We start from the raw sequence: 288,358 nt of genomic DNA, 5'->3' as shown, positions 1-288,358 counted from the left end.
GAAATGCTTTAAGCACGCTTAACTCCATAGGAAGAATGCATTTATGCTTGTCGTTAATTCATGTAGTAAAGATAAAAGTACATTTGAGAAATTGTCTCCTGGAACGATGGACAAGGGTTGGTGCATGTCATGCAATTGGGTTGCTTGCATTTCCAAAGTTGTGAACGTAAATTGCTTATCCGTCTTACGAGCTTAGTTGCATGTTGCCTTTTTCGTGCATTTCTAAGATGACAAGCCTAAACACATATTTCTTAGGTTTAAATGGATGAAAAATCTGTTTCAATTCACCTTTGTCTCCCTTGCTAGAAGAACAAGCATATATTGCATTTAGTCAATAACTTCCTCGTTATGACTCGCATGAGAAAATTATTAACATTTGTTGCACGGCATGAAAATGAAACCATGGACATCGCATGTTGCATGTGAAGATGCTTGTAGAATGGATTAAGATTGCATGGTACATATTCGTCATGCATGAACTTCATTCATCAAAGTTGTATCTAGAATAGGTCGCATATCATATTAAAGTCTGAAATCCAATTGCATTAAACAAAAGGTTGTAGGCATAGCTCCTTGATGTAAATCTTTGTAGGTTTTATGCAAGTTAGTCTCCAAATTGTCATTCGTCATGACTTTAGCAAGAAAAGAAAGGATTATTGCAAACCTTATAGTGCATAAAAGTAATGAATCACATATTTACATGTAATGTGATGTCTTGCAACTATTTACACCTCTAGATCAAGTTTAGCATCCCTAAGAAAGGATCATTTCTTGTCGCAAGACAAGCACGCCGATTTGATTAGATCACTTGTAATGTTATAACCCTCTAGGGATTTGTAAAAGCATGACTAGATGGTACGATGAACCCCTCAAAGTGCTAGGTAGGGTTTAGCACGTTAGAAATTCTGCCTAATATCGCACTTGGGACGCCAAGTCGAGACCTTCAAACCCAATGGTCCTACCCACATTAACGGAATGTTGGGTTAATTGGACGCCCATACACTAACGATCTACGGTTTTTAGCCTAAGGATCGAACGACCTAATACTAAAATTCCGATTGAGCCTAGAAACCCTAGGCCCAAACATTATTGGCCTAGTAAGGTTAGCATTGGGTTGGAAAAGAGGACACCCCAAACACTACGTCTTGACTAAACATATTTCTTAACCAAGAAACGTTGATTGATGGGAAAGATGTTCCCGCAAGTCACATGCGACTCCTATGCAACAAGTTGCAACATCGCATGGTTGTGTTAAAACACAAAGTAGAGTTGCCACTCCTTGGAATAAGGTTGGTAGGTTCTAGTGCAAGTCTAAATTGCAAGAGGATGAGTAGACATCCTGCTATGTCACCCTTCTTGGGTTGATTTGCCAAGTTAAGGGAAGGTATGTATTGCCTGGTAATCAAGTTAGAGCGCCATGGTCGCGAGGATTTACTATCTTAATTTAAGAAACCTAAGGTGTTGGCTAATTTGGGTTAACAGGGTATTACCCTAACCCAAGGTTACAAGGGTACACAAGCAACGGAACGCGTGGGGATCTTTCCAAGTTGCAATTGATCTTGGATTGGATCCTGGACGCATTCGGAGAAGAGGATTCACTCCTTAGCAGTTGGCCAAGTAAAATGACCACTAGATTGATTGTGTTTGTACAGTTTAGGAGCACTGTTTGTATTGCTTTGCTCAAATAATCTAAGGCTAGAAATTAAATAATGCTTCAGGTTGAAGGCCTGAAGGGAGAGGCAGCATCACTTACCTTGACTATCTGCCTAACCCTAACTAAGGGGGTTGTTAGCCGCACCGCGAACATAGACCAAACCCGCCACGAGAGGTCTCTTTGTTGCGCGCTACTTGGAGCAGGAGGATGCTTGGATGCGATGGGGGTTCAGGCTGTAAATCCCTTGCCTTCCAGACCCTGCACAAGAGGCCTACGTCACTCAGAATTGGATCTCAAGGCCCGCATACTAGTCTACTGGTGGAATCTTGGATTAGTAATGCCTGTGGATTGCTGGATTGCCTTCAGGCGGATTATGGATTGCCTTCGGGTGGATTATGGATTAGCCTACGCGCTGGATTATTATGATGTATCCCAAAGATAAATAAGAGGAATTGTTGAAAAGGGTGCGGTGGATGTAACCATGGGTCCGTCCTATGGATGGGTGGTCCTGGTTGGCCGAGAACTTTTCTCAAACGAAATCGATAGTAGGGAACTTTTCTTGATGGAAATGAACAACAAGGATTGATGACCTAGAGTCTAGGTTACTAGAATCCCGATTTATGCTATTTTAGGGGAACGGAATGGGACTATGCCTTATGGGCAGAGAGGTCGAGCTTTGCATCCCTCTCGTTTCCCATTCTCCTTGAACCAAGTGCACCATGGATCCGCTTTGACCCTGACGTTTCTGTGTAAAGTAGTTCGCCTGGGGTTCGACGCTAGCTGTCGTTCTAGGAATTTGATCACTAAGAGAACCCTACTTCAGGTCGGTCCTAAGTGGGAACGGTCGGAATGCTTTCGCTTTGTGGTAGACTTGGGAGGACCTAGATCGTAAACCCCGTAACGTTTCATGGGAGTTTCGGTAGGCAATTTCTAGACTCTCTTCTTAATGGGCTATTAAGACATGTCCTGCAAGTGAACAGGTGGACACGTTACAGTTGGTATCAGAGCGAACCAACAAGGATCTGTCTTTTACAATAAAACTTAATAAGGTAGAGTAAAGCAAATGTTGCTGTAAAGAACATTTCCTTACTTATCGATGCTATTTTGCAGAGTCATGGAGCATGGAACAGATTCTTGGTGTTCTAGATTATGTTTATGGCCGCGATGCATGCCTCGGATTATCGACGGAGGATCGATATGATGAATATCCTAGACCGCATTTATAACCCTTCACCCCTTGTACGTGGAACTGAGATGGATGGGTGATTCAGGAATCTATTACATAGCTACCCACTGATTTGTGTACCTTTGAACCAACCTAAAGAGAATCAAGTGGTTGGAGGACCTGAAGATTGTGAAGCTGTTTATCTTTGTTGAGGCTCACACAAACACAACCCTACATGTCGGAGAGCGGAAAGTCAAACTGAACATGTATGTGTACGAGAAAGTGACCCGGATAATCCCTGCCGATAAGATCAAGGTGTTGGGACGTTATGAGAAGAACGGGTACCAAAGGAAAGGATGCCCTAATCTTCCAATGACCTATCGATTCCTAAAGATCCATGACCCAAATCCATATTATTACCCAATTCCTGTAGCTGAATCCAACACAACCTCATTCTCCCCGAATTAATGTATTAGTTTGTTCCATCTCCCCAAGAATAATTGTACTCCAAAAGGGCTATGCCCATATGAATGAAATAAGACTTTTTTTTAATCAATGATTGTCTTGACTATGAGTATTGATAAAGAATTCAAGTGATTAGGTCTATTGGTTGAAAGCTGAATTGGGCATGAAATGTAATGTAAGAAACGTTTAGCGAGTTGTTAACGTTAAGAATCTCATACCCAGGCACAACCTCAAGTACAGATTCCTAGTCTGACTCCTACACCAAGTACAACCGTGATTTAGGAGAAGAAGTTTCTTCTCAAGCAGATCAAGACACCAGAATTTGACGACAACTGTCCAAACTCATGCAGAGATCTGGATCGAGTCCATGGAAGATTACTTTGAAACGGCCGGTACTGCACCCACTAACCAAGCGATGCTCGCTAATTTGAAGCTCACCGGCGAAGCCAGACTTTGGTGGAAGCAATGGTGTAGAGACCAAGGGATCTCGAAAGGGTCTGTTACTTGGGAGAAGCTGAAGAGAGCTATGCGAGGAAGATACTTACCACCTACATACCGCACGCAGAAGATGAACGAGTTCTATGAGTTGGAACAACTTGGTTTATCTCTTGCTTCATACTTCTCAAATTTTGTCTCCCTTTTGAAGTATGCGCCACAAACGGATATGACACAACAGGTGTCGAAGTTTTATGCCGGATTAAACCCACCTGTAAACACCTGCCTCGAGTCGATGCGCCCAATAGATCTTTATGATGCACTCATTCGAGCTGCATCCATAATTCAGGAGATGCAGACTAGGCCAAGAAATAACAAGACTTGGTCTTATAAGGATCATAACAAAGGATTGTATAGGTCCCGGGCGAAGAGAGTTCAAGGTCAAAACCACGGACAAAGGAAGAAAGCTAGAACCAACAATGTCAATAATTTTGTTCCTACCCAAGGTAATGGCTACAACCTCTGTTACTTCCATTCCAACAAGCCTGGTTATTTCAAAAGGCAATGTCCCAAACTTGGCAGAGGATAACATCAAGGACCATTCCAAGGAACCGCCTGTGGCCAAGGAGCCGCCACCCGGGGCAGAGGAAGAACTGCCTGTGTTGCCAATAGGGAGATGTGCAAAGAAGAAGACCTGACCATGGAAGCATACTTTGAGAGAGCAATAGTCCATGCCGCCCTTCACAAGAAAGGCCTAAATCACCAGTTTTTGGTGATTCAGACATCATCGGATTATCAAGGTAAAGGCCTCAAAACCTTGATTGACTGTGACAATACACATTCCTTTATTTCACCAGCTTGTGCAAGAAGATTAGGAATAGCCACAAAAGATGCACCTACCTTCCTTGTGGAATTAGCAAATGGTCATGAGGTCACTTGTACCAGGCAAACTACTAAGGTAGAATTCTTACTGGGAGGAAAATCGACTTCAGTCAGATTCACGGTTATGAACCTAGGTATCCATGAGTGTTTACTCGGAATGGATTGGCTTAACTGTCCTGTGAGCTAAAGGAGTAACTCAAGCAATTGTTAGATCAGGGCTATATCCATCCTAGTAGTTCATCATGGGGAGCTCCAGTGCTGTTCCAAAAGAAGAAGGATGAAACACTTCGACTATGTATTGATTAAAGAGGGTTGAATCAATCAACCATTAAGAACAAGTACCCTATTTCAAGAATAGATGAACTTCTTGACCGTCTTCAAGGTGCGAAGATCTTCTCCGAGATTGATCTCAGGTCTGGATACTATCAGATAAGGATCAAGGAAGAAGATATCCCAAAGACGGCATTTAGCACAAGATATGGGCATTTTGAGTTCCTAATCATGTCATTTGGGCTGACGCATGCACCTGCCACCTTCAACAGGTTAATGCAAGATATCTTTAGGCCATATCTTGATAACTTCGTACCATGAACCCCAGCTTTGCATTGTCCTTGAGACAATCAGGGCACACAAGCTTTATGCCAAAAAGAAGAAGTGTGCATTCTTCAAGCGACAGATTGAGTATCTGGGATTCATTGTTTCAGCTGAAGGAATTTCAGTAGACCCAAGATGTTCTGGAATGGCCAACACCAACAACTATCAAAGAAATACGAAGTTTTCTTGGATTGATAGGATGATACAGGGTCTTTATCAAAAATTATGCTTCGATTGCAGCGCCTTTGACCGATCTACCAAAGAAGCAAACATCGATTGTATGGTCAACTGCTGAACAATCAAGCTTTAACAAACTAAAGCAAAGTTTGGTATTAGCACCTATCCTGAAACTTCCGGACCTTAGTAAGGAGTTCGAAATAGGAACTGATACTAGCACACTTGCCTTAAGATGTGTGCTTATGCAAGAAGGTCATCCTATAGCATACTCTTCAAGGAAACCGAAGAGCCATGAGAAGAATTATGCTACCCACGATCTGGAGTTGCTAGCTATCATCCATGCTCTCGAGATTTGGAGACACTACGTGCTGGGTAACAAGTTTACCCTGGTGACAGATCATAAAAGTCTCAAGTGGATCTTTACTCAAAATGAGCTCAACATGAGGCAACGTCGATGGATTGAAGTGTTTGAGGAATATGATTTTGAAATTAAATAGCGGCCTGGAAAGGAGAATGTAGTTGCTGATCCACTTAGTCGCAAGGCATTTCTAAATTCTCTAATCTTGCAAGATCCATCAACAGCTAGATCTCTAGCCACAAAGGTATCCATGCCAAACAACCCAATACTTGAGCTAGCTAGAGAAGAGGCATGCCATGATCCAGCCTATCAGAAATTGCTAAGGGAGATCCCTATCAAGGATCAAGACTCGAAGCTACAGGCAAAGTATCTAGAATTCTCTATCAATGGTGGACTTGTCTACTATAGAATGAGATTATGTATACTGGCAAGCCAGTCACTCAAACAGAAGATATTTTGGGAAGCTCATGACTCCCCTTTTTCAGGACATCCTGGCTATGCGAAGACCCTCAATGCAGTCAGAAAGAGCTACTATTGGGAGAGGCTTAAAGGTGACGTTCTCAAATATGTCACTGAATGTTTGTCTTGCCAACCTATTAATGCCGAACATGTCAAAATGCCAAGAAAGTTGCAACCACTTGACATTCCCCAAATGAAATCGGAATTCATCAGTATGGACTTTGTTGTTGGCCTGCCCCAAGTTCAGGGGGGATACAACTCCATTATGGTTGTGGTGGATATGCTCACCAAGGTTGCGCATCTTATTCCCATTAAGACAAACTATAAAGACTCAGAAATTGAAAGGTTGTTCATCAAGGAGATATTCAAACTGCATGGGTTACCCAGAAGAATCATTAGTGATCATGACTGTCTCTTCACATCACACTTCTAGAAGGCTATCTTCGAAGCCATTGGGACTTAACTCTGTTTTAGTATAGCTTACCATCCCCAAAATCATGGCCAAACGGAGCAACTCAACCAAGTCATTGAGGATATGCTAAGGGCACACTGCTGTCGCAAACCCACGAAGTGGATTAAATACTTGCATCTGGTGGAGTTTGCCTACAATGCTTCTTACCAACAAAGCATTCAGATGACCCCTTTTTAAGCATTGTATGGGCACGATTGTCAAAGTCCTTTAAACTTCTCGGATCCAACCTTGAGGGTTGAAGCTTCAAACCGAATGCTGGAAGAAATGGATGACCAAATGAAGTCTATAAGACAGGACATCCAAGCCGCCAAGGATAGACAGAAGGCATACGCAAATTTGAAACGTCAAGATAGATCCTTCGCTAAAGGAGACATGGTCTTCATTCGCGTACACCCAACGAAGAGTTCCCTATCCTTAGGTGAATGCAAGAAGCTAAGTCCAAGGTATTGTGGACCCTACAAGATCCTCAAGTGCCTAGGACCCAATGCTTATAGACTGCAACTCCCTGAGAACCTAAAGGTTCATAATGTATTCCATATCAGCCTAATGAAGAAGAGTGTATCCAATCCTAGCCATGTACTTGATGATCAACAAGTTGTAATGCCTAGCCAAGGAGTCCTTGAGCTACGGCCTGACGGGTCCTTGAATATGCTAGAATTCGCCATGCCAATGAAGTCAAGACTGCAAAGAAAGGAGGGGAACGCCAATTCAATGGACTCTTGGATGTCTACAAGAAGACTCTTAGAAAGTTTCTATAAATTTGGATTTGTGATGGTATTGACACCCACAGAGAATCTTTAGATTATCGACTTAAAGGTGCCCGTCCAGATGGATCTAAAAGAAAAGCCTATAGAGCCTACTGTTTTGAGAGAAGGCTTTCCGTTTTGAAAATTGGAGAGAAAGATCAAAAGGTTTGCATCCTCAAAATAGCTTTATTAATGCTAAGTTGAGATTGGGGGGGGGGGGGGGGGGGGCATTAAAAATTCAAAAGGGATGCATTGCTATGAATTTAGGGGGGAAAGCTAAGAAAAGAGGGAAATCAGAGGGATCGAAAAAACTCAGACGCAAAGGAGATGGAGGTTCCCAGGAAGGAGGACAATTCGGAATTATTCTGCTGTTGCTCAGAAGGATTGATTCACTTCTGGAGAGAAGTTGAAGTTCTGTTTAGACGAAGAAAGCAATCGAAAACAATGGTAGAATCGCTTGTGTAATGGAGGGGTTTTGGACTTTAATTATGTCGGACTCTCTGCAGATGGGGAACACCTCCGTTGAAGAGTTGATCGAATTCCATGGGAAGGAGGTGTCGATTGATTGGATCAACTCATGAGATTTTGGGAGTCAGGATTGGCGTGTCTTCGAGCCACAAATGCTTTGTCCTGGACGTTATCAACCATGGCGATGAAGAGTGAAACGGAGCTTTCAAGCAGAGCATAATTCTTCCGCAATAAGAAGAATTGAGGCAACACACGCTACGGTGGCGAGACCTTGGATCCTGCTCAACAATCGCATCCGAAGCTAACTAAACGTTTGTGAAGATGTATCCTCCCGCTTCCCATACCGCACTCTCCAGCGATTCCATGCTGCCCTGTCGGGATCCTCTGACTCCTAGAATACAGGCATGCCCCTCGATCCATGCAAGGTCCGTGCCAAGAAAACTCCAGTGGTGAAGAAGAAGAAGAAGATTGCTGGCTTCGATCAAGACGAGCTTGTTGATCCGTGGCTTCTTGCTGATCCGGATAGCCGTTTTGTGGAGTTCCACGGAGTCCAAATACATTACAAACGTGCCCAACCTGTGGCTGAAGCATAGGGACATGAAGAAAAGCAGCCCAGGCCCCATGCTTCAGTCAAAATTCCTGCAATTCTTCTGCATGGGTTTGGAGCCTCATTATTTTCGTGGGAGAGAGTCATGAAGCACTTGGCCCAGGTTCTCAAAGCAAAAGTTGTTGCTTTTGACCGTCCTGCATTTGGTCTAACTTCTCGAGTGAGGATACCCTCAGCAAATCCAAGCAATGGAGTGCTTCCGATTCATTCAAATCCTTATACCATTGGTTTTTCTGCTGTTGCCACTATAGCATTTATAGATTTTTTGCAATCCAACAAGGCTATACTAATTGGCCATTTTGCAGGCTGCCTTGTGGCACTTGATGCATATTTAAAGGCATCATAAAGAATAGTTGCTATTGTGATGGTGGCTCCTGCAGTGATGGCTCCTCTTTTGTTGCCAAGCAAGGCTCAAGTATCAAATGATCAGGATCAGAAAAAGCATCAGCATCTTAAGCAGGCTAGTACTACTAGCACTGTGAACAGTGCTGCCCACAGAACTCCATTGTTTTGACATTGTATGGATTTCTGAAAATTGTTTACAGGGATTACTACCCAGCAGATTTTAACAAGTCTATGTGCCAATGGCAAAACTGATCTCGAACACCTGAATGCAAAGCTGGTTATGAGATACTACAGATTTTTCTGAACATGGACTTCATGTATTTTGCTTGACAAGCAATATAGAGTACTTTGGCATAAAAAATTTGAGTTCTTCTTGTTAGCCTCTTTCCTTGCTGTATCTTGAACCCCATGTTCTGCAGCTCTTACACGAACTCTACGACATTTCTGGTGAACCCGATGTGAAACGCTGCCTGAATTTTCAGTAAGATGGGAGACTCGCAAGAAGAGATGACAGATGACAATGTCATGAAGCATCTGTTTCAGTCATTTACAACCTATATGCAGCAGCAAGCTCACGCGAAGCGTGATAGTTATGCAATGGATGCCTTGAAAGCTGTCCAATAGGAGATGAAGCAGTTCAACGGCTAACAAGTTTCAACTTACCTGCATTTGTATGAAGAAAAGATGAAGTTTTTTGGGGTTTCTCAAGATGTTTGGAGCCGCTACTTCTTGCGGATCGTGGTGCGCGCTCTTGAAGTCCGAATTTCAGAAATTCAAGGAACACATGCTGGTTGGGCAGAGTTTAAGAAGGCATTAAAAGATGAATACTTCCTGGAGGATACAGGTCTTATGAACCGCAGGAATTTCTTAGCATGGGTTTCTATGCCTAATAAAGGACTTTCAGTTACCGCCCTTCTGCGAGAGTTTGAGAGCCGCTATGATCAGTTGGATGGAACTGAGCAGCAAGCTTTGGAGATGCAAAAAGTGGAATTATTTTTACAAGCTACTGATGCTGATTTACAAGAGAAGTTGGATGATCTTTTGGAAGATCAAGCTACCGATTCAGGTTTAAAGACCGAGTGGAGACATGTCATTGATGCTGTAAATGCGCTTGTTAAGAAGCAGCGCAGGAGAGTACGATTGCATCATAATACAGGATCTGCTTCTGAAAAATCCTTGGAGACCTCTACTTCTACCCCTGTTGCAAGTTCTCTGCCTAAGCCTACTCCTCCTATTGTAAATCCACCAGTTCCTGCTGCTCCAGTGCCCTTATCCGTAGATGATGTTATTAAAGACTTGGCAGATTTGACGATAGAAGCAGTCAAAGCTGAAGTTGGAAAGTTAAAAGAGCAACTTATGTCAGTACTTGCTGTAGCACTTGCTCCAGCGATTGTTTTCTAGCTAGCCAAAGAAAAGGGAGACGATGTATTTGGTGTGATAGTACAGAGCACCAACACTACAGAGATTGCGATGCTTTTCAGGAAGCGCGTAAGAAGAATGTAGTGTTCTGGGGACAAGATGGGAAGATATGGCTGACAAAGACTGGTGCTCCTCTTGACACGAACTTTGGTAAGGGAGGCATGAAGAAGCTCGTTGATGATATGGCTGCGCGATCAACTTATGTGAGTGTTAGAGGAGATGCTTCAGCTTATGGAGTCCAGCTTGAGCAGAAATCAGATGGAGACTCTGCTTTATGGTCCTCTGCCTTGGAGATAGTGAGAAGAGGAAAAGTTCAGGCATCCACTATGACTTGTGTGGGCTCTAGCATTCGAGGAGAAACGGGATGGGATTCTCCTATTGACAGATATTCTATTTTTGCTTATATGGCGAAAACACAGGGCTTAGATGCCATGGTTGAGGAAAAGAGAAGAAGAGATTAGGAGGGTCTCAGCACCTCCAAAAAGACTAGAGGGGGTGACTTTGTTTCGCCACCTGTTACAGCTCCATCTATGACGAGTTCACCGGCTCAATCAGGTCCTGAACAACCTATGGGAGACAAGCAGATGAAAGAAAAGAGACAACCAAGAAAGGAGCCAGGATTCAAGCTCTTGTCGGACCTTGATATGCAGATGGATATGAGTAAGATTTTTCATGAAAGAATTTTGAATAGTGAAGTCACTTTTACTATTGGTGAAGCTCTTGGGATTGCTAGAAGAGAAATACAGGATCAGATGCAGGATCTTTTGCGGAGAAACGACATGCGATGGAAGGACCTGCTTTACAGGGGTTATGGCATGGAGCTTTTGAGGAAGAGCATGATGATGCAGTGATGGTTGGGAATGCTTCTGTCAATCCGCAGTTGGAGAAAATAGTTCAGCCTATGCAGTATGAAGATGATGATACCCCTATCCTCATTCCTCGCAGTCATTTTTCACGCAGTCATTGAGCTAGAGCAACCACTGAGACGGTGGTAAGGATTGGAGAGAAATAGATTCCTTTGGTTGCTTTAGTTGATCATGGTTCCGAGATTAATCTTATTGCTCGAGGTGTTTATGAGAGTGGCAAGTGGCCTATGGATGCAGAGCATGGCTGGCGCATGAGAGCAGCCAATAATACTTCTGGTGATATGTATGCTGCTTGTCCGAGCATTAGAATTTCTATTGGTAATGTTGAAGAGGATTATCATTGCTTTGTTCAGGATTCTTGCTCTTATCCGATTATTCTTGGACAACCTTTCATTACAGAAGCAAGAATGGAGACGAAAGTGATGGATGACGGCTCAGCCTATGCACGGATACGCAGTAAGGATGGTATGTGAGCTGTTCAGTTTATGACTGTTGGAGTAAATCATCCGGGAAACAGGGACTCCTTGCGTGAGGCACCACTACCTGCGAAGGAGTTGGATTTTCATTAGGTACCGCTGTCTTGCGAGACGCCAGTGGTACAGTGTGGAGAAAAGAGGAGATCTCGCCTCTTGGCAGCCAGTCTTTCTCCACTAATTTTGTTGGTTTTTCTTCAGATAGTTCAGTGATTTATCAGAAAATTTCAGATTTGTCTAGAGCTGCCAGGCAGTACATTGGTCGTAAGGAGAAAGAGTTGAAGACTGCATGTATTTTGCAAGCAGGAGAGCATGTGGATGGGCTGTATGAAGGAATGTCTTATGCAGATACATTGTCTGAGATGGAAAATATGCTGAAAAAACTGATGTATGTATGGGTTCAAGGATCATACCTGTGCAAACCTTGGATATGTATCAGGAAATTTATGATTTTATGCTGAAAACAGAGTCAGAGGCTGAGAAAACTCAGCAAACCAAAGTTATCGCTGAACTTGATCAGCTTTCAGAGTTGCAGAGGGCTGAAACCTTTCAGCCAGCAGAGTTAAATGCTGGAAAAATTCAGCATATGGAGTATGAGGCTGCATCATGGCAGTCCACAGAGCAGAGGGTTGAAACCTTTCAGCCAACAGAGTTTAATGCTGAAAATTTTCAGCATATAGAGTTTCAGGCTGCACCCATGCAGTCCATAGAGGAAAGGGCTGAAATCTTTCAGTCAACAGAGTTGAGAGTTGCTAAAAAATTGCAGAAATCGCAGCAAAGAAAAGAGTGCCTGACTGATACCAAGGTTGACACAAAGTATAAAACAGTTGATAAGAAGGTTAAGCCAGTTGTATGGCCGCTTCCTTCTGATAGTGATGAGCAGATAGAAAAAGCTATGAAGCAGTCTATGTTGAGAGATCCTGCAAATATTGGACATAAATTTACAGCTGAAACTCTTGCAAAATTGAAGATTGGAAACGATGATTTCTTGCTTCCAGTGGAAAAAGAATGTTTTAGAGAGATACTTGGTCGCCATGGTAAGGCATTTGCTTTCTTTCCTCATGAAATTGGCTGCATTAGTCCCGAATTGGTTGCGCCTATGGTCATCTTCACTGTCCCTCATGTGCCATGGAATATACGTCCTATGCCTGTGCCTAAAGCACACTTGCCAAAGCTAATAGACTTGCTGAATGAGAAGATTAAGATGGGGATTTTGGAACCTTCTTCTGCGCCCTATTCTAACAGGTGGTTTACTGTACCAAAGTACCTTGAGATTTATTCAGGATATGCAGCCCGTGAACAAAGTGACAATCAGGAATGTGGGAACATGTCCGTAAACTCAAGAAGCTGTTGCAGTCAGCTCCTACTCTTCGTAAGGCGGATTATCAGTGTGGACGGTCAATCATGTTGACAGTTGATACTAGCCCTATTGGCATAGGTTGGGCAGTGGGACAGGATGATGCTGATGGAAACAGATATGAAATCCGCTTTGGAGCTAAAGTTCTTAATGAGCAGCAGAGGAGATATCCGCAGATTAAAAGAGAGTTATGGGGAGTAGTCATTGCACTGAAGTGTGATAAAGGGTATTTTATTGGTGCTTCAGTTATTGTGGAAACAAATTGTTTTCCTTTGCTTGGCATGATTACTAGCTGTTCGACTCCAGATATAGCGATGCTTCGGTGGATTGCCTACATCAAATCATTGAATCCAGAATTTCGACACATAGCAGGGAAAGATAATCCAGTTTTGCTGACATGCTATCTAGAGCGAGATATGAGGATGAGGAGTCAATGCTTGCAGAAGATGATGAGACAGAGTTTGCAGCTTCTTTCCTTGTTCATGATTGTCATGTATCTACTGTTGAAGCCTTTATTGAAGAACTCTATATTGACGAGTGGCTGCAAATTGGACAGTATCTAAGTTCATTGACTCGAAGAGCTGATTGGATAGATGATGAATTCAAGAAAATCAGAAGAAAGGCTTATGGGTATTTCTTGAAAGATGATTTTCTTTGGAAGCATCCAAAGAAGAGAGGCGGTCTACCCTTGAGAGTAGTTTGTGAGGTAGCAATGCAGATACAGATTATGCGAGAGTTTCATGAGAGTTCTTGGGCTGGTCATAGAGGTGTGTGGGCTACCTATGAGAAAATCAAAGAAAGATACTGGTGGAAAGGGATGTATAAAGATGTTTCCACTTTGTGGAGACTTGCAAGGACTGTCAACTCTACTCTTTAGTGCAGCATCGCGATGAGTTACATCCAACCTATCTGCTATGTATGCATTATAAATGGGTGGTTGACTTGGTTACTTTGCCAGTGGGACTTTGGCAGATGAGATATCTTGTCTTGGCTAGGGAGGATCTTACAAACTATGTTGAAGGCAGATCTTTGCGAACGAAGACCACCACTACAGTATGTAAATTCTTGTTGGAAGAAATATTTTGCAAGTATGGATGTATAGGCAAGATTACTGCTGATCGTGGAGAGATAGATGCAGACGAAGCTAGAGAATTTTTCTCACGGCTTGGGATTAAGTTGGCTCTTACTACTGCCTATAATCCAGAGGGGAATGGCAAGAGCGAAAGAGGACATCCGTCGATAGTTAAGGCATTAGCAAAAGCTTGTAGAGGTCGGGGATTGAAGATTGGCCAAGATTACTACCTTTTGCATTGTAGGCAGACCGCTCTACACATAGTGTGACTACTGGATATATGCCTGCAGAGTTGATGTATGGGCAAAAACCTGTCATGCCTATAGAAATCTGTGCTCTCACGTGGAGTGCTCTTCCATGGCATGAGAATTTATCAAGGGAGGAGCTTCTAGCTCTTCGGATTCGTCAACTAGAGCGAAGGGCAGAAGACGTGCAGCTAGTAGTTGATCGTTTGAAGGCAGCCCGACTCAGAAACAAGGACAGGTTTGATTTGAGGCATCGCTTGCGGCCTAGAGCCATAAAAGAGGGAGATTGGGTTCTAGTCTGCGACAGTAGCCTAGAGAATCAGCATAGTAGCATGAGAAAAATGGTTCAAAGATGGTTTGGACCATATGAGGTGAAATAGGTTTTTGACAATGCTACCTATGAGTTGGATGAATTGGATGGAATGGTATTGAGGGTGCCCATTGCTGGAAAACGAGTCAATATTTTCAAGAGAAGAGAAGATGAAGAGCATGCACTTGAAGCATTGGCAGAAGAAGAGCAAATAGAAGAAAGTCTAGCAGAAGAAGCAGAGAATATGGATGATGAAGTTGATGGAGAAACAGGTCTACCAGAAACTGATGAAGGACTGGACCTGTTTGTGGACTTGGATGATCCTGGATAGTTGGCTCATTCGGAGGATGCGCAAGTTTAGAGGGGGTGGATGTCGTGCTGCTGCACATCTGAGCCGTAAACACCTCCATTTTTGTTGTGCATCTGTGATATCTTTTCGCGTGTATTTCATTGCATGTGATTGATGCATTAAGATAATCCGTCCTTTTCAGTACCTGCATCCAATGTATATACTCCACTAGAGTGTGTGTGTGTGTTTGTGTGTGTTTCTGTTTGTATGCATGTTGTGTGTGTGTCAGAAAAATATGAAAAACTGATGCCAAAGGACATTATCAAGTTGTTAATTTCAATGATGATCTCCAAGAAAAGTGCAGGAAATCGTGGAATCAAAGGAAGCTTTGTAGAAGCTGACATTTAAGCTATGAAGATAAAGGTTGCACGTGAACAAGGTCAATGTAATATGCGGGATAAAGTAGTTTACTATCTACCATGGAGGAGAAGGGTTCATATGCATTTGCTGAAGACTTTTTGAATGGAGGAATAAAGATTGATTCTTCCCTCCTTCTTGTGTATTCCCTTGAATATGCTAGAATTCGCCATGCCAATGAAGTCAAGACTGCAAAGAAAGGAGGGGAACGCCAATTCAATGGACTCTTGGATGTCTACAAGAAGACTCTTAGAAAGTTTCTATAAATTTGGATTTGTGATGGTATTGACACCCACAGAGAATCTTTAGATTATCGACTTAAAGGTGCCCGTCCGGATGGATCTAAAAGAAAAGCCTATAGAGCCTATTGTTTTGAGAGAAGGCTTTCCGTTTCGAAAATTGGAGAGAAAGATCAAAAGGTTTGCATCCTCAAAATAGCTTTATTAATGCTAAGTTGAGATCGGGGGGGGGGGGGGGGGGGGGGGGGGGAGGGGGGGCGTTAAAAATTCAAAAGGGATGCATTGCTATGAATTTAGGGGGGAAAGCTAAGAAAAGAGGGAAATCAAAGGGATCGAAAAAACTCGGACGCAAAGGAGATGGAGATTCCCAGGAGATCCGTGGCTTCTTGCTGATCCGGATAGCCGTTTTGGGGAGTTCCATGGAGTCCAAATACATTACAAACGTGCCCAACCTGTTGGTGAAGCAGAGGGACATGAAGAAAAGCAGCCGAAGCCCCATGCTTCAGTCAAAATTCCTGCAATTCTTCTGCATGGGTTTGGAGCCTCATTATTTTCATGGGAGAGAGTCATGAAGCACTTGGCCCAGGTTCTCAAAGCAAAAGTTGTTGCTTTTGACCGTTGGTCTAACTTCTCGAGTGAGGATACCCTCAGCAAATCCAAGCAATGGAGTGCTTCCGATTCATTCAAATCCTTATACCATTATTTTTTCTGCTGCTGCCACTATAGCATTTATAGATTTTTTGCAATCCAACAAGGCTATACTAATTGGCCATTCTGCAAGCTGCCTTGTGGCACTTGATGCATATTTAAAGGCACCAGAAAGAATAGCTGATATTGTGATGGTGGCTCCTGCAGTGATGGCTCCTCTTTTGTTGCCAAGCAAGGCTCAAGTATCAAATGATCAGGATCAGAAAATGCATCAGCATCTTAAGCAGGCTAGTACTACTAGCACTGTGAACAGTGCTGCCCACAGAACTCCGTTGTTTTGACATTGTATGGATTTCTGAAAATTGTTTACAGGGATTACTACCCAGAAGATTTTAACAAGTCTATGTGCCAATGGCAAAATTGATCTCGAACACCTGAATGCAAAGCTGGTTATGAGATACTACAGATTTTTCTGAACATGGACTTCATGTATTTTGCTTGACAAGCAATATAGAGTACTTTGGCATAAAAAATTTGAGTTCTTCTTGTTAGCCTCTTTCCTTGCTGTATCTTGAACCCCGTGTTCTGTAGCTCTTGCATGAACTCTATGACACCGTGTGGGATGTCAGGAGCTGCCAGTCAGTGCGGGATGTTGAGACAAACGCACAGGATTTTTTAGAGGCTGAAACGGAGTCCGGACGCGGAAGAGGCCAAAACTTGGCCAAGATTTGAAAAGGTGGACCAAATTGAAGACCAAAGGGGGGGTGCCCTTTGGGGACTTTAACCCCCCCCCCCCCCCTCAAATTTTATGAAGATTTCGTAGATGAAGAAGCGTGAAGCATGATAGCAACAACAGGCACCGAAAAATGCGCCATCATCTCCCCCCATCATGATTGGAGGCTGAAAAGAAGTCATACAACAGAGATTATCGGGCAACTTCTCCCTCTTGGCTAATGATATCGCCGGTCTTCGCGTGAGATATGGCTGTCTGGATAAAGAGATCAGAATCTAGTATTTCTCTCTCCTCCCTCTCTCTCTTCCCTATGGGCTATTCATGTGTACCATCTTGAAGGAGGAATCCGGGAGGGGAATGAAGAAAATGGTGATGGAGATTGATGGAGATGCTGAAGATTTAAGTACAGCATTGGATTGGGAGCAATGGAGGCTCCATCTGCTGGTTATACAGTCATTCAAGGCATCTCAGGTTACGTAAAAACATGGTATGACCATTTTTATGAAGAAAATGAAGGATTTTTTATAGTTTATGATGATAATTATGTTCTTATTGGATGAAAATTTATTTGTGTACTATTTTCATCATGAGTAATTGCTGTTTATCAGAGAATCTTGATGTTGCAATGATTTACATGCTCTATTTAATTCCCGTAAACCCGAAATGTGGTTTTTAAGTGGTAAAATGGTAGTTTTTCTATTTCGGGTGGGTAAAATCTGGTTCCATGGGGGGAAAATGGAAGATAAATTGAATGTTAGTATGCTAAAGTGATTGGAACAAGAAAAATCAGAAAATAGTATATTTTATTACCAAATAAATCAAGAAAATGAAAAAAACAAGGGAAAAAATAGAAATACGTCTTGGAAAAATAAGGAAAAATATAATGATTGTTTGTGGATGTATGGTAGTGGAAAAGCATGAGGTTTAGCTTTAGTTTGCCCTATCTCTCTGTCAAAGTTTGTGATTTATTGCTTTTTATATATCAAAACATGACAAAATGAACCTCTATACCTATGCAACGAAAGCAATATCTAAACGTAGGGGGTTGGGATGTTTGAATGGTGTGATTTGCGTGCTGATTGTTGGTGATTTTCTGATGCATATCATGGAATAGAGTCCGTGGTATTTTTATTAAGAGGATAGTAGCATGAGTGTTATCTCGGTGCTATCCTTTTATCGCCGCAACGCGTTAGGGAATAAGCATTTGAAAGCCTGGTTGTGCACAACACGTGTCTGATTTAAAAATTATGTTTGAGCAGTTTAGAATCATTCACTTTCGGGCACCGGTTGAGGATGTACGCTGAAGTGTTAACAGCCTCGACCCAAAGGCGCTTAGGAAGCTCTGCTACGAACAGCATAGAGTGTGTCATTTCCATGACTATGCGGTTCCTACGCTCTACGACTCCATTCTGAGAGGGGGAGTTGGTAGAGGTAAGCTAGCGAGAAATGCCATGCTTCTGTAGAAACTCGAAAAACTCGTGGGAGATAAACTCACCACTGCTATCACTCCTCATGCACCCGATACGACAACCAATCTGGTTATGAACCAGTAGCACCCAAGCAGAAAAATATGTGAAAGCATTTGACTTATGCTTGAGTAAGTACACCCACATGTATCGAGAATGATCATCCACTATCAAAAAGAAGTATAGCGCGTCGTTCTAAGAAACAGTGGATATCAGCCCACAAAGATCAACGTGAATCAATCTAAGAGGCTCCTCAGCTCTATGTGTAGACTGCTGAGGAAATGGGGTACAGTGCTGCTTTTCGAGCTGACAAGCTTTACAGACATCTCGAGCTAGCTTCAGGCGTGGAAGGCCCTCAACCAACTCACAATGTGACAACTCATAAAGTGAGTCATAACAAAGATGCCCTAAGCGAAAATGCCAAAGACGCTCATTGTGCGTAGGCTCTCGAGATGTGACTAAGGCCTGGAAGCTATGAAACACGAAGCCTTCGGCAGTCGGCTCGGTCAAAAAGTGTGTCATGTGATATAGGCCATTAGGCTGTGCCTCACCGAGAGCAATCACTATACCAGTCAGAGAGTCAAGAACCTCGATTGTGGTCGTTGTAAAAAAAATTGCTCGCCCCAACCGGCAAAGCTGCTGAACAAATAACAAGAACATGATATACATTATCCGGCGAAGCCAAATCCAGATCCTTGTCAGTGGCAACACTGACGCAACCTTGAGCCTGAATCTTGACCGAGGAGTTGTTTCCTACACGGGCCCGCTCGGCTGCAGGGGCTCGGGTACGGAAAATGTCCTCTATAGGAGTCATGTGATGTGTAGCTCCACTGTCCACAATCCAAACTGGAGCTGAAGTGCTTGGCTGTGACGAGTGGACCTCTGCAGTACCCTCTCGGGAGGCAACTCACAGATGTGGACGAGACTCGCATCCGATGTCTCTATGGAGACGATATGGGCCTCTGCAGACTAGCCAAACAAGCCCTCTGGAGTTGAGAACATTGTGGACTGAGATGACTGTGCAGTGGCAGTGTGAGTCTGACCTTTAAATTGCCCCTTGCCATCATCCTGCCTCCCCTGCTCTACGGGTTGCCCGACTCGTTGTCAAAATGACCAGCCTTTGATCGACACTCGTCGTCAAAATGACCAGCCTTTTGACAATGTTGACAATACCTATTCTTTTTAGGTACATTCTGCCACCCAAGTTTAAGTTGTGACTGGGAGTTTCCTTGAGAATCCCTAGATTGATTTAGCTTTTGAGTTTGATTTTGATTTTGAGTGGAGGTTTGGATTGGTTTGTCCTTCCCTTGTTGCCCTTTCTGAGAATGAGTAAGAAGAGTCCCCTTTGAAGAGGAATTCATATGAAATTGATCGAACAACCGTGCGTAATGCAACAGCTGATTCTCAAATTCGTAGAATGTAGGCATGGTAGGCTTTGAAACTATTCCTTCCACAAAATTGAAGTATTTCTTGGGGAGTTTATTTAGGAACAAGGTGACCTAATCGTCAGAGGACTTGGGAGTCCCCGTAGTGGAGAATTCAGCGAGGAGACTCCGATACTCAGCCAACTTGAATTTCAAGTCATCCCGATCAGTGATTTTGAAAAGCTGAAGCTCATGGTCAAGATTAATACGACGGGTTCTATCTCCAGCCGCATAGCGGTCAATCAAGTGTGTCCATCGCTCTGACACAAAGTCAAAATGCTGAAGCTGAGAATGAAACTCTAGCAATAAGCCCTGCATCAGCTCGACAATAGCGGAGACATTCCTAGCCTTCCATGAGCGGATGACCTTGTATGGAACAAATGCGGGATCGGGTTGGGGTTCAAACCCCTGCATTAGATCCCATAGGTTCTGTGAATCAAGGACATGTCTCATCAAATTCGACCAAGTAGTAAAGTTTGACCCGTTAAAACGAGTCTTGTCATTAAATGCATTCTTGGCAAAAGATGAGCTAAAACCATGAGGTGTCGGATGGGTGGAGTAAGATGATGGTGGGAAAGATGGTGGAGGTGAGAGTGTTCGATAAGAGTAAGAAGGAGAGGGAAGAGGTGGGTAGGCAGAAGTAGGCTGTGAGTGTCCAATGAGTGCCTATTGATGCGGAGGCACTGGAACATGAATGTTTCCATAAGGTGCCACTATAGGTGGAGGCACTAGGACACAGTAGCCTTGTCCAAAGTGAGGCTGGGACACAGCATTATGACCAGAAGGTCCACTAGGCAATGCCATGGAGGCAAACTATGGAGACAACTGATCCACACTTGGGAGAGACTAAGTGGGATACCCAGGCTGCAAATGATCCCGAAAGTGTGTATGAGGTAGGTGGAACACCACCCGGCTAAGGGAAGGATGAGGTCCCAAAGGATGTGCCTATGTTTCCATAACCCCTCGATGTGATATGTGGTGCGACATGAGGTGTCTAAAACGGAAATGTAAATTGTGTAAATGGAAGTGGTAAAGCAACAGAAGAATGTGGTGGAATGGATGGGTTTTGAAAGTGAGATGTACGAGTTTTTTTATTCATTTTTATCATTTAAAGACTGAAAATGAAACTGTGAAGATTATGATACACCATGTAATGAAGTGAAAGGAACACCAAATTCATTCTGATTATGTGAAGTAGACGGAAAAGAAAGAAGGACAGAAGAAGAGTTACCTGGCTTTTTCTTATAATCCCCGAGACGTGTGTTAACATGCAAGAATTGGTCTTCTAGAGGACCTTTTCCGTAGTCAACAAACTAGACTCTTTCTTCCACATGATCTCTACCATTATATTGCAAAACTGAAGAGGTAAAAGAAGAAGGCACAAAAGACGAATCAAAAGTACCTTGCACCGGAGAGAACGGAAGAGTGTGAAAAAATGGAACATACTCCAGATCTTGCTCTCCAAGGGGGGGAGCCATCCCTGATGGAGGTCTCGACGGCCCTGCAACATCATCAAACTTACGCGCAACATCTGAAGATTAAAATCCATGCATACCTTCATTTAGAAGCTTTTCTTGAAGGGCAATCCTCTGGTCAAGCTCCTCAATCTTCTTTTGTCGATAGGCTATGATTAGTTTATATTCCTTAGAGGTTAGCTTGCCTATCTTTTCTTCTATATACTCAGATGTTTCTTCCACCATGTCGGAACTTTGTGGAGCAAGCTGATCGGCCCACTCTCGCTCGGTTCTCGGCATAGGCTGATCTGGAGACTGAATCGATGTTGATGTGTTCGAAGTCATTTGAACCTACTGTTGTTCTTGTATCTTGTGAAGAGCTTTCAAATCAAAGACCTAGGTTTCTCAAAGAGTACCAAGCTCTGATACCATGTAAAGAAAAATACCCTAACACTGAAGCATAAACAAAAACCGTACGACAAAGCACGGACTAATAAAAAGAACACAGTTAAGGTTAGGGTTAGAGTAACTCAGAGACAATAAACACAGTGAATAAATGAAATGATATGGCTACTTATAATACGATGCTCATGCAACAAACACACTATGCAGTGAATGAATACTGAACCTCGAACTCATGTATCTCTAGGATCAGGGCAGGGGTAATGAGCTGGAGAGTGTGTCGTACTCCGAACGGATCCCGAATCGCAGCAAGGCAGCCTCCGGATGTCGAACACCAGCAAACATAGCAGTGAGAAGTTGGATCTAATGCAGACAGCAATGAGGAGAGAGAAAGACTAAAAACAGAGCATGCAAGAGAGAGAAAGACTAAAAGCGCAGGCAGGACAACCTACACGACAGAGAAAGACTAAAAACGGAGCCTGTAGGAGAGAGAAAGACTAAAAACGTAGGTAGGACAGCCTGCAGGAGAGAGAAAGACTAAAAACGCAGACAGGACAGCCTGCAAGAGAGAGAAAAACTGCAATAACTGTAGATAGGAGAGAGAAAACTGTCAGGGCGGCAATTGGAGCCTGCAAATGCAGCAGTTTGCTGGCGTGGCAGGCTGATCGACAATAGTGCAGATGAACAGCAGTCAGTCGCCAAGCAGAAACAACAGCAATCAACGTGTGGAGGATTGAAAATAGGCGCCAGACTGTAGGGAACAGTGATAGACAGCAAGGGCTGAGATGTCCTCCGTGTGTGGGCAGCAAGCTGGTAACACCTGAAACCTGCAAAAACAAGATTGTAAAAGAGTAGAGGGCTGGCTGCCAATTTATAGAAAATTAGGGTTCCAGATCCTCTCCCACTTAACTTTCTCGATCCGCTCCCCGTTTTAGGGTTTTGGCTAAAATAAGCCTAAAATAAGCATGGTTTGGGGCTGTTTAAGTGGCTAAGTGCATTTCTTAGCACAAAACCACTCTCCTCACTGTGCATATGGGATTTTGGACATCTCTTCCTAGAGCATACATCATTGTCTCTCTCTCATACAAAGCTACTTATGGGCAAGCATCTTTTGGGCACACATCCAGCCTCTAGGAGCATTCATGTTAAGCATCATTTGCTATTCTCAACAGCATCTATAATACAAGAATTCCACCCAAGATGAAACTTGTGAGAAAGAACAATATACAAGGTGAAAGTTAATGACGCAAACTCAACCTCAAGAGAGAAGCCACTAGCTCCATATCCATACTTCTGAGAAATGCCTCTAGAGAGAGGACAATAACCCCACCTCCATGTTGGACAAGGTGCGAAGGTGTAGCCACCGAGTCATGACTAAGCCATTCTCCTCAAGAGTATTGGTCTTGGCAAATTTCTTATGAATCCCTCAATCCATGCAGAACAGAGCTAATTCATTAGAGACGAACTCTCCACCCACCTTTGGCACATCTCACTACCTTAAGCTTCTACCCTGAACAATTCTTCTCAAAGATGAGCCAATCCTTAAAGTGAGAGAAAGCTTCTAATTTAAATTCTAGAAAATAAGTCCATGTCATTCTGCTATAATCGTCCACAATCGTAGTTGCCAATGGTTTCTGAAACGGGTTTCATAGATTCATACGACTTTCCTAAAATATTAGAAATGAGTTTCATTCACGATGGAAGAAAACTATCATGAGACTTTATACGTATAGAATATGACTCGTATGATGTAATTTATCATAGTTCAAAATCCTATGCAATGCAAATGGAGATTCAGCATAGCTTCCACATATACATGCATCATCGTCCATTGTCCATGACAATATTAGCTTTAATTATAGAAGAATCCATCAATATATACATGCATCATAGACAACTCAAGAAAATTACTTGCAATTAATGTCAATGTCCATGTTAGTGTGTCAAATGAATCCATGACAAATGTTGATTATAAAAGTGTAAACACATTTTTAGAATATGTCTTTTTTGGAAATTTAAAAAGGTGTTTCCTAGGTTTCTCAAATGCCCAAACCACACACTAGCTAGTCATGAGCTACCTCTAAAGGCACTCATAGTTGAGATGGCCGAATCAAGCATACCACACCTTAGTCTGAGACTGTGAAGAGAGAATAAGAAAAGTAAAGGTTAAGGAACTCCACATCTTGTAGACACCATTTTCCTTGTGTCCTTAGCAAAGCACCTATCTAGTCTCTTCTTTGTGTAGATGGCAACCTAGCAAGCCCATGTCCCTTCAATGTTACCCATTCCTCACCCAACACCGATCAAAGACCTCATCAATGAGGACAGACTAGGATTCACCACGCTACAGATGTTGGATTTTAGTTTGCAAGCATGTGGGGAGTAGGACTGCTACGATTCTGGATCTTGACCAATTTGAAAGGCTTGGTCGACACATAACAAACCACTAGAGAGTTGATAGCTAAATGTGGCTTAGCTGACTATATCCGAGCCACAGTAATCAACATTCACTTCATGGCATGTTCAGCTCTCATTAGAAACTACCACTCAAACATCAAATCTAGCAAATTCTCCTATGCCCTAAAACTTGATGACCAGTATGTGGAGAGAATAGTGAATTTTGAACTCGGTCCACAACTTATAGAAAAAACACTTGGGATAAAAGCTGGAAAGGAGATACAATAGAACACAAAAAACACCTTAGGTCACACAAAGATGGAACAATATAGTGATAAACAGTGAAGAAGTGTTGTTGAAGACTAACACTAATGAAGAACTCTGAGTCACAACACAGGTGTTCCACTACCTCTTCACTTACAATAAGGCTACCAGCATCCCGACCAAAGTCCCAAAATAGCTATTAGAAGAAAACATAACATGAAACATTCTCAATCAAGACTTAAAATGCCCTCCAACCAAAGTGTGTTTTACAAAATATTTAACAAAGGCACATAAAGCTCTCCCAAAGGACCCAAATCTGAAGTTAAATCACACCGAGACATGCAATAGCATTGTAAATTATGGCAGCACATTCACTCGTGTCATAGTAGTCAGTATGGGATTCCTTTACAAGACATCATGCCATCGATATGCATGTCCCAACAACCACCACCAAAGGATCGTGCAGGAGAACATAGCACCCAAAAGAAAGAGAAGAGGCAAAGGGAAGAAGTTGAAAATCCAAACCCCACTAATAAGCCAAAAAAACGAAAAAAGAAACAAAGGGAAGAGGTGAGCTAAGCTCATCATCATTAGGAGAGTCTGATGAGGGGAAGACAAAGGAGTAGCATATGATTATTAGAGCTGCCAAAAAGAGATTGAAATAAGAATAGCTGAAAACATCGTGATGAAGTGGCTAGATCCCCTGGGCATCACAATCTATCGGAAATCCTCTACAGCATAAGAAAGCAAAGGTAGATACCTGAAATTGAAGCCTAGAGAAGCATGGCCAAGTCTACCAGAGTGGCGCTATCCTCTCCTAGAGAATAACAAGAGGGCTTGGGAAACCGTTTGTTACTCGGAAGAAGAAAAAATGACAAATCCACTCTATTGCCTTCACACCACGCCATGGCGAGGAGTACCAAGAGAATGAATGTTGTAAATATAGCTTCCTAAAGATTCCTAACATAAGAGCCACCCACACTCACAAAACCTACCTTTTCTAGCTCACATACCTAGTGCCCTCCTTTGGCCATTTTGTAAAAGAGTTTACCAAATGCCTTGATCCCTTCATCATTGCCTGTAATTATCTCAAGCTCCATCATCAAGCTACTACAACAACTAGTGACACCCCATGAAAACATGCTCCCCCAACTATTCTTTGATATAAATGCAAGCATCAATTGAGTGGTGATGGTTCAGCTTCACCTTTGAGCTATACTATTAGTAGAAAACATTATCAGTTTCAGCTCACTTTTTAATCAGTTTGAGAACAGCTCATGATCACTTTCGGATCAATTTTTGCAATCAATTTGTGATCAATTTAGGGTCACATTTGCAGCAGTTTGTGATCAATTCTCAGATCAGCAAATAACCAATTTATGCTCAGTTTTCAATGGTTTATAGCAGGTTCCATGGACAGCAACATGTTAATGAATGCCATTGATAGTTTTAGCCATGGTTTTATCCTGAGTTTATACTTTACTATGATTGTGAAGTCACAACAGTTGAGAAACATGAGTTATGGATGCATCCAATGGATTTCTAGCAACAAATTGGACGGTTTTTCAGATTTATGTCATGTTTACGCTGGCTGGGAATTTTCATCAAGTTTTGGGCATATGGCATGGTTAGGCAAGAGTAACCAATGTTGTGATTGTGATGCCTTATGGAAATTCTAGTGTGATACACTTTTGCTTTGGCACAATGCAGTACAATTGACGATGATTGTGGGGATTTCAAAGGGGAGGTGTATTATGAGGACAAGAAATTTTTTAGATGCTTTAATCTTGCTAGTAATATTTGATTAAGTTAATAATCAAATGTGTAAGGTTGTTAAGCACACGTGTTAGACATGACACTTATTTCATGGTAACAGGCCAAGGACCCCAAGGATGCAGTGGGTATCAAAGGCAAAAGTTATAATAAGTTATGCCAACTCGGCTTTGGTTGTCAGTTGGTTTCAATTTCGACCCTAGGACAATTGTTTTTTACCATTAAGTATCAGTGGTGACACTAGGGACTAGGCATTAATTAATTAATTAATTAATGCTAGTCTTAAGGGTCAACAAAGGTTGGGGGCCACTCCAAGTTGCAAATGGCCTGGCCAATTTATTTATAGATGGGCACATTTAATTTTGGGCAGGCTCAAAAGGGCTAAAATCAATTTTTAAAATTAATTAAATCTAAAAATTAAGTTAATGGTTGGATAATGCTGAACAATGTGTTTAGAAGGCTGCCACTTGACACAAATACCCATGCGACTGAGAAAAACGTTTTTGGGCTAGTGGAGACTACTTTTCATTCATTCAACTTGGGAAAGAGAAAGAGGGAGATGGAGAGCTACTGATCACTCTTCAAGCCTAATTTCAACAAGGGTAGGCAAGAGACGACAACCAGGAGGCTAGAGAGAGTAGGTGACGGCATTAATGAGTCTTCTAGTTACTCGCGACAACAATTAGAGGTAAGCGAAAATAGTTTGGGCCTCTCCAAGCAGCAAGCAATAGCCTTAGGACTGATCCAAGCAAAGGGCAGCAACCAATTCCGGGGCTTCTCCATGAAGGATTTCCAAATTTTCTCTCTCAGCTCTCCCATACCTTCTCTCAGTAAATCTCAGCATTTCTCAGCCATTCTCAAAAGATCTCAACCAAATTTTTTGGATAGCAAAGGAATTTCTGTTGTAAATCCTAATTTACAACAGAAATTAGGGTTTAGCAATCACCTTGAGCCAGACCCCAAAGGCCCTTCTAAAAGCTGCCTTGCTGCATTTCGAGATCCGTCAGAGTATAACACACTCTCCAGCCCATTACCTCTATCTCAATTCTTGAGACACGAGAGTTCAGATACAATATTTATTTATTGCATAGTGTGTTTGTTGCATGAGCATTGTATTTTTCAGATTCATTCATTCCAAATTATACATTGTGTTCATTGTTTCTAAGTTACCCTAATCCTCGCTATTTTATGTTAAAACTAATTAGTGCAAGAAAACTGCACTCCCTACCATCACATACGCCTGCTCTCCCGCCCCCGACTGTCCCCCTCATGCCCACGCTACCAGCCTCACCCATCATCGTGGACCATCCGTTCCCCCGCCCGTGGCCATCGCCCTCGCTTGCACCCCACCTGTAGCCGTCCACTGTGGCCGTCCCATCCCATCCGCTTGTGCCGTCGCCCCCTACCTATGATCCATGTCTGGGCCATAGTCTGTGCTCGTCCCCACCACCTGTGGCTGCCACCCCCACCTGTGCCCCTACACGTGTCGCGCCCCTCCCCTCGGCCTGCTGCCGTCACCCCCGCTCACGGCCACCTATCTCCCCACTGTCGACCTTGCCCCTTTCATCCCCGCCAATGGCACTCCCCCCCCCCTCCGGTGCTACCACTGCCTACTTGCAGCCCCCCGGCCTCGTCGAGCAGTCCCACCACCTGCGCTCCCCCCCTCCCCCTATCACCATCGAATCCCCCCCAGTTGCTTCCTCCCTCTACAGTAACTTCCCCTCCCACTCGGAGCAAGCAACATGATTGGCAGGTTCTCAGCAGGGATGCACAATGGAAACCTCTGGTCAAACGCCAATGCATTCTGCGAGTGCCCCCTAGTCAAACACCTTGCGCATCGTCCTCTCTGAGGAACAGCTCTTAGCCATCCGTGCCACGGAGCTAGAGCTAAAGGAAATAGCGATCTTTGGTCAGGTAGTAGGACACTCACCATCCAGGGCCCACCTTTAAGACTAGCTCCACCCCATGCTGAGCATCGGCACAACGCAGATCACGGAGGCAGTTCTAATGGGTCAAGGGATCTTCATGGTACGACTTGCCTCGGTAGACGCAGCCCGAGAGCTACTCGCCAGCTCACCATATGCCTTCAAGAAGGAGGTAATCTACATGGTTCCGTGGTACAGTGGTTTCACAATGGAGGCATTTGCGCTTCACAATAGGTTCCTTAGACACCCGGTAATGCCAGGAGGCATATTTCACGGTGGATTCCGTGCCACGGTGGATTTCGTGAGGTTTTACGGTGGATTCCGTAAACTTTGTTGACCGGGGCTCATACACAAACTGGATTCTTTGTGCGAGAAGTTGATGGGGACGCCTATCCTTTTCGGGCGTTTCATTAATTTAGTGTGTACATGGGTGATTCCATAGCGGGTGATTCCGCAAAATACATATTAAATTAATAAACGTTTATGAGTTTAGAGTACGCACTCGTGATAAATTAAGGTTAGGATTGATTTCTAACCAGTTGATTTATTTATGTAGCTGAAGACTGCTAGGTATTCACTTTTGTTGGTTTAATTGTATTATTTTACTAACGATTGTGAATGCTTCAGTTGATGTGTAGAGATAGCAGCAGTAGCGGAGGAAAGCATTGGAGGATAGCGTGTATTCGAGTTATCACTTATATTTTGATGGGCGCATACCTTAGGCATGGCGCCTATATTTTGTCACGCCTATTTATTAAGGCGTTGGATATTTATTTATTATTTTGTATACCCATGGGTGCACGATTATGATATTTGTATTTGAACATTGTATTGCGTATGCCTGACTATTTGGGCGCCCGCCCATTAGCTTTATTTCTATTTTGTGCTAAAGCAAACTCAAAAGCCAAAAGCGTGCTATTTTGTAATTTGGGCTATTATTTGAGCTTGAAGATGATTAATACATAAAATACATGCTTTGTGGAGCGCTCACACAAGGCATGGGGGGAGATTGCACCCAATTGGTCTCTTGTTCATGTCGTGCATGCTTTCTACCTTGAGTTCTGTGCAAAAAGTAGAGTTCTTTTGTTCTTGGGGACCTTCCGGCGTTCACTACACGAGCATACAGCATCCGATCTGTGCACCACCCGGTCACCCTACTCTTCCGCGGATTGGTGATAGAGTATCGCCAATTAGTGGAAGACTTTGGACGGCTCTTCAGCACTGTCCTCCCCAACTCTTTCGCGGACGCAATGACAACCGCAGGAGTCCCAAAGATACGGGTGGATTTCTAACAGCAATGGCCAGGCTATATGATGGACATCAACTAGTGGGCTAGGGCCGAGGTCCCACATCTAAGCATTATCTTTCAAGCCACCCCCCCACAGTGGAGAGCTCTGATGGATGTGATCAAGTGGCCCCTGGCACACGCGGCCTGTTTCTATCAGTACACAAAGTCCCGCCTATTAGCCTAGCTGATAGATGCCCTGGTGGTACCACCTGGTGATACCACCAGGCGCATCCATCACCCCCATGGTCCGTCCAAGGGCTACCATGGGGGAATGGAGCTCATTGTCCACGCCGGTAGTGAAGTGTATCTGCATGCCTCATAGTCACTCTTCTTCGTCAGCAACTTTCACACCGAACAAATGCATGTTCAATCAGTTCACAGGTTTTTCCCTGAGCCTACATCTCGCATCCTAGAATGTGAACAGCCTCCACTATAGTGGAGCATGTGGTTCCAAGAACCTTCCCTTGCCGGACGGATCGACATCTTACTATTACAGGAGCATAAGCTTACCCCCACCTAGGCCCAGCAGCTAGGGAAGGTACTCCCGGGCAATTCACACACTTACTGGGAGCACTCCATCAATGCCTGCGGCAAGAGTGGAGGTGTGTGCACCTCGATTGGCCCGAGCCTCACTGCCTGTGTACGGGACCATGGGACGATTGTGGTAGGGAGGGTTCTATGGATCAGATTGGATATTGGGGACTCGTGCCTTGGAGTCCTCGATGTCTATGCTCCTACGAAGGTCAGGGCACGCAGCAGGTTCTGGGTAGAGATTACAACAGGACTTCCAGAGGTGGACTCCTGGATTGTTGAAGGAGACTTCAGCAACCTGGAGGTCTTAGTGGACCAGCGGAGCAGAGGCAGAAATTACGAGGGCATGGCAGGGAAGGAGCGGGAGGCATGTGAGGTCTTCCTACTGGCAGTAGGAGCACGCGATGCTTGGAGAGACCCAGCTTTCCACAGGAGGGAGAGGTTGCTGGACTTCTCGTAAGGATAAAAGGGGCTAGGTGGAGTCTTGCTGGAGTGGTTGGATAGGTTCTATGTAGGAGAGTGGGGTTGTTCTCGCAGAGGCCAGATAGGGCAGTTGACTGGCACCACTTTGGCCGATCACTTCCCGGTTCTCCAAACACTTGATCCCCACCATCTTCCCTAGACACACGATCCTGTCGGATCCCTGACTCGATCTATAAGAGGGAGAAGGTGAAGAGACAGATTGAGTAGATTTGGACCAGGGAGTGGGGTAGGAGGGACTGGATCGCAGAGGAGGTTGCAGAGGTCCTAGCTGAGTCGAGCAATATCTACAAGGAGGCAGCCCTACAGGCCAAGTAGTAGAGCTGGGAGGAGGAGAGAGCACTCTGGCAGGACCTAGCAGCCCCGTAGAGATTACTACAGGAAACACCAAGGGATCCCATCCTCCACGCACAGGATGTGCACACACGAGCAGCCATCGTTGGCCTAGAGGACAAGCGCTCGGAGTTCTCATTCCGCACCTCAGTAGTTTTTTGGGAGCGAAAGGGGGACACAACGTGCAGGGAGTTTTTTCAAGTACATTAGCCCCGCACCTCAGGAGAGTAGATATGCATCCTTCGAGATCAGTATGGGAGGATTCGCTCAAGCCCAGACGAGGTAATGGAGATTGCCACCGACTACTACAAACACCTTTCCAACAGGAGACAGCCTCAGCCAGAGGACAGCAATGCAGACAACAAGTCTGGGATCACATCCCGTCCCTTGTTTCAGAGGAGATGGAACGCTCCCTCTTAGACCCCTTCAGAGAGAAGGAATTAGAGGAGGCTTTCCATATATAGGACAGGCAAAAATGCCCGGGAGAAGATGGCCTTTCTAAGGCCTTCTTTACCACCTACTGGGAGGTAGTGAAGGACCCCTTACTGCTGACTTTCCAGGAGATTTTCAGCTCAGGATGGATGCCAGGGAGTCTATCGGCAAGTCTTATAAGTCTCCTCCCCAAAGGGGAAGACCGTTTGGAGCTATCCTAGTGGAGACCGATCACCCTGCTGTCAATAGCCTATAAGACACTGGCAAAGATGATCAGTAGGCAACTCTGCCCCATGCTTCCAGACATCATTCATGACACACAGACACGCTTTGTCTAGAATAGGAGTATCCTAGACAATGTCTTTACCTTCTTTGAGGCGACAGAGTGGGCCTAGCACAGTGGTCAGGGACTGGTTGTACTACTGGATTTCAAGAAAGCCTATGACAAGGTGGACTGGAAGTTCTTGGAGGGCACCATGGTGAGGTTGGGCTTCCCCTAGGCATGGATCCGTGGGGTCTCTGCACTTTACAAATCGGCTACCAGTGAGGTTCTTAGAGGTGGCAGGCGAGGGGAGGAGTTTCGGCTGGAGATATTGGTACAATAGGGCTACCCACTGGCCCCATATCTATGCCTACTCTTTGCAGAGGCGATGTCTCACTTCCTTAAATCACATGTGAGTGGGTTACGTGGCCTCCGACTTCCGGTGAGAGAGGAGACGGAGCTGTTAGACTTAGAGTATGCAAATGATACAGCACTTTACATAGAGGACGATGAGCTGATGCTAGAGAGAGTGAGACTAGCTCTCGATGTGTTTACTGCAACGGGAGCAAAAATCAACTGGCGAAAGTCGGTTTTCTTATAAACCCGGACTCTGGTACAGAGTGGGGAGTCCACTTGGGATTCAGATGGGTGTGCACAGAGTAGACCGTCTATTATCTAGGGTTCTAGGTGGGACTAGACATCACTCCCGCCCAGCAATTTCTTCCAGTTCTCTACTCTATTCGGAGGAAGCTGACCTACTGGAGTACTGCTCGCCTTTCCCTAGCGAGCCGAGCCCTGGTGGTCAACCAAGTCCTCCTAGCGACGGCTTGGTACATCACCTTGTATTGGTGCTTCTCCTTGTCCTGTGCGTCTCGCCGCCTAGTGTGGAACTTCCTCTAGGCTGGGTCAAACGGTTCCAGGGACTCTCGGGTGGCCAAGGTGGCATGGGCGACCATCATCCGGCACTAGTCAGAGGGAGGACTTGGGATCATTGACCCAGAGTATCAGATTCTGGCCAATCTGGGCAAGCTAGTAGTCCGCGGTCTCACACCAAGAGGACAGACCTGGAAGGTCCTACTACAAGAGGGTCTCCAGAAGTGTCGACGGAGGCTTGGCGGGGATTGGAGACCATCCTTAAGATGGATCTTTACAATGGCCCAGATCACACCCCCTAGATCCTCCTTCCTACGCAGCTTACTTCAGGTGTGGTAGGGTCTCCGTAAGGCCCTAGTTTATAGCCCCCCAGGCTGCCAAGAGGAGATAGACCGCTAGCCGGTGATCTGGAACCCCCATGTCAAAGATCAAGAGGAGCTACAGATTGGCGAGTGCACCCACATCCAGTGGGATAGTTGGGAGGCCGGCCCGGCTCACACCATCAGGACCTGGAGGGAGGTGTACAGGATGGCGAACGAGGAGGTGTTGCAACGGGCATCAGGTTGCCAGAGAGGAGTTGAGTTGAGGAGAAAGAAGATTGACGCAACAATACCTCAGGAGTGGCTTGGACCCCCATTACGAGAGCCGGTAGAGCTTGGGGAGGTATGGACTGCTAAGTTCTCACCGACAGGTATCCCCTTATAGGTGGCAGGTAAAGTGGGCGGCGCCCCACATGGGACCTTCACTGTGCAGGTAGAGAGAGACTTTCTGTACAGATGACTTTAGCATAACTCTCGACCTCCATCATACACTCCCTTCGCGGCCGATGGGACCAAGTGTAGGGCGAGTCTCGAGCTTGTCAGGAGCTACTCCCCTCCATGGCTTCTTACCCCCATCCCCCCTAGACGACCCTGAGAGGCCTGTATATTTGATATATCTGAGACTCTGCATTGGCTCCAACTAGTCTGTTGAGCATGAGCACTTCTTTGTATTTAGGGTTTTTTCTAAAGTAATATAATTAGCCACACTTTATTTGCAAAAAAGAAACTATTTTATGTTATCAATTTGTGCTTTGTCGTACGATTATATTTGTGTTTTGTGTTTAGGGCATTTCTTCACATGGTATCAAAGCTAGGATCTCTTCAAAGAAACGTAGGCCAAGCCCTCTACAAGAAGCAAAAACAACAAGAGGGCAAGATGACTTCGAACACAACAGCACCACTTCATTCTCCTGAGCCAAATCCATCAAGAAATGTGTAGGAGTGGGTCTCACAACTTACTTCGCCAACTTTTGACATGGCCAGAGAGACATCGGACTACCATGGAATCCAAAGACCCTACGAAATCTCAAGAGCCCAGTACGACCTCATCCTCATGTATTGTTACTTGAAGGAAAATCTGAGTTTTTCCCTTTAGATTCAGTGGTACCAGTCTAATGATTTTGCAAGAAGGATAGAAGCTCCACAAGGGACTAGCCATCCTACGATGGAGACTAGCATGGAGTATAAACCTTTCATCTATTTACCTCTCTCATCTCCATCCATACCATTCACTTATTTACCTCTTTCATCTATGCCATTTACATCTTCACCTTTATTAACTCCTATGCCAGGTATGCAGTTTTATACTTCTCAATCTTTTACGTTTACTTCTTGTTTTCAGCAAGATTTAGATGATTCTCATGAAGAAGAGACCATGCAATCACAATATTGGTTCATGAGTCCTAAAGCAAATATATTTAATGCATTTAATGGACAGAAGGAACCAAAAACATTTCCAATGACTGCATCTACCAATCCCTTTAATCTCCCACCCATCCCTTCCTCTACTTCCGCTACATCTTCCTTTTCATATCCATTAATTGCATCTCACATGTCACACACACCACACCGGGGGGTCCTTTACCATTAGGCACAACCTTTAAGACCTCGTCTTTTCCTCAACGGGGTGGTATGTCCATGATGGAGGCTCGTTCTCCCATCCACACACTTTCAGAATTATCATGGCTTAGGAACGCCACCCACTCATTACTGAGTGTGGATTAGTTGGTTTCACAGTTTACCTCCATGGCATTACCTAGAGGGCCTTCTAGTCAATTTGTTGTGCCCCAACCGACATTTGGAGAAGGCTCATGTGTCCCAGTATCTCCACCTCCACCGGCACCATATGGAAGCATTCGTGTTCAATGTCTCCACATCAATTGGCACCCATTGGACATTTCTAGTCTATTTCTACCTATCCACCTCCTCCTACTTATCCCCCTCCCCTAACTACTCCTTATCACCATTATCCTTCTTATCCCACCTATCAGACACCTCATGGTTCTTTCTCAATCAAACATGCCTTTACTGACAAGACTCGTTTTAACGAGTCTAACTTCACTACTTGGTCTAATTTGATGAGACAAGTTCTTGACTCCCAAAAGCTATGGGACATTGTGTAGCGGTTAGAACCCCAACCCAATCCCACACTTGTTCCATCGGAGGTCATTTGCTAATGGAAGGCTAGGAATGCCTCTGTTATTGTTGAGCTCATGCAAGGCTTATTACTTGAGTTTCATTCTCAGCTTCAGCATTTTGACTTAGCGTTAGAACATTGGGCACACTTGATTGACCACTATACAGCTCGCGATAGAACCCATCGTACAAATTTTAACCATGAGATTCAACACTTTAAAATCGCTGATCAAGATAACTTGAAGGTCAAGTTGGCTAAGTATTGACGACTTCTCATAGATTTCTCTACCACAAGGGCTTCTAAATCCTTTGACAATCAAGTCACATTGTTCCTTAACAAACTACCATGGAAATACGTCCATTTTGTGCAGTGCGTAATCTCATAGCCCACTATGCCCACATTTTATAAATTTGTGTGTCAACTATTGTGTTACACTTGGCTATTCGATCAATTGCATAGCATGACCTCCTTGAAGGGGGGCTCTTGTTGCTACTTCTCAAACAAGGCAACAAGAAAGTGCAAGTAAACTCAAAATTCAAATCAAAATTAGAAGCAAAATGAAACTCAAAATCAAGCTAGTGAGACCCAACAAAACACCCAATCTTCTCTTAAACTCAAGTGGCAAAATGTACCTTTAAAAATAGGTATTATCAGCATTGTCAAAAGGCAAGACACTGTGATGATGAATGTCGTTCAAAGGCAAGAGACACAACACCAAATCCAAGACTCAGACCTCCCCCCCAGCAACAGAGGCAAGGTGGTGGCAACCCTCAATGGGAACAGTAGCATGACCAGATCCACCCTACCACTAGTTAACCATCACAGTCTACATTGTTCTCAATGCCAAAGGGCATGTTTAACTGGTCTGCACAAGCCCACACGTCTCTTGAGAGACATTTGAGGATGCAAGTCTCATCCACATCTGTGAGTTGCCTTCCAATAAGGTGACTATAAAGGCCCACTCCTCCAACCGAATACTTCAACTACTCCTTGGATTGTGGACAATGGAGCTACTTTAAAATCACTGATTGAGATAACTTGAGGGTCAAGTTGGCTAAGTATTGATCGAGATCACTAAAATGAGTGTCAATAGACACTATGTTTCTTCCCTGAGTCTTTCGAACCTGCAAAAATCCTTCAAGTTCTTTCAGATCCAGATCTTTCCCTTCTTGATTTGATGTTGGGACCTTCAGGTCTGAGTGGCAGTGGGTTGTTCCAGTGGCAGAAGAGAGAAAATGATGAGATTTTTGAGCTTGGTGAAGTTTGGCTATGGAGTCACAATTAGGGTTTCTGAGGGCAGCCTGGTTTTTTTTTACATTGCAAGAGCTACACTTGATTATTTTGAAAACCTTTTTTTAATGAAAATGTAGCTCTCTTCGTGCTCTACTAAAGCCCCATGATGATGCTCAAGATTGATGCCTGATTCAAGGGCGCAAGGGGGACGACAGCAGCAGGTGCAATTTTCGTCAGTTTTCCACGATTTTGTCAATGTTGGTTGTACCGTGCATCAATCCCAACGTTTCTTGTAATAGGATGGAGTGCCTAATGTTGAGGAAGATTTCCCTAGAAGAGATCATGATCAATGGTGGCCTGTAGTGAGAGATCCACAAGCTCCAAGATGCCTAGGTACTGCCTAGCTATGGAGGCCACAGAACAGAACTTGAGAAAATTGACAATGCTGAGTAGTGGATGGGGCAATGTCAAGTTCTGAAATGATAAGAGAAGCATCAGTAGCGGGCGAACACTTCTCCAGAAGGAAACTTGGTAAGATTTGGCCTGTGGAGTGAGATACAGTAACTTCAATCTGACAGGATGCTACTGGCTATAGCAGGCATAAAGGCAAGCTTGAAGGTGGAGATGGAAAGTGAGTTCATATACTGAGGCTGAGCTAAGTAGAGATGGACCAGAGGTCAAGATCTAATAAAACAAGCTAAGCCATGCTCAACTGCACTCTGATACCATGTAAAAATATGCGGGATCTAGAGCATGGCAGATGCGGAAGCTATGGAGGTTGAAAGAGGAAAAAGAAACTCATGAAGATATTGAACCTGACAAGGACAAATTGTTACACAAGTGAATTAGGTTCCAAGATTGAGACTTGGACTCATAAACACAATCTTGTGTATTGACAATGACATGACACTTTATTGGAAAGAAAAGAGTACTATCATTGCATTAGAAAAAGAGTGCAAGTACAATGCTTTATAGGAATTGAGTGGTGGTACTTTCTCTTACTGTGCATATGGGATTCTAGTCCTGAGCCCTCACTGCTCCTCACAAAGGGACTGAAGTAGGTGTGATTGCAAATATCTACAGTTGGGATAGTCTACATTGGAAACAACTCCTCAGTCAAGATTCAAGCTCACGATCACATCAATTTTGCCACTGACTAGAACCTAGATTTTGCTACATTGGATGATGTATACTATGTCCCTCAGCTTGGGGTATCCGTTCAACAACTTTGTTGGTTGGGACAAGCAATTTTCTTTATAGTGACCACAATTGAGGTCCTTGATTCTCTAACTGGTTTAGTGATTGCTTGCCGTGATGCACAACCTAGTACCATGTACCACATGACCCAATTTATTTCCAAGTCTACAGCCGAAGGCTCCAAGTTCCACCACTTCCACACTTTAACCACCACACCGGAGCCTATGAGCACTGAGCATCTATGGTATTTTTGCTTAGAACATCTTGAATACGACTCTTTATGAGTTGTCGCATCAATAGATGGTTGAGGATCTTCCACACCTGAAGGTATCCTGATATATCTATAAATCCTATCAACTTAAGAAGTAGCACCATCCCCATTCCCTAGCAATCTACACATAGAGTTGAAACACCTCTTATGAGAGAGAAAGAACACAACTCTAAAGTGAATGAATGTTGTAAATGAATGTAAGAGTATATAGTGTGCCTAAGGGCAGAGCAGTGTGTCGAAGAGTGACATCCACCATAGATGGATCCTAAGTCTATGTGACCACTAGTTGGACGATGATGCCAGAAGAGCATGGAGCACCAAACACAAGCAGGAAAAGCTATGGAGATTGAAGGCAGCTCCCAAATGAGTGTAAACGCAAGTTGTCGATGTCGCCTAGATGTGGAGAAGCACGAGCACCTATCATCTAGAGAAAGAGACATTAAACGCAAGCAACTGGAGTGTGTAGGAACTATCGCCTAGCTTGTCTAGAACCAAACACAAGCCGCAGAAGGTGATGAAGATGTTGGCAATGGGGCTAGAGGATGCCAAATGCAGCCTAGAAAAGGGATTGAGATTGAATGGGAGTAGGTTGTCTATTTAAAGATGAGGATGGACCCTCCCAAATCAGGGTTTCACTAAACTCATCTTGAACCACACCCCATTTTAGGATTTTCATTAAATTAAGCTTGTTTTGGGGCTGTTTAAGTGGCTAATCAGCTTGGAGGGCATCTATTCCACTAGAGCTTGTCCATACGGACATGTATAGTTCCATGTGCATGGTTTCTTTGGGTAAGGCAAAGTAGCTTATGCTTCTAGGTGACAACTTTTTAAGATATCTTGGACCTATTTTTTGGAGATCTAATTGGAGGCTTATTCTCAATTTTGTGAGTCAAAGACCTTTATGGAACACCAATCCACATTTAGGATTTGAGGAGTTCAAGTCAACCTCAAAGAAAGGTTTGCCTCTGAAGTGTTTGACAGATTTTCATGGTTGACCAGTTTTGGAATTTATGCTTATATATGGCTGGTGTAATTTTTGGGCTAGACATTTCAGCAAATTCAGTCGCCTCCATTCATTATGCATTCTAACACCCTCATTGACGCAGTCCAGCAATGTGCAGGGCATATTTGCAACCTTGTATTCATCTTGAGATCAGTGCAAATTTGTTTCTTCTTTCTTTGCATTCACTTTCTCTCTCTCTTCCCTACTGTATCCCTGTTCATGATCTACCTCCACTGTGCACTCTCACACTTTCAACACCCACACCTTGGTTCAAACCTCACACTCTCTACATTCTAAATGGCTATGCAAAATGCAAAAATGAACATGAGACATTCAAGTGAACATGTCTTTGATCCCCCCCACCTTCTCTCTCTCTCTCTCTCTCTCTCTCTCTCTCTCTCTCTCTCTCTCTCTCTCTCTCTCTTTTTCCGTAAACCAAAAGCAACCCCCATTAGTCTTATGAATATCCAAAGCTCCAATTTCCTTTCCCTTTCTAGCTCTAGATTTTTTAGCTCCAATAGAATCACTTATGGTATCGTAAGTAACATCACTTATAGGTATTGATTATGATAATGCAATACACATAGCACACATATGTTCTCTCTTTTTCTTTCATGGAGGATTTCAAGTCTTAAAATTCAAAACAAAGGGCACGCATCTAACCAACCAAGCTGGCTCGAAGCTAGGTAGAAAACAAAATAAAACACATAGGAAGCTACAGTGCTACAAACAACACAAGAAGCCACAAGGCTACAATTATAGCAGAAGGGAATCACAAAGCAAGGACAACCGGGAAGGATGGATGGATGATCTCTCTCTCTCTCTCTCTCTCTCTCTCTCATACTCATATAATAAGTAATGGTATTAATCACAAAACAGGTACAAGATTGCAAGATCGAGCATAGAGCAAATACAACAAACTCAATAGAGACTCTTTGTGACATCACAATCAAAAGCTGGTTACATACCAAATGATGGGCTCCCACTTTGTAAGCTTTAACCAATAAAAACACTTATTTAAGCGTTGGGCGTCCACAATCCTTTACACACCAGAGAGGAGGTGACCTGTTGTCTAGCGGGGCACAAAAGACACTGTAGTGTGCCAAGAAACCAAATCTTGATACGGAGTGATCTCTCTATTTTTTGGGTCATGCGAATGATCTCTCTCTCTCTCCCGCATCATGCATGTGCAAAACCCAAGTTGTGCATAGATCGAAGGAAAAAGTAAATAGCAAAAGGGGGAGCTTACCTTCCTGGCGAGAGTGAAGTCTTGGACGTCGACAAGCCCCCGGCGAACGGAATTGTGGGCGGCGCACAGTCGGCGGCGGACGGCGAGCAGGAGGAGGGCGTGGTCGGCCACGTCATCGCTGGATACGTCGGGCACGTTGGTGACGTGGACACCGCGGCGACGGCAGGCGGGCAGATCCGCCTTGTCCAGGCCAGTCCCCCGGGCACGCCACCAGGCCCAGTGCCCAGTTTCGGCAGGGCGTCGATCAGACCACTGGCTCCACGTGCCCGACCAGCGCCCGTGCGCCCGGCGCGTGCGCGGCCACGTAAGCCCCGCGGTCGCGCAGTGCCACGTGCGCGACCTGGACCACTCGGAATCGCCCCTCCAGTGCCCTCACTATTGGTATGGAGGAAAGTGTCACAATTACAAGGCGCTTCTAATGATCCTCTCCCTCCTCACCATTGCCATTCATCACTTGCTCCTCCTCCCCCTCCCTCTCCATCTCTTCCCAAAAGACGTGTGCACTCTTCCTTTTAGCTTGCAAGTCTCTAATCCCTTTCTTTTAAGTCCCTTTCATAGCCCTACATGATTATAAGAAATGACTCCCATTATAATCATTCTCGTCCTTCCTCTCCATCTCTTCCCAAAAAGCATACACACTCTTCTGTTGAGCCTAAAGGCCTCTAATCACTTTCATTAGCGTCCCTTTCATAGCCCTACTTAGCTATAAGAAAAGATTTCCATTGTTGTCACTTCCATCTCGAGTCCATCTCTACAAGCCTGATGTCATTTTCCTTCTGAGGTCCTTTGTTTGACCTAGCCCACAAGGGAACGCTATAAAACTCACAAGGCTTTGATCACTTTCAATATGTATCTCTTGATAGTAAAAGGCCCGTGTGTAGAATAACATATATGGTTGAATGTTTTCACATGCATTTTAACCACTTTCAATATGTATCTCTTGACAATAAAAGGCCCATGAGTAGGAACATAAATATGGGTGAATGTTTTCACATGCATGGATGTATATATGTTGGTTGTGCATGTGTGCTAAGCTTCATGGTTTACGATAGCACAAACCACTTTGATGTAGCTCACAATATATTCCCATGCTTCCATGGGTTTGAAAGACTACTATAGGCTATACCAAAGCCCAAATGAAGTAAGAATTATAGAACAATTTGCTATTATCTGAAAATCTTGTCTTTTAATGAAACAACCTCAATGCTAGTTTCATATCCTAGCATCTATTGTGCTTCAACAAAGTATTGTAATGTGTGAAACAACTCTCTAGAAGAAAGAATAGCATGATAAGCTCTTCTTTAGTTGTTCTAGGTCCTTAGTGTGGATATAAGCTCATGATGCACAATATGAACTCAATAGTGGAACATTGATAGAATACTCTTCTTCTTTCAAGAGCATCACTTTCCTTTGCACATTTGACTCTCATGTCAATAGCTCCATCTCTATCTCTTACTCTATATCTCTAGCCTAGTTAACCCATTCTCCCATGAATCCACTCAAACAACAAAGAAGCCAACAGAATGTGAGAAATGCTTATTAATGCCTCTCCTTCTTCATTGTAGTTCAGATTTCAAAGGCAAAGCCCTTGTCCTCACTTGATTAAAAGGTGAGAGTGGGATTTTACGACCCAAATGAAGCTAGAAATGTGCCAAATTTTGTCAATTTAAGGCGAAAATTAAAGCTCGATGAAGCGATGGATGCAAATTCGACAATTTTAAGTAGTCCTAGAAGGCGAGATTTAAAATCACTTTGGTAGATGGATCTTGCAATGGTCTCGAATTTTTATATTTTTGTAGGTGCCAAAATAAAGTGGAACGAGTTTCAGGCAGTGCGGGAATACGAGATGGACATGCAAAAAAATTTTGTTTTTAATTTGGTCATCGAAAATTGCAATAGCCAAAGGCGGAGCAAAGGGGATCAAAATGCAATGTGAAGGGGACTTTAATAGTGAAGGGTTGTGGCCTCTCGGGCCTTAGCCCCATAAAAAATTTTCGCAAGGGAAGGGGGGGGGGGGTGGTGGGGAGGGAAGGGGATTCGAGTGGCAAAAAAAAAAAACGGCGCATCCTCCTGCAAGATATGATGAAATGGATAGAGGGGGGGTTGTGGGGATGAAGAACAACCACATAATCTAATCATGGCAACCTAATCCTTGATTTTCTCACTCCAATTCACCAGCCTCGACTTCGGAGATGGCGGCCTAATCACGAAGATACAATTTTAACTTTTTTCTCTCCTCTTGAGGGATGTTCATTCGAGTATTCTTTGGGGAAGATCAGGATGGAGACCAATTGTCCAACTTGAACCAGATTGATATGAGATCATGCCAATGCTAAGAAGTAATGATCAACACTATTTAAAGACCAATGTTGGGTATGGTCACTACTCAAAACATCAGTTCTTACGACTCAAAACCTGAAAAATGGAAGTAAGCCTCTATTTAATAGAAATTCAGATTTTTTTAAATAAGTCATGGTGTAAATCTTGTTCATATGGGATGAAAATTTGTTTGAGGCTTGGTTGTGATGTATTTGAGGGATGTGAAGCATAAAATGAAGATTCCATGTCTGTATGTGTGAGTTATTAATATGTTAAAACTTGAAATGCGTGTTTTAAGAGAAAATTTGATGTTTTTCTTGATTTTGGGCAATGAAAGCATGTTCATATGGAATAAAATCAAATGTGATGATGGGTCAAAGTGTGACTTAATTCTTTTATATATATATATATACATATATATATATATATATATATATACATATATATATATATATATATACATATATATATATATATATATACATATATATATATATATATATATATATAGTATTTTATATTAAAAATACAAAATAATACTAAAAATATAATTTTGAGCCAATGAAAATGTAAAAAATAGTTTTGTATCTAAAATCATAAAAATTTAAAATTATATTAATGCATATTTAGTGGAGGTAAAGCATGAGGATCGACCTCAGTTTACCCCCATTTCTATGTTTTAGTGCATGTTTGTTGCTTTCTATATAAAGAAACATATATGAAATACCCTTTTAACCTACCCATCAAATGTAAATCTTAAACAGTAAGAGAAAAGAGGTTGTGAGAGTTAAATATTATTTGAATTTTTATTTTATGTATATTTTAGCATATAAGATCATTCAATTTAAGTCTTAAAAAGGGCAGTAGCATGGGTTATTCCGGTGTGCCTTAGCAATGAAGCAATATGCTAGAGTGAAATCATGAAAGGGTTTTTTGTATACATCCACACTAATTGATTTATAAGTTTACTTATTTGAGCACATATATCATTCATCTTGCATTCTATTTTCATATGCGATATGAAGAGAATTATCTCCTAGTTTCATAGCACTTGATTTCGAACGATCTACATTGAGTGTGAGGACTCCTTAAGCTGTAGGTTTAGTGTTATCGATGCCTTTGGGGACTGATTTGGTGAGGATTATATTATCACCTGGGGTATTTTATCAAAAGAGTGGACTTTATGCATATGTGTTATATGTTGAGATGGTGTATCCTAAGACTAAATCCCGCGGTGTAGGAGAGCCATAGTGGGGCCACAATGATAAGCTAGGGGTGCTCACTTCTTTTATTTTACAAGATGCTAGTCACCAATATGTTTCGGGGATGTTTGGGTACTCCTTTTGCTTGGAGTCGGGAAGGGCATCATGTTGGACTACAATCTAGAGTTTATTTCTACACAAATGCATTCCTTGGATAAATCAATTCATAGTGTCTATACGCTCCTAGCCACGAGTCCATGGGATTATTTAGTTGAGTTTAGCAAGGCTAGCTAGAGCCTTAGAGCCACTTTTAGGTCCATTTTTTGTCTCAACAAGTGATGCCTTTGCTCGGAGCCACTGATAAGTGGCAGTTTTCGAATCTTGGTTAATTAGGGATTAGTCAGTCAATTTATGCCAAAGAGCATCAATATAGATCCATTATTTCTTGATAAACACTGTCAAGCCAAGATTCAAAAACAAAAAAGAGCCAAAAGGGCTTGACCAAGGGCTAAAATCTTTAGGAGGTATTCCTCTCAACGTAGTAGCTTGATACCCCTACAAGGGAGAGGTCTTAGTAACCCTAGTGCCACAAATAGTTCATTAGGAGAAGGAAAAAGCTCTAATGCACCCCTTTTCGAATAAGTCAGTCCACTTCAAGTGGAGTTGTAGTCACGCCATTACAAACTCCTATAACAAATTTGGTTGTCCTTATGGCACAACCTATTGTAATTCCTACAAAAACACCAAATTTAATAGCTTTAGGTTTCCCTCTACCCATCTTTAATTGGTTAGCCGAGGAGGATATGGAGCTTCACATCAATGAGTTCCAAAAACTCATGCTTAATTATCAAATTCAAGACAAATGACATTTAATGATGTTCTTTAACATGACCCTAAAAGGAAGGGCTATGATATGGTATCACACCTTAGAAGTGGGTACTATAACCACAATCAATTGCAACTTTTCGAAGGGAATTTGCCCCTGACATAGGTGGATAACAATGGCTACATGTTCTAAACATGACACATCAAGAGTCCCATGAAAGTGCATGAGCATATGCTAAAGAAGATGAAAGGAATATTTCACAAGTTGCAAGCCTTTATTCCTATCCCACCTGCTACCCAACTATAATATTGCTTGCATGGATTGGACTTCAATATCAAAGTGCAGTCAAGTAGTGTCCCTTTGGCGAATATAGATATTGCTATAACCCGAGTAGAGGAAGTAGAGTCCTACTTACAAGCGGCCTATGCATCAAGGGAAATCTAAATGTGTGCCGTAATCCTAGAAAAAAATTGAGATTGGTTAGTAGAGATCAAGGCGTGATCAGCACCCCTATGACCAACCCAAATGGTAGAGGAAGCATGATGCAGAGTATGCCTTTGTTGCCAACTCCTCCAAATGTCGTTAAGCCATTAGGTAGCCAAAGAGCTCCTTTTATAAACCAAGGGTCCGTGCAAGTAGTAGCCCCTTTGCAAGTTGTGCAACTTAGTGAGAGGCTAGCTTCTGAAGCCATTGGTTATGAGTCCTTTGCATCAAACATTATAAAGGAAGTAAAAGGTATGATGAAACATTATACAAATATGATCATTGAGAAATACCACCAGATCACTGTAGATGTTAATTTCTTAAAGCATCCGCAAAAAATCTGATGGGTGCTAAAAATCTCGCCGATGATTGGGGCCCATCACGATTCAACTGTAAGTGGTGTGGTCCGGCATCATTTACCTCATAATTGTGTTAATATCAAGTGTGACATATGCAAGAAGTCTAGTCACTTAGCCACTACATGTTGGAATAGGGTTAGTTCTCTCTAGCAAGGTAGTCAATAACCTAGGCCAGTAAATCATCATGTGAATACTGAGAATACTAAAGGATAGGGTCTTAAGCAAATCTTGGAAAGGGATAAAGCTACACTCGAGAAAATGCCCAGTGGGGTAAGTTTAGTTGAAACTTTGCCAATTAGTGAGAGTTTATCTCCTAATAATATTAGGGTAGTAGCTAGGGGTCAAAAACTAAAAGATGCTTAGAAAGATGACCCTACTACAAGCAAAGTTAACCCTAAACCTATCAAGGATGATAGGAAGATATTGATTGCCTGGATCCTCTTAAAAATGGGGGTGCTTTAGAGGGGCTTGTGGTCAAACAAAAATGGAAATCGAAAGGCAAGGATGGTACTAAGATTATCAGGAAACCAAAAGAGTGACTGGTGTGGAAAGAGAAGAGAGGAGTGGCAAACTTCTGTGAGTGTGACCTAATAAACACGCTATGTGGAGTCAAACCAGATGTGAATCTACTACAACCAATCCAACTGACACCAAATGTTTGTAAGGAGTTTAAGAAAAATCCTTTTAATGGGTTATATCGTAGAACCTTCTGGTGTCCATTGAGTGGGTAGTGAATGGTGGGATCATGTAGAGAAGCACTGCCCTAAGGTGTAGGCATACGCCAATGGAATCCTAATAGATAATGCGGTGGTAGATCCCATCTCATCCATAAACATTATTAGTATGGATTTATTGGAGAGGCTAGGTTTACCAATCCAAAAGGATGTCACGATAGTTTTAAAAATGGCTGATGATAGCCGAAGGCAACTAGAAGAAATAGTAACACAAGTACATGTGACAATTGTACATCCTTGGCTTTCGTGTTATCTGATTTGCTAGGAGGTCAAGCTATCAATTGTTGCTTGGACGTCCACCGATATTACATTCCGATTGTTTGGTGGATATCCCAACTGATTGACTGATTTTTGGGCATGGGTTAAAGAGAATAATTTTGTATGCATACCCTGAGCGCTCATTGGATGAAAGGGCATTACCTCCCGTTATAGAATAGGAGGCACTCAAGGGAACTTCAGCTATTGGAATCTTATGTTCCAATGATTTAAAATAGGATTCTACCACTGAGGAAGTCTACCAAGTATGTTTAAATGAGCCAATTGTTAACGGTATTTTGAGAAGGCTGCAGAAAGCGCAAGTGATGGATACTATTTTTTGGTGGATTACTATTTTGTGGAGCTTCATTGTATTACTTTGGGCACTTGTGTATTACTTTTTACTCATGGACATCATCAGACTATCATGGTTGTATTATTTTGTGAGAGCCGGGCTCACTCCTGTGCACATTGTATTTATCACCCGTAGTTGTATTTGTCGCACCCGCATGTGTTGTGTGGGTTGCGCACATGTAATTGTGATTAGAATAGTGTAGGCTTGGTCTATTTAGGCTAAGGTTCAAGCATGTTTCAAGGATTGACTGGCCTAAAGCCCACTATGTGGGTAGGATGCCCAAAGAGGGTGCAAACCCTAATTCACAGTTGTGGAAACCCTAAACGCAAAAGGGGCGCAAACCCTAACCCTAACCCTAAACGCAAAAGGGGAGCAAACCCTAACCCTAACCCTAATTCTATGTCTATATAAGGGTGGGAGGTCTCAGTTGTATTCACCCCCTTTTTGGCACATTCATGCTGCGGAAGCTCTGTTAGTGCAACCATTCAATCTTTCTATTCTATCATCTTGCTTCCATTGTGTTGAGAGTGACTGAGAGGGAGAGAATGAGAGGTGTGTTGAGCGAGGGACTGAGGGAAGGTGAAGCTCTTCGTCGTCTTCTTGCTTTTCTTGTAGTCTCTACTAGCTCTTCAACTCGTTGGTGTGCTTGGTGGTGGATGCGAAGGAGCGACGGCATCAGATCGTGTTGATCGTGGTCGTGGAACTATCTTCGAGCCTTTGAAAGGTAAGTTAGGTGAGTTCACTACAACTCGAGCTAGTCTTGTGTTCTTGCTTCCTTGGGTTGGAGAGGAGAATGCTTGGTTAGTTAGAGCGGAGCGTGAGAGACAAGGTGAGAGATTGTCGCCAACGTGAGTTGCAGCTTCTGAAAGAATAGAAGTCCGTCCAAAGTCCCGACTGTTGGTGCGTTTGCCTCAACACCAATAGAGGCAAAGGACAAGATTCATGATGCTAATGTGATAAAGCTAGATCTTGGTACTCACAATAATCCCCACCCCATTAAACTCAACACTATGTTATTTGCTAATGAGCATGTAGATTATGTAGTACTCCTACAAGAATTTAGGGATATATTTTCATAGAGTTATGATGAACTGAAGGGAATTCCTCCCTTTATTACTATGCATACAATCCCTTGTTCAAATGGTGAAGGAGTATTATTTTTTTCCTTTTATTGATAAGATTTTAGATCAGCTGTGGTGGCAAGGCAAGAGATATACCCTTTCGTGGACTGTTTCGTAGGTTATAATCAGATGGCCATAGCTAAAGAGGATAAGTTAAAGATGATGCTCATTATGATTTTTAACACTTTTGCATGCCATGTGATGGCTTTTCGCCTATGTAATTCTCCTAGGTCTTGGCAAAAAACGACTAACAAGACGCTTATAGATATATCCTCTAAAGAGCTAAATGTTTTTATAGATGATTGGGGGCAACCACCATGACCCAGCATAGACAATTGATCATTCTATGTGCATGCTTGAGCTATATCGTGGGTATTGTATAGCGTTGAATCCTCAAAAGTGTGTGTTTGGGGTGCCTTATAGTTTATTATTGGGTCATGTTGTGAGTATGGCTGGTATTGCCACCGACCCTGAAAAGGTGGATGTTATTATGGTCCTAAGCCCACCCACTTGCCCTAGGGATGTTCACCTTTTGTTTCATCCATGGGATACTATCGTCGATTCATTAATGCATTGGCTAAACATTTGTTTTCCTTGACAAATCTTCTTTCTCACAACCATGTTTTTGAATGAACAGAAGCATGCAAAGTGACGTTTGAAGATGTTAAAATAGAACTATCTAAAGTGCCAATCTTAAAAGCTCCAAAAATGGGTGAGGTTTTGTATATATTCATGGCTATGACAAGGCGTAGTATTGGTTACTGCCTATCCCAAATTTGGGAGGCACAGCTTTATCATCCTATTGCATTTGCAAGCCAGAAGTTGGGAATTTCAGAGCTTCATTAAAACTATTTGGAGAAGGTTTTCTTGGCTATGGTGTTTGCCACCAAGAAGTTCAGACACTATATTCTTTGTGAGAAGGTGGTGTTCTTTACCAGGGCAAAGGGATTCTGCTTATTATTACTGAACAAGCTTTAACCCCTTGATTGCCTAACCAAGTGATTGATCTCTTTGTAGGAGTTTGACTATGGGATTAAGAGCAAAGCCACCAATGTTGTAAGGTATTCTAGAGTGTTTAATAGATTTTTATGAGCCTAAGGAAGAGTGGGATCATATTAGTGATTGCAACTATTTATGCAAAATTGATGCAGCCTCTCTTCCATCATGGTATGAATCTATCACACATTTTCTATCAATAGGCAACCCAACAAAAACACTTTCTAAATCCGAGAAGAGGAAGATTAAGCAACAAGCATGTCACTTTCCAATAATAGCAGGTGTCTTATATCAAAAAGGTGTAGATGAGATTTATCATCGTTGTGTAGTGCCTGATGAGGCTCCCTTCATTCTAGAGGAATTTCATGAGTCAGCATGTGGAAGCCAATTTGTTGGATGACACATTGTACAAAAAGCTTTACATCCTGGCTATCAGTGGTGGCTGACGATTTTCCAAGATGCTTTTGCATATGTTGAGCATTGTGATATCTATTAGAGACGCGATGTTAGGAAAATTTGTAAGCAACCGCTTAATCCTATTCTTATTACTTAGCCCTTTGAGAAGTAGGGCATTGATTTTGTTAGACCTATACATCCTTCATCTACTATGTGAAAGTGTAATATCATTTTGACAAGAGACAAACTATTTTACAAAATGGTCTGAGGCTCAAGATACGATGAAGGACAATGCTAAGGAGACAGCTAGTTTCACTATGGAACAAATTATCTGCCATTTCGGTCCACCTAAAGAACTAGTGTCCAACCATACACACTTTCTAAATAAGGTCATAGAAGCCTTGATTGAAGCTTTGAAAATTAAACATAATAAAATCACCTCATATAATGCCCAAGTGAATGGACAAGTAGAGAGTACCAACAAGTAGCTTATGGGGATTTGATCCAAGACTGTCTCGCAGGGTAAATGCGACTAAGATAAGAAACTTCATATGGTTGTTTGGGCTTATAATATGACATTCAAGAGAGCAATAGACCACACCCAATTTAAGTTGGTATATGGGGAAGAGTGTATCTTGCCCTTGGAAATTGAGTTACCCACTGTGAGGTTTGCATTGAATCATTCTTTTGGTGAAGAGAAAGCATTGCAAGAAAGGTTGACCTCCCTAGCACATCTTGATTAGATTTGAGTATAGGCTTTGTTACATCAAGAGGTAGAGAAGAAGAGGACAAAATAACTTTGTGACCTTTGTGCTAAAAGATATAAATTTATGAAAAGTCAGTTGATCCTATATTATGATGCATGTCGTGAGTTATTTTCTGGCAAGTTAGAACCCAAATGGGATGGCCCTTATAAGATCATTCATATAGGAAAGAATGGCTCTATGGTCCTTTTAGCAAATTTGCAGGGGGTAGAGTTTAAAAATAAAGTGAACTTTAATCAAATGAAGCCCTATTATGTGTAGGGGCTGAGGTCGGGACTTACTACCTTTGTAGGTCTTCTAAGATCCAGCTTAAACTTGCAATAGGTGCCAAGGTAATTGGATGAGTAGAATCATTCCTTATCTTGAACATTTGTATTTAGAGCAGCATTACCACCAAGGTCGAGTGATCGGATGGAGTAAGGGTTATCATATTACTGAGTGGCAAGATGGATCTTTCATGTGGGATATTAAGGTCTATTGCCACCATTGTCATAGGGTTCTCATTCGCGTCCCTATTGAGTTTAGTGAGGAAGGAGGGATTGTACATGTCATACATCCTCTCTCTTGACTCGACTTTGACTACCATAAGCATGAGTAGGCTAATCTATGTGACATGGCTTGTCAATGAAGAATGGTTCTATCTTTGTATTTTGACGGAGCTTCATGAGGGCCCACTAAGCATGCAAATTCGGTATGGTTATTAAAGACCCCCGACGTAGAATCATTATAAAAATGGGACTTTATTTAGACATTGTTTTTACTAATAACATGGAAAAATACAAGGCCTTAAATATGGGGCTGAATATATCCCGACATAGTAGTATCCACTGTTTATTAGTGAAATATGACTTTTGTAGTTAGTGATCAACCAATTGAATGAGACTTATAGTGTGAGGGATCCTATTCTATGGATGTATCATCGTGTAGCTTTAGATATACTTTAGAGTTTTGAAATAGTGACTTGTCAGCTAGTTCCTCATCATTAGTGGAACCGCTTTGGGACTTGTTGGCAAATTATGCCTTTTTTCAGGATGTATTTCTCAATTGTGGTCCTGAGGAACTATTAGAATTGCTTGATCTTATTACCCCAGGATTGTTGTGGGGATTGCTTGGCTAATATGTCTTGTTATGGTTGCCGATGGTTAGTATGGGTGATGAGTTAGGTAGCAATTCACCATCTTCCTATTGTTTCATGGACACATAGGATCATTCAATGACATATTCATTGAACATCCCTTTCCATTTATGCAAGAGGCCTAGCTAATAATTTGATGCAATTAGTATAGGGCCTGAGTGGCCCATCCCTTGGTCTAGTGCTATATTTCAATATGATTTATGTGGGGGACCAAGGGTTTGTTTTCAGTAGTAGGATGTTGAATGATGTGCTTTATAGCTATATTTTCCTCAGGCCAAGAGGGCCAGTTCTAGTTGTATTTAATGTTTGATTTCATTAGGCCAAGAGGGCGGTTTATTTTACAGAGCATTGGTTGAACTCATAAGGCCAAGAGGGCCATGTATTTGTTTGATGTAGGTGCAATTATTGGTTTCTTGTCTTAGTGTTGTACTAAACACATCTTGCTGCACAGAAGCTTTTTGTAGCCAAGCCCAGGCGATGTCCTCCCTTTATGAGTTCTTTCCCTTTGTGCTATATATTTATATGTGTATGTGGAAAATTTCTTCTTTTGGGGACAGAAGATCAAGGCATGAAGTCCTAAGGTTTGATTCGGTACATTTGGGGGAGGTATGAGCAATTGTCTACCTTCTATAAGGACATTATTGGGCACTTGGGAGACTAATGGCGGGTTTGATCATTGCCCGAAAATTTAATTCTTGAGACCTCGAAACCCAAAAAATGGTAGTAAGCCTATTTTTAATAGAAATTCGGATTCTTTTTTATAATTCATGGTGTGAATCTTGTTCATATACGATGAAAATTTGTTTGAGGCTTGGTTGTGATGTGTTTAAGGGATGTGAAGCATAAAGTACACCGCAAAAGTCTAATATTTTAAAATTTAAAATGCATATTTTAAGGAAAATTTTATGTTTTTCTTGATTTCGAGCAATCAAAGCATGTTCATATGGGATAAAATCAAATGTCATGATGGATCAAAGTGTGAATTAATTCTTTGACTCAAAATATTAAAAAATACTATATTTTCTATAAATAAAATAAAGAAAAAAATTCCAAAAACATGTTTTGGAGACAAATAAAATATGAAAAAATAGTTTTTATGTAAAAAATTATAGAAAATCAGAATTATGTTCATGCATGTTTAATGGAGGTAAAGCATGGGGATCAACCTTATTTTATTCTCGTTTGTATGTTTTAGTGTGTGTTTATCGCTTGCTATATAAAGAAACATACATGAAATACCCAAGTTTTAACCTACCCATTGAATGCAAAATCTTAAATGGTAGGGGGAAGGGATTATGGGAACTAATTATCATTTGAATTTTGATTTTATGCATATCCTAGCATATAAGATTTGTTCGATTTAAGTCTTAAAAAGGGCAGTAATATGGATTATTCCAGTGTTGCCTTAGCAATGAAGCAATATGCTAGAGTGAAATCATGAAAGGACTATTTGTGCACATCCACATTTATTGATTTATAAGTTTACTTATTTGAGAACATATGCCATTCACGTTGCATCTACATTTGCATACATGGTATCAAGAGAATTATCTCCTAGATGCATAGCACTTGATTTTGAACAATTGACCCACATTGAGTGTGAGGACTCCTTAAGTTATAGATTTAGTGTTATCATTTCCTTTGGGGACTAATTTGCTGAGGATTATATTATCTCCTGGAGAATCTTATCAAAAGAGTGGACTTTGTGTGTATGTATTATATGTTGAGACAACGCCTCCTGGGGCTAATCCCTAGGGTGTAGGAGAGTTACACTGGGGCCACAACGATAAACTAGGGGGTGTTCCCTTCATTTGTGTTACAAGGTACTAGTCACAGATATGTTTGGGTACTCCTTTTGCTTGGAGTCGGGAAGGGCATCATGTTGGACTACAATCTAGAGGTTATTTCTACAAATGCGTTTTTCGGATAAATCGGTTCATAATGTCTATATGCTTTTGGGCATGAGACTGTGGGGTTGTTTAGGTGAGTTTAGGAGGCCCTACTGGAGCCTTAGAGCCAGTGTCAAACCTATTTTTAGTCCCGACAAAAGGGCATAAATAATGGAAGCTCCTCTTTGCTTCTACATGTTCTTTTGTTCTTATGCAGATGAAAAAGAAGAACAAGAATAAGAGAAGTAAAGCAAGAATGATAATGGCGAGTCTATCTCTCTCTCTCTCGTTGTGCAAAAATGGGTTCAATAAGAATCTATTTTTCTGGAGTTCCAAAGGCTAGCATGGCATCGTTGTTAACAAATATGTCATGCTAGCCTTTGGAACTCTAGATATATATATAGACAAACAACAATGTCATGCTAGCCTTTGGAACTCCAGATATATATAGACAAACAATGATGTCATGCTAGGTTTAAATAGATGGGATTACATGGGTAGGTACTCATAATCATTTCCTCTCTTACTTTGCTCATCATAATGCTCATAGGCGCTTAGAGTGGTGCGGATTGATGGAGGAGCAATTGTGTTTGAGAATGCACTAGGTGCATGTTAATGTATGGTCAATGGTGTGGATATTATTGAAGCTAAGAATTGTTGCAGTACTATTCTTGTGGGTTGGTTGGTAGTAGATGGAGTATATTACATGTCAAGGTTCTTTTTTTTAAAATGTGAGTTGAAGTGCTAAAAAGGAGTAGTTGAAAAGTGCCGAAGGATGATAAACTCTTTGGAAGTAGAGATGAAGAGCAAGGGTTCTTCCTTAGCTTTGATATCTAAAAGTTAAAGCCTCATTTTTAGTTTCCTAAGGTGAGGGTTAGTATTCTCATGCGCATATGGCATATATGCTTGGGTTAGGAGCACTAGGTGAGTCTAAACTCCCCATATATTGTTGCAAAAGGTATAGGAAATATCATTGATGATGAGGAAAAGGGGACTTGAAGAAGGTTGTAAGGAGATGAGAGTTTCAATGGACAAATATTTAAGTCCTATCCACATGATAACAAATCCTTCAGCCAACTCCCTTGCGTTTAACTCCTCCAGCCTAAGCTTTAGGCACTTTGAAAGTGCAGGAGTTGTTGAGGGATTTGGTTGCGACACCTCCTCCACAGGTAAACTACTAAGGACACGTTCCACATAGGGTATTGTCACGGCCAAGGGCTGTGACTGCCGTGATTCCTGATTGGAAGTAGTAGCAACTAGTTCAATGGGCTGGCCACCCTTGGTGGATTGCGGTGTCAAGTCCCTAGGGCGATCAGAAGTGGCTGTGTCTTTCGTTGGCCTTTGAGCACTCATTTGTGTAGATCGAACAGGAGCTGATCTAGTCGCATTAAGTGGCTCAGGCATATCCTTGGGTCGAGAGGTACAGGTGGCATCATGTCCCGCCTCTTTGACGGTTGGAAGCTTAGATGGAGGTAGAGATTGGAATTGAGCAGTCGCCCTTGACAACTGCTGTGGTGCTTCCTGTGTCCGTCTGGAAAAAGAGGATGTAGGAGATCTAGGACTCTTAGGTGGACTTGGCACTCACTGAATGATTTGCTCGAGGCTATCAGATGATTGTGCCATTTTCTTTGTTGAGCGATCAACCTTGCCTTGAGCAATGTTGTGCCCATGATGCTTGTTCTCCCCTTGGGGAATCAAAGGCTCTTTGGGCACTGATGCATGCTCAATGGCTACATATGATTTCTGTCTATTTAGCATGCTAGGCTGAGGCTCCTTCTTTCGGACACTCATGTCCTGTTTCTTACCTTGAGACCTAGAGTTTCTCTTAGATTTCCTCCTGTGCTTCGTTGCTTTTGATGCACTCTGGCCTTCAGTCGACCAGGGAGGTTTGGCAAGGGGTTTTGGCACCCAAATCCATCGGTTGCCTGCATAATACCCTTGAGCCCGAAGCAACGCCTTGGATATCCATCGTGGCGTTGTGCTGGCCCGCCATCGACGCCTCCGTCTATAAGGCTTGGGCTTCTTTTGGGTTCTTCTTCGATATTTGTAAGTCCAAAGCCCGTCCTTGGCATTGTCTCTTGACCTTTTTGTCTCAAGCATGGCCTCACTCACTGGTCCTCGTTGTTCGACCTGTGCTTGTATCAACTCTTCCAACAAATCCTTGCCCTCGGTAGTAGGCTTGACTGTTACGTCAGCACCTTCCTTGGATCTGTGCGTCAGAATCTGTGATGTGACTTTATAGCCAAATGTATCTCTGCAGGGCCGTTACGGTAGACGCCATATGCAATTTGGAGGACCGTTTATAGCCAAATTTTGAACTACGTGCTCTAAATTTAGCCCGGTTATGAATCTGTGATGTGACTTTAGCTCTACGTAGCCTTTTGGGTCAATTTCAGGGTTTAGATGCGTCAGAATCTGTGTTCAAGATACATGTCCGATTTTGACAGTTTTTTGGTCCGATTCTAAGATGTCCGATTTTCAGGAGTCCGATTATTAGAATCGGACGTCCGATTTTGGGTGGGTCCAATCGGACCAGTGGTCCGATTTTTGATCGCGTCTGATTCTAGAAGTCGAATCAAAAAGTGGTCCGATTTTCTAGTGGTCCGATTCTAGGAATCGGATCGAACAGAGTGGTCCGATTTTGGTTGGTCCGATTATGGACTCGTCCGAGCGTCTGAGTCGGATGGATTGGTCCGAGCGTCCGATTCTCAAAATCGAACGGGTTGGTCCGAGTGCCACGTGGCACGTCCGATTCCGAGCTAGTCCGATTCTGGGAATCGGACCAGACTGGTCGCGGTCCAATTCTGGAAATCGGACGGTCCGACTCCAGAACTCGGGTGGTCCGATTCTAGGAATCGGACCACGGCGAGTTGGTCCCAGTGCGTCGACGGGCGGACGCGATTCCCGCGCATTTGTCCCCTCCTCACTGTCTGGTGCACACAATCACCACAAACTTTTTAAATCTTATGAGGGCACTTGTTGGAAAACATCACACTCACCTGGAGCAGCACGAATCACCGATGCCTAGGAATCGGGGCAGCGCTTCCTCGTCCTGTGAACCAGAAGTTCTCTCTCTCTCTCTCTCTCTCTCTCTCTCTCTCACACAAGGCAAACCAAGGAAATGAGGTCTGTCCTGGCCTCCCAGGCCTCTTAAGGTCCTTTCCGAGCACTGCAGAACCTCACAGATAGTTCCTTGTCCCTATCTTACCCAGAAACTTGAATCTGGTCCCCTGTTTCCTTGTTTTAGCCTGTTATACAGCAACAGAAACCCCACTGTTTGCCTGTTGTTTTCTTCTTTTTCTTTGTTTTTTCCTACCCTAAATGCATCGAAATCACAAAATGAATACCTACACTACTCCATTCCACAACATAAATCTCAGAAAGCAAAAAAACCTACTTGCCAAGGAGATCGAATACCATCTTCAACCCCCTCGCTTCCTACCTATCTACCTCAAGCACCGGTTCGGGGGAAACCCCTTACTTTGATGCTCGATTCGAAGCGCGCAAGTGCTCAAGGCTTGAATCCGTTGTCCCGGCAACGGAACCAAAATGTGGGAGCTTTCACTCAATCGCCAAGACCCACGGACCGCTTATTGATTCAAGCGTTCCAAGCCGAGCACTAATGGCTACCTCTCACATAGCCGACGCGCCATCCATATCTATGGGTGTAGTGAGCTTACCTTGATGCCGTTCGAGTTACCTCCTCTCCCGCGCACTCCGGTAGCTCCACGATCCAAGTGCAAGCTTCAAGCAAGCTCCATCCTCAAGCTCCACGCTCCAAGCTCCATTGCCGCGAGCAAGAGAAGAGAAGAGAAGAGAAGAGAAGAAGAGAGGAGAAGATGGAGAGCTTCTCCTCCTCGGTCCCTCACCCTCACACACTCACTCCCTCACACTCTCACACTCCCTCTCTCAAGCACAAGCTCAAGCAAGCAAGAACAAGAAGAAGAAGAAGAAGAGGAGAGCTACTTTTGGCCACACACAAGAATGAGCTTCTCATTCCCTTTTCAACTTTATATACAAAACCCTAAATCCCTTTTGGGCGGTCATCCCCTTTTCCCCTTTTTACATGGCCGGCCGTAGCCTTGGCCCTTTTTCCCATTGTCCTTCTATCTTCCTATCTTCCTTTCCACCGCCCATCTACATTTACAAATTGCACGGGTGAGAGCCCGGCGCTCTTTTACAAGATTTCAGGGTGCGCCTTTTATTTTAAAATGCGCCTTTCCCCTTTTGCCTTTGCCTTGGACTTTTAAGGTTGCCCTTACGCTTTTGGCCTTTTCTCCTTTTCTTTCTTTAGTCGGGCTACCTTTTTTCCGCCTTTGCCCTGCGTCTTTTCCACTTCTTTTTGCTTTCTTCGTGTTGTGGTTAACACAAAATCCTTAGATGATGTTTTTAACATGCATACATGGGATTTGAGTTACAAAGGTTAATGGGAGTTAGACATTTAGCCCTCAATTGGATTATCACATGAGTGGATATAGGATGATGAGGGCCAAGATGATCAAGATTCCGATTGGAAAGCTTTGATGATGATATTGTTGTTGAAGGAAAACCAAGCAAATTATGGATCAATTTAATTGAGGTTTTTGAGCTAATTGAAGAAGCATTAAGCAACCTTCTTGAAGAAGTGCAATGCTAGGTGACATGAATTGCTAAGGAATTCTTTACTTGAAGGGTTTGAAGGGTTGGATTTGCTTCTTCCTTCAATGTTATGGTGACAAAATGTCATAGTGGTTTGGTTGATGTAGATGGAGAAAATTAGGTAAGATTTGTCCTCTCCTAGTTGTGGCTATGACAAGAAGTAATCAAGATTCCCTTATATTTGCTTTTCTTGAGGTGACTTCAAGCTTTGTCCATTGCAAACTGGACTTGTTCTTATCATCTAAAGCCATTAGATCAAACTAATAGTGTAGCATGCAATTGAACTAGTCTAGATTAAGAGAATTGATAAGCATAAAGGCTTTGTCTATTGCAAACTCGTCACTTGTTTTTATCATCTAGCCATTAGATCAAACTACCAGTGTAGCATGCAATTGAACTAGTCTAAATTAAGAGAATTGATAAGCATAAATGCTACTAAACATTTTTCCATTTTCATTTTTAATGCAATCTTGGTACACATAGTTTTCTTGTTTTTAGGGTTTAGGGTATCATTATTTTTATTTGCAACAAGAACACTTTTTTGGTTTATTTATGTGTTGTTACTTGATACTATTTCAAAATATGCCACTAACAGAACTTGGGATTATACGAAAGCTCCACAATTTTTTCCGAATAGCTTGACCTTATTCTCAATAGGGTTATGTAAAAGAACCACATCTATCAATACTAATGAATCGGTGATACAATTTGCAATGTGTAGATTTTTCTCTGCATCACGATCTTATCTATCAATTGGTAGGATAGTAGCTCATTTGTGAGAGTCTCATTGTTTACATGTCCTATTAGCTTAAGTAAGGTTGGGCCTATGTTGTCTAAGGTCTTTAAACCTATTAGGTCAACTAAGGTTGGGCCTATGTTTTCTAAGGTCTTTAAACCTCTTCTATACTCTATGTTGGTCATAATCCTGCCACCTATTTGTGTTAACTCTAGTCTATGGACATATCACTTTATTAAGAAAGGATTCTTGGAAATATCTCACCTTTGTTTCCATTAATCTCGTCTTTAGTGTTATGTACCTTTGTTTCTCGTGTAGATATCTTGTACTTCTCCCATATAACATGCATTGCTTTTGTTGTCTTTGCCATGGCCTCATTAGCTACTCCGATATACTTGAGTGTCAAAGTTCAATACTCATGGGTGATTTGACCATGCATGTGGGAGAGGAATAACCCTAAAAAATCATCTACGTTTCATCTACCTTTAAACACTAAAAGGAACCGGAGATTGAAGAAACACACATCACCATGATTTGTACTTTGGCATATAGAGGAGCAACATTTACCTAGGTGTGGGTCGCAATCATAAACTACAATGGCAATGGTGGCAATGCAAGCTCATATCCCTTGTGTACTCTTGGGCCCTGTGTTTCTACTACCCCATGTGCTCTCTCCTTCCTCCCTCTTGATGTAGTCATAGCAAACCTCTCTTTTTGTTCTCACCTCTCGACCTATGTTGATCACAAGCGATTAGGGCTAAAACTCTAATCGGTCTTCTAAAGTTTAATACACTTGAGTGTAGTCAAGGGTAATCTAGTGCTCAAGTAAAGTATTGTTATTATGAATCAAAGTTTGAGCTGATATAGCCATGGTAATAGGAAATGTGGGTGTATGAGCATTTTCTTTTATTCTCCCTTTAAAAGCGAGTGTATAGATAGCAGCAGTTGATTACTCCTGATATGCAATTGTTCCCCAAGGACAACATTGTTAATTTATTATCCTTGCATGCATGTATTGGCTCATTCAATTTCCCATCTTTTCCTAGCTCTACATAAGATTTCATTCTTAACACTCGTGTGAGTACTATTCAATCTTGAGTCTCCTTATCCTACTTTCTTTCCACTCAATGCTTAAGTTTGCTCAAGTGCAATCACAAGGTGCTAAACAGAGTGTGTGATTTTCCTCCATCTCTTCCATAGAGTCTATTTAAGTTCCCCCAAATCAAGCCATGTCATGGATCAAGAGCCCCAACATAATGCTTTGCCACTTAGCCAATTATTTCAATATTTTTCTACTCACTTATTCCTCAATGTGACTAAATACAATCAAATAATCACTTAAAAATTCATCCCTTATGCGATACAAGGAGCTTTCTCACATCAATTTTGCTTGGCCGTTGGCTTGAGGATGGTAGGGAAAAGATTTCCAATGTAGGCCCAAGAATGTGGATATAATATGATTTACAAAATGAGTCCCTTGGTTGCTAACAATCTCAATGGGGTAGCTGAATTAGGGAATGACTTACTCCTATAAAAACTTTTTTGTTGTTCGAGCATCATTCTTGCAAGTGGCCCTAGCCCTAGCCTCTACCCACTTTATTATGTAATCCATGGCCACAATAAAGTAGTGTACTTGTGAGCATTAAGTAGTGGGGTTGATGGGTCCCACAAAAATCTATTCCCAACTTTTTGAAGGGTTGATAGGCAATCACTAGAGAGAGCTCCATTTGTTCCTTCTAGATTGGAAGTTTTGTTCATTGGTACTCACGTGTTGTGTTTGACAATGTGTGACATGTCTTTGTATACTATTGGCCACCAAAGCTAAGAATGTAATATTTTTCTTACCAAGAATTTGCATTGAAGTGATCATCCGTAATTCCTCTATGTGCTAGTTGTAGCACCTTCTCACTTTCATATCTATACATACATCTTCAAAAAAGATTATCATTTGATAGGATCATTTCAAAAAGATTATCATTTGATAGGATCATTTGTAGCACCTAATCCATTTAACTACTCGGCTATCATTTGATAGGATCAAGTCTTAATTAGAAGCAAGGTGAGTCATGACTTTGTGATTGGTCATTTAGATAACCCATTCTATAAGATCTTGACAATATCATCCACCCAATAAGGCCTCAAGTCAACTTTGAAGAGTTGGGCCTCCTATTGAATCCGTAATAAGTGGACATCAAGGAGATTGTTGTCAACTCTAGCTACTTTTTCTCTACTTTTTACCCATAATAGGTTATTGTCCATAAAGTATTGTTTTCCCTTCTATACACCCTCTAATAAGTCAACTTTCAACAATAGTAGAAGCCATTGAGCTATTCTTCCTATGGTACAAGTCTTGTTACAAAATACAATAGTCCTTATTCTATCATTGAATAATCCATTTGAGCATCACTGAGTTGTCCATTGGCAAAGCTCAAAGAGAGATCCATATTATGTGCATTGGTTGGCATAACAATGCTCTAATTGCAAATTTGGATGCGTTAATGTACACATAGAATATCACCATCCAATCTAATGTTCATAAGATGCAAGCAAATACAAGAGCCTTTTGGATAGCTTTGTAAGAAGCTTGGTATACCTCAGCCTATTTCCAAACAACTAGGAGCTTGTAGAGTGGTCTCTCTTTCTATCATAGTGTAATTCAACACAAAGCACCTATATGATCAAGTATGTACTAAGAAGTATTGAATTCATTTGTGGTTTTTGTGTTGTAGGAGATCCATCGTTACTCTAATCTTTGTGGTGTCCGCCATGATGATGCCATTCTTGGATACCATATGTCCCAAAATGATGCCATGCCTAACTTTAAATTTGCACTTTAGGGGGACTCAAGGAAAGTTGGTACTACCAATATCGTTCAAAAACCAATCAAAGTTTCTTCAGATGTTCCTTCCACAACTAGAGGGAGCACACAAGTTGTCTTAAGCCATGGCCTTGACATATCTTTGAATATTTTATACATTGATAATTAGAAAGTAGCTGAAGCATTGGTCAAGATAAATGACATGACAATGTCGGTAAACACTCCCCAATCCATGGCAAATGTAGTTTTGTGCCTATCATTCAAGTGGACTTGCACTTGGTTATAATCAAAAGACCCATCAAGGAAGATATAAGCTTCTTTGTCTACCATTCTTATGATCATTTGGTCAGTGGTACACATTGGATAATGGTCTCGTCTAGTCACAACATTTATATTTTTATAGTTGATGCATACTTTTATTTTTCCATTCTTTTCTTAGTACCACAATGATGGGTGATACCCAATCCATTGTCAAAATAATCTGTGCATACGCTCCGGTCTCTAGCTGTGGAAGTGAGAAGAGTAGTAATGGATTGATAGATGTATATGATGTTAGAGAGATTCTTAAGCGAGGATTAATGGTAGTAAGAGATTAGATAGATTCTTGTATGAGAGCAAAGATGATGATAGAGATTACATAGAGTAGAGACCAGTGAGAGATGAAACGACACACATGCAAGAGATCATAGGCTCAAAGTATCCCAAAACTAATCACTTACATTTTGTCACTTAAAAATCTTGATCCTCGTTCCTATAATAGGAATCTTCAAATCTATACCATTCAACTCGCACAAAGAATACATCGCATTATCATGTACATGCTTCACAATATAAGGACCAGACCATCTCCTAGAAACCTTTTTGAGTGTACTATGTTGAGTGTCAAGACTACTGTCATAGACTAACACCCAATCTCCTTTCTTGATGGGTTTTGGATGAAGCATGTGTTTCTTGTCAAACCTATCTTTATTCTTCAACCTGGCATCTTTTAGATGCATGGTTGAAATCTCGATGTCTTTGGGCCTCCTTTCTAGTCGTCAAATTCGCAAAGCAAGAAGATCCTCCTTGTTCATATCATTCTCCCAAGGTAGCACACGCCAAGTAGTAATAACATCCTCAATTGGCATAACATGCTTTTGGACATACATCAACTCAGCATGCATATATCTAGTCACTGCACTATATGTGGTGCGATCAGTCCATAAAGCATAGGGAAGTAGCCTGGGCCACTCTTCAATCTTACCTTTGTATGCCTTGGCTAGAGTTTTGATGATAAGCAAGTGTTTGCCCTTACTTTTGCCATTTCCTTCAGGGTTGTATGTTGAAGTGAGAGCAACATTTATACCCAACCTCATGAAGAATTCCCTAGCTTCTTCTACATCCAACTCTCCTCGATCTACAATTATCTTTCCAACATAACCATAGCGGCAAATAACATCTTCCAAAAGAAATTTACATACCGCACTTATAGCCTTTGTTCTCAATGCTCAACCTTCCACTTAATTTGTCAGATCTTCCCTGACAAGTACAATGTATCATATTTGCCAAAGTCTCATATTCAAAGTCACCAAGTCAACCACCCATTTGTAATGCATGGATAATGGATAGATAGGATGTAGACCATCATGATATCACACATTGGAATACTTTTAGCAAGTAGCACAGGTCTCCACAAACTGCAACCATCTTTATACATACATTTCCACCAATATCTTTCTTTAATCTTTATAAAAGTGGTCCACACTGTTGAGAAATAGACAAATGATGTATGCTCCAGGAAGAGTTGTTATGAATCCCATATGCACAGTGAGGATCGTGGAGAAGCTGGAAAGCTATAAAAGCATATACTTGGTTCACTTTTTTGAATGAATGCTATTGTACTTTGTACTTAGAGTTTGTAACTCTATCCACTCAAGATTGTGTTTATGAGTCCAAGCTCATCTATCTTAGAACCTAATTCACTTGAGTAAAAGTTTGTGTCTAGTCATTAGTCTTCTTCTTGTCTCTTGCTTACGAGTTCAAACCTCCATAGTAAACTGTGTTCAAGACCCATGTTTTGTAACATGGTATCAGAGCCATGGTAAGCTCAATTTAGCTCTTTCTTCTACTTCTCCAGCTTATCATAGCTCAACTCTAGCTTAGGACAAGTGGTTGAGTTCATATCCTAATTTATTTTCACACACCTCTTCTTGGCCACCATAGCCAGACTGCACCTACCAAAGGTGTCTTTTGAGAAGCTCTTCCTCTTCTCCTAGCACAGCTCCCTATCACATCAGAGTGTGACATTATCCATCGTGGAGCCCAACATTACGAAAATCGAACATCGCTGTCTGTGTTGCACCCTATGATAGTCGTACAGCCTGCGTGACGTGTGGAGGCTGCGATTCATCCTGCCCATATGGAGCATTCAAAGCCTATACTATAGGCTATCCCCCATCCAATCCTTGGCCCGAATGGCTGCGCCTAGCTCTTGATGCAACAAAAAAATAGGGTTGTCTGAAACCCTAAACAATGGAAGCCATAGCCATGAACTTAAAAAGCTTGGTAACCTTGTCTTTTCTCATTGGCATCATCAATAGTGACCTTGATCACTTTGAAATTATCTCTAAAGCATATTGGAGATCTAGAAGGATTCAAGGAAGTTCAAAGATTACCTAGCAACATTGAGCCAAATATCAAGATCTTCAAGACATAGTATCTATTGATACTCAAATAGTGCTTCTTAGCACTTGAGTTTTTCAGCTTACCCAAAAGTAACTCACCTTTTGATTCTAGGTTTGAAGAACATTCTCAAGTTGTGTAATGATTTAAAGTCACAATTATCAAATCCCTTGTAAATCTGAATCTTCTTGTAAAAGGATAGACACTGCCTGAGAGTTCTCGTGGTAAGACCTCCTACTAAGATGACTGAAGTGGAACATATAGCAAAGTTTAATAGTGAAGGCTTTCATGCCTGGAAGGAGAAGACCATGTACCATCTTATGCAGAAAGATTTATGGGACTTGTTTGAAGATAATGCAGATAACAAGAAGGAAGATGATGAAGATGGGTTCATTGAAGAAGACCAATTCAAAACCAAAGAATGGAAGAAGATGAATAACAAGGCACTAGGCATCATTGCATGGGGACTAAGTGATGATGTGCTACATCATATATATGGCATTAGAAATGCTAGAACTGCTTGGGAGGAACTTGACAGAACATTTGGTACCCAAGCAAAGAACTCGAATGTAAAATTACTCATGCAATTTTATAAACTAGATATGAAAGACAATGCTTCTATGACCACACACATTAACAAGTTCAAGAGCCTAAAAACCCAGCTTGTAACTCTTAATAAGAATATTGATGAAGATGAAGCAATAACCATGCTACTTGCAAGTGTAAACAAGGATCCATATGAGAACCTTGTGCCCACTCTACGTAATGTTCTGAGTCTCTCACTCAAAGATATTGAGCACTCATTGCTTGATGGAGAAAGTAATTTTAAAAGCAAAGATGTAAAAGAGACCAGCTCAAGGGAAAGCCTCTTATACACTAGAGGAGCTGCTGGACCCAAGGGAAGAGGTCAAGGATTCAACACCGGCAACAAGAGTCGGATGACATGTCATTATTGTGGTAAAACTGGCCATATTGTCAGTGAATGCTTCCACAAGAAAAGAGCACAGCAGATGTGGAATGACCACCACCAAAGTCAATTCATGAATGAAGAAGAAGAAAGATATACTTTTGCTACCATCAACAACTCTGACAGATTGTTCTAATGAATTTGTTCCCATAGTGGATCTATATGTTTCCCTTAGTGGATTTGATTTGTAAAACCCTTGCCAAAGATGTAAAGTCTCAAGCTTTAACTTGACTAGGCTGCCTATGAGCTAGTCTTTCGGGCCATGTTAGCATGTAGGGGTCAAAAGCCAGCAAGTGTAGGGACTCATCATTTGAGGGGGGGTATTGAGAAATACAAAAATGATGTATGCTCCAGGAAGAGCTGTTCTTAATCCCATATGCACAGTGAGGATAGTGGAGAAGCTAGAAAGCTATAAAAGCATGTCCTTGGTTCACTTTTTTGAATGAATGCTATTGTACTTTGTACATAGAGTCTGTAACTCTATCCACTCAAGGTCGTGTTTATGAGTCCAAGCTAATCTATCTTGGAACCTAATTCACTTGAGTAAAAGTTTGTGTCTAGTCATCGGTCTTCTTCATGTCTCTTGCTTATGAGTTCAAACCTCCATAGCTAAACTGTGTTCAAGATCCATGTTTTGTAACACACACACCTCAATGACTAGCCCATAGACTCTCATGAAACTCTTTGATAATATGTTGTTAAGTCTCCTTACCACATATTACCCTCTGTGGAGTCTTATTTCTTTGCTTTAGATGCTTCCATAGATGACCATTCTTCAGGAAATACCCATGTGCTTTTCTTCAGATTCTCTTAAACTCCTAATCAGTCCATCCCTCCTGCTTACTAAAAGTGCTTAAGTAGCAACCAATAAGCAGCCACTCATCATCATACATGTCTTTTGAAAGTGATTCAAGAGAAGATGTACAACAACAATGATCTCTTTGAACATGAGAAGTAGAATAGAAATTTTTACCAACATCATCTCCTTCAACAACCATGTCTTCTTCCTCCTCATACCTGGCTCTTGATAACATATCTGCAACTAGATTATCTTTACCTGCAAGATGGTGAAACTCTAGGTTCAAGGACTTGATGTAAGCAATCCATCAAAACATAACAATATCCGGAATTGAGCAACTAGTGATCATCCTAAGCAAAGGTAGACAATTTGTCTCGACAACCATTGATGCACCAATAAAGTATTCTTTATCATACTTCAATGCAGTGACCACTTCACATAATTCCCTCTTAACCTATAGGTAATTTATTTGTTGTTGAGGACTTAAGACTTTGGCTCCAAATCGCATAGCATATATGTTTCTCTCATCTTTTCCAATAGCCCACCCAATTCCTTTTGGACTAGTATCCATTGTAACGATGATAGGCCTTCCACATTCATAATTTACTTAGTGTGGGTGTAGATAACAACAAATATTTCAACTTCCTCATTGCCTTTGTATGTGATTCATGCCAATGCAACTTTTGACCTTTCCACAACAATTGATAGAGTGTATTTGCTACATGTGCAAAGTGTGGAATTACAAGAATCATCTCACCTCAATTATGGAAGTACAAAGCCTCCTTCATCATGTAGCAAACACACTCTATCATCTCACCTCAACATGTAGCAAGCCTCAGTTATGGAAGTACAAGCCTCCTTCATCTTTTGAATGGCTTCAACCTTTACTCGAAAAGGCCTTTAATCATAAGACCCACACATATGTCCAACAATCAAAAATTTATTGACTCCAAAAATTGACTTTTGCCTAGAAAGAGTAAGATTTACCTCTTTTAACCTCGATAAGATCTTCTCACAAACAATCAAAAATATGACTTGCGACAAACTTGCAATAACCCCTCGAATCCATTGTCTCATCCTTGACCCCTTCTTTGCACCCTTTTATAGGCCCATCATCAAGAAAAGGCATAGTAATCTATGGTATGAAGTCACGAAGGACTTTGTTCATCCCATTTATCATATGTGCAATCGAGTTGTTGCTCCTTGAGGTAAGGTACACATCCTTACTAAGCCCAAATGTGTCAAAATAGTTATTAAATCCCTCCTATCTTCATCCAATTGAAATCAATCATATCCAAAGTAGAGATCTCCCATAGAATACATCACACTTCCTGCAAAAGTTTCTAGAAACTTGTCGACAATTGGACGTGTACCAACATTCTTGATAGTCACTTTGTTCACCGATTGTATATCTTGTATAAACCTCAAAGCTCCATTCTTCCTTGGCACTCTGAACCACCTATTTGAATATGAAGCACAAGAGGGCTCCAAAATACCCACCCTAATCTTTTCATTCAACAACTCAATCAACTTTGGTGACTGAGCCTTAGGAACACGAATAGGTCTTAAGTCCCAAGGCACATAAGGCACAATGAAAAAAACCATTTGAAGCAACAACACTAGGTTTCACACATCCAATTTGATACGGTTGAAGAGCAAAGGTCTTACCATGTTTTGAGAGCACCTCTTGGAAGCACTTTTTCTCCTCTAGCGTAAGAAATCCCTCACATCCAATCTTCAATTCCTTTAAAGTCCCTAGTGTAAATGTATGCCCAATTATCACAAGAAGAAGAGATCATGATCAAGCAAGCACCAAAGGGAAGATTTTAATCAAGCCACTAGAGAATCCTTGAAGCAATGTAGCAAGAGTAAGCGAAGTACCTAAAAGGGCTAAGAAAATCTACTCGTTGACATGTGAGAATCCCTCCAAGAGGATATGCCAAAAGGAAAGAGGAAGTAATGGAAAGAATAGGATTGGAGCTAGACTAAAGGGCAAAAGCTCTAGCAAAGGGAAGGAGAAGGTTGTAGAAAGGCCAACAATACTAGAACTGGTAGCTACCATTCAAGCTTTACAAGATGACATACAACATACAATAACTCAAAGAGGAAAGATCCATAGAATAGATCATAAACAACCACCAGCGAGTCCATATAAGTGTAGGGGTTTGATGAACTCACAAAAGAAGGCCAAACCCCACTAGAGAAACCATGTGAAAAATTGCAAAGGGATAGAGTCCATGTGATCAAGGATAGATTTGAGCTTCAAACCAAGTTGGATGAGACACAAGAGGCAAAAGAACAATTTCTACAACAATGTAATCAATAGTGCTATGATCAACAAACCCAAATGGAGAAGGAGGAGGTAGAGGTAGAGAGCAAAAATAGGGAGATAGAAAAAAAAGATGAGAAGAGAGGAGAGATGGATAGGGAATTAGAGGGGAAAAGCAAAGAGTTGGAGGAGCTAAGGGTTTAACTTGACAACTTGGAGAGGTGAAAAAGTAAAAACAAGAGTCCAATATGCAATTGGCCAAACTCAGGGCCCAAATGCAAAAGAAAAGAGCAAGGGTGGCATCCCTTACACTCACAAATAGCTAGCATACCCATGCACAAATCAACTTGGCATTCATTGAGCTATAAGTTGCCTTTGAAGCCTGTCTCACACAAGCTATAGCTAGGCTTGAGGGAGAGGGAAAATGGACCAATGTTGACATGCTACATTGAATGGCCTTAGATCTCACAAACACCCTCTTCTAGAAAGGCCACTATAGGGAGTAGGTCTTGAAAACAAACAAGAGAGGAGAGGCATGAAGAAACCAAGAGTGCACACACAACAATGGAGGCTCAAGCACACAAAAAGATAGGTCTAAAATTTTCATCCTCTTCTTTATTTTTTTTCCTCCACCCAAAGAACTCAATCTACAATATGATAAAAGACTAATATAAAAGTGCCACAATGTATATACATGTAGTCACTAAGTGTGAACCCACTAAGGAAAGAAGAGGTGGCACAATGAATGTGCCATAATCAAGGATGGACTAGTGGGTGTAGTCTAGTTATAGAATCACTAGCATATCCTCATGTTGATCACCCAACATGCCAGTGAATAATATCTTACCACATCTCCAAGGCACCTAGTGGATGCCAACTCATGTAGAGCTTGACATCTCAATACTCCCCCTCAAGCTTAGCATAAGTTTGTGAACTCTAAGCATAGTCTTGAAGTATTGAAGCTTCTTAGCTCCCAAGGCCTTGGTGAAAATGTTAGCAACTTGGTCCTTTATGTTGACATAAACCAATTCAATATCACCTGTTAGAACCCACTCCCAAATAAATGATGATGGACTTCTGTGTGTTTGGTCCTTGCATGATACACTGAGTCCCTAGCCAATTGAATGCTACTAAGGTTATCATAGTAGATGATAACTTTCTTATCCACCAGCATCCCCAAATCACAAACTAGCTTGCGTAACCAAGCTACCTCACATACTACAATTGTAGTATTTTTATACTCTACCTCTATACTAGATAAGGCAGCTGTCAATTTTTTCTTGCTCCTCTAAGTACTAGTAGCACTGCCAAAGAGAAACATAAAACCGCTAGTAGACCTATTGTGTGAAATATTACTAGCCCAATCAACATCTATGTAACCATGTAAGTCTAATGATACACCTGCACCATAGAATAAGGCATAATCTAATGTGGGCTTGACGTAGAGTAATGTGTATTGCACTACATCCAAATGCGGCTTCCATGGAAGCTGCATAAATAGACTCTCCAAACTAAATGTGTAGTTTAGGTCTGGCCTAATGATTATCATATTGATAAGAATATCCACAATCTTCCATTACATAGTGATATCCTCAATTAAGTCACCCTCATGTGCACTAAGCTTAGCATTAACATCCAAAGGTATAGAAATAGGCCTACATTCAACCATGCCATACTTCTTCAACATATCCAATGCATATTGTCTCTATGACAACCATATACCCTTTTGACTCTTGATTAACTGTATAATGAGAAATAGCATAGCTTTTCCAAATCCTTTATCTCAAATTTAGTCTTGAGGAGACCCTTCACATTGTCAATCTCTATCTCACTATCATCCACAATGATCAAATCATCCATACATATGGTAATGAAACATAATACTTGCATCACTCTCACATACATAGAGTTACTGATCAACCTGTGCTCTGCAAAATCCAATGCTGACAATATATTCTAAAATCCAATCATGCTATGCTCTAGGTGCTACTTTAGCCCATACAAGGCCTTGCAAAGCCTACATACATAACCTAGATGATTCTCATCCATATAACCTGGTGACGACTCCACATAAGCTTCATCTTGCAACTTCCCCTACAAGAAGGCATTTTTAAAATCCATTTGATACGTGATCCAACCCTTTGATACATTTGTTGATATGATAGCCCTTATAGTGGCCATTTTAGCCACAAAAGCAAAAGCCTCCTCATAATCAATACCATGAGTTTTTACACACCCTTTGGCAACCAATCATGCCTTATAGTGCTCAATAGATCCATTTGACTTGACCTTGTAAACTCATTTGCAACCAATAGCTTTATTGCCTTCAAGTAAAGGCAACCAATCAAGCCTTATAGTGCTCAATAGATCCATTTGACTTGACCTTGTAAATCCATTTGCAACCAATAGCTTTATTGCCTTCAAGTAAAGGCAACCAATCATGCCTTATAGTGCTCAATAGATCCATTTGACTTGACCTTGTAAACTCATTTGTAGACAATAGCTTTCTTGCCTTTAGGTAAAGGCACCAACTCTCATGCATCATTATCCTTAAGTGTAGCCATTTCTTCATCCATAGCATGATCCCAATATTCATCACCCATTACATTCTCAAAACAAGTGGATTCCACATATTGCATAACCTTAGGCATGTATGCATAGTGATGAGTTATAAAGCTATCATATGTTAATTATGTTGCATTGGTTTTCTAAATTGATTTGGACTTCCATGGATCTAGATCACTATTAGGTGCTTTAGCATCCTCTTGTACCTTACACCATGTGTTTTAATAGACAAAATTCCAAACTCCTCATCCAAGATCTACTTAGAGCCATTTGAATCAACATCAATATGAGAGAAACCTGATCATATATTTGTCATAATTGGTGAGTACCTAACTTTCTCTTTACCTTTTCTTGACATCTGTAATGTGCTTGGTGGAGTAACCTATGACCTTAATCTACCACTCCAAGGTCTATCCAAAGAACCATGACTAGGAGAATCTTGTGGTCCACTCAATGTATGTGGTGACTATTGACCTATTTTTTGCATAGCCACACTCTCATGCTCATCAACTGCCGCTATTTCATTCTACACATTACTATACTAGCTACTCATTTCATAAAAAAACAACATCCTTGCTAACTTTCAACTCATGTGTAACATGTTTATATCTATATCGCTTCTACTCAAGAGAATGTCCCATAAATGCACATTTTTTTTGCTTTGGGATCCAATTTATTGCACAACTCATTAGGAATATGCACATGAGCAATACATCCAAATACTTTTAGATGGGATAATTTTTTCTACTTGTAAACTTCTCATATCATCTACAACACAACAAGTATCTTGGTCATAATATATATAGCAGTAGCAATTGCTTCAACCCAATAATGAGGCAAGTTTCTTTTTGACATCAATGCATGGACCACCTCTACAATATGCTTTTCTTTCTACTCAACAACTCAATTTTGTTGCAAAGTATATCTACATGTGTACTGTCTATGTATACCATTTCTTTGCAAAAAATCACAAAACTCATTGGAGAGATATTCTCCCCCTCCATTCGGTCTTATGTATTTAATATGTAACCATTTTTTACCACAATGTCAGTACTCCTTGCTATCACAAGAACTCTATTGCTTATTAGAATTTGCAACTTGGCCTCTTTGACTCCCCCTTCCTCAAGACTATCCTCCTCTATTTTGGCGTGCGTCAAAACTTTGATCATGACCACCACCTAGGCCTCTTCCATGACCTCTGCCTCTACTAGTAGAGTAAAAAACCTTTTCAAACTTATTCTTGCTTTGAGAAGAATAGGAATCCAAGTCAAAGTTATTCTCCTCAAGTATCAGCATACAAATTAAATCCACAAAATCTAAGATATCATCCCTCGTATTCATAAATGACCTGAAGCTCTTATATTCATCTCCAAGTCCATCTAAGCATGAACACACAATACCATCATTACGAACTATCATATGAATAGATCCAAGGTCACAATACTCTTGATCTTCAAGGCATAATCATTAATGGATAGATTCTCTCTTTTCACTTGGTTTAGCTCTAAGTTAACTTGTAACTTTTTAGCCTTTGGGTTTACTTCAAACAACCTTGCTAGATTCTTCCATATAATAGTAGGGGTATCTAATTCCTGAAAGCAGCCCATTATGCTATCTCTGATATTGATAGATATCCAATATATGACTTTACTCTCTGTCTTCTCCCAATCTTTCTTAGCCTTTACCTATTCTGCAATAGCATTTTGTACAGAAACTTCGAGTGATACTACCATGTCTCCTTCAATATACTTCCAAATACCTTTGCCCTTCAAGAAATTTAACATCTTGAGTTCCATGAAAGATAATTATTGTTATCGAGCTTCTTGATGACAATCTGGTTGAAGTTGTCAAACATTTTGACAAAACAAATAACTTGCAAAAAAACTGCAATTAGCAAGCAAGCTAATACTAAGTGTACCACAGCTAAACACATAGCCTTTTTCATTGACTTCACAACAATAATTGCAATACACATTTTGTATGCAAATTCCTTATGTGTCTATAGCCTAGCAAGCACCTGAACTCTTACAAATTCGAAATCTATAACCTATGCACATGTAAATGGTCGATACAACAAAAATTGTTATATACCCAATAATGATTGTTGAGACATCTCTTGCAGGTCTAGAATGGAGACCAAAATAACCTTAGATGCCAAAAATTTCAATGATAAATCCTTGATGAAGGGCCAATCTACAATTTATGTAATGTGCTTCATGCTCATCAAGTTTCATTGCAATCAAAGACTATAGCCTTGCTAGCTTCAAGAACCTCCTTTGAGCTATAACCCAAGGCAAATCAAGAAAGATGGAAGAGCTTCTTAATCGTTGCTTACTTGCTTTCTTTTGTGCTCAAGTTCCTTCACCTTAGCCTTCACTCAAGCTCTGCACAGTCAAGGGATGGCTTCAATACCATGAAAATAGACAAGAGAGGAGAGAGATGAAGAAACCAAGAGTGCACACACACAATAGTGGAGACTTGAGCTATAGAGAGATAGGGTTGAAATCTTCTTTTTCTTCCACACAAAGAACTAAGTCTACAACATGATAAAAGACTAGTATGAAAGTACCACAATGTATATACATGGGGTCACTAAGTGTGAACCTACTAAGGAAAGAAGAATTGGCCCAATGAATATGCCATAACCAAGGATTGACTATGTGGGTGTAATCCAACTGTAGAATCACTAGTGTATCCTCATGTCCATCACCTAACATACCTGTGAAGAATATCCTACCACATCACCAAGGTGCGTAGTGGATGCCATCTCATTTAGAGCTCAAAATCTCAATAGGTCTCCATGTGTAAGCACATCATCTCAAGCAAGAACCATGGATGTGAGTATACCAATGGATTACATGGAGGAGTTGAAGGCCCAAGTAAGTCTTACCACTGCCAACTTGGAGCAAGTAGACATGAGATGGAATTCATATAGTGATGGCCTATAAATCTACTATAGGGAGGCTTGTGGAGCACCTTTGCTATGCAAGATACCAAAAAAATCAAAATCCAACACGAGAAGTAACCATCTCAATATGTGACCTGTAGCGCACGGCTTGTTCACAAGATACAACAAGGCTTGATGGCAACGAAAAAGACGAAGGGTGTGGCCAACAGGTAATGCCTAAATTTCTTTACGGAAAACACCATGGCTAGCCCTTCCCTTTCTGTAGTGGAATAGTTTATCTCCGTTTTGGTGAGCTGCCTATTGGCAAAGCTCACAGGGTAATCAAGACTATGTTCACCAGGCTGGCAGAATAGCTCCGATAGCAAACTTGGAGGCATCTATGTGTACATGGAATGTTACACTCCAGTCTGGGGCTTGCAAGATTGGTGCAGTGGTGAGAGCCTTCTTTAACTGTTCACACGCGCGTTGGCATTCCTCAGTCCACTCGAATACAATCAGCAGCTTGTACAATGGTCTAGCAATCAACGCGTAGTTCAATACAAAGAGTCGGTAGTATCCCGTGTGGCCTAAGAAACACGATGGTGGGAGGTTGCCAATGGCTGTGACTTTTGAGAAGTCAATGGCAATGCCATTCCTTGACACTATGTAGCCTAGGATGTATCCGTGCTTCACCCAGAACTGGCACTTCAAGGGGTTCAGCGAGAGTTTGTATAACCAACATCGTTCAAAAACAGCTCTTAACCTCTCTAAGTGTTCGATCCAATTAGAGTGTATGCACAAGTCGTCTACGAACACCTCTAGCTCACGTTGTAGCATATCCTTGAAGATCGTGCACATTAATCATTGGAAGGTTGCAGGCGCATTCATTAGCCCAAAGGGCATAACGATGTGGGCGAATACACCCCACTCTGTGGCGAAGGCAGTCTTGTGCCTGTCGTCAGGGTACACTTGCACTTGATTATAGCTAGAGAAACCATCCAGGAAGCTGTAAGCTTCTGTAATTAAAGACTCGATGTAAATAATTTTGTGAGAGTCAATCTCACTCTCATGCAAATTGTAAAACACTCCTAGTAGAACTCTAGGTGATTCAATCCTTGGTCAACTAGAAAGAGTTCTTATTGTCGAGTGTTTCATGGAAAAGAGACCATCCCAAGAACCTCAACAAAGAATGTGCCCAAGGGGAAACCATAAAAAAGTACCATGCATAAAAGCTAGAAAGAATAGAGAGGGTGTGAGGTTGAGAGAGAAAGTGAGGAAGAGAGTGAATGTGAGCTTCAGGGACTATGAGGCACACATGGTGAAACACTCCAATGGGTTCACCATCTCCACCTTCTTCGTCCTCCATTCTCTTCTTCTCCTATTTCTTCTAAGTTTCTTCCTCATTCTCTTGTGTAGCAGCTCAAGCTTGGAGAAGGATCAAGAGCTTGAATTAAAGGCTTGGAGCAAGGTGGCAGCACTAGGATCGTGAGGCCAACTCCTGCTTTGGATCAAGATTAGAACAAATGGGAGGACCAAGATATGACTACTATAATCTTGGAATCATTGGTTTGCTTTTGCATGCTTGTGAGCATAAGCTTGATGGGTTGGAGAGAAGAGGCAAGCAATTAGGCGAGAGCTAGTTTGCCAAGGTGGTCAAGCTCTTGAAATAATAAGAGTTTTGCTCATGTCCTAATGTTGAGTAAATCCTTAACATGTTTCCTTTCCAAATAGCATTTTTCATCTCCCTATAGATTTGTCATTCATTGCTTGTGCCGATCTAAAGGTGACCTTGCAAAACACCCAAAACTATCCATCATCACCATCTCCTCTCAAGCTACCAATGGGTGGCTATGCTTAAACCCGCATTGCATTGTTTTGCTATTAATATCTCAAAGTTGTGGGGGAGGGGGAGCCATGTTACTTAAGCTTTCTAAGGCTTAAAGCCTCAAGCCTTTCCAAGGATTTCATTTTTATTTCCTCTTTAAGCCTCCAAGGCTTTCATTAGAGTGTCAACTAAGCACTTGAGTTCTTTTCTCCCATTGGTAGGAGTTAGCTTGAATTTTTGGTCCTAAGGCTTAAAACAAATGGAACTCCTATTCTCTTAGTTAAGAAAAAGCGTCAAACCTATCAAATATGTATTAACTATGGAGCTCTCAATGTGCCATTGTTAAGAATTGTTGTCTTCTCCTTTGAGTTGGCAATCTCCTAGAGAAACTTCAGGGGGCCAGCATCTTTAGCAAAATAGACCTCAAAATTGGATACCACCAAGTCCAAATTGCTATTCTTTACATCTATAAGATAGCTTTCAAAAGCCTTTCTACCCAATATGAGCTTTTTGTTATACCCATTGGTTTGACTAATGCCGCAACTATTTTTAGCTCCACAATGACTCATATTTCCTTGGAATTTTAGCATTGTGTATCGTTTTCTTTGATCACATTCTCATTTTTAGTAAATATAGGATAATTCTTAAAATAATTAATTTTTAATATTTAACTTATTAAAACAAAACCAACTATATGTGATCTAAACAATAATGACTCGTTTCATGTAGAAATTGAATATTTGGGTCATAATGTTTCAAGAGGTATTAAAGTTGATCCCAAAAAGGTTGAAGCAATTGCAACTTGGCCAAAACCTAAAAATATACATGAATTTGGATCTTTCTTATGGTTGGCTAGCCTTAACACAAGTTTCTTCCTAAATACTTTTCTTGCTTTCCCTCTGAAAATATAGCATAAGAAAGGAATAGCATTTCATTTGGGTGAAAGTAAACAAAAATCTTTTGATTTATTGAAGCACGCACAAACCCATGTTCATGTTCTACAATAACTTGATTTTACTCAACCATTGTTTTTAATTGTTAACTAATGTAAGTGGTTTGGGTCATGATGCTCTTTTTATGTAATATTCACATCTAATTGTTCTTTCAAGTTGTGGACTTAAGCCTTTAAAACTTAAGTATAGTAATATGAAACATAATTGTTGGTTATAGTTCATGGATTATGCACATGGAAACATTATTAATGGGATTTGCATTCATGATTAAAACTAATCAACTGAGTATCTTCTTCACTCCTCAAAATTTTGACCTTCATATCATATGGTTTGCTTTTATTCAATCATTTAATCCATAGTCTAGTTAGGAGAACGTTGTTATTGAGTGCTTTAAGTCATCATCATTTTGTTCATAATATTTCTATTATTTCTTCTACTTCATTGGATTCTATAGTGATATTCATTGGTCTCATATGGACAATACATTGCTATTCTGTTTCTAAAGGCCAAATTTTTCAAAGGATAAAAGGATACCATGGAAAACAATATGGTCTTCTTATACCTCTTCTAAATCCTAATTTTTATTAGGAATAAATTTCAATGTAATTCATTAATAGTTTTCCAACTACCCCTTTTTAAAAAAAATTGGACTATTTTGTAAACAACTTTTTTTCCTTTGTTGTAAGAAGACATTGACAGCATTCCAACATCCCAACCTAATTATCTCTTTCTTAAAACCATTCTCATGTATCATGATTTATCTAAAGTTATTATTTCTAATCGTGATTATTATTTTTGTAGTAAAATTAGGTTATCTTATGTTAACCCCAACACAAAGAAAGTAAAAGGAAATAAAAAAGACGCAAGGCAAAGGCGGAAAAAAGGTAGCCTGACTGAAGAAAGAAGAGGAGAAAAGGCCAAAAGCACAAGGGCAACCTTAAAAAGTCCAAGGCAAATAAAAAAGGGAAAGGTGCATTTTAAAATACAAAGGTGCACCCTAAAATCTTGTAAAAGAGTGCCAAGCGGTGGAAAATCCGGAAAGCTAAAATAGAAGACAAAGACAAAGGCCAAGGCAAGAGAAATGGAAGACAAAGGCGCACAAGGAAAAGCGCAAGTCAAAACTTTTGTAAAAGAGCGCAAGCGCATCATGGTTTAATTCAAGGAGCACCGGGCTCTCACCCGTGCAATTCGTAAATGTAGACGGGCAGTGGAAAGGAAGCTAGGAAGATAGAAGAACAATGGGAAAAAGGGCCTAGGCTACGGTCGGCCATGTAAAAAAGAGGAAAAGGGGATGACCGCCCAAAAGGGATTTAGGGTTTTGTATATAAAGTTGAAAAGTGAATGAGAAGCTCATTCTTGTGTGTGGCAAAAAGTGGCTCTCCTCTTCTTCTTCTTCTTCGTCTTCTTCTTCTTCTTCTTCTTCTTCTTCTTCTTCTTCTTCTTCTTCTTCTTCTTGCTTGCTTGAGCTTGTGCTTGAGAGAGGGAGTGTGAGAGTCTGAGGGAGTGAGTGTGTGAGGGTGAGTGATCGAGGAGGAGAAGCTCTCCATCTTCTCCTCTCTTCTTCTCTTCTCTTCTCTTGCTCGCGGTGCTGGAGCTTGGAGCGTGGAGCTTGAGGATGGAGCTTGCTTGAAGCCTGCACTTGGATCGTGGAGCTACCGAAGTGCGCGGGAGAGGAGGTAACCCGAACGGCATAAAGGTGAGCTCACTACACCCGTAGATATGGATGGCGCGTCGGCTATGTGAGAGGTAGCCATAAGTGCTCGGCTTGGAACGCTTGAAACAATAAGCGGTCCGTGGGTCTTGGCGGTTGAGGGAAAGCTCCCACATCTTATTTGCTAATTTTGATATCAATACTAACTTAAATTTTGCAATCTTGAAATTAATGTTAAAATCAAAGCTGTTAATAGCACAATTCTTGATTTGTTTTGTACATATGCTATTTCATGTTATGGTACTTGGAACAAATACATCCATTTACTTCGATTTTCATATAGGAGAAACATGATCCCAAATTAATGCATGCAACACCAAATGAGTGTGAGCAATTTGCATGGTGGTACCATGAAAAAAAAGATCCATGAACTATTGTTTGCATATAAGATGCACAATAGTTTAAGGATTTGTAACCATCTAACTATCAACATTATATAAGCACACCATATTCTCTAGTACAAAGGATGCATGCAACCCACGATAATAATTATGTGATTGGCAAGAGTCTTGCAAACTTTTAGTCAGAGCCTTAAGCTTAGCCTATGGATAAGAGCATAGGTGAATGTGCTTTAATAAGATTAACCAAAGGTAATGAAATCTTCTTGATATCTGGCACAAACAAAGCATTTGTAAGTGTGAAAGTACTACCATTAAGAATTGTCAATACAATTTTCCCAACTCCTTTAAAAGGATGAGAGGAGTTATTGGTACATGTCACAATATTGGCCTTATGGGTAGGCTCAAGAGAAGTAAATAAACTACATAGAGAAGTGATATGATTCATGTCACCACTATTAAAGTCTTGTACATCTAAATCCACAATAAATATGCAAGAATCATGTCAAGAAGGGTCATAACTACATTGGACGCTAAATGCCCACTTTGTATCTTGCATAGCATTTGTAAACTCTAACTTAGAAGGAGAGACATTTGCAAATAGCCATACCAATCTCTCTTGTCTTGGCCTCTTTTACAAATAGTTTAGGACAATCCTTAATGACATGATCGTTTGCCTTAGAATACTTGCAAAACATCTCACTCTCCTTTTTCTTCTCATCCTTGTCGTCCTTCTTTGTTTAAAGAATGTTTGCAAATTTTTGCTTACTAGTAGAAAAGGGAGCTTTTCCTTTGCCTCTCTACCTCACCACAAAAGCTTGGTCTGCAACATACATAATGGACATGTTTTTCCTAGATTATTATTCTTCTAGCAAAAAATGAATAAAATATTTAGATTGCCTTTCATAATCAAACAAAGAGGAGATACAAAACTAGTGAATTGTTTGGCAGAATCTCATATGTAGCAATTAGCCACTCCTTAAGATCTTTAATTTGTGTTAAAAAACTATCCATGGAGACACCTATATCCATATGCTTACTCTCTTACATAGGTAAGCAATATGAGCCTCATTCTTCCTTGTTGATACAAATGTGCAAGAGTATTGCAAGCATCCTTCCAGAGGTAGCATGAATTGTTACTGAAGGAATGACTGGGAAAATTTTCTCTGCCACACGCTTCAAGCACTTCCGCTGAATGACCAATGGAGGAGGGGAATCAAGATCCTCTATGTCAATGGGTTCTGAATCCTCTAAAGGTGGAGGGGGAGGTACTGGATTAGATGGAGGAGGAGGTAGCACACCCTTATTAAGGCCCGAGTATGTCAAGAAAGCATATAAATATGAACCATATGTTACATTGGTAACATTCCCTCTAGTCACTTTGACAAAATGTTGGTCCATCTTCATAAGAAGGTAAGTACTCCAATCAATGGCAACCCCTTTTAACACCATCCTGGAACCTGTGAAGAGCTCCTTGGACAAACAGTGAGATGGTGTTTTGGCAGGCATGAACTTGTCTTGGAGAAATTGGCAGACTAGCTTCCAAGGATCAGTGATCATTGAGAAAGACACTCCGAAAGTGTTAATCACCTTCTTGACATCGAGGACCCCTTTGGTCTGCTTCTATAACAGCTTGAGAATCTCATCATTTGAGAATAACTGTCTGACTTCAGCTTAGGGAGCAAAGCATGAGGAACTCCAGTCGGGACGGTACAAGCCAGAGAGCTTCAGAGTGGGCAACGACATCGGGAGAGAGAGAGAACTCTAGCATATGGGATAAGGGAAAGGGCGTTGACCAAGGCCAGGACTTGGTTGAGGTGAGAATGGAGCTTGCACGATTGCAAGAACAAATAAGGAAGCCTATGCGGACTCACGTGCAGTGTATACACTGTGGTGGAAACCACCTCCCAGCCGAGTGTCAAGATCCTAGATCTAGGCCTTGTTCGAACTGTGGTAGGTTCATTCATGACGCGTTGCACTACAAATTGCCCAGGAGGTTCCCATATACACAGCAATACAACCCTCCATTAGGCAATAGGCCATCTAACTTCCTTGGGGCAGGGGAGCCTAGCTGGCACTTCCAACACCAAGTGACTTGAGACCAGCCATCCCTAGGCTAGAGATGAACCCAACAGGCATACCCAGACCACCAGGACCAACCACCGAGTGACGCTCCTGTTCACTATGTGGAAGAACCTAGTGAAGAAGAAAGCTACGTGAACCCATACATATCCTATGACGAGGAAGGCAATCCAGTCCTGATGGACTATCGACCAGTACCGGTGATGGTGCTGGGCAGAGGAAGAGATAGAGGCTTTGGAGGACCAAGCCAGGATCCAATCTCATGTTGGACTTGCGGTCATCCAGGCCATATCTCATCACATTGCCCAAAAAGGGAATAGGCAAGCTAGGACAAGGCTGACCTTCAATACATCGAGTGTGGGATCACACACCTGTTTCCTGACTACCCTAGATGGAAACCATCAGCCAGTTTTGCCACCGTGCCCTCCATCCCCTTGGGACTATTTGGCATGGAGACCTTTGGCGGGGAGCACACACCCATCCCACTACATGTCATGATGCGAGCACAAACAAAACGAATAGGCATCTCGCTGCCTGGGCCAAGTAACCTAGATGCAGCCTCGTTGGGAAAGAAAAGCTAGAGGAGAAGGAGAAAGAGAACAGACGCAAGGATCACCCTTAAGACTGAGGAAGCTACAACCTTAGTGGCAGGAAAGGGGGTCACTGATGCGGAGGCAGAGACCTCAGCTACAACCTTAGTGGCAGGAAAGGGGGTCACTGATGCTGAGGCAAAGACCTCAGCTCCTAAGACGGTAGAACTAGGGAGTGACAAGGTAGGGGAATACCCTCATCCCAGACGGCAACTGGAGGCTATAGCCAAAGTTAAGGAGTGGGTCAAGGATGCCCAAGAACACCTTAAAGATGTAGAATCCATACTGGAGGATCCGATGGAAGACCTTTCTAGTGTGGGCACACCCGCTTCGCCATCGCAACCTCAATCGGAAAACGCGCCCACACCACGAGAGATGCCACAGAGGCAAGACCAGGGAGAAGCTTGTCAACAAGCTAACCAGGACATATGGCCAAAGAATGGTGACCAAGGAGGAAGCCAACTACCCAGCAACCTCCTCACCACCTTAGTAACCACCCTAGTGACTGTGAGCCTGGGAGATTTGGTTAGGCAGCACCCTCCATTATGGCAAGAATTAAGGCACTGGGTGGAGGGAAAGGGGGAGCATGCTGCCGTTGACTTGCAAGAGCAGGATGCAATCACACAAATTCCAAGCCTAACGTTGCACTCAACTCCAAGGTCACTGCACATCAAGGCTTTCTGGGAAGGCACGAAGATGTATACAGTCCTACCTATCTTAGCCTTGGGGGACGCAACACGAAAAGGAATTGTAGACACCGGCGCCGGGGTCAGTGTCTTGAGCCACGCAGTTCTACAGGCCTGGGGAAACCCACCTGTGGAAGCAGCTAGGTTTAATGTTACATTGGCCAACAGAATGAAGGTCAGACCATTCAGGGTCTTAAAAAACTGGCCAGTGAAGGTCGCAGGAGTGCAGTTTTTCGTGAACTTCATTGTCATAAAGGGTGTGGACTACGACATACTACTAGGCCGGCCCTGGATGAGGAACGCGTGAGTGGTTGAAGATTGGGGAAACAACCTCATATTCTTGGGGAATAGGACGGAAGCGGTAAGGGTTGAGATGGACACCTAGAAGACTACCCTAGCCGACCTCGATGCTATCTCGACCATGCTAAAAGGTGATGCCCAGGCAAGCAAGCCCTATAAGAGACACTGACCAAGTACATCCCCTGCCCTGAGGATGAGAGGGATCGGATGCATGTCTTGGCAACCGTTGACCTACCATTCCCAGATGAGGAAGAGCTGTATAAGCAAGCTACTAAATCACCAAGCATGCCAGCAAAGGAGCCCACGGTGCCACTATGCATGATGGAAGGAAGCTCACGGGACCCAAGGAGACCGGTCTCGTTCCACATCCCCACCAACATGCTTGAGCTTCAGGAAATCGTAGAGTGCCTGACCAATAAACTAAAAGGCAACAAGGCGGCTAATCTAAAACCCCTAAGTGATCTCTTGGCTCAGCCTGAATGGAAATGGACCAAAATTCACGATCTTAACCTATTATATAATTGGGCTTTAATCATCGACGACCGAAGAGGAGATTGGAGAGGAAAACCTGGGGGATGACGAGTAGTCGGAGGGACAAGATTCCGATGATGAGGGGTACGAGCACTATTGCTCTGAGACGGACGAGAGCGAAGAGGAGTTAAACACGATAGAATATGACACTGAAGGGAGAGCAATCGAACAGATCGAGGCAGACTCTAGGCCTAAAAGGAAAAGGGCGGCAAGCAGGAATGAAAAAGGAGTCATGTGGATGGAGTGCGATAGGACCTGGCTGGAGCACATGGGAGCCATGGATTATGAGCAGGTAGGGGTGGCGCAATCGCTGGTAGCCCCAATACTGAAGATGGATCACCTACTGAACTACGACCCCCTGGCGAAACTCCTTCCTCAAGCGAGGAATGTGAGTTTAACTCGGAGTCTGAAGTCAGTACAGAGAGTGATCCCAAAATACCCCAACCCTCTAAGGTCAGATGCACCAAAGGGGACTTTCCAGTCCACTTAAGGTGCATACGGATAAAGGAGGAGGCTAGGAAGCAAACTAAAGACTCAGAAGCAGAGAGGCAAAAGAAGCCACATGACCTCCCCAAATGCTTCACGAAGTTTAAAAAGGGTGATAGAGTGGTGGTTTTGCTAGGAGCAAAGAGGCAAGGGCAAGCCAGTGAACCAATTGAGGGACCCGCCAGGGTCAAGGAAGTCGACCTGGCAGGGGAAGGCAAGAAGCCTCGGCCTGTGTTCATTACTGACAACCTGACCAAGGAGGAGGAGGCTAGACTGGTTGCTCTCCTGCGAGAGTATGTTGATGTGTTTGCCTGGTCCTTGGAGGAACTGAGAGGAGTCGATCCTAGGGTTGTGACCCATAATATTCCAATGGTTCCAGAAGCTGTGCCAACGAAGCAGTGACCTTACCCTATGAATCCCAAACATGCCCATGCAGTGAAGGAAGAAATTGATAAGCTCATGAAGGTGAGATTTATATATGAGATCGAGCACACGAATTGGGTATCGCCCATAGTGATCGTTATGAAAAAGAACGGTAAAATTCGGGTGTGCATGAATTACAAGAAGGTGAATGCCGCTACGAAGAGGGATAACTACACCTTGCCATATGCCGAGCACATGATGGAGAGGGTGGCAGGCAAAGAACAGTCGGTATCAGCGTCGATATTGGCATCGGTATCAGCATCGCAATACCGATGCTGATAGTGACGGTTTGTGATGAAAATAACGACACGAGCAGTAAAATTTGCGACGCTAATAGTGACGGTAACAGGGAAAAAGAAAATTTGTGGCAGGGCAGCTTGTGGCAGGGCAGCAAGCTGCCCTGCCACATATAGCACCGTGTGCTTTATTAGAGCCATACAAAATAGTTTCTGCACTGTGTATAATGCCCTTGCAAACAAAAACAAAGTATACTGAAATCATAACACTGATACATGAAATAAATACATGATCGCATAATAAGCGATTGGTACAATCATGACAAGATATCACTAATACATAGAAAATGTCTACATAGATCAGGCGACCCAAAAATAAAGGTGTGTGAGCTCCAAGGATCCAAGGGCAAGCTACTTATCCTCGCCCTCCAAAAGCTCGTCCCACCACAAATGAGCATCGAATGGACTCTGCAAAAAAAGAAACAACACATCAGTCCACCATACAATAATGCATTCTAATTAAACATGGTAACTACGGATAAGAAAGATGAGTGACTTACAGGGCTGCCGCGTCTATACAATCGATCGATCAATGAAGTGAGACCGTGCCTCTCTGCATATCGAGTCTCAAGGCCGATCAGATCGCGATTTGTAATAGAGTGCTACAAAGAAAACAAAATGCTAACTGTTAGAAACATGATTGTTAGTACAAAGGATATTACAAAAAAATAAACAAGCAAAACAAAAGAAAAACTTACAAAGTCCTCCAAATATGTCCTGTGGCCGCCACTCCCAAGATGATGGACCACTCCGGCCTCGAGTCGTGCCCTCGCCGCCTCGGCCTGTTGACTCTAACCTCCTGAAGAATCTGTAGCCTCCTCCCTTAGTCGGCGCCAGTCGTCTGCATCTAACCACTCGGCTTTGCAGCCCCACTCTTGATTGCCTTGCGTGTGTCGGATCGTCTGTGTGACATATATGCACGCATTATGGCCTAAATAATCATTAATATTGGAACAAAATGAGATTAAAAGAATGTCCACTAATTTTTGGGGCATTCAAGGCTTCTTTCCCTTGCTTCTATTGAGTGTTAATGTTACCACCTCCTAGATAGTGCTAGTCCCCTCGACACATAATTGAAGGTCAGTTGGTGGTAGTCAAACGGTCACAAGTGCTAGTATTGGAATAGAAATAGTCATTGTAGTTTGATTGGAGGTGGAGGGATTCACTACAAGCTTAGATGTTGAATTCAATCATACTACTTATGGTAGAGGGAAAGTGCATGGCCATTGCTGTTGAAGGGTTAATCTTCAAGTACTTGAAAGGTGAGAAGGATCGAAGCTTGCACGTGAGAGCTATGGCGGGAGAGCAAGAGCAAGAAAGATAGAGACAAGAAATGGGAACTCCAACATTCACAATGTGTGACCGGCCCTTCCTTTATTCAAACTGTCACCAAAAGAATAAAGAATAAAGTGACGGTAACGTGCGCCCGCCACCTGCAATGTGCAGTGGTGGTGTCTGTCAGTGTAGTAATACACGGGCGGCTAGGCGGCTAGACGGAGGCGCCTTTACTCCCAATAACCTCCCACTTAAAGGCGAATCTACCCTAGTGAGGAGTGAAAAGAAAAAAAAGAAAAAAAGACAGTACAACATGTACACATGTACAACAAGATGAGGAAAAGACGTCATCTCATCCCATGCCCATCAGCCTCCTGAGGAAGGCAAATCACTCTGTAGAGAGGCTTTTCATGAGCAGATCTGCAGGTTTCTGGTCAGTCGTTCGTTGAGATCTTGACAAGGTCAACAGACTGGTCCTCAATGACCCCACGTATGAAGTGATACCTCTCGTCTTCGCATGGAAGACCAAATTCTTGGCTAACTAAATAGCACTCATAGAATCCGAATGCAGTGTAGGGATAGCATCAATACCAAGGTCAACAACCAAATGGCCTCCTTGCAAGCCTCAGTGGTGGCTGCAACATACTTGGCCTCTGTAGTAGAAAGGGACATGCATTTCTGCACCCTGGGCATCCAAGAAACAACACCTCTATCATAGGTGAATACATAGCCGGAAGTGGACTTCCTACTATCTGCATGTCCTGCATAATCAGAGTCAGTGTACCCCACGACTCTTGTATCCTGGCTACCATAGCATATGCACATATCTGCAATGCCCTTCAGGTACCTCATGATACCCTTCATGGCATCCCAATGCTTCTTGCCAGGTGTAGCCATATAGCGTGCCACAACACCAATTGCAAAGGCAATATCTGGACGAGTGGCTATCATGGCATACATAAGACTGCCCACTGCGAATGCATAGGGAATCTTGGCCATCTCGGCCCTCTGCTCATCTGTTTGCACCTTCACATAAGAAGGCAATGGACAGCCAATAGGCTTTATGTCTTGTATGCGAAAGTGCTCAAGGACTTTATGAATGTACTCCCTCTGTGACAAGTAGAGGAGTCCCTGATGTCTGTCGCATCTAATGTGCATACCAAGTATGTGAGAGGCCTATCCCAGATCTTTCATCTCAAAGCTCTTCTTGAGCTGAGCCTTAAGAGCATCTAGCTCATCATGAGCTTTCCCTGCTATCAGTATATCATCCACATAGAGTACTAAAATCAATAAAGAACCATTACAGGCTTTCTTCATATAAAGACACGGATCCATAGCACTCCTGCTATAGTCCTATGACTGCATAAAGGCATCAAACTTATGATACCACTCCCTAGGTGCCTGCTTCAAGCCATAAAGACTTTTCTTCAATTTGCACACTAGGTGCTCCCTGCCAGGTTCTGCAAAGCCCTTAGGCTGCTCTATATAAATCTCATCATGCAAGTCCCCATGTAAGAAACCCGTCTTGACATCCATCTGGTATAAATCCAAGTGAAGCTAAGCAACCAAAGCCAAGACTAAGCGCAAGGTGGTCATCTTAACCACAGGAGAAAAGACCTCATCAAAGTCCACACCATGCTCCTGCTTAAAGCCCTTTGCTACCAATCTAGCCTTGTGTGCTGGCTTGGGGTGTCCAAGGGAACTTTTCAGCTTGTACACCTATTTGCATGGCAAAGCCTTCCTACCCTTAGGCATGGAAACCAAATCCCAAGTCTCATTCTTATGCAAGGAGTCTATCTCAGACTGCATAGCCCTCTCCCAAGAGTGACTGTCACCCATATGCATAGCCTCATCATAAGTGAAAGGCTCTCCTGCATCTGTAACCAAGACATAATGCATCGAGGGTTGAAATCTATCAGGTGGACGTCTGTCTCTAGCAGACCATCTCATGGCAGGCTCTGTTGCCTGTCCAACTGCCTGTCCAATACCCTAACCATGAGCATCTGCTGCAGTTGTAGGCAGTCCAACTGGCTGTGCGGGAGCCTTGGGCTCCTCCTGAAATATGACCCTACGGATCTCAACAACTCTCTCAGGCTGCCTATGCATCTTGTCTTCATGGAAGATTACATCATGACTATGGATGACTTTTCACGCCTGCGGATCCCAGAGACGGTAACCCATCTCGCCTACATCCCCATAACCAAGGAAAATGCATTTGACACTCTTAGGATCCAGGTTACTTCTCTTGTCCCCAGGCACATGGCGAAATGCCTCACATGCAAAGACACGGAGATGTGCATAAGAGGGAGGTTTTCCAATCCATACCTCCTCTGCAACTTGGAAATCCAAACCACTAGAAGGTGATCTATTTATGATATGCACAGCTATACTAACTGAAAAAGCTTTGTGGTAGGCCTGTATGGCTGAGCATACTGCGTACATGCTCATGGATGGTTCTATTCATCCGCTTAACCAAACCATTTTGGGGAGAGGTGTAGGGGGCGATCAACTGACGCTTAATAGCCCTCTCATCACATAACTGCTCAAAAGCACGTGAGACATACTCACCCCCATTATCTGTCCTTAGGCATTTTAGCCTATACCTAGACTGGTTCTCAACCAATGCAAGCCATCTCTGAAACATAGCCAGGACATCGGATTTCAGCTTAATGGGATAAGCCCAAACTTTTCGTGAAAAATCATATATGAAAGTAACAAAATACTTTACACCACCCATAGACTGACAAGGCATGGACCCACAGACATTCAAATGTACCAATGCCAAGGGCTCACTCATGCATGGCCTACCAGACTTCTTATGCGTAGACCTAGTTTGTCTGCCATAAAGACAATGCTCACATGAATCAAAACATGCATAATCAAGGGGCGGTAAGTACTGCAAACCAAAAAGCATTTTCATTCCCTTCAAAGACATATGGCCCAATGGGCATGCCAAAGAGATACATGTGGGATAGAACCCACAGACAAACATGATCAAGGGAAGAAGCAGATACAATCAAGGGATAGAGGCTGCCAACCTTGGCGCCTCTCCCAATCAGAAGTCTGCCACAAGTGATCTTCCATGCAGAGTCTCCAAAAGATACATGATAACCTGCGTCATCAAGCTGTCCAGTTGACATGAGACTGCATGTCAAAGCAGGTACATGACATACATCCTGCATAACAAAACTACTGCTAGAAGGAAACTGCAGCCTAACATCACCAATGCCCACAATATCGAGAGAGCTATCATCACCCAAGCGCACAGAACCCGAAACAGTACGGTATGAATGAAACCACTCTCGGCAAGGTGTCACATGAAAGGATGCACCTGAGTCCAAGAGCCAACACTCTGCATACATAGAGTGTATCTCTATCATCTGCAAAGCACTAGAAGAAGCTGCAAGGATATAATCATCATCAACATCCTTAGGCTGCATAACATTGATCTCTTCAATTTTAACACTGGACTTTGCAAGCACTATGCTACGATCAGAAGACTTATCCTGCACTTTGTCTTTCCCCTTATCTTTGTGCCTTTCATTGCGCAGTTCATGGCATTGTGGCCTAATATGGCCCTTTTTCCCACAATGGTAACAAGTAACATCTACATTCCTACCATGGGATTTGCTACATGACTTCCCACGAGACTTGGACCGAGATTTCTAAGAATCCCATCCACGGCCACTGCCACTGCCATGCTTTCCATATCCATCATTCCTGCCTCTAACTGTCATAGCATGTGACACACGAGAGGCATCCAAATTCTTACGGTTAACCTCTTCCTGCAGAAGAGCACTCTCAACATCAGATAATTTCAAGGTAGTAGTAGAGGCACATAATGTAGTGCGGAATACATCCCATGGCTCATTAAGAGTACCAAGCAAGAAAAGAGGAGTGGCATCCTCTACAAAAGTGATGTCCTGTGAAGTCAAGTTCTTGAGTATAGCATGGAACTGGCTCAAGTGAGAAGACATAGTCACATTCTCCTTCATGCACAGATCCATAAGCTGCTTCAGCCAATACATCTGACTCGCTTGACTTTTCTTGTCATAGAGATTCTTGATTTTATCCCACAACTTCCATGCACTCTGTTCTTCCTCAAATACATTGTAATGAACCTGTTCTGTGAGAGATAGGACAATAGTGGACTTGCATAACTCATCAAGCTCAAGCCATTCCTCATCGGGCATAGTTGCAGGTGGATGCCCGCTCAACCTCAATGGTTTGATATGTGATTTCTGCACCAACACCTGCCAAATCTGGCTCTTCCAATAAGAGTAATTCGTACCATCAAGCTTAGTGATGTTCAAAATAGCATGATCAGTGGACAAACTCTTCATAATGCAGGTTGGAAGACTGCAAACAGTTCAAAACTGCTTGCTGTTTACTGCAGAAAATGATAAAAAAATCACCAAAATCGAGAGAAAATGGTGAGAAAAGTGTAACCAAAGCTGCTGCCCACCAAGTACTAGTGAAATTACATCATTTCAGAATATTTTAGCATGGAAAATCCATGTCAGTCCGGAGTTATATACTTGCTGTAATAAATGACAACAAGGTACTATGAGAGTCAATGGCTAACCAAATCACTGCACCAAGTCAATAAATGACAGCCAAGACATGACCAGCCATAAACGGGCATAAATTAGCACCAAACAGTCTTCAAGACCTGGAGCAAATACCCAAACATGTCACCAAAGCATCCGTCTCAGTGAGTAGGCATATCCTCTGGACAGTAGGGCAAAGTATACATAACACCGGCAAGACCTGATACCAGTAGGTGTATGCTCACAAGAGTGTAAAGCCCAAGCTCACATCAAAAGCAACTCCAAGATATCAGTGCATGAACCATGCAACATTTAAGTGTAAGAGATCCCAAAGTCTCAAGTATCTGCGAAATGCTCAAATAGCATAAACCCCCTGCTCAATATCGGTTAAGCATACAAGATGCTCCCACTGGCACAAAAGGCAGATAAACGAGCTTAACAACTCAATCAAACTGAGTCAAAGCACCAAAGACAGGTAACCAAGACAATGTCTCAATAGCATCCCAAGAGCATGACAGCTACAAAGCAATTGTAGGTAGCATCCATGAGCAAGACATACATCCCAATATAGATCTCTGATAACCAAAATGACATCCAATACAAAATTTTAGAATAGCAAATGAGAATCCAAGCCAAGTCTTCAGAGAGCACTAAAGCTCAACAAGGACATGGTACACTGTGCCAAGACAAATGCATCAAGCTGTAGGTGTCGCGTAAGCATGTACCCAAAGAGCATATAACTGTCAAAGCACTAACCCACTGAAGCTATCTTTCATGCTTTGACATATACCTATTGGTTCCAGGTGTATGTCTTGGGTTATGCTATGATGTATTGATCATCAAGGGCCAACTTCGAGCTTGTCATTGGATCCGGATGATTTTGGAAGCTTGAGCTTATTTCAACCCGCACTTATTGACATCGGTCTATGCTTCAACCCAAGAGTATTCAGCATGCATTTACTGTTATAAACTATGTATTTCCAGCCCCACAATCAGGCCAAAATCATAGCATGACATGTAGCTTCAATCCCCCAATCAATCGGGATGCAATAGGCATCAAACTAGTTATGTAGTCATGCCCAAACAAGCATAGGCATAAATTGTGAATGTAGCACTAGCATCAAATGTCAGTAGACTATTTATAACAATCCTGAAACATTGTTTTCGGTCACCAACCAATGCCTAATCTGAAAGGATCAATGCCAAGTATCAATACATGTGCAAAAAGCATGAAATGGAGCCCAAACAAGTGCTTAATGCCAAGCTGGAGTTGGAGCTAAAGTGGCTAAATGAAATCTGTCCAAAATCAGACAGCAAATTCGTGTGATGATGTTGCTACTCTTGCTGGTCCACGTGGCAGGTCTGGAGAGATTGGAGGGCTCAAACATGAGACAAAGAGGCCTTAGAACAAGCCTCTAACAGCCCACAACCAATGGCAAAGAGATATAAAGATTGGAAGCTTCAATGGTGGCTGCCCTATTTACCTAGACATGTGGACTGAAATAAATCTCTGAAATAATGAAGCAATATCTCAATGTCAATGCCATGATGGTGCCTCAATAGGCTGGGAAGAAGCTCGGGAAGTCGGGGAGTGACGGGAGCTCAAGAGAATGAGCTATCGCTGCCGAGAAGGAGACCCAATGCGAGTGGGGAGTCGATGGGAAGCTGAGAATGCCATGAGCCAAGCTCAAGAGTTGGGAAGACGAGCTCTGATACCAGTTGAAAGGTGAGAAGGATCAAAGCTTGCACGCGAGAGCTATGGCGGGAGAGCAAGAGCAAGAAAGAGAGAGACAAGAAATGGGAACTCCAACAATCACAATGTGTGACCGGGCCTTCCTTTATTCAGTCTGTCACTAAAAGAATAAAGAATAAAGTGATGGTGACGAGCGCTCACCACCTGCAGTGTGCAGTGGTGGTGACTGTCAGTGTAGTAATACACGGGGGGCTAGGCAGAGGGGTCTTTAACCCCAACAGTACTTGCAATTTTGGTGTGCTCCCTAGGGGTGTGGTTGTCTCTTCATGCATTGAATGGTGCTCATGCTAGTGCAATCAAGAGATGGGTTGAACTTTGGGTTAGTCTAGATTGTGATACTACACTTGAGGACTTGATCGGTGCATGGTTACTTGTGTGATGCAATGCTTAGATTGACACATTATTCAAACATTTCCTAGGAGGTTCTACTATTGAGGTGCCTTGAGATGGTGTAGTGGGGGGGGGGGGGGGGGGGGGGCTAGGGTCTAAGGGGTCCTTAGGTGCTCTATGTGTGTGTTTTGCTACTATTCAAGAAGAGGACCTAGCATTCTTTAGAGATGTCCTCTACTTGGTAGGTATTTCTTCATAGATTTATAGAGTTGAATGGTAGATTGTAGGAAGAAGGGGTGGTACACATGTGAACCTACTATCTACCATGTCTTCAAGTATAGCTATGTAGTATGGGGGTAGTAAGAAGGCAATGGTAATGCTTGGAGGTAATGTCTTCAATTACACCCTATGAAGATGGGCTCCTGCCCTTATGTAGGGCGTAATTAACTATCCAAGAAGATTCACCAATAGGTATAAATAATTATTGGCAGTGATGAACAAGGGTTGTTAAAATTGTTAAATCTCTATGAAAAACTTTTGATAGAGAATACACAGTTCACAGGTTGGAATAGGTACATCTTTCAAGGGCTTGCACATTTGGAATCTTGGAGAAGTTGTACCTTCCATGCTCCCTTTCACTATAGTTGGAATAGGTACATCTTAACAATTTCAAGGGCTTGCACATTTGGAATAATATTGGGGAAGTTGTACCTTCCATGCTCCCTTTCACTCTATAATGCCTTCAAGGGTAGGGACAATACATTAGGTCAACTCATTTATAAGGGTTTGAGTAGCATTAAGCAAACTAAGCATGTTTATTAGATTCCAAAATGGGGTAACACCACTTTAGTTGCCTTTGTCATGCATTCGTGGGCTACTTTTTTTAGGAAATGGCTTCTGTTACCTTGGAGGCACCAAACTTTGCAAAAGGCTTCTAGATTTTATTGGCTGAGTCACTTTTGGTTGAGCCACTAACCTAAGTTCATAAACCTAAGAACTAAGGTCGCACACCATAGAGCTAAGATTCGTTTTTAAACTTAGGTGAGTAAACCTGAAACTTTCGTTTTTGCAAGGCTCGGAGAGTAGTTGCTTAATGGATCGAATCAAACAATTACCTGCGTGCTCGTACGTAGACACATTGTGAAAAACTCTAGAGTGCATTGCCATTCGGCATTCTTATTGATCTAGAGAGTCAATGCCATATTAGTCATTAGTGTTAGTGTTTGTAGTGTGGATGCTTCAAAAATACTAGATTTTTGGACAAGTTTAGTCTATTTTTTATATTTTAAATATTATTTCTTGTAAATATCCAAAAGCTATAGACAACTTCTAGAACAGGATGATACGTAAAAAAAGTAAGTTTCTCTCCAGCCATTTTTTGGGGATTTTATGCAAAAAGAAGGATTGGCAAAATTGCATGACGCACGATCGCAGTTTACAAGCAGCAAATAACACTCCGAAATGGGAGAATTCTAACTAGGTGTCTTGGTATTTTACCCCCCTTTCGGAGCCAACGGAAGCACTAGATTGGCGGTCTGAGCAGCAGAGAGTAAGCTATTGTTTTATGCATGTTTTTGATCTACAAGAGATTTATCTTCTCAGGATGCAGAAATAAATTATAAGGCTTTACCTCTATGAGTAGTCTTCTACATCTTCTATTTCTTCGAACCCCTTTTCTTCCGTCTACTCCTCTCCCTGAATCTCCCTTTACCCTATTGTCTCTTGCCCCTGTGGTAGACTTTTGACCCCAAACGCTTTGACAATGGTGGTGAACTTAATGTGAAAGTCAACACAGGTGTGTAAAGATGGGGATTCTGCAGGTTCAAGTAGTGGTGATGCTTTACAACAGATGATTGCTTTCTTGCAGCAATAACAACATCAACAGTTGTTGTTACAACAGCAGATGCAAACTCAGCAGGAAGCAGAAAGAAATGATTCCTTATAGCTGTGAATGCATTGTAGGCAGTGGGACACGAATTGAAGTAATTTAAGGGTCAAAATGTTTCGCCTTCATCCGATTATATGAAGAAAAGATGTTGTTTCATTGGGTACTATAGTATGCATGGAGTCAATATTTCTCCCATTTGGCCATGCATGCATTGCATGATTGGATTGATGAGTTACATAGAAGAGATGCTGATTGGGCATCTTTTAAGAAAACTTTGAAAGAAGAGTTTTTCTTGGAAGATGCAGGATTGGTAACTAAAAAGACATTTACATATTGGATTAAAAAGCCCAATAAAGGGTTGGCTCCTACAGCTTTGCTCTATGAATTTGAAAGTTGGTATGCACAATTGGATGCTGATGAGGAGCAATCATTGGAGAGTCAAAAAATTAATTTGTTTCTAAAGGTTGCAGATCGTGTCTTGCAAGATGTCTTGTAGGAGAAGCCGACTGATCATTTAGAAGATGCCTCTTCTGAAATGGGGTTGAAACTAGATTGGGCTAATGTAGCTGAGGTAGTGCATATGTTGGTAAAGAGAGAGCGGATGAAATTAAGATGGGGTATAGGAACCACACCTACCAGTGCTTAGAAGGGGCCTGAAATTGCAGCTAAGGCGCCTATGGCAATGGCAAAACAACTAGCTATACATGTTGGTCCGGCTCTTAAAGGTAATGCTATGGAGGAATTAATCAAACGCATGTGTGATTTGTGGCTGAATTTGACAAAAATCTATGCAAAGGTCAAAAAGTTGGATGTTAAGGTAGAAGAGAAGGGTTGGGCATCAGCCCAAAGACCGTACAAAGAAGGATACAAGAGAAGATGCATTTAGTGTGATAGTTTACACCATGAAAAGTGAGACTATACAGCCTACCATGAAGCGGAAGCGAAAAGGTTAGTCTTTTGGAAAGATGGCAAAATACATGCAACAGAAACTGGTCTTCCAATAGAGCCAAAATTTGGAAATGGTGGCATGTAGAAGAGGTTTGAAGAGATGGCAGCAATGATAGCATTTGTTGCCATAGATGCAACCACATATGGGTTGAGAAATGAAAGGATCGAAGAAGCTCAAAAAGGAGGCATGGTTGAAGCAAAATCTTGCGTTTGGATGCACGCATTAGATTGCATGGAAAAAGCAAAACAAAAATGTCTAAATTGGCTTATGCAAGTCAGAGTATACAAGGAAGAACAAGATGGAGTGCACCAGTGGATTCATTTTCAGCCTATGCTTATTTGGTTGAGGTTCATAATCAAGAAACTCTTGTGGAAGAAAAGAGAAGAAGAGATGAGGACACTACTGGTCCTTCCTCTTCAAGCCCATGTAAACGCATAACACGAAGTAAAATGGAGCAGCAGAAAGAGGTTGAAAAAGCCATACCTGAGCATGTTATGGAGGATGCATCCAAGAGAAAAAACAAGAAGGGAAGAAAAGGGGCAAGCAACCCAGTTGCAAGTTACAATCGGATCTTGAAACTGCCACAAACCTTAAAAAGGTATTAGAAGATCACATACTTAGAAGTAGAGTGGAATTTACACTTGGTAAAGTTATTGGAATCGTGAAGTGTGAATTTTATGATGCAATTATTGATATGCTAAAATGAAAAAGATAGCTTGATGGTGAAGTTTTGCAAGTATTGATGTAAGTTAACAAAGACATAGAGAAGCAACTTTAGAGAGAATATGATGATGCATATAATGCTGAATTGGAGCAAGCTGATGTTGAAAATGGGTTAAATGGGAGTGTAGACAGCAAGCTTGTGGCTAAAATTGGTCTTATGAATAGCAATAAGCATAGAGAGAAGGCTATGTATAATGGGGATGTCCATCAATAAGTACATGAAGAAGAAGATGCTCATTTTATTCCAAGCAATCATTATTCACGAAGGCATTGGGCTTGTGGTACAATAGAGACAATTGTTAAAGTGGGAGAAAGAGAGATGTCTTGTATATCTCTCTTGGATCATGGTTCCGAAATCAATGTTGTGGCACACTTGTATGTGAGAATGGAGGTTAGCCAATTGATGTAGATTCGGGATGGCGCATGCAGGCATCAAACAATTCATCAGGGGATCTTTATGCAGTTTGTCCGAATGTACCCATGACTATTGGAGATTTTAGGGATGAATATCATTTTTTTGTGCAGGATTAATGTAGTTATTCGGTGATTTTGGGGCAGCCCTATATTTTGGAATCAAGGTTGGAAACAAAAGTCTTGGATGATGGTTATTCATGTGCTTAGGTTTGGAGTAAAGACAATATAAAGGTGATATAGTTTCTCACTGTTTGTGTGAATCATCCCCGCAATCAGGGTAGCATGAATAATCCTATGTCACCTAATGCACGAGAGTTTAAGGGTTTTTAGACAGCACTGCTATAAGTGGAGGCTATGGCAGTGCCTCTAGGAAGATAATTATGCCTCGAAGAAAGGAGGAAACTATGTTTGTGTCTGGATTCCAAGAATGGATATCGTGTAGTCTTGGCAGTTTAAGAATATTTTAGCCATGTGCAGGGCTGAAAAGAAATATGTAGAATGGGCTGAAAAAGAGCCCAAAGCCATATGGTTTGATGGCTACGAATGAAGGTATTTTAGGGCTGGTTGATATTGATACACTAAAATTTATGTAGCAATTAATGATAAAAATAGGGCGAAAAAAGAGGTTATTTATGTTGACACTTTAGAGATATATGAAGTCATTTAAGAGTTTGTTGAGCATGAATGTTATGGGTTGCAATATGGGCTACAAAACAGGGTTGGGGTGGATACAAAGTACAAAATAGTTGCAAAGAAGGTTAAGATTGTGCCTTTGCCTTTACCTCGCAAAAATGATGGGTTGGCTGAAAAAGTGTCTTCATAGCCTAGTTTGCGAGATCCACATGGAGTAGGATATAAATTTATAGCTGAAACTTTACAAAAACTGAAAATTGGTGATACAAGCTTTTTTTTGCCTACGAAAGAGCTTGTTTTTTGCATATGTTGGCAAGGCATGGGAAAGCCTTTGCCTTTCAGCAAGATAAAATTGGATCTGTTGATTCAGCCATAGTTGCACCTATGGTGAACTTTACACAGTATCTCATGTGCCATGGAATTTAAAACTTATTTCAATACCTCGAGCATATTTGCCTAAGTGTAATGGGAGCTCATGCTCAACCGCCAAGACCCATGGACCACTTATTCTTTCAAGTGTTTCAAGCAAGCACCTATGGCTATCTCTTACCTAGCCGATGTGCTTTCGATCATACCGGGGTGTAGTGAGCTTAACTTGATGCCCAAATGAGTTGCTTCCTCTCTCAGGCACTTCGGTAGCTCCACGATTTGTGATGCAAGCTCAAGCATCCTCAAGTCTCTTCCTCTAAGCTCCATCCTCTATAGTCATGCACAAGATGAGAGAAGAGAACAAAAGAGAAGAAGAAGAGAGGAGATGATGGAGGGCTTCACCTCCAAGATCCCTCACCCTCACACACTCACACTCCCCCCCTCAGGCACACAGTAGCAAGCAAAGAGAAGAGAAGGAGAGAAGAAGAAGAGTCCACTTTTACCACACACCAAAGAATGAGCTCTTCATTCACTTTTCAACTTTATATACAAAACCCTAAATCCCTTTTGGGCAGTCATCCCCTTTTTTACATGGCCGACCGTGGCCTAGGCCCTCTTTCCCATTGTCCTCCTATCTTTCTAGCTTCATTTCTACTGCCCATCTACCTTTACAATTTTCCCAGGAGGGAGATGATCAATTTCGGCTTACATTAGAAAGCCAGGATATCATTACCATGAAGACACCTCTTGGATTGGTTAGGATGTATACGCTTCCATAGGAAGCAACCAATTCAATGGCACATATGATGAATGCTATACATAAAGTTTTGAGGGTGTATATTCCTCACTTGATCTTACCCTTTCTTGATGATGTGCCAAAAAAAGGGTATGATATCAATGAGAAGAATGAAGAGCTAAATGAGTAAGGATGTAGAAGGTTTGTGGCTGATCATATTGTTGATTGTGACAAAATTTTGAGCCATCTTGAAGAAGTGCATTTGACTGTATCAGGAGAAAAGTTAGTTTTTGGAGTGGAGGAAGTATTAGTTGTTGGGCACATGTGTGGACCGTATGGAAAAAAGCCCCCACCACCCTCACCAGTAAAGATTAATCCCATAAGTAGGATGCAGGAGACATGTTTGAATGTATCCGAGGTGAGAAGATTTTTGGTGCATGTATCTTTTACTTGATATGGATTCCGAATTTTGCTCATGTGGTTGAGAGTTTATATCAGCTCTTGTGAAAAGGGAAAAAGTTTTGGTGGGGTAAACAACATACAAACGCAGTTCAAAAGTTAAAGAGCTTATTGATTTCAGCCCCAACACTAAAGAGCAAATTATGAGAATGGTCAATCTATTATTCTCACCATGGATACAAGTCCAATTAGCATTGGTTCGGTAATGGGTCAAGATGATGCTGATGGGAATATGTATGCCATTTGGTTGGGAGAAAAGGTTATCAATGAACTGGCAATGGTGGTATTCTCAAGTCAAAAGAGAGCTTTGGAGTATAGTGGTAGCCCTTAAGTGTGATAGGAGTATTTTATGGGAGCTCATGTAGTGGTAGAGACTGATTGTCTACCTTTATTGGGCATGATAGTAAATTTCTCAACTCCTGATATTGCCATGTTATGATGGATTGCATATATAAAGTCACTTAATCCTGATTTTCAACATATTGTAGGTAGAGAAAACCCCGCGGTTGACATGCTTTCACGAGCAAGGTTTGAAGATGAGAGGAGATGAAGAGGACGATGTGATAGGTGTTGAAAATGACTTTATGACAGCAGGGAATGAGTATACAACTGTTGTTACTACAGATACAATTGTTGTAACAGGGCTTTCAGTAGTAGTAATAAAAGAGCTTACAGCCATGGAGAAGAGATGCGTAGTAGAGAGAAAGCATCATCAATGTTATGCTTCAGTGAGAATACAACTTTTGGAAGAGTTATATGAGGACAATTGGCTAAAAATAGACCAATATCTTAGCCTCATGACAAAGAAGACTAAGTGGTCTGAAGTTGAATTCAAAAGGATTAAAAGAAAAGCTTATGGGTTTTTCGTCAAAGACAGATATTCATGGAAGCATAAAAGAAAAAGAGAGGAGCTCCAATATGCGTATTGGAAGATAGAGCTTCTGAACAATAGGTGATGCAGGAGTTTCATGAAAGTTTGTGGGCTAGACATAGAGGAGTTTGTGGCACATTTGCCAAGATCAAAGAGAAATATTGGTGGAAAAACATGTATAAAAATGTGGAGCATTATATGGAATCATGTAGTGTCTGTCATATGTATTCCATGGTAAAGCATAGAGATGGGTTGTAACCGACCTATCCATTGTCTATGCATTACAAATTGGTAGTTGATTTGGTTACCATGCCTATAGGTTTATGGAATATGAGATGTCTTGTGCTTGCACAAGAAGACTTGACAAATCAAGTGGAAGGTCGAGCTCTTAGTACAAAAACTACTCAAGTGGTTTGCAAGTTCTAATTGGAAGAAGTCTTTTGCATGTATGGCTGTGTTGGTAAAATGGTTGCAGATAGAGGAGAATTGGATACAAATGAGGCTTGTGACTTCTTTTCACAATGGCTTTAACTTTAGCCTACAATCCTGAAGCAAATGGAAAAAGTGAAAGAGGTCATCAGCCTATCATTAAGGCATTAGCAAAGTCATGCAAGGGCAGGATGAAAGAGTGGCCAAGAATGTTACCCTTTGCTTTGTGGGCTAATAAGACCACTCATAATGCAGTTACAAGGTATATGCATGTTGCATTGATGTATGGATAGCAGCCAATCATGCCTATTGAGGAGACTATTGCTACTTGAAGTGTTTTACCATGGGAAGAGGGTTTGAATAGAGAAGAGTTGCTAGTCCTACGCATTAGACAGTTAGAAAGAAGGCCTAAAGACATTGAGATAGCCATGAAAAAGCTAAAGACTGCAAGGATCAAGAACAAGAAGAGGTTTAACAAGTGACACAAACTTTGACCACGAGTTATACAAGAAGGGGATTGGGTGCTAATTTATGACAGTAGGAAAAATAGTGCCAGTCAGAAGATGGCAAAGCAGTGGTTTGGTCCATATATGGTAAGGTTTTTTTTGCATAAATCAAAGAACTAGCAAACAATCAAGGACTATGTTTTTCTCAAATTAGAACATGTAACATAGTCTTACTTGCCTAGGCTTTGGCTCAATGTTTTTAAGTACCTCTATGGCAAGAAATCTAGATCATCAGAATTTCATGAGAACCTTCCACTCAAGGCATAAGGTGCTATCGGGTCTTTGATCCATAGGAGAATTCTTTACGCAAGCAAGGATGCACACCCCAAGAGACTCACCCAAAAAAATCAAATTTACATCTTATTTTTTGATAGTTTCCCATTGGCTTTGTCCATTTTTTTGGTAGAAATTTTTAGAAATGGACAAAGCCTTGTGGGAATACTTGAGTAGCTTGCCTCAATCGAATAATGTAAATATTAATGTTATTAACATAAAACATCAATGTTAATAACATGTAATTATAACATAATCACAAATTTCTAATCAAGTTATTGTGATCCCTATATGCAATTTGATGATACGTTTCTTTCCATTTTTCATTTATGATAAGTCAACTTGTACAATTAGTGACCATGTACGACATGTTGGGAGGGATCTTAGAGCTATTGAAGCTTGTAGGCTATGGTAGTCTTGGAACTAAGGAGGGGTATAGGGGTGGGAGCGATAGGGAGGGAGGAGGGAAGGGGGGAAGGGAGGGAGGGTGATCACCATCAATAGCTTGGCTTTGTCTCGGATCAAGGGGAGTGATCTCCAAATCAGGGATAGACTAGCAAGAAAAGGTGGAGACGTGGATGCATTTGGGGTCTAGCCACGAGACTAGTTGGAGATGGGAGAAGGAGAGCTCAAACCAATGTACTAGATAGCTCAAACCAATGCACTAGATAGAAAATTTTAGAACTAATTCATTGATATCAAAGTGTCACATTCCAACTTTTATTTTCAATCTTCTCAACTTCTCGTAAATAGATTTGGAGAGTTCTAGACCATTAAATAGAGGAAGTTTAGAATAAAATAATCTAAAATTCATAACCTGGCACCTTCCAAGACCGATAAGATCTGTAGACATCCTTCACGAAAATCACCATACGAATGGTAGTCATGGTTGTAAGTCAGAACTAACTAAGCACATTTAAAACTTAGGAAGTAAGAGAAAGCTTAAAGATTAATTTAAAAAAAGAAAGATTAAGGAAGAAGAAGACGACGAATAGGCCATCTCTCCTTCTTTTAAATGAAAAAATGGCACCATATTTTATCTCTCTCTCCCCAAATTGGGAGATGTTGAAATCACGAAACAAAGCGTGAATTCTCCTCCTCAATCTCAGTAGAATACTAGTAATCTCCCCCTCTTCTCAATTTAATGAGAGGCCTAGATTGAAGAAAGATCATGTGAGAGCCAGGTGAACCAGTCATGCCATCTCTGGTAGCTTCTCTAGACCTCAAAAATCAGATTGCTAGCATCAGATTACATCTTGAAAGCTTCTAGATTGCTAGATTACCAAGATACCCTCCACAAAGAGCTCCTCTTCTTGGCCACAACCCTTCTTCTTCAATTTAACTATAAACATGGGGCATGGGGAGCTGTTGGGGGGTAGCTTGATCAAAGAGAAGAGGCTCTTCTCAAACCAAGAGTATAGAGCAAGAGGGAGTGGGGCAAGAGGAGTGCGAGGATGGAAATTCTTGTCACAAGGAGGGTACTCTACTGGTTCTTGGCATCAAATTCCCCCATCCCTTCTACCTTCACTTCCTTGTGGAATCAAGACTCTACTCGATTCCCAGTGATCGCCATTCCCCATCAATTTGATTGTGATGACCCCCAAGCTCTATTGCCAAAGTCTCCTCTACAATCTTGTGGTTAAAGACCATGGCCCCAAAGAAGAAAATTATGGAGGTCACTAAGGCAGGAGTTACCAATAACACTACGGATATGACCACTACAAACGGAATGGCGAGTATTGGGATTACAAATGAAGTTGCGAATACTACCAACCAAACACTCGCCATAGATCCCAAGATACCATATTTTGATATCAAAGGCAGCTAGCAGATCATCATTCTATGAGTTGGTAACAAAAAGCTACATTCATAAAATAGGACTTTTTTTAAATCTCCTACATAAAATCTTTTAAAGAAATTCTTAACCGCAAATTCCAAGGGATAATTTGGGTATGTACAAGATGTTCCAAGGAGAAGTACAAGAAAGGCATTGTGTTCTTAAAAATACTTAATTTTTTTAAAATATGTATTGAACTAACATAACCTTTGATGGATAAACATGGACACTAGTTTTTCATATGAAAAAAAAAGGTCTTGAAACATAATTTCATAATAAAACTAACTAAGATTTTTTTTTAGCAAAGACCCATGAACCCTGTTGAGAAAAGAAAAAGACCATCAAGGGAGTTGTTCTCAAAAATAGAATTCTTGTTTAGATTCAATTCGAATTAGATCCCGAGGGAGAGTAATTTCGAGAAGATTATTGGAAAGTATTGCCACTTACACTAAGTTTTGCATTGATATTATTATTTTAGGAAATAAAAGATTTGTTTAAAGTTTGTGTATAATGCATTTGAAATAAGATGTTTGTGATTGTAAGTTAGATACTAATGTTTCCTAAAATCATCAGGCTAAAAGATGGATAATTGGGTATAGACCGCCAAACTGAGGCAATATTCAGATGAGCACAGAACGGAGACTGAGGAAGTGTTCTTTGATGGCACTAGACCTCCCCAAGGCCAACATGGATAAAACCTAATCCAAGGGTTTTTCTTTAAAAAAAATTGCATTAGTGAGTTTAGACCAATCATGGCATGGAAGGTCTTATCGTAGGGAACTCTAGTTGTGGTAGAGCAAGTGAGGATACCAGGGGACTCTAGTCATAAACTCCTTAAACTCTTACAAATTGCCAACTGCCCTTCGAATTCCAGATAGTATCCTGGAAGTTTCAATACTAGTTAAGGAACTAAACTTGGAGAGAATAATACCTACGGGTTGACATCGTAGAACATAAAATATTGTAAGAAGTTATTTTTCTTAAAGGAACTATTGAGAATGAATTGCTTTACTTTGTCTTTGTGTCTTGAAATAAAGGCGTGTAATGAATTTGTATCAAGAGATAATCGAAGAAGCTATTTTTATATGTTGAATCTAAGGTGGTAGGTAATTGGGTGATTACAAAGGTTATATCGATTGACCGAGTCATGGTTGTAGGACGCTCCAATTGCTACAACTACAAGAAAGATGGATTACCTGATCTTCCCCTAGAATATAGATTTCTGGATATCCATTCCTAGAATCCTAATTATTATGTAATGGATGTATCGCAATGCCATGCCTAGGTTGTAGTAGGGAATCCTTTCCCAAGAATAATATGAACTTCCAAACTACTCGAATAATGTATTCCCTTCCTATTGATGTAAAGAATTATTTTTGTCCACGTGTTATAATTAAAACTGGTTGTCTCCTTGGTTATCAAGAATAGTGGGAAGATATTATCCATTTGATGAAATTTTTAGACCCTACTAGAAAATAGAATCAACTAACAGAGGTGATGAAGTCAGAAGAAATTCCATGCATTTCAAGTTGTGTATATATCCTCCAAGCATTCAAACGATGAAATAATCTTTGAATAATTTATAATGGATATACAGTTCTCACCTCTCCTATCCAGAATGGCAATATGGGATGGATTGATTCATTAAAGTTGACTGCCTTGACTATATCATAGATCAACCTTAGGTGAATCCAATGGATGGAGGACTCAAAGGCTCGTTGAACTATCCTTCCTTAACAAGACCCCATTCTCCATACTAACGATCGACTAGATCATGAAATTATCACATAAGAAAAAAACCAACTAAGTTCATCTCAATCAATGGAATTGCTATTTTAGGGAGTAACCCTCATCATAAGGATATCTAGACCTTCCCACAAAAATATCAAGATATGGATATACATGCCACAACTCCAACAGGTGAGGTCTGCTAAGTTATTGGAGATTCACAGGTAAGTCGAAATAATTTCTAACTAAGATTAAAACTCGCTTTTAAAGTGTAAACCTTGATCATTGGTAGAAAAACTAAGTAGTACATAATTCCCTTCCTAAATTAGTGAGGTAGATTAAGCAAGTTAATATCTATTTTTTAAAAATATTATTAGAGAGAAAATTGATAATGAAAATTACATAATTTCCCAGAGTGTCACCCCGAATCTCAATATTACAGAAGCTCAAGAGAATAGATTTCTTCTCAAGCAATACAAGGCACTGGAGTTTGATGTTGTAAGGGGAGGGATATTCCAACTGAAGCAGAAATATGGATAGAATCTATGGAAGACTATTTCATTGGTGTAGGGACTATGCCATCAAATCAAGCAATGATTGCCAAACTAAAACTCACAAGAGATGCTTGTATTTGGTGGAAACAATGGTGCAAGGACTAAAGAACATTTAAAAGTGCTATCACTTGGAACAAGATTAAGGACACTATGCATGGGAGATACCTTCCACCCACATATCAAGCCCAGAAGATGAATGAATTCTTCAACTTAAAGTAGTTAAGTATAAGTCTACAAGCTTACTACTCCAAATTTGTAACACTTCTAAAATATGCACCTACGATGGATGTTTCATAGCAAGTATCCAAATTTTGTAATGGTCTAAATTTGCCCCTAAATATGTGCCTTGAGTCAATGAGACCATCAGATTTATAGGATGCATTGATTCGAGCACCTCCAATAGTTCAAGAGATGGAACAAAGGCTAAGAAATGCAAAAATTTGGAGCAAAATTTGTCAGAATAAGGGCAACTTCCAAGGATATGCAAAAAGAGCCTAAGGGTAGTATCAACCAAACAAGACAAAGAAAGCCAAGTCAAATGCAGTGGGAAACTTTATACCCACAGGAAAGAGAATGAGGCTCCAAGGTGCTTCTATTGCAAGGAACCAGAACATTTCAAGAGGTAGTGCCCGAAGCTTGGCCCAAACATCCACCAGGGTCAGATTCATGGGCAAAACCAAGATGCCAGGTGCAAGGTTGCTAGAATAAGCCTGAAAGAGGTTAGTAATGATAATGATCCTACAATGGAATCTGATATGGAAAGAATGAGAGTACATGCCACTCTCAGTAAGAAGGGTCAAAATCACCAATTCTCAGTAATTCAGACACCATTAAATTATCAAGGTAAACCCTTTCGAAATTTAATTGAGTGTGGAAGTACCCACTCTTTTGTATCACCAAAATCTGCAAAAAGGCTAGCCATAAACACTACTCCTACACTTGGTTTGCTTGTGGAGTAGTGAATGGCAAGGAAGTTCTGTCAACACAACAAATTGGCAAGGTCGAATTTAGCTTGGGTGGCAATTCTTCCAAAACGAGCTTCCAAATTATGAACCTTGGGGCTTATGAATGTCTGCTAGGTATGGATTGGTTAATTCCAAATAATGGCCACATCCATTGCGGAAAGGGTCAAATTACGTTTCCAAACTCAAAGGGAGAATAAGTGACCACTCAAGGAGAAGTAGGAAACCCTAAGGTTCAGTTGGCTAAAGTTTCTCGAATTGTAAAAGGACTGAAGAAAGGGTTACCCATCTATCTAATTAAGCTCAACAAGACCGAGCAAGATAGTGAAACCAAGGACCAACCATCGTGGCTAAAAGATTATATGTATGTTTTTCCAGAAGACCTGACAGAGCTTCCACCAACAAGGGAAGTAGATCATGAAATCCAACTCATTCTAGGCATTGCCCCCGTCACCAAACGGCCCTACCGAATATCAATTCTTGGAGCCATTGAGCTAAAAGAATAACTCAAGCCCGACCAAGTAATTCACCATGGGGAACCCCGGTGTCGTGTTGCTAAACGCACACCGTGTAAAAAAATCTAGAGTGTGGCTTCCTTTTAGATTTAGAGAGCCAATGCCAATTTAGGCATTAGTTTTAGTGTCCATGGTTCAAAATATTAGATTTTTTCGGACAAGTTTGCTAATTTTTTATATTCTAGATATTATCTCTTGTAAAAATCCATAAAACTATAGACAACTTCTAGATTAGGATGACATGTAAAAGAAAGCATGTAGCTTTGAGCCAATTTGAGAGAATTTTATGTAAAAAGAGAGATCGACGAAATCATGCAACGCGCGATCGCTGTTTTTAGGCAGTGAACAACACTCCGAAGTGGGAGATGAAGAAGGAGTGATTTGGTTGAATTTTGGCCAGGTGTCCTGATATTTAACCCCCCTTTTGGAGCTAATGGAGGCATCAAATTGGCCATCTGAGCAACATAGATGAATGTATTATTTTGTATACGTTTTTGTCTATTAGAGTTATGTTTTCTCATAATGCTGAAAGAAATTGACAGGCTTCATCTCTGTTAGTATTCATTTTCATTTTCTATTTCTTTTTGGGAGTATTCCTCTATGTCTTCAATTTCTTCGAACCCCTTCTCTTCCGTCTACTCCTCTCCCTAAATCTACACCCTGCTATCTCTTATCTTCAAGAACTTGGCTTGAAACCTTCGACCCTTCTCTTATCTCTACCATCTTCGGAGTAAAAGCTCTTGAACCACCATGCATTCTTCTCTTGCCAAACCCCTGTGGTGACCTTCAGCCCTACTTGTAGCGACATTGGTAAACCCGATGTGAAGGTCAGTGTAAGAGAACTCCAAGATGGGGGATTCTTCACGAGATACTCTACAACAATTGGTGCGCATACTGCAGCAGACTTAGCAACAACAAATCCAAATGTTACAACAACAACAACAACAACGGCAAGATGAAGAGAAGATTGATTCCACAGCTATCAAGGCCCTAGAGGAAGTTGGGCGGGAATTAAAACAATTTAATGATCAAAATGTCTCTCTTTTTATTTGCTTGTATATTGAAAAAATGCTCTTCTTTGGTGTACCACAACATGCATGGAGTCGTTATTTCGCCAGACTAGCCAAGCATAGTCTTCAAGAAAGAATCCATGGTCTTTTTCAGCAAGATGCGGATTGGGCTGCATTCAAAAAAGCCCTATGCGAAGAATTCTTCTTAGAAGACTTTGGCCTAATGTGACGAAGAAAAGTTTCACTAATTGGGTTGAGAAACCCAACAAAGGTTTAGCTGCAACCGCTTTATACCACAAGTTTGAAAGTAAATTTGGACAACTTGATGATGAAGACCAACAAAGTATGGAAGGTCAAAAGATTGAATTATTCCTTAAGACTGCAGATCCCATTCTGCAAGAGAAGCTTGCTGATCGCCTAGAAGATGCTACCTCCGAATTTCCTTAAGATGGAAAAAGTGTCCCAATGGTCCCAAGTATGTTCACACACATCACCATTGAAATATGTTAACATATGTTTTGCCTTTTTGGTAGGACCAAAGACACCATAAGCAATTGGGTCCTTTAACCTACAAACAAACCATAGGATAAGGGGGTTACTACTATGGCATGTAGCTTGGTCCATTTAAATTTCATTGCTTGTGGATATAAGCACTCATGAACTTTACACCATCACTCTGCATTAGTAAACAAGTTTCCCACCAAAATTGATTTAGTGTTGCTAGAGATCATGTATTGCCACAATGGCTGCAAAAGTGATACATAAGAAAACATGCATATAGATCCAGATGGAGGGCTAGAATTGAATCCTAGTTGTGCACTCTTTAGCCTCCATGTCAGCCAATATACATCACAAAGCATGCTATATTTTAGGTGCTTACTTGCGTTAGACGAACTTACTATTGTCGAGGGTTGCCTTGTTACTTATGAATCGTTGAGATCTCGGGTAGGGTGTTGTATGTTTGATGCAAATGACATTGAGGTTGTTTCATGTTACATTTGCAAGGATTGCCTTGGTTCTTGAGGAGTAGAAGGAACATATACATCAAAACAAGTCCCTTTGAAATGGCCCATGCATTGAACCTATTGGGGGCAAGGCTAAAGTTGGAGGATCCAAAGCGAAACAAAGAACTAACCTCAAGACACTAGCAAGGTCAAGTTGAATTGGCCCCCTTTTTTGTAATATGTTATTACATGATTAAAGGTACCATGCAATGTCCCATGTAGGTAGGCTAGCCGTGAGCTACCACTAGGGTTTGAATTGGGCCCTTTATCCTAAGGATTCAAAAATGTATAGGCAAATTTGCCCCTTCACCTAATGGGCCCATAGCTAAGTTGGCTAGGGATTAGACCAATTGTTTAGGGTGTTTTCTGTATAAAGATGTAAGGCTTAACTTAAATTGACCGTCCTCTTGATCTTCCTTTGCTCCCCTCCTTGCATGAGTTGATCCTTCGATCTCGAGGAGCTTGGATCCAGGAAGTGTGAAGCTACTTGTAGGGTTTGGATTGGCTCCTTCTAGGCAAGGAGGGAGGACTCAAATATGTATAGGCAAATTTTGGCCTTTTCACCTGATGGGCCCATAGCTAACTAGCCCATGGGTAAGATTAATCGTCTCGGGGCGTCTTCGTTCTAGAGACGTAAGCCTCAAACTTAAATTGACCATCCTCTTGCTCCTTCTCTGTTCCCCCTCCTGGCACGATTCGATCCTTTGATCTTGAGGAGCTTTGATCCAGGGAGTCCCGCTCCTGACATAATTCGATTCTTCGATCTTGAGGAGCTTTGATCCAGGGAGTTCCTCCATTAAGAGCAGGTGCCTTCGATCCACCTCCAGGCCAATAGCCATGGCTGCCCCGGGCCAGCTCAACCTGGAAGAGTCACCCCTCTGGGGGTCCCGAAACGTTAACGTCTTTGAGAAGCTCGAGCAGATTGGAGAAGGCACTTACGGGTATGCATATCGTTGCACAAAATCTCAATTTGGTGCAAATGCAGGACAGGGCATTGGGACTTTACCAAGTGATATGAAGCAATCGATCAGTAACCTGGTTGTCTTTTTGGCTTTTCCTTTCTGTTTCACTGCACACAGACAAGTGTACATGGCCAAAGAGATTGCCACAGGAGAAATCGTTGCACTGAAGAAAGTCAGGATGGACAATGAAAGAGAAGGGGTATGAGGTGTTGTCCTTCTATCCTCATGCAATTTTTGTGCCTTCCGTTTGATAGAATTTAGTGCTCTGTTAGCCAAATGGAGAAGAAGAAAAGAGACCAGATCATCGGCCAACGGGTTTGCCAACAATAGGTGATCTAGCCTGCATTCGATACATATGCTTTAACTTCTATGTTTTCTGTTCAGATTTAGGCAGTAGGCAGACAGCTAGACAACAGGTAGGTTACCTAGGTCTGTGTGAGGCAAGTGGGCCTGCATCAGGCATAAGATTAACTGGTTAGTCCAGCAATCCATCTGCTCAGCATTTCACTTTAGTTTGGTCCATGCATTTATATTGCCCTTCCATGTCTAAAGTTAGTCTAGGGTTTGGTCTATGTGTTTATATTGAGAGGTATTGTATTGTACTTTCATGATGTTAGTTGTACACAAGAGTTGAAGAGTGATTTCTCATGCAATGGTTGGTAATCAGAAACTATAAGGTAGATAGACCATGCAAAACTTAGTTGCACACAAGAGTTGAAGAGTGGCAACACCACTAGGGCTTGAAAGCTGTAGGGTGTGACATGGGCTTTGCTGCCTAGCCAAAGTCCACGTTAAAATTAGAGGATGATGAAATTGGAGGAGTCTTTATCTTTCTTCTCATTCGCCTTCTCCTCCTGCAATGCTGCTAGTTTCTTGCAGTCTTTTCGGAGATGCCTCTTCTTATTGTACTCTTTGAAATAGCAAAAGCATTCGGAGGTTTTCCACTAGATTGAGATAACTACCTTCTTTATAAATACAATTTGGCACCTAAAAGCAAAGCAAAGGATTATGATGAGGGTGGTAAGGGAGTGAAGTTTGAAGTTTTCAGTGGGGCATAAGATGGATTGAAAGTGTTGACTTTCAATCAATAGTTTGATGTGGCCTATTTAGAGGGGAACTTCATTGAGTTGTCAAAAAATCCAGAAGGCAATCACTTTTTTGAAAGGAAATGCAAGAAAGTCTCAACTGCTTCATAGCCCTGCATATGGAGGTGCATGACTTTCAACCATAACCTTGTTCCTTAATTGCTTTGTAACACATAATCGACCATACATCATAAGAAAGCCCTCTCTAAGAGTATAGTGCTCATGGTGCTAACCATCTAATAAGAGATTATAGACTCTAGCAAAGTCCTTATCCTCTTGATACTGTGTCTTCATCTCATCTAACTCATGATTTCTCAAATGATGCTAGTTGCATATTGCTTCCACTTTTGCGAGATCCATTCTAACACCATCTTTTGAGACAATGTGCCCTAAGAAGGGAATCTCTGACATGAAGAATTCACTCTTTTTTGCATAAATAAGTAGCTTGTGTTTTCTAAATTTCTTAAACAAAATAGTCAAATGCTCTAAGTTTCTTAAACAAAATAGTCAAATGCATGTGATGTTCTACCTCATTCTTTGAAAATACTATGATATCATCAAAGAATGTGCCAATGAAAGACTTGTAGGGTTGAAAAAATTGATCCATCATGTGATTAAATGTCATAGGTGCACTTGTAAGCCCAAATGGCATGACCAAGAACTCATATAATGAAAAAGTGGTCCTAAAAGCTGTCTTGTGCACACCTTCTGGTCTTATATGTATCTAATGATACCCACTTTTAAGGTCTATTTTGCTAAAGATTGCACTTCCCTCTAACCAATCACGGACATTATCAATCCTCGATATAGGGAATCTATTTTTAATGTTGTTTTTGTTTAAGGTGTGGTAATCAATACACATTCACTATGAACCATCCTGTTTTTGCACTAGGAGTACAGGTGAGCAAAAGGGTGATAAACTGGGCTGAATCAACCCTTTTTCGAACAGCTCATTAACTTGACTCATTATTTCCTATTGTTGGGAAGCACTCACTCTATAGAGTGGCGTGTTTGGAGGCGTAGTACCAGGCACAAGGTCAATACTTTGATCCTCTGGCCTTTTAGGTGGTAAGTCTCTAGGTAGGGAGTCAGAAAAAAAATCTTGGAATTCTTTTAAGAACTCTGTCCGCTCATTATTCAGCATTGAAACTTTAGACTTAGCATCATCTTTACTAACATCTTTTGTAGAAACTAAGTACACAGAAAGATGATTTTTCACTACTAAAGAAATTGCTGAAGTAGATAGAAGAGGAATAGACTCTCCCTTCAACTTTACATCAAGAACATGTTGTCTTCCTTTTTGAGTGAGAGTGATTTTTCTATTATATACATGAATCATTGCATGCACTCTATGACCCCATGGAATACCTAATAAGACATTGTAGCCCTTCAATGGCATAATGTGAAAATCCTCACCATCCACATAAGATTGCAAATGAATTCAGAGTTTTCCAATGATAGGGGTGACTGGCTCTACATCTCCAGGATAAGCCGAATTGGCCTCACCCATGGGACCCATCTCATCATCTCTAATGCCCAACTTGGTCGCCAATTCTGGGGAAATGAAGTTGGCATGAGCTACTACATCAAGGAAAGCTAAATCATGTTGATCCCTCACTTTGCCCCATGCATGTCATAGTTCTGAAGCATCCATGTTTGGTTGCTCACCCACAAGATCGGATACCAATCCAATAGAAGTTTTATGCTTCTTGCCTTTTTGATCCTTACGGTCATGTGCATGGTTTTTAGACTCATGTTTTGGGCATTTATGTGCTATATGCCCCTCTTGTTCACAAACATAGCATTTGTTTGTATCATATAATGTCTTTCTTTGAGTAACTTTCTTAGCACTAGGAAATGATCTTTTGCCTTGTGTGCCTTTTTGAAAGAACGACTTTGACTGATTTTCAAGCTTTAGCATGTTGATACTTTTTCAAAGATTTAAACTTGCTGCCCAAAATTTAGTCTTATTGCCCTTATTATCAGCATTGTCCTTCGAAACATCTTTGCTGCCTTTAAATCTTGTGACATGTCCTTTCATCAATGCATAAGTTGTATTTACATTTTCAGCAATTGTGCCATGCTGGTCGCTTTTGTCTTTGTGCAGCAATAGTCATAGATTTCTTTGGGTAGGCCACAACAGTAGGTCTCTATTTGCGTAGCCATTGTGACCTCACGAAAAGAGCTAATTGACAACAAAGCTACCTAGAATTTGTTTGTGTACTCTTCCAAATCAACACAATGAATTGCATCCAATTTGTGCCAAGTCATTATTGCATCCACTTCAAAAGTGTTTGTGAGCCATTGAGAAGAGAAAACTTGATTGAATTGCACCCAAGTTGCTGGTGCCTTGCCTTACATCAAAAGGGTTGTCCACCACTAAAGTGCATTTCCTTTTAAAAAAGTGACTGCCTTGCGCACTTTTGAAGGCTAGGAAAAATTGCCCCCAAAGTAGGTTGCATCAAATGGTTGAATGAAGGTCAAAGCCTTTAGTCTATCCTGTATACCATTAAAGGTTTCAAATTTGACTGCTGCCTTCTTTGTAGTCTTTAACTTTACCCAAAGCTGTCAAGTTATCATACATAGGTGGATGTAAAAATGGTAGTCCCGGTGATGCCATTGCTGCATTTGCATTTGAGATATGCCCAATAGTACCTCCCAATCAACCAAACATTCTAGTTTGCATACTTGATTGCATACCAATGTTATCATACATGCCGGTGTGCATTTGGGCCTGCATTGCCCCATGATAGTTCCCCTGAACACCCAACATAGGTGGTTGAAAACCGGTTGCATTTTGCATGCCAACCTTGGTGGGCGCAGTGGCATCCATAGCCTGAAACACCAATCCACCCCCGATATAACTTGGATGCGTAGATGGTGGAGGAATTGTTTGCTGTCCACGAGGAATATGCTGCACATTATTCCCTTATGGGGATGATTATGCTGCTGAATTGGAGTTCCCTGCACATTCAGCATTATAGGTGCCGGTGTATGCAATACCTTTGGTTGAAAAGTTTGCCCATGTCTTTTTTCCCTTTAACATTAGGAATTGACTGCATAAATTCAGCAAATTGAGGTTGCTGAATTAACTATTGCAAGTTTATAACAGCTTGCTAACTGTGCCATAAACATTGCATTTGCTTCCTGAGCACCTTGGACTTGTGAAATTACATATGATTGAGCTGCATACTCACTGATCACATTTGTTGCTCTCTGTCCTAAAGCATTTTCAGCATTTGGAGACTCAAAACCATGTGGTGAGTGCCTTTCAAGAGGAGATTCTTGTTCCTCACTCCTACTGCTACTATTGTGTGATATCTTTTATTGTTTGTCCCTTGCTGTACATTGTTTTCCGCAATTATAAACCTTGCAGTAAACCTTGCTGTAACTGAATTATAGCAAACCAAAATGCATGTGTTGCTCCTCGAGATGACCACAAGCTCACCTCCTTTAGAAAGTTGGTCATGTCCTAGCAATGGAACCATGAAACTGGCCTTTAGAAGCCCAATAGCAGTAAACCACATTGTAGATAAAATAAGTTCTTGCAAATGGTAAAAAAAATTCAGCAAGAAAACTCCAGACACAACTAGAGCTAGAGTACTCCTGCACTACACATTGACACTTGTTGGCCCCAAAGCTTGACACCCCTTTTATTATTTCTTTAGATTACTAAAACATGCTCGAAATTGGTTTTACAAATGGCTGTATTTCAGCGATTTCTCGTGATATAATTGATCCATGTGTATACAATGGCCTTGGCATCTTTACTGCTGGTCTCCAACTAGTTGTAGAGTGTTCAAAACTACAAATGAACACTTTAGCTTGCCAAACCCTAAAAATGACATCAAGCATTTGGACTTAATTTTGCAGAGCAGTTGTGGAGATGACTCTTCTGCATAGTCCCTATGTAATCCTACTCTTTCTCTCACAAGTGGAGGGGGATGGGTGTGTTGAGAAACCCTTCACTTGCAGTTTGCATTTTATATTTTGCGTTTAGGGTTTCACAGTGGACAGCTGCAAAAAGGGGCTGGGTGCCCACAGTGGGGCACTATCTTCTTAGACATCCGGCGCTCTCCCTCCGGGCGTCGCCCTAGACAATCTCTTGCCTATTTATAGGCTGTCTTTGTTACTCATTCTTTACGGCTGATGCATTCAGTCTATCACCTCTTCTCTCCAATCTCTCTATTGCTTCACACCCCTTTAGGAGGACATTGCAGTTTGTGGTTCGTGGTTGTCTTCATCATCTTCCGTGTGCTACGGCACCCTTGTTCCTTTGTATCACATTCACTTCATGATTTAGATCTTCATCATTCCATTCATCAGAGTTTCTTTTCTCTTCTCTTCTTTTCTCAGTGTTTACCGAGTTCACTCTGTATTCCTCTTCGCAAACCCTACTGTCTTGTTGGTACGTTGTCTTTTGATAGGAGGGGGGTTTCTTGTGATGAAATTGTGAGAATGTCATTTTCTTGGTGACAAAATTGCCTAGAAAGTGGAGTAGGCTTGAGATCTCGAAGAAGAAGAAAAGATCTCAGCCCGTAGTGCTATCATAACCTGTTTTTCTGATATTTAGCTTAAAAATAGCAGCATGCCTTGTTGTATATGGAGTTACGAGGTTGCTTAAGGGAATCCCCATGCCAAGAGGAAAAAAATTGGTTACTATCCATACTTGATCTATGCTGTGAGCTCATTCCATGGTTGATATCTGCAATTTTCTGCAGAAAGAAAAAGAAGAGTAGTTGTCTCCAAACTTGGGTTTTTACACATGATAGAGAAGCAGCCCCAAATAGCCAAGATAAGCTTTTCAAACGAGTAACCAGCTACTCCTTAATTATATCACTTTTTTATTAAGGGCTAATTAATGACTTAATTATTAATCATAAGTGAGTTGCTCATTGAGCGAAACTTTAGCTTAAGACTTGCTTTATAACTTAAGTGTCCTAAGTGAGTTGCTTACTAGGCAAAACTTTAAATGTAACTCAATTCTAAGGTGTATACTTTCCATTTAATGAAAGTGTCACATTACACCTTGTCCCTTTAGCCCTGGCCATGTACCACATGGTCTGCACACTTGTCCATTGCATGCTCGAGTGTTAAATCCTTCACTATTGGTGTAATGGTTACCATGCCAAGAGCTAGGGGTACCAAAATATTTTCATTAAAAATCTTCGTGAAGTTTAATTAAATTATTAAGTTCATAAGTTTATTTCTCATTTTGGTGACATGTTTCATATGAGGTTGTCTACTCATGGAAGGCTATGAATACCTCCGCTATTATCGAGTTGATGCAAGGCTTATTGCTTGAGTTTCATTCTTAGCTTCAATATTTTAATTTAGCGTCAGAGCGTTGAGTACACTTAACTAACCGCTATATGGCTCGAGATAGGACCTGTCGCATAAATCTTGACAATGAGCTTTAAAACTCTAAAATCATAGACTAGGATAACTTGAAAGTCAAGATGGTTGAGTGTCGGGAACTTCTCGTCAAGTTCTCTACGATGGGGGCTCCTAAGTTCTCGGACGATCACGTCACATTGTTCCTTAACAAGCTTCTAGTGAAATACTTCCATTTTGTGTAGCAAGTAATCTCACAATCCACCATGCCTACATTCTATGAATTTGAGTGTTAGCTAGTGTGTTACACTTTGTTGTTTGATTAGTTTCATAGTATTTACTCTATTGAAAGGGCTCTTATTGCTTCTTCTTAAAAGGGGCAGCAAGGAAAGGGCAAGAGAATCCAAAACTCAAATCAAAATCAACAGCAAAATCAAACTCAAATTCAAGCTAGTGAGACCCAAGGGGACAACCAGTCTTCTCTTAAATTCGGATGGTAGAATGTGCCTAAAAAGAACATGCATTCTCAGCATTATCAAAATGTTTTCCACTTTGATGACAAGTGTTGTTCAAAGGTAAGAGACATAGCATTAGAATCCAAGACTTAGAACCTCACCCCCTAGTCAAGCAACTCCTAGTAGTAGGGGAGGCAAGGTGGTAACAACCCTCAATAGGCGCAGTTGCTAGGTCAGATCTATGTTGCCACAATCAGCCATCACAGTCTATATTGTTCTCAGTGCCAAAGGGCATGTTTGATTGGTTGCAGAGGCCAACATTGTCTCCTTAGAGACATTTGAGGATATGAGTCCTGTTCACATCTGAGTTGCCTCTCAACAAGGTGATTGCAAATGCCCACTTGTCATAGTCGAGTACTTTGGTCACTCCTTGGATTGTGGATAGTGGAGCTACCCCATCATATGATCCCCTATCTCGGATATTTTCATCTCGGGAGTCTCTATAGTCAAGATAGTCCGTATTGGGTACAACTCCTTGGTTGAGATTTAGACTCACGGTTGCATTAGTTTTGCCACTGACCAAGGCCTAGATCTCGCTACATTGGATGATATATACTATGTCCCTTTGCTTGGGGTGAACTTGTTATCCGTTCAACAACTTTTCTAGTTGGGACGAGCAATTTTCTTTAATGTGACATAGTTGATGTCCTTGACTCTCAGACTGGTTTAGCGATTGCTCCTGGTAGTGAGGTATAGTCTGATGAATTGTACCACATGATCCAATTTTTTTTCGAGCCAACAACTGAGGGCTCCGAATTTCACCGCTTCCAGGCTTTAGCCACATGGGAGCCTACGGACACAGAGCGTCTCTAGCATTTTTACTTAGGATATCTCGGATACGGCTCTCTTTATGAGTTGTCTCATTGTTTAATGATTGAGGGCCTTCCACACCTAATGCTATCTCAAGATATTTGTAAAGCTTGTCAACTTGGGAAACAGGGCTGTACCCGATTCTCTTAGCAACTCACACATAGATTTGAGGTGCCTCTTAGTTTGATTCATGTTGATCTGTATGGGCTAACATTCATTGTCGCGTGGAATGGTGCACTACATTTCTTTTTGATAGTGGATAATTATTCTTGCTACATGGGTGTACTTTCTGAAGCATAAGTCTAATGCATTTATATATATTTTTTGCTTGGGTGCTATTGGTTCATAACTAGATTGGCCACCGTTGTGTAGGATGCATGAAGAGTGATAGTGGTTGTAAGTTTACCTCCCACGAGTTTTTAAGTTTCTATAGGAGCATGGAGTCTCTTGTTGGGTGTAAAGTCCCTTCGTCTTCGTGTAAATAGACTTACAGGTGTGAACACACCCTTAATGTACCCTAACATATAAATACATTCTTTTTATTCTTTGTGTACCGTCACATCGGTACACCTAACTCTGAGCTCATCTTTGCTCTTCAGCTAACGCCTTGACCCTGTACGCCATTGCGCAGTCTCACCCCTTCAAAGCTTAAGGCTTCGTGTGCTTCTCGAGACCACCAAAAGGATAGCGCCATACGTATTTTGCTTGCACACTTAGGAGTGCAAGCAGTGTCTTCAGGCGAGATACTCGGTACCCATCATATAATGGTATGGATATTTCCTCTCTAAGCGGATCAGAAGTCTCGACATCCATGGGAATCAATGCATCGATCATTGCCTCCATCTCAGGCTCCAAGATTGTAGGTAAGTTTGGAAGGCTGCCTGTCTCCTCTAGTATTGACGGTATAGATTGGGTAGTACCTTCCAAGTGGTGGATTGGCAGTTGGCAGCAGGCGACTTGTTGCGTGGTGACAAACAGTCCAGGCGGTGAATAGTCCAGGCGACAGTCAGGCGACCAGGTGGCAGGTCTAGCGTAACAGTAGGGACGACAGTGGACCAATCGACAAGCGGCTGCCTATAACAGGTGGCACGTGGCAGACGATTGGAGTTCGTGTCCAACGTGACGACTGGGACGACCAAGAAATGACCAAGCGTTGGTAGGTGACTCCATAGCGCGACGATCGGGACCAGGCGTCGCCAGGTGACGACGAGGCGATGACAACCGTCGGGGCAGGGCCAACGGACCCCCCTTTTTCGTGACTTCGTCAATTTCTTTTTAATAAAAAGAAATAAAAGATTTCTTTAATTTCAAAGTTACCCCCTTTCTCTTAACAAGGGTTCACGCGCTGGAGGCATAGAGCTCAGATTTGTGCAGGTTTATGCCCAAAAATTTGGGCTTTTCAGATTGAGTGCTGCTCATGCAAGATCGAGGCATCAGAGATTGTAGACATTGTGCGCGTTTGAATTGGTGATTTCGCCAAATTTACTGAAATTTTACTCATCCGAGTGAAATTTCTCAACATTGGACCCATAAAATTTGGGGCTTTTGCTGTATGGGCGAAATTTTGGTCAGCTGAGTTAGATTGGCTGACATTGGTGCACAGTTGGACCCGAGAAATTTGGGGCTTTTGCAAAATTTTGTGAAATTTTGCTAAATTTGCCCGTTTTATGCTTTCGGGAACATGTATTAATGTAATCGGGGCAGATTGGTCAGTGAAATTTTGGGGTTTTTACTGAAATCTGTGGATTTTGGCAAAGTTAATGCGTGAAATGCACTTTGGGAATATTTCTGAAGCAATCTTGTTGCCATAAGCAGAGTGATTTGAGCATTTTTATCTCCTGCTTGTGCGATTTTGGAGAAATTGCAGAGAATTCTTGGTGTTTTGGGGTATCACAAGTTGATATGAGTACATATATATGCAGTACACATGTTGGGCAGCTCCCATTGAGTTGATGTATTGCTGATTATTCATGTTGCAGCAGTCTTAGTGATCATTTGCAGATCTGGGATTGGTGCAGATGTATTTTTGGTGATATTGCTGAAGTGGGAGTTATCTGGCAGTGATGTATGCATTTATTGTATGCTGAAATTGCAGTCATACTGTTGAAAGTCATTCATTCTACTACTGTATATGTACTTGGACTGAATCTTGCTATTATTTGTTGAAAAATTGGGCTGTAATCAGCCGAATATTCAGCTCATTTTTGCTGTCATAAATTGCAGCTTTGAATTTCTGGTGTATTGCTGAAAAATTGCTGCAAATGCTTCTAGCAGCAGTGACACAAAATTCCCTTTTGAAATCAAGAGGTTTGATGGCACTGGCTCTGACTTCTGGAAGGATAGGATGCAAGGCATTTTGTTTCTCAAGGATTGTGAAGATGCTCTCTTGGAGACTAAGCTTGCAGCTATGACAGATGTAGATTGGGCTAGACTTAATAAGAAGGCCATTGCATACATTAAGATGGCGGTGTTTTGATGATGTACTTACAGACATCAAGCGTCTTGATACAGGTTATGCTATATGAAAAAAGCTTAAGGACACTTATGAAAATACAACTCCTGTGAATCAAGTGCATCTTACATGTAAACTTGTGAACATGGAGTTGGATGAGTCTAAATCTTGCATCTGAGCATTTGAGTACTTTCATAGGGGTTTTGAGTTGTAGGACTCTGGTTTGGCGGCTTTTGATGATAAATTGAAAGCTATTTTCTTATTGATGACTTTGCCTGACAGTTGGGAATCTTTGGTTGTGTCACTTAGCAACAACCCCGCTTTGTTTTTGATGGTGTTAGAGGTTCAATCCTCAATGAAGAAATCAGAAGAAAGTCTAGTGGTGAAAGCAGTGGCTTAGCTTACCATGTAAGAGGCAGGTTTAAAAAAAGGGGTAATGCAGCCAATAAAGGTAAAAGTAGAAGCAAAAGCAAGGGCAAACAACAGGATGTCACATGCTATCAGTGTGGGCGTAAAGGGCATAAAAAGCTCGATTGCCAGTACTGCAAGAAAGAGCAAGAAAGAAAGAAACAACAGGAAGATGATGACAACTCTTTCTCAAAAGAAGTTGCAAAGGCAAATGTTGTATCCAATGTGGTCATTGAAGAGCTTCTTGACATTGAAGAGATACTTGTTGTAGCCTCATGTAATGATGTAGATATTATGGCAACAACAGGTGATATGCACATCATAAAAAAGGAGGTAATTGATGCCTTACTTTCAGCTCACGATGGGCCGTCACAATCATGGATAGTGGACAGCGGTGCTTCTTTTCATGTTACCCCCTCTTTGGAGTCATTTTCTGAATACATTGCAAGTTACATAGGCAAGGTTTACTTGGGTAATAACTATGCATGTGAGATAGAGGGTGTTGGCACCATTCACTTGGCTCTTGAAAATGGCCAAGAGCTGATTTTGCAGGATGTCAGATTTGTACCTGGCATAAAGAAGAGTCTACTGTCAGTTGGGCAGCTTGATGCTAAAGGGTACTTTACTACATTTGGTGATGGATCTTGGAAGGTCCATAAGGGCTCTATGCTGATTGTTAAAGGCAGCAAAAGGGGGACTTTATATTACTTGCATTGTAAAGCATTACCTGGCAAGTTCTTGGCTGTGGCTGAAGTCCATTCACAGATGGAGCTTTGGCACAAAAGACTTGGTCATATGAGCTAGAAAGGCCTCAAGTTCTCTCCTCTTTAGGGAGATTTGATGTAAAAGGCTCTGGTCTCGAATTTTGTAATGATTGCTTATATGGAAAACATGTGAAGTCTCCTTATTACTCTGGTGTCGTTAAGAAGTCTAATGCTCTTGACTTAGTACACTTTGATGTGTGCATTATGCTTGTTAATTCGTATGGGGGTGCGCGGTATTTTGTTACTTTCATTGATGATTTCAGTAGAAAGTCATGGGTGTATGTACTTAAGAGCAAAAAGGAAGTGTTGGATTCTTTTAAAAAATTTCATGCTTTTGTTACCACACAAAAAGGGCTTAAGTTGAAAGCCATAAGAACAGATAATGGGGGTGAGTATGCCTCAAAAGAATTCAACAAGTTTTGTGAGATACATGGCATTAAGAGGGAGTTGACAGCCCCTTATAATCTTGCATCAAATGGCGTGAGAGAGTCAGATGCATGCTGCCCACCACTAATCTCCCACAGTAGTTTTGGGGAGAGGCTCTTAAAATTGGGAAGCAGTGAAATGTATCTTCAGATACTTGAAAGGTACACAAGAAAAGTGTATATGCTATGGAAAGGGTACACTAGAGTTGCAGGGATTTTGTGATTCAGACATGGTAGGAGATCTTGACACTAGGAAATCTACCAGTGGGTATGTTTTTACTTTGGCTGGTGGGGTTATCTCTTGGTGTTCAAGATTGCAAAAAATTGTGGCACTGAGTACTAGAGAGGCTGAATATATTTCAGCCACAGAAGCTTCTAAGAAAGCTATTTGGCTTGGCCGTCTGGTCAAGGATTTTGGTCTTTCTTCACATACTCCAGCGCTTGGTTGTGATAGCCAGAGTGCAGTATGTCTGGCTAAGAATGCCATGTTCCATGCACGTACCAAACATATAGATGTTCGGTATCACTTTATTTGACAGGTCTTGGATGATGGTCTTGTCACACTGACTAAGGTCAAAACCCAAGATAACCCTGCAGATGTTCTAAGTCTCTTGAAAAGGCTTAGTATGAGCATTGCATTCGTTTAGTGGGAGTTGGTTAGTTTAAAGGTACCACTTCTTCAGGCCTTTAAGTGGGAGGTTGTTGGGTGTAAAGTCCCTTTGTCTTTGTGTAAATAGACTTACGGGTGTGAACACACCCTTAATGTACCCTAATATATAAATACATTCTTTTTTTTCTTTGTGTACCGTCACATCAGTACACCTAACTCTGAGCTCATCTCTGCTCTTCAAATAACGCCTTGACCTTGCACGCCATTGCGCACTCTCACCCTTTTATCTCTCTCCAGCTTACTTCTATTAACTCTCTCTCTCAGAATGGAGTTGTAGAGCGTAGGAATTGGACTATAATAAACATGACACGCTCTATGCTGCTTGCAATAAAGCTCCCTGAGTGCCTTTGGATCGAGGTTGTTAATACTTTGGTGTACATGCTTAACCAGTACTTGATTGTGGTTGTTCCTCAAAGGATTCTGTATGTGGCATTTTTAACTCTCAGCCAGTCATTTTCCACTTTAGATCTGTAGTAGGGAAACTCCTTTGGTTAATTTATACTAGGCCAAATTTAATATACTAAGTTAGTTTGCTTAGTTAAAATTTCATTGCATCTAGAATGTCACACTGGATTGTATATCTTCATGTTTTGAGATACTTGCGGTGTACCTATTCTTAACGGGCTAACTTATGGTTTTGGTTTATGTTTGCAGGGATCCACTGACTTTGATCGGGCAGGAGATCCTAACACTTGGGGTTCCCATGGTAGCTACATCATTACCTAGGGCACAACTCTTTATCTCTTGGGCCAGTTGTAAGCAAGAGATAGTGGTGGCTTTCATGGCCGAGGTTGAGGATAGGGCTCTCTTCGATGATACCACTAAGGCCATCTAACTGAGGATCTTACTAGTGGCACTTTGGTTCCCATATTATTAAATAACTGCTGGACTGTCTTTTGCCAACTCCCTTCCTAAAGCACGAGAGGTCTCTCTCTGACTCTCCACCCAACCACGCCTAGGAAGTTGCTGGAGAGAACGACGTCGTGACTCCCTTGCCAGCCGTCAACTTTTGGTGAGTTATACTATATTTATGACTCACTTACTTCCTAAGCTCCCCTTAATCCCGTACGGGCGCCCAAGGCCCCTGGACGGTTATTTCTCGCGCTTGTTTTCCAATAAGTTACATTTATTGATGTAACATTTTCTCCCCCTTAAGAATCGGTTTCGTCCTCGAAAACGATACTTGGAAGGTCCAACTGTAAATTGGGAAACCTTTTTCTTAAAGTACTTACTCGCTCCCATGTTGAGCTTTCTTCTGAACAATCTTTCCATTTCACCAGATATTTTTGATATATAGTATACCTTGTTCGTCTGTTACGAACATTTAAAATGCTTTTTGGTTCATGTGGAATAGATTGGTCACCTAATAGCTCCTCAATGTTATCATTTAAGATTAGATTATCCATATCACCCAGCTTCTTTCTTAGCTTGCTTACATGGAAAACTGGATGTGTTTTACTATGAGCAGGTAGTTGGAGCTTGTAAGCTTGTTTTCCCACCCTCTTAAGTATTGTGAAAGGACCATAATACTTGGGTGAAAGCTTTGGACATCATCCCATTTTCATGGTTTTAGTTTGTTCATGCACCTTAAGATAGACCAATTCCCCTTCCTCAAAGGAGATGTCTCTTCGGTGAGGATTTGCATAAGCTCTAGCTCGGTCTTGAGCTTTCTTAATATTTTCTTGAGCAAATTTTAACATACTATTCATATGCTCCAAAAAATCCTTTGCTGCTTTTACCCATATGGTGCCTATTTCTAGCCTCTACCTCACAGCTTGTGCCAGTTGCTATTGTTTTATCGTTGTGTTTAATTGTACTAGCGTCTTTCCATCAGCTGTAGGTGACATGCTACCAAGCTCCGTTTACTGTTCATCAAGCTGTGTTTGCAGTTTTCTCTCTCCTCACTGCTTTGTTTATAAATGATCCGACATCTATTGTTGGGTCTGTTGCTAGACGTCTCCAGTCCTCGAGATACGAGAGTTTGGGGTACAATATTCACTGCATGGTGTGTTTGCTAGATGAGCATTGTATGATACATATTTATTCGTTTCAAAATCTTGACTATGCTCATTGTCTCTGAGTTACTCTAATCCTAACAGTGTTCTCTTCAGTTTGTGCTTTGTTGTACAATTGTATTTGTGTTTTAGCACTAGGATATTTCTTTATAGAGCCATCTTTTGAGTTCGAGTTTCAGGCATGTCTATGACAATTGGTCAGCATTGGAGACCTCTCCAGAGATCAGGTACAGGCCCATCCCCACCACCTTGGTGATTGAGCTTTCCCCGGTCTTCTAGTTGGGGAGGATTAGGTCTTCCTTCTTTATCCATTTGATCTCTTGGCATGGTGGCTTGCTTCTTGGCGCTTGTTGACTAGCATTGAGTCCTCTCTTGAGGTTGAGATTCAGGCTTGCCTATGGTACTTGATCAAAACATTGGAGCCCTCTTCCAAGCTCGAGTATGGGTATATTCTGAGTATCGAGAAGGTTGATTCTCCTTTGGCCATTCCGCCTAAGGGGTCTTAGGTCTGCCTTTATCATTGGATTCATCATGGTTCTTGGCACCAAATAAAGATTGACATCATGTTCCTTTTCCTCCTTTGGTATCGACATCCATGGTTGAGAGGGGGTTCCTACCTTTCATTGGTATTCTACAGGTTTTGGTATTTATCTTCAATATCGACCTCCCTTGCTTGTTGTACCTTTCCTTTGTATTGTATGATCATCATCAGCTTTGTAAAAAAGTGCATGGATAAGTGAACAATTTCTTTATGAGAGACACTATCTAAATGACACATGTTACATGTGCATTCTCATCATGTAACATTACTCTATACATCTCATTGTGCAGAGCAATCTTGAAGGGATCTTGAGTTGTTTTCATGGATGGTTCTTCTACCACCTTACTATCACACCTCCATATTTCTTCACCCTTTTACTTTGTCATCGATACCCTTGAGTGGTTGGGATAGCTTGAATATTTTGTAATGTGGTGGATGTAACCATCCCTTTTTATTCCCCCCCTTGGGGCGCAGTCACTTGATAGGTTGCAAACCATATCTTCTCCCAAAAAAAGTTCAACGTGGTTTCACCCGCCTTTGCAAGTCCTGGTTTACCACTAGACATCGGACAAGCATTCTTTGTCCAATGCCTTGGCCTCTTTGGGGTGATCACTTGGGCTCCTTGGTAAGATAACCATTGCCTTTGTAGTATTGATAGGCCATTGGACAGCCGATGTGCACCCTTCGTTCAATGCTCTGGTTGCTTTGGGACGGGACACCTTAGGTAGAAATGGGCTTGAGCTTTTATTCCAAACCCTTCTTGGTTTGGAGTTTTGGGCTTGAGAGGGGGTGTTGAGGTAAAAATGAATTACAAATCAAGTAGCTCTTGAAAACAATCTCAAAACATGTAATTTGCCAAAAGTTGCATTAAATGGTGCGTGGTCCTAGAGAGTTTCTTTATGCCATAAGCAAAACCCTAATTTGGGAGGATCCTTTTGCATCTATAAATAGATAGGTTACCCAGCATTCAATCCATCCTTGTCTTGTAGGTTTCAACCATTAGCCCTCTTTCACTAGCTATCCAACCCCCAACGACTATTGTTACGTGGTCTATAACTGTTGCCCAACCTCCCACTACTGTCAGTGATGAACTGTCATGATCTTCGAGCGGTTACATTGCTGCGTTTCCAGTTCTAGCCCTAGAGATTACTTTGTTCTGGTTTTGCCCTTCCATTTCTAGTATTGCCTTGAATCTACATTAGGTCGTTTTTGTGTTTTTCAATAGCTTTTTTTCATTAACCTTTGTTTCTTAACTGGTGGTTACTTTACTCTGGATCAATCTCCGATGGACGACACACATTAACACCTCCATTAGCTTGCTTCCACGAGAGCCATCGATTGTTGGACAACTTGCCCTTGAGCATTTTGTACTTTCTTTCATTCATATACAACATTGGTTCATTCAGTTGAGAGTTCTCTTTCTTCTTTGTTTGTGTTTGTGTTTTTGCATTTTGTGTTTGTTGTATTGCTGCCTAAGTTTTGTGTTTCAAGTATATTTGTACATTTTGTATTTTCTTTGTGTAAACCCTAGTACATCTTCACAGGCGATAGTCATCGAATCAGAGTTCTTTGGGACTTTAAGGTAAACCCCACATACCCTCCTAGAGCTCTCTAGGAATATGATGTTGGTGAGCATGAACATTGCATGATCTTGGGATGTTTTAATACTTTTTCTAGCAATCGTTAATATCTCTTGCATATCGTGCAGAAAATTGACCACGGATTGCATACTAATGAAATGTTCCCCTAGGATCCAAAGGGCACATAAGACACGACCACATCCCAAGGATTGGTGTCCCATACTACTAGCCCACATTATCTTGATGTATGGATGTGTTAGCCAATAGGCCAAGAGTCTAAGAGTAGTGATCACACAATGATGTGCACAATAGGGCCTTGAGTCCTATAAATAGGATTTCATTGTCCTAACCTTGAAGTGGCCTTAATGCATTCACAGTAAGTCACTTCATGACCATTGTGACCAATGCTACTAGTAGCCATATGGAAGTCCAAAAGTGTCCAAGGATGTTTGTTTAGCCTTTTAACTTGAAAAATGACACCGCACTCCATCCCTCAGTAGACCATACATGGAGTAGAGCTAAGGCTCCTTCAATATTGATTCATATTGATCTTTGTAGATCGATGCCCACTATCACTCTTAATTGCACATTGTACTTCTTTTTAATAGTGGATGACTTTTCTAGATACATGTGGGTGTATTCTCTAAAGCATAAATATGATGCATTCATCTACTTCTCATCATGAGTGCTTTTGGTGCATAATCAGATGGGTCATCATGTAGGTTGTATGAGGAGTGATAGTGGTGATGAGTTTATCTCTCACTAGTTTAGCCAGTTTCTATAGGAGCATCATTTCTCGCTAGCTCCTTTCTTTGGGCGAGTTTGACCTTGATATGTTGGAGTTCCAATGACAAGTGCCCAATTGGATCATATAGGTGGAAGTGTGTACTATTTTTTTAAAATCTATCGCTTGGGTCCACCATAACCTATGACCATTGTTAATTGCCAGTTGTATTGCAATTTTCTTTATATCTAGTAAGCGCAAAGGAAACAAATTTACTAAATAATTAAACATGCAAAATTATGGAAATAATAATTTTTTTTTCCTATTGTTGTGTTGTGACATGAATTCCTCAAACCTTAAAGGTTGTTTATTTTTCCATAAACACATTTCCAAGGAAATGTAGTTGCTTGTACAAATGTCATCTAATGTAAATGTCTTGTTTCAAGAAGCTCTAAGGGAATAACAAACATGGAACTAAAGAAACCAAAAGACCACACATTAAATAAACTCAAAGGAGTAGCATCAACAATCTTCTCTAGTAGTGAGGAGGTTGATGAGGCAATCTGTGTGCCACATGCTCAAGTCGATAGTGGGACAAGTCCATCTTATGCAATAGGCCCATGGTCTTATAGATGCAAGTGGTACGAGATCTTCTTATGCAAGATAGAGTTTATGGCGAGAAGGATTAAGGGTAGATTTTGAAAAGCAAAAATAACTTAAAATTGCATCTAAAGTGGACATAAGCTTTTCTTGCATGTAACATCCCCTTCAATATTATGAAAAACCTCATATGTCGGGATGCTTTAATATCCATGGGTAGATTAGGATTCACTGTGCTAGAGTATAATAACATGAGATTGGAGAGGCATCTAAAATGCCAAGTACTTGATTTTGTATCTTACCATAGATTTAGGATTACATTGAATAGTAGGATAAACAACCAATGTAAGAAATTGGTTAATTTGTCACATAGAAACTGGAAAAAGCCTTAGATTTGAACTCGAAAAAATAGTGCCACATGTATATGGAAAGATTATCAACCACAAGCATTAAGTATTTGGTCTTTCCTAGAGATGTTATCTCATAGGCATGCACGCACAAGTTGCTATGCGCCTCCACCAACTTTAACGATATAGAAGCCCATTTGGTAGCCACCTTTGGAAAAGGATGGGGATGCTGTTTGTAGCTTCAACAATTAGGGCACAAAGTAGTAATGGAAGGGAAATCTGAAAGACCTTGAACAAGTCCCTTCCTTGATGGCCATCTAATGAAGTCAAAATTCAGGTGTCCATAGTGGACATGCCAAAGTCACTCGAAAGTCAAGGAAGATATAGTTGCAAGGACTGTTAGCTTGTAGAGCCCACCCTTCTATATACTCGTTGACAATATATTTCTTATGGTATCATCCTCCACGATAGCTTCCTCTTGGGTGAAAGCCATGCGGGTCCCCATCTTTGTCAAACCATGAATAGAAAGAAGGTTAAAACCTAAACCAGAAAGATAAAGGAATCCTATCTATTTGGAACGAGGGGAATCATCCCTGGTTCTAGAATTGGCACAAATGAGTGGAGGATGTGGATCCAAACCTGACGGTAGGTCGTATGGGATGATGTACCATCCATGAAGCGAAGGCTTCTCCAATGAGAAAGACGTAAGCGCAATGTTCTTGACCTCAAAGAGATGAACAAGGACAGATTGTGTGGTCATGGCCAATGTAGCCTTGGAATCTTTGGCACCATCCTTGGGTCCATACTTCAAATGGGGGTATATCTACCAACATCTGTCTTTAGGGTGGGTGTCTCATTCATAGTGTGGGCACTTGGTCTTCCCTTTGGAATTCTCATCCTTCTTCTCGTGCTCCTTCTTGGTCTTGGCTTTCTTCTCCTTCTTGTTGCCTCCTCCAAAAGCGTGGCTGGTGGTTTTGGCTCTATTGGTATCGGTATCCTTGTGTCAAGCAGCTTGCTCCAAAATCATCAATACAAGCTCCTTCCAAATAATGGTGGTCGAATCTTGGAAGTAAGAAAGTTAATATAGAAAAAATCATTTTTTGGAGATGGAAGGTGTGTCAAAAGAGTCACAGCCATGTCTTCAGATGATATCTTATTGCCAAGGGATGCAAGCTCATCATATATCTCCATTTTTTTGATATGGTCCTTTGTAGTTGGGAAATCATCAACAGAAAGTATTTGGAGTTCTTCTAGAGAGCATTGCAATGGGCAAAGGGTTGGACTTGGTACATAAAAGAAAGTTTGGTCCATACGTTTGTTGTAGAGTGAATTCTTCAGATATGAACAAGGATTAAAAATATGGCAGCTCATGAAGAGAGAGGACCATGCTCATGAGTTGAGCCTATCACAAAGAGCTGCTTGATCTATAGTCGATCCAATATGGGGATCCACCATTGGACGGTGGAGGGGGGTGGTGACAAAGCCTCACAAATTGAAGGTATTTAAGATGCACTCCACTTTGCAAGACCAAAGGGAGTAGTTGGAACCATCTAGATGTTTCTTCTTGGGCAAGGAAGAAAGAACATGCATCCGCACAAAGGGTGCCAGTATGGCCAAGCGAGGTTCTTGAAGAAACAAAGTGAGAAAAAAGGGGGGGGGGGGGTGGTGGAGGCTGGAGCATGAGGCTGAGGATGCTTCAAAGCGTGCTCTGTTCCTCTTGAGTGGCCATATTGCCAATCTCTAAATGATTGATGATCTGATCTCTGTTCTTCTTTGTAGCGATCCTCGTGATCTTCTTGATTGTGACGGCAGTCTGTGCAATGATTTGTCCAACGAGAATGTTGGTCTTTAGGTACACGATTAGGGCTTTGTTGGTTTGTCATGGTCCTCATTAGAATCATCAAGCCAGTTGAACGGGTGATCCATTATCTTCTAGAGTATTTGCACAAGCACACAAGAATTTTGCTGCATTTTGTTGTTGGTCTACTCGGATCAGGGAGAGATCAGCTATAAAGGCTGTGTTTTGCAGCAAGTGGCTTGTCTCCACCAAAATCAGCTGATCTGCCATCAGGAGAAGTCGTGTGTTTTGATGTTGCCCAGCTAATAGTAACAATCACCCAGCCTTGAGAGGCTTTTGCACAAAAAGCAGCAATGAGAGTGTGGTCTCCTCTTTGTAGTTGCTCTGAGTTGCTATCCAAGTAGAATACACACCTCAATAACAATGATGGAGGGAATAATGGTAATAGTCATATACACATTATGTGTCTACTATACAAGCTATTCTTTGTTGAATGTCATTGCTAGTGTTTGTTGTACACTTGTCTCCAGTGCAAACATACCATTTCTTTACACCATTGTACATCTGATGTCATGTGAGAATGTGCAATGAACATGAATGATGGAAGCACTAAGCATAAGAGACAAGAACACAACTGTCAACACATGAAGAATGAAGTCAATGAACATAAGATCTCAATGATGGGCAATGGAATCCATATAATAAACTAGAGATGGAAATCATACAATTGACCAACAATGAAAGGCACAATGCTCTAGATTCCTGTGTGTCTCTCTCTCGCCACCCCCCCACCCCCTCTCTTCCCTTTTGTTTCCAGTAGGGTGATATGATAAATGTATGATACATGCATGTGCACATGCAGATACATGCCATTTGGCCTCCCATAAAGTGGCGATGCACACCAAAATACAACCCAATAAAAGGCCTTGGACGCATAACATGCACTATTCTAACAATCTCAACTTGTATGCAAATTTTCCAAGCAATGCAAGAAATAGGTGAAAGAAAATTGCAATCAATAGCCAGCAACTGACAAATATGATGGACGTGGAGACATGAACATGAGTAGAAATCAGTTCACTTGTTAATACAGTGGTGCTCCCATGAATGAGAATCTCCCAAAGTTCAATGACAATGCCACTCTTTGACTGTTACAACACTGCTAAGTAGAAACCCTAGACTAACGTGTGTGGTGAAGTAACCATTTTAGTGTGTTGTACCATCCAAACTCTCGTAGTCAGTCTTAACACACTACCGTTTTGTCTAATCATAAAACTCAACTTGTAGTTAATGTAAAACCAACTAATTGTGAAAATTGGCTGTAGCTCAATTGAAACCTTAGCTCAACTAAACTTGAGATTGGGTAATAGACTCGTAATTCAAGTTTTCGTGAGTTTGGGTGCTTAATCTTTATACACTCGAGTTAAGGCATTCTTATAGCTGGATTATGCAGTTCATAGTTGCTTGAAATGGCGTTTTGGGCCCTTGAAACGGAAACATTTTGAAAACCGGAAAATGTGTTTTGGGATCACCTGTTTTGAAACAGTTTTCTAAAAATAGTTTTGTTACTTTTTGGAGTGGGGGCGTCCGGGGGGGGGGGGGGAGGAGAGGGGAGGGGTTACTTTACCCACCTATGTTTCTGTTTTTGGTTGACAAGCAATGTATTGAGTTTTCAGCTTTCATTTATAGCCTTCAAGTTCCTTTATTGCATGCATTTGCATGCCTGTTTCTCTTTAGTAAAGCTATCTATAGTGAGAGGATGCATAGAGTTGCACAAAGATTTGTGTAACTACTAACTATGAAGGTAATAGTACTAGCTCTTAACCCTTGCTAGCAACCCTACGAAATAATGAGTGTAATATGTATGATTGGTGATGTGAGCATCTAATTATGTCAAGGCTAAAGTTGTAGCTTATACAATCTACTACAACTACACACATACTTATATTTATATTTTTTGGGTTCCTGTTTCCCTGTTTCTGAGATTCCTGGCAACTATGATTATGCTTGTAGGCACTGGTTTTGATCTTATCGGGATTTCACTTCAGCAGGGGTGTTAAATTCTAATCCGAGATTAAATTCTTAACTAATGGATTGGTAGTTTTTTGTACATAGAGTTGGTGACATGCTCAGTAGCAGTTCATGGCTGGCTGTTTTTTTATTTGTATTGATTGATCCAAGTATGGGTATTGTGGACTATGCGCGAGTGGTTATCCAGCATGACTGTCTATTAGAAGACCGTGTTCTTGACTTCAATTTCTGTAAATACATAACATAGATTTTGTTTGTATTGACTGAGGCAAGCTTGGGTACTGTGGACTGTGCCCAAGTGGCTGTACAGCGTAACTGGCTAGTGGAAGGTGTACCTGACTTCACTATCTGTAAATACATGAATACTTATGTCATGTGTGGATTTAATTGAATGCATGGGGGCATTATCATGGTTGTAGGGAAGTGGTTTTCCTAAAATGCAGCCTTTTTAGCTTTTTCTGTGGAATGAGGTCTAGTTTCTTATCTTGGTTATTGTAATCTTGCAGTTCCCAATAACAGCTATTAGGGAGATAAAGATTCTAAAAAAGCTGCAGCATGCGAATGTCATCAAGCTGAAAGAGATAGTGACATCTCCAGGTAACACTTGCAATGATTGATCTTTGATTCCTGTGTTCTTTCAAGGGGGACTTATATCAGTAGAAAAATGTGACATACAGTTTATGAAGTAGAAATTTTGCAGATGTTAACTGGTTTTTTGTTTGTTTTGGTTTTCTTTCAAGAATGATTGTTCTTGTATTTATCCATTACAAGTAATAATTAGTTTGCACATGCATAAGCATTCACATTTGTCAGTTTCAGAGTTGTATGTTATCTGAAATGTGAAGGTTGTAGAGGTGCTTTGGTTTCATGGTGGCTGTAATATTTGTAAATATAAGTAGGATTTTGTCAGAGCTGTTTGAAATGCATTAACAATTTGTAGATTTTCAACTTGAAGCAAATCAATGACGTTGACTTTTTGTGTTTTTTAGGACCGGAGAAGGATGAACAAGGGAGAACAGGTTTTCACATAGTTATCATCTTTATTTGCACAGGCATACATTCAAGATAAAGACACATGATTCTGAAATGTTTATGGTGGTTAATTTTGTACTGCAGAGGGCAACAAATACAAAGGTAGCATATACATGGTTTTTGAATACATGGACCATGATCTCACAGGTCTATCAGACCGACCTGGGATGCGGTTTTCAGTACCTCAAGTGAAGGTAGTCAAGAATGGATTCATGCATTTAGTCCATTCATTTTCATATAGAGAAAGCACAGAAATCTATTTTATTTTTTTATGTGAAGCATTGAACTCTCTGAAACAGGCTTGCTGTAATCTTGCGTACTGGTGCAGTGCTATATGATGCAGCTGCTGAACGGGCTCCATTACTGTCACATCAATTCAGTTTTGCATCGAGATATAAAAGGTGTGCTGTAATCCCAACTTCAGGGGTTTATGTGCATTATATGTTCCATGTCTTGTTTGTGGATTCTTATCTTTTCTACATGTCCCTTTCTGGAACCATTCAGTCATAAATGTTAGAAATGGCTTCTTGTATGATTATTTCATCTGTTTGTCTTTCATTCCTGTTCATTTTGTCTTGGCTCGCACGTCATGCAACATCTTAGAATTTGACTGTTTTTATCTTCTTTTAATGTGGCCTTTACTCCGAAATATTGTACAAAAAGTTTGGCCATTTTCTTGCTTTGCTCTTGGCTTCATTTGTTTCTTCGTCTGCATGATATTTCTCATCCAGTTGTGATCTATATGTATGAAGTTTGTTCACAGCAATACAGATTGCATTATATTTCTGCATAATTGCAGTGCACGAGTGATAATGTTTGCCTTTTGGCTTACATTAGTATCATACATAGGATTTTTGCATACACAAAATGGCCTAGACTATCTGTGCAGACTGAAAAGTGCAGAAACATTCTACTGCAAAAGCATTGGTACTAAGTTATGGGGATAAACCCAGTCGATCTTATCAAACCTTGTCATCCTTATAATGGATAGGATGTTTGATCTGATGAATGCTGAGTGTAAGCTATTAACCTCTATGTAAAGTTAACAGTTTTCCGCTAATTATGTGAACTAGTTTTAGTTAGTGAATTAATCTACATGTTACTTTATGGCAGGCTCCAATCTCCTGATTGATAATAATGGGATTTTAAAGCTTGCGGACTTTGGATTGGCAAGGTCCTTTACTGGAGATAACAATGCAAAGCTTACAAATCGTGTCATAACACTTTGGTACAGGTATTATACCCACAAATGTAAGAGACTTGGACTGGCTTTTCATTTGCATAGTAAATTAAGTGGTCTATAAGATAATGTGCCCTACAACAGGCCCCCAGAACTGCTGCTAGGGTCAACAAAGTATGGGCCTGCTGTTGACATGTGGTCCGTTGGCTGTATATTTGCTGAGCTTTTACATGGGAAACCTATCTTACCTGGCAAGAATGAGGTGCACGGAAAAACGTGTATATTTCAGCAGTTAGTAATGGCCTTCATACAGTTGCATAATCTGTTTTGCGATTTGAAAAGTAGCAAAGCTTCAGGCTTCCCTATGTTTTGCAGCTCGAGCAGGTCAACAAAATATTTGAGCTTTGTGGCTCTCCTGATGAGTCAAATTGGCCAGGTGTTTCCAAAATGCCCTGGTATGTTCAGTTCAAGCCAGAGAGAGTTATGAAGAGACGAGTCAGAGAAGTATTTAAACAGTAAGTGCATATTGTGCTTGCTGTACTTCTTGGGCCTGATTTTGTACTGCTGGATTAAGCATTTGTTGTTGCAGTTTTGACAGGCACGCTTTGGACTTGGTGGATAAACTTCTGACCTTAGATCCATCCAAGGTATGTAAACTGCATGAATTGCTTTATCAGTGTCAGTTTGCAATTACTTTCAAAGTTCTGTAGCCACGCATTGAGTTATACACGTATCTACAACCATCTGTTGGTGTTCTCAATTATTTTGTTCCATTATCGGCAGAGAATATCGGCTGTAGATGCACTAGATGCAGACTACTTTTGGAATGATCCTCCACCATGTCAGCCGGGCAGGTAAACTGATTCATGATCTTTTTTTGGTTGGATAATGATTAGTGTCAAATTATTTTACAATCCTGTCTGGGTCTTTATTGTAGCCTGCCCAAGTATGAAGCATCCCATGAGTTTCAAACAAAGAAGAAACGCCAACAGCAGAGACAGCAGCAGGAGGACATGGCCAAACGGCAAAAAACACAGCATCCTCAGCCACACAGTCGACTCCCTCCAATACAACAGCCTCCACAGGGACATATGCCCTCAAGGCCTGGGCCAAACCAACCTATCCATAATGCAGTTCCAGTTATATCTGGTTCCGGTCATCTGTATCCAGGCCAAAGGGTTTCCAATGGACCTCAGAACAGGTTTTCTCAAACTGGGCGTCCATCACATGGAGGTCCAGGAGCAAATTATAACCAAAACCGTGGAGGAACAGGTGGTGGATATGGTCCTGTTCAAGGAGGTGGTTATGGGATGCCACCAGCAGGCAGTCAGATGGTTCGTGGTGGTAGTTACGGAGGTGGGAATGCTGGTTATGCACAAGGAGGCTCCTATTCTGGTGCAGGGGGTAACAGGGGTTCCAACATTCCTGGCACAGGGCGAACACAGCAGTATTGATCTCATCCAGATGTAGAACAGAAGATAAGTCTGTGTTCTTGTTCGAAACAGGTGATTGGGCCAATGTACCTGGTCTGTTGCAAATGTGCTACTGCCTAAATCCATTATCACTTTTTGACTGCAATAACATTTTCTGGAAAGAATCTCTTCCCAGGAATGCATTGTTGTCCTAACCTCAAGTAACATTACTCCAAAATTGATTGTGCAGTGAGATTCAGTTTCTACACAATGCTTCTTATGGCAAACAGATGGTGGTGTCTACTAACTGTAGTCTCTTACTCGTCTGAAACAATGACTGATAACTAGATGCAGTCATGTTAAGCTGTGTTCAAGTGTACATAGCCAGAAATTTTTTGCAGAGAAAGAAATACACGTTTCTTGAGACATAATCTATAACACTGATGTCGTTTGGCTGCTGTATCTGTCTGCAATGCTTCATGCCTCTTTGTGCAAGATGCAAGTTGGGGGCGCAGGATTTAAGGTTTCCAGACAAGCATAGCGTCACTTTTATATTTAAGCTTTCCCTCTCACTTTAAAAAAATATTGTGCTTACATTGTATCCTAATCATCTTGTTGCTGTGTTTATGTGAGAGTTGTCCTCATTTGCGCTTGTCTATTGAACTTCAGTAATCTTTGGGTGAGAGATTCTGAGCAATACTGTGACTAATCTATCAATAAAGTGTGACTAGTGCGACCAAATATGTATTAGAAGCTAGAACATTCGTAGTTGAGCAGGGGATTTATGTCTGACTCCTCACACTCATGCATTCATGGAAGTGATTCTTGATGGATTCTGAAGGTATGCTCACACTGAGCCCGCTGATTTCATGTTCAGGATCCAGGTCCTGTGGATCTGCATGGTGAAGGTTTTTTGTCCATCCCTCTGAATGTTGAGCTATTTTTGGCTATTTTTGAGGCCTTATGCTGATATGAATGACACTTGGTCAATTCTTGGGTAAGAGACATGCTCTATCGTTGAATGACGGGAAATTCTTGGAACTTCCTGGAGAATTGCAGTCTGGCCAAGTGGCAAGAAGACTGGTGCATCTGTCCTACTTGGGCAAGAGGAAGAGTCTGTAAAGCTACACAGCCCCCAACAGAATATCAAATCAATGGACATGTGGCTCAAAAACTTCCATGAAAGGGTCCCAGGTGTGTGGTTACTTTCAATGCCAGATTGTTCTAGCATCCCTCACCATCATCTCTCTCTTACACCACCAACAACCTCGATTGTGCCATCCTAGGTTGGCCATGATCTTCACTGGGGATGGGTGGTGGTGTTTGCTGCCTAAGTGATCATCACAGCTGCTTGCTGATGAACATCTTGCTGTAGCCATATTGTTGCTGTTGCTACCTCAAAATGAAGGCTTGTTGAATTTTCTTGATGAGAGAGGAGAGAGTAAGTTGGTGATGAGTTTTGAGCATTAGAGAGATGGTTGGCCTAGGAGTGTTATGGTGAGGGATGGAAGTGGTAGTGTCCAATGAGTCCCTTTTATAGAACATTTGAGCAAATTGTTCCACTAAATGTTTTTGATTCTTATACAAATTGATATAATTTTTGGTGGACTCTTTTAAGAGCCAAAAATATTAGACTATTTTGTTAATTAAGTGGAGATTTATTGGTGGCTTAACACCTTCAAGTAAAAGAAGTAAGAGAGCAGAAAAGGCTCTAAGTCCTCACCCAAAAGTCCTCACCCAAAAGGTCCCACCCCAAACAAATGACCTTGGGCCAAGGGTGTTATGCGAGATTGCGGAGGGACCTGCCTAATTGTAAAGATAACAAATATCATCTTTTGGGTTGCCCAAGAGGTGACCCCATTGAGATCGAGACATTGGACCAAGGTGGCACAATTGACTATCCAAGGCCTTGCAATGATTGCAAAGGCAATGAATACTCCAATGGATCTTGTACTTTTATCAAGTTCTTACAATGATTGCAAAGGTAATGAATACTCTTATGGATCCTATACTTTTTAATTGTCCTTTCTAAATGTTTTCATCTTTAAGTGAAATCAAAGTTCGAAATTATTGTCAAGGATTTCAATGTAAAAGTATGATGAGATAGATGGTAAATGCCACAAGGAGTGTGGTGGTTGCCCGAGATCTTAGGGTGGGAAATCAAAGGTCATGATCCTCCCTTCAATGAGCTAAAAGGGGAACATGATATACAAATATGTGTGCTTTTTCTTGGAGGGATGCTTGCAATGCAAATTTTTATTTGTTCAAGTTTTCCTAATCACATAACACGATGCTAATGCAAAGGGATTGCATAAAGGGGCATACTCATGTGTTAGGGCTTCACTTAGATGTTGCCAAGGGGAATTGTTCACTTGCTCAAGAGCCCTTTTTACAATGTAAGAATAATGTAATAAAGCATGGAAGAAACCCTTTCAAACCATGGATGATGCTGGAGGAGCTAAAGTCAACTAAGGTGTTGAGAATCTAATGTTGAAGGAGATAAAGCGAAGGTACCTCGATTAGAAGAGTTGCATCAAAGGAATCACCATGGTAGCATCGATGGGTGCTTGAAGTTTGACCTTGAGATGGGAAGCCTCCATGTGGTTGAAGAAGCAAGGCTCAACCAGGAAAGAACATGGGATCGCCAAGGGAACGACGGAAGACCATGCCTCCAACCAAGTTAGGACCCATGGATTCCTACAACGTAAGACTAGCTAGCCATGTCTTTAGGTGCTATGAAAGGTGGTAATCCATGGTAGTGTGAATAATGGCATATGATAATAACAATGATGACAGTGATTATGAGGGAGGAGAGACATCTTATGACATGTTGGGAGTGATAAGGAGAGGTAGGATGGCTAACATAAGAGCACAATGTTGAGGCAAAACAATGGCAATGCACACTGAGTCTGTTTTATGAACCTTATTGGGCCAATTATCCTACCATAGATTCTGGATTCTTACGTTACTTGATTTAGCTCTTTTTGTGGTTATTTTGAGAGACAAAAAAGTTTAGGAAAAATATTCCAAATTAAGTGGCAATATCTTGGTGGATTAATGATAAATAATGAAGGGGCCAAGGCACTTGCCTCTACATGGGAAATCTCCTCTTGGATCAAATAACACGAAACCTTAACATATTCATATGTTTTGCAATGGATGTTGATGGATTAGAATAAAGATTAGAAAAAACCTTAACATCCATTCCACCTTGATTGAAGCCTACTTGCACAAGCATAACAAGCCTTGGCACTATGGAGTAGCATGACTAGTAGCAAAATACACTTTATCTTACCTTTGTAAATGATTCTCATAGTCTAAGAAGTTTTAATCATTTTCCATGTCTCTCTTATTCCCATGCAGTGTTTGCTAGAAATTGTGGTGCCCCTCAAGCTCCAATGTTATGTGAGGATATAAGAATTTTAAAATGTGGCAACTATGGAATATGTGTGTTGTACACCATAAGCAAAGGATGCTTTACAATGTACTTACTACATTAAAGAAGTACAATGTACTTATTGCATATAGGTGTTGTATCTTATAAGCAAAGGATGATTTAAAATACTATTATTGCATATTTAAAGAGGTAGAGTAGATGAAGAAAGCGTGAGTTCATTTTACAAAGCTTTATGCATGTCACTATTTTTCATTACCATGTGCCCTCTTCACTTTTCTCCATCATAACTTCTGCTTTGACTCCATCTTCCCCACATTTCTAAACACACTCATGATTTTTGTATATATGGAAATCATGCACATTCAGCCCATTAGAGAAACTTAAACAAAAGGAGTGAGCTCCTTGACTTAGTGCACAATGATATATGTGGGCATGTGCCTACAAAGTCTATAGGGGAGTATCCTCTTTTATCACATTCATTGACAATGCAACTAGGAAAGTGTGGGCTTTCGCTATGGGCATGAAAGATGAGGCTATGTCTTGTTTTAAAAAAAATTTGAGAGTTGAAGAAAATTAGTATGACAAGAGACTTTAAGTATCTCAAAATTGATAATAGTGAAAAATATGTCTCTCACAAGTTCAAAAAGTTTTGTCAATCCAAAAAGCACAAAATGTATCTTCTTGGGTTATAGTGATGATTAAAAGGATTACAAATTATATGATCAAGAGGCAAAGAAGATCATACCAAGTTGGGATGTGGTTTGAGGAGTAGTCACATATAGTGGAGGATGAAAATGTGTGTTCTTACACTTTATCATCAAGCAAAGAAGTAGTCCACTATGAATGTGTCCCAAGAGCTATCCCTATTGTTAAGGAGGAGGAAGTATCATCTTTCAATGGGTGAGGAGAAAGTTCACCAACCTACCATCATGACACTAAACAAGCAATTGACTTGATGGGTGAAGTAGCTATATATTCAAAATAGTCTTATGTCTACAATATTGAGGAAAAGCTAGATGGACCAAGGAGGTCTTAGAGAATAGAGGAGCAACGTGAGATACATTCACATAGTCAATATAGTCTTGATGACGAAGATTATAGAAGAAATAAATGAGCTAGCTAATTTGGAAGAAGCATTTGCAAATCTAGCATGGAGAACAGGTATGCAAGTTGAGTTTGACAACATGGATCGACTAGATAAACTAGTAGTGGATAAGCAAGTTTTTAAAAAGCTCAAGGTGGGATAAAAACGGAACTCACTACACCTAGGTAATCCTCTCCACAATGGTATTGCAAAACATATGAATAGGATGATAAACAAATGGATTCTTAGTCTATTATCTAATGCTAGTCTTACTCAAGGATTTTGGGCTGAGGCTATGGCGCTTGCTATACATGATAAAAATAGGCCACCTAATACTACTTTGGATGGTGGCATTCTAGAAGAGGCATGGTTGGAAGCCCTCTTATGATCACTTGAGAGTATTTGGGAAGCTTATGTGTGTATACTGTAGCAAGTTAAAGCTAAAATCTACTAAATGCATCTTTTTGGGTGATGGACATACTGGCAAAATGGATTATCACCTTGGGATCTAGAAGGTAGAAAGATTATTTGTAGTAATGCTGTGACTTTCAATGAGAAAATGATGCACAAGCCGCCTTTTAAGGAAGTGAAAATAAGGAATGTTACTTTCCTGGACGTAGTGCCACCTATTATTTTGCCAGTTAGGGTAATTGCTAGTGCACCAAGTGTATAGAAAGTAGGCATAAGTGATGCTTCAACTACGAGCTGGAGGCTCTAGAATTCCCACTCCAAGTCAACCCATTGTGCTACATAGATCTACTTGTATCATGCATCCCCTTAAGATATTTCAGCATGGGGTTGACTATGGGACATTGACAAATTTTGGGCAGCCAACTTATTATAAAGAGGCTATGACTTGTGATGATACATAAGTGTGAGCTAGGTATGCAGTTTGAAATGGATTCCATTATGAAGAATCCGACTTGGGAGTTCCTTTGCCAAAGGGAAAAAATGCTTTGCCATCCAAGTGGATCTACAAGTTGAAGGTTACAAGTGATGCTAAACCGAAGTACAAGGCAAGGTTAGTAGCCAAAGATTTTAGACAAGAAAAAGGTGTGGCATTTCATGAGAACTTTTCACTTGTGGGAGAAATCGACCACTCTTTGCAGCATTGTGCTTGCCTTGGTAGCTAAGGATGACATGGACCTTGCATAATTGGATGTCAAGACATGTTTGCATAGTGACCTTAATGATGAGATCTGTAGCAGTCATCAAGATTTTATGGAACATGTTTGGAAGCTCAAAAAGAGTCTTTATGGATTATAGCAGGCCCCATGGGAATGGCTCAATAAGTTTGATGTCTTTATATAGTCTCATGGCTACAAAAGAAGTGAGACAAGCCACTGCTTATACACTAGAATTGGGAAAGATGGCACGTTGATGGCATTGAGTTTAAGGATAATCTTCCTCCCTTGTTCTTGCTTCTTGTGATACTTCTTGAGTCATGGGACACTTTCCGTACTACCATGTATGCTAATAGGCCTAAGCATGGTTTGAAACTCCAAGATGTTGAGGGTGCCTTACTTGTAGATAAGATAAATAGAAAGAATGTGGATGTAGCATGTACTTCTTTTGCATTGATTGTTAGGGGCAGATATGATGGTAAGAGCGGTAATGATTGTTATGGTAGAGACTCACAGAGGTCTTAGTCTCATGGGCAGTCTCGTAGTAAGTCTTGTGGTCATAAGGCCTCTCATACATATTATTATTGTTGTTGGAAGCAAGGTTACATTAGGCCGCCACAGTGCCATAAGATACACGATGATAAGTGCAAGGAGAAAGGCATGGGCAAAGTTTAGGATAAGTCAAATGATCGTAGCATTATTTCTAGTAAGTCCAGTGTGAAGATTGAGGAGATAAATGCCTTGGGGCCTGAGTCTGATGATGATAACATCTTGGCAGTTTCTTCTCTTGATGTTAGTCAGTTGGCTGATGCCTTCTTCACTTTTTCTCAATGTTGGCTGCTTGATTCACTCCTTTCATGTTACTCTGCATAAGGATTGGTTTCATTTATAGATATCGTAGCATGATAGGTTCTATGAGATTAGGAAATGACTTGGCATTAGATATTATTGGCATTGGTGATGTTAGACTTTAATTTACTTTAGGCAACACTTTTGTTTGTATGATGTATGCCATGTTTTAGTTTTTTTATTAAAAGCTTGCTTTCTACTAGAGAGTTGGATGATGTAGGATATCAAGTATCTTTTGGTGATTCCGCATGGAAGATTAAATCTTTATGTGGGAATCTTGTCTTTGCTCGAGGTGCAAGGATAGCAGCCTTTATCTCTTGCTTGTATCTGGATCTATGGATCATGTTTTGGCTATGGCTAATATACTGCGTATATCTTTATGGCATCATTGCCTTGGGCACATGTCCTTAAAAGAATCGAAAATGTTTTTTCATTTGTAGTATCTTTTACCCCTTGCTAAAAATGTTTTGATTCATGTGATCATTGTCTTATGGCAGGCAAACATGTAGTACTCATACGAAGTCTAGCATTGCACACATGGGCGAGTCTTTGGCTCTTGTTTATTCTTATGTATGTGGTCCCATGCCTTGTCAATCACTAGGTGGCGTGAAGTACTTTGTGACTTTCATTGATGATTATTCTCATAAGATCTAGACATATCCCATAAAGTAGAAATTGGATGCTTTAGCTACCATTCAACATTAGCTTGCTCTTGTTGAGAACCAATCTGGGTATAGGTTTAAATACCTAAGGTCAAATGAAGGGGGGGAAGGGGAGGGTGTGAGTATGTATCTAAAGCATTTGAGCGATTTTGTGATGATTAAGCATCAAGTTAATCCTTTACAGCCCACCCTAGAATAGTATTGCAAAGCGCATGAATAGGATGATTCAAGAAAGAGTCCATATATGCTTTGCCAAGTAGGCTTAATGCAACATTTTTGGCCTAAGGTAGTTACTATTGCCATACACTTGATAAACAGTTTCCTATGCATTGCTATTGGTTGTTAGGTTGCAAAGAAGGTATATACCGTCTTGGAAAACCTCCATTATATACTCATTTTGCGTGTCTTTGGATGTGAGGCTTTTTGCCATGTTTCCAAGGACAAATGCAATAAGTTGGATACTAAATCAATGAAATACATCATTCTTGGTTATGGGGATTTAGGTGAGATGGGATATCGCCTATGGGATCTAGAGGCTAGGAAGGTCATCCGTAGCCATGATGTTGTTTTTCATGTGAGGAGAAGATGCATAAGTAGCTTGAGTAGGCAGTTGAGGTACACAAAGTGATATTTCAAGAGGAGCCTCATGTTACCATACAATTGGCTAGATAGTTTTTGCAGCTAATGTTCTACTGGCCCATGGGATGTATAGGTCCATAGCTTGTTTTGCGATGATTTACTACATAGATAGACATCAACTTGATCAATTTGGGCCCTCCATGGACTATGTTATGGTGAAAAATATTAGTGAGTCTCTTACTTATGACGAGTCCATGTGCAGAGGTGATAGTTACTCTTGGGAGAGGGACATTTAGTTAGAGTATAACTCATTGCAGAAAAATTATACATGGGATTTGGTTCATGGGTGTACACGTTAAAGAGTAACCGTGGCCACCTTAAGCCAACATATAAGTCTAGATTGGTTGCAAAGGGTTTTAAGTAAGAGCATGGTGTTGACTTTGATGAGGTTTTCTCTCCTATGGTCAAGATGACTACCCTATGCTTAATACTAGCTTTGGTTGCACAATTAGATATGGACTCTTATCAAATGGATGTAAATATAGTTTTCTTACATGGGGACTTACACGATGAGATTTATATGTAGTAGCCTAAGGGCTTTGAGAAAAAATGTTGGGAACACCTAGTATGCAAGTTGAGAAAGAGCCTTTATGGTCTTAAGTAGGCACCTAGGGAATGGTACCACAAGCTTGATGTTTTCATGTATTCACATGGATACATACATAGTGATATGGATCCATGTCTCTACACAAAGAAGGCTAGTGATGGCAACCTTATTGTATTGGTACTTTATGTGGATGATATGTTGACTGCTGGGAGAGCTTGTGATGAGATAGATGCCTTGAAAAGTCCTTAATTGGGTAATGCCCTAAGGGATTGTACACCTCATCCTACATAGTTGACAAGGCATTGAGATGGCCAATTCTCCTCTTTGGACCCACCACAACACTTTTTCTCCTCCAAGGGACATCACACATTAGGGTTGGCTCTAATAATCGTTTCTCTCGTTCTCTTGGATGCTAGTGGCTTCGTTCACAAAAGGATGTCTTTGGTAGCTCATCCATCTCTTTGGTGACAATTATCCTCCAAAGTGTGAGAGACATGCTAGGCATCCTTTATTCACAAAAGGATGTCTTTGGTAGCTCATCAATCTCTTTGGTGATAGTTATCCTCAAAGGTGTGAGAGACATGCTAGGCATCCTCTAGACTTACTAATGCCCCTCATTAGCCCCCAAAAAAGGGGAGGAAGTAAGTATGCAAGAGGAAAAATAGCCTCACACACATTTTAGCATGCTACATAAACAATTCAAAATGCATTTACAATACTTTCCATAAAACCATCCTTTGACTAAGTGGTGTCCAACTCACTTTAATTCATAATTACACAAAGAAAACCAATTTCAATAGGTATTTTTTGGAGAGCTTGCTTAGGCGAGATTTGAAGCCATGGAATAAAATAGGAAAGATTTTATGTCCATTGTGAGGTTAGCCCAAGCTAGACTATAAATATCCTACAAAGCACGAGGAGTTTTTATGTCAATCTAAATATCTTGTAAGGCATGAAAAGTAACATGCTTGTCATTCTCTATATCCAAGTAATATCTGCCTAGCTCCTTGCATTGCTGACCAAACTGCCAACATCTAGAAGGCATATTGATGATTGTATCTCTCCTCGGTAAAAGTAGATAGTAACCATTTGTACAAACAAACCCATTAGTTGCTACAAAACATATTTTATGAGCATTGGACACATTTATATTTATACCCTTCAAGATGAATATTACTTGTGAAATGTGATGAGCACTCTCACTCTCCTCATAGATATTGATTGGCCACTTTGATATAGTCATATGGTAGGCTTTTTCTTAGCTCCCCTAACATATTTTACTTTGCATTGAAGAGGGCTCGTGAAACTTCCTCACCTCTATCCCTTCTCTTGATAGGCTAATGATGTTCCTTATTTGAGAATGCAACCATGAGGATAATCGCCTTAACAAAATGAGAAATAGGTTAGTTCCTCTAGGCATGTCACTTGACATAGTACATGTCAAATTCAATATATAAGGATGTGTTTCATGCCTCTTCCTCATTCTCATACATATATCCACTCTCCACTAGCAAGGTCAAGGTTTTGTAGTGAGCGAACCGTGCCTTCTTTGCATGCTTCATGACAGTGAGAGAAAGTGGTGTGTGAGACTACATATCACAAACCATCCCTCCTCCATAACATATAAAACTGCCAAGCATTGTGATAGCTATGAAGAGAGAAGTAGAGAAATAATTCCATGGCAGGCAGGCCATAGAAGACTTCATCATCTTTACAGCAAGAGGAGTAGAAAAATGACCCCACACTATCTTGGCCACGATCACACATGGTTCCACCCCATGGCTCAATGCACTCTCAGGATCTTCCAAGTAGCAAATTTGCACAAGGAACTATTAATGAACAACTTCGTGCATGATTGCTAAGGTCAGGTAGTAGTAGTAGTACGAGGAACAACACTAGCATCAAGGGTTTGGATAGATGTAGATAAGATAATGATTTAAACATAGTTCATTGATAACTCACACAAATTTTATGAGGAGGGATTTCATCGACATTTCTTTGCCCTTTTCTCATACGTATATGATATCCATCGTAATCCGTGCACACAAACACGTCAATACGGTAATGCCTTCTTGTTTTTGCATCCTCATGAGTCATAACTCGATAATTATCGTAATAATGAGTGCTAACCCAAATGAAATCTATTGTGTGCACATATGGACATATATTATAACATATATGGGACAAACATATATTATTTCTACTCCTTGAGTTTAGATATCAGAGTCGTCATCCTACCTCATTTATTACATATTATATGTAACAATAAATTATGTTTGCATATGTGCATGAAGACATACGTGTGTATTAATAAAAGATGGAAAAATAGTAGAGGCCATTGCATATATGTGTCTAGAAAAAGGAATATATGTACATGAATTTCAACATATGTAATAAAGTGTGTCTAGAAACAAAAGATATAGATACATGGATTTCAACATAAAATCCGCATAAAGAAACTTGTGCCTTGAAGTCTAAGGCAAAACCTATATCTTAGCTACACACGTTGGTTGGTGCTTCAATGATTGAATCTTTCCATATTAAAAAATAATGTGTATTGAACTAGTTTTTGATAGTCCTCTTTCTTGATGGGGAAAATTGTTCATGTGAGTCTCGATGACTCAATGTAGGAAGGTGGCCCAAAGGTGTAGATGATGTGACTTTATTAAGGTGATGTTACATATACTCACTATGTGGACAAAAATTATAGTGTAGAGTTCAGGGATCCCTCTTGCGTGCAAGGTAGAAGTAGGCACAAACATCACATATAACCTCCTCAATGGATGAGCACAACTTAAGACCTCCCACTCGAGTTGCAAGACTAGATTTTTGACCAAGGAATTGAGCAAGGAGAGGGTTTAGACTTCAAGATTATGAGCTTTGAAACAAAGCATTAGCGAGAGGGGTATTAGCTCACTAGCTTTGCACTTTGGCAACATGTCCTCCTAGTCACGATAAAGGGGCCAACAATTATGAGCTTAAAAAAAGTGCCCCATGCAACTCACTTTACTTGCTACACATCCAAAGCAAGTAGTGCACAACTCAATTTACTTGCTACACGTCCAAAGCAAGTAGTACACACGACAACACCCTTTGACACGCCATTGTATATGCCCTCATTTTGAATAGAGAAAGGCTTTTGAGAAACCTTACCTAATGTACAAACATCTTTACTTTTTTCACAAGGAGTTTGGGAATACATGAAAAAGAAGATATGCTCTTGCACCAACCCAAGCTCATGAAAAAGAAGATATGCTCATGCACCAACCCAAGCTCATGAAAAAGAAGATATGCTCATGCACCAACCCAAGCTTTCCTGTGGGGATATGTCCTATTTGTTGATCTAGATTGCTTGCATCATAGGACTACATTACAAAATCCCTTTTCTCTATCTTGGCCTTAGATAATTTCCATGCTTGTATTTTGTGATGCATCACCCCCAATTTTTGTATCCTTAAATTGCAATTATATAGATCAACTTACATTGCAAGTTCTCTTGCATAACTACTATTATGTAGTCATACATTTGTTGATTGTAATAGTTTGTGATGATGGATAATAAAGCATGATGCTCTAGATATATACCTTGGTATAAAAGCTCGTTTAAAATTCAATTACTCCAAAGCAACTCAACTAAGCAAGCTCAGCAAAAAATTTCCCCTAATTTCAACTTGGGCCTTGATGTTTGATTAATTCGCATATTCATTATTCTATTTGTGGGGTGGTGTTAGTTGGCTCCATATCGAGGTTTACTATATCATCAATGCTTTGTGGCACTAGCAACATGGTAGGATTTGATAGGTAGTGATGTTACCTCATGGATGGGCACAACGTAATACCTCTCACTTGAGCTACAAGGCTAGAGTTTTGGCTAAGGAATTGAGCAAGGAGAGGGTTTGGGCTTCAAGATTATGAGCTTTGAAACAAAGCATTAGTTAGAGGGGTTTTAGCTCACTAGCTTTGCACTTTGGCAACATGTATTCCTAGTCTTGACAAAGGTGCCTTAGGGTCATGCCACACATGTCAGAACCAGGCTTTTCCAATGTCTAGTAAGAAAAGTTAGCCCCTTTTATAGTAATTATGAGCTTAAAAAAAGTGCCATGTGCAACTCAATTTACTTGCTACACGACCAGAAAACTAAAAAAACAATCCCCAAGCCCAACTTTTTTGCTACTCATAACTCAGTAGTAGTTGGAGCTTTTGATCAAGCAAAAGAATCAATGGGGGCCAAGAAACACAACAATTCTTGCTTTGGTTTGTTCAACATCATCATTTTTTGCCTTAAATCGTTAAAATTTTGAAATAAGAGCTTCTTACTAAGGTTAATAATTTTAAAAGCATGATCCAAATCATATGCATTAACTTAACAATACTCACTTAAAAACCCGAGAGTTGCTATGATATATTTGGGACCAATTATATTGAAAACAAACAACCAGGAGATTTACATGGAGACTAGAAAGCAATTTATTCGAGGTCTGGAATTGAATTGTTAAGGGGCTAAAAAATTTTGCAAAGCTAAGGGACATTACAATTGAAGGACAGGGACACTACAAATTGAGTGGCAACATTCGAAGGACTCTTCTTGAACATTATGAGATAATGAAGATCCACTTGATTAAGTATTTTGAAAGGGATAAACTTGGTGAGTAAGAATGTGTGGATGTGTGTGTGAAGCTCAAATAAAGATTGAAATTTCAAGCACCAAGGTTCTTATAAAGTAAACAAAGACGAGGTGATAATGCACGAGTGCGCGAGCGCACACACACACACACGCACGCACGCACGCACGCACGCACAAAGAGAGAGAGAGAGAGAGAGAGAGAGAGAGAGAGAGAGAGAGAGAGAGAGAGAGAGAGAGAGAGAGAGAGAGAGAGAGAGAGAGAGAGAGAGCCATGTTATTTAGGAGCAAAGGGTAAATAATTGAGGAAAGATTTGCTCAAAGAAGGATGATAAGAAGAGGTCATATTCAAGGGCAAAAGGTGAAGGCTTGCTTGGAGACTCAAGGGGTTTCCCTTTCACAATAGGAAAATCCATTCCTTTTTGAGTTCATAGGCCAACTCAACCTTTTTCATCTTTAGGTTAGGGCCACCTCTTGGGCTATGTTTGGTTGGAGCTATCCTTGAGTATTTTCTATAGCTATGGTGAGCTCTCTATAGCTAGCTTTGAGTTTCCTCATCTTTTATTCTTGTACTTGGTGGGCTTGTAGATAGTGGTGGATGCTAACCCTATATCGTGGTCATTGCTCAAAGTAGGTAGTCATAGAGACATATGGAAATTATATTGTGGAGCTAGCCCTAGAACTGTTACATTTTCTTGTCTAGTCATTGGAGTGCTATAGAAATAGTTTATCGGCCTTCACTTTCTATACCAAATGCATGTGGCTTTGTTAAATACTAGTGGTTTAGGCTTTCCTTTTCCTCCATGGTTGAGATTAATTTGTCTTCTAACTCTTTCACTTATCCTCCACTAAAGTGGTACATTTCTTTGTGGTTTCTTATAGAAACTCATTTTGATTCTCATATTTGTCAAAATTTCTTTGAGATCGTATATGTGTATCTAATATTTGAAGGGCATGCACACAAAAGGGCCAAAGAAAGTGAGTCTCACCTCATTCATCATGGATGCAATTGTGGGTTGAAAAGAGGAGAGGTGAATATGTTGTGAAGTTGAATATTGTATTCTTATTCAACATCACCAAACACTTGGTCATATAGCATCTAGTTTGTAACTATTTTGTGGGCTCTACCATTTGAACTATAAACATGCCATAAAATTGTTAATGGTTCATGGAAGGATAATGGCCACTTATGTTGAAAAGTAGAGAGAGCCAAAGGATGTGTGCACAAGAGGGAGAGAGAACTAAGTACAAGAAGGAAATCTTGCTTAATCAGTTGCTCACAAGTACAATGGTGCACAAGAGGGAGAGAGAACTAAGTACAAGAAGGAAATCCTGCTTAATGAGTTGCTCACAAGTACAATGGTACACTCTCTACCTTTGAGAGTGACCTCCAAGCTATTTATATAGCCTTGTTGTGGGCTAGGATTAGGGTTTCCCTTGTCCTTCATCATGGAAATGGTTCCCCCCCTCAATGAATTAGTGGGATGCCTTTATAAAATAAGCTACTAGAATGTTTATGGAAAGATGGTACAACGGGGACTAGAAAAGTTGGTCATCAAGTGCTTTGGAGACAATTGGCGTCCAATTCTTTGGGAACTTTAGGAGAGTTGAGACATTTACTAGTGATATGCCCTATTTGTTTACATTTTTTGCACTTCGTCTTGTTGGGGTATTTTTTCCAATAATTCCTTACAATACGTCCCTTTTTATTGCAAAAGGAACATTTAGTAGTCATAGTATGGACTAAGAGTTGGTTTGTCGAGGTAGATGCTGAGTTGGTGTTGCCTTTTGTTTGGTTTCTTTTCTTCTCATCCAAACAAGAGACTGAATGACACCTTTAAGTGTACGATTTGGTACATTATGATTGAGAGGTGGAGCATTAGTGCTACAAGCACTGATTTCATACTATATGTCAGTGAACTTAATAATATCCATCAAGTGTGTTCAACTCTGAGATGAAGCTTCTAGATTTGCAATGAGCTTAGGAGAAGGTTAATCAATCATTAAAATCACTGTTAGAGTTGAAATAATAATTGGGTTTAAGGAAACCCCAAAGCTTGCAATGAAGCTTTCATGATTGCCACGACACATAATTAGGGTTTAGCTTAGTGTGAGAATTTCTAGAAACCCTATGAGGTGGAGATAGCCCACTTGGGGGGTTACAAATGGCCTATGGTGGCTTGGATGATTGTGCCCCCTGCAACTGAGTGAACCTTGCTGATCTTCGCGTTGTAAAACCACGTATGTTTCTATGTTTGCTACAATACCGGCCTTTGTTGTGGACAATGTTAGGCTTTATTGTGCCATGGTGTTGCACCCTGAGCAGGAGAAAAGATCTTCAAAAGAAACCAGATAGAAATATTGTCTCCTTTCCTCTCCCTAGGTCCTCCATTAACTAGTAGTCAAGGCTGGCTATGGTGGAGACGAAAGTAAAATGAGAAGAATGAGATGTTTTTGTGCATTTAGGTCAAGGTGGAGCTAGAAGGAGGATGTTGGATTAGAGATGGCTTTGATACCATGTTGGAAAGTAGAGTGAGAGCCAAAGGATGTGTGCACAAGAGGAAGAGAGCGCTCAAGTACAAGAAGAAAATATTCCTTAATGAGTTGCTCACAAGTAGAAACTCTCTCTACCTTTGAGAGTGACCTCTAGGCTATTTATATAGCCTCATTGTGGACTAGGGTTAGGCCATCCCTTGCCCTTCAGCTCATTCACATCTTACCTTCCCTCATGCACCCTTACTTACTCATGGTTCCTATACTACATTTCTAACTCCTTAACCCTATTGTTATTTGTGATACGTTTTTTGATACCATTTTCCTAGAAATAAAATCAAAGTACATCCCTTGGTACTAATGGAGGTATTACTCCCTACTAATATGGAAAGCACTATCGATTTCACAAGTTTATTGGGAAAATCCATTATATTTGTTGGAAAAAAATGGATTGAGGAACCAACAACAATTCTTGAATCGTTGTGACATGACATACATACCCTTGATTGATACACGTCTAGGAGATGGGTATTGCATTTGCACACCAAACTAGTTTTGATCAAGAACACAAGATGATCTACTTTCTTTGATAATGAGGGGGACACTAGATTTGCATTGAGTTGCAAGATATGGAGGAACCTTAATAGCCTAGGTAAAGGCACTCCTAATGATAATACTTCAAGATTGCCCTTCTCAAGTGGGACAAGAACATCTACAACCTTAGGCGCTCTAGGTGTTTTTAGTTATTGTCTCTATAGAAGAATAAATAAGGACTTCATGAAGCTACCTTAACGAGCAAGGAGCCACTTTCTTGCAACACATGTATGCTAGAGAGGTTCATATAGAGGGTATCCAAGATCTACATATCAACAATGACTTCATTGAAAAGTCCCTAAGGAAGAAGTTCAATGGGCAATGTTAAGGGTTCCAAAAAGCATGAAGAAGGCAAACTCCCAGTGTTGACACTAGATATAAAGTTGGTTCCATTTAGCAAGCAATAGATTATGATTTTGAGTTGTTTCCACATCCATACAATGGATTTGTTTTGAATAACATGAATTGTGATACCTTTTTGAGGAAGTATCCTTGAGCATGTAATCATCAGCATGAAAGCTAGCAAGGGTGTTTGCCAACATGAAAGGCACTAATTTGTGGAGAAGCATACCTTGCTATATTCCCACATATGTGTTTTATTAAAAAGCTAGGAGCTCTTTCTCATAGTAAGCAATCTATATCAAAGGGATCTAGTCCAAAAACCCATTATCACATGAAACTATAGCTCACAAACTTTCAAGGGATTTTGATGCTTCACCAAGAATGAAGTCAATGAAGCATAGTGATCTAGTTAATATCAGGTACAAACAAGATCATCTTCATGGAATGGCCTTTAGTATTAAAGCTTGCAACTCCTTCAAGGCTAGAAAACAAAAATAAGAAACTTTCCATGTTTGGATTGTTTGATATTTAAGTGTTGAAGCACAAAAAGGTTGATAATGACAACATTCATACGTTGAAATATTTTATAGATCATGGACACTATTTTAACTTTGCTATTTATTTAAAAAAAGATTATTTGTAAATACCTTTTGTAAAAAAATCTAGTAAGCATATGCACCTTCTACATTTCTTTTGCATATCCTCAAGAAATGCACATGCTCTTAGAAGAAAAAAAGCCACATGAAAGAGAAGGAAGTTGAGCATTGCATTACATGTAGCATAAGTTGTTCACGTGTGTAGTATATACAAAATCAAAGGTTGAATACACAAGGGGTGCGTAGCTACATTGTATGAATTAGCTAATGTATTAGGGGAGAAAACCAAAGACAAGTTGAATGAAAGTTTTGAGGTAGATGTAGCCTAGATACACCAAGGTTATCTAGATTTTACCAGCTTTATGTCAAGGAAAAAAAGGATATTTGGATCTCTCTTTATTTAGTTTGTAGAAAAAGATTGTATGTAAGAGTAGTACCACACAAGCTCTTACTATACTTTTCTAGAGTCTACCAACAAACATGAGCATTAGAGTTTTCAAAGGACAGGAAAGTAAAAGCCATTAAAGGCTTATTTCACTTGCAAGGCTTCAAAAAGTACAAGAAGTCTCTCATATGGCACTATCCACTATATGGCCTTTCTAAACCTGGATGCTATTAGTGATGCCCGTTTACGATTCGTAACCACATTCACATCTTAAGAGTAGAATTTAGTAACGTCGAGTCATTTAAAATATTGAAAGTATGAACCCATTGGCTTAATAATAGAAATTTCCTCTTCCATTCATCCAATCATATTGTGCAATCAACTTGGATATTCTAATATTTGTGAGAGCTAAAATATTGTTGTGAAAATAAGAATTATACCTAGATAAGCACATCACATCACTTTGGTCATGTGCTAAGGATTTCATATATAGAGCTTTACATATCACATCTCGCGTTCTAAGTCATGGATCTCAAAATAAACCACTTATTTTTCAATCTTAAATTCCTTGCATAACCAATAAATTTGTACAAGTGTCCCAATGAAGATATCTTTCGCAAACACATTTCAAGTCACTCAAGCAACCCATGTACGTAGTAAATGAAACTAAAGATGCAAAATTTATAAGCAAACACACTCTAAATGAGATGTCTTGTGACCACATAAATTCTAATTAATACCTTGAGCATACACTTTGAGGTGGCAAAGGCAAAATGAAGATAAGACCCTAGTGGGTTCCAACATTTCAAAGGATGTGTGTATTCAAATGTTATGACATGCATCGCGAAAATCTTAGTTACACAAAGAACCCGTGTATGTAGAAAATGAAAACAAAGATGCAAACATTTTTACAAGTAAACACACACTGAAGGAGATGTCTTGACCAATTAAATTTCTCATTAATACCTTGAACATGAATTTTGAGGTGGTAAAGAGGCAAAAGAAAGAGAAGAACCTAATTGGTTCCAACATGTAAATAGATTCAACAGATGCGCGTGTTCAAACCTTAAGATGCATCAATGGTACAAACACTAGCATCAAGCAAGGGTAGATAAGAGAATCATGCAATAGCAATTCAAAGTTCATTTTTATTGTAAAAGCCATTGAAAAAATACATAATCAAAAATGTTTCCAACTCAAAATTCATGTAAAGTCTAAACAACGATAGATACATTATCCTTTGCAAAGTGGCATAAAAAAGATTAAATAAAATTTTGAACAAGATAGGTATGTGCTACCAAGAAAGTGGAGGCTAGGGTTCGAACTCACTCAAAGTACTCAACCCATACTCAAATCACTAGGCTATGAGCCCATTCACTAAGCAAGGAAAATTCTCTCTTTTGTTCATTCAATCAACAATTGTGACCATCAAAAGTTGGGTTTTTATATTATATTGTGCAATGTGCCTAGATATTTCAATATTTGTGAGGGCTAAAATATTTTTGCATGAAAAAAAGACTTACACCTAGATAAGCACATTGCACCATTTTGGTCATTTGCTAAGGATTTCATATATAGAGCTTTAGATATCCTCTCCTAAATTCTAATTTGTGGATTTCAAACTGAACCACTTATTTTTCAAGCTTAAACACCTTGCACATATTTCAATAAATTTGTAAAAGTGTCCAAATGAAGACGTATCATGAATATACTTTGAGTTACACAAGCAACCCATGTATGCAGTAAATGAAAACAAATATGCAAAAAAATTTACGAGTGACCAAACTCTAAAGGAGATGTCCTGCCCACCTAAATTCTTATTAGTACCTTGAACATGCATTTTGAGTTGGCAGAGGCAAAAGAAAGATCAGAACCTAATGGGTTCCAGCATGTAAATAGGTTCAAAGGGTGTGTGAGTTCAAACCTTGGGATGCAGCCTGGAAGGCACAATAAAACTAGCATCAAACAAGGATAGATAAGAGAATCATGCAAGAGCAATTTCAAGTTCAATTTGAAGTTCATCTTTATTGTAGAAGGCATAAAAAAATACAATGATATAGAAAATCTCGAAATCCAGCTGCAGCCTGAATGGCACAATCAAACTAGTATCAAACAAGGATAGCTAAGAGAATCAAGCAAGAGCAACTTGGAAGTTCATCTTTATTGTATAAGGCATCGAAAAAATACCATGAGATAGAAAAGCTTTCCAACTCAAAATTCTATGAAGTCCAAACAAAGATAAATACATCATCCTTTGCCAAATGACATACACAATTTGCATTCGAGTCAAATGCAGACCCCCATGGTAAGAAGCCTCTTGTTACTCACAAAGCTTAATAAATGACTGCAAACTCCTGCTTCAGACAGTGGCACATGATCCATCCATCCAATTGTGAAGTGATAGCAGCACTCAAATTTACCCATCACTTCTAAAGGAAGAACTCATCATATTTATTTTTACAGCAGCAGATTTCTATGTACCTTTAGTATGCTACAGGCTAATGTTAACTATTCTACGTATGCCCAGTAACATTTCTAGGCGTAGGGATGGATGAATACCACCACAATACCTAGACTTAAGCTATTGGTGATTTTCCCCTCTGGGTCATTGAGTCTGTTGAAGCCTGTCTGGAATACATCTGTGGGAGTTGTAAAATGAATCTAAATCCATACAGCTCCTTTTGGAGATTGGTGCTTTTGATGCTCTTCGTGCTTTTCCCTACTCCATTGAAATACATAGCTTCATGATAATGTATGCAACCTGTTTTAACCTTGAAACCTAAAGTGATTTTTTAAAACCTTAGGAGTAAAGTTGGTTTCATCGGTTATATAGTTGCCAATACTGACTGTCATTAGCACCCAGGTCTCACCCTGACTATCCCTTTTAACATTGCTTGTGATTGAAAGTAGCAGCTCCAAACAGGAGCACAGTCCTATCACCACATCCTTAATTTTACAGTCCTGTAACTGTTGTAAGAGAAGATGTGAAAATAAAACCATTGCTAGAAGCACGATTTTAAAGAAGAGATAGTATATCACTACAACCATAATTCACTGATCCATTGCTTTAGATTTAAATTCTCCCAAAAGAGGGGAATTTAGTATTTGCAACTGAAAACCTGTGTACATACTGACAAGGGCTTTTTGTAAGAGACATTGAATTAAAAAATGAAAAAGCAGAACTTGACCTATGATCCATTTCTTACAAAAAGATTTTATTTTTGCAAGAGAGATTGAATTAAAACATGACCCATTTACTACAAAAAGATTTTATTTTTGCAAGAGAGATTGAATTAAAACATGACCCGTTTACTACAAAAAGATTTTATTTTTGTAAGAGATTAAAATATGAAAAAGCAGAACTTGACCCCATGACCCGTTTACCACAAAAAGATTTTATTTTTTAAAAATTTTATAGTGCAATGTCCATGTGTTTTTCACCTTGGCTTAGCAGAAAATTGCTCCCAAATTCGAAGTAGCTGGAAGGGAGAAAAGATTTCAATCTATTTCCAGTCCACTAGGCACCCATGCCTGCTGGAAGTTTAATTTGAGGGTCTAAATCACTTGCCTTTCTATATACATTACTAGCCAAAAGATTCACCTGAAAACAACAGCAAAATGCTTCAGTGAATCACTCTAGAAAGTGGAAAGAATGCTATTCATCAATTGCCAAGTGCGAAAATTTGCATTCCTTGTATGTAAAAACGTGAAGAAATTAAAAGCCCCATGGGGGAAAACCACTGTCGTGTACAAAACCTCAACGTAATCTACAAAGTTAATTCATATTAATCAAGCTGGTTTGATTTTATACAATTACAAGGAGATAATAAGAGATTTGTAAGGCACATGGGCAATCTACTATCAGGCTCTTGAGTAGTCTATGGTTTAGAAAGCCAATATATCTGTCGAGGAAAAGAAAAGTGCACAAAATGATCTGCTATTATCACTAATTGACCTCACATAGATGTCAGACTGCACTGGTTAAAAAATGAAACAGGAGATCACTCGCTTAGAATCAGATTCCATTTCATGCAGGCATAAAAGGCAGAATACTATTGCCCTTTCATCTACAAATGCAGAGTACAAGACTGCATGTGCAGTAGCTCAGGGGTCTCTAAAGCCGAGATGTTTGCTGGCAGAGGTTGGTTTTCCAGAAACAGTCAACTGTTTAATGATGTGACAAGCAAAAGTTGCCTAGCCATAGCCAAGAAACTGTGTTTTCAAGAGTGCATAAAGCACATTGTGGTTCAATACCAGAGAGGATCTTGGATTGGGAACTGGAGCTTCTGTATTGTCCTACAAGGGACAATGTGGCCAGACATCTTCACGAAGGCACTTCCATTGCCTTCCCTTTTCATCCTAAGGGTTTAGGAACACCTAGGATCAAAGAGGGGGTGTTAGCAATTGGTCATCACATGCTTGTGAGCCCTGCACCGAATCAGTGAGAGACCTTGATTATTGCATGGCAGATACGGCTATCCCTTACAGCTAGGGTGCAATGGAGACTAGATGATGGCATGTCATGTGAGAGCACACAAATTCTGGATTTGACATCTTCCCAGTGTCTCATTGGAAATAAGGTTTTGATTCATTGATTACAACTTGTGGCCAGCTTTAATAGTCTCAATTTTCATGTAGTGATGCCCTTGGCCAATGGGGTTGCTGGTGAAGAGTAGTTCATGTATTTACAGCATCAGATCCTCTGTCAACGAGTTTCTTATAGAAGCATTTAATATGACATAGCCCCCCTTGCTTGTGGACCTGTACCTTGTGAATAATGTGTGATGGCTGTGCTTGCAGAGGCAACGGGAGTATGACTATCAGCACCTCCTTTGACGATTTTCCCATTACCTCGTGTATTTACAGCATCAGATCCTTGTCCACAAATTTCTTATAGAAGCATTTATTATGACATAGACCCCCCGCTTGTGGACCTGTACCCTTGTGAATAATTTATGATGGCTGTGTTTGCAGAGGCCACAGGAGTATGACTATCAGCACCATCCACCAACACCCCACACCCCTATTCCCCCCCTCTGCAGTTGATTTTCATATGGTGGTGATGCCCTTGGCAATAAGGTTGCTCGTGAAGATTAGCTCAAGTATTTACAGCATCGGATCTTTTGTCAACAAATCTCTTATAGGAGCATTTGCTATGATGTAGACCCCCTGCATGAGGACCTGTACCACTTGTGAATAATTTCTGATGGCAGTGTTTGCAGTGGCAATGGCAATTGGAGTATGACTCTTCCAGCATAAAATGGAGTCTCATCAGCACGTCTGTAGGCTTGCAAATGCAAAATAGCATTTCTCTGTATGGCTGTGAGCTATTACAATTGTAGGGTGACAAGGTGGTTCTTCTTTGAAAAAATACCTCTAATCAACTTAAGTGGCCTACTTTTAATGAAAGAATGTTAGGAAAAAAAGGGCAATGCTCCCATTCACAAGAATGTTAGGAAAAAAAGGGCCATGATCCCATTCATGACCTGTTAGGAAAAAAAGGGCAATGCTCCCATTCACAAGAATGTTAGGAAAAAAAGGGCCATGATCCCATTCATGACCGTGCACCCTTGTTGGGATATTTCAAAAATAGTAGTAAAACAAATAGCAGGATTTATACGACACTGCTGAGGGAAAATACAAACAACTTGGTATGACAAGTTGAGAAATCATAAAAGCAATATACTATGTTCCTCTTGAGAAAAACCCTTACCTTCAAGATCTCTGACTTTGGATGAGGCCGGAAATAAGCTGCAAGTACACTAAAATGGAAATCCTGTACAGTCCAGAAAAGAACAATGTTACTATCAGACTTTTCAACACAGAACCTGGAAAGGTAAACAGCCAAAAAGTTCTCATACCCTGAAAGGATCACCCCGTAATGATTGTACATAAATTGATGTTTCTGAACCTCGGCCCTTGACAAGATTATAAACATGTGTAAGTAGAGGCAGGTAACCTTTTGAAAGCCAAAAACCGAAATTTACTTCATGCCATTTCATAACACAATGACCAAGACACACCAATTCCATGAATCCAAAAACCCAATGTCAAGTGATCCTCTTCAGAGTCTTCTCGCCTATGTTGGACTAAACCCTTCTTTGTTCAAAAGAGGTTAGGGCAATAGCAGCTTCTCTATTCGTGTATAGTAGTATTTTCTGAGATTCTATGCAAGAACAAAAATAAGCCTTTGCATCTTGATAAACCACCATGAAATTCATTTGTAGTTGCTGGGAGTAAGATCAAAGGTAAGACCTTGCTATGACTTGCACTCATGTTTTCACTATGGGTTTAGTCACCCGTGACCCAAAGGGGGATTGTTAGGTCTATTTCTCCTTGTGTGGAGCACATGTGAACCATAGTTATGTGAAATGGAGAAATGAAAAGAGGAATAGAAATGGGAATTGGATCCAATGTGGCAAATACTTGGAATTTCAAAGAGTTTCCAACAATGTGAGGGATGACAGCAGAAAGAAGAATGGTGAAACACTAGAAAAATGGAGTTTGGGTTATGCTCTTTGTGTGATTATGTATCACACTGCTTGAACAAACTTTAGATGTTTTAAGTTGGTGTATCTCTTGGCCTTTAGTTTAGGCTTGGTTGTGTTTCCTATATTTGCTGCTGTTTGCAGGTCTTGTATCAACCAGGTTTTTGGTTTGTTGGCAAAATAAGTTGTGGCTAATCATATTACTAAGAAAAGATTAAAGGCGTACAAGTGCTCAGAAACATAGCTAAAGCTGAAGTCCACATCACAGGCATACAAGGTGGTCTATGGGGAAATGGGGAGAGAAGCCAACGCAGAGGAGTAACACTATCAAGAGTTTCCACCCCATCGAATGAAAAATAGGCTATGGTTAACCCCCAATGTGAAGGAATAGCTTTTGCAAAGCTCCTACCTTGGATAATGGATAAGCAAGGCTCCGTCAAGGTGGCATACAAGAAAGGGCTTTGCTCCCTAATTACCAACTAGCAATGAGCATCCCAAATGTGCCACTCTATGAGGCTCTCAACGAGCTCCCACGCCTCTCATCTCAACATTGAGGAGTCTAGTATTTGACAGCTAGATAAGGCCCCCATTCCTATTACTACACACAAACCATCCTCTATGATGAAGCTTGTGTCCTATATCTCAGCCTCATAAAGCAAATGCTGTTCTTGGCTAATTGCCAGCTAGAAGAAGGAAGGCTCCCTAGAAAATGTGTCTAAGACTAGGCTCTACACAACAAGGAATCTTGCAAGATCCCTTTCCACACCAATTGAGCTACCTCACATGACCACAAATAGAGCATTGGGGCCTCCAAGCAATACCACGAGCAACGCTAACAAACCCCATGTATTGCATATGTGCCAACTAGCTACCCATTGCAAGACCCCCATGGGCCACCAACCACAAGGATGAAACCCTCCATGGATGCTGACTATCCCAAAAGGGCTTCTCAAAAGTACATTTGAAGGGCTTCATGATCACTTGATCTGCTTAATGTTAGCTACAGATGGGGGTCCAATTGATATCGTCCCACATCAGATGTCTAGATGAATCCACACCATGCACCTGAAGAAACTCAAAAGAGACTTTGAAACTAAAGAGGCTGCCATCTCCACTCTTTGGGCCAGCTCATACAAGGCATGTTCCCGTTGAGCTAAAAATGCATTATAAACTGATCAGCTCTTAATTACAGCCCCAAAACTCATATTATCAAACTTTCACAAAAAAAGAAATGTATTCCTAGAGAGTGTCTATGTGCCATAAGCCAAACCCTAATTTGGGCGGACCCATCCATCTATAAATAGACAGGCTGCCCACCACTCAACCCCATCTCTGTTTTGTAGATTCCTCCTATCCATACCCCATTCATGAAGGATATCTCTGTTCGAGCTGATGTGCCAGTTGTCCAGCTTCTTCCTACTGCTGGCAACCATTTCGCCTATTGCCATTGCCTAGACTGCTGCATTTACTGCTATTTTCACTGTTCCAGCCTGCGTTTGGACCTGCCTAGCCTGCCACGTCTGTTTTGCAGATTCCTCCTGCTCAGCCCCATTTCTGTTTTGCAGACTCCTCCTGTCCATACCCCATTCATGAAGGATATCTCACTGCTGGCAACTATTTCAAGCCTTTTGCCATTGCCTAGACTGCTGCATTAACTGCTATTCTCACTGTTCCAGCCTGCCTTTGGACCTGCCCAGCCTGCCACATGGACTGCTGTACCTGCACTTGCTGATTCCAGCTGTTGCCTAGCTTGCCATGTGGACTGCAGCCTGCATTTTGCAGATTTCTACCATCACCAGACTGCCATGTCATCACACAGCTTGCGTTCTACTACGGTCTCCCCTGCCTCGTCGGACCCCACCAGCCTCATACAGCTGTGTTTGCTGCTGCCAGACATCTCCAGAGAATGCATGCTGCAATTCACGATCCGTTAGAGTATGGCACACTCTCTAGCTCTTACCCTCTACCCTGGTCCTAAAGACACAAGAGTTCAAGGGTTAGTATTTCACCTTTGCATAGTGTGTTTGTTGCATTGAGCATTGTATTATATTTAGCATTCATTCCTTATCTTCTTCAGTGTTCATTGTCTCTGAGTTACCCTAACCCTAATTCTATTCTTTATCAGTTTGTGCTTTGTTGTACGATTGTGTTTGTTATTTGTAGACGAGTATTTCTTTACATGGTATCAAGGCTAGGTACTCAAAGGAGAAACCTAGAATTTTGATCAGAGAGCTTGTCATTAGAAACAAGTTCGGGGAGGAAGATGACTTCAAACACTTCCACACCGCTTTAGTCTTCAAACCCTCCATGCAAAGATCCGAGCAAGAGTGGGCCCCATAACTTGCTCCACAAGGATCCAATACAAGTGGAGAGCATAGTTGCACTAGTACCACATACGAAAGGTTTCATACTATACCATACTTTAGGTACCGTACCTTACGTATTAGTGCCATAAGGTGCTAACTTAATGGATACATCTTTCCCATTCGAACTACACTTTGGGACTAGCTATATGCTCCTTATATTAATATGATTCTTCCATGAGATTAGGTTATTTGAGATTCAAACAATTTCTCTCAACCTTCTCTCTCTCAAGCCCACACTTCTCTTATTTGTATGATCATGCATGTATGATGTATCCACTCCTATCTATGTAGTTATAAGTTGTAGGTAGCAGTAGCACATGTTGCCCATGCAACATTAGATTTTGACATGTTACCCTCAAGTAATTATCTTATATACTCTAATAGCATTGCTATTTAGACTAAAAATATCTATTCTATTATCTTTGGTCCAAAATAATCAAGTTATTTTTTTCGTGCTAATATCATACCGTACCTTTAAAATCTTAAGGTACCATTTAGTACCGTATTTTATCGTACCTTTCGTACCTGACAACTATGGTGGAGAGATATTGGATTACATGAGCCAAGTACGATCTTATCCTTATGCATTAGGCTTAACAATTACTGCAAGGCATAGTTGCACTAGTACCATATATGAAAGAGTTCATACTATACCATACTTTAGGTATTGTAACTTACGTATTAGTACCATAAGGTACCAAGTTAATGGATACTTCTTTTCTCGTTGAAACCACACTTTGGGATGAGCTAAAAGCTCCTTATACTAATATGATTCTCCCATGAGATTACGTTATTTGAGATTCAAGCAATTTCTCCATCTTATTTTGTAAAAAAAAACTAGGTTTTAAGTTGTTTTTAGGATAGAGTAACATATTTTTATCATATCGTACCTTAAAAAATCTTAAGGTATCATTTAGTACCGTATTTTATCGTACCGTCCCATACCATACTTTTCGTACATAATAACCATGCTACAAGGCAAAACTAATTTATTCCCTTTAAATTTGGCGCACAAATCTATTGATTTTGCAAGAAGAATGGATACTCCATGTGAAATTGGCCATTCCATTGGAGAAACAAAATGGAGTACAAGCCTCTTTTTTCTACCCCTCCCTTTACTCCAGTGTCAGGTATTTCTATATTTACTTCATCTCTTTTAGTCATCTCACACATTTAGGTCTTTTGCATAGCACATCCTCCCAAGCTTCCTGAGTTTCAATCAATTGAAACTTGGTACCACAATTTTCCCAAATGGCCTTACTTAACAAACCAACTAGCTATGTTCCAATGCCTCAACTGACCATTGGGTAGGACTATAGAGTTCCAATGCCACCTCCATCAACAACTTTTGGATAATCTTAGCCTATTCCTACCTACCCATTTCATTCTCCTTTCTACCCACCTTACCCATCTTATTTGGGTACCTCATAGTTCTTCCTCCTCGTTATTAACAAAGCATGCACTCACCAATAAGACTCATTTCACTGGTTCTAGCTATACTACTTGATCAAATCTGATGAGACATATCTTTGACTTACAAAACTTGTGGGACATTGTGTAGGGGCTAGAAGCTCAACCAAACCCTTGCCTTGTGTCATATGAGATTATCCGTTCTTGGAAGGCCAAAAATACCTCTGCCATTGTTGAGTTGATGAAAGGATTACACCAGAGTTTCATTCACAATTACAGCATTTTGACCTTGCATTGAAGTGGTGAAAACACTTGCCTAATTGCTATACTGATCAAGATAGGACTTGTCATATAAATCTCGACCATGAGCTCCAAGAACTTAAGATCATAGATTAGGATGACATTAAGGTCAAGTTAGCTAAATATTGGCAATTACTCATCACCTTCTACACTACATGAGCTCCTAAGCTCCCTAATGACCAGGTCACATTGTTTCTTAATAAGCTTCCTTTAATTCAGGTTTGAACATTGTGGGCCAACATCCACTACTACCATTAGTGGCACCTTGTACTTCTTTTTTAGACCATAGAAATTGGATAGTGATAAACATGGCAGGCTTTATGCTATTCTCATCCATGTATATCCTCAACTAGTACAAATGCTGTGTCGAAACGTCTCCCTAGGCTGCAACCTGAAAATGAGGTATGAAACAAGCCACATTCGCGAATATAAAGGGCTGGACATCAGGTTCACCTCCCAACCATAGAGCCAAACAAACTCACCATCAAGCTAGCAACACTCCGAATTATGACCACATTTTAAGGATTAGTGTACCATACCATCAATCCACACCATCCCGATGTACAAATGTGTTGATCAATGAGCCAAGAGTCTAAGAGTGGCAATCACATAATGATGTACACAACAAGGCCTTCAGTCCTATAAACAGGACTCAACTGTACTAGCTCCCAAAGCGTCCTTAGTGCATTCACACTAATTCACTTCATAATCACTGTGGCCAATGCTACTAATGCCTATCCAAATATCCAAGGATGTAACACTTTCCCCCCTATGAATGATTACTCTCCTCAACAATATCCTTAGGAACAAAGTGGAAAAAATGAGTCTTTAACAAACATCTAACTCCCTAGTAGCCTCTGCCTTTGCACAATTTTTTCACTTGACAAAATACTCAAGATAAACATTTTGACGGGATTGTTTAGAACCAAATCGAGTTCAAGTGGAATATATAAGGTAGTATCCTCAAGCCCCAAAATTTCCTCAATCGAAACTATCAGTTCACCTTGTCCCAATCATTCTTTCAAACAACTAATGTAAAACATAAGGTAAACTCGAATTTCCAATGGTAAATCTAGCTCATAAGATATGTTACTTATATTCTTGGTAATCTAAAAAAGAGCACAATACCTCGAAGAAAATTTATAGCACAGTATTGTGCTCTTTTTTAGATTACCAAGAATATAAGTAGCATATCTTATAAGCTAGATATCAGAGCAACATGGTGCAAGGCGGCAATCACTGCAATTAGTGTAGTCGTCATTAGTGGGAGCAGATAACAAAGGTAGTCGACAAGTGCAATCTGTCGTCGCAGGCAACCAGACTGTGACAGTCGTCAAGTCCAGGCGACACGCAAGCAAGTAGGGCAGGCGTTAGACGGGGCCAGCGACAAGTTGGCCGGCAGGTTGAAGGGGGGTCAATCGGGACCAGGACCAGGGCGATGGGCACTGTGGGGCTCCAAGTCAGTGTGACAGTCACGACTGACTGCTTGCTCCATGCGACAGGTGTTAACGGGATCTCACATCACGTGGCTATACAAACTGACGTCCATCAGACAAGCAGGTCAATAACCCTATTTTCTTTTAAAAATCAGAAATTTTGGTTTCATTTTATTTTTCCTCTTCCGGTTGTTCAAGCAAGCAAGGATAGAACACAAATCTGCGCAAATCTGCTCCTCAAAATTTGGGCTTTTCCCTAATTTGGTACCGGACACATGTTTCATTGATTCCTGATCCATAAATTGTAGACATTAAGTGCACGAGTCTTGGAAATTTTGGGGATTTTCAGATGTAAGTGACAATTTTGCTTGGTTGAGCCAATTTCTTGGAAATTTGTGCACTCTTGGACCCCGAAATTGGGCTTTTGCAGAATTCGTGAAATTTCTGCAGCATTAGCTCATAGTTGATGCTCGGGAAGATGTATTGATGCAATTGGAGCAAATTCATTGCAAAAATTTTAGGGATTTTCACATTGGTGATGTATTTTTAGTTGATTTGAGACTGGACAGTGAAATTTGCACCAGATTCACCGCTGAGTGGGAGTTTTTTTTTTTAGCTTTGAATGCTTCAAATGTTAAAAAAGGGCAGCTTCTCTTGGTATATGTATTGCTGAATACTCACTATGCAGTGAAACAATGTTAAATACAACATTTGGATATTATGGTGATGTATTATTGAAGTGGGAGATGTCTTTAACGCAAATGTATTAGTTTTGATTGCTGTAATCAATACTTGAGACTGAAATTGCAGCTAAACATTTGCTTCTTGGACACCTTGGAAGTACAAGAGTGTGTACTTGTTGTTACAATTCAACAACCTTGCTATTGGCTGAAAGCATTTAGCCCCTTATTGCAGTTGTGTATTGCTGAAGATGGCTGGCAGTGCATCTACATCTCACACAAAGAATCTCTTTGAGATTCGTAAATTTGATGGCAATGGTTTTGATCTTTGGAAAGATTGTATGTAGGGTATACTCTTTTTAAAGGATTGTGATAATGCTTTAGCAGAACATAAGCCTGTTACTTTGTCAAATGAGGATTGAGCTAAAATGAATAAAAAGGCCATTACTTACATTAAAAGGGCCGTCACAGATGATACCTTGGTTGATATAAAGGAGCTTGATACTGCCTGTGTAGTTTGGGAGAAACTCTAGGCTACTTATGAGAATACAACTCCTGCCAATTAGGTACATCTCATGCGGAAGTTGGTCAACTTGAAGCTTGATGAGTCTAAGCCTGCCTCGGAGCATTTGAATGCTTTCACTAGTATTTTGAGTCAGTTACAGGATGCAAGTTTGCCAACTTTTGATCCCAAATTGAGGGCTATCTTCTTGCTCATGACCTTGCCCGATTCATGGGTGGTATCGATTGTGTCATTGAGCAATAACCTCAACTTGACATTTGATGGTGTATGTGGTTCTATTCTAAATGAAGAGATTAGACGCCAGTGGGAAAAACAGTGGATTAGCCTACAATGTACGAGGAAGAACTGGAAAAAAATCTAATGCTGCAAATAAAAACAAAAATCGCAACAAAAGCAAGGAAAAACAACAAGATGTAACTTGTTATCAATGTGGTCGCAAAGGGCATAAAAAGCCCGATTGCAAGTACTTTAAAAGGAAACAATAACGCAAGAAGCAGGCTAATGCAAAAGGCAAAAAGAATGACAAGGATGGTAGCTCTATCCCTAAAGAGAGAGAAAAAGTAAATGTGGTATCTAGTGTTGTTATTGAGGAAATAGAAGAGGATAAAGATGCTGATTTGCTGGTTGCATTTTCATATCCACTTGCTATGACAGTGAAGGATATGTATATCACTAAAACAAATGTGATAGATGCTTTGTTGTCAGCTCATGATGGTTTTTCACAGTCGTGGATTGTTAATAGCGGTGCTTTATTTCATGTAACTCCATCTTTGGAGCGTTTTTCCATTTATGCAAAAGGTAATCTTGGAAAAGTCTACCTTGGCAACAATCATACATGTGATATTGAAGGAATGAGCACCATACACTTGGCTCTAGAAAATGGTTAGGAATCGATTCTTCATGATGTTAGGTATGTACCTGGCATCAAGAAGAGCTTGCTTTCTGTTGGGCAACTAGACAGCAAAGGTTACTTTACTACTTTTGGTGGTGGAATGTGGAAAATACAGAAAGGGTCTATGCTAGTCACTAGAGGTGGTAAAAAGGGGACTGTATTATCTCTACTATAAGGCACTTCCTGGAAAGTTTGTTGCAGTTGCAGAAGTACAATTACACATGGAGTTATGGCACAAGCGTCTTGGACATATGAGCCAAAAGGGTTTGCAGGCACTTTCTTAACTTGGAAGAGTTTATGTGAAAAACTCAAAGCTTGAATTTTGTGATGATTGTGTTCTTGGTAAACATGTAAAGAGTTCATACTCTCATGGAGCCTCTAAGAAGGCATGTATCTTGGATTTAGTCCATTCTGATGTATGCACCATGCCAATAAAAACTCATAGTGGTTTCTATTATTTTGTGTCTTTAATAGATGACCGTTCTAGAAGGCTATGGGTTTACTTGCTTAAGCAGAAAAATGAAGCATTGGATGCTTTTAAAAGTTTTATACTTTGGTTAGTACTCAAAAGGGCTTAAAATTAAAATGCATAAGAACAAATAATGGGGAAGAGTATGTATCTAAAGAATTTAATAAGTTTTGTGATGTCAATGGGATTAAACGAGACCTTACAGCTCCTTACAATCCATCATCTAATGGTATGGCTGAGTGAATGAATCGCAAGTTATGTGAGAAGATTCGGTGCATGCTGTCCACAACTAATCTCTCGCAATCGTTTTGGGGAAAGGCACTTAAAACCGCGATGCATATTTGCAACTGATCTCCACATTGTGCACTTGAAAGTGGCATCCCTGAAGAGGTTTGATTTGGCAAACCTGCTTCATATGACCACTTAGGGATCTTGGGTTGCGAATGCTATGTACATGTACCTGTTGATAGCAAAACCAAACTTGACATGAAATCTCATAGAGACATATTCATGGGTTATGGCGATGAAGGTGAAATGGGCTGTAGAGTTTGGGTTCCAAGCATGAAAAAAGTGCTACCAGCCAGGATGTGGTATTCAATGAGTCAAAGTTGCTAAAAAATATCACATCTAATAACTCAAACAAAAAGAAAGTTAAATTTTAGGATGATCAGTTACTTGAGCAGCCATCAGCCACTGAAAATTCAGCTCCTTTTGATGCTGATTATGACAATCAATGTATCATTATTGAGCCAAATGAAAATGGGCAACAAGGGGATGCTGAACATCACCTTGAGCACCAAAATCAACATGCTGAAAATGAATTACAGCAATTTGAAATTGTATTACAGCAACCTCAACATGCAGTTCAGCAGCCAAACAATGAGGTCATCAACATTCCCTTGGATGTGGATCCATTACCTGATAACACAGATCATTGGGTACATAGAAACAGGGAACAACCATTCCGGCTTGTAGGAATGGCCTAACGCATTCCAAACCCTCCAAGGAGGTGAAACGGCCAGGGAATGTTCCCTGCCATTCCCAAGGCCGTTCCTTGCCATTCCCCTTGCCGTTCCCTATTTGGAACGGCCGTTCCTGGCCTGTTGACCGAAACTTGACGTTTTTCCCGGTTTTTTCTTTTTGCATGGGTCACACTCCTACCACCACATGTTCACCCATTGCCTAATGTGCACACACTGATCTCTCTCTCTCTCTCTCTCTCTCTCTCTCTCTCTCTCTCTCTCGGGTTGAAGATTCAAAGTGTCAAGACAACCCACATCTCTCTCTCTCTCTCTCTCTCTCTCTCTCTCTCTCTCTCTCTCTCTCGGGTTGAAGATTCAAAGTGTCAAGACAACCCACAAGCTAATTAGAAGTCCATGCAAAGTTTAAATTTGATGCATTATCAACTCTTGCAAATCAATCAAATTTCAGCCTATCCTCAATTCCAAGGTATTCATCCATTTATATTGTCTAATTTCAAGGGAAATTGGGATAATTGGGGCAATTCAAGGCAATTTGGAGCTGTGGGGGTAATCGAGTCCATTTTGGGACATTTGGGTTAATTTCAAGCATTGAGGGGTATTGGGGAAATTAGAGGGACATTCTTTGGGGCAATTTGGGTCATGCAATATATATTTGGGACACTTAAGATATGTGTCGTTCCCCCTATTCTCGTTTCTGTTCCCCAACCTTGGATGTTCCCCCCGTTCCAGGGGGTCCCATTCCCGTTCATGTTCCCCATTCCAGGTAACTATGATTGGGTAAGAAGGTCTACACGTGTCAAACAACCTATACAAAGATTTGATCCTTCCTTGGATTGCATTTTGCTCACAAATGAAGGTGAGCCTCTTACGTATAAAGAGGCCTTATCATGTGAATTGAAGAAAAAGTGGGAGCTAGCTATACTAGAAGAAATGAAGTCATTGTATCAAAATGATACTTGGGATTTGGTTACATTGCCCAAGGATAGGAAAGCCATTCCTAACAAATGGATCTATAAAATCAAATGTATGGATGGCAAACCCAAATACAAAGCCAGACTTGTGCTGAGGGCTATACACAAAAGGAGGGCATTGATTTTCAGGAAGTGTTTTCTCTTGTTGTCAAAATGACCGCTCTTCAAGTGTTATTTGCCATTGTAGCATCTATGGATCTTGAACTTGATCAGATGGATGTTAGAACTGCATTTCTGCATGGTGATCTAGAAGAAGAGTTGTACATGAAACAACCCGAAGGCTTTGTTATACAAGGAAAGGAGCATTTGGTATGTAAGCTTAAGAAAAGCTTGTATGGTTTGAAACAGGCTCCTAGACAATGGTATAAAAAGTTTTATGCCTTCATACTCTCACATGAATTTAAAAGGAGTAGTACAGATCACTGCTTATATATTAAGAAGGCTGATGATGGAAGCCGTATTATACTTGTGCTTTATGTGGATGATATGCTTATTGCTGGTAAGCATAAAAGCCAGATTAATGCTGAAAAGGCAGCTGAATTCAGCCTTTTCCATGCAGGATTTGGGTGCAACTGAACATATTTTGGGCATGAGTGTAACACGAGATAGAGAGCAACAACTCTTATTTCTCTCACAAGAAAAGCACATCAGCAAAGTACTTGATCGTTTCTATGGCTAATGCTAAGCCTCTTGGTGTACCTTTTCCACCTTATCTTAAGCTTAGCAAAGCAAATTGCCCAAAAGATGATAAGGTAGTCAGTTCTATGAAGGATGTTCCTTATGCTTCAACTTGTGGATCACTCATGTATGCTATGGTTGCCACTAGACCTGACATTGCTTATGCAGTGGGAGTTGTAAGCAGGTTCATGTCAAATCCTAGCAAAGCACATTGGAAAGCAGTGAAATGTATCTTACGGTACCTTAAGGGCACACAAAGAAAATGTATTTGCTATGGCAAGGGTACGTTAGATCTGCAGGGGTACTATGATGCAGACATGGCAGGTGACTTGGATATTCGCAAGTCTAATAGTAGTATTCTCTACCACTGAGGCTGAATATATTTCAGCCACTGAAGCTTCAAAAGAAGCAGTTTGGCTTAGTCATTTGGCCAAGGATTTTGGGCTGCCCACCAAAACACTTGTACTTGGATGTGATAGCCAAAGCACAGTATGCCTAGCTAAGAATGCCATGTTTCATGCATGTACCAAACGTATTGATGTGCGGTACCATTTTATCATACAGATTCTGGATGATGGTCTAGTCAGCCTGACTAAGATCAAATCACAAGATAACCCTGCAGATATTCTCACTAAAAGTCTTGCAAAGGCTCAACATGAGCATTACATTAGACCTGTGGGAGTTGGTCAAAGGTTCGCTTCAGACCTTTAAGTGAGAGGTTATTGGGTGTAAAGGCCCTTTTCGCTATTACTTCACACACATGAACTCACCCTAGCGGGGGTAAGTGTACTGTACCCTAAGTATAAATACATTCTTTGTGTGTACCACATTGGTGCACACCTATCTATCGACTCACTCTCAGACTATCTCACTGTTCAGCACTATTTAGGTCAGTACTATTGAGCACCTCGACTAATGTGTATGCCCTCTCTCTCTACTTCCGCTTCAACTCTACAGTGCAGTTGTGGTCCTAGTGCTTACAACTCAAGCAACAACTCGACAACCCTTGCAAGTGCATGAGACTCAACAGTCAATGTCCTCGAGCTCCATGTAGAAATCTTTGAAAATGGCCTCCTACTTCTCATTTCACTCTCTATTGACACTCTTCAAAGTGGCCTCGAATGATCTTCAGTGTTCATATAGCAATCAAAGATTGTAAACTCTTAAGGTTCTAGTTGACAACTTACAAGTTTAAATTGCAAACTTCAAACTTCAAAGATTCAACTCACCTATGCAAGTGCTGTAAGGACAATTTTTTGGACATTGGATCCTTAATATTCAAAAAACTCCCACCAAAATAGAGACTAAACCAAAGAGAGCCTCGTCTAACATAGAGCATTAGCAAAAGCAGTTCTTCTTTGGTCACTGTAGTTGATGATTTAATGGAGGAATACTACATGGTGGTCCTCATCCAATGCCTTTGGGAGATAAGCATCTATGCGTTGGCATGGTATCCAATATATTAACACTACATTTTTAAAAAACATTGCATTTAGCCTTTCGAAGTTAAAACTTAAAACAGCCAATCGACTTGTATAAAAATAAATGCAATTATCTTGGGTCCTCGACATTATGTACTCTGCATGCCTTGACCTCCTCAATGATCTCTCATAAAGTATACAAGAAGCCCTAAGGTAGCGCCCTCCGTGTAACTAATGTATAACACCTTATACAAGGGGGCAATCTCTATTACCAATGCTAGAACATTGTGCCAAAATGTCTCTCAAGGAAAGCCTCTTAATGGCTTTTTCCTCTTTCACACTCTAGAGTGACTTCTCCTTAACCATACCTTGAACTCATCTGAGACTATAGCTTGTTGAATTTTGTTTTGCACGTCATATATTCACTCTAAAAGCAACCACATAGCAGTAAAATAGTGTAGAAAATTCACGGCACAGCAGACAGAATCTGAGCAAGGAATAGAGAACACACATGTATGAGAAGAATAGAGACTACTTTAATTTCAAACAAACTAATACAAATATGGCTTTGTCCACCCGTGCGCTTCCACTGTGAAGCTTAGATGGTGATACAGACAGGTGATAGGCAAAAAGCTTAGGGTAGCTGGAAGAACTCCAACCAAATGAAACATGGATTGACAATGGTTTTAGAGGGGTCTTCCTTTCATAGCCCAAAAAGATAGTCTAGTCGACATGTCTGACCATATTATGAATCTTTCCTAGTTGGCCAAAGAATATTCCCTTTACCGTCCAACACGGGACGCAACCCCCGAACCCCAAAAAAGGGATCCCTGATAACTCCCACATCCGCAACTCAATGCATTGTGTCTCGAGTTGCTACCACCATAACTACTTTATCTAGCCAAAGGCTAGATCCACAAAGATCACATTTTTGCCATCCGATCACATAGACCTCACCTGACATACAAGTCAAAACCCACCCAATGTTTGTGCTCACACATGACTTCTCCTGATAATGGGGGCCTTACAACTTAGGGCACCATGGATCATTGGTAGCACCTTACGAGGGTGGGGTATTGAGCATATCTAATAAATGGGTCTTAGAGAGTTCTTTAGCTCTACATCATTGAGGCGCGAAAGATAGCCAAGACCTTTATCTTCTTCATGATTAAATCAACAATGCGGCAAGCATCCGCAACAATCCTTTTTACCCAATCAAGTGACCCTATGTCTTCCATGAGAATACCAATGCAATCGGTACTGTACAAAGTCCAAACAATGGATGGGAACTCTGCTTCAAGCAAGAGTCCCATCCTCCGACAGTTGGAAGTATTATCGGTGACCACTTGTACCACATTTGCCACACCAACCTACATGGCACAAGAGAAAGAAAAGATAGGTGAGATTAAGGAGGTAGATAAAGTGGATATTGAAATAGATGAATCATGATTCGTGAATGACGAGATAAGAGATGGAAACTAGAATTTAGAGAAAGTAGAAGAACAAGTCATGACTCATGACAAGTAATCTAGATTCTAAAAATATAAATTGAAGCGTAAAATGAATAATGAACTATGAACTAAAATATAAATTTCGATTTTTAAGATTGCCTCAAGCTATTTGAACCATGAATCGAAATATAAAATTTTGATTTTTAAGATTACCTCAATAATAGCATGCTAGATATGTATGTATATGAAAGCCCCTGTTGTTGTTTATCCTCTTTGCCCCACATCCACAATTCATAATAAAAAGGTGGCAAGAGGTGAAAAAACAAGGATGTTCGTAATGTCTCATTTCTTCCTATTACTCCATCCAACAGAAAGTATAGTGCAACCATACTTTGCTTATCTGGCATGCATAGGCTCGAGAGATCCCTCTTCTCGTCAAACTTTTTAGTTCACATGTCGTTGTAGATGATGCCATATCACTCCTCGCATGGACTAACCACAGCAATAGCTTTGACCACTCTTTTCCACCTATCCACTTAAAGAAAATGGAATAGAAGATTGCACTTAATGATAGTGCATACAATCCCTATCTCCGTATTCCTTTGCCTCTCTTTCAGGAAAGACAAAGGACTAGAAATACCACCCATAGCTTCTTATAGTGAAGCTCATTTACATGGCCTTTTGCTTCCAATGGTGGCAGTGGAGCGTGAGGCCGTTGAGGCGCATGGACTAGGAAGAGGAGTTTTGAAAGCATCCACTTTCATCTCAAGGATAACCACCTCCTCTTGAGCCTTTGTCATGCTCGATGACACATGACCGCTTTGATTGGAGAGAGAAAAGTAGTTCATGATTTCACTGGCCACAAATTGAGGGATTTAAGGACATGAGCCCCATTGACCACCCACCTTGGTCGAATGAATGATGAGTCTTGTCACACTACTTGTAACCGGCCTGTTCACTGAAAAGGGCGGTAGTGTACAACCAAAATATATAAATGCTTTCACCCAATTAACAGTCGCCCACTTTACCTGAACTTAAAGACACAGAATCAAGAAGAAAAACAGGAAGCTAGAATGCTCCTATTGCCACACAAACACCCTGTTGGCCCCTAAGTCCGGCGCCCCTTGCGGTATTTCTTTATTTTTTAAAAAAGAGAAAAAGTACAATGGGCTGTCTTTCACCTATTTTGGGTGAAATTTAGCAGCATAACAGTACAATTACTGACCCAAAACAAGTTGACCAGGAGGGGAAACTCTGCCCAAGTCTGAAACTTCTGGTTGGAGTGCAGAATTGACCATTTCAGCCCACTGTAATTACTGGTTCAGACCTGTTTTGGAACCTGTTTAATGCTCATATTGTTCTCTGTACTGTTCTGCATCATCTGTGCCAAGTGCCCCTTGATTCTGACATCAATTGGGCTCTGAAATAACCTCTGAACAGTCTAGAATCAGTATTGACTTAGTGTTGTTTCAGACACTTGCTTGGTGAGGTTACCACCCTCATCTGTTCCTGCTCGGGGACAGCAAACAACTGCTCCTGTTCCTGAAGAAAGGAGGCTCTTGCCTCATGCAAAAACAGCATATTCCCACACAATTGTACATGAATCAGAAGAAAGGATCTCAACTGAGGCATATCCATAACTGTCAAGGGGAGAGAAAGAGAAAGTAGGGAGCAAGCTCAACCCTCTGTGCATCATAGACAAGATAGGCCAGCTCTCAATAGCTCTCCATCTGCAGCTATCCATCTTCCCTTTCACAAATGAGCCCCCAATACCCAAAAAAACTGCACGCCAGCCCCTCTTTAAAGAGGTAAGTGCACAAATTTGTGCCAAATGGCAGCACTGGAAGGCGTTTCCCGTTCTAACCTTCCGGTCTAAAATTCTCCATCCTCGGTGCAAAATTTGACCTCGGCACAGACTAGAGGATTAATCCTCGTGCAAAAACGAAGATAATGACGCAAACAGATTCTGGGGTCCAAAAATAGTAACTCCCTAAATTTTAGGAGTTGCTTCCATTGCATCCCCACTAGTCTTCTGACCATCTTCACAGACTATGGCTACATCCAAATTTGTAATGTGGCTCAATTGAAAATGAATTTCCATTGATGACCCCACATGGACTAATCTTTTGGAGATTTGTCCATCTTCACTTTGAACTAGTCTCTTCCAGGCTAGTTCTTCAACACACTTGTCCATATACACTTTCACAAGTCTCTTCCACGCTTGTCAATCTACAGTGCCATCAGTCTCTTCCAGACTTGTACTGGACCTTAACTGTCCAGTCTTGACTCACTAGACATTCCTATCCGTTTCACATACTGGCCATGCAACTCGGGCGTTTTAGATTTCAAGAGGGATCCTTCCAAAAAGAAAAACCAAATAAAGTAGTAATAAAGAAATCAGCAAAAAGATAATAGTTGTCACAGTCTTGTGACACTACTTGTTGTCGTCTTCCCACAAAACTTGCAAGTCCAATGGTACCAATTTGACTTACATGTGGTCTTCTTAAGATTTGTGGTCCACATGGTCCTCTTTTTCTTGTGGGCATATATCAAGCATTAGAACTTCTCCGCCATTACTACTATCACCTCCACCACCACCACCACCTCCACAACTACCACATCTTATTCTCCCCCTTCTCATTAGTATCACAACCAATTGCAGCACTAACACTTTTAGTCTCTTTCTCCTTTCTCTTTTAACTACCTCAAGTACCAATTCTCCTCTCCTCTCTCTGCCCCCCCTCTCTCTCTCCTCATATATTGAGAATCCATCATTGACATATCCCTCTCCCTCTCCCCCTAATAACACACACACACACACACACACACACACAAACACACGCACGCACATACGCACACACACCTGCGTGAAAAGCTTCATAAAGAGGCCTAGGGATTGTGGAGAAGAATGAGGAGAAAGGAGAAGAGGGATTTGGAAAAGGGAGAGAAAGAGAGATATGATATAATATGTATGAGTGAAACTTAAAAACGTGTGTGTGTGTGTGTGTGTGAGAGAGAGAGAGAAACAAAGGCAAACAATGAGAGAGAAAGAGGGAGACGATAGGAAGAGAAGGTGAGGGAAAGGAAGAGGGAGAGGGAGAAAGGAAGGTGAGGGAAAGGAAGAGGGAGAGGGAGAAACTAATTTGTGTGGTGAGATTTTTTTTTTTAAATACAGGGAGGCAAGGGGGAGAGGGGAATGTGGAGGGGTGTGCCCTTTTATAAGGTCTGAGGTGACGGAGAAGAGAAGAGGGAGAAGTGTAAAAGAAGAGAAATTTAAATGTGTAACAGCCCTATTAAAAAACATGCCAACAGACATTTTAAAACTTGTTTTTAGACAGTTCGAATGCATGCAAAACATATCATACCATACAGAATGAACATACAGTACAATACCGTACGGAACGTACTATCACACACGGAATGCAACCTGAAAATATCCTCCATATTTTGATTTGTCCTCTCAATTTATCCATCGGTCTCAAGATGCTCCAATGACAACACAGACAATCTAGTATCCAATTTTTAAAAATTTGTTTGATAGAAATGGCTAGTGAACTTAGAATCTTGATCATTGATTATTTGATTGGGTAAACCTGAAAGTCCATAGAGATGCTCAACAAAGAGACCAGCCAACTCATGGATTTTCACAATCATCTTTATGGAAATGAACCGAGTCCTTTTCATCCATTGATCACTCATAACCCAAATTGTATAATGACCTCAATTCACATGGAGTAATCCTACTACAAAATCCATAGAAACGCTACTTCACTTTCTACTAGGAATTTGTAAAGGATGTAATACCCTTGCTTATTTGTGCCGTTCAACTTTATTAAGCTGACTGCGGGCAATCATGCACATAAGACACAATCATAGACTTGGTATGCAGGCAATAGAAGTAGTGAGTAACTGAGGCCAAAGTCCAATATATGCCAATGTATTCAATGCTTAGTGCATCATAACACTCCTACAAAATTTTCTTGCATATATCCTGATCATCAAGCATACACACTTTGCCATATTTAAAAAGTAATCCATTATGAATGGACTACTTTTCCGCCATCTTTCTCTCAATAGCTAGCTTTCGAGTGTCCAGACCACCAAAGCTTCTTCAACTGCTAGGTCCCACTTGAACTAGTTGTCAAATCTTACCAAAGTGAATATCATTTTGACAACATTAAACATCCTTTGAGAGAAAGAGAAAAATTAGTCGAGATTTCAGGCGCCCCCCCTGTCCTGCCAGCTCATCCTCTGTCGCCCCCTCCCCCGCTGTGTTGCGCCTTCTCTCCACCTTGACGCGCTGCACTATATATCCCCCCCCCCCCCCGCAGTGCCCCCGCCTCCCTAGCCTTGCGGTCCCTGTCCGGTAGCCTCTACTCACGTGTTTCGTCGGGATCCGGCCATCCGTGGAGACCAATGCCTTCCCCACCGCCAAAAGGAGCATCCGCCCCCCTCCTCGCCATCGACTACCCCCCCCCCCCTCCCGTTGCTCCCTCCATTTGCAGCAACACCCCCCCCCCCTTCCAATAGCACAATGGCGTTATTGGTAGGTTCTCAGCAGAAACGCGCAATGGAAACCTCTGATCAGACGTCGGTGTATTCTGGGAGTGCCCCCCAGTCAAACACCTTGTGCATAGTCCTCTCTGAGGAACAACTCTTAGCCGTCCGTGCCACAAAGCTGGAGCTTAAAGAAACAATGATCTTCGGTCAGGTAGTAGGACACTCTCCATCCAGGGCCCAGCTTCAGGATTGGCTTCATTCCACGTTGCGCATTGGCATAGTGCAGATCGTGGAGGCGGTTCTCATGGGTCAACAACTCGCCTCGATAGATGTAGCTTGTGAGCTACTGGCCAGTTCATCCTACGCTTCCACAAAGGGGGTCATCTACATGGTTCCCTAGTACAGTGGTTTCATAGTGGAGGCTTTCGCGCTCCACAACAGGTTCCTTAGACACACGGTCACCCTACTCTTCCCAGGACTGGCGATAGAGTATCGCCAGTTGGTGGAAGACTTTGGACGACTCTTCGGTATGGTCCTTCCTGCCTCTTTCGCGGACACAGTGGCAGCCACAGGAGTCCCAAAGGTACAGGTGGCAGTGAAAGAGACAAAATATATACCATAGTTTCTAGAGATCGAGGCCGGCCGACACTCTTTCAGGCAGCAGGTTATTGTGACCGGGTAGCCAAGGCAGAGCCGGCGTTGCCATGACTTTGGGCATCAAGCAGCAGAGTGCACGGACTTTGGAGCCAAGGCGGCCTCGCCGATAGGCCCACAGGTGGATGCAGACGGCTTTACACGGGTCCACACGAGTTTTTTTGCAATGGCAGGCCGTGGTCCTATCTGAGAGTTGCAGAGCGCGAAGAGTTCCCACCACCCCTGGAAGTGGGAATCTTCATGGTACGCAAGTCAAGGAGCGGCAAGGTCCATCTACTAGCACCACCAGATGAACCAAACTACGCTTTCTTCCTTCAAACCTCTCACACGGGAGACTGGAGGATACCTCAGATAGAGGAGGAGGTGAACAGCCAAGTGGCGAATCACATTTCCTAGTGGATGGGAGGAGGACTGACACTTTTCTCCCAGCAGTGGCCAGGTTGCATGATGGATATCAATTGGTGGGCTGGAGTCGAGGTCCCATATCTGAGCATTATCCCCCCTGCAATGGAGAGCTCTGATGGATGTGATCGAGTGGTCCCTAGCACAGGCGGCCCGGTTCTACCAATGCATAGAGTCCCATCTCTCAACCTGGTTGATAGATACCCTGGTGGTACCACCAAGGCATCCATCAACCCCATGGTTCGCCCGAGGGCTAGCATGGGGGAATGGAGTTCACCGTCCACGCCAACAGCGAAGCGTATCCGCATGTCTCATAGCTCCTCTTCTTTGTCAGCAACCTCCACACCGAACAGATAATTGTTCAGATAGTCACAAGTTTCCCTATGAGCTTACATCTTGCATCCTGGAATGTGAACAGCCTCCACTATAGTGGAACACATGGTTCCAAGAAGTTGATCGTTCAGCGGGAACTGCAACCTACCCTAGCCGGATGGATCGACATCTTATTGTTACAGGAGCACAAGCTCACTCCCATCCAGGCCCACCGGGTAGAGAAGGTACTCTCGGGCAAGTCACACACTTACTAGGAGCACTCCATCGGTGCCCACGGCAGGAGTGGAGGGGTATGCACCTCTATTGGCCCAAGTCTCCCTGTGTACGGGACACGAGACCATGGGATGATTGTGGCAAGGAGGGTTCTATGGATCAGATTGGATATTGGGGACTCATGCCTTGGAGTCCTCAATGTCTATGCCCCCACTGAGATCAGGGCACGCAGCAGGTTCTAGGTGGAGATTGTAGCAGGACTCCCAAAGGTGGACTCCCAGATTGTTGGAGGAGACTTCAACAACCTAGAGGCCTTAGAGGACCAACAAGGTAGAGGCAGAAACTACTAGGGCATGGCAAGGGAGGAGCAGGAGACATGGGAGGTCTTCCTACTGGCAATAAAAGCTTGCAACGCTTGGAGAGACCCAGCTTTCCATAGGAGGGAAAGGTCGTTGGACTTCTCGTGGGGATACACACGGCTAGGCGGAGTTTTGCTGGAGCGGTTAGACAGGTTCTATGTGGGAGAGTGGGGATGCTCTTGCGGAGGCCAGATAGGGCAGTTGGCTGGCACCACTCTGTCCGATCACTGCCTGGTCCTCCTAACACTTGTCCCCTAGCATCTTCCCTAGGTACATGATCATGTCGGATTCTTGACTCGATCTACAAGAGGGAGGAGATAAAGAGACACATTGAGCAGATGTTCCCTAGGGAGTGAGGCAGGAGGGACCGGATCGCAAAGGAGGTTGCAAAGGTCCTAGCCGAGTTGAGCAGTATCTGCCAGGAGACCCTACAGGCCAGGCAGCAGAGCTAGGAGGAGGAGAGAGCACTCTGGTGGGACCTAGCAACCACGGTAAGATTACTACACGAGACACTAGGGGATCCTATTCTCCATGCACAAGGAGTGCGCGCACGAGCAGCCATCGTTGGGCCTAGACGACAAGCGCTTGGAATTCTCATTCCGCACCTCAGTAGCCTTCTTGGCACGGAAGGGGGACACAATGTGCAATGAGTTTTTTCAGGCACACCAGCCCCGCACCTCAAGAGAGCAGATATGCAGCCTTTGGGATCAGTATGGGAGGATTTGTTGTAGCCCAAACGAGGTGATGGAGATTGCCATCGAATACTATAGACACCTTTTCCAGCAAGAGACGGTCTCAACCAGAGGACAGCGTTGCAAACAGCAGGTGTGGGATCACATCCCGTCCCTTGTCATAGAGGAGATGGGATGCTCCCTCCTAGACCCCTTCACAAAGAAGGAATTAGAGGAGGCTTTCCACACACAGGACGGGCAGAAACGCTCGAGAGAGGATGGTGTCTCTAAGGCCTTCTTCACCACCTAGTGGGAGGTAGTTAAGGACCCCTTATTGCTGGCTTTCCAAGAGATTTTCAGGTCACGTCAGATGCCAGGGAGTCTATCGGCAGGTCTTATCAGTCTCCTCCCCAAAGGGGGAGACCGGTTGGAGCTATCCCAGTGGAGACCGATCACCCTGTTGCCAGTTGCCTATAAGGCACTGGCAAAGATGATTAGTAGGCGACTCCGCCCCGTGCTTCCAAACATCATTTACGCCACACAGACAAGCTTTGTCCAAGATAGGAGCATCCTAGACAATGTCTTTGCCTTCTTTGAGGCAACAGAGTGGGCCTAGCACAATGATCAAGGATTGGCTATACTACTCTTGAATTTCGACAAAGCCTATGACAGGGTGGACTGGGACTTCTTGAAGGTCACCATGGAGAGGTTGGGATTCCCCCAGGCATGGATCCATGGGGTCTCCACACTTCATAGATCGGCTACCAGCAAGGTTCTCATAGGTGGCAAGAGAGGGGAGGAGTTTCGGCTGGAGAGATCGGTACGGCAAGGTTGCCCACTAACCCTATATTTGTTCCTACTCTTTGCAGAGGCGATGTCTCACTTCCTCGGATCACATGTGAGGGGGTTACGCGGCCTGCGACTTCCGGTGAGACAGGAGATGGAGTTATTAGACTCAGAGTATGCAAATGATACAACACTTAACATAGAGGATGATGAGTTGATGCTGGAGAGCATGAGACTAGCTCTCGAGGTGTCTTGTATTGTAGCGGGAGCGAAAATCAATTGGCGGAAGTCGATTGGTTTCCTTATAAATGTTGACTCTAGTACAGAGTGGAGCATTCACTTGGGATTTAGATGGATGTGCAGAGGGCAAACCGTCCGTTACCTAGGGTTCCAGGTGGAACTCAATATCGCTCCCACCCAACAGTTTCTTCCAATCCTCGACTCTATTCGGAGAAAGCTGACCTATTGGGAGTATTGCTCGCCTCTCCCTAGCACGCGGAGCCCTGATGGTCAACCAAGTCCTTCTAGCGACAGCTTGGTACATCGCCTCATGTTGGTGCTTCTCCTCGTCCTGTGTAAGTCAGCTTCGCCACCTAGTGCGAAATTTTCTCTAAGCCAAGTCAGACCGTTCCAAGGACTCTCAAGCCAAGGTGGCGTGGGCAACCATCATTCGGCATCGGTCAGAGGGAGGGCTTGGGATCATTGACCCAGAGTATCAGAGTATGGCCCATTTTGGTAAGCTTATAGTCCGCGGTCTCACACCAAGAGGGCAAACTTGGAAGGTCCTATTACAAGAGGGTCACCAAGAGTGCAGACCAAGGCTTGGCAGGGATTGGAGACCGTCCTTGAGATGGATCTTCACGACGGCCCAAATCAGGTCCCCCTTCCTACGTAGTCTACTTCGTGTGTGGCAAGGCCTCCGTAAGGCCCTAATTCAAAGCCCCCCAGGTTGCCAGGAGGAGATAAAACGCCACAAAGATATGGGAGATCATAGGGAGTCTCACTAGATGACACATTTGGAAGGTACGATGTCAAGAGGTTTTTGGAGAAGAGAGACTTTCTATACAAGCGACTTTGGCAGAGCTCTAAATCTCCATCATCCACTCCCTTCGCGGCTGATGGGACCGGTGCAAGGCAAGTCTCGATCTCGTCAAGAGCTCCAATTTCGCTTCATGCGCACTTGGGGCTGCGAGGACTTGTTTTTCGTGATTCAGGCAGGCAGCCCCAAATGGCGATACACCCCCCCTCCATGGCTTCTTGCCCCAATCCCTCCTAGACCGCCCTGAGAGGCCTGTATATTTGATATATCTGTGACTTTGCATTAGCTCCAGCTAGTCTGTTGAGCATGAGCACTTCTTTGTATTCAAGGTTTTTTCTGAAGTAATATAATTAGCCACACTTAATTTGCAAAAAAAAAAAACCGTTTCAATGTTTGAAAACATGGATTCAGCTCACTAGTCCAAACAATTGAAGACCAATGTATTTTTTTCTTGGTTCGAATAACCTTAAGCAAATGTTTAAAGGGTTCAACAATATAAGCATAGTCCTTAATAAACTTTCAAAAAAATCCAGTAAAACCCAGAAAAGATTTTACTTGCTTTATGGTTCTCGAAATCAGTCAATCGGGTATTCCTCAAATCTTTTCGAAATCAACTTGAATGCCACCGATCAATGTGAAATGTCCATGATACAATACCTCCATGCAAAAACATTCACACTTTGATAGTTTTGCAAACAACTGCTCTTGTCTTAAAAGATGTAAGATGATATGGTTCACATACTCCTCCAATGACTTACTATAAATAAGTATGTCATCGAGAAAAATGACTATCCACTTTTCAGGATACGAATGAAACAAATCATTCATTGTTTACTCAAAAGTTAGGGAAGCATTAGTTAATCCAAAAGGCAGATTAAAAATTTGATAGTATTCATACCGCATCTAAAACGTAGCTTTCGAGAATCTTCTAAAGCTATACATATCTAATGGTGATAACAAACCTAATATCAAACTTGGAAAAATATTCTGCATCATGAAGTTAATCTATAAGGTCATCCATCCGAGGTAATGGATATTTATTAGTATGATCACCTTATTGAAATCATTGTAATCAATACGAAAGCGCATCATGCCATCCTTCTTTTTAGCGAGAAGGGCACGTACGTCCCATGGAGATTTACTCAGTTCAATAAAACCCTTGTCTAAGTAATCGTAAAGTTTTCTACCTATCTCATCCTCCTTTTTTGGGCTAACCCTATAAGGTTGCCAAGAGATGGAATAGCTACTGGGTAATATCTTGATCCTATGGTCTAATGTACTACAAGATTACAAAATTCCATCGCATAATACAAACGGAACAACATCAACATACCCATATAGAATTGGATCCAAATATTTATTCACATTAACATTATTATTGCATTATATTGTAACCCAAATTATTGAACTTTTTCAATGAAATAAACATAAGTAACGACATCTGGATCACGAAAACATCTACTATATTACAAAAGTTGATATCATATGTACATTAGTTTCAGTGATATCAAAGGATGAATAGCCCTTGATCACATAATAGCGACAACCAAGTTCAAAAGATAATACATGGGTTTTATAGTCCATGTACAAAGAAAAATATTTATTAAAAAACCTGTCAGAGTGCAGCAGTGCGGAAGAGTAAGACTGAAAGAGAGAGAACGCAGAGAGAGGAGAGAGAAAGAGACAGTGGAAGATGAAGATCTGCTGTATAAGTGTGCTGTATACAAAGATACGCAGATATATACACGGGCACAGTGCGCTGGACTGCGTGTCTCCACCTCAACGACGCAACCTGCTGTTCACCTCGAAGCCCGCTGCAGTCTGCACGATCTCCTGTCTGAAATCTGCGAACAGAGACAGAATCTGCACATATCTCCAGCCTGGAACCTGCGTACAGAAGTGACTGAAGACTGCTGAAAAGTCGGCTATAAATAGCCAAAAAACTGGGGGCCAAAATATGCAGGTCGGCTGCATTAAATGCAGCCGACTGTCCTGAAACAGGTCGGACTGCCACGTGGCAGTCCGACTGTGCAGTCCGATTGGCTGCCCGACCAGGACCTGATCTCGCTAACACCCCCTCTCGGAGCCTCGGCGGGGCAGAAACCTAAGGGATCTGGCATGTCTCCGAAGTAGAGCCTGGGGAAGTGCCTTCGTAAACAAATCTGCAAGATTGTCCTCCGTCTTGCAGTACTCCACAACGATGGTCTCATCTAGAAGCTTCTCTCGGATGAAGTGGTACTGGATCTCTATGTGCTTCGTCCGGGCATGGAAAACAGGATTCCGTGCCAAGGCAATGCAACTCTCATTGTCGCATCATAGCAAAGTAGGACGAGTCTGGGGGCAGCCAAGCTCCTCCAACAATCTCCGAAGCCACACAGCCTCACAGGTGGTGGAAGACGCGGCCCGATACTCCACCTCAGTAGATGAAAGGGCTACCATGGGCTGCTTCTTGCTACTCCATGAGATAACACCTGCACCCAAGGTAAAACATTAACCTGTTGTAGACCGCCTGTGGTCCACATCACCAGCCCAATCCGAGTCGCTCCAACCTGCAAGTACAAGATCTGAACCACCTGTGCCTGCTCGATAATGAATCCCTAAATCAGATGTCCCCCTCAAATACCGAAGTATCCTCTCGGCAGCCTGCCAATGTACCATCTGAGGTTCACTCATGAACCCCGCCAAGAGCCCAACAGCAAAACAAAGATCAACACGAGTGTTGAGGAGCCAAATCAATGATCCAATCAACTGACGATAGTGGGAAGCAGCCGCCACGAGAGAAGCTGAATGTGAAGTGGCCTTCCAGTTCGGATCCATAGGAGTAGAAATGGTCCGACAATTCTCCATCGCAAAAGAAACCAAGAGCTCCTGTACATATCTCTGCTGAGAGATGAAAATTCCCCTTTGAGACTGATAAATCTCATGGCCCAAGACGAAATGGAGTAGACCTAAATCCGTCATCTCGAACGTCTGATGTATAGCTACCTTCGTCTCTGTGACCTTCTGTGCATGATCACCTGTGACAATCAAATCATCAACATACAACACAAAAAGCACACAACCAGCCTCGGAAGTGTGGACATAAAGCTGCGGATCGGCCTTGGAAAGCCGATATCCCAACTGTGACTGAAGGAACGAATCAATCTTCTCGTTCCATGCATGCGGAGCCTACTTGAGGCCATACAAGGCCTTCTTCAACCTGTAAACTTGCCCATCTGAAGATCCAAAGCCAGGAGGCTGCTCGACATAGATCTCCTCCTTCAAATCACCATTGAGGAAGGCCAACTTCACATCCAGCTGGTAGACAGGCCATCTCCTATGGCCAGCCAAGGCAAGAACACCTCGAATAGTCGCCATACGAGCAGTGGGGGCAAAAGTATCATGACAATCAATCCCTGGGCGCTGTGCAAAACCTTTAGCAACAAGGCGAGCCTTGTGCTTGTCCAAAGAACCATCACTAAGGTACTTGGTCTTGAAGACCCATTTGACACCAATCACCTTCTTATTCGGGGGGCGAGGTACGAGTGACCAAGTGCCATTCCTCTCAATAGCCTCCAACTCGGCTTCCATAGCTTTCTTCCATGATGCGGACTGTAAAGCCTCCTTCGCGGAGGTGGGCTCTCGATCCTGCATAACACGGGTCATCAAACAATAGTTAGAGCAAACAAGCTCCGTAGAATGTGCCTGGTGCCTTCGTGACCGCCGCGGACCATCCTGCAATCCCCACTCCTCAGGGACCCCCTCGATCCCTGAATCACGAAGTGTGTCACGGGCCCAAGGAGGAGGAGGCCGGACCTCTCCTCGTCTCTCTCCATCAGCTGAAGACGCTGGGATATCCACCGGTGGTAACTCCTTGGGGGTGACCGGTGGAACAGTAGACTCTGTATCGGAAACAGAATCGGAATCAAAAGGCGCGGACTCCAAAGGAACTGTCTCAGGAGCCCAACTCTCCCCTGGATCTCTAAGAACGGGATGCTCCTCACCCGCTGCTATGGCCGGAACCTCTACGAACCGCACATCTCGACTCGTGTACACATCCCGTTTGACGGGATCATACAAACGATAGCCTTGGGACTGAGAGCTGTAGCCAACAAACACCTGTCTTCGGGAAGCTGCTTCAAATTTATCACGATGAGTCTTGGGAATGTGAACATAGGCATCACACCCAAAAACCCTAAAATAAGAAACATCGGGCTTAGTCCCAAAGTAAGCCTCAAAAGGTGTCATCCCATCAACGGCCGAAGTGGGGGATCGGTTAAGAATGTGGACTGCAGTAGCCACAGCCTCGGCCCACAAAAACTGAGGTGTCTGTCGGTGCTCCATCATGGTGCGCGCCATCTCGATCACACTTCGGTTCTTCCGTCCAAAAATGCCATTTTCTTGAGGAGTGTTGGTATTAGCAAACTCCTGGTGAATACCTTTATCTGCACAGAAACGAGCAAACTCATTAGAAACAAATTCACCACCCTTGTCGAATCGCAAGGTCTTCAATCGCCGGCCTAATTGGTTCTCCTCAAAGAGAAGCCAATCCTTGAAGTGGGAGAAAGCCTCTGACTTCAACGCCAAGAAGTAGGCCCATGTCATCTTGCTGTAGTCATCTACGATCAACATGAAGTACGAGCTCCCTCTCAGGGACTCGTTCCTCATAGGGCCATAAAGATCCGTAGATACAAGCTCCATCGGTGAAGTAGACCGCCGCAAAGCTTTGTCGGGAATCGCATCCCTATGCTGTTTCCCACGAATGCAGGAGACGCAGGGCTACTGGCTCACCACTATGTCCGGCAACCCTCGAACAAGCTGTCCACGTGACGCCCTCCAAAGATAATCATAGTTGAGGTGACCAAACCGAGCATGCCATAGTTCTGACTGTGTCTGAGAGGTAAGAAGAAGAGTAGGGAGGGCGGTAGAAGACGTCAATTTGTAGATGCCCTTCTCCTCATATCCTGAGGAGAGAACCTTCCTTGACCCATGATCAAGGACGCGCACCGAATCACAGTCAAACTCCACCAAAAGTCCAAGGGAACAAATCTTATGAACCGAAAGTAGATGATACCCTAAACCTAGCACATGCAAGACCTCTGAGGTATGGGTACCACCATGTCCATCTGGAATAAGCTGCATCTCACCCCGTCCTGCAATAGACACCGAAGAGCTATCTCCAATGAGAATCTGCCCACGCAAAGGTCGCAACTGGGCAACACCATCTGATGAAGGAGTCATGTGCCAAGAGGCACCACTGTCAACGATCCACTCTCGAGCCTAGGGAGCTGTCATCGCAGCATCAGAAGCATTCGGTGTAGAGTCCTCAATGGCAGCTAGATGAAGAAACACAGCTGATGAGGGTGCAGCCACCATTCCAGAATCCTTTGTGTCCTTCTTGTTGGTGTCCTTGTCTTTGTCAAGGCAATCCTTCTTCCAATGGCCAGTCTTTCCACAAATATGGCATGTGGAGTCTTTGTCCTTGTCCTTCTTTGACTTGTTGTCCTCCTTCTTCTTCTTTTGGTCCTTCCCCTTCTTCTGAGAGGCTTGACCTGTCAAGGCTTCCGACTTGGAAATATGCTGTCCCTTCAGTTGTTCCTCTTGGTCCAAGACCATAGGAACCAGCTCTTCTCACCGAAGAGTAGACTCACGCCCCGAAGCAATAAGGGCGGAGTAGAAAGCACCGAATCTGGCGGCAACTAGGACAAGAGTGTGATCGCCATGTCTTCGGAGGAAATCGGCTTCCCTGCATTCTAAACCTGCATCTGAAGCTGTCTAAGCTTGTTGATGTGCTCCTACAACGAGGAAGACTTGTTCACGGACAAGGTCCGCATCTGCACCTCCAAAGAAACCCGCTTCATAAGGGTCATCCGGTTATACATCTGATCAAGCTCCAGCCATATCTCCCGAGCCACCGTCAAGTGCTCGATGTGGGCTATCACGGCTGTAGTACAAGACAGAAAAAGAAAAGAACGAATCCGGACATTCAGTTTGTCCCAGTGAGACTGTGCCTTGGCCAACTCCGCACGAGCATCGAAAGAGAGTTTGGACTCATCTCGCACCAAGGGCCGGTCGATCTCCTCCTGTACAAGCTCTGCCAAATCGTAGAACTCAAGGATGGCCAACATCATCACACGCCAAATGCGGTAGTTGTCGCCATCGAGCTTTTGATCTGCGGGAAAAGCTGGTAAGGCAGGCACCTTCCGGTCCATGATCGTCTGGAACTCCAAGTCAATCTCTGTAGACATCTTCACCTGTAATGCCTTCACAAACGCAGAAGCAGCCCCCTCTGACTATGAAAACGCAGCCTGCTAGGGCTCTTTCTTCCGCGTCCCGAACCTTCTTCACCCGTCGGAGGCGATGAAAAAGCAAAACCTGCACTTGAAGACTGAAAACTCAGCCTTCATCCTCTCCAAACAACAGCAAACAGCAGCAAATCCACCAACTGGACTCCTTTCCCGCGCGCCCACGCTCGCTTCAGCCTTGTTTCGAGGCGCAGCCCTCCCGCTCGCTCTCAAACGCTGGAAACGCAGCCTTGTGTCGTGATGGAAACTCCTCTTCAGGTTCGTTCTTCACTCAGCCAGCCCTTCTACACTACTCTGGTACCATGTCAGAGTGCAGCGATGCGGAAGTGTAAGACTGAAAGAGAGAGAACGCAGAGAGAGGAGAGAGAAAGAGATAGTGGAAGATGAAGATCTGCTGTATAAGTGTGCTGTATACAAAGATATGCAGATATATACACGGGCACAGTGCGCTGGACTGCGTGTCTCCACCTCAACGATGCAACCTGCTGTTCACCTCGAAGCCCACTGCAGTCTGCACGATCTCCTGTCTGAAATCTGCGAATAGAGACGGAATCTGCACGTATCTCCAGCCTGGAACCTGCGTACAAAAGTGACTGAAGACCGATGAAAAGTCGGCTATAAATAGCCAAAAAACTAGGCGCCAAAATATGCAGGTCAGCTGCATTAAATGCAGCCGACTGTCTTGAAACAGGTCGGACTGCCACGTGGCAGTCCGACTGTGCAGTCCGAATGGCTGCCCAACCAGGACCTGATCTCGCTAACAAAACCATGGCATGCCAATAATGACATTGACATGGTCAAGGCTTATCAATCCAAAGTCTAGAGACTCATGGTACTATTGGATTGAAAGATCCAAGCTTAGTACCATTTGATCCCAACAATTCACAATGGGGCCCTATGCATAACAGACATAATATGCTAGGTCAGTGGATACTCTATGAAGCTGAAGTTTCTGCACCAATCGAGAAAAGAAAATTGAACACATTTGTATTTATGGAGCAACCATTACAACTACTTGCATTAATAAAACAATCTTCCGATAAAAATTCAACAGAAATACCTAGAGCTTCTACAATATTTAATAAAGGCTTTGCTTTTGAAGCAAACTTCACCTTCATATCCTAAGGATGCTCTCTGTCACCATGAAAGTGCCCTGTCTGATGGCATGCAAAGCAATGACCCTTAGAGTAATCCTCGCTACGAGTTACTTTGCACTTATCGTCCTTCTTGCATAACTCCAAATGTAACTGATGAGTTGCTATTGGGATAGAAGGTTTGTTTGTGCTTGAAGGTGGATGGAGACCACTCAATGGGATCTAGTTGCCTCTACTTGCAGCCAAAGTATTATAAAATTTTTTGCCATATTTATCGATGTTCTCTAGTGAATGCAATGGATTCGAAGCATCAAATTCTTGTGGTCCAATGGCAACCCAAAAAGATAACGCATGTAGAGCAACATCTAAGGATCATTCAAAGCCGAATTCATACAAATGCGCATCCAAGGTTTTCTTCCCCATATCAAGCTCAAACAATTTACGAAAATTTTCAATCCGATCGTCAATTATGAAACACTTCTGAAAAATGGATTGAAAATATACCCATGTTTCCGGTTTGGGGTGTGGCCTTGCTCACCAAACATAGGCAACTGAACAAATTTGTCCAAAAATGGACAAGGGAGCTGCTGTCCCAGCACTTGCATGCGAAAATAATTAACTAAAAAATAAAATGAGATGAAAAAGAGCTTACAATTGATGCAAATGTCGATGTAGATGTTGTTCAAGCATTTAAACACAGAAATGTTGGGTCAGCAAGCTGAAATTTGTCAAAATCAGAGTCAAATTGAGCGACTTGGATAAAATTCCCCAAAGTTTGCACGTGAATATCGGAGAAATTGCTGAATTTGCACAAATTTGATAAAGATTCACACAATGGAAGGTGACTCTAACAAAAACCCAAATTTTCCACTCGAATATCTAGACATTGAGGATTCCAATTGAAGAACCCCGTACCAAGTCTGGTGAATGACTCAGTTTCACCTTTACATAGTTGCCCAGAATAGGACCCTCATGTCACAGGAGGCACCCACAGTTTGTCTCCCATGGTCCATCTTCAAGGTTCACAAGACACAAAGTTTGGGGGCTTCACAATGGAATCCCAAGACCAACTCCATGCTTTACAAATCCTGCAAAACTAGCTAACAAGGTTTCACAGCAAGGAGGCACATGAGTTTCATGCACAAAAGTCACTTGGCACACAAGGCATGCATGAGTTTTAAAGGCAATGAGCACTTTGTATTGATTTTAAAGCTTTAAAAGGCCTTTGAATATCTAGTCTGACCTAGAGCACCTGCCCTGCAATGATAGTCCCATGGTCACACACAAGCCAAAGAGGCTCAACCGAGTGGACATGCGCACCCCTTTGCTCCGTCCTTGGATGCCAATCAAGTAGTCCCAGTGGGTGAATGAGCTGCCTAGACGCACTTATAGGCATCATCTTTTCCAACCAACCAAAGGTCCAACCTTTGGCTGGTTTGACCAGTCTCACTGACTGCCCCTGGTGGTTCAGCTACTGGCAGCTGTACCTGCTACACACAACTCCTGCATAATGCGGATGCTTGATGTGGGTCACATTTCTTGCCCATGTCAAGCTTGATGGTTTGATGCTCCAAGAGTACCATTTGTGCGTAGTCTAGAGATGCTTCACTTTGGTATATGTTCTTGGCACAACTACTACGTAGAGAACATCATGCAATGTCATGAAGACCATTGTTCAGAACGAAATGATAAATAAAGATCAGCATATAATAAGGATGTACTGTTTTCATGGCCAAGGACTACAGAATCATGAATATGCAAGATACCCAGCCATTGTTCAGAACAAAAAGACAAATACAGATCAACACATTACAAGGCTGTCTCGTTTCACAGCCAAGGGCTAAAAAATCACGAATGCAGACAGCTAAAGCATGTCTTCCTTACCTCCAATGCCAAGTCTCGTAAGCGTCGTCCTGTTTGAGCACAGTGAATGCGAACAACATTCTCCTCGCAGCTTCCTGTGATTATATAATCTCGTCCGTTCATGTAGTATGATCTTGTATAGTTTTGGCTACTGCCTGCAGGGGGAATATCGAACTTCATATGCAGTCTTCCATCCACTGCCAAATGCTGCCTCACCTGAAACACAGTAAACACACACTTCACTTAGATCGACAAGACTGCACGTGGTATAACCAATACTCAGCCTGTGTGATTTAAATATCAACTATAAATAGTCATACAAAAACAGTCACCTTATAAGTCACACCCTTAGACACTCACTTTACCTCATTATCAACAGCTGATGATAGAAGATAATGATCATCTCGAGAAAAGCAGACCATAACATTGCCCCCAGTGCTTTGAACAGTATATAGCGGTTTAGTTACCCTTTGCCTTAAATCCCACATTTTGATCTCCTTGTCAAATGATGAAGTGGCAAAAAGGTGTGGGGAATGATGAGAAAATTTGACCACATTGATGTGTTGCTGATGCAGATCATTGAAGATTTGAAGCTGCTTCCCAGTGCAAAGATCATACAAACCAACATGCCTTGAATAACCACTGGCAAGAAAGTACTCATCAGAAGAATTTATGTGTACAGAAGTCAGCTGATCGAACCGTTCATATGTATAGATAGCAGGGCTTCCACGTGATGGCATTGTGTTAAAACCTGACTTTCTACTTTCACTTAATGATCTTCCCAAGCGCATTCGGTTAACATCATAGAGCTGTAATGAACCATTATCAGATCCAGCAATCAGCTGAAACACAAGCAACAAAGCTTTAGTATAGTTTACATCTATCCAATCACTATATTCAGTACAAAATCCCAAACACATTCTCAAGCTAATGCACCTTATTTGGATCCTTGTTCAGCCAGCACAGGCCAAGAATACTGTGTGAAGCCCCAGTTGACTGCACATGGCCCACCAACTTGTCACTTTCATGATTCATTACAACCACTTCACCATGAAGCGTTCCAAAAACCATCAGGCTAGGATCAGTTGGATGATATTCAAATTGGCGTGGCCAACACTTCTTACTCAGTTCCGGATTGGACTTCTTTAGCTTACATATAGGAACACAAGATGGCCATGCACATGCTGCCATTTTTAATGCACACATAGATCTAGTAAATGCTACACCAGTTCGTCCACTTCCTACCATGCCTATCCTCCTCCTTTTACATGATGGAGCTGGAGAAATCCAGCTTGATGTTTCTCTACTCTTCAACATGTCTACTATACTCTCCCTTTCACTACGATTATTCGGACAAATTTCAAAATTTTCTTGGAAAACTATCCGTGCTTTATCCCTTTCTGCAGGAGTTACTGCTACATTGTCCAGTACCTTTAGTCCAGGTAGTCTTGCAATCATAAATTCTCTATAATTTTTCTCATAACATATACGAGAGGGGTGATGGAATCTACCACGTCTTAAAAGCACCCGGCCTCTCTGTATGGTAGTTGAGCTTTGAAGCTCCTCTTCATCATGGCTACTTTCTGACATACTTCTAAATCTGAAGTTGTCTGGAAAGCTAGGACCCGAGTGTGATGAATGGGTGCTCTCTGTTGCATCTACTGTCTCAGGGGTTTCTCTAGAGCATATATTAGCCGCCTCAAGGCAAAAAGAACTTGGATTGCCTGCTCCAATGGATGTTTCTCCTTCACCCTCGGCACTCTTGAGCAGCCCATTTCCAGGATTTCGATAATCATCTTTTACATTCTGGTCAAGTTGTCCACTTACTCCATTAGAAGTGTCTACTGCATGGTCTCTCTCATATTCAACATCACCTTGATAATTTAAATCCTCCTCTACACTCATTGTCTCCAGGAGATGTCCCTCTGGTTCTACTTCACTATCAGCTGAAGAATCTTCACCAGATGTATGAATGGGCTGTAGCATCATGGCTGAATCATCATCTGAGAATAAATCATCAACAATATAATCATCCGTGTTTGAAGTAACATAATCATCTGTATTTGATGAATCAGACCTCTCTGAATCAACACTCACAAAGTCATCAATGTTCATAGGTGTTGTGTCCATGTGCCATGCATTGCCCACATGCCTGCCATTCTCTGAAAATTGAGATGGCTTTTCTGATTTAAGCATCGCAGCACATGGTCCAGTGTGTTCACAACATCCACAGCTCTGAAAACGTAGCTCAATAAGTGAGGGAACTCTTGACAAAGCAGCACAACTGGTCCAGAGATTGGCTATCCTGGTTTCACGCATTGATAATCTGGCTAGATTTGGCATGGCCCTGAAGCAGCCTTCTGGCAGATTAGTCACATACATGCTGAAGTCCAGGACAAGAGTGTGCAGCTGTGGAAACTGGCCAATCATGTCAAGCTTTCGTGCTCGAGAGAAGCTCAAATTCAACACTTGGCATTGTAATCCTTTATGAAATAGATCCCTGTAAGACATGCCCAATTACTTAGCAACCTAAGCTCAGGTCATAAAATAAACATACACAAAAAACCCACTGCAGATGCATACCGTAAAGTCTCTCTCCCAAATGAAATGTTCTTTAGATCCACAAGACGAAGTTTGGGTCCTAAGGATCTCAAAATCCTCAATAAAACTTGGCCATTTGATATTTCTTTGTTATGTACAACATCTACTGCATTCAACTCGGAATTCTCCAAAGAGGAAAGAACATCAACCAGAGGCATAATATCTGCTTCCGTTAACTGCTCCAAAAACAATTTCAAGGCCCCTAAGCGTTGACTTTTAGCCTGTAATCAATAGCCATCTCATTTGTCAAACTTGGTGTGTGTGTGTGTGTGTGTGTGTGTGTGTGTGTGTGAGAGAGAGAGAGAGAGAGAGAGAGAGAAAACACCACACAAGCCTTACATAAGACAGCTTTCGTAAGTGTTGAAGCTAGTTTAAAAGATACCTTTGAAATTGCAATATGAATGTCAATATTTGGCAACACGCCATGGTTCTCACAGGCCTCCACATATCTGAAAACCATGCAATTAGAATAAACAAGCTGCAAAATTACAAAGCAATCATAGACACCACAGTTTGTAGACTTCAGGAGATAAATGCCAGCACAACATTTTCATCATGCATACAAGTAGGATTGCTACAGATTTCAGCATTACAAGACTGCCTACTGTGCAAGCCAGTTGTGGAACTCAAGAATCAGAAAATCACTAACACATTCATGCAACATAAATCAGGGGATTTGGAGTACATGAGGATAGTCAGCTACAATCCGTATGACGTGTCCAACCCAAAGACGGTGTGTACTCAACATACACAGAAAAGTTAAATAAAGTACGGTGTTTTGTATGGCTCCAAGAGGTGATCCATCTTCTGCTTCTTCTATATCAGGTTTCAGCACCTGATCTGACTTCAGCTCCTTTTCCTCCTTTGGCATCAACATCCATGGTTTGAGAGGGGATTGCTTTCCCCACGTGGTACATTCAGATTTTGGCTTGTCTCCTTTGTCTTCAACATTGACATGCCTTCCCAATTGTATACCCTTCATGAATTTTACCTTGTAAAAGGACATTTGGCAAATGAACAATTTTCCTACAAGAGCACTATGCAAGTGACGCTTTGCTACATGAGCATGCCACTCATTGCATTCCCTTTGCAGGTCCTTGGGTTTTGTGATTTAGGCACTTCAAACAGATGAAAACATATGCTTGTGGGCATCTCTCAAAGTAAAAACCCATGTGTTTGTGTACCGTGTTCCCTTTTACCTCATCATGAGCTTCCATTGCAAAACAGCTATCACACACTTTCCAGCAATTCCCTCTTTGACTTGTATGAACTAATTGAGCGAAGTCAAACATCCAAAAAAGAAAACAAGTCACATGGGAGTGTTCACCACCTTTGTGATCATTGCAGACCCACAGTCCATCATGGCACCTTTCGTCTGATGTCTCAATTTCACTTGGGTGACCTCTTAAGCAACTCAAAGCAAGATATCCATTGTCTCAATGATCTTGGTAGGTCCTTTCACAGTCCTATGTGACAAACTTGGCCCAATTCTTTGGTCTCTTTAGTGTGAGATCTTTTGGGTCTTCTTTTCACTCTCCTCGATCACCCTTTTGGGCCTAAGAGAGGGTGATATGGCCACCAAGTAATAATATTTTGCGGCATTTTTATGGGCCTTAACCATAGTTGCCTAAAGTTTCGAAAACAATGAAATAGAAACATGTTTGGGAGTAGCGAAATGAAGTTTTGGCCCAAGGCTGAAACGGGAAATGGATTTTACATCTATTTCTAGGAATATTTTAATATTAGACATATATAAATGGGTAGTACCATTTATATGTTGAACATCTACACCAAACACTTATATTTCTCAACAATATAGGGTATACATGTCATTTTAAAAGAGATTTGACAAGTATACATAATTCTACCAAAGATTTAAGGTAGTAAGACTGCAAAAACATAATCCGTGAGTTTTAAAACCTTTCAAGATCAAAATTTAGAAATTAGAACATAATATAAAAGATTGAAATATGCCATGGCCCATGAATGATGACGACATATGTCAAGATTGAAGACTCAACAGTGAACCATGTCATATAGACTCAAAAAATAGAGTACTCAGTAAAAAAATGCATGAAAAATAAATACAACTATGTTACCATAGGACATGCACTTTGTCGTGGAGTATTGTCCTCATTTGCCACATTGACCACAAGGTGTTGCTGCCACCAATGCTCTAAACGAGCAAACACATCATCACGCACATTAGGGCAATTCTCAATATCCTTACCACTAGCACGAGTAAGATGATCCTTCACTCATGTAACGCTTCCCATGCATATGACATGGTAGTAGATGTATTTCCACTGCTTTGAGCCACTGCTAGCTCCATAGTTGCTAATGATGCACGTGTGGCTCCAAAATGTATCCTTCACAATGGCTATTCCTTGCTAATTCTCCACCTTCAAAATGCTCTCTCTCTCTCTCTCTCTCTCTCTCTCTCTCTCTCTCTCTCTCTCTCTCTCTCTCTCTCTCTCTCTCTCTCTCTCTCTCTCTCTCTCAGAGCCTCCAAAAACGTTACCGGAGATGAGGAAGATGATCACCAGCTATCAAGGGAGCGAGGCGCAATCCTTGAACGCCAAAAAGATGGCCTAAGCAGTAAACGCAAATCCCAGAAGCCAGAATGCTGAAAACACAAATGTCTGATGGAGGAGCTGCAAATGCAGATATGATCATTGATGCTAGGCTATGGATACTGTCATAAAGTTCAAGACTAGTGGTGCTAAGCTGCACAAGGTGACGCCAAGTAGAGGGAAGGCCTCCAAACTACAAAATACAGATACCAGGGTGACCCCAAGAAGATGGGAGCTAACACTTGCTAGTGAAGAGCCTCCGCATGATGTAAACGCAAAGTGAATGATGATGCCAATTGGTGGAGATTGACACTTATGTGGAAAACCTAACATCAAGCAAGAGAAACTTGACACCAAGATGAGGAAATCCTCCAAGTAGCTAAACACAAATGTGGAAAGGTGTTTGAAGGGAAGGACGCTAATGCCAAGGATGGAGATGACAATGTCAGCAAAGATGGATCCTCCAAACACAGCCAAAAGCGTGAAGGAAATAGGGCACCTCAAGTAGAGGTGGAAGGAAGAGGGTGGCCACGAACTACAATGTCCTCTAGTAGGGAAATGGACAACAATGGTGTGAAGATGAAAGAGTGTCAGAGTGACGAAAGAAGAGGGGCAGAGGATGATTGAAGAAGTGTGGAATGAATTAAGAGATAGCCTATTTATAGGCCTCAGCTATCTAGGGTGGCGCACCACTAAGTGGGTGCCCACTAATAAAATGACCAAAATGTGGACACCATCCCTTTTTGGGGCTGTCAATGCAAAACCCTAAGTGTAAAAACTTGAGAAGTGGTTTCTCACCACCCCCTCTCAGGCCTAAATAGGGATGAAGAAAGAGGAGCGAAGAGAGATATGAAGATGTAGAGAATCTCAGAGATCCAAGATTTCCATCAAAAAGGTAACCCATAGTAAGGAAGAGTAGACGGGATGAACAGTAAAACCTAACTCCACCTCGGGAGAAAAGCCAGTAGCTCTAGTTAGAAAAGCTGTATTAAAACTTTATATAAATTGAAAAACTAAGCAATTTTGTGAATTGCCTATCATGTTGCGCATCAGGCCAGCCAAACATACCTTCTTTGTTGCGGTAGTTAACGAGTTGAAATTTGATTTCTCAATGTTCCTCAGGACTTGCCACCAATTTCTGAAGTGTGGTATTCTAGCCTCGAGTTACTTTAGCATCCAACTGGAGCTGCTTTCCCTTGTGTTGGAACTCTAGATCCAAATTGTAAGTAGCACAATGAAGTGCTGAGTAGTATTGGTTCCATCTGCTGAGTGCAAGCTCCTCAATTTCTTGTTTCTTAGATGGAGCAAGATTAAGAGCACGGATGTTTTCAATGAGACAATCCATTGCTTTGTACAGTTTACTGATATACGGTACATCACCATCCACTTGCCACAAGAGATTTACCATGGGCAAGCATAGAAGAAGCCATTGCTTTGCTTCCTCCCAATACTCATCTTGGATTACTGTTGTGTAGCACAACTCGCCCAAAGCTGACTTTGAAGTAGACCATGATGCCCAAGATGGACTAGCGACCATTTGTTTTAAAGCTCGCCTCATGTTGTATAACCGACGAAGCATAAGGAAATTATAGGCAAACCTAGTCTTTGAATATTTTAGTAGCTCCTTTTTGGCAAATTGCCTATACAAGGCTAGAGAGAAATGATGGCAAGTGACAAAAGAAATGATTTCCTTGCCTGTAACAATTGTACTCTTGATCCATGCTAATGCTCCAATGTCTTTCAATAAATTATTAAGACAATGGGCCATACATGGACTCCATGTGATATGGGGATACTGTTGCTCTAGTAAGGCACCTGCAGCCCTATTTGTCACCTCTCCATTAGAGACAAATTTAATTACATTCTTGGGTCCAACATACTCAACAACCTCAGCCCACATCTCACATAAGACAGGAGCTGTCTTTTGCCGAGTACCACACTCCGTGGATTTTATATATAGAGGCTTGCCACGACATGCAACAAGGACACCTTCCAAGGAATGGCTACATATGTCAAACCAACCATCACCTATGAGACTCACCCCATAGGTATCCCACTGTTGTGATGTGATGGCAGCCTTTACACTGGTCAATTCCTCTTGTTCTCACATAGTGCATCATAAGAGGGAGGTTGGTAGGAAGGGCCAAACTAAGCTATTTCAGAAACCATCTCCTTAAAAAAAGGAGATCTCGCCACATTAAATGGAATTCCATATGAGTAAAAAAAATGTGTGACAGCTGCATCTACTTGAGTCTTCCTTTGTGGGTGCCATGCAGTGAACAAATTGCCTTGTTTTCCACGAGGGATGGATGATGTACCTTGTGTTCCACTGCTTGTCGCAGTCGTAGGAAAAGTGGCAGACTGATTTGCTCCGTTCTTGCAAGCTCGACTTCCACTAGTGACAATTGTAGTTGAAGGTATTGATGCTCGGATGACGTGAGTGTCCTTTGGGGTCCTAGTTTCAGGATACATCTTGACATCCCTTGCCATGCGAGCACGATCCTCTGGTGATATCTTGTCGCAACCTTTGATACCATGGCCAGGGACATTAAGGAGATGCGCCATCACTTGATCAGCACCTCCACCTCTTTTGATGCCACAAAAGGGACACTCAAAGCATCTTGCTCCACCCGCCTTGCTATTGTAGGACCCAACAATGCTAACTTGCTGCCACCAATAGTCACTTTGGATCATCTCTTTCTCTCTCGGGGTTTCATTTAGTTGGGCTTCCATGGTTTGAGGCCTCATTATGAGGTAACAAGGAGAGAGAGAGAGAGAGAGAGAGAGAGAGAGAGAGAGAGAGAGAGAGAGATTATAGGATAAGAGATTGTGTTGAGATTTCACTTTTGGGAAAGAGAGAGGGAGGGAGGGAGAAAGGGAGAGAGTGTTTTGAACTTGGAGGCTTGCTGAAGTGTGCTGAACCTTGAGCTGAATGTGTGTGCGAGATGTGAATGTTTGAGGCTTAGGCTGAATTGAAGTGACTTGTGGTTTGGTCCTTGAGTGAGATGAGTTCACTTGATGCTTAGTGCACATATTTATAGGTATAAGAATCAAGATAAGGTTCAAAGTATAGGTCCCTGAGAGGCTTGAGGTTAGAGAGAGAGAGAGAGAGAGAGAGAGGCTGATCTGGCAGCCTACAGGTGAATAATTTGTTACACACACACAGAGAGAGAGAGAGAGAGAGAGAGAGAGAGTTCTGTGACTTATCATATACATAATGACTCAACATTCATGAGTAATCAAACCTGGCATAAGAATAAGGCGAGAGAGAGAGTGTTTGGTGGTTCATATCAAAGAGAGGGGGCTGTTATCTGTTATTAAAATCTGTCATCTGTAACCTATTATTAAAATCATTATAACAGAGTGAGTGTCCACTGTCAAGTATTATTGAGAGAGAGAGAGAGAGGATTCTCTGTTGCACCCTCTGCACTGTGTGGGCCACTGGGCTGGGGTCATTTACTGGATTTGGTTACAGCACAGTGTAGAGACAGCATTCGATTCACTACTGATGAGGTAGGTGCGAAGTTAGAGAGAGAAACAGGAAGAGAGAGGGTCGTTTTTCCCTGTTTGGCATCAGTGACTTGAAAGAGGGAGATTCGAATATGTTGATCCAAAGTCCATTACACCGATCAACTTCATGGTAGGTGTGGAGTATGCGTAGCGCAATCGTCTTCATACGGGAAGAATAATACGAAACGAAAAAAAGCATTTTTTTAAGTTGAAACATTTCATTAGTGACATAGAACACTATGTAAAGCGTTCCAGCCATCAAATTTAACAAAGAAAAAACGTATCGCCAAAAGTTGACCGTCTTGTCCCGAAACGTCTCGCGAAACATTTCGGACCCGCCTAAAATGCCATATGGCACCGACACGGGAAGGCTGAAACATTTCATCTATCGAAACGCGTTTCGCCAGGATCATCAAAAGTTTCGAGGTTTTGGACTTGATTAGGAGCCGTTTCACGTAACTATGATTGAAATAAAACTGCGGGCACCAAGTACTTAAACATTATATAAAATGGTTAATTTGCTGCAATTCTGAATTTCTGCAAACTCTAGGTGGCAAGTTGATTTTCTTCTTTAATGCTTGGATTAGATCAAACTAAGTAGAAAATGTTTCTTGGATGAGATATAGATAGGAGAGTACAAGGCATGCAATGAAAATTTCAACATGAGAGCTTGTTCCAAATGAAAAGAGAGACTTCTAATATATAGGTGTGGGGCTTGGGTGCTCAAAAGTGAAAAGTAGAGGCTACAAATGACAAGTATTTGCTAAAAATAACAAGTGTAGGGACACTTATCTCTTCAAAATGACACGTCCTCTTCTAGATTCCACATGTCACTTTTTTAGAGAAAGAAGCTTCCAAACCTTCTACACTAAAAATCTCTCAAATGGTTATGGAATTGAGATAGTTGATGTAGACAAAATTGTTCCTTGCGAAATTTTGGAGTCTTTGACACAAACAGAATTTTCATTGAAGCAACTTCCAAAAATAGTAATCTCCTAAATTTTAGGAGTTGTCAAATTTAGCTTTTGGAGAGTTTCATTATATAGATTCACTGGTTCACGGTTTGTTTCTTCGATCATGAGCATCTAATTTCACTTTCTAAAACCACTCATTATATAGGCTTTTAGTCAATGTGACTATCTGAGTATAAAAGTCTTAGTCATCTGAGCTTTCTAGTCAACCTAACCACCCGACTAAAACTTTTAATTTCTCTTGGGCATCTCATCAATGATGACCCAAGTATAGTTATAGGGTATTCTAGCCATTGGTCACCCCTAAATAAAAAGATAAACATTTAACCATATTTTAAAACACCTAAATAATATAAATCGCATTTTAAAGTACATGAGTATTAAATTAATTTGAAATTATTAAGCCAATATGTCTTGGTACTAATTGATATGCAAAAGGTTTGTTACAAGCTGCACATTACATTGCACACTAACATTGCATCCTACTAAGTTGCAAACAAAATAGTCCATGATTTGTGATGTCAATATTTGTTGTTTCTATACTTGCCAACTTCCAAGTACTAAAGCAAATGTATAATGTGAAAGTTTCATGGAATTGAAGTTTGTACCTTTAAATTGGTTACATTGAAAGTTTCACCAAGTAAGTCACTCGCTTAAGTTATGAAGCAAGTCTAATACTAAAGTCTAGTCCAATGAGCAGTTTGCTTATGATTAATTACCCAAGCACTCATTAGCCCCTGATCAAGTTTAAAATTTGATTAAGGATGTCATGTTACTCATTTATAAAGCACAATTCATTCATGTCATCAGTGTCTTCATCCTCAACCGCTCGATGCCAAACTACTCTCGAGGGAAGTTGGAATCCAATAAAAAAAGAAGAGACTGATGCAATTGTGGCTCATTTCTTCTATCACGATCACATTGCCTTTTATGCAATCAAGTTTTAACAAATTGATATTTTTAGTTTTTACTATTTACTTGTTTATCATGGTATCATGACACTTGTCGTATTATCATTATAGTTTTATGTCCATAGGTGCAAAGAAGGTTGAAGAGTATGGACCTAACAATGTGTCCCTCTCTTTTAAGACTTTACGCACTACCTTGCAACAACGTGTCCCTCTTTTAAGCCTTTACGCACTACCTTGCAACAACGTGTCCCTCTTTTAAGCCTTTACGCACTACCTTGCTTGAGAAGGAGAAGCAAGCACACTCATAGCTAATGGATGAAGTGACGCAAGAAAGAGATCTATCCATGGCATTATGACTTACTAACGAGGGGAGATGTATTTTATGTCATCCCATGATGCTTCAAGGACTGGGAAGTCTGTAGATTAGCTTGTAGTAGCAGCAACTGAGTGAATCTCTACCATTGAGATTGTTGGGCCACATCTCATGGTTGGATTTGTGGCTAATTGCAAGCTCATAAACAGGTCAGCAAGCGCCATTGTTCAAGGGGTATACGAGCACATCACTTAAACAACCTTTTGAAGGATATTGATGAGTCAGATTGGGTTCAGCCATTGATCAGTCACGTTGGGTGCAGCCATTGATGATAGGATGCAAATCAAATGGCAACTTTTATTTTGAATCAACAATTCCTTCACTTTGAGTTCACAAAAAGGTCAAGAAAGATGTTTAAGTATTCTAACACACACTTTACATATAACTTTTTCATGTTGAGATGCCTCAAAGAGTGTATGGGTGCAATGAGACAGTTATTTGTCAATGATGAGTTAGTACTTTTCCATTGTTCATGGCATGCAGCCATGTATTGGCAAAGTGGATGGGATGGTCGAGAAGTTAAAAGATTCGGTACTTAAGAAATACGAGGAGACAAATGATCTATGTATTGGAAGGTGGAATGCCTTTAGTTCACCTTTGCATTCAGCTGCCTTTGTTGTGAACCTTGAGTTTCAAAGCAAGAATCAAGAAATCTACATTGGAGGCTTATTCTAGAGCGCTCAGCGCATGGTGCTTGATATGGATACCAAGTGTAAGATCAGAGATTAACCTACTATATACAAGAAAAGACGAGGCTCTTATGGCTGAGATAATGCTTAGTTGAACTATTGTAAGATTGGGACACCTTTGTGCTAGGAGGACTTTGGATCAAATGGGCCAAAGTCATAGAAGTTGGCCATCCACATCTTGAGTCATGCACTGAGCTCCTCTTGCTTAAAGGAATTATGGAGCACCTACAATCATATTGCTTCAAAGAAAAGGAATTGTCTTTAAGTGGAAAAGGCAAATGACTTGGTCTTCGTTAGAGCTAACTAGAGGATGCTTTGCAAAAGTGTTACATCACAGGTTGATCCATTTATCCAGTGGGAGATGGAGCAAGAGGAGGAGCATGCTCGTTTTATGGAGATTGTACCTCGCACCCATGATAATGAGGCTAGCACTTTGAGAGTTGCAGATGCTCATTTTGCTACTGATGATGATGATGCTCTCTAGATTTGGGCTTCATCCTTCTTGTTGATGTTTCCTTTTGCATGTGGCTTTATGGCTGGTTACAACCTCACAATCATTTGCCTGTGTGATGTCAAATGTCATGAACTATTGTCAACAATTACTTTTATTGTTTAGTCTTTTTGACATTTGTCCTTTAAATTTTGTTTTAGTTTGGACTCTTGAGTTTTCATGTCACATGAATCATGTCACTGGACAGATACTCCTTTGTAATACATTGATCTTCAAAGTTTATCCATATGGTTCATCATTTGTCGTTTGCTCGTCTTGTGTTGATTATGCACCATGCTAATAAAGACAATGAAAACTAATATTTTAAAAGCTTTAAATGTGCTTTTTTATGTATTTTAGTATAGTTAAGTCTAATATGATGAGCTAAAAATTGTTTTATATATAAAAATGCATTTTTTAAATGTGGCATTCTCCCCTTGGGTCCCCATTCCCTAGTTTTGGCAGTCTCGGTCCCCAATCTCATGTTTCTATGCTCCGAGGTCATGTGTAAAGTGGTTACAAACCCTCAGAAAACGGAACTCCTAATAAAATCATAAAAAGAAAAAAATATTTTCGGACAAAAATCCAAGTAGAGTATCCTACACAATAAATAGATGTGTTGGAAAGGTCTTGACGCATGCAATAGCATGATCAGTGTCTAATTCCAAACACATTATTTATTTGTTTATTTATTTATTAATTACTTAATTCAAAACGTATTATTAATAGGGTTGACTAAATAGATACATTAAGGGCCTTGACAATAGTAAGTGGCTCATCAAGGTCACTATTAGATAGGGTGTGAGCAACAATATAGTGGGCATGCTGCTTATGTCACAAGAATGTGAAATTTTAATGCTTTGCGTGCATTCCACGCATTAACTTTGCCAAAATCCACAGATTTCAGCAAAAACCCCAAAATTTCACTGACCCATCTGCCCCGATTGCATTAATACATGTTCCCGAAAGCATAAAACGGGCAAAATTAGCAAAATTTCACGAAATTTTGCAAAAGCCCCAAATTTCTCGGGACCAATTGTGCACCAATGTCAACAAATCTAACTCAGTTGAACAAAATTTCACCAATACAGCAAAAGCCCCAAATTTTATGGGTCCAATGTTGAGAAATTTCACTTAAATGAGTAAAATTTCAGTAAGTTTGGCGAAATCCCCAATTCAAACACGCACAATGTCTGCAATTTCTGATGCAAGTGCCTCAATTTTGCATAAGCAACACTAATCTAAAAAACCCCAAATTTCTAGGCATAAATATACACAAATCTGAATTTTGTGCTTATCCACACGAACCCCGTCACGCAAAGGGGAAATTCAAGGAGAACTTTCAAGAGAAGAAAAAAACGAATTTGTGGTCCTTTGAAAAGTGACGTGACGAGGTTCGTTGACCTGCCAATCGCATCCTATCCTTCGGCCTGTTAGTCACGCACACTACAGGTTGCGCCCATCGGCACTCGCAGGTTGCGTGCATTCGTCTGTAGTCGCAGGTGACACCTGTCAATTACGTAGGTTGCACAGGTTGGTGGACCGTCAGTCACGTGTCGCCTGCTGCCGTCCAATCGCCTGTCAAATGTCACAAAGCTGTCAACCAGCAGTCTCGTCCAGTCCTTCGCCTGCGCTGGTTGTCAACTACACACTCAACCTAGAGCACCTCAATGCCCGTCAGCTACTCACTCGACCTAGACTTCATTGCGTGCAGTTCTTGTGCACTGGTTAGTTACACCTGGCGCTCCTCAGTCAACAATCCCATCGACTGCCTGCCCCACGTCTGCCTTTGACCTCGGGAAGCGTGCATTCTGTGCTCTAATACCAGATTAAAGGGGAGAGAGTGCACCATGGAGTGCAAGATCAAGGCGTGTTGAATAGCAAATCTAAGAGTTAGAGAGAGTGAACACAGAGATAAGTGTACCGTTTGTGATGGTACACAAAGAATAAAAGAATGTATTTATATGTTAGGATACAAGGTACAATAAGGGTGTGTTCACACCTATAAGACTATTTACACGGAGAGGCGAAGGGACTTTACACCCAACATATGGTATGGTTTTTCACCTATAGCTCTATAACTATACATTTGCATCAGTATGCATCAGTTTGCATCAATGCATGATCATCATAGATTGATTGTCAATTGCTGGTTTTTAGTGGGTGATCATTAGTTCTTAGTGGTATTTAGCTAGTTTTCTGACCAGCAACATGTTTTATGAATGCCATTGATAGTTCAGCCATGGTTAATGCTTAGTTTATGCTTTGCTATGGTTGTTTGGCCAGTTGAGATATGCTAATGAGAAATGCAATCTATGAATTTCTAGTAGCAGTTTTGGATTCTTTATGAGTCTTATGATATATTTATGTTGGCTGGAAATTTTCAGTAAACGTTTGGTATTCACATGGTTAAGCAACAATGGCTAATGTTGTTTCTACTATGACAGCATTTGGAAAATTCCTATGTAGTATGTTTTTCTTTGGCACATTGTAGTGCAATCAAGGACAAAAAGTTGTAGTAAGTTATGCCTGATAGGTACTAGATGGTACACAATGTCGGATTCTAGCCTACACCAATTTATTGGCCATTAATGTCACTAGTGCATTAGAGACTAAGCATTAACTAATTAATCAATGCCAATCTAAGGGTCAATAACTGCTCAAGTATTTTAGGCATTTCATTGGGGGATTGATGCTTATTTGGGACATTTTAAGCTGGCCAACTTGCTCCTATTTTGGCATTATTTTCTCTTTTATATATCAAGCTCCCTCCTCCTTCAGTCACATTCATTACCTATAGGTTGTAGTGGATAGAGGAAGCTCGTGCCTTTGCTTACGAGCCAGTGACTCACAGTTGTACACATCATTCTCGTGTTTGGTATGTGGATTCCATTTCCTGAGCATCTTCTGAATGCTCTTCCTTGCAGTGTTCTTTTGTGTTTTAATCTTCTGTCCTTGTGTTCAGCACTTTATTACAGCATCTATTTAAGCTTCCAACATGGTATCAAATTTCAAGATCTCCATTTTGCATACTGATTTTTGCTGATGCAAATTCCATCAATTGATTAGGCAACTATTGGTTGCTCCTGCTGGGCGACCAGTTTCCGGGAAATTTCAGCCATCAGACATCTACATTTTGCTACTACAGTCCTCCTACAAGCTGCATTGACTGCATTTAACGCCCTGCTGCCTGCATTTTTTATTTTCTGACTCATTTGACAGCAGGCAACTACATTTAATGCCTCTTCTGTCTGTATTTTGACCTGCCGCTCCTGCATATTCAGCCTCTTGGGATCCTACAGGCTGAGCAACAGCATTTTCACTTCTGTCTGTCTTCTTCTAACTGATTCTTCACTTTTTCTTGCAGATTTTATGATCCAACACTGCATGTGAACTCTTTTCTGTGCAGTCTATGCTATTGGTTGGCTGTACTCTCTCTGTCCTCCTATTCTTTCCTTTATTTTCTATTCATATCCCCTCCAAATGGCTCCCCCCCGGTTGTTCCATTGATGACAAATTACACGGCTCTGATTATCTCACATGGAGTGCTGTTATGAAAGCTTGGTTTGTGCAAAAGTGGGTATGGTACGTTGTATCTAGAGCTTGTGAGCGTCTGGTTCATCCTTCTCTTCTAGCAGATTTTGACATGGACAACTATAAAGAAGATGTGCTCACATGGGATACTAAAGACACCCTTGCATATTCTGCCCTTCTCCGTTGCATCTCCAAAGAAGTTCTTCCAACAATCATTGCTTGCAAGACCTCTCCCGTGATTTGGGCAAAGCTTCAAATGTTGTACGAGGCTCCTTCGCCTATGCATGCCGTCACTCTTTCTAGACAACTCCAACAAATGAAGTTCGAGCCGAAGGATACAATTCAGTCTTTCTTACTTCGTGTCCGCCCTTCCAAAGGCTCATCTTGTGGGGATTGTGCTCTACAAGCTCCCTTCGGAGTTTGATGAAGTGGCAATGCATTGCAAGCTTAGACATCATTGACACCCATCAGTTTTCTGTATGTCCTCGATGTTGCTTGAGCATGAGATGTCTTTGCGTTTACAAGGGAGGCTTCCATTGCAATCTATTGGTTCCAACGAGGCCCCTACAGCTTCAAAGAGGGGTGATAGGAAGAAATAGTCAAAGGCCCAGTGCTATCACTATGGTAAGAGGGGACATTTGCATAAGGATTGTAAAGAGTTAGCAGCTTCGAGGAAGAAGAAGGAGAAGAAGGAGACACAAGATCCGAACTACTCCCTTGAGTCATCCTCTTCCTCTAACTCCAACTCTAATTCTCTGGCCAAGGCGCAAACAAGCTCCTCTTCAAACCGAGGAAAGGACTTGGCTGCCCCTTCCTCTACTGCTTTCTAGTACAAGTGATGCGGTCATCCCTCACAACTCTCCAATTCCAGAGGGAGCATGAGAGGGGGGTCTGATTCGGCAAGTATACCTCATCTATACAAGTATACATGTCCACAGGTTCTACAGTAAAACTTCCCTAACACATCGACTAGAGTCTAGTAGGTTCAAATCCTGGAGTTGGGATTGGCATCCAAGCTCATGATCGGCCGTTACTTGACAAAGAGCAAGATTGGCTGGAGTTCACATGAGGGGACACTTTGGCGGTCTTGGCTAAATGCAGGGAATCCATGGTCACATAGGTTCAAATGCATTTTTGACAAGATGGTCTTGTATGCACTGTGAGACATTGCTGACAAGCACAAAGATCAGTTATGACTCCTCTCTATTTTTTAGAAGCTAGTACGATCAACATCAGCATTAGGTTCTCTCGGAGGCGCCTTCATGGTGGCTTGATCACCCATTGGTTGGGTATCCATGGTTCTAGTCTGGTGATTCTTTGTTGCATGGACTATGGTTAGACTTTATCATTGTATCATTGTATGGTATCAGATCACCCAAGATTTGAGAGAGGGTATTAGCAATCCAAACAACCAATGTGTAAGTCTAACCTATGCTAACCACGGCAAGGTATTTTGGGCATTTTATTGGGGCATTGATGTGCTTATTTAGGGCATTTTATGCTGGCTGACCTACTCCTATTTTAGTATTATTTTCTCCCTCATATATCAAGCTCCCTTCTCATTTAGTCACATTCATCACCTACAAGTTCTCATGGAGAGAGGGAGCTCATGTTTTTTGCCTACAAGCTAGTAACTCACTGTTGTACACGTCATTCTCATGTTTGATATATGGATTCCATTTTCCGAGCATTCTTCTGATTTCTCTTCCTTGCAGTGTTCTTTTGTGTTTTTCTCTCCTATCCTTGTATTTAGCAGTTTATTACAACATCAGTTTATCCTTCCAAAATTGCATCCACTTTTGACAAAATTGGCCTAGCCAATTTAATTATTGGCTGGTTAAATTACTTTTCTATGCACCAAAATAATAATTAAATTAATTTTTAAAACTAATATTCTGAAAAATTAATATAATAAGCTGGATAATGCTGAAAAATAAGATTAGAAAGATGCTACTTGGCAAAACTTATCCATGCAAGGGGGAAAAACGTTTTTTGAGACTCGGAAAGAGAGAAAGAGAGATGGGTTTATTCCAGCCTTGTGCAAGTTGAGAGAGAGAGAGAGAGAGAGAGAGAGAGAGAGAGAGAGAGAGAGAGAAAGAAAAGGCTTCCATTGTTGCTACTAGTCAAATTTTTCCTTGGCACTAAAATAATTATTAAATTAAGATTTAGAACTAATATTTTAAAATTTAATTTAATAAGTTGTAATGCTGAAAAATGGGACTAGAAGGATGTCACTTGGCAAACTTGCCCATGCAAGTGGAAAAAACCTTTTTTGAGGCTGGGAGAGAGAGAGAGAGAGAGAGACGCTCATTCCAACCTTGTGCAAGCTGAGAGAGAGAAAGAAAGAAAGAGAGCTATCATTGCTGCTACAACAGTTGACATACAATTTCTAGCCAATAGGAGACCCTTCAAGAGCTGATGGCATGTCTAGAAGAGACTACAACAATACGTGAACACAATTTGAGGGCTCTCTTAGCCACACAACATCATATTCACGATATTCCATTAGTAGAGACAGACAGCTTTCATGGTTTCTAAACAGAGCAAGAGCTAATTTCTTCCATTTTCTCACAATAGAAGTCTGAATTTTCTCTCTCCTTACCATTGTCTCTTATCCTGCAGCCACCTCTCAAGTTATCTTAGCAAAATCCAGCCATTTGAGTCATCAGAGGTGGAGATTTTGGTTAATCTCTACTATAGACCCCAGTTTATAGCAAAAATTGGAGTTTCACAACTACATTGGAATGCATACTCAAAATTGAGGACCTAGAACTTGAATTCCAACGGTTGAAATTGAAGAATTTTAGGGCGATTCAAGAGGCTAGCCCGTCAATATCAAATTTGAGGCTGAATTTGTCTTGCAAGGAGCATGGTGAAGGCAAATCCCCGAGCAAACCAAGGGGCAAATTCGTTTTAAAGACTTCTTGGTCATTTATGATAGCAAGTGACACTTACATTAGTGGAAATCGAAGAATTCCACTTCTACTCCATCCATTTGCAATTGAAAATAAAAAAATATCACAAGAGATGCCAGTTTTGGGGCCAACAAGCTGTCCATTGTCCAAGATTAAAGTAGTAAATTGTACATTTCAATTTATGTGATTTACTTACTGTAATTACTGTTAAATTAGGTTATTATCATTCTCTCCAAGAGGGAAGTCTGCCCTACTACTTCTCCTTTTCTTTGCAGCATTGTTCAACAATGTGACCAATATGCTTGCAATATCGACACTTGGGCAGTTGTTTCTTGGTGTAGAAGGCTGCCAGTGCCAGGTTGGGGAGTTCAAGTCTTTTTTGCTCATCTACTAAATCCATTTGCATAGTGAACTCCTATCTTGGCAATTCTTGACTAGCATTGGAGCGATCTTTCAAAGTTAAGATTTGGGCTTGACTATGCCACTTGGTCAACACATGAGCCATCTCCCAAGATCAAGTACAAGCATGTTCTGTGTACCCCAATAGTTGATTCTCCTTTGACCATTCCGGCTAAGGGGTATTAGATTGTCAGAGTGCAGCGGTGCGGAAGCGTAGGACTGAGAGAGAGAGAACGCAGAGAGAGAAGAGAGAGAAAGAGACAGTGGAAGATCAAGATCTGCTGTATAAAGTGTGCTGAATACAAAGATATGCACATATATACACGGGCGCAGTGCGCTGGACTGCGTGTCTCCACCTCGACGATGCAACCTGCTGTTCACCTCGAAGTCCGCTGCAGTCTGCACTATCTCCTGTCTGAAATCTACGAACAGAGATGGAATCTGCGCGTGTCACCGGTCTGTAATCTGCAAGCAGAGAAGTGTGGGAGACTGCTGGGGATGTCGGCTATTTATAGCCAGAATCTGCCAAAAAACAGGGCGCAGAAAAATATCCTGTCGGCTGCATTTAATGCAGCCGACTGACTGCACTGGTCGGACTGCCACGTGGCAGTCCGACTGTGCAGTCCGACTGCACACTGCACACCTGCCCAGCCTGGCTATGATCTCTAACACCCCCTCTCAGAGGCCGGGCAGGGCAGAAGCCTGAGGGATCTGGAATGTCTCCGAAGTAGAGCCTAGGGAAGTGCCTTCGTAAACAAATCCGCAAGATTGTCCTCCGTCTTGCAGTACTCCACAGTGATGGTCTCATCCAGAAGCTTCTCTCTGATGAAGTGGTACTGGATCTCAATGTGCTTCGTCCGGGCATGAAAAACAGGGTTCCGTGCCAAGGCAATGCAACTCTCATTGTCACATTGCAGCAAAGTAGGACGAGTCTGGGGGCACCCAAGCTCCTCCAATAATCGCCGAAGCCACACAGCCTCACATGTGGTGGAAGACGCGGCCCGATACTCCGCCTCAATAGACGAAAGGGCTACCGTGGGCTGCTTCTTGCTACTCCATGAGATAACACCTGCACCCAAGGTAAAACAGTAACCTGTAGTAGACCGCTTGTGATCCACATCACCGGCCCAATCCGAGTCGCTCCAACTTGCAAGTACAAGATCTGAACCATCTGTCCCTGCGGGGTAATGAATCCCTAAATCAGACGTCCCCCTCAAATACCGAAGTATCCTCTGAGCAGCCTGCCAATGCACCGTCTTAGGTTCACTCATGAACCCTGCCAAGAGCCCAACAGCAAAACAAAGATCAACCCTAGTGTTGAGAAGCCAAATCAAGGACCCAATCAACTGATGATAGCGGGAAGCATCCGCCAAAGGAGAAGCTGAATGGGAAGTGGCCTTCAAGTTCGGATCCATAGGAGTAGAAAGGGCCCGACAATCCTCCATCTCAAAAGACACCAAGAGCTCCTGTACATATCTCTGTTGAGAGATGAAGATCCCCCTTTGAGACTGATAAATCTCATGGCCCAAAAAGAAATGGAGTAGACCCAAGTCCGTCATCTCAAACGTTCGATGTAAAGCTGACTTCGTCTCTTGGACCTGCTGTGCATCATCACCTGTGACAATCAAATCATCAACATATAAGACAAAAAGCACACAACCATCCTCGGAAGTGTGAACATAAAGCTGCGGATCGGCCTTGGAACGCCGATATCCCAACTGAGACTAGAGGAACGAATCAATCTTCTCGTTCCATGCATGCGGAGCCTGCTTGAGGCCATACAAGGCCTTCTTCAACCTGTAGACTTTTCCATCTGAAGATCCAAAACCAGGAGGCTGCTCAACATAGATCTCCTCCTTCAAATCACCATTGAGGAAGGCCGACTTCACATCCAACTGGTAAACAAGCCATCTCCTATGGCCAGCCAAAGCAAGAACAGCTCTAATGGTCGCCATACGAGCTGTGGGGGCAAAAGTATCATGACAGTCAATCCCTGGGCGCTGTGCAAAACCTTTAGCAACAAGGCGAGCCTTGTGCTTATCCAAAGAACCGTCGCTAAGGTATTTGGTCTTGAAGACCCACTTGACGCCAATCACCTTCTTATTCGGGGGGCGGGGCACGAGTGACCAAGTGCCATTCCTCTCAATAGCCTCCAACTCGACTTCCATAGCTTTCTTCCATGGTGCGGACTGTAAAGCCTCCTTCACGGAGGTGGGCTCTCGATCCTGCATAACACGGGTCATTAAACAATAGTTAGAGCATACAAGCTCCGTTGAATGTGCCTGGTGGCGCCGTGACCGCCGCGGACCATCCTGCGGTCCCCACTCCTCAGGAACCCCCTCGATCCCTGAATCACGGAGTGTGTCACGGGCCCATCGAGGAGGAGGCCGAACCTCCCCTCGTCTCTCTCCATCAGCAGAAGACTCTGGAATATCCACCGGTGGTAACTCTACAGGGGTGTCCGGTGGAACAGTAGACTCTGTGTCAGAAACAGAATCATAATCAAAAGGCACGGGCTCCAGTGGAACTATTGAAGGAGCCCAACTCTCCCCTGGATCTCCAAGAACGGGATGCTCCTCACCCGTTGATATGGCTGGAACCTCCACAAACCGCACATCACGGCTAGTGTACACATCCCGCTTGACGGGATCATACAGTCGATAGCCTTGGGACTGGGAGCTGTAGCCAACAAATACCTGTCTTCGGGAAGCTGCTTCAAATTTATCACGGTGAGCCTTGGGAATGTGAACATAGGCATCACACCCAAAGACCCTGAAGTAAGAAACATCTGGCTTTGTCCCAAAGTAAGCCTCAAACGGGGTCATCCCTTCCACAGCCGAAGTAGGGGATCGATTAAGAATGTGGACTGCAACCTGAGGGGTCTGTCGGTGCTCCATCATGGTGCGCGCCATCTCGATCACACTGTGGTTCTTCCGTTCAAGAATGCCATTTTCTTGAGAAGTGTTGGTATTGGCAAACTCCTGGTGAATTCCTTTATCTGTACAAAACCAAGCAAACTCATTAGAAACAAATTCACCGCCCTTGTCGGATCACAAGGTCTTCAACTTCCGGCCCGATCGGTTCTCCTCAAAGAGAAGCCAATCCTTGAAGTATGAGAAAGCTTCTGACTTTAATGCCAAAAAGTAGGCCCATGTCATCCTGCTGTAGTCATCTACGATCAGCATGAAGTAGGAGCTCCCACGCAAGGACTCATTCCTCATAGGGCCACAGAGATCCGTAGATACAAGCTCCATCGGTGAAGTAGACCGCCGCGAAGCTGTGTGGGGAATGGCATCCCTATGCTGCTTCCCCCGAATGCAGGAGACACATGGCTGCTGGCTCACCACTATATCCGGCAACCCTCGAACAAGCTGTCCACGTGACGCCCTCCGAAGATAATCATAGTTCAGGTGACCAAACCAAGCATGCCATAAATCTGACTGTGACTGAGAGGTAAGAAGAAGAGTAGAGAGGGCGGTGGAAGCCTTCAATTTATAAATGCCGTTCTCCTCATATCCGGATGATAGAACCTTCCTCGATCCATGATCAAGGACTTGCACCGTAGTACTATCAAACTCCACCAAAAGGCCAAGGGAGCAAATCTTATGAACTGACAGGAGATGGTACCCTAAGCCGGGTACATGCAAAACCTCTAAGGTATGGGTACCACCTCGTCCATCGGGAATAAGCTGCATCTTACCCCGACCTGCAATAGATACTGAAGAGCTATCTCCAATGAGAATCTGCCCACGCGAGGGTTGCAACTGGGCAACACCATCTGATGAAGGAGTCGTGTGTCGGGAGGCACCACTATCAACGATCCACTCTCGAGCCTGAGGAGCCGTCATCGCAGCATCAGAAGCATTCGGTGAAGCGTCCTCAATGGCAGCTAGATGAAGAAATGCAGCTAATGAGGGTGCAACCACCGCTCCAGAATCCTTGGTGTCCTTCTTGTTGGTGTCCTTCTTGTCTTTGTCAGGGCAATCCTTCTTCCAATGGCCAGTCTTTCCACAAATATGGCATGTGGATTCTTTGTCCTTGTCCTTCTCCTTGTCCTTCTTGGACTTGTTATCCCCCTTCTTCTTCTTTTGGTCCTTCCCCTTCTTCTGAGAGGCTTGACCTGTCAGCGCCTCCGCCTTGGAAGCATTCTGTCCCTTTAACTGTTCCTCTTGGCCCAAGACCATAGGAACCAACTCTTCCCACCGAAGAGTAGACTCTCGCCCCGAAGCAATAAGAGCAGAGTAAAATGTACCGAATCGTAGTGGCAACTGGGACAATAGTGTGATCGCCATGTCTTCGGAGGAAATCGGCTTCCCCGCATTCTGAACCTGCATCTGAAGCTGCCTTAGCTTGTTAATTTGCTCCCGCAGCGAAGAAGACTTGTTTACGGACAAGGTCCGCATCTGTACCTCCAAAGAAACCCGCTTCATAAGGGTCATCCGATTGTACATCTGATCAAGCTCCAACCATATCTCCCGAGCCACCGTCAAGAGCTCGATGTGAGCGATCACGGCTGTAGTACATGATAGAAAGAGAAAGGAACGAATCCTGGCATTCAGTTTGTCCCAATGAGACTGAGCCTTGGCCAACTCCGCACGAGCATCGAAAGAGAGTTTGGACTTATCTCTTACCGAGGGCCGGTCGATCTCCTCCTGTACCAACTCCGCCAAATCATAGGACTCAAGAATGGCCAACATCATGACGCGCCAAATGCGATAGTTGTCGCTGTCGAGCTTCTGATCTGCAGGAAGAGCCGGTAAGACAGGCACCTTCCGGTCCATAATCGACTGGAACTCCAAGTCAATCTCTGTAGACATCTTCACCTGTAATGCCTTCACAAAAGCAAAAGCAGCCCCCTCTGACTGTGAAAACTCAGCCTGCTAAGGCTCTTCCGCGTCCTGAAACTTCTTCACCCGCCGGAGGCGATGAAAAAAGCAAAACCTACACTTGTAGGCTGAAAACTCAAACTTCCTCCGCGTCAAACAGCAGTAAACAGTAGCAAATCCACCACCTGGACTCCTTTCCTGTGCGCCCACACTTGCTTCAGCCTTGTTTCAAGGCGCAGCCCTCCTGTCTGCCCTCAAACGCAAAAAACGCAAATTTGTGTCGCGATAGAAACTCCTCTTCAGGTTGATTCTGCGCTCAGTCAGCCCTCTAACACTGCTCTGATACCATGTCAAAGTGCAGCGGTACGGAAGCGTAGGACTGAGAGAGAGAACGCAGAGAGAGAAGAGAGAGAAAGAGACAGTGGAAGATGAAGATCTGCTGTATAAAGTGTGCTGAATACAAAGATATGCAGATATATACACGGGCGCAGTGCGCTGGACTGCGTGTCTCCACCTCGACGATGCAACCTGCTGTTCACCTCGAAGTCCGTTGCAGTCTGCACTGTCTCCTGTCTGAAATCTGCGAACAGAGACGGAATCTACGCGTGTCATCGGTCTGTAATCTGCGAGCAAAGAAGTGTGGGAGACTGCTGGGGATGTCGGCTATTTACAGCCAGAATCTGCCAAAAAACAGGGCGCAGAAAAATATCCTGTCGGTTAATGCAGCCGACTGACTGCATTGGTCGGACTGCCACGTGGCAGTCCGACTGCACACTGCACACCTGCCCAGCCTGGCTATGATCTCTAACATAGATTTAGCTTCATCTTCAAACTACAACCTTCTTCTTAGTCCTCAATGTTTCCTCCTTGGCATCAGCATCCATGACTGAGAAGGGGTTCAAACTACAACCTTCTTCTTGGTTCTCAATGTTTCCTCCTTGGCATCGACATCCGTGACTAAGAGGGGGTTCCTACCCTTCATTGGTACTCTACAGGTTTCAGCATTTGTCTTTGGCATAGCCTCCCTTCTCTATAGTACCTCCCCATTGCATTGCATAATCATCATCATCTTTCTAAAAGGACGCTTGAGCAAGTGAACAACTTCCCTATGAGAGACATTGTCCAAGTGGCACTTGCAGCATGTGCATTCCCATCACGTAGCATTCTCATTGCATCTCATTGTGTAGAGCACCCTTGAGCAGCTCTTAAGCTGTCTCCACCAATGGTTATTCTACCACATTACCACCCCTACATACTTCTCCCTTTTCCCTCATCATCGACGCCCTCAAATGGTCAAGATAGCTTGTCTATTTTGTGATGCAACCATCCCTTTTCATTCTTCCCCCCAAGCACAATTACTTGATAGACCATAAACCATGCTTTTTTTTTAAAGTTCAATGTGGTTCCATGTGTCTTTGCAGATCCTAGTAGGTCATTGGGGAGTTGACGAGCACCCTTTGTCTTATGCCTTAACCTCTCTGGGATAATCACTTGGGCTCCCTTGGTAGGATAACTATTACTCTATAGTCTTGGTAGACCACTGAGCAACCAGCATGCACCCTTTATTAGATGCCCTGGCTACTTTGGGATCATAGGTTTAACCTTTTTTTCTAGTCCCTTTTGGTTCTAGTTTTGGGCCTGAGAGGGGGTGTCAAGATAAAATGCATTATAAACTAATTAGCTCTTTAAAATGGCCCCAAAACATGTAAAGTACCCAAAGGTTCATTAAAAGGCACACGATCCTAAAGAGTGTCTATATCCCATCAGCCAAACCCTAATTTGGGAGGATCCACTCATCTACAAATAGACAGGTTGGCCACCACTTAGCCTCATCCCTTGTCTTATAGAATTCAACCATCAGCTCTCTCTCTAATGGCTGTCCAGCCCATTGCGACTGCTACTGGCGTGTCATCAACAACCCTGGACACCTTGTCCACGACTGCCACCCTCCTTGTCTAGCCTCCTTTTGAGTGTCATACAACTAGTATTTTGTATAGTGCATGCCCATTCAGCAACAAATTCACCTTCCTCTTCTGTAGCCTTGCTGATTCAAGCCTCAATGATCAACTGCCATCACATTTGTGTGGTTACATTGTTGCATTTACCAATTCCAACCCCAAAGACTACTGTGTTTTGGTTTCCATCTTGCTGCCCTTCCACTTTCTGCCTCATCTCAACTCAAACCAGTGGTTACAGCACTCAAGATCCATCTCTAGTGGATGTCACACATCCACACCTTCCTCAGCCCGCTCCCACAAAAGCCATTGGTTGTAGACAGCTCTGCTCTTGAGCATCTTGTATACTCTTTTCTTCATTTACAACATTCATTCATTCACTTCAGAGTTATCTTTATTCTCTGTTTATGTTTGTGTTTTGCATTTTTTGTTTTGTGTTTTACATTGTGTTTTTGCATTCTCACATTTGTATTTGAGTTCTCTATGTTTTAGTTGTGGTCATAAACTCAATGTTTTCTTTTGCAAAATCTAGCATATCTCCACACTTGTAGCTCTACAATAGCAAAAAATGCATGGAAAAATGCAAGGCAAGTCCTAATGAAATGCATATAGTAGAGATCAAAGCAATTGCAATTTGGTTTTAGGCATCAATTAAATGTTGGTTTACTGTGGCAGCAATGTAGATTCGAAGCGCAAGTCCAAAGCTACTTGGTTTGATAGTAAATTGGGTGTGCAAAGGTGAGCACAAAGCACTAGGCTTGATGCATGAACAGATTTGAGGTTTTGTACAACAAATCAAATCAGTTTAGAACTAAGATTTGCATTTATTACACATGGTTTGCAATGTGAAATAATGTCGGACCAGGTCTGCACCTCCGATGTTACTTTAGCTGGTCAATTGGATAGTATATACTCAGATGCACTGCACTTATAAGAGTGTGAATGGACAGATTTGTCGCTCATTTGGCCAAGGTTGGTGAAATAAATTGAGAACATCGCATTGAAGACAAGTCTAGGCTGACTCAAGAGCAAGACACATGGGAATCACTCACATTAAGAGAGTGTTAGTTTGTGACAGTAGGTCACTTATGATTTGTACAAATTTTGAGTACTGATAAAGAAATATGAAAAGGAGTGCCAACCTTTGAGGCTTGTTGGGTTTCGCCTACTGTGCAATAGCATTCTCACTCTCATGTTCAATGAGTCTTTTGTTTATTTGCTTGTTTATTTCATGTGTGCAAGCTAGCTTATGTTTACTAGCCTATCTTAGAGACTATAAAAAAGACCTAGAGGTCTCCTAATATTAGGGTTGGATATCTAGTAGCCCATACACTTCCTTATATATTTACACATCCTACTTAGTGGCTGTCTAGAGAAAAACCACATTTGGATTTTCAAATTGGAGCCATCCTCTATATATGGAAATAGGGACATCATGTATAGTGCAAGAGATTGTCATTTTCAGTCTTAGAAATTGCAGAATTGCCTTTGCATGTTTCTATATAGTGCACACAGTGACAAGGAAAGGTCATTCTCAAGTTCCCATTCCTCACTATGAGATCATAAGTATCCTAGATTAAAGCGAGCCAATAAGTACCTGTTTTCACCGCACAAAGAAAGGTGTCCTCTAGCCATCAGCCAACCATCACAACAATGATACCTTACAAATACCCTCCTTGCAAAATCTGGACAATCATAGTAAATATCCTTCATGGGGAGGAGCTCATTTGACTGGACTCTAAGGATGCCAAAACCATAGCATCATGACTCAAACCATTGGCTAGCCGAATCTTCTTATCAGACAGATATATCAGAAAGCAGCATAGCGCTTGAATATCTTTCTTCAATGCCGTTCCCCAATCCACTTCTTTAATGCATGCAAAAGCACAAATAACGGTCGGTTGTACGTCATAGGGATGGATTCATTTACCATATTTCAAACGTGTACCAAAAGAACAACCACTTCCATTTGTGAAGGCTGCACTGAAACTTAAGCATATCTGTCTTGAATGCCCTCAGGAAACTATGCGTTTGGAGATTGACCATATTGGATTTGTGAGTATGAGATTACAAATCGTAAATGCATGCTGCTACAGCAGATCTAGGCTTCTATTCTGCACAGCAATTTGGTGATTTCAGAACTAAAGGTGCTGTTTGCTAAAAGAATTCTTCAACTGATACAGACAATTTTACTTAAAACCCTATAAACTACACCGTTTCTCATCGATCGCACAAATGTCAGAGAGAGACAGAGAGAGAGGGGGGGAGCTTTAGAACCTGTCAAAGAAATTGGGAACATCCGAAATACCCGAGGAAGAAGGCTCTGAAGGAGAAGCCATGGCCGAAGAACTTCGCAGGGGAAGCCGGCGGACGCATGCCCGAACGGCACTCTTCGCAGGAGGTAGATGCTTTGGTAATATAGAACAGTGTCCAACGGGCCTTTCAAGTATTGGTGAGGGCACACACAATCAATCGTACGAAGAGCTCCAGTCTTCCTGTCTCTCTCTCGCGTGCACCAACAGAGTCGATTATAATTGTATATATACATAAACTTGTTGACTAATGAAGGCCCTTGTCGACATTTGTGTCATGTCCAGATTAGTCGCCCGGTCGCACCCGCAGGCAATAGGGCTAACGAAGGCCCTTGTCATACATTGGGTCGTGACTCGTGTCCAAGTTAGTCATTCGGTTGCCCGATCGCACCCATAGCCAATGGGGCTAACCCTTGTGCCTGTGAAATAGGCATATCATTGTGGTCACACCCACTCGCTCGAAAAATATCTTTTTGAACAAACAACAAAATTTCCATAATTAAGAGGCCAAAGACCCTCATCTAATTGGTTGCCAAACATTTGTGGATCTTCCATGGTGAATGCCAAGTTACCTCTCTTAGCACTATATTAGCACTCGCTTTTTTGCAACCACTAGTAAGAGACGTCGAGGGTACAAAAATGCCACTCCCCTCACTTGCACTAAGGGCAACCATGTGATAGTGGGGGGTAAGTGGGGTATCCTTGCCCCTACTACACCTACAAGGCCTTACATGGTATCCCACTGAGTGTTCCTTGGTGCAATGGGGCCAACAGCATGGCATGGATTATGCCACATCAATGAGGGTTTGAATTTCAATTATGTATCATTTTCATTCTTTCATCTCCTTCTTTTTGCAAAGTAAGGATGAATCAACTTTATTGTTAATCGCTTGCCTTTTGACAGCAACCATCCATCAAATGCATGATTCTTAGAGTCAAGGAGAGCCAATTTATGGATCGCCTATCCAACGTCTACAACCAACAAATGTAAGATTTTTTTAGTTAGGGAGATGATACATGGTATAGGCTAAAATAGCAAAACAAGACATCTGTAAAGAAGTTGCTTAATACGTATTTAGACATCTTTAATAAATACTTTGGTGCTACAATGGCCCGAGAATGACAGATGTAAGAGACTCATTTTTCATTTTAACCATAGTAATACATTGAGCAATCTCTTCATCTCACACCTTTATCTTCAACTAATGCACTCATTGTAATAATATGTGATGATGAAATAAGGCATTCTCAACTCACCTTCCAAAATACTCAATGGATAGCATATCAAATAGGAGAAAATAGAAATAGAGACAAAGAAAAAGCAACTACCAATGGGATAGTACCTCTTTAGTTTATAAATTCCAATTCATAAGGCATCATTAAAAAAGAGGAAATCCCAATAGTCACTACTAGCATAGTGAAATTGCATTAGCGTTTTTTGGAGAAAATATTGGTAATCTATACTACTATAATATTTTAGTTATAGGTTCGAGAAGCCCTAGACCTCCAAAAGGCTTCCCAAACCTACATGTTTCCAAACCTCCCTTTTTTAATTAAAAATCCCTCTCTCTCATGTGTAATCTCTCCCTCTCTTTTCCCCCTCCCCTTTTTAATCAAACCTCCCCCCCCCCCTGCCCCCTTTGAGGTGTAGGGCTTAAGCTCGCTCTCTCTCTCTCTCTCTCTCTCTCTCTCTCTCTCTCTCTCTCTCTCTCTCTCTCTCTCTCTCTCTCTCTCTCTCTCTCTCTCTCTCTCTCTCTCAACTTTCCTCTCTTTTTTCTCTTTTTCTTTCTCATTTTAATTAAATATTTTTAAAGGCCTTTTAAACATTTCCTTTCTTTTTAATTAAATATTTTTAAAAACCTTTTTCAATTTATTTTTTTCCTTTTCCTCTTTTTTCTTTTTTTCCTCTTTTAATTAAATTTTTTAAAAGCTTTTTTAATTTATTTTTTTAATATAGTTTTTCACATACTTTGAGAGAGAGAGAGAGAGAGAGAGAGAGAGAGAGGAAAAAATGAAAAAAGAGGGGAGAGAGAGGGGGGAAGGAAAGGAAATGAGAGAGGGGGGAGAAGAAAAGGGGAGAGAGAAATAGAAGAAAGGCAAGGAGAGAAGAAAAGGAGAGAGAGAGAGGGAGAGAGAGAGAGTAGAAGAAGAAGAAGAAGAAGAAGAAAAAGAGGGAATATGAACACACAAAGAGAGAATTATAGAGAGAGAGATGAAGAACAAAAAGGAGGGAGAGAGAAGGAAAAGAGAGGAGAGAGAGAGAGGAAATAGGGGCAAAGAGGGGGGAAGAGAGGAAAGACAAAAATAGAGAAAAAATATAAAAAATAGAGAGAGAAAAGAGAGCGAGAACAAAAAACTTGAAAGAGAAAAGTGAGGAAAAGAAAAAGACTAGAGAGAGAGAGAACAAAAAACCAAGAGAACGATATAGAGAGAGAAGAAAAAATAGCGCTCCGTCTCTTCACTATCCTCCCTCCCTCTCTCTCTCTCCAAACAAAAAGCTACATAGACCTCCCAAAGCGCCCTAATGGCCACCCAAGCTACTAGGTCCATATCACATCCAACTACTTCAACCATGCTTGCATACGTGGTTCTCTCACTCACCTCTCTCTCAAAGCATTTGTCTCTCTATTTTTTTCGTAATGGGTATCTATTCTTCTATTCTGCATTGTAATTGAGCAATCTACCTAACATACATGGCATATCCAGAATACACCTTGAACCCACACACACACACATCTCTCTCTTTTGCAGTGCATTGAAGGGGGGCCTACTAGTCTACCATGGCTCTCTCTCTCTCTCTCTCTCTCTCTCTCTCTCTCTCTCTCTCTCTCTCTCTCTCTCCAAATATGCTAGTGTATTGCTCTAAAGTGTTGAGCTTTGATCATCTATTGCCATGTCAAATGCATGGAAGAAGTAGGGGTACTATGGTGACTTTTCTTTTTTGGAGAATGGCTTGAAATTTGAAAGATGCCTTTTAGATGTAAGCAAGGTTTGAACTCGTACAATGCTATAGGAGTCCTATTCATAGTATGGATTGTAGTATGTATTGTCTTAGCCCAATAAGTCAAAGGCATATGCATCTAGTTCATCATAGCTCTTGCAACTTCCACACAAATGGTCCTGTTCTTTCATTCTACAACACCATTTTGTTGTGGTCTATACCTGTATGTAACCTATCTCTTAATCCCACAATCTCTTTGACATATATTCACCTCCATTATCTAATCTCAAGCACTTTACGTAACTTTCAAATTGCTTTTCTATCATGGCTTTAAACTCAAAAACTTCTCAAAAGCCTCACTTTTATGTTGCAAGAAATAGATCCATGTCATCCTATTGAAATCATCAATAAAAGTAATGTAAAACTTGCATCTCTCACTCAAAGAAACATTTTGACATAGACCTCAAATATCTGAATGTAGCATTTCCAAAGGATATGTGCTAACTCTCACCCTCTTTGGAAATGAGAATTTAGACTACTTGCCAAATTGGCATGTCTCATATACATCATCATAGTTGATATAGCCAATCTATGGAAAGCCATGAACAACCTGTCTAGACTACATTTGTTTCAATATTTGCAATTTTAGATGCCCCATTATTCTATGCCATAACTCAACATCCTTATCTTGTCCATGCCTAGTCTCAAACAACATAGAACTCTATATGATAAGAGTTACTACATCCAAAGCAAACAACCTATCTTTCTTTTGACCACAAGCAATCCACCTACTAGGTTTTCTATTTCTAAATGTTGGGGGTAAAGGCACCTCTGCCTAGCCTCTCATGGATTACTATACTAATAGTACATGCACCTACACACTGTCAGCGGTGGGCGCCCATCACTATCACTTCATTCTTTATTCTTTTAGTGGCATTTGAATAAAGGGAGTTGTGTGGAACATACCCTTTTTTAGTAGCAACTCACATTGTTCATCTCCTACAACATATCTTCTTCATTGGGAAACTATACAAGCACTTATATACTTGGTTTTGATGCTTGGCATTGATCCTTCCACTCTTGCCATTCTGTTTGAGTGTTAAGCTTCAGTTTTGGATTGTTATAACAGTCCATAGATTGTCATAAAATAGGATAGCACTTATCTTTGGCGTCTACACTCATTGCCATTGGTTGGATGATGCACGTTTATGCTCGGTTGATGCTTATATATTCGGGGATGCTATATCATTGCTTGGAGTTGATTTTGGACTGATTTAACCACTTCATTTACTCTCTTTTGGCTTAGGTTTGCTGGCTAGAAATATAGGCCAGCACTCTATTTGATGCTTCTATGGTCAACTTTGTTGGTCTTATGATGTCCAATTATGCTGAAGCAATGTCTACATATATGGCAATGCTATGCCCGTGTTATGGGTTGGATTTGGAGTTGATTTTGTTATTGAAATAGGTTGGTTTGATAGTGTATTCACTGCTGCATAGAATAGGGCTGAACCTCTTTTAACACGGATTTAATATGCCTATTGCTTCTGGCTATGATTTGGGTGTTCTATATGCACTCCCGATGTGTACTATTGATGCTAGTACATTGGTATATCATATGCCCATGATTTGAGGTGGCTTTGAGCTTCATTTGAAGATTGATTTACTCAGTTTTGACAATGAATTTATTGATGTAATAACCAGGCTGAACCCTATTTGGCCAGTATATGCTCTACCTATTGGTCACGGGTGCTTCTCGAGTGACTCATATGACTACACAGATGTATACGGAGGTTGGCACATGTCTTCTATTGCTCCGGAATGCCTTTTGAGCTTCAATCGAGCTCAATCTTGGTTGGCATTTGATTGACATTGGTCTACAATGGCATGCTTTGTGACAATCATTATGTCTATGGTCTATGCTTGACCCTTCAGTACATGCTTTGATGCATATGTCCAAAAATGCATGCTCATTACATTGTCTATGTTTGATTGCCACTTGGAGCTTTAGTTGGTGTTCATTTGCATACTTTGGAGCTCTTGGATGCTTATTTGGGTTGTCAAATATTTGACATTCATTGTTACATGATGTACTAGATGTTATAGGTGATGCTAGATCGATCCCTTGCTCTAGATGCTCCATTGATATACGGTCTTGGCTTCATAATGCCTTATGCATTCACATGCTATCTTTGAGCTTGGTTGCTTGATTGACATCGATCTTTTTGCCAGTGGGAGCTTCATGCTATCTCTGGATATTGCAGAGCTTGTGGTTTATGCAGTTGAGCTTCTTAAGTAGATGAGACTGGGATCTCTTACATATCTATGCTCTTGATAGATGCTTGTTTCCATTGGATGCTTTTGGGCTGATTTGATCTATCTTCTCTTTGAGCATACGCTGACATTTGTCATGTATTTGGGCATTTGGCTCATGGTTCTTGGTTGCTATAGTGTTTGTTACACGCCCGCTTCATGCAGGATCTGACCTAGTAGTCATACTTGACTTTGGATCACTTCTAGCTCTACAACAAGTTGTTTTATGCGGACTATGATATATTTATTGAGCTTAATCATGTCATTTTGATGTACTTTTGGTACTATTTGGTGGACAGCTGGTCATTTTAGCAGTTTCTCTTATTTTCAGCTTGTTTTGGCAGTGGTTTTGGCCTATTTATTGTTAATTATAGCAGGTTGTTTTCTACATAATTTGCCTCTATTTGACTAATTATGGCTGGCCTTCTCAAAGATATGGCTTTGTTTAACATTGCCAAGTTGGATGGCACCAACTATGGCTATTGGAAGTCTCAAATATGGTAGGTTTTGGTGCAGAAATTGCAAATTAAGCCACTAAGAAACAAAGGTATTAAACCCCAGAACATGGATGATGATGACTAGGTTGATTTGGATGCACTACGTAACTCCACTATCATTTAATCACTCTCTGAAGAGGTCCAGAATAATGTTGATGAAGATGAAGATCAAAGTACATGGAATCTATGGAAAAAGATTTAAGAACTTTATGCAAAGCAGAGCCTTGCTTCGCAGATGTATTGGCTTAAATAGTTGATGGATCATGAGGGAGGGGACCCCATTGTTTGCTCACTTTAGCCAATTTCATTCTATCATGAAGAATCTGCTTCAACATAGTATTGAGTTTCAGGATAATCTGCATCCCTTCTTTTTGCTTGGCACTTTAACTGAGTCTTGGGATGTATTTCGCACTGCGATTTGCACCAACAAACTTAATGGGCTAAAATTGAAAGATGTAGAGAGTGCTCTTTTGATTGAAGAAATTAACAAGAAAAACAATGATGCTTCCCACAATTCACATGCTTTATCCATTAAAGGTGGCAGAAGTGGTAAGAAAGATAATGATCGTCATGGAAAGGACTCTTAGAAGACCCAGTCTAAGTCACTGGATGCAACAAGTCCCATGGATGTAAGTATGATCTTACATAACATTATTGTGGGAAAGCAGGACACATATGGCTGCAATGTCGTAAGATGTGCAATGACAAGCACAAAGAAAAGGGGGAAAAAAAAGTGTAGGAGAAATCCAATGATCGCAACATTATACTTGCAAAGTCCAACGTAAAGATTGCAAGAGATGCCGTCTGGCAGCCTCTACCCCTTGGTTGTATCTGGTACTATTGACCATGTTTTGTTAGTGGGTTATATCCTACATGTATCTCTCTAGCATGCTCGTCTTGGGCATATATCGCTTAAGGGAATGAAAATGCTTAGTGCTTTTGCAGTATCTTTCGCCTTTTGACTACTTGCATTTTGAGTCGTGTGATCATTGTTTATATGGCAGGCAGACTAGGAATTCACATAAAAAGTTTCGTATTCCATGCATGGGTGAGCCTTTGGCTCTTGTGTATTCAAACGTATATGGACCCAGTCCTTGTCAGTCATTAGGGGATGCGAAGTACTTTGTCACATTTACTGACGATTATTCACATAAGGTTTGGGCTTATCCCATAAAGCAGAAATTTGATGTCTTGGCCGTCTTTCAGTGTTGGCTTGCTTTAGTAGAGAGTCAGTTTGAGCATAGGCTAAAATGCCTTAGGACCAATAACGGGGGTGAGTACATCTTACGTTCCTTTGAGCAGTTTTGTGACGAGCGGGGTATTAAGTGTTAGTTGACCGCCCCTTATCCCCCTCCCCAGAATGGTATGGCTGAGCATATGAATATGACTATTTAGGAGAGGGTCCATGGTATGCTTAGCCAAGTAGGCTTACCATAACATTTTTGGGCTGATGCAATCTCTATTGTCATGCATCTCATTAACAGGTCACCTTGCAGCAGTATTGACTTTCAGGTTGCAGAGGAGGTATGGATAAGAAAGCCTTCCTCATATGCTCATTTGCATGTCTTTGGATGTGAGGCCTTTTGCTATGGAGATGTAGGTGAGATGGGATATTGTCTTTGGGATCCGCAGATGTGAAAAGTGATCTGCAACCATGATGTTGTGTTCCACAAGGACAAAATGCATATGCAGCCTCCTAAGAAAATTGTTGAGATATACTGGGTTATCTTTTAGGAGAAGCCCCCTACTCTCGCACAGCTAGCTAGATAACCTACACTAGCACTTAATCTTCATGGCTATGATGTTAGACAGGATGTTGGACAAGTAGCACAGCTTGCATTGAGGTGTTCTACTAGAGATAGAAGACCTCCTGACTGTTATGAGCCCTCCATAAATTATGTCTTGGTTATAGATGTAGGAGAGCCTCTCACCTATGATGAGGCTATGCGTAGGGGTGACAGTCACTCCTGGGAGAGGGCTATGCAATCTAAGATTGACTTGTTGCATAAGAATTGTACATGGAATTTGGTTTCCTTGCCTAGTGGCAAGAGGGCTTTGCCTTGCAAGTGGGTGTACAAGTTGAAAAGTATCCCTGGACACCTCGGGCCAGCATACAAGGCTAGATTGGTAGCAAAAGTTTAAGCAAGAGCATGGTGTTGACTTTGATGAGGTCTTCTCTCGTGTGGTTAAGATGACCACCCTACGCTTAGTCTTGGCTTTAGTTTCATATCTTGACTTGGACTTGTATCAATTGGATGTCAAGACAGCTTTCTTACATGGGGACTTGCATGATGAGATATACATGGAGCATCCTGAGGGCTTTGCAGAACCTAGCAGGGAACACCTAGTGTGCAGATTGAGGAGAGTATTTATGGCTTGAAGCAAGCACCTAGGGAATGGTACCACAAATTTGATTCATTCATGCAATCATAGGGCTACTCTCATAGTGCTATGGATCTGTGCTTATACACATAAAAAGCCCATGATGGTTCATTATTGATTTTGGTACTCTATGTGGATGACATGCTTTTAGCAGGGAATGCTCATGATGAGCTAGATGCTCTTAAGGCTTAGCTCAAGTAGAGCTTTGAGATGAAAGATCTGGGACATGCCTCTCATATACTTGGTATGTGCATTACATGTGTAACAGGTCTCAAGGACTGCTCTATTTACCACAGAAGGAGTATATCCATAAAGTCCTTGAGCGCTTCTGTATGCAGGACGTGAAGCCTATTGGTTGTCCATTGCCTTCTCATGTGAAGGTATTGCAGGCCGATTGTCTGTAGAAAAATGAGCAGAGGGCCGAGATGGCCAAGATTCCCTATGCATCTGTACTGGGCAGCCTTATGTATGCCATGATAGCCACCTGTCAAGATATTGCATTTGTAGTTGGTCTTGTGACATGTTATTTGGCTACACTTGGCAAGAGGCATTAGGATGCCGTGAAGGGTATCATGAGGTACCTGAAGGGCACTATTGATATGTGCATGTGTTATGGTATATAGGATATAGGAGTTGTGGGATACACTGACTCTGACTATGTAGGACATGGAGATAGTAGAAAGTCCACTTTTGACTATGTGTTCACTTTTGTAGAGGTGTTGTTTAATGGATCTCTAGGGTGCAGAAATGCACGACCCTTTCTACTATAGAGGTCGACTATGTTGCAAAAATTGAGGCTTGCAAGGAGGCCATTTGGTTGGGTTGTTTGGATGTTGACATTGATATTGCAGATGTTATTCCTACACTGCATTCGGATTCTATGAGTGTCCAGTTAGCCAAGAATCCGGTCTTCCATGCAAAGACAAAACACATTGAGGCAAGATATCCCTTCATTGGTGAGGTAATTGAGGACAGGTTTGTTGACCTTGTCAAGATCTCAACTGACTAGAATCTTATATACTTTCTCACGAAAAGCCTCTCTGCAGAGCACTTTGCCTTCCTTAGAAGGTTGATGGTGGGCGTTGGATGAGATGACATATTTTCTCATCATGTTGTATCTATGTATATCTTGTACTATCTTTTGTTTTTTTCTTTTCACTCCTCACTACGGTAGATTCACCTTTAAGTGGGAGGTTGTTGGGGGTAAAGGCGTCTCTGCCTAGCCGCCTGTGTATTACTACATTGACAATACCCGCACCTGCACATTGCAGGTGGCGAATGTCCATCACTGTCATTTCATTCTTTATTCTTTCAGCGACATTTGAATAAAGGGAAGGCCGGTCACACATTGTGACTATCGGAGTTCCCACATTGTGTGTGTCTCTCTCTCTTGCTCTTGCTCCTTCCACCATAGCTCTTGCTCCTGCACGTGCTTCCACTTCAAGGCTCACCTCCCTTCACTAAACTCCTCAATGAAGCAACCAAATTTATTGGATCTTACTTGCAATTGAAGCCTAATTTTTATTGATACTAGGCATATATGAGACATCTCCCAAGCTTATTTTCTATCCCATCTCTAGTCACTGATGGAATACTTTCAATATGAGTAATCTATGCACATACAAGACATCTCCCAAGCTTATTCTCTATCCCATCTCTCTAGTCATTGATGGGATACTTCCAATATGAGTAATCTATGCAATGTATCATCTCTCGTAGCCATATACTCTTTAATTTTATGGACATCCAGAGGCTGTAGAACCAGTTTGGGAAAAGGCTAAAATGCTTAAGGTTAGATAATGGGGGTGAGTATGTATCACATGCTTTTGAGCAGTTTTGTGATGAACAGGGTATTTAGTGTCAATTGACCGCCCCTTACACCCCTCCCCAGAATGGTATGGCTGAACGCATGAATAGGACCATTCAGGAAAGGGTCCGTAGCATGCTGAGCCAGGCTGGCTTACCGCGGCTCTTTTGGGCTGAGGCAGTTACTACTGCAGTGCATCTCATTAACCGGTCGCCTAGCAGTGGCATTGACTTTCAGGTTGCAAAGAAGGTATGGGCAGGCAATCCCCCCTCTTATGATCATTTGTGTGTCTTTGGATGTGAGGAATTTTGCCATGTGCCCAAGGACAAATGCAATAAGCTGGATCCTAAAAGTGTCAAATGTATTTTCATTGGCTATGGAGATGCAGGAGAGATGGGTTACCGTCTATGGGATCTGCAAGCGCAAAAAGTGATCCGCCGCCATGATGTCATCTTTCATGAGGACAAAATGCATATGCACCCTGAGAAAGTGGTTGATGTATGCAAAGTTATCTTTCAGGAGGAGCCACCTGCTCCCGTTCGGCCCGCTCCTCCACGGCCAACTAGACAGCGTGCAGCATCACCTGATGCTCATGGCCCAAATGCTAGACATGCTGATGTTAGACAAGATATCGGTCATGCATCAGAGCCTGGATTGAGGCATTCTACTAGAAATAGACGACCTCCTGACCATTTTGCGTCCTCTATGGATTATGTACTGGTTACATATGCAGGTTAGCCTATTACTTATAATGAGGCTATGCACAGGGGTGATTGTCACTCTTGGGAGAGGGCTATGCAGTCTGAGCTTGACTCATTGCATAAGAATCAGACTTGAGATTTGGTTTCCTTGTCTCAGGGTAAGAAGGCTTTGCCATGCAAGTGGGTGTACAAGATGAAAAGTACCCCTGGACACCCCAAGCTGGAATACAAGGCTTGATTGGTTGCTAAGGGTTTTAATCAAGAGCATGGTGTTGACTTTGATGAAGTCTTTTCTCCTGTGTTCAAGATGACCACCCTATGCTTAGTCTTGGCCTTGGTTGCACAGCTTGACCTAGACTTGTACCAGATGGATGTCAAGACGGCTTTTTACATGGGGACTTGCATTATGAGATTTACATAGAGCATCCTCCTACGGGCTTTGAAGACCCTGGTAGGGAACATCTATTGTGCAACCTAAAGAAGAGTCTATATGGCTTGAAGTAGGCATCTAGGGAATGGTACCATAAGTTTGATGCATTCATGCAGTCACAAGGCTATAGTCATAGTGCTATGGATCCGTGCTTGTACACGAAGAAAGCCCGTGACAATTCTTCACTGATTTTGGTACTCTATGTGGATGACATGCTTTTAGCAGGGATAACTCATGAGGAGCTAGATGCTCTTAAGGCTCAGCTCAAGAAAAGCTTTGAGATGAATGATCTGGGACATGCCTCTCATATACTTGGTATGCGCATTACACACGATAGATCTCAGGGACTACTCTATCTGTCATAGAGGGAGTACATTCATAAAGTCCTTGAGCGCTTTCGTATGTAGGATGTTAAGCCTATTGGTTGTCCATTACCTTCTCATGTGAAGGTTTCACATGCCGATTGTTTGCAGACAGATGAGCAGAAGGCCGACATGGCCAAGATTCCCTATGCATCTGCTGTGGGCAGTCTTATGTATGCCATGATAGCCACCCATCCAGATATAGCTTTTGCAGTTGGGGTTGTGGCATGTTATATGGCTACACTTGGCAAGAAACATTGGGATGCCATGAAGGGTATCACGAGGTACCTGAAGGGCACAACAGATATGTGTCTTTGTTATGGCAACCAGGATACAGGAGTCGTGGGGTACACTGACTCTGATTATGCAGGACATGTAGATAGTAGGAAGTCCACATCTGGCTATGTGTTCACTTATGCTGGAGGGGCTATCTCTTGGATGTCCAAGGCGCAGAAGTGTACGGCCCTTTCTATTACAGAAGCCGAGTATATTGCAGCCATGTAGGCTTGCAAGGAGGCTATCTGGTTAGGCCGTTTGATTGCAAACATTGGTATGACAGATGCTATGCCTACATTGCATTCGGATTTTATGAGTGCCATTCAGTTGGCCAAGAATCCCGTCTTCCATGCAAAGACAAAACATATTGAGGTGAGGTATCACTTCATCCGCGAGGTCATTGAGGACAGGTCTGTTGACCTTGTTAAGATTCCGACTGAGTAGAATCCTGCAGACTTGCTCACGAAGAGCCTCACTACCGAGCACTTTGCCTTCCTCAAGAGATTGATGGGCATTAGATGAGATGATGTCTTTTTCCTCATCCTGTTGTACATGTGTACATGCTATACTATCTTTTCTTTTTTCTCTCTCATTGGGCTAGATTCGCCTTTAAGTGGGAGGTTGTTGGGGGTAAAGGCGCCTCCGCCTAGCCGTTCGTGTATTACTACACTGACAGTACCTGCCACTGCACATCGCAGGCGCTCGTCACAATCACTTATTCTTTATTCTTTTAGTGACAATTTAAATAAAGGAAGGCCCGGCCACACACTGTGGTTATTGGAGTTCTCACTCTTGAGTCTCGCTCTCTCTTGGCTCTTGCTCTCCATCCACCATAGCTCTCACCACCAAGCTTCTTCCTCTTGGGTTCCACTTCCCTTTCAGTGGTGGCTGGGAACAAGCAGTCTATCAAGGCAACCCTCCTAACTTAGAATATTCGAGGATTTTCCTCTAAAGCCTGGCAGAGGCGGTGCATGAAATTAATCAGAGTTTATAAGCCCATGGCTCTAGCTCTGCAGAAGGTGAAGATAGATGAGGAGGGTGTTGCTAAAGTCCCTCTTCCTAGATATATTGTATTTACAAATGTGTTGATGTGAGAGGAAAGGAAGAAGCCCTACTTACTGGGAAAGAGGAGATGCGACCCCAACTAGCATGGAAGAAAGGTGATGGTATGGTAGTTGCAGTTGCAGTTGCAGTCCATCTCAATTGAGAGAAATTGACCCTTGTATTAGTTTACATGCCTAAAATTTTGGCCAAATGACAGAGATTGTGGAAATTCTTGACTACCAAACTAGAAGTAGTCCCTACTCTCCTGCCTAGTGATTGGAATATGACACATCATCATGCAGATCGTTCCCATGGAGCGGGCTCAATGATTGCAGTTGAGAGATCAGCATGGAACCTCCTTCAATTATCATACGACCTTAGGGATTTAGGTATGGCCTTCAAGTAGCAGGAGTTAATTCCCTCTGCCTAGCATAATAAACATGTGGGCCCTACATGGAGAGCTGAAAGACTTGACATAGTCTATGGAGATCAAGATGCATGGTGACTTGACAGTGGCATCAAGATGTGCAGGTATTAGCTCAGAAGACCTTCAAAAACTAAATACATCATTCCTTAAAGAATAGACAGTTCTAGCTAAGATGAGAAATGAATGGGGTGTGCTTTGGATGACTTGATTACCCCTGACTTCAAGCGGCTTAAATGCCTACATGAAGTTACAAGGGCTACCAAGCATCATGGTAGGCACAGAGTTGAGCAAAGAAGACAAGAAGAATAGAAGACTGCAAAGGCAAGAGAGGCACTTCTTGCTACATTACAACTCAACCCATTGGACTCTAGGATGCAGGAGACCCTCCTACTAGTTGAGTAGTCTCTTAAGGAGCAGGAGGAGAATAAAGTTGTTGTAGCTGGGATGCAACTCAAGGGAACATGGGAGCTCTTAGGAGATGCACCGTCCACATTATTCTTCAATGCTTTCAAAACCAAGCAAAAGAAGGAATTAATTGTTGAGATTGTTGATAATAATGGGGTAAAGTATATTGATGATTGGAATATCTTGCAGGTTTTCAAGGGTCGCTTATCTGCCATTGTGGGCAGTGAAACAGAGGAGCTTGAAAACTATCATGAAAAGATGCTTAGATGAAGCACTAATCTTTTCAATCCCATCCAAGCGACGAATGATCCTCAAGAAACCACCAGAACTATCGTGCCTTCCAATATGCCTTCTTCCTTGTAGCCTCTTTTATTTTACGTACAAATATTGTATGAACACATTCTTGTTCACTACTCCTACACAGAAGCCTCCATACTGGACAAAAAGCATGTGTTAACCTTGAGAGATATATACACCATTCTCTTTGTCTAATTAGCTAACTAACTTACTAACCTACTAAAGCTAACCAACTAACTAATATCATCTCTCTCTCTCTCTCTCTCTCTCTCTCTCTCTCTCTCTCTCTCTCTCTCTCTCTCTCTCTCTCTCTCTCTGCGTAACCACCTAACCAACTGACTTATTAAAATTAACGTAAACACAAACTAACCTACTAATCAACCAACTAATTAACATAAAACAACCTCTTACTAATATGACTAATAACAACTAAACACAAATATAAACTAATCTACTCTCTCACTAACATAACCAACATAACTAACCCACACACACACTCTCTCTCCCTCGTTCTCTCTCTCTCTCTCTCTCTCTCTCTCTCTCTCTCTCTCTCCTCTCTACCTTTAACCACCCAACCAACTAACCTACTAACCAACATAAACTTGTACACCTAGACAACAATTAAAATAATATAAACCCACAATTAAATAAACACATACTAACATCATTAACTTACAATAAACTCATAATAAAGAATGGACATAAACTATTTGAAGTGCTATACAAATATTTATTATGCTTTGATAATGGTACCCTCTAAAGAAAGTAATCTAATATGTAAAGCATCATCAAGAGAAAATAAAGATAGCATTATTAAGTGAGTGGTTAAAAAGGGAGGAAAGGAAGATAGCAATCTAACAACCAAAGCATCATTAGGAGAAAATGAAGATATTGGATTGCCCAATCATTCAATACTTAATAGATTGCCCAACCCTAAACCTTCAATCCAAATAATGAGGCTTACAAACAAACATTTAGCAGTGGAAGGCAACATTATTGGGCAATACTTAATAGATTGCCCAACCCTAAACCTTCAATCCAAATAATGAGGCTTACAAACAAACATTTAGCAGTGGAAGGCAACATTTTGTAATAGAAATGAGTACTAACCTAACCACCCAACAGAGAGAAGAAGAAGAAGAAGAAGAATAAGAAGAATGAGAGAAGAGAGAGAGGGAGAAAGGAGGAGAGAGAGAAGAAGAACGAGGAGAGAGAGAGAGAGAGAGAGAGAGAGAGAGAGAGAGAGAGAGAGAGAGAGAGAGAGAGAGAGAGAGAGAGAGAAGAAGAAGAAGAAGAAGAAGAAGAAGAAGAAGAAGAAGAAGAAGAAGAAGAAGAAGAAGAAGAAGAGAGAACCTATTAATATCTCTCTCTGTCTTTAACCACCCAACCAACTAAACTACTAATGAACATAAACACAAACTAACATCATAAACTTACAATAAAGAATGGACATAAACTATTTTGTCCATTTACAAAGGAGGAAATCAAGTTTACCTTACACTTAATGAAGCATGGTAAAACATCTGGTCTTGATGGTACCCCCCTAGAGTTCTTCCAAGTGTTGTGGGACACCTCTTCGGACTAGTTGGTACAACTACTCAATTGGGTAAGGAAAACAGGGATATTGCTTGCAGTATGCAACAATGGACTCATCAAATTAGTTCCCAAAGCTCTGAATAGATCAAAGCCCTCCAATTGGAGGTTGCTGACTATGCTTCCCTTTACCTACAAGACTTTGGCCAAAACCCTGGTGGGTAGGATCAAGTTCCTATTAGGAAAAATTGTGCACCCACATCAATATGGATTTGTGCATGAGAGGAAAATATAGGATGCTATTCTTAATCTCATATGCTCCATTGATCAAGCAATCATGCATGAAGCTTATGTTGTCCTTGTCAACATGGACCTGGAAAAAGCATATGATAGAGTCGATTGGTCATTCATTCTCTCAACTTTGAGATCATTTGGATTTGGTCCTATCTTCTTGGGGATGGTAGGATACCTCTTCAAGAATGCTTCGATCTCTGTGATGGTCAATGGGGTGGTCTCCCTCCCATTTTCTCTATGCAGATCAATAAGACAAGGATACTTGCTCACTGGCACCCCTCCTTTTTGCACTCATTACGAATCCTCTGCTCTGAGACATGTTGACAAATAGGTTGCTGTAGGAACTATCAAAGGGTTGCCTCTCCCTGATTGACAGCACCCACATGGCAGCAATTTTTTGCAAATGATAATGTAAGTGTAGTTCAAAGGTTGAGAAGAGTTTGGTGGATAATCAGATGCATCTATATCAGGAGTTTGCAGCACTGTTAATGTCTAAAATCAGTACTGCCAAAATAGAGCCCTTACCATTGTCATATAATGAGCCAAGCTCATGGCTGGAGTATGGCTTTAGGCTAGTCAAATGTGGTAAAATTCTCAGGTGTACTTGGGATGCCTTGTTGATGTTGGGATATCTTCTAAGCAGCATTTCCAATGGTTCTAGGAAAGGATCTAGAGTAAACTTGAGAAATGGTAGAAACAACAACTCTCTCTAATTGGGAGGCTAGTTGTAGCAAATATTATTCTAACCTCTCTTATGGTCTTTATGGCCACCATGCTCCCCTTGCACCGAACCTCCAGGGGCTTTATATGGACGAATGAAGATAAAAAAGGTGTCCCTCAGATATCATGGTTTGTGCTGACAGTCGATAAAACAGAGGGAGGATTTGGATTGGAATCTATGTATGCAAAAGCTTAATTGTTAGCACTCTTATCCCTCTAGAGGATCGAGAGTAACTAGCTGTTGTGGGCAATCCTTATGGGGGAATGGACGAGAAAGGCAAGAATGTGGAGTAAAGATTGGCCTAATGCTTGCTAGTTTGATGTATTGGGAGGGGATCTTAAAATTAAGCTGCCTTAATCCCAGGTTGGTGGGTAGGATCTGGGCAAGATCTTGTCTTGCTCTTTGGAACTCGATCCTCAGGGAGTTCAAGTGGACTTGTGATCCCCAACATCAGGAAGACCCCTCTCTATTGCTAAGCATATGGCTTTCTCCATTTCCATATGACCCTCAAGTTGCGCCAGTGCACAAGTAGCCCAGAATGGCTAGAAGGATTGCATTGAAAGGTATCAAGAGGTGGGAAGATATTTGGAATGAAGGTGCCAAGTCTTGGATGGATGAGCTGTTTATGATGTCAAGAGGCATATTCCACGGTGGATTCGGTGAGGTTTTTTGATGAATTCCGTAAAACTAGACGCATATTCCACAGTGGATTCCGTGAGGTTTTTCAGTGGATTTCGTAAAACTATATTTATTTGTTGGGCCTTGTACACAAGGTGGATTCCTTGTGTGAGAAGTTGACGGGGACGCCTGTCCTTTTCAGGCATCATATTAATTTAATGTGCATGTAGGTGATTCCATAGTATGTGATTCCGCAAAATACATATCAAATTAATGAATGTTTATGAGTTTAGAGTGCACACTCGAATTAAATTAAGGTTAGGACAGAGTTCCAACCTATTTAATTATTTGTAGTTGAAGACTGCTAGGTATTCACTTTTGTTGGGTTTTATCTTATTATTTTTTAACAATTGTGAATGCTTCAGTTGATGTGTAGAGTAGGCGATGATGGCATTGGGTAGCACCGAGGCAGTGGCATGAATTCAAAATTCCTAGAAGATTTACTATTTTTTATGGGTGGGCGCCTTATCACTAAAGGCGTGGTGCCAATATTTATTTAAGCGTGCTTATTTATTAAAGTGCTTGACAAAACATTTATTATTTTGTATGTGCATAAGCACTCGATTTAATATTTTATTATTTCACATTGTATTTGGGCACAGCTTGACTTTTGGACGCGCAAACACCTTACTCTTTATTTGGGCAAAAGCAAACACAAAAGCCAAAAGCATACTATTTGTAAAGTGGGCTATTATTGAGCTTGGAGATAAATAAATCTATAAATACATGCCTTATGAAGCGATCACACAAGGTGTGGGGGGAGATTGCCCCCAGTTTGTCTTTTTGTCTCATGTCGTGCAAACTCTCTTTTTACTTTTATGAAGGTTTTATAGAGTTCTTTGTTCTTGGGGACCTTTCGGTATTCACTACATGCACATACAACCGATTTGTGTATCAATGGTATTAGAGCGAAGCTGAGATCAAGAGCTTTCAATTGCTTACCATCTTGCGCAAAGGTGAAGCTCTTGGAACGAATAGGCTCTACGGACCGACTCGCGATGAACCGACAATACAGGCGTGTTCTTGGCGGTGAAGAACCCCCTGCTGTACTCTCAGATCACGAATGACCTCTCTGAGGAGAGGTGGGACCACCTCTGAAGCTCCTTTGCAAGTCATTTTGTTGGTAGAGAAATAGATAAGGAATTTTATTAATTTTGGAGTTTATAAGCTTAATAAGCTTAAAAGGAGATTAATCTTCCACAATTCAACGAACTGCGGTGGCAACATGTATTGATCGACGTCGACTTCAATGAAAATGTCCTACCGTCCTGCTATGAATTCTCAAAATTACTAAGCTTTTAAAAAAGCTTAAAGTTCTAAAGCTTAACTAAAGCCTAAACTTCAATTTTTAATCTCTTTCATAGGGGGTGTTCGCACACTGTGGTACTCCCGAACCAGTTTCGAAACTTTAGCAAGCATGTGCTCCCACATGCAGCTTGGCAGAACTGATTCACAGCAAGCAGGCTGTCACGTGCAGTCTATGTGGAAGATTTTTTTCACTTGTAAGAAGACCATTATCAATTACTGTACTTGAGAAAAAGTAAGATTGTAAAAGCAAACGCCATTTTTTAAAAAAAGCAAGCCTTGTAAACCCAAATTTGAGCTACGCTCATCCTTCTAACGAGATTTTGAGTGTGTGAGGTTGTGTGTCACCTCACGTTGTCATGCAGACATGGGTGGCTTGGAGGAAGCAATTCCCTCATGCTAGGATGGCATCATGGAAGAGACGCTTAAAGAGAGTTTGGAAAGCAACTATGTCAAATAGATTAAACACACTTCTGTAGAGATTGGTTTTGAACAAAATTCCTATTAGAGCTAGGTTAAGCAAGATGCTTAAGATCCCCCCTTATTGTATTTGGTGCAGAAACAAAGAGGGAATGACAGTGCACTTGTTCGGGGAGTGCCCAAACCAATCCGGTCTTCAGTAAAGAAATGGTTGAAGCAATCCAACTTAAAGGATGTAGTCACAATGAAGGTGGCTCTTTTTGGTGACTCAAGAGCAATTGATAAGGCAACACTATTGCTGTTAAGGTATTGTAAGAGCAGTTGTGCTCAAGTTTATTTGGTCTCATAGGAATGCTACCATTTTTAGGCAAGGAAGAAGAATGCCCCTGGCAGAAGACATCCTTGGATTGAAAATGTAGTTGATAGTGTTTTTCGAGAAAGGTCAAAAACACCCATTGGGTGTTTAAATTGTCTTGTAAGAAGTTGAGTGTTTTGGCCTAGTGCTTGATGCATAGAAATATGATGTAAATATACTCACTTTTTAATGGTAAATGACCATGCATTATTAAAGCAAGTCTAACAATATTTTAAAGTAATAGATAAAAACAAAAAAATCAACAAACCAATATCTAAAGTAACTAACTGACTAAACAAACAATTCTCTCTCTCTCTCTCTCTCTCTCTCTCTCTCTCTCTCTCTCTCTCTCTCTCTCTCTCTCTCAAGTAATCTAATCAATCAATAAACTAAGCCAACCAACTAAACAAACTAAAAATAAAAAGTAAACACTTATAAACAATTAATAGATAATAACACGCATAACTAAACTAACCCTAAACTCACACACATAATCTTACTAAACTAACTAAATAACCCTAAACCAAATAAATAACAAACAATTAAAATAACATGCTCTCTCTCTCTCTCTCTCTCTCTCTCTCTCTCTCTCTCTCTCTCTCTCTCAATCTAATCAATAATAAGCTAAATAATTAATAGATAATAACATGTACAACTAAACTATCTAACTAACCAATCAATAAAAAATTAAACTAACCCTAAACTCACACATATAATCTTATTAAACTAACTAGCTAACCCTAAATCAAATAAACAATAAACAATTTAAATAATATAAACTCACACTCATAAGCATAACAATATTTTAAAGTCATAGATAAAAATAAAAATAAAAATAACTAACTAAAAAACAATTAAATTAGCATAAACTCACACATCTAAACTAAATAATTTAAATAATATAAACTCACATACATAAAAAATTAACAATCCAAAATTAACAAAAAATTAAAAAACATGTTCTCTCTCTCTCTCTCTCTATAATAAAACAACTAACAATTAAATAAACACACTCTAAACTCACCTACATTTAAATAATATAAACTAACCAACTAACTAAATACATAAATAATTAAACTAACCCTACACAATTTAAACTTACTAGCTAACCTTAAACTCACACACATAAGCCTAATAATATTTTAAAGCAATAGATAAAAATACAAAAGTTAACAAACAAATATCTAAACTAACTAGCTAAACAAACAATTAAAATAACATTCTATGTCTCTGTCTGTGTCTCTATTTCTCTCTCTCTTTTCGCCTTGGTCATAATACCATAGACCATTTGGTTACTTTACACATGCTTATGGATGAGAGTGACCTTGAGGGAGCAACCTTGTATTGCTGTTTTGTGGATTTTAAGAAGGCTTTTGACACCACACCAAGGGTTGGCTTATGGCAACGAATGCAAGAATTAGGGGTCCCAAATGATCTTTGCATGGGAATTTACAAGATATATCAATGAGTGGTGGCCACCTCACAGGTCACAACGGGCTGTCACAAGTATTTGAGAGTAATATGGGAGCCAAACAAGGTTGCTCGCTCTACCCTACATTATTTGGTTTATGCAATGATAAGCTAGAGGAAATACTTCTCACGGCTATGAATGAAGAGGAAGCCAAAAGCCGCATATTGGTATGTTTGCCATCTTTCTCTTGCTTTATGCAAATGATGTGGTCTTCTTTACATATACTAGGGAACGTATGCAGCAGTGTAATAGCACCCCCCCCCCCCCCCCCCCCCCCCCTTTCTTTTCAAATTTTTGTTAAATTCTTTTACTCTCCCTCTCTCTCCCCATCGACAACATATCAGGGAGAGAGAGAGAGAGGGAGTTAATGGAAAGGGGGGGCATGCAGCCCCTAGGTGGAAGGGGTGGCAGCCGTTAACGGCCATCTCCCCCCCCAATATACCACCTCCCCTCCCCATTATAAAAGGGAGAGCCCCCCCTCCCTCATGGAGAAGCAGCCCCCCTCCCTCGTCGTCAAGCAATGCCCTCCCCTCGTCATCTGTAGTAGCTCGCCCACCCCCCTCCCATGATTTCAGCGCCCCCCTCTCTTGTGATAAAAAAATGCCGCCCTACTGCTCTGAGAGAGAGAGAGAGAGAGAGAGAGAGAGAGAGAGAGAGAGAGAGAGAGAGAGAGAGAGAGAGAGAGAGAGAGAGAGAGAGAGAGAGAGAGAGAGAGAGAGAGAGAGAGAGAGAGAGAGAGAGGGAGGGAGGGAGGGAGGGAGGGAGGGAGGGAGGGAGGGAGGGGGAAAGCTTCTGGAAGTTTCTTCTTTCCCCCCCTCTAAAAGGGAGGTCACACACCCCTCTATTATTTCTCAAAATACACTCCCCTTCATTATCTTTTCTCCACTTAAGGAGAGGTGGCGAGAATTTTGCATAGGAGTGCGGGAATTCTATCTCTCATACACGCATCTTCGAGTATGGCCCCGAAGCGTAGTTCCACAAGGATGGCCGAAAACCCTGCAAGTGTAGGTGGAGGTTCAAATCAAGACGGCACCGCAACCGCGAACGGTTTATCCGGCGTGAATACCATTGGAATCAAGACATCACTCCAAACCCAGGTTGCTCCATTGTTAAATCATAGGTTATAATTATCATGGTGAAATTCATATTCACATGCATCACATTAATTGCGCGATTGATAATTTCCTAGGTATGAACTCAGTCGTGATGTATCTAACAAACAAGATAATTTTCGTTGTAAGATGACATCATAATAGGTGAAATTGATTAGATAATTGCATCGTAAATTACCAAAAACGTCTTGCATGAATTCTTGCATAAAATCATTGCTCCTTGCACAAGTTCTTGCAAAATACATTTCAAAGGACATTGAAAGAAACAAAGTGCATTTCCGTATCGCAAGATGGATTCTAAGGTACATGTAATAAATTGCAGAAAAGATTAAAGCACAGCTAGGCTCATACAGTAATCACATAAAGTTATAAAGATTAGATCATTCAAGAAGGTTATGGATCGTGTAAATAATTACATAGAGGATAATGCTAAGATTGCATGCATAGAAAATACCTTTGCATATGTGGCATAAAATATCGTATGGATTATATCAAAATTGTAAGCATTGAAATGAAGGCATGGCATTACATTGCGTGCATTAAAGTTGTTGGAAAAATTCAACGTTGCTTGTAATTTACCAAAAGGGGACTGAGATCCATGAGTCCCATGTCAAAGTCCTTGGTGACTTCAAGAGGGATAGGTAAAGCTTAGTGCAGGTGAGCATTATTAACAGTGCTTAAGAAGAAATTATACCTAAGACGGAGTAGGAACTGTTCTAAACAGAACCATGTTGACCAACCATGGTCAAGGGGATAGACAATCTTGAACAATCAAGATCAAAGATAAAGGTACATAGGTACTTTAAGGGATCTAGGAGATAACCAGCAAGTTGACCAACTGAGGACGATGGGGTTATCCATGATCTATTTTACAAGGAGACCTAAGGTAAGGATAATTAGGGTTGGTAGGGTACAAACCCTAACCCAAAGAAAAAGGGGAAACAAGCAACCTAGCTTGCCAAGTCCTTGGAATCTTGCCAAGTCGTGAACAATCCAGAACCAAATGCTGGGAGTATTCGGGAAGAAGGAATCACACCTTAGTAGTTAGTCATACGAACGACCACTGAAATGATCGTGATTGTATACTTAGGTACATTGTTTGAACTTCTTTGCTCAAGGAACTAATTCAAGGCAAAACAGTTAATGCTTTAGGTTAAAAGCTTGGATGGAGAGGCAGGTTCAGTTACCTCCGACTGCATGCCTAACCCCATCCAAGGGGGTTATTAGCTGCGCTGGGTATATGGACCAAACCCGCTGTGAGAGGTCTCTCCGTGGGTGCTGTTTGGAGGGGGAGGACGCTTGGGTGCCAAGGGAGGCTCTGGTTGTAAATTCCTTGCCTTCGGATCCTGCACAAGAGGCCGACGTAACTCGAGATGGGATCTCGAGGCCCGTGTACTAGTCTATGGGCGAAACTTGGAGTAGCAATCCGGTTGATTGTTGGGATAGCCTTCGGGCATGATACTTGATGTATTCTAGGACTATGATAAATAAAGATCTGATATGTGAAAAAGGAACTTGCTTGACATTGTTTTTGTGTTAGTGCCTAAGTTACATGAAGGTAGCTGTGTTTAAATTGATTAATTAAGGAAGTTGCCTTTGCATGTCAAACATAATGTGGTAGGTAATTAGATAACTAAGCAACCCGAGGAAAGTGCGGTGGATGCGACTTGGGTCCGTCCTACAGAAGGGTGGTCCCAGTTAGCTGGGAACTTTTCTCAAAAGACGTGATAACGAGACTGCGAAGACCTAGCGTCAGTAGAGTTAGAATCCCGATTTATGCTGTTTGAGGGGAGTGGAATGGGACTATGCCTTATGGGCAGAGAGGTTGAGCTTCACATCCCTCTCGTTTTCCATTCTCCATGAATCAAGTGTAGTATAAATCCGCTTGGACTCTGTTGTTCCTACGCAAAGTGGTTCATCTGGAGCTCGACGCTAGCTACTTTCTAGAGACTTGGCTGGAAGGAAAGAAACCATGACTTCATGTCAGTCCTAAGTGGGAATGGCAGGATACTTCCGTTTTGGAGCAGACTCGGGAAGACCTAGATCGCAAACCCTGTGACATTCCTTGTGAGTGCCAGGTGGCACTTTCTAGACTTCCCTCCCAATGGGCTGCTAAGACGTGTCCCACAAGTGGATAACGGACACGTTACCGTTGGTATCAGAGCGAACCAACGAGATCTAAAGGTGGTAAGGGAACTTACTGGAGGAAAATAAAGGGAATAAGGAGATAAACAAGGGAAGGTGAGTAGAATAGAGCAGTGTTTTCTGTTGAAAACATTTCTTTACTCACTTATGGATGCTGGGTTGCAGAGTCACGAAGCATGGAGCAAGTTCTTAGTGTTCCAGGTCATGTTCATGACTGCAATGCATGCTTCGAATTATCGTCAGAGGCTTGGCATGATGGATATTCTGGACCGCATCTATAATCCTTCGCCCCTATATGCGGAGTGGAGATGGACGGGAGACTCAGGAATATACTACGTAGTAGCCCACCAACTTGCGTACCTTCAGACCAACTTGAAGAGAATCAAGTGGATGGAGGATTTAAAGATCGTGAAGCTATTCATCTTTGTCGAAGCTTGCGTAAACACAACTTTGCACATTAGCGGTCAGCAAGTCAAGCAGAACAAGTATGTCTATGAAGAAGTAACCCGAGTAATCTCTGTTGACAGAATCAAAGTGTTAGGGCGCTATGAGGAGAATGGGTATCAAAGGAAGGGATACCCCAAGCTTCCTATGACTTACCGTTTCTTGAAAATGACAGAATCAAAGTGTTAGGGCGCTATGAGGAGAATGGGTATCAAAGGAAGGGATACCCCAAGCTTCCTATGACTTACCGTTTCTTGAAAATCCATGACCCCACTCCATATTATTTTTCCATCCCTGTAGTTGATTGTAACACAATCCTATTTTCCCCAAACTCATGTATCAATCAGCCTGTCCTACTTATCCAAAATAAATGTACTCAGGGGGTTATGCCTTCATAAATAAATAACACTTTTTACAACTGTCTATCTTGATCGTAAATGTTAACTAAGGTGTTAAGTAATTAAATCACTTAGCTAAAAAGTTGTGCTAGTCATATTACATAATATGGGAACGTGTGATAAGATGTTAACATAAAGAATCTTATTGTCCAGACGCAACCCCAAGCGCAGGTTCCAAATCCGACTCTTGCACTAAGTCCAGCTATGGCTCAAGAGAAGAAATTCCTTCTCAAACAAATTAAGCCACCCGAGTTTGATGGCAAGGGAAGGATTGTTCAAGCCGATGCTGAGATCTGGATTGAGTCCATGGAGGACTATTTTGAGGCAGCAGGAATTGCACCTGCTAACCAAGCCATGCTCGCCAAACTTAAGCTTACAGGCGAAGCGAGACTTTGGTGGAAACAGTGGTGCAGAGATCAAGCGATCTCGAAGGGGACAGTCACTTGGGATAAGCTTAAGGAAGCTGTGCGAGGGAGGTCTCTTCCACCTGCCTACTACACACAAAAGATGAATGAATTCTATGACTTGAAGTAGCTAGGATTATCCCTTGAAGCATATTATTTGAAGTTCGTTTCACTCCTAAAGTATGCACTTCCAATGGATATGACACAACAGGTGTCAAAATTCTGTGTTGGGTTGAATCCACCCATAAACACTCGATTGGAATCAATGCGCCCAACGGACCTACAAGAAGCACTCATTCGAGCTGCTCCAATAATACAGGAGGTGCAGACCAAACCAAGGAACAGCAGGATTTGGCCTTACAAAGGTCAGAATAAGGGCATGTCTAAGGCTCAGACTAAGAGAGCACAGGGTCAGAATCAGGGCCAAAGAAAGAAAGCTAGGGCCAATGCTGTCAACAACTTTGTTTCAACACAAATCAATGATCGCAACCCATGTTGCTTCCATTGCAACGAGCCCAGACACTTCAAGAGGGAGTGTTCCAAGCTTGGCAAAGGGCATCGCCAAGGGCAATTCCAAGGTCAAAACAAAGCCACTCATGGCCAAGGAACCACCGTTATGGCCAGAGGGAGAACCTCCAGTGTTTCCAATAAGGAGCTGGACAATGAAGAAGATCCATCCGTGGATGTTGACATTGAGAAGGCATCAGTTCACGCCATTCTTCACAAGAAGGGTCCAAATCGCCAATTCTCGGTGATCCAAACTCCATCAGAATATCAAGGTAAAAGCTTCAAAACCCTAATTGACTGTGGCAGTACACATTCCTTCATCTCACCAATCTGTGCAAAGAGATTAGGGATAGCCACAATAGATGCACCTACTTTACTAATACCCAATGATGCCCACATCCACTGTGGGAAGGGCCAAGTCTCCTTCCGAAATTCTGAAGGGGAACTAGTCACGACTCAAGGTGAGGCTAGTAAGCCAAAAATACAGTTGGCAAAAGCAACATGGATAATAAAAGGTATTCAAAAGGGTCTACTTGTCTATCTGATTAAACTGAATAAGCTAGATTAGAATCAGGAATCTGGAGAAGAACCTTCATGGTTAAAGGAATACACAGACGTATTCCCTGAAGATTTGATGGAACTTCCTCCCCAAAGGGAAGTCGACCATGAAATCAAACTTGTGCCAGGAGCTGCACCAGTCACGCAAAGAGGCCGTATAAGATGTCCATTCTGGAAGCTATCAAACTGAAAGAGCAACTCGAGCAACTGTTAGACCAAGGCTACATTCGCCCTAGCAGTTCACCATGGGGAGCTCTAGTGTTGTTCCAAAAGAAGAAAGATGGAACGCTTCGCCTATGCATTGACTACAGAGGGTTGAATCAAGCAACCATAAAAAATAAATACCCCATTCCAAGAATAGATGAATTACTTGACCGTCTTCAAGGGGCAAAGATCTTCTCAAAGATAGATCTCAGATCTGGATATTATCAGATAAGGATCAAAGAAGAAGATATTCCAAAGACTGCATTCAATACAAGGTATGGACACTTGAATTCCTAGTGATGTTATTCGGGCTGACGAATGCTCCTGCTACCTTCAACAGGTTAATGCAGGATATCTTTAGGCCCTATCTTGATGACTTCGTACTCGTCTTTTTTGATGATACCCTAGTCTACTCAAAACAGGGAAAGGACGATGAACCCCAGCTTCGCATTGTTCTTGAAACAATGAGAGCACACAAGCTTTATGCCAAGAGGAAGAAGTGCACATTTTTCAAGTGACAGATTGAATATTTGGGATTCATTGTATCAGCAGAAGGAATTTCAGTAGATCCAGCTAAGGTCAGAGACGTTCTGGAATGGCCAACACCAACTTTTGTCAAAGAAATACGTAGTTTTCTTGGGTTGACAGGGTGGTACAGAATTTTCATTAAAGAGTATGCTTTGATTGCAGCCCCTCTGACCGATCTACTAAAGAAGCAAGTAGCAATTGCATGATCATTTGTTGAATAGACTAGCTTTGACAAACTAAAGCAAAGCTTAGTATCAACACCCATCCTGAAACTTCCTGATCTTAGTAAGGAGTTTGAAGTGGTGACTAATGCTAGTGCACTTGCTTTAGGATGTGTACTTATGCAAGAAGGTCATCCCGTAGCATATTCTTCAAGAAAATTGAAGAGCCATGAAAGGAATTATGATACCCATGACCTGGAGCTATTGGCTGTCATCCATGCTCTCAAACTTTGGAGACATTACTTACTAGGTAACAAATTTTCCTTAGTAACGGACCACAAGAGTCTTAAATGGATTTTCACTCATAACGAGCTCAATATGAGGCAACGTCGATGGATCGAAGTATTGGAAGAATATGATTTTGAAATCAAATATAGGCCTGGAAAAGAGAAAGTAGTTGCCAATGCACTCACTTTCAAGGCATTTCTAAATTATCTTATTTTGCAAGATCCATCAACAGCAAGGTCTCTATCCACAAACGCATCAATGCCAAACAACCCGATTCTTGAGCTAGCAAAAGAAGGGACATATCATGACCCAGTCTATGAGAAAATGCTAAGGGAGATCCCCATCAAGGATGAAGACTCGAAGCTAAAGACGAAGTATCAAGAATTCTCCATCAGTAGTGGACTTGTCTACTTTAGGACAAGATTATGTATCCCTACAAGCCAAACTCTCAAGCAGAAGATACTTTGGGAAGCCCATGACTTCCCTTTCTCAGGGCATCCTGGTTATGCCAAGACCCTTAATACAATCAGAAAGAGCTATTATTGGGAAAGGCTCAAGGGAGACGTACTCATATATGTCACGGAATGTTTGTCTTGTCAACGCAATAAGGCCAAACATGTTAAAATGCCTGGGAAATTGCAACCACTTGACATTCCCCAAATGAAATGGGAATTCATTAGTATGGACTTCATTGTTGGCTTACCCCAAGTTCAGGGAGGATATAACTCTATTATGGTTGTAGTAGATATGCTCACCAAGGTCGCACATCTCATCCCGTCAAGACAAACTATAAAGCTTCAGACATCGCAGGATTATTCATCAAGGAAATATTCAAACTTCATGGGTTACCTAGAAGAATCATTAGTGATCGTGAGTCTCTTTTCACATCACACTTCTGGAGGGCTATCTTTAAGGCTATTGGAACTCAACTCTGTTTCAGTATAGCTTACCATCCCCAAACTGATGGTCAAACAGAACGAGTCAATCAAGTCATTGAAGATATGCTTAGGGCATACTGCTGTCGCGAACCCAAAAAGTGGATTTAATACTTACCATTGGTTGAGTTTGCCTACAATGCTTCTTACCAACAGAGTGTTTAGATGACCCCTTTCCAAGCATTGTATAGGCATGATTGTCTTACACCTTTGAACTTCTCGGATCCAACTTTGAGGGTAGAAGCTTCAAAACAGATGCTGGAAGACATGGATGATCAAATCAAATCAATAAGACAAGACATTCAAGCTGCCAAGGATAGACAGAAGGCTTCCATTGACTTGAAACGGCAAGACAGATCCTTTGTTGAAGGTGATATGGTCTTCATCCGTGTATGCCCTAAAAAGAGTTCATTGTCCTTGGGAGAGTACAACAAGCTAAATCCAAGGTATTGTGGACCTTATAAGATCATCAAGTGCCTAGAGCTTAATGCTTACAGGCTACAGCTGCCCGCAACTTTAAAGATTCATAATGTATTCCACGTTAGTTGTAAGGTGTCCGCTAGTCCTAATCCATGGCACACCTTTTAGTAGTCCATCAATAGGTTTTTCCATAAATGATGCCACCTGGTGCTCCCTTGGAACATCACGGGGTTGTCACTTAGGCCCTACCGAGTCTACTTCGCAACGGGAGAGTTTTGGCCGAACCCACTAGGATCGACCTGAAGACTTGGGTTCCTAAAATCGGATGGGTCTCCTAGCAGCCAGCTAGCGTCAGTAATTTCAAGTTCCACTTTTTAGAGGATTACTCGATCTGAAGCAGACTTGCCATTGCACTTGGTTTAAAGAGAATGGGAGACGGAGGGGAGTGCGATACTTCAACCCTCCTGCCCATAAGGCAAAATCCCATTCCGGCCCCCTAAAACAATGCAAGTCGGTTCTACCTAATGACTACTTGGTCAATTTATCGTCTTCCTATTTCTATATTCGATGTAGAAAAGCTCCCAGCTAACCGGGACCACCCTACCCTTGGACGGACCTGTCAGGGGTTACGCCCACCCGCTTTCCTCTGATGATGGGTCATCTTTAGTTTTTTAATTACCTACAACACATTTATTGGAACATATACAACCAGCTTCCTTAATTAGTCCATTAAGTCACACGTTCCTTCACATAATTTATCTCACTAACACGCATACAATTTGAACAGTAAAGCAAACTTCTTTATTATATTGGAAGTCTATTACAATTTCCATCATTCCGTTCCAGCGGAAGATACACAGAATTCCATAAGGACATTCTGTCCACCAAGATTCCACCCTCATAACTAGTATTTAGGGTTCCAGGATCCCATCCTGGGTCACGAAGGGGCTCGTCAGATTCCTGGAACAATGCAGGATTTACAGCCAGGGCCCCCTCTGGCACCTACAATTCCTACTGCCCGAGACTATCCCTACTGACAGACCTTTCGCCTACGGAGCTGGTCCAAGCCTCTCGTAGCGATAATCATGACCCCCTTGGAGTAGGGTCTCGCTGCTAGCTTGGGGGTAGCCTAGCGCGATCCTTCCTTTTATTCTATTTGGCAATAATTTCAATCAAAAATCTAGATTCTAGCAAACACAAACAATCCTTTCAAATATGTATCAAATAGTGCAATGACAATCATCCCAACATGTAAATCACAGTTTCCATAGCCAAGGTAGACCTTATCCTAAGGTAACCTTTCATTCTAATGAGGATTCTTCTCCCCATAAAGAAGTGTTGAGTACACCTCTTATAACATGTTAAGCAAGGCATGAGTTTTCCATTTGGATTCACTTATCCAACATAAGCAAAATCCCTTAAGGAAATATATTGTGTCAATAACTCAACGAGATGATCTATAGGATTCCTAAATAGATAATCAGTTTCTATAACCTTCACTAATCAATTCTTAACCTCGTCGCATTTGATCATAACTATATTGAATGTGCATAAAGTCATATGTACAATAACCTTTGGCAATTAACTCTATCATGATTCTATGCCTTGGTATCCCAACTATTCTAGCTACAAATCATAGTGATTAATCGTTTTATGCTTGAACTAATATGTCTTTCTAGATGAGTTATCAGTTTAATGTATAAGTGAAGAATATGGAAGCTAATATCTTATGTAATTATCTTATATTGAAAAATGATAATCTAGTAATGAATAACCTGGTTTGGTAGCATGGCGACATTAGGAACTTCATCTTTACTCACGCTCGCATTAGCCACACCCGATATTCCATTTGTAGTGGCAACTCTCGCAACCTCGGGCACTCCCATATCATTGGCAATACCCGTTGCTTGACAGGTTGCGTTGATCTCCATGGTTTTTCCACTTCGTCGCTTTGGAGCCATCGTCCACGAGTGGTTTGAGAGATAGGGAAGGTGGGATAGATTTTAGATGAGAGAGGGTAAGAGAATATGGCTTAGTTAAAGATCGAGACAAGGGATTTGAGCTAACTCTCGGGGTCTCCTTATGTCCCTTATGCCTCTCCCATGCCTCATATTTATAGTGAATTGGAGAAGAGGGCTTGTGGTTGAGAAATGGAGCTCTTTGTGGAGGGGGATCTTGGAAAGATCAGTGATCTGATGCTCAGATCATAAATCTGATGGTTCCATTGGCTCCGAAAGGGGGGTAAAACCCCAAGACACTTGATTAGAAAGCTCTCAGTTTACTCCTTCTTTTCTCTGTTCGAAGTGTTGTCTACTGCCTGTAAACTGCGATCGCGGCGCGCGCGATTTCGCCAGTCATTTTTCTTTATTTTTCTTTTTATAAAATCTTCAAACTAACTAACACATCACTTGTTTTTTTCTTTTAAATGACATCTAGTTCTAGAAATCTCCATATCTCTTTTTTAAAAAAAAATTGTGATAATCTCTAAAATATCTAAAATATTCTGGTCTTGTCCAAAAGTCTAATATTTTTAGACCATCCAAACTATACACATTATCCTAGTGATTAATATAACTCATAAGTTTCGTTTACGTTGTAATTTACGTGAAGGGTGGCCACGGTCCTTGCTAATTCGAAAAAAATATCAAATTTACGACTCTTGACTTTTCTAAATAAAATATTTTAAATTAAATAAAAATTATTAATAATTAATGTTAGTTAGTTTTTACCTTAGTTAGTCTTTAGTTAGTAATCTTACTAACTTATTAATTAACTAACTAACTTTTGAACTAACCAACTAACTTTTATTGTGTGAAAATATTACATCCTTCTCCCCTTAGAGAAATCGAGATGTCCTCATCTCGAGAGAAACTGTGGGTATTGTTGATGAAGAGCATCCTCATTTATCCATGAAGCATCTTCTTCAGGATAATCCTTCCATTGGACAAGGTATTCTCTAAGGGTTCTACTCCTCAATTTTCTCTCCCTTACATTAATTACTCTGTCAGGTTGTAGCTCAAGGACTCCTTGGCTAGGTATTACAACTTGTTCATCATCAAGGATATGGTTAGGGTTAGCTACGTATGCTTTCAATAAGCTAACATGAAATACATTGTGGATTTTTATATTCTCAGGGAGTTGTATCTTATAAGCGCTTGGTCCTAGGCACTTGAGAATCTTATGGGGTCCACAATATCTTGGACTTAGCTTCTTAAACTCTCCTAAAGACAAAGAACTCTTCTTTGGATGGACACGGATGAAGACCATGTCTCCCTCTTTGAAGATTCATTCTTGCCTTTTTAGATCAGCATACGCCTTTTGTCGATCCTTGGCAGCTTGAATATCCTGTCTGATGATCTTGATTTGATCATCCATTTCTTCTAACATTTTTCTCGAGGCTTCTACCCTTAGAGTAGGTTCGGAAAAATTAAGTGGCATACGACAATCTTGACCATATAGTGCCTGAAATGGAGTCATCTGAATACTTCGATGATAGGAGGCATTATAGGCAAATTCCACTAAGGATAGATACTGAATCCACCTTTTAGGTTCCTTGCTGCAATATGCACGCACAATATCCTCAATTACTTGATTAACTCGTTCTGTCTGCCTACCAGTTTGTGGATGATAAGCAGTACTGAAACAAAGTTGGGTTCCAATGGCTTCAAATAAACTCTTCCAGAAGTGTGATGTGAAAAGAGAATCATGATCACTGATGATCCTTTTAGGTAACCCATGTAACCTAAAAATCTCTTTTACAAAAATTCTAGCAATATCTGAAGCTTTGTAATTGGTTTTTGTTGGGAGAAGATGAGCGACCTTTGTTAGCATGTCTACTATCACCATTATTGAGTTATATCCTCCTTGTACAGAAGGTAACCCAACTACAAAGTTCATGCTAATAAATTCCCATTTCATCTGGGGAATGTCAAGTGGCTGGAGTTTTCGTGGTAACTTGACACGTTCAGATTTTACCCTTTGGCAATTTAGACATTTAGTGACATACTTAAGTACATCACCCTTGAGTTTTTGCCAGTAATAACTTTTCCTGATAGCATTAAGAGTTTTTGCATATCCTGGGTGTCCTGAAAAGGGAGAATCATGTGCTTCCCAAAGTATCCTTCTCTTGAGAGTCTGACTTGAAGGAATGCATAGTCTCATTCTGAAATAAACAAGTCTTCATCTTCATCTATAGAGAATTCCTGATACTTAGTCTTGAGTTTGGGATCTTGTTCCTTATTCTGAACTTCCCAAAACAATTGTTGATAGTTTGGGTCCTTATTTGCATCATCCTTGGTCAACTCGATGATAGGATTAGTCGGCATCGATACCATTGTAGCCAGAGTTTCTGACCTAGATGGTTCTTCAGTTATAAGTGCATTAAGGAAGGCTTTACGACTAAGGGCATCTGCAGAGAGAGAAGCTTCTGGAAGTTTCTTCTTCCACCCCTCTTAAAGGGAGGTCACACATCCCTCTATTATTTCTCAAAATACACTCCCCTTCATTATCTTTTCTCTACTCAAGGAGAGGCGGTGAGAATTTTGCATAGGAGAGTGCGGCAATTCTATCTCTTATACACGCGTCTTTGAGTATGGCCCCGAAGCGTAGTTCCACAAGGATGGTGGTCAGAAACCCTGCAAGTGTAGGTGGAGGTTCGAATCAAGACGACACCGCAACCGCGAAAGGTTTATCTGGCGTGAATACCATTGGAATCAAGACATCACTCCAAACCCAGGTTGCATTGTTAAATCATAGGTTATAATTATCATGGTGAAATTCATATTCACATGCATCACATTAATTGCACGATTGATAATTTCCTAGGTATGAACTCAGTCATGATGTATGTAACAAACAATATAATTTTCGTTGTAAGATAACATCATAATAGGTGAAATTGATTAGATAATTGCATCGTAAATTACCAAAGACGTCTTGCATGAATTCTTGCATAAAGTGCATTGCTCCTTACACAAGTTCTTGCAAAATACATTTCAGAGGACATTGAAAGAAACAAAGTGCATTTCCGTATCGCAAGATGGATTCTGAGGTACATGTAATAAACAACAGAAAAGATTAAAGCATAGCTAGACTCATACAATAATCACATAAAGTTATAAAGATCAGATCATTCAAGAAGATTATGGATCGTGTAAATAATTACATAGATGACAATGTTAAGATTGCATGCATAGAAAATACCTTCGCATGTGTGGCATAAAATATCATATGGATTATATCAAAATTGTAAGCATTGAAATGAAGGCATGGCATTACATTGCGTGCATTAAAGCTGTTGGAAAAATTCAACGTTGTTTGTAATTTACCAAAAGGGGACTGAGATCCATGAGTCCCATGTCAAAGTCCTTGGTGACTTCAAGAGGGATAGGTAAAAGCTTAGTGCAGGTGAGCATTATTAAGAGGGCTTAAGAAGAAGTTATACCTAAGACGGAGAAGGAACTGTTCTAAACAAAACCATCTTGACCAACCATGGTCAAGGGGATAGACAATCTTGAACAATCAAGATCAAAGATAAAGGTACATAGGTACTTCAAGGGATCTAATTAGGGTCGGTAGGATATAAACCCTAACCCAAAGAAAAAGGGGAAACAAGCAACCTAGCCTGCCAAGCCCTTGGAACGAACGATCCAGGACCGAATGCTGGGAGTATTCGGAAAGAAGGAATCACACCTTAGCAGTTAGTCGTATGAATGACCACTGAAATGATCGTGATTGTATACTTAGGTACATTGTTTGAACTTATTTGCTCAAGAAACTAATTAAAGGAAAAATAGTTAATGCTTTAGGTTAAAAGCCTGGAGGGAGAGGCAGGTTCAGTTACCTTCGACTGCCTGCCTGGCCCCATCCAAGGGGGTTGTTAGCCGCACCGGGTATACGGACTGAACCTGCCGCAAGAGGTCTCTGTGTAGGTGCTGCTTGGAGCAGGAGGACGCTTGGGTGCAAGGGGAGGCTCTGGCTGTAAATTCCTTGTCTCTGGATCGCGCACAAGAGGCCGACATGACTCGAGATGGGATCTTGAGGCCTGTGTACTAGTCTATGGGCGAAACTTGGAGCAGCAATCCGGCTGATTACTGGGATAGCGTTCAGGCATGATACTTGATGTATTCGAGGACTATGATAAATAAAGATCAGATATGTGAAAAAGGAACTTGATTGACATTATTTTTGTGTTAGTGCCTAAGTTACGTGAAGGAACCCGTGTTTAAATTAATTAATTAAGGAAGCTGCCTTTGCATGTCAAACATAATGTGGTAGGTAATTAGATAACTAAGCAACCCGAGGAAAGTGCGGTGGACGCAACTTGGGTTCGTCCAACAGGATTGTGGTCCTCGTTAGCTGGGAACTTTTCTCAAAAGACGTGATAACGAGATTGCGAAGACCTAATATTAGTAGAGTTAGAATCCCGATTTATGCTATTTTAGGGGAGCGGAATGGGACTATGCCTTATGGACAGAGAGGTTGAGCTTCACATCCCTCTCGTTTCCCATTCTCCATGAACCAAATGCAGCATAAATCCGCTTCGACTCTGTTGTTCCTACGCAAAGTGGTTCATCTGGAGCTTGACGCTAGCTACTTCCTAGAGACTTAGCTGGAAGGAAAGAAACCCTGACTTCATGTCGGTCCTAAGTGGGAACAGCCGGATACTTCCGCTTCGGAGTAGACTCGGGAAGACCTAGATTACAAACCCTGTGACATTCCTTGCGAGTGCCAAGTGGTGCTTTCTAGACTCCCCTCCTGACAGGCTGCTAAGGCATGTCCCACAAGTGGACAGCGGACATGTTACAAGCAGTTCATGGGGATTCTTGAACAGTTTTGTCAGATAGTGGTTTGATGGTGAATGTATCAAAAACAAAGCTAATGGTTGTGTGTACCAAGCAATTAAAGACCCCACCAAAAGTACATTATACGGGATAGTGTATAGAGGTAGTATCTACTTTCAAATACTTGGGGATTGAGATACCTGCAGACCACAGATGGCATACATTTGTGGAGCGGCAACTAGCAGTAGGGAAAAGTAAGTATTATCACTTTGAAAACAACTACAACCGTACAGATACTAAATGCTGGAAAATACGATGTATGATTTTTGATGCATATGTTCTACAAACGGTATTATATGGAGTGGAAGTGTGGGGGGGGGGGGGGAGCATCTCCTCATCTACATGGAGCGACATTGAGAAGTTGCAAAAAGCTTTTATTTGTAGACATTTGGGCATCAAAAGCAGCACACTATATGTACTTATGCTTTTGGAAACTGGCCGTTGGCCAATTGAGGTACATGCTATGATTCGAGTACTGAGATATGGCACCCGAGTACGTCAAATGGATGGCAATAGGCTCTCCAAATGGGCATGGGATGCTAGCACCCGCCTACAAAAAACGTGGAAAAGTAAAGTGCTTTTAACAGGATGGGTGCTGGATATGCGAAAATGGTTTAAAGGGTGGGGAGTGGATAGATATCTAGATATGGCATCCGAAGATATATGCATGGACACATTTCAATCAGACCTCTTATGAGCATATCAAGCAAAACATCAAAGCAAGGGAGAAAATGGCAAACTTGCTTATTACAATATGCATATCTATCCTTGATGTTGGGAATCCTACATGCAGGTAGAGGCACACATGTAGCCATACATAGCCAACCTTCTCTCAGTGGTATTTAGATGGAGTATTGCACGATTTTGAACTCGATCACACACTTTATTGATCGAGACAGGTGCATGGAGTGGACATGCAAGAGAGACGAGGTTATGCAAGTTGTGTGGACTACAAAGTGTAGAATCAGAGGAGCACATGATTATGGCATGCCCAACATATGCACACATATGGGCTGACTTTGATATCCCTTTACAAGGGCCACTTCACCAGTTTCTGACCACTACTCCTATATCGAAGTTAGGGGCTCTCATTACTTGCATGTTACACTTTCGGGAGAACCATGTTGCATAGATCACTCCTTCACCGTAGCTACCCTTTCCCACCATGGGAGAGGAGAATCATTGTATATATGAAAATGTCCCTTGGGTCATAATTTGGCCTTCCGTGGACAATAATAAAATACTCTACTCTACTCTCTCTCTCTCGTAATGTAATCAATCAATAAAGTATACCAACTAATAGGTAATAACTTGTATAACAAAACTAACCCTAAACTCACACACATAATCTTACTAAATCTCTCTTTCTTTCTCTCTCTCTCTCTCTCTCTCTCTGTGCGTCTCTCTGTGTCTCTCTCTCAAGTAATCTAATAAATAAATACACTAAATAATTAATAAATAATATTACATATAATTAAACTATCCAACTAACCAATCAATAAAAAATTAAACTAACCCTAAACTCACATACATAATCTTACTATACTAACTAACTAACCCTAAACCAAATATATAATAAACAATTAAAATAATATAAACTCATAGACATAAGCCTAATAATAATTTAAAATAATAGATAAAATAAAAAATACTAACTAACTAAATAGATAATTAAATTAACATCAAATCGCACACCTAAATTAAATAATTAAAATAATATAAACTCACACACATAAAAAAGTAACAATCTAAATGTAATAAAAATAAAGTAACATGTTCTCTCTCTCTCTCTCTCTCTCTCTCTCTCTCTCTCTCTCTCTCTCTCTCTCTCTCTCTCTCTCTCTCTCTCTCCAAGATATAGGCCTCATATCGACGTTCAAAGCGATAAAAATGTTCATAAAAAAATTTGCCCCCATCAGTATCAATATCTCCATAAAACCGTCGCTATATGTGTCGGTATTCGTGTTGTAATTTTTTGTCAATTTTGCGATGCAAATACCGATGCATATAGTGATGGTTTGCGATGCATATTACGATGCCAATAATGACGTGTGCGGTAAATTTGCGATGCTAATAACGATGGTTACAAATAATTATTTTTTTGGGTGGCATGGCAGCAAGTTGCTCTGTCATATATAGCACCATGTGCTATTTTTATATTCTACAAATGAATTACATGTTATGTTAGGTGCACAATGGTCATTAAGATGAGCGCAAAATGTACTTGAACCCACAAGATTGATACATAGAATAAGTACAAAATCGCTGATGAGAACTCATGGAATTATGGCAAGATACAAAGGATGATAACAACATAGTACATAGAAGATGCCTGCATAAATCACATGACCAAAAAAGAAGAGGATGCGGGCTCCACGAATCCAAGCATGAGCTATAGGTCCTTACCATTCGAAAGCTCATCCCGATGCAAAGGAGCATCAAACGAACTCTGCAAAATGAACAACTACACATTAGTCCACCATACATAATGCATTTAAAAAAAAGTAGTAACTATGGATAAGAAAGATGATTGCCTTACAGGGCCTCCGTATACATACAGTCTATCAATTAATGTAGTGAGACTGTGTCTCTCTACATATTGAGTCTCCAAGCCGGTGGGATCGCGGTTTGTAATGGAGTGCTGCAAAGAAAACATAATACAACTATTAGAAACACGGCTATCAATAAAAGTGATATTGCAAATAAGAAAGCGAGAAGAACAAAAGAAAAACTTACAAAGTCCTCCAGATAAGTCTTGTGGCCGCCACTCCCTAGATGACGCACGACCCCTGCCTCCAGTTGTGCCCTCATTGCTTGCTGTCGCCAACATCTTGGAGAATCTGTAGCCTCCTCCTTAAGACTTCACCAATCATTTGCATCTAGCCACTCAGGCTTTGAGACACCACTCTTGAGTGCCTTGCGTGCGTTCGATCATCTATGTGACATGTACGCATGCATGCACTCCACATCCACCCAGTGGAAAACCTCTTTGCTGTGGTAGGTACCCAAAACTCCTCGTGCAAGGATACTACTATATAGTCCTTCCTCCCCTTGGGCATGTTCTTCCAATGGTCCAAGATGTGCCAAAAAACTTATTGGCACAACTCTCTCATGTGAGACATCACCCTCCTCCCCTCATCATTCATGATTACAACTCCTGTCATGTCATTTATGAGGTATCCATACCCCTCTAGGGTATGTCTAAGGTGTGTCCCCTCCCACCTACAATCGCACTTCTAGGCATAACCAGGAGACCCTTGTACATTTGGTGTACCCACGGGGGCAGTATCTCTCGAAGTAGCACCCATAGGGGTGCCACCTACTACGGATGGCTAAGCAAAAGCCGGAGTCACTAGAGTAGATGTCCCCACAGGTGTGACAAATCCTATAGGTGACATGCCTCCACTAGAACGACGAGATGGAGACAACACATCGGTGCCTCCAGAACACCCACCTAAGCCACACTCTCTTGAACCTATACGAGAGCGAGGAGTAGCACCCCTATCTTGAGGCAACTGCATGCTCATAGCATCCACACCTCTGTAGCACCCCCACAACCACTCCCTTCGTCTGGAGCATCGACCTCGTCTACTAGAAACAAAAGCATCAGAGCGTGTCGAAGTAGATCTAACGAAACGGATCGATGGTGTCTGAGATAGCTCTCCTAGTTTGCCATATCTTTGAATCGGGCCATCTAATTTGGAGACATACGTGTGAATATCTCCTGTAACTCCTTGTCGCTCATCCCTCGACTCATCCTGCACTCCAAAGATAACCTGCACATACTGAAAATGATGTTAGCATAATCAATATAAAGATTTAAGTAAAGCAAGGTAATATAGCTTTAAAAAAATGATGTTACTTAAAATGGATATTCTAGAGTACCCTTATAAGCGATTCATCAACGAATTGAGTAGGTAGATGCTACAAGTATGAGGTAGTCTATGGTCCTATCTCAATCTCCTAGCACAACTCTGTGTACATTGGAAGATCAATAGATAGGTTACCACAAAAGAAGTAGTCCACTTAGTTCTCAAATAATTCATGGCCTCCTGTCTTTTTGTCATCGTTACTCAAATTTGCCTCCTCTATACGCTCCAAGCCATCTTCAATCTCCACTCCTTGCAATATCGACCCCTCCACTTGCATACTCTCCTCATCTATGCTGGGAACATTGCTTTTATCATACACTCTTGTACTTCGAGGAGCTGAAGGCATAACATACCACCATTCAGGTTGTCGGGGGTTTGGATAGAAAATTACATGTTCAAAATCACATACAAGAGAGATTCAATATTTGTGACTGTTCCGTCGTAAAAAAATTAAAAAAAAACACTTCACGTACCTGTTCACAATGGGCCGGCAAGACAAACGTGTCGCCCTCTCGGAATCTATTTCGAGAAATCCAGATGGACCTTGTTGAACGGTTGCCTCGGCTCCTTCGAATACCACTTTGAACCACTACATATCGAATATCATGGAGAAGCTATAATAATCCACTGAGATAACACTTTGCAAGTTCCCAAAATACTCCATGTCATCTATAACAATGTTTGGATCTGTGGCTTGCCATTGGCTCTCTTGCTTGAACTTTGCCATGACACCACAATCCGTTGTGGAGCGCATTTTGTCAATGCGCTTGATGTGGAAATGTACCTTGCGCGACCACACTACACTATATATTTTGCATTGTACATTGAAATGGTTAAATTAGTTATCACATATAAAATCTAGATACAATAGCTTATAAAACATGCGGTCACCTTTGGACTACATTCCCTCGAGAATTCCGACTCCTCAGTAGAGACCTTCACCCCTTCGCGAGAAGCTGCTGATCAAAGCTCCATGTAACCATCGCATAGACATAAACAGTGGCATCTCCTCCATGCCCTCAGGATATTGAATCAATCGATGGTGCATACTTCTTTGAAAATTTTGATCGTGCTTCTTCCCCCTCTTTCTCGGCTTGCTCATACCTAGCAAGTCACGTCTCCATGGATGCATGATGCAACATACAAAAACGATTCACTTTCTCCTTCATTGTAGCATCCATCATTTTTTCTATCCCATTTTCAACCACCACATCTTCGGTCAGTCTATCATCGTCCTTCAGTGACCATACATACTATTGTTTGAATCTACCATTAGTAGCCACTGTGAAATATGCACTAACGCCTTTGACACCAGCCAACCTTCAATCATGCTACCTTCTGGACATGAGCTCATTGTCACACAAAGCCTTTCAGGGTTTTCATGAAGCGCTCCAAGAAGAACATCCATCGCATATGGATGGGTCCCGCAATCTCCACTTCATCTACAAGATGCACCAGGAGTTGGGTTTGTATCGTGAGCATGCTGATGGGTAAGTACTTCTCAAAGAGATTGACCACTATCTCCATTGCTCCTCGCCTTGCGGATTCAATAGAGGATGTCTTGATCTCCTTCTATGAGATCCATTGCACTAAATTTGACAACCTGTAAATCACCCTGCGTATTTTTGGAGTGAGGTATCTCCTTGGGGCTGTCAATGGTATATAAACCTATATATCATGTGCGTTCATGGCATGTTTTATATATCCCCATCGAAAACAACCGTTGCTATAACCCCATTCCCTTGTAGTATCTCTCTCTCTAACAAAAAATACCAACACCTAAATAAATACACCCTTAACTTACTTATATTTAAATAATATAAACTAACTAACTAACTAACTAGATAAAAAATTAAACTAACTCTACATAATTTACTTACTATCTAATCCTAAACTCACACACATAAGCCTAAAAATATTTTAAAGTAATAGATAAAAATAAAAAAGTTAACAAATGAAGATCTAAACTAACTAACTAGCTAAACAAATAATTAACTTAACAACTGACAATCCAAAATTAACAAACAATTAAAATAACATGCTCTCTCTCTCTCTCTCTCTCTCTCTCTCTCTCTCTAACAAAACTTACTAACTCACATACATAAGATAAATAGTTAACTAATCCTAAACATACAATTTAAATAATATAAACAAGTCCTAAACATACAAATAAAAAAACCAACCCTAAATAATTAACATAAACATACAATTTAAACTTATTAACTAATCCTAAATTAAATACAAAATAAATAATTAAAATAATATAAGTAATCTAAAATTAAAATATAATTAAAATAACATTTTTTTTCTCTCTCTCCCCCTCTTATCTCCTCTCTCTCCTCTTCTCTCTCTCTCTCTCCTCTCTCTCTCTCTCTCCCTCTCTCTCTCTCTCTCTGTGCTCTAGTTTCACTGATGCCAAGTGTGTCAGAGTTCTCTCTCTCTCTCTCTCTCTCCTCGAGCCCCAACATCCACACACCATTGTTGCGCTATCCTGTGCACCAGTGCAGCATCGAGCCATCAGAGTGTGCTGCGCATGCTCTCTCTCTCCCCCCCTCGAGCCCCAATGTGCATGCACCAATGTTGTGTTATCCTACACGCTTCACTTTCTCTCTCTCTCTCTCTCCCCTCGAGCCCCATCGTACACGTGCCAGTGCTACGCAATTGTGTCATCTCCTCTCTCTTCTTTCGAGCCACTGCACCACCCTGCCATCTCCACTGTGCCATAACGTCATTGTGCTAGTGCTGTGTCATCAGCTATTACTCATAGAGAGATCTCTCTCTCCCCTCGAGCTCCGACGTGCTGCCAACACTCTGCACCTGCCCTCTCTCTCTCTTTGTGCGACTTCTGTGACCTTTGTGTCTAATATTGGACCTTCTCTGCAATACAATGACCAATGTTTATGCAAGCAAGCTGTCTATAACAACCAATAGAGAGAGAGAGAGAGAGAGAGAGAGAGAGAGAGAGAGAGAGAGAGAGAGAGAGAGAGAGAGAGGAGGAGGAGGAGGAGGTGGTGGTGGTGGAAAGAGACCATGTACGCATGGTTGTGCTCCCAATCATGTGCACAATTATTAGCAATTAATGAGCACTTTTTTGGTTTGGTTTGGAAGTAGATTCAGGAGCTCCTTGGTGCTTTGACACCTCCCAAAATTGTAGCTCGAATAATAAAGAAGTATAGATTAGTAGTTGGGTGTGGTCATTGTTGGAAATCTAGATTATCCCCTTTTCTTGTTTTAAATGCAATAAAATGTATGTATTCATCATACCTTTGATGGTTTGCTTGATGGAAATTATTTTCATGCTTCCAATCATAGTGATCCGGGTTTTTTACAAACCGGATTTCTACCACAAAATTTGGCCAAAACCCCTATCAAGAGTTTTACCATATCACTTTGGGTTTACTCTTCAAGCACTAGGTATGCTACATTGCTTCTCAATTATGATAACTCTAGCAAATGGGGGGAACAAGTTCTTAGGAGGCATGTCAATGTAAAGGGTAAAAGGGATGGTTATCTTAGTGAAGATGAAAATGGATTACACCTAGGAGTTGAGTGAGTGTATAGATTTTTCAAAGGATAGCCTCCAACTACACATGGGTTCCACCTGCATCACTGAGATTTGGAATCTATCACCATCATTAGAGGACACCTCACCCTAGCACACAAGTCAATATCCACATCATGGTGTCATTTGGATATTACACAAAAGCTTACAAGCGTGGACCCCTTTTGTCACATGCTTATATGTATTTATATATATATGGGGGACTAAAGTCAAAGTAGCTTTTGGAAGCCGTTTTTTATAATCTCAATAACTCCCAAGGAAAAGCGAATTTCAAGAAAATTCTCGCGTAACCCGATCAGTTTCGACATGGTCTACAAAGTTGCAGAAGAAACTTCTTTCAGATTCTTCACGGATTTGAAGTTACGAAGGCACAGACTACTAGAAGGTCACTGACAAGCACATGAGAGCACTCTAGAATACCCTCATGCTAGTCCATCTCTTTGAGGTGAGTTCTTTTATTATGTAGCATAATGGCAAGCTTCCTCTACCTCTTCTCCTCTTATCTCCCTCTCTTCTCATCTTCTCTTTCCATGAATATATAATGGTAAGCTTCCTCTACCTCTTCTCCTAATGGCAAGCTTCCTCTACCTCTTCTCCTCTTGTCTCCCTCCCCTCTCATCTCTCTCACTCATATTATAATAGGATGTCTAGTACATGTATTCCCTCTTGTAAATTTGTGTCTTGGTTCTTTTGATTCTCTTTGAGAAAAGGGATGTCCTAGCCCATCCTCCCTTTGGATAGGTGGTGCCCCTCTTTAGTTCTCTTAGTGAGGATTGGAGGTTGGATGGGTAAGAGGCAACCCGTTCATCATTTCAGCCCTCAATAGTTATATAGTATCGAGATTCACAATCTTATGTGCAACCTATATGTTGCCTATTGAGAAGTATTTGGATGATGTAGTATTGAAAGAGAGAGCACCCATTGATGAGTTGTAATGCTAGCTAAAATGGTTTCAAATATCAAGGGTTATAAATTGATTGTTGCTTTGCCTAGTAGGATGCGTGCTTTTTTTAGTAATGCCCATGCTCTTGGTGTTTCTATTTGTCATGGAGAAGAACAAGTTTCTTGTTGCTTCTATCTATGTGATGGAGAAGAATAGTTTTCATTTGAAGAAACAAAGGGGAGTATTAGTTAGACGTATGCCATTAAGGATGATTACGATTCCATACTCAAGAATGACACATGAGATTTGGTTGACTTGCCTAAATGCAAAAAGATAACTTATATTAGGTGGATTTATAAGCTAAAGAGGAAAGAAAATGATAGCATGGATTGGTGTAGGGCTTGCATTATTGCAAAGGATTATGCTTAGAAAGTGGGGATTGATTATGATGGGACCTTTGTACCTGCTTTTCATATAATCACCTTTTAATGTTTTGGTACATTGGCTAATCATCACAAGTGGAATGTAGATCAATTAAACATAAAGAAAAATAAATTTTAATGGCAACTTGCATGGGGAAAATCTCTCTAGTCTTATTGTTAAGATACACGAGTCAAAAGTATCAAGATAAAGAAGGATTTTGTGATCTTAAGTAGGCATCTTGATCTTGGTATAAGAAGATAAATCCATATTTGCTAGCTTCTTGGTTTTGCAATAGTTTGATTGAAAGAACTTTACATGAGGAAACACAAATGCTCTCTATTTGTCATTTTACAGATGGTTTTTGCAATAGGACATGGAGTGGCTAAGGGAAAAAATCTATTCTATATCTTATTTAGAGCTTTGCCTTAGGGATCTTGAACCAACTAGATGACTCCTAGGCCTATGTGGCACAAGGGGGAGAAGTTTGGTATTCAAGAAATAAAGAGGGTTTTTTCTTGAAGGGTGAGTAGAGGATATATATATTTTTATTCTCTCTTTGTCTTTCTCTTTCTCAATTGAACACACTTACAAATACACACTCTCTCTTCACACACACACACACACACACACACACACACACTCTCTCTCTCTCTCTCTCTCTCTCTCTCTCTCTCTCTCTCTCTCTCTCTCTCTCTCAATTGAACATAGGATATGATCATGGAAAGGGGAGAGACTAGTTTTTCAATCTTTGAAATATTATATGTGGCTCTCACTCACTCACTCACTCACTCATGAATTTCTTTTTTAATTAGACATATGGAATGATATGATGTTTTAATGGTTGAGTATGTGCATACAATGTATATGTACTCTAAATACATCCACATACGTGATAAAAAGAGAGTTGAATTTCTTTTTTTATTGAACATATGGGATGAGATAATATTTTTAATGGTTGAACATGTTCATGCAATGTGTACATACTCTAAAACCACACACAAATACATATAGATAATAAAAACACATGAATCACACACACACACACACACACACACACACACACACACACACACACACACACACATGAGGGAGAAAAAATGGAAGAGAGAGAAAGGGCATAGAATAGAGAATGAATCCACACACACACACACACACACACACACACACACACACACACACACACACACACACACACACACACACACACACACACACACACACACACACACACACACACACACACACACACACACACACACACACATATATGCAATGCATATACATATGTATAAACATATATAAACATATCTACACATTCACACATAAGAGGTGAAGAAATATGAGATACAGGGAAAAAAAGAAAGGATAGAAAATGAAAATAATGAGGGGGAGAGAGAGGACACATATTTATGAGATCACATAAATAGCTATACACATAGTAAACACACATATACATATGTACATATATATAGACATATATACACATATATATGCGCATACATACACATACACAAAGCATAGGAAAAACAAGAAGAGACAAAAAGAAAAAATGTATGAGTTTGTATCATTCACACACACACACACACACACACACACACACACACATATGAGAGAGAGAGAGAGAGAGAGAGAGAGAGAGAGAGAGAGAGAGAGAGAGAGAGAGAGAGAGAGAGAGAGAGAGAGAGAGAGAGAGAGAGAGAGAGAGAGAAGGTGAAGAAGAATAATAAAAATAATACTAAGAGAGATAAGAGATGGAAAAATAAAAGAGAGACGAGACAAAACTAGGTTGACATGTGTAGCTTAGTAAAGGAGTATGAAGTTTTATATGCAGTTCTTGCATGTTTGTTATGTAGCAGTTTTACTGGTAGTGTTTAGATATGTGATGTGTTTTGAAGCGAAGTACATTTGTAGATAATATTTTTTGTTGTTTAAATACATGGAGGATGTCGAAAGGAGAATGTGTATGCATATATAGTTCGAGTCAATAATCGCGAGTATGAATGTTTACATGTTTTTTGCTATGTCAAATGAGGTTTCTTCTTTTCAAAAAATAATACTTTTTACATCTTGCTAGGTGTTCATAGATCGTTGTACCGTGTCACAGTTGCATTTTTCTGATGGGTGGTGGCCTGCTCAAAATTCCTTGCCTTCTTTATGCTATCAAATATTGCTTCTATGTTGACCTCAAAGTTATCCTTGAATGGTTGGAACGTTTCTATGTCTTTCTTCATTTTCTTGACGGGATTTCTTTGGTGTTGTTGGATTCTGTTGTCAATGTCAGTCGTCTGTCCTACGTACTCCTTATCATTTTTCTTACATCTTATGTTGTAGATGAAGTACTTGCTTTTGAGTCTCTGCATTGGCATTTCTGGACTGGCTCGTGGGTCTTGGACAATATGGAAGTACTTGAGATGGTGGCAGGAATTGCAATGGTTGAGGTTGCAAGTTTGGAGCTATTTGGTTTCTTCTTGGTTTACTTCTATCTGCATTTATGCTAGAGAAGTTGATATTGTTATTATTATTTTTTAAGATATTTGAGAAAATTTCATGTTTGAGGACTTGCATGTTATGTAGTTTATCTTGCTAAATGGATTGGAGTTGGAACCATTTTTCTGGGTATAGACATCTCTACTCCTTAGGTATGTGACCTTCTTGATCTTTTGCAAGATTGTCACACTGGTTATTTCTCATGTAATCTTCTAGTGTATCCTTGGCTTCTTTTTTCGTGACTTCTACCAACTGGTTCAGCGAGATGTTAAATTCGTAGTGTAGCAGCTCAATTAGGTATGTTCCGATGCCATTTGTTCTTATGTCTAGTAGTGCTTGGGCCATGCTTATTTGTAGTGGATTGTCATTGTGTCTGCATACTCAAGTCCAATATGTCGAGTATGTCTTTGAGGAATCCTGCATTTTAAGTGCATATGAGTTAGCATTGTTGTTTTTAGTAAAAATTAATGTTGTGAAGTTTTAGGAGGTTGTGTACCAGTTGCGAGCTTGTCATTGGATGCAAGACGACGTTCATTGTCGAGAATTTGAGTGCATGCGGCCATCATTTTTTGGAGCTTGTTGTATGTTGCGAAGCCATTGACATATGTTGATGGCTTTTGACCTACGATGTTTGCCATTCGCATCTGGTTTGTTGTTATGTACTTGCAATTTTGCGTATTTGCAGGACGGCTGTCATTATGGCACTGGGTGTTCCTGTAGTTTTGAATATATAGCTGGAACATTTGCATGCATAGATGAATGTGGTTTGGTAAAGTAATCTATTAGTTTTTTTATACATAGTAGGTATTGTTTGGTTTGTGTGTACATCTTCCGCAGTCATATTTGCCTCGTCGGGTGTTGTGTATCTGTAAAGGAAAAAACGAGGAAAGTACATTAGTTTGTTGATAAATCTGTGAGTTGGAGAAGAAAATTTGGAGAACACACTAGTCTATTAACAAACAATCTTTGAAAGAAGATATAGAAGATTGATTTATTACTTTGCTACAAGGAGCGTATCAGATTTTTGTGTGATAGAATATGTTGTTTTTTTTTTTTGAGTTGTGTTGTTTCTTTACTTGAGTCATGATATTAAGAAAGGTGTTGAAGCAAAGGAAGATGGATCTAAAAGACCGACAATACACAAATTTTTTCTTTCGATTACACGGGAGAGCATTACGTATACTAGTCGTAGTGCGTACACGTTTTCAATGTGTAGAAGTATTTTTTGGTTCACAGTGGCTCCTTGCGATTTATCCATGATTTTAATGAAGGAGACCTAACTGTCCTAACTAAGCGGAAAGAGAGAGAGAAGGACTGTAGAAGAAGAGGGAGAGGAGAGAGAAAGGCAAGAAGAAGAGAGAGAAAGAGGGAGAGAGGAAGAAGAAGAGGAAGCCATGGAAGCTTGAGAAGGTGAAAAGAGAGTTTCTTGATAATTTCTATGATACCTCAAAATACCCTTTTACACCTTATATACCGTCAGTGTGACTGGTATGTTCCCATGCCATATTCCCGTGATCCATTCATTACAAACCATCCTGTCTCATAAAGTTTTTGTCCTAAAAAACAAGGGATGTAGTCATGGACTGTAAGGGTATGCTGTAGGAAATTAGCCATAACTTTGTGTGGGAAACTCTGAATGGGACAGTTGAGGTGTCGTTACAAAGCCCATGAGATGTACTTTCAGCCCATGTGGGTGAGGCGGGGCTGCAATCAGGTCAGGACCAAAACTGGTACAAAATAAAGGGCTGTCCAGGAATTTCTAGTGTGCAGTCCCAGGTGGTATGGCTGGAGAAAAACATCCATAACTTCCACTAGGGAACTCCGATCGGGGCAAATAAGGTGTCAGCACGGAGCCCTCGAGGTGTACTTTTAGCCCATGTATGGAGGATGGGGCTGAGAATGGACCACGACCAAATCTGGTACAAAATAGGTGGCTGTCCAGATGCAGACTGCAGCCCAAAACAGGGGTTATGGTGAAGTGCCAGCCAACACAGCCTCCTTGAGGTGTGGAAATTCATCCAATATAGATGCTGGGCGCCAAGAGGCTTCCTCTATTGGTAGGCCTTGCCATTTGATCAGGTATTCATGTATGGAATGGGTGCGGAGTTGCTTTTTACGTTGCCCAATGACCGCTTCCGGAATGTATTGAATAAGGCCCTCCTCATCTATGGGTGGGAGCTCCTCTACATGATCTTTGGGAGTGCTAATAAAAGGTTTCAATTGGCTCACGTGAAAGACATCATGGATCTTAGTGGTGGGAGGGAGTTGGAGACGGTAAGCCAAGTTCCCAACCTTCTTAATGATCTTGTAGGGCCCATAGTAACGGTGTGTCAACTTGTTGCAAGAGCCATCCTTTAGCGTGGCATAACGGGACTTAGGAACCTTGAGGAGTACCATTTCACCCTCTTGAAAGTCAAGGGGTCTTCTTTTTGCATCAGCATAGAGCTTCATGTGCTCTTGAGCCCTTTTGAGGTTTACCTTGCATTGTTGAAGTAGAGCTTGCATGCGGTCCCAACTCTTCTTTTCCCAAGGGGTTGAGCTTTTCATTGAAAATCACGATAAGAAGGGGCACTTGATAACCATACAATGCTTCGAAGGGAGAGACTCCAATGCTTGAATGAGTGGAGTTGTTGTAAGAAAATTCAGCCAAGTGCAGCCATACGTCCCAAGAATTCTGCACATCATGACAAAAATGTCGCAAATAAGTTTCAAGCCACTTATTGACTCTTTCAGTCTGCCCATCCGTTTGGGGATGTGATGCCAGGAGGCATATTTCACGGTGGATTCCATGCCACAGTGGATTCCCTGAGGTTTTACAGTGGATTCCGTAAACTTTGTTGACCGGGGCTCATACACAAAGTGGATTCTTTGTACGAGAAGTTGATGGGGACGCCTATCCTTTTCAGGCGTTTCATTAATTTAGTGTGTACATAGGTGATTCCGTAGCGGGTGATTCTGCAAAATACATATTAAATTAATAAATGTTTATGAGTTTAGAGTGCGCACTCGTGATAAATTAAGGTTAGGATTGATTTCTAACCAGTTGATTTATTTATGTAGCTGAAGTCTGCTAGGTATTCACTTTTGTCGGTTTAATTGTATTATTTTACTAACGATTGTGAATGCTTCAGTTGATATGTACAGATAGCAGCAGTGGCGGAGGAAAGCATTGGAGGATAGCGTGTATTTGAGTTATCACTTATATTTTGATGGGCGCATACCTTAGGCATGGCGCCTATATTTTGTTGTGCCTATTTATTGAGGCGTTGGATATTTATTTGTTATTTTGTATGCGCATGGGCGCACGATTATGATATTTGTATTTGGACATTGTATTGGGTATGCCTGACTCTTTGGGTGCCCGCCTATTAGCTTTATTTCTATTTTGTGCTAAAGCAAACTCAAAAGCCAAAAGCATGCTATTTTGTAATTTGGGCTATTATTTGAGCTTGAAGATGGTTAATATATAAAATACATGCTTTGTGGAGGGCTCACATAAGGCATGGGGGGAGATTGCACACAATTGGTCTCTTGTTCATGTCGTGCATGCTTTCTACCTTGAGTTTTGTGCAAAAAATAGAGTTCTTTTGTTCTTGGGGACCTTTCGACGTTCACTACGTGAGCATACAACATCCGGTCTGCGCACCAGTGGTATTAGAGTGAAGCTGAGATCAAGAGCTTCCAATCGTAGGCGAAGGTGGAGCTCCTGGAACGATCGAGCTCTACAGTCAGTCTCATTGTGAACGGTCGATACGGGTGGATTCCTGGTAGTCAAGAACCTCTGTTTACAGCCTTTAATCGTGAAGGACTAGCTTGTAACGGCGGAGGACCACTCCAACATCTTCTTCTTCAAGTAGTCTTCTCACAGTCAACAGAGATAAACCATATCTTTCATAAAGATTAAAAGCTTGAGTTTAAAGCTTATAAAGCTTAAGAAGCTTAAAAGCTTAATTTTTTTTTAATTCGACGACAAAGGGCGGCAGCATCTCGAAAAAAACGGCGTCAGAAAACGGCCCCCCTAAAAATCGTCGTTTGCTGCATACTAAGCTTAAAGATTAGTTACACAAGTCCTAAATCACATAAAGTTCCAAAGTTCTGCAAGTTTCGTAAGTTTGCAACTTAGCAAGTCCGGCAAGTAACTAGAAGTCAGAACTGACTTGTGCTTAAAACTCCCATAAGCATTGTTCCTGCGCAGAAGCACCGAACTGCAAAGTTGTTCCCTGGAAGGCTCTGTTCGCATACGCAGACTTGCTGAACCAGTTTCAGCATGCGCAGAAGGTCAAAACGCAGTTTTTTCAAAGATTTCAAATTCCGCAATTGCCAAAGACGAAGACCGTGAAAGCCAAACCAAAATATATAAGCCTTGTACACCCGATCTTGAGCTACGCTCATCTCGCTAATTGGATTTTGAGAGTGTGAGGTCTTTTGAAGTTTTGCAAGATGACAGAACAAAATATGGATGATTTAATGGCTGAAGGCGATCTTCCTGAACCTACGATGGAACAAAAGTTGGATTTAATTATGATGCAGTTGGACGAAGAATGAAGAGCCCGAGCAAGCATTGCAAGTTCAATTGGCCAATTTACAAAGATCGACTACCGACAAAGAGGAACCACAATCTGAAGATCTTATTCGACGAACCATCAATGCGACTCTTGAAGCTTAATCCATTCGCAAAGAAACAAAGATAAGTAAACAAAATTTCAAATTCCGTACTTTCAATGGCACTCGAGATGGAAAAACTGTTCTTGCATTCGTCAGTCAGTTTGTACCGACAAAGAGGAACCACAATCTGAAGATCTTATTCGACGAACCATCAATGCGACTCTTGAAGCTTAATCCATTCGCAAAGAAACAAAGATAAGTAAACAAAATTTCAAATTCCGTACTTTCAATGGCACTCGAGATGGAAAAACTGTTCTTGCATTCGTCAGTCAGTTTGATGATTACTTTCATGAGGAAACATACGCTGAAAAAGATAAAATCAAGTGTGTCACTAATCATTTAGTGGATAGAGCATCTCTTTGGTGGACCGTGGTTCGTAAAAGTATAGACTGTCCCACTACCTGGGAGAGTTTCAAGAAGAAGTTTATGTAGAACTTCCTTCCTCCACAATTCCATGAAAAAGCCATAAAGCAATGGGACCTTCTTCAGCAAAGAGATCGTGAGCCTATTTCTCAGTACACCGAACACTTTTGGAATGCCTTACTCCAGTTACGCATGCTTGAAGACGTACCTGAAGCGACTCATAAGCGCAAGTATATGTCTGGATTACTTGGGCATTACTACGCTGAAGTCAATATGTTCAAGCTTACAACTCTTGAAGATGCAATTTCTTTAGCTCATGACACTGAAGACAAGATTCGAGGATCTTCACAGCCAAATCCTAATATTCCTAGACTTCCTGCCATTGTAAACAATGTATCTAAAGCCAAACCTATAGTGTGTTACAAATGCCATCAACCTGGACATCTAGCAGCCAATTGCCAATTGAAGAAGCCACCTGTCCATATCAACTATCTTAGAGCAATGGAAGATGAAGAACATGAAGAAATGCCCGACTTTACGGAGGATGAGGATGACATTACTACTCCTTCGGATACTTTACCAGGTATGCCAACTCCACATTCTTTGTTGACAATGAAATGTTTAGTGCATGGAAAAGAAAAGATTATTTTGTATGATGATGGTAGTACACATGATTTTATTTCTGCAAAGTTAGTGAAATAATTGAAATTACAAACTGTTCCTACGCATTATCGCATTAAAGCAGCATTCTTAGGCACAAGGTATAATGGAACACAAGAGGTGCATGATTTAGAAATTCAAATTGGTGAATACACTGAAAGAAGGAATTTTCTAGTTGCACCATTACAGTCCAATGATATTATTTTAGGTATGCCTTGGCGTCATCAGCATAATCCTGATATAGATTATTCCACGCATTCAATTAACATTCATTTTCAAGGAAAACACATTACATTGTATGGTATGCATACATCTAATGCTTTTCCACTGCTTACTCATACTCAAGCTAAACGTGTATTACGCAAAAGTAGTAAATCTTATCTAATTTGGGTGAATGAACTGCAAGTTAAAGAAAAATATATGCACCCTAGGCATAAAGAATTCCTTGCACAATTTAAAGATTGTTTTGCTGAAGATCTACCACCTGGATTACCTCCTTCACGTCCTGAAGACCACAAAATAGATTTAATTCCTGGTACACAACCACCTTGTAAGGCACCATATAGGCATAACCAGATAGAGCAGAAAGAAATTCAAAATCAAGTTGAGGAATTATTAAATAGAGGATTGATTAGACCTAGTAGTTCTCCATTTGGTGCACCTCTTTTGTCGGTAAAGAAAAAGAATAATACTTATCATATGTGCATTGATTATCGTACCCTAAATAAGATTACTGTAAAGAATAGATATCCAATTCCTAGGGTAAATGATCTTATGGATAAACTACAAGGTTCTGCCATATTTAGTAAAATAGATCTTAACTCTGGTTATCATCAGGTGAGATTAGATAAATCTGACATATTCAAGACTACATTTAGAACGCAATTTGGTCATTATGAATTTTTAGTGATGCCTTTTGGATTGACTAACGCACCTGCTACATTTAGTAGAATGATGAATTGTATATTTTTGAAATATCAGCATTGTGTTATAGTATTCTTTGATGATATCTTAGTATTCAGTAAAAATGAGAAAAAGCATTATGAACATCTGTCTTTGGTTTTCAAGTTATTGAAAGATAATCAATTGTATGCTAATCCGGAAAAGAGTGAGTTCTTTCAAACAGAAATTGAATATTTAGGTCATATTGTGTCATCAGATGGTATTAAAGTTGACCCTAAGAAGATAGAAGCAATATTGAACTGGCCAATACCTAAAAATGTGCATGAGTTACGTTCTTTTCTAGGTCTTGCTAGTTTTTACAGGAAATTTGTACGAAATTTTTCATTACTTGCTTTGCCTTTGACTAAACTTTTAAAGAAAGGTATTGTTTATCATTGGTCTGATAATCAACAGAAATCTTTTGATTTATTGAAACATGCATTAACCCATGCTCCTGTATTACAACTACCTGATTTTAATAGATCATTCTTTTTAGTAGTTACTGATGCTAGCGGATCTGGAATAGGAGCCATACTTATGCAAGATAATCATCCCATAGCCTATTCTAGCTGTAAATTGAAACCATCCGAACTTAAATATTCCACATATGATAAAGAATTATTAGCTATTGTACAAGCTTTAAGACAATGAAAACATTACTTAATGGGTTCTGAGTTTATGGTTAAGACTGATCAACAAAGTATTAGACATTTATTTAGTCAACCTCAAATATCTGACCGATATATCAAATGGACAGCTTTTATTCAGAGTTTTCATCCCCTTATCCAATATCAACCAGGTAAAGAAAATGTAGTGGCCGATGCATTAAGTAGAAGACCAACCATTCATAATATCTCTGTTATATCATTTGATTCTCTAACCCCTATGAAAGATACTTATCATTAGGACATTACTTTTCATGCTGATTGGAATAAATTAGTTGGAAATAACTGGATTCCTATTGATTCACTGTCTTATAATGATGGATTCATGTTTTATGAAAAGAGATTATGTGTTACAGTTCCATTTAGATCTTTTGTTTTGAATGAGATTCATTGTCCTCCATATCAAGGTCATAGAGGTATCATATCTACTTTGCGTACATTGACTGAAGATTTTTATTGGCTACATATAGACTTCTGAATGTTTGATTTGTCAAAGAGTTAAGAGACATCATGATAAACAGTATGGTTTACTTATATCTTTATCTATTCCATCAAGACCATGGGAACAGATTTCTATGGATTTTATTACTGGTTTACCTAATACTAAAGCTAACCATGACATGATTTGGACTGTAGTAGACAGGTTTAGTAAACAAGCATATTTCATTCCATGTAAGAAAACTTTAACAACATCTCAGGCAGGACAATTGTTTTTGAAAACTGTTTTCACTAATCATGGATTACCAAAAGTTATTATTTCTGACCGTGATTCTAGATTTTGTAACAACTTTTGGATAACTTTGTTTGCTAACCTAGGAACAAAGATTGATTTCTCATCTGCATTTCATCCTGAAACTAATGGACAAACAGAAGCCACTAATAGTACTATTTTAGATCTTTTACGTGCTTACACTATTTCTAAACCACAGACATGGGACACATATTTACATTTACTACAGTTTGCATATAACAATACACCATACACAGCCACAAAGAAAGCACCGTTTGAAGTGCTTTATGGTTATAGATTGTCTACACTTGTTGCATCTTTATCAAATAGAATTCAGAGTGCTGATGATATTGCTAATATGCATGCTACTATTTTTGATGAGGTTAAAGACATGATTGCCAAAGCCCAGCAATCGTATACAAAACAAGCCAATAAGAAAAGACAAGCCATGAATTTCAAAGTTGATGACTATGTTTGGTTGAAAATAGAAAAACGTAGATTACAAAGTGTAGATAAACATCTAGTTGTAAAATTAGCACCTAGATTCTATGGACCATTTAAGATCATTCACAAAATCAATGACAATGCATTCAAGTTAGAACTACCACCTCACTGGAAAATTCACAACACATTTCACATTAGTTTATTACGACCCTTTAGAGGCCAATTACCTGTACACCCTGTTTATGAAAACCCACCTTTGTTAGATGAAGAGACTGAAATACTTGAACCTGAAGTATCATAGATACTGATTTCATGACCACTAGAACTGGACGTAGATATTCTAGATATTTGGTCAAGTTTAAAAACCATCCTGTTGAGGAAGCCCAATGGATGCACGCAAGATACTTAAATGCTTTCCCCACTCTGTTAGCTCCACATTGAGCTAATAGCAATTGAGGACAATTGCTATCCCACCCCGGGGGTATGATGCCAGGAGGCATATTTCACGGTGGATTCCGTGCCATGATGGATTCCGTGAGATTTTACAGTGGATTCCGTAAACTTTGTTGACCGGGGCTCATACACAAAGTGGATTCTTTGTGCGAGAAGTTGATGGGGACGCCTATCTTTTTCGGGCGTTTCATTAATTTAGTGTGTACATGGGTGATTCCGCAAAATACATATTAAATTAATAAACGTTTATGAGTTTAGAGTGCGCACTCGTGATAAATTAAGGTTAGGATTGATTTCTAACCAGTTGATTTATTTATGTAGCTGAAGACTGCTAGGTATTCACTTTTGTCGGTTTAATTGTATTATTTTACTAATGATTGTGAATGCTTCAGTTGATGTGTACAGATAGCAGCAGTGGCAGAGGAAAGCATTGGAGGATAGCGTGTATTCGAGTTATCACTTATATTTTGATGGGCGCATACCTTAGGCATGGCACCTATATTTTGTCGCACCTATTTATTGAGGCGTTGGATATTTATTTGTTATTTTGTATGCGCATGGGCGCACGATTATGATATTTGTATTTGGACATTGTATTGGGTATGCCTGACTCTTTGGGCGCCCGCCCATTAGCTTTATTTCTATTTTATGCTAAAGCAAACTCAAAAGCCAAAAGCGTGCTATTTTATAATTTGGGCTATTATTTGAGCTTGAAGATGATTAATATATAAAATACATGCTTTGTGGAGGGCTCACACAAGGCGTGGGGGGAGATTGCACCCAATTGGTCTCTTGTTCATGTTGTGTATGCTTTCTACCTTGAGTTTTGTGCAAAAAGTAGAGTTCTTTTGTTCTTGGGGACCTTTCGGCGTTCACTACGCGAGCATACAACATCCGATCTGCGCACCAGGATGATAGGCTGTGGACGGAGCCAATTTGGTTCCCATGGAGCTGAAAATGGTCTACCAAAACTGACTCATAAATTTGGTGTCCCGGTCATGTACTATGACTTGGGGCAAGCCATGCAACTTAAAAACATGCTCCATAAACTGAGTGGCAACTTGGGATGCTGTAAACTGGGATTTTGTAGGGATGAAATGGGCTGCTTTAGTGAGTCGGTCAACTATCACGTATATGCTATCCCAACCCTTCATGGTTGTAGGTAAACCAGTGATGAAATCCATGGTATGTGGGTCCATTTTCCTTCAGGAATAGGTAAAGGCTGCAACAAGCCACCCAGTTTAAGAGAGCTATCTTTATTTTGTTGGCAAGGCACACATCTAGATACAAAGTCTTTTACGTCCTGCCATAGGCCTTTCCAATGGAAGCTTTTTGAAACTCGATCATATGTTTTGAAGACCCCTAAGTGGCCAGCAATCAGTGAAGAATGCATCTCTTCAATGATCCTTTGGGTGAACGGAGAGGCATGGGGAATCACAATACGGCCAAGGATCCAAATGAGACCATTATGGAGTTGATATTGGGAATTTTCATCCATGACACCTTGCTGTAATTTCTGGAAAAGAGGGCTGAATTCAGCATCAAGCAAGTATGCCTCTTGGAGCTCTTCAATCCAATCATGGTGGAGTTCCATGGAGCTCTTCATCCAATCATGGTGGAGTTCCGTGATGGATGAGACCTTGCATGCCCACATGCGAGAGAGTGCATCAACCACTACATTGTCCTTGCCACGGGTGTAGGTAATCTCAAAGTCATAGTTTTGTAGTGTCGCCACCCATCTACATTGTTTGGGAGTGAGGTTGGGCCGAGTCAAGAAATATTTGAGTACACGGTGGTCACTTTTCACCTTAAATCTGCTGCCATACAAGTAGTGATGCCACTTTTTGATAGCATGAATGACTGCCAACATCTCTTGATCATAGACATGCAACTCTCTCTCTTTATCATCCAATTTTCGGCTCTCAAATGCTATTATCCCGTGTTCCTGCAGAAAAATTGCACCAATACCCCGTCCACTAGCATCACATTGGATGGTAAAACCCTTTGAAAAGTCGGGGCATACGAGGATGGGGGCTGAAGTGAGCAAGTCTTTCAGCTGCTGAAAACTGTGGGCAGCCAATTCATCCCATAGGAAAGCCTCTTTTTTCAGCTTGTCTGTTAGCGGGGCTGCAATTGTGGCATAATGGCGAATAAATCTCCTATAAAAGGAGGAGAGACCAAGAAAACCACGCAAGGAGGTAGTGGTAGTGGGGGTGGGCCACTCCCGGACACATTGCACTTTTTTTGGATCGGCTTGGATGCCTTTTTCACTAACAATGTATCCTAAGTACTCAACCTCTGTTTGCATAAAGACACACTTGCTTTCTTTGGCAAAGAGGCGGTTCTCTCTCAGTACATCAAAAATCTGTCTGACATGCTTCAAGTGCTCATGCATTGACTTGCTGTAAATGAGTATATCTTCAAAGAATACCAACACAAACTGGAAAAGCCATGGCTGCAATATCTTGTTCATTAAGCTCTGAAATGTGGCAGGTGCATTTGTGAGCCCAAATGGCATGACAAGGAAATGATACAAGCCACGGTCGTTTGAAAGGCTGTTTTGACTTCATCACCCGCCCTCATTCTGATTTGGTGGTAACCGGATCACAAATCAATCTTAGTCAAGTAGCGTGCTCCCTTGAGTTCATCAAGCAAGTCATCAATTCGGGGGATGGGGTATCTATTTTTGACGGTGATCTTATTGAGATCACGGTAGTCAATGCATAACCGAAAAGATCCGTCCTTTTTCTTAACCAATAGAACCGGGGAGGCATAAGGGGAAGAGCTAGGCTCTATGAATCCCATCTCAGTGAGCTCCTTGACTTGCTTTGCTACTTCCTCTCTCTCACATTTAGAGAGTCTATATGGGGATTTATTGATGGGCTTGGCATGGGGCTCCAAGTCAATCGGGTGATCCACTAATCTTTGAGGGGGAAGGGTAGTGGGAGGCTGAAATAGGTCCTCATATTCAGCCAAAAGTGCTTTTAGTGCTGCATTTTGCTTCCCCAAGGTGTGTTGGTCCTCATTATCCTTATGCAAATGCAAGACAAAGATTTGGGAGCGTTTCTTGAATTCCTTTTTGAGTTGTCTTGCTATTATAAGCTGAAAATCTGCATTTTCTTTGATTCCCTCCAAGTGTACAAGCTGCCCATGCATTACAAACTTCATATATAGCTGAAAGAAGTCCATAGAGATTTTTCCCAATCGCTGAAGCCAATCACATCCCAATACAACATCCACGGGGCCCATATCAAGGGTAATCAAGTCCACCTTTGCTGTTTAATTTTCAGCCAGCATAAGAGACACTTGTGTGCATACATGGGAGCTCACTTCCTCATTTCCATTGGCCACTTGAACCTGAAGAGGTTGCTGTAATTCAATGGGAACACATGTTAAACAGCCAAGAGTTGATTTGTTTACAAAGCTGTGTGTGCTGCCACTATCTGTGAGGATGTATACACTCTTGCCATCAATGTTACCATGCACCTGTAAGTCGGACTCCTAGAGCCGGTCCATGCATCCATGGAGATTGAGTAGGCTGATATAGCAGTGAATGAGGGGTGCCAAGGGTCATTCCCAAGCATGTCATCAATGGGACAGCCACCCGGGTCAAAAGGGAACCCGTCCGGCGAGTCATAAAACTGATCGGGATCAATATCTTGCTCATATTCAGCATTTTCAGCAAGTGTCATTATTTGAGAGCTGTCATCATGTCCTCTTCTAGCTTGTCACTATCTTCCATCACATACATGCTATTAAACTTGACATTGGCGTTCTTAAAGGGGCATTTGGATGCATGATCAGTCATGTACTTATCCCCGCATTTAAAACACAAGCCTTTGGCTTTTCTATCCTTGACAACTTCAGGAGGAATGAATTTTTGGCTGTTGGGACCGAAGCCATTCCTGGCCTTATTTTCAGCATACTTTGGGTCACTTTTGGATGGTGGTGCTATCCCAAAACTGCCATATTTCCTTTCGGTATTAAAAGTGGGGTAAGTAGGAATTTTGGGGCTGCCATTCCCTGCATTGTTGCTGTGATAATTATTAGTATATGGGGGTTGCCTAATAGGGTATCTTTGCTGTCCTGCAATGGGCTGCGTGCTCTCATTGCGGCGGTACTTTCGACCATAGCGTTCGGCCAATTCTATGGCTGCAAACAGGGTGGCTAGCTTTTGAGCCATTACATCAGCTGAGAGATGCGCATCCAGCCCATAAATGTATTTATGCAATTTGGCCTCATCACTAACTGCCTCAACATACATGGATAGGTTCATAAACTGGTTGGTGTACTCCCTCATGGTGAGATTTCGCTGATCAAACTGATACCATTGCCTAGCCAAGCGTTCTTTTTCCACCGGGGAGACAAAAACTTGGATCATATGCATCTTGAACTCTTCCCAATCACGAAACTGTTGGTTTTCTCGTTGAACAAATCTCCACCATGTGTGGGCAAAACCTTCTAAGTGAAGGGAGGAAAAAATGATCTTTGGTTCATCAATACGGGGGTAGATGAGAAAATAGGCTTCCAATTTAGAGCTCCATTCCTCTAATTCAGCTGGGGATGAGGATTGCCCATTGAATTTTGTAAACACAATCTTGTCACGCAGCTCATTTGGGCCTGGCTGCCCATGAATGCCATGTGGTACATGCTGCCCATACATGCCTTGCTGTCCAAAATTCCCATGGGGGCCATGCTGCCCGTGCATTACATGAGGACCAAATTGCCCATTAGGAACTTGCTGTCCAAAATGTCCATGCTGCCCATTACCATATACATGCTGCCCATTGCCATATGCATGCTGCCCATTGCCATGTGCATGCTGCCCATTGCCATATGCATGCTGCCCATGCACTCCGTGCATTCCATGCTGCCCAAGATTTGCATTGGAGCCATTCCCTTGAGTGTGCAAGTAGCTTCTGTTACGGGGGAGTTGGGATGCCAATGATGGGCTAGAAGGATTCGTAACGGGGGAGGGAAGGAGGGGCTCATCATGTCGAGTGGAGGGCTCACCCATCTCATAAGTGCTATGGGAAATGCCATGGGTACCACCAAGACCTTGTGGGCTGCGCTCGGTCTCCAAGGGGGGAGGGCGGTTAGCCTCACGGGGAGGGACATACTCCTTGGGCCGATCCGAGGGGGGGCAATGGCAGGGATGAGGGCGCTCATGCGCTCTATGAGTAAGTCCATCTTGGCTATCATCTCGGAATGACGATGATCTTGGCAGGTTTCCATCTCCCTGTGGCATTGCTCCATGTCTCGATATCGTTCAGCATGACAGGTCTCATGTTGGCATAGGGTTTGGTTGAGCAGAGACAAGCGATCGGGGAGTCCCTTATTTCACGTTGAAATTCCTCCTGGGCCTTTGCTTTACCCTTGGGCATGCCATCCCAAGTGCAGTCCACCAGACCCCTTGTTACAGAAATGATGATAACTTGAGCTAGGGAACTCCGATTGCCAAACTTTCTAATTCAAATGAAAGCCCTTGATCCCCTCTACAAGACTATGTAAAAATATATCCAACAATAAATGATCAGGGCTTTGCTGTAATCACTTTTTGTGGGCTGACTGTGTAGGACTGCTGCCTGTCCCACAGTACCTCTGGGCACAAAACTGAGTGTATCTCCCAAATCGTAGGACAGAATGAGGAGGTTTTTTTAGCTCATATCTAAGGGGAAGATGCCCTCTTCGAATCAAGCTATAGAGCTGATGCTCAATCACACAAGAAGGCTTTGCTATAATCAGTTTTTGCGGGCTGACTGTGTAGGACTGCTGCCTGTCCCACAGTACCTCTGAGCACAAAACTGAGCGTACCTCCCAAACCGTAGGGTGGAATTGGGAGATTTTTAGCTCAGATAGAAGGGGAAGATGCCCTCTTCAAATCAAGCTATAGAACTCATGCTCAGCCATACAAGAAGGCTTTGCTGTAATTAATTCTTGCGGGCTGACTGTGTAGGACTGGCTGTCTGCAATATCCTGCAAAGACTCCCTCAAGGAGCATACTTTATCCCAATGTTGAGGGTCTTATCCCAGACATCCAGGGCCTCAATGGTGGCTCTCAATGCCCCATAAAGCCATACATTCTTTGCATCCATAGCTCATTGCTGAGACCAATTCCACACTGCATACCCTGCCCTTCTTGCATTGCATCCACCATACATTACCAATCGGTTCATGACATTACCAATGCATGTAGGGGTTTGTAGGCTCAAGTGATTAGGGTTTGGGCTATTCCATCAAATGTACATGCACCTGCAATAATTCTTTGGGCTCCAGATCACCGGGAGGTGGGCAAAGTTTCCCCCGGGCCCGGTTGTGCACCCCTTCAGGGTCTTTGATGGCAAGGGGGGGTCACCCCTCTTTTGTCTTGCCACCTCGCCTGGCATCGGGCTTTTCCTCACCCGGAATATATATGGCAGACATTTATTAATTAAACAACCAATATGAGATGCAATTCAAAAATCAAAATTTTGGGCTTTTCATGAAGTGCATGGAATTGGAATGGGGAATAGGGATAGGGAGCTTACCGGCAGTGACTCACTGCCTACTCACCCTTATACAATGGATTTTTTTTAAATCACTTCTTGACTCAGCCAATTCAAAAGAAGCCAAACGGGTTATGGGTAAGCAAAATATAATCACAATGAAGCTTCAGCATGAGTAAAATCCATTTCAGCACGATAAGATCAAAGGGAAATGATTGGGACTAATAATCAACATGCATTCAAGGTCGGCCTCCTATTATCTACTTGGACTCATACATTCTCTCAAAAAAATGGATGGGATTCAACAAGAGGCTTAACGGAGAGAATGAGAGCCAAGAATCTGTTAGCTTGAGTCTTTTGGAGAAGAAGGCAGCCACTAATGCCACCTCAGTCCTTCATGAGAGCTCCATTTGATCCCGAATGCTCCATGGCTCCAAAATGGGTGTGCTCCGTCAAGAAAGGGTGAAGTCAAGCTTAGGGCAGGATGGTTCAGGACCTTCCCATGAAGAGTTCTTGCTGAAATTGAGGTCCTACTCCATAGCCATGGCTGCCCACAAGTGCATGCCTTCAAATCTTGCTTGTAATCTTTGTAAAATATTACACGGCGCAGCGAACAGAATCTGAGAAAGAGATAGAGAGTACACAACAGATAAGAGGAGAATCAGTAAATTCTTTAACTCCAAACAACTGATACAAAGATGGCTTTGTCCACCCGTGCGCTTCCACTGTGTGAAGCTTAGATGGCGATCTAGACAGAAGATATGTGAAGAGCTTAAGGCTAGCTGGAACAACAACTCTGACTGGGTGAAAGATGAGTGATTGATGGCTGTGAAGGGGTTTAGCTTTTATAGCCTGCGAAGGTCGTGAGGTTGGCCTGACCGACCTACCATATAAGCCTCCACTAGTCGGCTAGATAATATTCCAAGGAATATTCCCTTTACCATCGGGTCCCTTTTAACTCCCTTACTCCGCAACTCGATGCAATGTGCCTCGAGTTGCTACCAGCTTAACCACTCCGTCTAACCCAAAGATTAGACCCACAATGGTCACCTTTTTGCCATCCGGTCACATAGACCTCATCTGATAGACAAGTCAGGACTCAACCAATGTCCGGGCTCACATTTGGCTTCTCCTCATAATGGGGGCCTTACAACTTTGAGCACCATGGATCATTGGTAGCACCTAATGAGGGTGGGGCATTGATCATATCTAACACCCCCCCTCAATGTCCACCCATAGGTGAACTATCTCCTCGGCCCAATGCCGAGTCTCTGAAGATGAACTTGAAGTAGATCCTTCGTAAGTGCTTTGGTGAAGATATCCGCTCCATTCTCCTCTGTTGGACAGTAGACCAGTTCCACTATCCCATCCTCCATCAAATCACGCACATAGTGATACTGGATCTCTATATGTTTGGTGCGTGCATGAAACACAGGATTTTTGGCAATGGCGATGCAACGCTGATTGTCACATCTTAGCACAGTTGGTTCTTCATCCTGCACTCCCATATGCCATAGAATCCTTCTCAACCATACTGCTTCACATGCAGCAAAACAAGCTGCCTTGTACTCTGCTTCGGTAGAAGACAATGCCACTGTTGGCTGCTTCTTACTAATCCAAGAGAAAATTCCTGAACCCAAAGAGAAACAATAACCAGAAACTGACTTCCTGGAATCACTGTCTCCTGCCCAATCTGAGTCACAGTTCCCCACAAGAGAAGTTCCGAAACTGTATGTGATACCATAGTCAAGAGTTTCCTTCAAGTATATGAGCACCCGCATCCCAGCCTTCCAATGACTCTCATGAGGCTTGTTTGAGAACTTGCTCAAAACACCAACAGCAAAACTGATATCTGGTCTGGTGTTACACAAGTAGATCAGACTGCCGACCAACGTACTATACCTCCCAATGTCTGCTAGTGCTGATGTATCCTCAACGGATAACTTTGCATTCACCTCCATAGGTGTAGCTATCTCCTTGCACTCGGTCATGCCAAATGCCTTCAAGATCTCCCATGCATACTTCTTCTGAGAGATGAAGATCTTTCCTGGCTCTTGCCAAACTTCAATCCCCAAACAATAGTGCAGCAAGCCTAAGTCTGTCATTTCAAACTCAGAACTCAAAGCCTTTCGAGTTTGGTTGATCATATCTTCATAGTCACCTGTAATAAGAAGGTCGTCCACATATAGGACAATCACTACAGACTTTTTACCATCCCTGTAAACATACAAGTTAGCATTTGAGGCACATCTTTTGAAGTTTAGGTTTAAGAAGAACCTATCTATCCATTGGTACCATGCTCTGGGGGCTTGTTTCAGCCCATACAATGCCTTCTTCAGCTTACACACTTTGTTCTCAGAATGGGGGGCCTCAAACCCTGGTGGCTGAGCCACGTACACCTCCTCCTTGAGGTCACCATTTAGGAACGCTGACTTAACATCCATTTGGTACACTGGCCACTTCTTATGGGCAGCCACTGCAAGTACCGTGCAAATAGTGGTCATTTTGGTAGTTGGGGCAAATGACTCTTGAAAATCAAACCCTTCAACTTGTGAAAATCCTTGGGCAACCAGTCTAGCTTTGTACTTTTCTAAGGTACCATCAGCTTGTACTTTACCTTCCAGATCCACTTGGTGCTAATAATCTTCCGCTTTGCTGGTTGATCCACTAGCTCCCAAGTGTCATTCTTCATTATGCTGTCATACTCCGCCTGCATAGCAGCCTTCCATGATGGATCTGCAAGTGCTTCTTCTAAGTCAGTTGGCTTCTTTACTTCTCTCATAATCTCAACCATCAAGGCCATATTGACTATGTGAGCAGAAGCCCTCCTTTGCTCCTCTATTCTCTGAGACCTCCTTGGTCCGTCTGTCTTCTCCTCAACAGATGCATGCATAGGATTATTGTGGTCATAGAGCTGCTTCACCCAACGTGGCAATTGCTTTTCCGGTGGGGTAATGTCAGGTTGGTGAACTTTTTCCTCATCATCTGAAGATGATGCTTCCTCCTCCTTAAGGATAGGGATAGCTCTTGGGACAGGTTCATAGTGGACTACTTCTTCGTTGGATGATAAAGTGGAAGAACTTGCCTTCTCCTCCTCCACTGTATGTGGCTCTTCCTTGAAAACCACATCACGGCTTGCGATGATCTTCTTTGCCTCTTGGTCATATAATTTATAAGCCTTTTGCTCATTACTATAACCCAAGAAGATACATTTTCTGCTTTTTGGTTGTAACTTGTTTCTCTTCTCATCTGGAACATGTGCATAACATTCACATCCAAAAATTCTGAAATGTGAGACAGATAGTTTCTTACCAGTGTAAGCCTCATGGGGTGTTTTTCCCTTGAGAGCCTTTGTATAGCTCTGATTTAGAATGTAGAGTGCAGTATTAACAGCTTCAGGCAATCGCTTGCCCTTTAGCATGCATCTTGCCATCTCCACAATGGTGCGATTCCTGCGTTCCACAACACCGTTTTGCTGAGGTGTGTGAGGCGTCGTCAATTGATGCTTGATTCCTTTGCTCTTGCAAAAGCCTTCAAACTCCTTTGAGTTGAACTCACCACCACCATCTGTTCTAAATTTCTTCACACTTTTCCCTGTTTCATTCTCAACAAGTTTTAGGCATTCTTTAAACTTACCAAAAGCTTGAGCCTTATCACGAAGGAAGTACACCCACATCTTCCTACTGTAGTCGTTGACAATCAACATAAAATAAGAAGATCCCCCCAAGGCCTGTGTAGGCATCTTACTATACAAGTCAGCATGCACCAACTCTAGAGGAGCCTGTGCTCTATTCTTGCTTTCTTGTGGAAATGCCTTTCTCTGTTGCTTGCCCATCATACAAGCTTCACATGGTTCCTTCAATTAAGTTATTGTAGGTAGGTGAGCAACCATACCTTGCTTTTGTATCTCCTTCAACACTGCAAATCCGATGTGTCCAAACCTTTCATGCCAAAGCTTACTTGTGCCCACTCCAGCGGTGGCTGTAAGAGCACTTAGCTCATACAGGTTGTTCCTTCTTTCTCCTTTGCCAACAATTGTGCCAGCACTATCAAGAATTTCTGCACTTGTCTTCTTGAACCTCACTTCATGACCAAGATCAGTTATGGCAGCAACTGATAAGATATTTCTCCTAATTTCGGGAACATACAACACATTTGAAAGCTTTTTGACTTCACCATTTGCAGCAACAAAAGAAATAGTACCTGTGCCCGTAGCAAGGCATTTAGCATCATTTCCAACTGTCACAATGATGGATTCTTGTAGAGGTTGCATATAACTGTATAGACCTTTCTTGTTGGTCATGTGACGGGAGGCCCCACTATCCAACACCCATGAGTCAGTGGTAGATTCTTCTTGCGCCGAGGAGCACACTTCCTCAATGGTCGCCATGAATAATTCCAACTCTGCTTCATCTCCATTGTTGCTTCCTTCTCGGGCTTTCAGCCTCAACTCCTTCTCCATTAATAATGCACAAAACTCCTCAAAAGTCAAAGCTTGAGGTCTCACTTGAGTATTAAGGGCAGTTACTAGTCTATCAAACTTTTGTGGACAAATTCGAAGACACCTCCGAGCTAGCTCTTCGCTAGTCTTTTGTATCCCAGCGCCAGCCATCTGGTCGCGCAGATTCTTAATCCGAGTGATTGATACAAAGATGGCTCTGTCCACCCATGCGCTTCCACTGTGTGAAGCTTAGATGGCGATCTAGACAAAAGATAGGTGAAGAGCTTAAGGCTAGCTGGAACAACAACTCTGACTGGGTGAAAGATGAGTGATCGATGGCTGTGAAGGGGTTTAGCATTTATGGCCTGCGAAGGTCGTGAGATTGGCCTGACCGACCTACCATATAAGCCTCCACTAGTCGGCCACGAAATATTCCAGGGAATATTCCCTTTACCATCGGGGGCCAGGGCCCACTTCCGCGGCCCCCGGACCTCACAATAGGGGCCCCTTTTAACTCCCTTACTCCGCAACTCGATGCAATGTGCCTCGAGTTGCTACCAGCTTAACCACTCCGTCTAACCCAAAGATTAGACCCACAATGGTCACCTTTTTGCCATCCGGTCACATAGACCTCATCTGATATACAAGTCAGGACTCAACCAATGTTCGGGCTCACATTTGGCTTCCCCTCATAATGGGGGCCTTACAACTTTGAGCACCATGGATCATTAGTAGCACCTAATGAGGGTGGGGCATTGATCATATCTAAAAATCTTCTTCCCGTTCTTCTTGATGGCTGAAATCTTGAGTTATGTTGAAGAGGGACTCCCGGGGATCAAGGAGAGATAAAAATTTTCAAGATTTTTGAGCTTGATACCAAGGTTCCATGGTTGCCATGGACTGCATCAGACCAGGGTTTCTTGAGTGCAAAAGGGGAGTCCAAGGGCTAAGGAAGATGTCTTTGATGCTGCCCAAGAAAGTTGCCAAGGGCCAGGAGTAAAGCTAGGAAGGAGGGGAGGGCTGCCCTGCAGGCCAGGAAGCAGCCCTTTTTTTGCGCCTAATTTCGGGCTGCTCCTGGGGGGGCCACAAGCAGGGGAAAGGCAAGGTTTCTGCTGCTCAATTTGCTGCTCAAACTGAGAGGAAGACCTTGGGACAAGCCAATCTTGCTGATGAAGAGGAGGGGGAGCAAGATTTTTGAGTTTCTTGGACTGGCTTCCATGGCAGCTTGGGGAAAAGAGGAGAAAGAAGGTCTTCTTGAAAAGTAATTGAGTTTTTGGCCTTCTCTAACTGTGCTACCCTCCTTTTTGCCCGAAACCCTAAAAAACTTGCATGAAAATCAGTGACGACCTGTCAAATTTGTCTGCCCGCCTCCAGATTTGTCCATGGTTCTTGGGGGGAGCTCCAAGAAAGGCTGCCACAGTCTTCAAGAGGGCTGACAGCCTGCCTGAGCACTCCTGTGTACCTGTGAAAGAGATGTAACTGGAGCTTTCTAACTGTGGGAAACTGTGAGAGCCCTAAATCTATGGGGAAAGAGAAGGATCAAGGACAAAGCTCTGATACCACTTGTAATGAAGGAGACCTAACTGTCCTAACTAAGGGGAAAGAGAGAGAAGGACTGTAGAAGAAGAGGGAGAGGAGAGAGAAAGGCAAGAAGAAGAGAGAGAAAGAGGGAGAGAGGAAGAAGAAGAGGAAGCCATGGAAGCTTGAGAAGGTGAAAAGAGAGTTTCTTGATAATTTCTATGATACCTCAAAATACCCTTTTACACCTTATATACCGTCAGTGTGACTGGTATGTTTCCATGCCATATTCCGGTGATCCCCATTCATTACAATGATCGTGTGTGTGAGTGTCCAAGAGAATGTGGATTTATGGTACCACTTGCTATTCAATGCCTTGTATTGGTGCTTACTATGCCACGTAGGGTGAGTTGTTGGTTCATTGAAAGGATCATGACTTGGATTTGTAATATCACTTTCTCATTTGATTTTCCGATATGGTTGATCTTACATATCACACATTTTATTGCACCTATGGTGAGGTCAATATTCTCAGTTATCATTGCAGTCGCCCCAACTGCTATCTCATCTATCTCATGGAAGTTCTCGTCATCATGTAGTCAGGTATGTAATGCCGGCTCATCGTTTGCATTCGTCTGAACAGTTATGGGTTGTATCTGTTCAGTTGTATAGTATTTGTGTAGAATTTGCTTGTTGTACTTGTGAACATCTCCCTTGTGTGTGTATAGGATTTTTGTTTTTTAATCAATGAAATCTAGGACATCCTTCTTGTCGATCATGCACTAATGTAAGCATTCATGTATCTCTTGCTTTGTTGGACAATGATGCCTGATCCCTTGAAGGAATTGTAGGAATGGCAAGTCATGTGCATGCCACTGAAACTAAGGTTTGGAGAGTGTGTTGCTTTCCATGTGCCCAGTATGAGGAGAAAGTGATGTGATATTGTTCATCATAGAACTTGGTTTGATGGTTGCAAATAGGCGGTACCTGTGCAAGATCACCAAATAATATCACGAGCTTCTTTGCTGAATGGGTTCATGATTTGAGATGTAGTGGTTTATGTATTCTTCTAGGGGATCCTCAATGAAATGTACATGAGCATCACTAAGGGGGAGGGTAATGATTGGCCCTAAAGGTCTAGGTATTCTAGAGGGATTAATATATGCTATTGGAGTTGTCAACCTTTTATCATAGGGCAGGTAAGGTCAACTATTGGGGTCTTTGGTAGAACACCTCATGATTTTGTTATTGGAATCCAACATTAGCATATAGCGCAAGGGAAGGGACCTTGGGGCTCAAGAATGTGCAGCCTCATGTCCCAAACAGCTATAATTTGAAGATAGTCAGCTAGGTCTAGGACACTTCGATGGTAGGAGGTCCTCACCACACTTTACACACTATACATTGTATCAACAAAATCTCAATTGTTCAATGGTTTCCATGAGTTTAGAGAGCTAAATTTGTTGTTGCTCAAAAGGAGTTGGGATATCATGTCATACTAATCTCTACACTACTTTTTCTAGGTTGGGGTTCATGAGGTCACGCCCCTTTCTTGTCTCTACTCCTCCCCCTTTTCAAATCATAATCCTCTCATCCCAGATACCCTTTTCGAAAACCTTGGTGACGAACTTGGTGAATGGTTGCATTGCTAGCCATGGTCTCATAGATTCTCTTAGATTCCCTTGATGAAAACCTTGGTGATAGCCTTAGCATTTAGCCTTTCTATCATTGGAATTTGTTTATCTAGAATCCTAACCTTAGGGACATAACCTCATGTTCTCCTCTTCTTATCGTTCCACGTTTATCAATCATACAATGAGGTTATTTTCATATTTGGCTTCAATGGAATACATAATAAGAAAGTCCTTGAGAGTCAAGAATTGACATCTCGATGGTGTCTAGGCTCGTGAATCATATTCATCCCTTTTCACCTAAGCATGGCTCAAAGGTGTATGCTCTCTTCAAGTCTGAGGTGAGGTTTTTTACATTACATACACTCAAATTGCTCTACAAAGATATAAGCATAATCCCATTCTATATTATATTGCTGTTTGGAAACTTTATCGTGATACCATGTTCTGTCAGTGTGTGTGCTATTTAAAAACTTGCTCAACTTATCAAGTAACTTTCTTTGAACAAGGTTAAATATTGATTCAATAAAGAACATGGAAAAATCTATGTTCATGCAACTCTCTTGATGTATTTTATCTATTTGTGCATCTTAGCTCTCTATTGCCGCACAACTATCATTAGGTCTATGAATTTGTTAAGAGTGCTTTTGCTTTGGTCCTTTATTTTAAAATGGATGCCTCGTCAACTAGATCATGTGACTACCCTCCTATTTGGTTGAAAAAAGAGAGATGTGCTTAGACCCATGTGAAGTATGAGTTGGGCCCATATGACTATGACGCAATAACAACTTGGACATACCTATATAAGAGGCACCTTTCTCATAATGAAACACAAACAAGAATGATAGATTGATCTCTTTTGCATCTACTTTGTGTCCATCTTACATTAGGGGAGTTTTGAGGTCTAAAAAATGCCCTATAAGTGATCCTAGAGAGAGAAAAAATTTTAGGTAACAAATTTGTTTTTTAGATTATTAAAAATTATATATTTTGGTAACTAAATATATAAAAAATCGTTAATAAGTCATTTTTGTGATATTCTCATGGTCACATGAAACCTAGAAATCTAGGTCGCCATAAAGGTAACAAAGGTTGTCATAATGCATATCTTACTCATCCTTATTAAAGTGAAAACTAATATTCTTTGAATTTTATTCAATGTTTAATTACTTCTCTCCATTTTCACTCTCTTTTTTTTTCCCTCCTTACTAGTTTCGTCTTTGTTTTCCTTCTTGTTTCTAATTCACATAGTTTTTCAATCCAATCTTCTAATCACATCCTTACCTATGGGTCAATCATCCAATGATCTCTATAGCTCTAGTAAAAGACATCTCTATCATCTTCATATTGAGTTGGATAGTGAGTATGAACCAATAAGGAAGAGAACAAAATCTATTACTATTATAGAGTCTAT

The 288,358-nt window shown here is 41.4% G+C and overlaps 2 protein-coding genes across 11 annotated transcripts; one reads left to right on the top strand and one right to left on the bottom strand.

The window, feature by feature from the left end:
* The first annotated feature begins 107,365 nt into the window (after nucleotides 1–107,365).
* On the top strand, nucleotides 107,366–133,991 carry LOC148035893 (cyclin-dependent kinase C-2-like). 2 transcript variants are annotated; one of them, XM_087677920.1, is made up of 12 exons: nucleotides 107,366–107,713; nucleotides 107,852–107,940; nucleotides 130,340–130,430; nucleotides 130,823–130,852; nucleotides 130,950–131,059; nucleotides 131,194–131,266; nucleotides 131,979–132,099; nucleotides 132,190–132,307; nucleotides 132,421–132,560; nucleotides 132,635–132,692; nucleotides 132,829–132,899; nucleotides 132,983–133,991. In XM_087677920.1, the coding sequence occupies exons 2-12, from the start codon at nucleotides 107,920–107,922 to the stop codon at nucleotides 133,497–133,499; spliced, it is 1,350 nt and encodes a 449-aa protein (XP_087534046.1). In that variant the 5' UTR covers nucleotides 107,366–107,713; nucleotides 107,852–107,919; the 3' UTR covers nucleotides 133,500–133,991. The 2 variants fall into 2 exon arrangements, with proteins under 2 accessions (XP_087534046.1, XP_087534044.1); XM_087677918.1 differs by having other exon boundaries at nucleotides 107,367–107,713; nucleotides 107,852–107,933; nucleotides 132,983–133,989.
* Nucleotides 133,992–152,995: 19,004 nt separating this feature from the next.
* Nucleotides 152,996–217,350, bottom strand: LOC148035892 (transducin family protein / WD-40 repeat family protein). Of its 9 annotated transcripts, XM_087677917.1 has the most exons (11): nucleotides 217,081–217,349; nucleotides 216,734–216,917; nucleotides 192,040–192,106; nucleotides 191,640–191,878; nucleotides 189,993–191,556; nucleotides 189,422–189,898; nucleotides 189,078–189,272; nucleotides 156,652–156,708; nucleotides 156,504–156,566; nucleotides 154,232–154,391; nucleotides 152,997–153,920 (listed from the first exon to the last, which is right to left on the bottom strand). In XM_087677917.1, the coding sequence occupies exons 4-10, from the start codon at nucleotides 191,813–191,815 to the stop codon at nucleotides 154,308–154,310; spliced, it is 2,616 nt and encodes an 871-aa protein (XP_087534043.1). In that variant the 5' UTR covers nucleotides 191,816–191,878; nucleotides 192,040–192,106; nucleotides 216,734–216,917; nucleotides 217,081–217,349; the 3' UTR covers nucleotides 152,997–153,920; nucleotides 154,232–154,307. The 9 variants fall into 9 exon arrangements, with proteins under 9 accessions (XP_087534035.1, XP_087534037.1, XP_087534043.1 ...); XM_087677909.1 differs by lacking the exons at nucleotides 216,734–216,917; nucleotides 217,081–217,349 and adding an exon at nucleotides 216,401–216,611 and having other exon boundaries at nucleotides 152,996–153,920; XM_087677911.1 differs by lacking the exons at nucleotides 216,734–216,917; nucleotides 217,081–217,349 and adding an exon at nucleotides 216,401–216,611 and having other exon boundaries at nucleotides 152,996–153,909.
* Nucleotides 217,351–288,358: the final 71,008 nt, after the last annotated feature.

This window comes from Lygodium microphyllum, chromosome 5 (genome assembly GCF_053477565.2).
Source record: "Lygodium microphyllum isolate KBCC chromosome 5, Lygodium_microphyllum_v1.1.10, whole genome shotgun sequence".
In the NCBI taxonomy this organism is placed as follows: Eukaryota; Viridiplantae; Streptophyta; class Polypodiopsida; order Schizaeales; family Lygodiaceae; genus Lygodium; species Lygodium microphyllum.
Note: the sequence above shows the minus strand (reverse complement) of the source record. Positions and strands in the feature narration are given on the sequence as shown.

What these genes read in the sequence shown, in the direction of transcription:
- LOC148035893 (XM_087677918.1), top strand. Translation starts at nt 107,610, where the DNA reads ATGGCTGCCCCGGGCCAGCTCAACCTGGAAGAGTCACCCCTCTGGGGG. An exon ending in TCTTACCTGGCAAGAATGAG is followed by an intron (nt 132,308 to 132,420) that starts GTGCACGGAAAA and finishes TATGTTTTGCAG; the next exon opens with CTCGAGCAGGTCAACAAAAT. An exon ending in TGACCTTAGATCCATCCAAG is followed by an intron (nt 132,693 to 132,828) that starts GTATGTAAACTG and finishes CATTATCGGCAG; the next exon opens with AGAATATCGGCTGTAGATGC.
- LOC148035892 (XM_087677909.1), bottom strand. Translation starts at nt 216,516, where the DNA reads ATGAAGGATATTTACTATGATTGTCCAGATTTTGCAAGGAGGGTATTT. An exon ending in TTTGGGAGAGAGACTTTACG is followed by an intron (nt 191,557 to 191,639) that starts GTATGCATCTGC and finishes CATGTCTTACAG; the next exon opens with GGATCTATTTCATAAAGGAT. An exon ending in TGAACAAGGATCCAAATAAG is followed by an intron (nt 189,899 to 189,992) that starts GTGCATTAGCTT and finishes CTTGTGTTTCAG; the next exon opens with CTGATTGCTGGATCTGATAA.